General features: G+C 37.8%; 1 protein-coding gene and 1 long non-coding RNA gene across 11 annotated transcripts; both read left to right on the top strand.

Annotated features, from left to right (window-relative positions):
- Positions 1-9,106: 9,106 nt before the first annotated feature.
- LOC126640408 (uncharacterized) lies at positions 9,107-10,890 on the top strand. Of its 2 annotated transcripts, XR_007629030.1 has the most exons (3): positions 9,107-9,255; positions 9,913-10,094; positions 10,624-10,890. It is a non-coding gene; the product is annotated as an uncharacterized LOC126640408 (long non-coding RNA). The 2 variants fall into 2 exon arrangements; XR_007629029.1 differs by lacking the exon at positions 10,624-10,890 and having other exon boundaries at positions 9,913-10,411.
- Positions 10,891-12,385: 1,495 nt separating this feature from the next.
- On the top strand, positions 12,386-166,118 carry QKI (QKI, KH domain containing RNA binding). Of its 9 annotated transcripts, none has more exons than XM_050314246.1 (9): positions 12,386-12,798; positions 49,737-49,879; positions 75,107-75,223; positions 96,702-96,752; positions 114,846-114,989; positions 149,872-149,959; positions 152,294-152,566; positions 155,207-155,281; positions 159,968-166,118. In XM_050314246.1, the coding sequence occupies exons 1-9, from the start codon at positions 12,657-12,659 to the stop codon at positions 159,982-159,984; spliced, it is 1,050 nt and encodes a 349-aa protein (XP_050170203.1). In that variant the 5' UTR covers positions 12,386-12,656; the 3' UTR covers positions 159,985-166,118. The 9 variants fall into 9 exon arrangements, with proteins under 9 accessions (XP_050170203.1, XP_050170202.1, XP_050170201.1 ...); XM_050314245.1 differs by having other exon boundaries at positions 152,273-152,566; XM_050314244.1 differs by having other exon boundaries at positions 152,270-152,566.
- Positions 166,119-219,722: the final 53,604 nt, after the last annotated feature.

Below are 219,722 nucleotides of genomic sequence, written 5' to 3'. Positions count from 1 at the left end.
TTTCACTAAGATACCACATAAGTGCTTCAATTTGCCCAGGATGGACAAGTCCAGGTAAGCTTGAAATCTCTCCAGTTAAGAGACAGAACTGAGATTTTTTTGGTTTTTATGGAGCTTAAGTACTTCAGCAATATCTAATACTGTAGCTGTGGTCACAACTGGCTATGTAGGGAAAAAAAATTGTCAAGAAGGAGAAGATTTAGGCTAAAGGATGAAAGATTAAACAAAAGTGATGCAATTTCAGTTGTTAAATACTAATTTATTATTAGGTTGTATACCTCTTTACTGTTTTGGGATCTGCTAAACAAAATTGTTTCCCTTAACCCTTGAATATCACAGTTACTGAAAACAGCAAAATCAGAATTTTAAGGTCATAAACATTAACTTTAGAAAAAATGAGATATAGATGGCTTTACTGGATTTAATTACATATGAAACTGAATACCTTGAAAACAAAGTACAATGAAAAGATGAACATAATAGGACAAGGTTTTAGTAACTTCAGATAGGCATATTATAAATATGAAAAAAACTGAGCCTAGACAGTTAAATACCATTGCACTTGAAGAGCTAATTTTATGCAATTGCTTCAGCAGGTTTTAAATTATAGCACAAAAGCACATTTTAAAATCTCATGTTCTGGTTTCTGAATATGAAAGAATTTGCTGTCCCACTTGTGTGAGCTGCAGCCCTGTCTGGCATTGCTATGTGTGTTTTGGAGAATAAAAAGGGGTAGAAGGAAGGCAGAAATGATTAAAGGTTGAAGAGTTGACTCTTCTTGACAATGTAGTATTAAAAGAATTAAAGTACCCATATTTCAGTACTAGGATTTTAATGGCACATATCTTCCATCTAAAAAACCCATATTCCTTAAGTTTTGAACTAACCATTTTGAAAATAAATATTCTAGTATATCCAGCTATAATCTCAGTATGTTCTATTTAATTTTGGAAAAAAGGCAGCTTAGTTTTCAGAAAAACCTTTAGTCTCACAAAAACAACTCTCCTGAATAAATGTACTGAAGATGGCAAATTCATGGCAAAAAAAGTGTCACTGAATTATCTGACTTGTCTCATTAAAGCATACTTAACTGTACCTTTTATCATACCAGAAAATACTACCATGTTTATTACTACCGATGTCAAAGGAAAACTGTCCAGGACCAAAGCTTTGCCTTTTCTTCATTACTGAAAACACAAATCCAGTTAAGACTTTTTAGACAAGCTTTCATTTTTCAATTAACATGTTTTATTTCAAATTTATTCAGAAAGAGTTTCATTTACAGCTGAGGAAAGCAAAGATGAAACTTTGTTCTTTCTTTTGTGCTCAGTCATACAATTTATTTTTCTCCTGGCAATGGATTTTAAATCTCTTTGCTTTTTTTTTTTTTTTTATGGGAACTGTTTTAGTAAGCGCCGACATTAGAGCTGACAACGCTTTGTGTGGGTTTTTTTTCCTTTTGCCTGGTTTCTGTGTCTGTGTGTGCAGGCATGCATTCATTAACGTAATTCCTCAATGTTCAACAAGAGTGCATCATAAACCAGAGGAAAAAAGCCTCATAAATATTTAGATCCTCCACCTACCTTCCAAAACTAAAGTGAAAAAGAGTATTTAGTGTGGACTTGGTTTGAGTTAATCTGCATATGAACTGAAAGGGGGTACAAAAGGATGAAAAGGTGGTGGAAACGAGCATACAAACCCCATAGTCTCCAGGGGGCCATTCATCTTGTTCTTGTCAATACAATCTCAGTCTCAGTGCTTGGCTGTACTCTGCGCATGACCCAACAGACTGGCTTTGCAAAGGATGTGCGTGCTTTCTTCCTAGTTTCGTTCTATCGTGTAATTTTTCGAGAGGAGAAGAAAAATACTTCATGTTTGGGAAGCTGGAGAAATTTTTCTGCCTGTTTGTCACCCATACACTGACATCCAGACTTAAAACATTTACATAAAAGGACAACTGAGTTATATGGAAAGCAATTTTAGGTAGTTTGACAATTAATGAGAGATAATGAGATCACAATGTAGATTAAAACATATTATCTACTGTACAGATACAAACCCATGCAATTTGGACAAAGTGCTGTATATATTTACATATAAACCTCCATTTCTAACAAACAACACTGTCAAAAATTACAGATAAAAAACCCAGAACATCAGCAAAATTTAGAATTTAAAGAATTTGCACAATTGAACAGAGTCACAGAATCGTTTAGGATTCTGCAATTTTATTGATTTTTTAAAAAATGAGGGAATGTGTAATACACTTAATAAATACTTATCTTTTATTTTATGATCTGAGATCAAATTAACTTTGAAGGATTACATCACACTACCTACATACGATGGCTCCTGATATACAACTACTGTGTTTAGGTGTTCTTTTTATGCCAAAAGGACATAAAGGCCACTAAAGTCTGTAATCAGCCACAAGTAGTGATTTCACACATAACAAAACTCTGGATCATAAGCAGACAAAAGAGCAACTTTTTGGTTTTCATAAAAACAAAGTCAGAGTGAAATAATGTAACTCACTGAATTCATCAAAATCCAAGCAATCAGATTAATTACAGCAAAATTATATAAATAGTACATGCAAATTGGTCATTTTAGTCACATAATATTAACTTATCTTACTACATTGCTAATCTTCTATTATGTACTTGTGATAACAGAAAAGTCCAAGCATATTATTTTGAGATTAATCTCTATTTCAATCTCCTCCTTAAATGAACTCAGCGGAAGTGGGTTTTTGGTTTTTGTTACCAGACCTCCTCAAAACCCTGATAGTGACTACATCAATGTAACAACAGGTACAAGCATGAGCATGCAAGCTGCTCTGACTCCCCCACTAATCACCCAGTGTCGCTCTAACACAAAGGACACCACCTACACTGACAAACTTCTAATGAAGTACCAAGATATATCTGTAGCCAGAGGGATAATTAATTTTTCTACTAACCTGTAAGACAGTTGCATACAAACTTCAGAATGGGACAAAAGATCAATTACGACTCTAGTAATGAAAATCGGATGGATAGCTATAAATAGACTAACCTGGAAGGAAAACCAAGGAAGGGGTGTATATTTTAATTGACCTGCTAAGGCAAAGACCACCCTCTGGCATGAAAACTGGCCATCTAATTGGCCATGTCACGACTCCTCAAAAGCAAGGAGAAACATTCTAGAGACGGGGAAATGCTTTAAGTCAAGCAGTGCCTCTCCTCCACCTGTAACAGAGAAATGTTTTGCCGGCTTCCCAAGTAACAGGGACTGTTTCTAGAGTGGGAAGAAGGAAGGTTGTGCAATGACTTAACAACTGTTTTCATGTGACTTTCTTTTATCAAAACATTACAACAAAAATTCACAGTATCTTTTTTACTGCATTGCCTCAAGTAGTGTTTTCTGTATAGTTCCCGCCACAGCCTATTTTTTTTGAGCACACTGTCAGACCAGACTAAATATTCAGTTGTTAATACATATCCAAACAGTACTGTTATGCAAATTGGATAGTGAATTGGATAGTATATTCTCTGGGAAACTGATTTTTGCATTTCTCTGTTCTGCTGACAGGATAACAATTGTTTAGTTGCATCGGGATTTAGGGTGTGTAGGGGGTGTGTGTGCTAAAACCAGAGACAAAAACCTGTTCTGTCCAAACAAAAACCTTTAATCGATGTAAGTGTAGTAACTTTTCTTTAAGAATTTGACAAATTATGTAAATACCTAAAAGGTGAAGAAAACTTTCATATACATATTTTTAAACAAATACAATACCCTAAAAGATAACACTACCATTTCAGTAATCACTTTAATTTAAGAATTATACAGTAACTTCCATAATATAAAGCTGCCTATTAGAGAAGCAGCCTTAAAAACTTTTACAAGTTATGAGAAAAGCTGTAATACATACATCGAAACTTCTCATGTTCTACATGAGCAGGAATATCTGGACTCTTGTGAACTGGATCTGTAGAGAAGTCATTTGAATATACAGGAAATGCATTTTTCTCTTCCATGTATTTCAGTCACAATCTGAGACCAAACACAAAACATTTCAAACTAAGAATAGTAACGAAAATTGTGAGAATCTGAGAGACGGCCAGCAGTGTAAAGCATAATTTCCAGACACTTCAAATTTAGCTGCGATGATTTTTGCATGTATTTTGCCTCTACACCATAGTGAATTTTTCAGCTTATTCCCTTGCCCGCCCGCTCTGTGGTCTGGCCAACACAATGACTTGATGAATGTAAAATATTAACACAGCAAGCCAAAAGCTTGGGAATGACATTACCTTCAACAAGTAATTCAGTTCTTGTCAAAATCCTGAACCCAAGCTGCTGCTCAGACTGTTCCGAGAGCAAAAGTGGTGAATAGAAAACGATTCTACATGCAGCTGATGGCTCAATAGTTTGCAGTGGCCACTCCAGACATTCAAAGGGTGTAAGAAACATCTGCAAACTATGATATTCAAGTGACCTTCTGGAGATTCAAGTGGAGTACCATAAAGCAAGTGAATCTTATCCTTTATTGTGCTTATAAACTTGTAACTCTGATCAAGCAATGAACTCATTTAAAATAATAATCAGATCCAGCATCAGCTATATAAAATTATATGATCTTGTATAAATGACTGTAGCGCAAAATGAGTCACATCTCCTAGATAAGCAAATAACCCAGAAACATTCACCTTCTGGCTTTGAGCCCAAGAGTTGTGTTTTACTGATTGTTATGACTTGTGCTTTGAACTCTGGTGACAAATAGGGACTTAAGATGCACCAGCCTACAAATTCTAACAAAGATGGCATGAGATTTGGGATCCTTCCTGTTTCCACAAGGAAATTCTGAATTTATCCAAGTGCTTAAGCAATAAGACTCTGCACTCTTGCCTTTCATTCAAGCAACTTGAAGTACTTGACTACAAAGTATTTCATAGCTTCTGATGAGTAGAAAACTGTGAAGTAGGTTCTGGGGCATATCATAACTCAAATATGTGTGGCTACTATATTCCAGGAAAAGTCTCCCACACTCAACAGAAAGACTGTGGGTAGGAGGAAAAAAATGGGAGACATTAAGTAATCCACAATCAAAACAAAGTTTAGGCTTCCTAAAGTGAAAAAGTACCATAAAAAACCATTAAGGAAATGAACACTGCTGCTTCCTTTTAAGAAAGAAGGCACAAATAGCAACAGACAGATAAAGAAAAGAACAAGCTTCTGAGCATACTACAGCATGGAAACACAATGCTCTTTGTGTGGGTAAACAACAACCACTGTAGCACTGCTCTGTCCTTTGCTTTGGATGAACACTATTGAGCAACTCTGTCTCAATCTCCAGAAGCTATCAGCATTCGTATTGCTTAGTCTCTTTTCTTTTCTCACAGCTTTGCAGCTCCAGATACTTCTCTTTACCATTAAATACATTAGAAAAAGGCTTATGTTTAATAATGACTTGGAAAACAGAAAGTATTTTGAGTAGGGAAAAAAAGACTTCTAGTAAAAAATAAGATTCTGGACTTTTCAGACTGAATACTTAATTGCACTTTCTTAGAAGGCCCACCAATACAAATATTTCTTGCTCATTACTGCAAAGTTTAAGGAAATGCTAAAGTTTTCTTAAAATTTGTCTAGATGTTTTCTGTCCAGTTAAACATAAGCTCCTTGTGTAAGAACTGCTGCTCTTTGAGTACTGAATATTAAGAAGCATGTGTAACACATCACTAGCAATCCCACAGTGTAAGTCAATATACATATACATTCAAATATGTTAAAAAGGAAAAGCTGAATTAATACTTGACTTGCATTATAAGTTCTATTTGGTTTTAGTGGTAATTGAGAAGAATGTTGATTTTAAATCTATTTACAAAGTTAAAACTGAAAATACTCATATTTCACAGTAACCAATATCCTATGGTATTTTAGCAAAAGAGAGTGCACCCAAGAAACAGAACTTAGCTGTTTCTATACATGTCAACTCTTTGCCACTGTGGTTGCCAAAATAAACCTACAAATTTCCCTGATACGAACTTTTTAATTTTTTTTAAATCCTGTAGTAAAAGTGAAAACATTTCTCACCATGGTTACAAGTAAAAATACTTCTGATTATATACCTTACGTAGAAGTATGTCTTTCAACATTATATTTTTAGTTACACATATCAAATTTTAAAAAGCTGCTAAGGGCACTACTGTAGGTGAGATAACTGCATCAATTAAAATGCAGAATGTTATCCTGAATAATTTTAAATTTAGGCATCTAGTTCAAAACAGATAGAAGGTAAAAAAACAAGTATGTCTGAAATACTGGCCAAGATCTCTCAATATTCCTTATTTCCAAATAATAATAGTAATAATATTGTAGTCTTTTAACTTGAATGGGTGTTAGCTGGTCTCCCAGTGACAGATATCATATTTAGCAGTGGTCAATTCAGTGTTTCCACAGATTTAGGCAGCACTGACAGTAATACACACTCACCACTACTCCCACTTTGCAATGCCTGGCGCAGATTGGCTCATATTTTGCTTCCAAAAGTGACAGGCCAGAAGCCATCTGAAATTCCCCATTATGTGAGCACAGCTATACAGCTAAGGTAGTAATTTTGTGACTGCTGAGATGGAAAGAGTCATATCTAGCATACTAACTGAAGTTATAGGACTGTGCATGGAATTAGAACCACTGGAAATGTCCATGGTGTATTTCAAGAGATTACCTTGCTTCTTTTATTGACCTAGGCAAAGCATCGATTACTCATAATCCAACAGTAAAATGCACTAAAACAATGCAAGTGTTCATAAATTATAAGATGTAGGAATGTTTATGAGCTTAGAGGTAAAACACACCTTCAAAACACAGGATTCAAATATGTTCTGTAAATAGTTTTTCCCCGGCTTTTAAAATTTAAGTGCTGTTATGAAAGAGATGATAAAGTGGGTAAATTTTATGTTTACAATGCAGTACTTCAATTTAGTTTTCTCTCTGTAACTGCTGGTATCTTTTTCTTTTCTATGCCTTGTCAGATTGCTTTTCTTTCCCTCCTTCTCACTGTTTTCTGCCTTTCTCAGCAACATTGTAATAGAACTAGCATACATGAGACTTCATTTTCATCTCCTACTGAAGAATGTGAAATGTAGCCAATCTAAACTTTGTTTTCAAAGCACAGAGAATTCTCAAGAACATGGCAGAACTACCACCTTCTCTAGACAGACGCACCTCTTCTTGTTGCTCGAATGCTGTCTTTTCTGAAGAAAACCCTACAGAGTAGTTAAAGAAACTGCAGGTACAACCATTGCATACCCATGGAAATAATCTACTTAAAAGTACAATCTACTAGGCAATCATTCTATGGTAATCTGGAAAGTTGATGTAATCTATTATATACTGATTTACATCTTTTCTGTTCATAACCATGACTGTTTGGTAGGTAGGTAATGTGAAGCCCAATACAGAGATACCCATGCCTTCCCTAACTACTCAGAGTTACTTAAAATGCTTAATGTTATAGGAAGCAGAATTTAGGCCTCTCCATCCGATCTATGTAACAGTATCCTACAACAGTACATAAGTTATATGAGATAATACCTTACCAAGAAAACTGCCAGGTACAAGACTTAGATCAAAGGTGGAAAAATACTTCTTTTATTTTACCTAGCATTGTCTTTTCTTCCCAGTTTAATGACTGCATAATTAATACACAACCACAGGAACAGTGAGAATGCAGCAATTCCTACTCTTGCATAAGTGGGTGAATCACAAAGCACTCTCTTCTTCTGCCTCCTTTATTCCAACCTGAGGAATAGCTAGTTCTACCAGGAGTGATACTGTGGGTTACTACACCCTTCTTCACAGTTGTTCTACAGCTTGATGTAATATAAGTATAAAAGATACAAATCTGAATCCTTCCAGACTAAGGTGTGCTTAAAACCTTTATCTTTCACTTCTTCAGCAATCACTTAACATCACCAGTGGACAAATTTAGGCATTATCTCTTCCAGGATTACACAGAACACCTAGAAATGTCCCTTTTTAGACTATGAACACATCATCTGCTCATTAGTTCGAATGACATGCTACTATAGCTTCTATTTGAAAAGTTACCTGTTGGTTTGGCTTAATGTCAAGAGAAATATGGTTTTTGTTGTCAGACACTGCACACAATTTCAATCTAATTGGTTCTCGAGATTTTTAGTCTGGCTCTAGACCGTATTCTGTTACTGAATTAAGCACCTTGCTTAAAAGATAAATGAATTTCAAATGTTCATCTGGTATTGAGCACGTCTGACTACTGCATTACAGTTACAGTAGATGCAACCTTGTACACCGTGAACAAAGTCAATACTGAATCACACACGCTGTGTGATTGTTTGTTTGTTTTCAAGTGACTGTAATGGGCGCGTGAAGAATTGTTTCTTTCCCTAAAGAAGGGCAGTATAGCACAGTGGTATCTTCCTGGTACAGATAGCACGGCAGCAGGCCGACGACATCCAACAGTACATGCCTATGGTTTGGTCAATGGAGATGCTGGAAGTAATAGCCAACACTTTTGAAAGAGTATGCTTCCCAGTAGTCGTTAGCCTTCGGATCTCCCATTTCCCAAGGTGTTATCGGCTATGAAGATTATAGCAGTAATTGAATTTGCTTTTTATGATCATTGCAGGCCTTTACTGTAATATATAGAGGCTGCTGCTCACATTATCATAATTTTTCTACCTTCGAGATTAGATTAATGCAATAAAACTTCACCTTAAAAGAGAAGCTGTTGGAGACTACTACAGGTTACATGATACAAGAAAGGCTACCTAGATGAAAACACAAGAGTTAAAGATAGGGACTTTTGCTTGTGTCTAGACTGAAGTTAAGACCTTGAGTAGTTACTTGAAGAATTCTACAAGACCACAGGACCTGACTATCTTGAAACAGACTAATCAACCTCTCTCTTCCTGCCCCCTCCCCTTCCCCTTGACATCAAGACCACACAACCTCTTACCCATACTCACAGAACCCGTTTATCCAGTCCTGCGTCATGTCCTCCCCCCACCCTTCTTTCCCCATGGGCACATGAGAAAGTGAAGACAGTGAAAGAATATTTGTAGTGCCTCTGTAGATCGGGCTGTAATCATGCCAGTCTCGATGGGAGCTACACCTTCTCACAGCTCTTTAACCAGAACTAATTCTACTTTCATCTCCCAGGAACTCTTAAAACACCCTTTCCTAGGATGTGGAAGTGTGGGAAGGTAAAGGCAGAAAGAAGAACACAAGGTATGCTGAGAGGGGCTTTTAGGTAGCTTTTTAGATTTTACTGTGTATTTGATAAAGATACCATGCTGATTTGCTTATTTAAAACTAATGCTGAATGATCTGCATTTTATTAAAACACTCAGCTTTTCTACAGGCTTTTTTCTAAAGATTTAAATTCACAGTCTTTAAATATTTATAGAAAAAATAAAGGATATGAATTTTTCCTGTCATTTATGCCTAATTAAATGGACAGCTTCATCACATAGCTTTGTCTCAATTTCTGTACTGTTCTAAGAAAATAATTCAAATTAACATAGAGCAAACTAGGGCTTGAATTTTGCATTGTGCTGCATGAGTGATTCCTCAACTCCTGGTGTGCACCACTTCATTCTCCAGTAAATACAAATAAAATACCATATGATAAACTGTATTGTTCCTATTAGTAGGTAAGACAACTGATAGTTCCAGCACAACAACTTGTGCTGGTATTTCTTACCTTGTATTGTCTGCTCCTTTTCAAGCACTGGAAACACTTTATGTTCAGGAAGTAATAATGAAGTGGTACGGGAACAGCTGCACCAAATCTGCTGAAAAAAAGTCTCCATATGCTCTTTTTACTGTGAGAATCATCAGTCCAGAACAATTATTCTAACATCATCTACGTTTATCTAATTTTAGGATGAAAGCTTGCTGTTCGACGGATGCCCTTAATCAAATAGAAGGATTTGACACCGTGTTTTCTCAGGGTTAAAAAGATTCTTCACTCACTGCTTAAAAATCAGCAAGTAAAGGGCTAAAAAAATGCATCATTGTCCAGACTGGTCTACAAGAAGCAAAAGGATGGCAATTTTCTTAAGCATGTAAGGTTGTATTTTAGCTTGTCACAATCCTGAAACAAGGTTGGAAAAGAGCAAACACAATCACGTTTCTAAATAGAAACCGCAATGTTTTGTCATCCATGGCCATACTGCGGTGTGCTGTAGGCATGCTACTGATGAACTAAGAATCTATATTTTAAAAAATGGTTTGTACCATTGCTACTTTTTGATAACAAAGATGTTTTCTGAATGATTATATAATTTTTTAATGACCGAAGCAATAAAACTGACTTACCTTACATAAGCCATTAATTTTTACTTAATGTAAACAAACCCCTGAAATTAAATAAATATTCTCATGTCCGAATAATGAGCTCTGCATGTTTAAAGGGGAAATATACTATAAACACTAGACCGAATACAATAATCCAAGTCATTTTTACTAATATGAGATCTATGTTTTCTCTGCATTTTTGTCAATGCACATCTTTCAGGAAAAGCAGTTAACCCTGCTTGACATTACCCAATGACACTGTACACCTGTCAACATGACGTGTCTGTTTCTTTTTAGTTTTGGAAGCACTGGTTCATTGCGATTAATCTATCTTCAAATCCCGTGCAGTATGTATTGAAATACATTTGAATTTTTCACAGAACTTCAAGCAACAGCTAGACTTTACACCCAGCCCTATTAAAAAAGACTGTCTTCAGCGAGCTACATGAAGAATGCAGCGATTTTTATCTAGTTTTGCAACAAAAGCTCTACCAAGCTATCGAAAACTACATCAAAGCTTCCCGATGACCTCTTAAGTAATAAAAACCAAGTTACGAACACCTAGTAGCTGCGTGGGTAAGGAGGAATACGTACAAGCAACCGCGGCGCGCTGCTTTGCCCCTGCAGCTGCAGTGGATGGAGCGCATTAGTTTTGGTCCTGGCTGCCGGACACCGCTGCTCCCAGCGCGTCTCCCACACACACCCGACAAACAGGCCACGGCCGATGCCCAAACGGGGCGCTGCCCTACGAGCAGAAAGGGCTCCGAGCAGCCCCGCCGGCGCGGCCCGAGCGGGCAGGAGCGCGGCGGGACCCGCGGGCCGGCCCGGGCGGTGCGCGGTGCCCGCAAGGCGGCCGTGCGGGGCAAGGGCCAGGCGTGCGGTCGCGCCGCCACCGCCTGCGCGGACGGACCCCGACCCGCTCCGCGCCCCCGCATCCAGGGAGAACGGCTTCCCGCCAGCTCCGCTTCTTCCTCCCCGCCGGTGGCGGCCGCAGCGCTCCCGCGGCTCCCCCGCTCCCCGCCCGCCCCCGCGGCCCCGGCACCGACCGGGAGCCGCTCCTCGCGCCGTCCGCACCGCCCACCGCCCGCGCGCGCAGGCGCGGGCGCAGTCCCCGCGCACACCTGCCCCTCCCCAGCCCCGCCGCGCGACACCGGGGCAGCGCCGAGCGGCGCGAGCGCGCGCGCCCCGGCGGGGCTGGCCCCGCCCCCGGGGGCCGCACGTGACTCGGCCCCGCCCCCGCCCCGCAGGCGAAAGCGCCGCGACTTTGTTTGGGAGAGTTCCGGCGCGCGCCCCTGCTCCCCGCGCGGCGGGGCGGGGCCGGGCGGAGCGGCGGTGCACGGAAGCGGGGTGTCCCCCGCCGCCACCGCTCCGGGCTCCCGGGCGGAAGGGAGGGAGGAGGGAGGGAGCGAGGAGGCACAGCTGTGGCTCCGCCAAGTGGCGCTGCCACCGCCACCGCCGCCGGGCAGCGGCCGCCCCGCCCCTGGTCCCACCCCCGGCATGTCCCACCCCTGCGGGCCCTGCCCCTCCCCTCCTGCCGCCGCCGCCGCCGCCGCTGCCAGCGCAGCCTGAACTGAAGCGAACTCCGGAGCGAACTGAGGAGAAGTGAGGAGGCGGCGGCGGGGCTGAGACTCACCAAGCCACAGGCGGCGGCAGCAGCAGCAGCAGCACAGCGGCGGCGGGAGGGCGGGCGGGCGGGAGGTGGAGAGGAGGAGAAGGAGGAGGACACACGCCAAGCGCAGCGCGGCGGCAACAACAGCAGCAGCGGCGGCGGCAGCAACAGCGGGGAGACACCGGCGGCGGCTCCTCGGAAGCGGCAGCCGCGCCAGCAGCGCCTGCCCGCCCCGCGCGTCCCCTCCCTCCCTCCCCCGCCGCGGAGACAGGGGGCAGCGCCGAGAGGAGAACCGGGCTCAGCGTGTGTGTGCGCGGGAGGAGGAGGAGGAGGAGGAGGGGGGACACACCGAGGACTGCGCCGGCCGAGGGCGCACGGAGCAGGGAAGCAGCGGCGGCGGCACCGAGAGGCGGCGGCGGGTCCTTGTACCCGGAGAGGAGGGCGCAGCCCGCACGGGGTTTCTACCGAGTTTCCTCTTTTTTTTTTTTTTTTTTTTTTCCTCCCCTCCCTCGGTCCCTGGGACTCAGCGGCGGGTCTGCGTTTGTCTCCGGATTTGAATCCTCCTCCTTCTCCTCCTTCCTCGGGGAAGCTCCCCTCCCCGCCCCCTCCCTCTCCCCACCGCCTCCCTGCCCGCCCGGATCCAGCCGGGCGCCCCGTGCCGCGGTCGCGTTGCTCGGCGGAGCTGCTGCGGGCGCTCGCCGTCTCTGCGCGGGCTTGGAATATGGTTGGGGAAATGGAAACCAAGGAGAAGCCGAAGCCGAGCCCCGATTACCTGATGCAGCTGATGAACGACAAGAAGCTGATGAGCAGCCTCCCCAACTTCTGCGGGATCTTCAACCACCTCGAGAGGCTGCTGGACGAAGGTAAAAGCGCTCGCCCGGCCGCCCCCTCCCCCGCCCCGCCGCCCTGCCCTGCCTCCCCCGCTCCGGGGATCCCGCTCGGCCTCCCGCCCCAGCCCGTCCGGGCGGCGGGGGCGGCCCGGGGCCTGTTCCGCTCTCCCCGCTGCTCCCCGCACGCTCCCGGCCCCGCTGGGGAGCCTAAAACAAAGGGGAAGTGCGGGCTCTCCCCGCCCTGGCCGCCGCCGTGCGGTGCTGGGGGACTCGGGGAGCGAGTGGGAGGGGAAGAAGCAGCCCCGGTCGCGCGGGTCCCCGCTCCCCCCGGTAGGGTTTTCCCCCCTTATTTTTTCCCTTTTTTTTTTTTTTTTGTTTGTTTGTTTGTTTTTTCCTCCCTTCTCCGCACCATCTCCTAAAACCGGGGGAAGGGTAACTACGGCGTGGAGGGGAGGGAGCGAGGAGAGGAGCTCAGGAATGCGCTCTGGGGGAAGGCAGGGAGGAGGGGAAAGGCTGGCTGGCGGCTGGCGCTCCCCTCCCTCCATCCCTCCCTCCCTCCCTCCCGCGGCGGCGGGGGACAGAGGGGTCCTGCCGGCGCCCTCGGAGCGCTCCGCCGCCCGGCCCCAGGGCCCCCGCCGGGGGGGGGCGGCGGGTGTTTGGTTTCGAGATTTGGCTCTTCTGGAAGCTGCTTGGACTTGAATGACTAAGGCGGAGGGGGACTGAGCTCTTTCTTCAGCTCCAGATCTACCCCACCCCGAACTGGCCACAAACTAATTACGGTTTTCCTATATTGCGAGGGAAGCGAGCAAATTTTTCTTTCAACTACCCTTACCTTTTAAAGAAACTTAACTTGAAAGACTCCTACGTGTGACTTTAGTGAAGGGAAAAAAAAAAAAAAAGGGTTACGAAATTGCCTGGTCTACTCCTGCCAAACGTCCACCCCAGCCCCGCACCCGCTCCTGCCGCGGGGCGAAGGCTCCCCCCACAGCCCCCTCCCCCCATTTCTTCCCTAAATAAATTTCTTTGAGGTTAAGCTTTTACATATAAATAATCATATTTTAGAAATAGAAAAGTACTTGTCGGGAACTTACTGTGTCCCATACGTTTTCCCACTACAGTAGCAGACCCACTGTGTTAAAATACGGTGATAGCCTTGTTCTTAGTATTTTAAATTTGCCTTATACATGGGTTCACAGGTTTGTTTTTCTTGTCAAAGGCATTTCCGTTCTTACCACTTTCTGGAGAGTTAGACCTGTTTGTTTAATCATACGTGATAGCTTTGTAGAATACGATAAGGCCATAAATTATTTATACAGTTTCAACTTGTTGGGCTTCTTACTGTGAAATACTGATTTTCAAGATTTGGAGTTAGGATTCTTGTTTGCGGACGTATTCTTCCTTGCTAAAAGAAGTTTGGGAAGTTGTTGACCTCTGAAGATGAAAGAACTGGTTATATTTGGTAGAACAACTCCCCGCCCTCTCCCAAGACTGTAAAAATGAGATAGTGACCGTAGTACAACACAAAAATAGCGTATCGAGAAAATGCTACCTTCTGAAAGAAATGATACAGGAATTAAAAAAAAACAAACCACAAACCTGGTGGAGAATACCAAAATATGGACTGTGGGAAGCAATGTAATGGGAGATTCTATTTTTATTTTCAAGACTCTTGGAGGAGTTTGAATTTATATTGGAGCAGATGCGGACATGAAAAGTAAAACTGTTTGAGACTTATGTTATTGGTCACCACAGCAAACAACCTCTGCAGAATAGTTAGACTTACAATAAACATCAAGAAGAAACTTGACTGAGAAGATTCCTTTATAGAACAAATGAGCCTTCCAGAGGCTTGATACTGGATTTTTAAATTCCTGAATCTTTTCAACTTAATGTGTTAGGCCAGAGGAGGCCCGAAGCCTTTTTTTTTTTTTTTTTCCTTTTTTCCCAAAGAACAAAAGGAAGGAAAAACATCTCCCAATGCAAAAAGGACACTGAAAAAAGAATGTCTGAAATACTTACATCTTGTCATATATTTTGAAATACTGAAAAATCTGGAAGCCTGTTTGTGAAGTATTGGAGCTCCAAAATAAGGGCTCTCAAGACTCTTGCTGAAAAAGTTTAAGGACCGTGTTGGAACTGTTCGTCACACTCTTCTTCAACCGAAAAGTAAATAAAATACGATCTGTGTTTCTGAATAGTCTCTGGAAGAAGCCTGCTATCCCTTTAAGCTTTTCTACTTTTCCTGTTTACGTTGGCAATTGTGTGGAAGTATTGTGGAGGCAGAAAACTTTTTGGAATGTTGAAAAAAATGTTTCATGCAAATCTAGTAAATTGCTTCAAGACTTCAAAATGTGAACACTAAGGGGCGCCAGTTATTTTTTTTTCTGATGCGTGAGGCCAGCCTCTGAGCACCAGTGCTGACTCTGGCAGGGAAATTAACAAATCTGTTAGAAGATACCAAAGAATGACAAAATGCTTGTGGATTTGTGCAGGTATCGGTATTTGCATGGGCTTACATATATGGTGTGCTTACAGGCAGTATTACAGAGGTGGAATAGGCCACAGCAATGAACAGTTGAGAAGTTGAGTGTTTTCCTGTAAAACACTTATCCTGGTTCTCAGAGGGGGACTGTGGTAAATATCTTGAACGGTATGCTGCACTGACATCCTCCAGCAGAAGGGTTTAGCAATAGCAAATTACATGTTTGCTAGAAAAGTCTGCAAGATTTAGAGCACTTACTTAAAAGTGTATTATTTAATAGTTTCATCAGTTGTTTCCTGGCACCTTTGAGAATACCAAGTATTTGGGGCAAGTGCATGTGTATGCAGATATATATCTATAATCTAAAACCAAGGTTACAGGGTTCACATTCCCTTTTTGCGCCCTCCGCCCTGTAATTTGATATGCTTCTTCTATTTATTCTGTGCTTTAGGTAGGTGTTTTGTTTTGGTTTTTTTTAGTTACTATACAATCATTTTCCTGAAGCTTTTGTTTATGTTTCAGAAGAATAATATTATGATCAGCCATTGTCTTTTATGTTGTGTGCTGATCAAATTGAAGAAATAAAGTCACAACCCTAAGAATTCAAACAAATAACACATGAGATTGCTTTCCCTACTAGATTTCTAGTTATTTTTTTCATTATTATTATTTATTTATTGTTGCATGTCAGTATTTAAAAAAAAACTCAAATGGGCTTGTCATTACTTCTTGGAATTGTATGCAGGAAGAGATAAAAAAGGACCTGTCAGTTTTGGTGAGCAGCACACATAATCTGTTTAGGTTATAGAATGTACATCCCTTTTTTTGGGCCATTTATGTGCTGTGTTTGTTATCCAAAACACATTTCCCTTTCTGAACTCTATCCTAGTTTTTGATCTTCGGAAATTTTAGTACTTAACTTAGTAGATGGTCTCTGCTTTATGGCATTTAGTTTTGAAAATCAGCCTAAATGTAAGAGGTATACTTAGGAAACTTTTTTCTAAAAAAAAAAAAAAAGAACTACTTTATAATAAAATGTGAATGCCACAGTTTTGTTTAGATTACAGTTATTTTTCCATATGTGTGCTTTCAGCTTTTTATGTGTAAATAAGGCTTTTGTGGATTAACAAGGATGTTTAAAGTGCACATCATAATAACTAGGAAGCTGAATTGTTTTTATCAGAGTAGTACAAACCTGTGGGAAGAGAGGGCTCTTCCTGAATGTGGAATAGGCTGTATTTCCTGTAATTGTTTGCACCATCAAATGTGACCTGATTTTTTTTTTTTTTTTGGGGTGCTTAGGCTTCTCAGACACTAACTTTTATGATTTTAACCTGCATCCTTTTTTCTGACAACTTGTATATTTTAATGCTCCCCTTTGTGGACAGTGAATAGAGTTGTTCCTGTTTTCTTGCACTAGTTTTTAAAAATTAAATTGGACATTTCAAACTTCTCAGTGGCACTCTGACCTATTGAAATTAGTGAGGTACTTTGGTTGAATTCTTTCAGCAGACTATTAAGAAATATACCTCAACTGTTAACCGAGATCTGAGTAGTACAGTTCTTAAACTTGTAGTTTTTCTTCAAGTTATAAGTGGTTAGACTGCTGTACCTGATCAGGATGTACACAGATCAGACCTGTGGTCTGAACTGCTTTTAAAAAGGTATTGAAGTGGACTTCATTAAGAATTCATTTTTCTTCAGTAAATTCTACCTCAGAAACTTATGGCTTCCCATTAAAACTGTGTTGAAGGTAACTTAAAAGTGTGACTACCTTTAAATGTAAATTAAACCATGCATCTCTCTATTGTAGATAAATCTAATTTAGGCTGCTTCTTTCGGACTATTAGTTATAACAAAACTATCTGTAAAAACATCTGGGTAGGCAATATGAGGATAAATTTTTCTTGGATGCTGCTCTCTCTGTTTAGTTTACTCACTGAGAAAAGTGCATGTGAACCTGCAGAGCCCAGCGCCGAAAACTGCAGTTTTTGTGTCAGTCTCATTGTATTAACCAAAACATCTGTGTGATGGGCTGAAGCTAGAGCTGAAGAACTGTGTTCTGGTGCTGTAAATGAGTTCTCACTGAGAAGTTATCTAGTTACTTTTGTACATGACCTTATTGTTTGTGATTATGTAAATGTAGCTGGTGCTTAGCTCGGGTTTTGCTGACCTGTCAGGTTTGATGGAGGGGCATTGGCCACATTAGCATGTCAGTTTTTCGGCATTTCAGTTTTTCAGATTTTGCAGTAAAACCCTATTATTTAATTTAAAAGCCATGCCTCTTAATACAGAGTTAGAAAGTGAATATTCTTTAGGATGAAGGTCTTGTGACAGGTGTTTGCCCAGAGATTCTCAGAGTAATTTTTAAATTTTGTGTTTTAATGTTAAAATTGTCAAAACAACATGCCACAAGAGCATTGAGTATTGTTTGTGTGCTGTTTGTCGTTAGTGCTCTTTCTATTGGTTATTTAATCACCTCTAAAACTTAGTGGTCTGAGGTGTTTTTCTGATTTATGATTGTCTTGTAATAACAAGGTTGTAAAACTTACAGAACTTACATTCAAAAACTTTATAAGAGCTGTTCTGACGTGTGATATTTGTTTTGTTCTTTGTTTGTTTTGGTTTTTTTTTAATACCTTGGCTCAACGTCTTATAACATCAGACCAAAAGCTCCATTGCACTTAAGAAAAAGTGTGGGGTGTTTTTTTTTTGGTTCTTTTTTTTTGGTGTTTTTTGTTGTTGTTGTTGTGGTTGGTTGGTTGGGTTTTTACTTATGGAAAAATATTTAAAACTTCCCTTCTCCACCAACAGTTCAGTTCTTTTGTAAAAATGTTTTTTTTGGAGCTGTATCTGCAGCATTTATAGTCACCTGGTGTGTAACTTCAAAGGGGTATTTTTTTGACTGATACGAGTTTTAAGTTAGTAAAGCAGTTATTTTAAGCTCAAGTTTTGAAACCGGTTTGTTCACAGTTGCTTACTAATAATTGATTATTAAAATGTCTGTCATCAGGTGTATTTTTAAGTAAGGGTGGCTGTTGTAGACTTGGTTCTGTACAAGAGCTGCTGACTTAGACTTAAATTGGGAAAGACCTTTATGAATTGATAATTTTTGTTTAGTGCTACTTGCTCCTTAAGGTTGAAATAGAGTTGCATTTTCTTGATCTGAAATTGAGTACAGTATTTTCTAAAAAACTAGTGTCATATAAAAATCTCTTCTTATGGCTAGAAACAGCTAACCAAGTTCTGGTTAGGGAGTGGCAAGCGATGCTTTCATAATGCATAGAAGAAAAAAAATTAAGGTGTGTTGGTTAATATTAGAGTGTGAAAAATATCCCCAAACCAACCACCACCAACTGAGAAAAACTTGATTTTAGGAGAGCACTTAGAATGTCCTAATTATGAAAATGAAGTTTGCAAGTCACTGGTGTTTGATGAGCATTCTGGGTGTGAAAAGAAGGCTAGACATGAAATGGATGTTTACTTTTCTAGGTTAGTAACTTCTTTTTAAGTCATTCTTAAACTTTTTTACTCTGAGTATAGTGAACAATGCCGAGTCAGAAATGGTATGTTTACAATGATTTGAATTTGTGTAGACTTCGTTAGAAAAGCAAGTACATTTGAATTGTTACATTTAATTGCTGTTTGTAACCATAAAGTGTTATCCTTTTTAGAGAATGCATGCTGATGCAGGTATCTTGTTAATTAGATGTATTATTAGATGCTGATCTGGTATATATTCCATGGCTGACAGGGTAGACCTGTGGTAACGTTAATTATCAGGCCGTCCTGACAGCTCAGGCTGATTGAAGTACAGCAGGAATCTGCCATGGAAACCGATGGTTTATATTTGACTCCTTGTATGGAATGTTGGGGGGTGGGAGCAGGGGAAGAGATGGGGGAAATACCTTGCCAGGAAAGCTGTGAAATAATGAAATGCCCTTACTCACTGACCCTTGTCTTTATTGAAACATAACTCACAACTTTTCATTCGGGCTGTGTGAATTTTTCTGTATTGATTTTAAGCATAGTGCATAGTATAAAACTCTTCTGTTGATTCTGACAGTTGATTGAATTTTAATAGCCCAGTGCTAAGAAAACAAGTAGGAACAGTAAAACTACTGGTGTTTTTAATCTCATTATGCTTAATACAGTTGGTTAGTTCAGTAGTACCACACAAGTTACATCTGTGAGTTGGTAGCAGGAGGATCTGTGAGGGACATTGGAACTACTGTTTGAATCCTGAAACAGATGAGAGGTGTAATTTTTATAATATGAATTATATGCTTTTGCTAAGACGAAGAGTGGAGTTGCTGAAAGTTGGGCGATGTTACGTTTCTACTTTTGACTTCAGAAAATATCCTGTATAACCCTGTACAATGCAGTTAAAGTAATGTCCGGATTTGTGTTTCTTTTGGTTGTTTTTCTTGGAAATGTTTAACAGAAGTGGAGTTAGCTTTTTAATAGAAGAGCTTAGATTTTTGAGGCAACTTATGCTTGAACGAGCAAAACAGCCGTGACAACTTTAAAGAGAAATAATGTCTGACTTCATTAGTAGAGCTGCCCTGCCAGTGTGTGATTCTTGCTTCCATTAAGAAGGTGTATTTTGCAGGCTAGCTGTGTGTCTGAGAACAAGAAGACAGTTCGAGTAAAGTGTAGTTGTGTTACTTAAACATGTTGTCTGAGTCCAACACTAGAAGATGCAGCTTTTTTGATTACTGTAGTTATTTTAGTGGATGTTAGTGGTTAGAAAAAGTGTGGTAATGCTAAAAGGTTTTTTTATTTGTTTCGTTCTCATGACTTAAAATATTGAGTAGAAGTTGAAAATACATTTTCAGTTACTTTTCATTTGAGAATTGATTTTTATACTTGGTGTCAAATAGTAAATCTTGCTTTTCAGTTCAGTGCAAAAAAATTACTCTGTTGAAGGGAAATACCGATAGATAGCTATTAATGCTTTTGATGTTGTGTAGTTGAGTAGCACATTGGAAGTCAATTTTTTTAATCACTTAAAAAAATATTTTTGACTGTTTTGCAACTGCACTTGAATCATTGTACTTTACACCATAGTGTAGTAGGGAAAATTTTCTGTGTTTCCAACACAGGGTGTACCAGAGCAAGTTTTCAATACTTCATACTATAATTGCAGTACTCCAGGAAGTGTCCAGGGGAAAAGGTCCTCAGAATACCTCTTATTAGAGGGGATAAACCATGAAGCAGTTTGCATGATAACTAACTGAAGTCTGAGGGTATTAATAGTTGGAGCAATTAACACTTCAGTGGTATATAACCATATAAATGTTTATGTTTCTTTAAGACTTGGAAAAGGAAAAACATCCCAGCATGACAAACAAAATAAAATCTTGTTACTTTGCTGGGAAGTTACTTTGACATAATTTTGAGGAGTAATGCATCAGAACAGCTGCTGATGTCAGAGCAGAGGCAGGGGAAGATAATACAGCATTTTATACCCTTATCTGGTGGATCAGTTTCTGGCTTAAAAGGTCAGCTGATATTCTGTACTCGTCAGGGGTTTTTTGAGTTTGTTTTTGTGTGGGGTTGACTTTCTTTTCAGGCAGATCAGAGCTGTGATCTAACTCCCCATTTATGATCTCAGAGTAGTTGCGTTTGGCACAGTGGCTGAGGTTGCTCGATACTGAAGATGTGGAGCAGAGCCTTGGGGAGTGAAGTACATTTGCTTAAACATTTACTTATAAGTCTGAAACTCCTAATTGATGTCAACTGATCGTGCATCTGGTCCATTCAGAATTTTAAGGATGTGACTATTTTCAGACTAGCTGACACTAGATGGAAGTCAGACTTCACTGAATTCTTTAAATCCTTTAGTTGAAATAATAAATCTTCGTGGTATTTTTTTAAATTCAGATTAAAAAATTGTTTTAGAAATCTCCATAACCACTGGTTGGTCAAAATGTCCTGTCCTAGCTCCAGTATATTTTCTTCATTAATGTCAAAGGGATGGAATGCACTTGAAATTTTAAAAACTAAGCAACAGATCTCCTAATGCAAGTATTAATACAAACTTAATGTTCCAGTTCGTGTATTTAAGCTGCAGCTAAACTAAAACGTTCAGCTCGTGTTGCATAATGTTTCGATTTATTTATCAGACTTCAAAGCAGTAGCAAATCAGTTAACATTTTTCCTAATGCAGCTTAGTCTAATAACTTGCAAATATATCAAAAGTTAATGCATAATTTTCAATTTTTAGGTGCAGAGCAAGCCAAATCCACTTCTATTTGCTGTGGAGTATCTTAGGTATCTTTGCAGGAACGGGGAAAAAGGAGAAAATGAAAAAAATTCTCTGACTCGGTACTGTTTGCTTTTGAACAGTGTGGCTCACGTGTGCCATACTCCGTTTAGTTAGTTTCAGTTTGTTTCATTTTGAAGGAGTGTGAGATGTACTCCTGCAGCAGAAAGCAGCGTGGATGTTTTTTTCAGGAAGTTGTCAAACTGTCATTAACCCCCTGCCCCAAACTTACAAATAACCTTGCCTAAATACTATATGTACAATGTATTTACAAGAGTGTTCTTGTAGCAGTTGGTTTGTGTGTTAAAGTTGAAGGTTAAAATGCTGTAATAGGCCCAGCTGTCTCGTTTAAAGTGAGATGTTTTTGCTGTGAAGATTCTGTGCAGTGAGAAAGTAATGTGTGTTAGATGTTGGTAGAGACAAGTTGTTGATAGTTCTTTAATTGCTTAAGTATCTTATCATCTATAAAGATAAGTATAGTCAGAGACACTCATATACAGTCCTTTTATGAGGGAATTACTGCTGCTTTAAATCACTTGAGGCTTTTATGAAAATCTGATACTGCCTCTGAATCAACCTGAAGCAGGATTCCTTATACAGATTTTGTTCCCACTTTTCATGTAGTTACGTCAACTTTGTGCTCAAATAGATTTGAACAAAATCTGGGCACAGATGACATGTTAGAGATCAGAAATGAATTCAAACCAAGGTTCTATCAGGAAGACTGATCATATGTGTATTAAAACATCTTCAGAGGAAGAATAATACTTCAGTACCTCTCAGGTATAAAATTAGTGACTGCAATTGCTTTCAGAAGAGAATTGTATTTGGATGTTTTAATAACATGTTTACAGAAATTTGAGTCATATTTTGAAATTTCTTGCTTTGGTTTTTGCTGATTCTCTGTGGATAATATTTTTTTGTGGTGACAAGACTAGTATAATCCTACAGGGAAACAAAGCCTTGAGAAAACATGACTGAAAGATCAAATCCACCTTAAGAAAACAAACAAACAAACAAACAAAGGTACAACTGGCTTTCTTGAGAAAATCTTACCAAGGTTACAGACTTGAAAAAAAAATTTTTTTAGATACCTGTGGCATTTAAGGTATATATTGCCATTTTGAGGAGGAGAACGGGAAAAACCTCTCTATAGCAACTTAATTATAGGACTAATTGAGATTAAATTCTGCATGGATCAAAGTATTTCTAATTTCTAATAATTTGGGTGTAGCTTCCAGGGAAGGAAGGGATTGTTTGGAGGCTTTGTTTGTAGGAAGTGGGGTACATAAACCTAATGCCTATTGATTTAGTAACTGTATTTTATTCATAACTATTCATGAGGAATCTTGTTGGTTCCAAATGGGAGGTTTAATGCACACTGAGGGCACTTGGTAGTGCTGAGTTTTAATACTGTTAAGTGTCTTCAGAAAGATATTCTTGCGTCAGCCTCGGATTAACATAGGATGAATAACAGAGCAATTCATCAGCAAGGCAACTCTGAAGAGTGTCAGCAAGAAAGCTGACGATGATGAATTGGACAGAAAGGGATGCTGCAGTAGAAAGCTGCTACAGCCAGCGCTGGGGTGTTGAGGGATAGCAGTTGGTATTTAGGTGTATGCTGGGTAATTAAGTGAGGAGGGACTGCACTCTCTTGCTTGGCTGAGTAGAAAAGAAACCTATCCCTTCTGCAATTGAAGGAGGTTACTAAATTCAACAGCTTAAAATGACAGATGGACAATTGGTTTGTAATTCACTGAAAAAGATTTATGTCAGTCTTCAGTACTGATAAATGTGACTTATGTTTTGAAGAGAGACTGGTGAACTTCCCTTGATGTTTGCAGTCTCAGCAACCTTATTTGGCAACTAAAATTTGGGTAAATTAACTCTGAGGCAGGTTTAGTTTATTCTGAACCTAATTTTCCTTCAAGTCCTGCACTAGATTTTTTTTTTTAGATCTCACAGCTTTCAATTAGTTCCAGTTACTTCAATTACTGATTACTTTCAGTTTTAATTTTTAATTTTTTCCTCCCAGGATAAAGAAAATAGTTGGGAATAGAAGAGGAGATTTTTTCTATCAGCCTAATAGCATACTAAGTGGTTTTTCTCACGTGCGCAGGTCTTTTTAATCCCATTTATTTAGTATGGTTTGTATTAGAATTGTTTTTGACTACTCATTGTTATATCAAATTGTTGAACACTTCATACATGAAGAACAGTTTAGAGTAATAATCTTCAGGTTCTTTACTTTGTAGGGGCTCTTTGTATGAATTTTTTTCTGACTTCTGACTGACTGAAGGTAATTAAACCTGTATGTTCAGGCTTTCTGAACCCTGAGCAGAATTCAGTACTGAAATCTGTATCGAAGATAAGCATTTCAGTATGTCATAGAGCAGTCATAACTAGTGTAGTATAAGGGTATATTATAGTACAAATCAAACTGCATCTTTAGTACATTTTTCTGGATTACGCCTCTTGGCTTAAAGTTTTGAGCGGTTGTTGATGACTAAAATTTATTCCTGAATAATCAGAAGGATATTTTGATTTCTCCAAACTTTTATTGTGTGCTCTTAGCGTTAAATTTCAGATAGAAGGCAGGATACTAATAAAGCATTAGCATTTAAGGAGCTTTTTCTTAGTCTAGTCACGGGTTAGTAATTTCTTGTAGTATGCAATATAGCTGAAACATAGCTTATGCTACTGTAAACTATGTTCCCCCCCCCACCATGGAAAGTGAAGGAATGAATATTGCTAGCAATAAAATTGGATAATTTCTAGGCTGTCAGTTAATGAAACTTAATGCCACAAATATAGATGCAATACTTTGCACGTATCAATATTGGTGTAATGAAAAAAATTAACACAAAGGAGGCAGTACATTTGAAGAACATATTACTGTGCAACTACAAAAATTGTATTATACATTGGTTTTGAAATGGCTAAATTGAACGGATCATTATAGGAAAGGAACAGAAAAATCAGATACATTTCCTTGAACTGAAATGCCTTTTTGCTCAGAAAATTTTACTAATTTGCAAAAATAATATAATTTAGTTAACCTTCAAATATTGTGAGATTATACGTTACACTTTATTTAGGAAAGGAGAATAATGCCCAGATATCAAGGTATCTGTAAGTGTTGCATTGTGAGATCTGAAGTAGCTTGTCATCTCGTTGGAAACATCTGTTTGGCAGAACCTTTTCTTAGGATAAGAGAGATGGAGATACTTCATATTGAAGCTAGTGTTTGTACAATCTAATCAAGATTTCCTCTGTGTGTAGTGTCTTTTTCCAACACAATCTATGCTGTTTTTTCTTGTGCTTGTCACACTGAACCACTTCAGCCACTCCTTACCCATACCTTTTCTGACATAGCAAAGAAGTATAAAGCAGGTATATCTCATTTTGCAGCACCATCAGTGAAACTGTGCAGTGACTACCACAAAAAGTAACATAAAGGAGGTTTGGTTTTTTTTTTTCCTAAACCTGAGTCTGAGGGGGTTGTACTTTGATACTGCATGAAAACAAAATAGTGTTTGCTATGAGACCTTTGAGACCACTTTCTCTCTGAAGCAGACAGCATCTTTTTTGTTTGCAAAGTTAGTGGGGCTACGTGAAAAGCAGTAGGAGTTAACAGAATAGTGTTTTCCAATCTACTGTTTGCAGACCCACTGCATATGAAGAGTTACTGCAGATAAGGAAAAGGAAGTGTGGTGTTGGGAGATTTAAACAGGCTACACTGAGCCTTCACCTTTTTTGGGAACTTTTTGTTAGTATGTAAGTGAAAAAGGTTGAAGACTGCTGATTTAAAGGCATTCCATTATAGCAATTGCCATTGTCCATGGGCTGAAATAAAAACTTGAAACAAGAAAATTCAAGGAGATCACAACATAAAATTGCATTCACCATTACGTGTATTGAAACTTGTTTCATCTGTATACACTTGCTCTTTTTTTAGGACTTCTTGCTGTTATGTATTTACTGAACTAGTGAGTATCATGATGTTTTCCCCAGATGAAATGTAGAGAGTCTAGTTATATTTATCTATAGAGTCCAGTTTGTAACACTGGAACTCCAAAATATTAATGTTGATTGCTAAAAGTAGGTATAAGAGACGTAACCTACTAAATTCTTTTTGGTATGCTATTATTATAGAATAATTTCAGTAGTAAACTGTCTGTAAGGGCATCTCTACCTTTCAGTTTTAATTCCATTAAAATACCCACACTGTTGTCATTTGCAAGCAGGGATATTAAAGGAAGTTCCAGGTACTCAAGTACCTTTAGCTGTAAATACTTCAAGAAATATTTGTTGTTTGTTTGTTTGTTTTTTTCCCCCAAGAGATAGCTCTATGAGCTGATGGAGCCTGTTGTTTGATGTTAGGGATAAATGAACTTGGAAACAGAAGAACTTATAAAAGACTTTAAACCCATTTAATATGTAGCAGTCGAGGTGCAGATCTTGCTTATGTAGTACATCCATTCCTTAACTCAATCCTGAATATAATGTCTTAATTTATAAGGTTGTTTCTGGTGGATTTAAGAGAGAGATGGGACTACTGTAATTCAAATCTGTATGTGTTAGAAACCTGTAAAATTCTCTTTAAAAATTACGTGTGATTTTAAGTTAGTATTCAGTTAAAATATTGGATGTTTAATTTCTGTGGTGGGTTGCACTTTTTCGACTTGCTACTTTGTTTTAAAAGAGATTGTTCTTAAACTCGCTGAAGTTTGTCAGCTGGGGAGAAAATTTATGATTTTGTAGCTACTATGTAGAAACTTATCTTCAACACTCTAATTATGTAAGTAGCAGAGATCTTGGCTACTAGACTGGTAAAATAAATATTGGTTTTGTTTTAATATTCTCTGTCTGTTTCTGCCATGTGTGTATATAGACACGAGTACACTCTGTCTCCCGTCCTCTCTCCCTCTTTCCCCTCTTTTGCTTTTGTCATAGTGGTACTTGTTAATACCTCTCTCTTGTAGTAGTGCTTACTCAGTTATAAATGTTGTCTCCACGGACAAGATTTGATATTGTTAGAAATCATGTTTTTTTCTGATATAATTAAAAGTTATACATCATATTGCTGGAGTGTAAAGCCAAAGGGGGAGGAGGGCAGAATCTACTGTTTTACTTTATGTATCTGGAGTTTTTAATGTGCTTTGGTGAACTAAAATTTTCTCTTTATGAATGAAGAACATTTTCATGTTTCTTAGAAATATCAGAATTACAAATCCTTATTTTTAAGTGTTTTTGTTAAAAAAATAAAACTAACTGGTTTTAATAAGTAGTGTAAACAGATCTTTATTTTTGACAGCAAAGAAAATTCATATTTAGTCTCAAAAAATCCATTATTCTTAAAATACAGTATTGAAATTTACTTATGGAACATGAAGGATATAATAAGACAAACTCACATACGGATTTTTTTTCTTGCTGCTTGTTGCCTGTCTTCTGATATTTCTTGGTGTCTTGCAGAGCACCTTCCTTGATAATAAACCCCGTTTTAGTTAATTCTACAGATTCTGACAAAACAGTAACCCTTCTTTCATCATGGTTTCTGTTAGAAAAGCTCTGATCTCAGCTTTTGCTATAATGGCAAGAGGTAAACACTGATGCTGCATTATCTTATCTAGTTGATAATTTCATCTAATAGTCCCGGAACTTGATGTGCCAATTGTTAAACGCACTGGGCTGTGAAATAATCGGAACTTCAGCTTGCAAATACCAAGCTATTGTTTTCAATAAAGTTGAGTTGAAATCTGCTTTCTATGCTGCATTGCAGTGGAAACCAATTAGTTACACTGTGACAAGATGCCATTTTTTATTGCCAAAAGAAAGTTTCTGGTATTATTCTGCACTGTGAACAAATGTTTGGCAGTTTTGGTGCAGTTTAATTTTGTAAACAGATGGGTCTAAAGAGCCTTTGATTGCTTAACTTTCGAAGTTCATGTTTATTGAGTGGCTTCTCAGATGTTTTCTGTAATTTACAGTGCTGCTAATGCCATGCAATATGTACTTTTTATTAGTCAGTGAAGTCTAGATGGCAGTTCCATTTAACCTCATGTGGCCCACCTAATATGGAGGAAAACATCTCAGTTGTGCAAGGTTTAAGAATTTAATTGTGCAAAATTCAATAATTTAAAAATGTGCCCATAATTTACTTAGTTCTTTAATTTTGGCAGATATTGGAGATGGTTTAACATGTTTTTCTTATATCTTCAAAAGACGTGTAAGAGTGGACCAGAAGAACATTGCTACTGCTTTGAATATTGTCTTCTCTTTACTTGGCCACATAAAGTGAAATGAGTTAAGAAGATATCACAGGGTGGTTGGACTGTTGAGACACATCAGCTTTGTATGAGATACTGTTTGCTTATCTGATAACAAAATATTTTTGAAAAATGGTGCACATGGTGAAAAATGCACCTTTGGAAAAACACTACTGGTTCAGATAGCAGAGTAATAATTCAGATAAGTAACATGTGAAATTGTCATGCTGTGCATATAGGTTGGTTACCTCTAATACAATTTGATTACCTTTCAGTGTGACTAATACAGTTGTTTCACATGCTAAAATTACACTCTTGTTCCTTTTTTGGTCAAATACTAAGGGCTTAATATTTTTAATTGTTTATTACATATTATCTTTTATTTTTTACTGTAACTTAGACTCTTTTATTCCATGAAGCCTAAATCAGTATGAATTTAACTCCCATGCTTCATAAAGATTTGGCATGTGGGTTTCAGTTAGCTCTTATTTCTGTTTGTAGCTGTCACTTTGCTCTGTCTTTACAGCAGTATATTTCTGTCTCTAAGGTACAAAATTTATATTCCATCCTGCTTAGCTCAGGTAGCGTTTATAAAAAAGAAGCAAAATAAAGTTAGGGCCTTTGATAGTTATTGGAGGACAACATTAAAACATGTAGCATATTTTACTTGAATTGTGGTTGCTCTTATGACTTCCATATCAAGAAATAGGGAATATTCAGTACTTTTTTCTGGGTATTTTTCAACCTTGCCCAAAGACTTTTAGCGAGGAGGTGGGAAAAAAATCAGTGTAATTCTGAAAACAAAGTTGGTGGGAAACAAAGGGACACTTTTTATGTGGGGAAAATGTATATTAAAAAAAATCACGTAGTGTTCTTACTCAAAAATATTTGTATTTCAAGGTAACTTAATGTATTTTAGTAAGGAGTGGAAGGTGTATGTGAAGGTGTAGTCAATACAAGGACTGATTTTATTCTTAGAAGTGTTTTGATTAATGCAGGTAGGCAAGTGTAATGTCAACATGCTTATTTTTAAACTGTTGACTTTTAAAAACACTTAATGCAGGAGGTGTAATGGTGGCTTTTACTGAAAAAGTTGGAACTAAAGGTGCCACCAGTGAAGAACTTCCTCTGAGGTATACCTGCTGTTAGGGCTTTTTCAGGTGAGTGATAGGTCCTTGCATTACATTGGAGACGCTAATGTCTGAATGGATGTGATGGCTGCCTAGGAATGATGCTGCTGTTAGCAGTGAAAAATGTCTTCCTTACAATTCTTGTGCAGCAGGCCGTGGAGTGCAGCACATTTTTATAATAAAGGTGATGAATTTAATCGCAAACTGGCAGCCAAATGGAAATTGCAGACCTTGATACTGGGAGAAAATTGCCTATAAAGCAACTCCTGAGAGAGCAGGCTTTAAATTTATCCACCCATTTCGACATTGAGGAGAACACAGGAATCGCAGGGTATTTGCTTGGCCTGTTTAGTTCAGATGGATGATACTTCATTCTTCCTTTATTTAAGAACTGGTTACAGTGTTGCATTGTTGGTGTTTTTTTAAATAATAAAAAGAAGACCTTGCTGCTTAAACTTTACGCAGTAAGGATTTTGGAAAAATCTATTTCTTTATTAGCTTGATGTTTGCTCCTATTATAAAGTAGGATCTAATATGCATAATTAATTGGAACACAGATTTCCCCTTGTGTCAGATTTAACCCTAGTGTGATTTGAGATTTAAAACCTGCATATCCACTTACTTGAAGACCGTTTGCGTTGAAGCAGTACCATAAATAATTTAACTGGAAGTCTCTAATAGTATGTTAATGTGGTGCAGCGTTTTTCAGAATTGTTGGTACTGATACATTTCAGTGAATTTTAATCCCTTGTATTTACTAGTGCTAAATGCTGATGTTCTTCCTATATGATAACTAGGGACTGAATGTACTAATATTCCCATATATGATGGGCACTCTATAAAAAAAAGGACAACAAAATATTTTTTAAAGAGCTTACTAAAAAAAGGTATGCTTATCATCTGTTCATAGAAAGAATTGCAGATAATTCTCTTAGAAATAGGTACTTTTATTGGACTCTTAACCAAATGTCCTCAACGTAACACTTCCATTTTGGGTGCCTTGAGATGTGATCATCATTCAGGTGGAAGAATCAATAGCATTGGATTTGATCACTGACTTTAAAATGAAGAGAATAGGAATACTTAATGCTAAGACATCAGGAGTGGCATCTGATAAGTATATTATTTCAAATATTTCATTGGTCCAATTTCTCGTCTTTTAAAAGACATGAGAAGTATGGTCTGTATTAGAATGATTCTCTTGGTTGTATAATCTCGAAGTTAAAAAATGACCAGATTTCTTGGCCAACATGAAGAATTTTTTCAGTAAATATATGAAAGAAGAGCTGCTCTTTTCTTGTTCTTGATTTGATTTTGTTATGCCCTTTAGAAAATCAAATCTGTTACCAAATTCTTACAGGTTTTATTATTTCTTAATTTTTTAATTAGTATTATTATTTTTTTGTAAAGTAAAGCTTCCTGATAGGTAGTACTCTTAATACAAGAAGACGTGAGGATTATTAAGTCACTGTGTGATGAAAACAGCTGAGCCTCATTTTGGCAGTTGTTGGAAGTCTGTCACATACCATATCTGTAGTTAATGAGTAACTCATCCATATTGCTTTGCCTGAAGTACAGACTTGTAGCAAAATAAAATGCATAGTTGGCGAGTTCTTGACTGTCTTTTACCATATTGGATTATTTTTATTTCTCTGTAGAAAATATAGATTGAAGTTTCTATAGAAAATATTTTCTATATACATTTCTATATTTTCTGGTCATGGGAAAACCATGGCCTAACTTGCTTGAGAAATGTGCAGTACTGTTTATAGTCTTGTTTTATGACTACAATAGATTCAAATGAACCCAGTAACTGGAGTTCCACTCTTTGTTGTATGAGGGACTAACTTTTCCTTGAGAACTCTTATTTTTCCACAAGTGGACAAATTCAGATATGAACAGGCATCCAGAGTTAGCAATGACATTGACTCCTGTTTCTGTATTTTTAATTGCCTTCTGACTGTAAGCATTCAGTCTTTCAATTTGGAAAGACCAAGTACAGATCTTGAATAGAGCTGAAACTGGAATGTGTTTGCTGAGTTAACAGGAAAAGAGATTATATCCAACCTGTTTACTTCAAAATAACTTTAGGACCTGGATTTGTTTTATTACTGGTACACCTTGGAAAGAAGTTACTAAAGATAATTTTGAACTAGTGGCTTGATGATGCAAAAGGTAGATTCTTGTTTGGGAAGGTATCCCTGTTACTTCCTGTCTGCTAATTGTGGCATTCAGTGAATTCTTCAGTGATCTGTTTCAGCTCAGTAACCTGGAAGAAAGCTAATCAAGCAAACCAGAAAACATAGAAATAGTCTTTTGCTCGATTAATGAATTCAGTTGGCCTAGTAAGGCTTAGATGGTGTGAGATATGTTAAGGAACTTCATTTTCTAACAGCATTGTGCTGTTAAGATTACTAACTCTTCTTCAAAGGAAGAAGTGGTAGAGCAAACCTGACTTTTTGGAGTAATATAGCTTTCTCCCAGGCAACCAACAACAGGACAAGGGGACATGGGCTCAAGCTCTGCCAGGGGAAGTTTAGGTTAGATGTTAGGAAGAAATTCTTTACAGAGAGGGTGATCAGGCATTGGAACGGCCTGCCCAGAGAGGTGGTGGATTCACCATCCCTGGAAGTTTTTAAAAAGAGATTGGACATGGCCCTTAGTGCCATGATATAGTAATTAGAGTTGGATCAGGGGTTGGACTTGATGATCTTGGAGGTCTTTTCCAACCCAATCTATTCTATGATTCTATGATTCTATGATTCTATGAATAGTCCAGATTTCTGATTTCTTCTGGACTTCAATGTATAATTTGGGATATGTAGTCTTCCTTCCTCCAGGGTAGTGAACTTCCTTGTATTGCAATTTTTTTAATCCATGTTTTACAACTTTCTCAAGATATGCAATTATTTTCTGGGGTCAATGGTGTTGCCTTTTTAACTATGCTTCCCCCATAAAGAGAGCAGCTCACTGTGATTCTTCTTTGCCTCTTCTATTTGGTTATCATTAATGTTATTTTCATTGTTCTTTCTTCCTGTCGGTTAGATGTCTGTGTAGACTTAACTTTCTGTGTTGCCATTCAGCTTGGCTAAGTTTCAGATTAAAAACAAACATAAAACTTAAAATCCAAAATAATTTAAAATCCTCTTAAAAATGAGTTCTAACTCATGTTACAACTGATGATAAGATGTAACAAAAATACCAGAAGTAACATTTTACTTTCAGTTCAACCTATAGGTTAATACTCTGTTATCTTCAAACCCTGATGTAGACCGATATTTTTCAAGTTAATTTTTTCCTACTGGTTTTTGTTTTTATACATAGATCAACACAGAGGAAACGCCTGTCAAGGAAACAAGGAAGGTGTTCTAACTTTTAGTTACTATTTCTGTGTGTGTGGTGCACTTATGAGCTCTTATGGTCTTTTTCCAATAACAGTGATTATGTTGCTGTTGACTGTCTTCAGCTGCATGAAGTCATGTTTGAAGTTTGGCAGTATTGTCTGTATTATATCAAAATGGGTTTCCTTTTGCAGCCTTCGTTTGATCTAGTGTGGTTTTCACCTCGAGTTTAAACAAGGGAAATTGTCTTGGTTTACTTTCTTTATGCTATTCATTCTATCTTGTCTTCTTTATCTTTTCATTAAGCTGGTTTTTCTAGGTCTCTTCTTGTAACCATGCATATTATACTGTCTACTTCCACTTAATTTTTCTACTTCCCTGTATTGATACCTACATTATAAGCTTTCAGAAAGAGCTTTTTCTTGTGATTAGGGTGAGAGATTCTCTACAGAGCGCAGTACAGAAAGTCTTGCTGTTGTAAACTGCAGTGAAGACTGTCTATGCCTTTTGATTTTCTTACTTATTTAAACTTGTATGTTCTGTGCTGCATGCTTACTCTGTAATAGTAACCCTTGTTTTATTTTAAGCATATTCTGTTTTGTTTTGTTTTTCTTCTATTCTGTTTCTTTAGAGGTCCTAAAATTCATTATTTTTTAAAATGTCTTTGTTATGCTATTCAAAATGGTGTGGACTTCTTTTTCTGAATTGTTGCCCTTGAACCTTAACATTATGTATAAGAGAGCACTTTTTTTTCCCTGCTCAATTTATTTTGTGTGTAACCTTGGGTTTAATCTGCTACATTTTGTATTGCAGTCCTCTTGAAGAGTCTCAATCTGTTCTAACATTTCATAGCTTTCATAAGTGTCATTTACTGAAGCCTTACCATTCATAGTTTAGATTCTGTTTGCTTTGTTGACTGAATTTGTAAAGCTCTGTTTTCAGTTTGTCTCTAGTAAATGCATATCTAGGCATTTGTTGTTAAGGAAGACTTGTAGACAGGGAATCTAGTAATTCCCAGGTTAAAGAATTGATCTGTGCATCTGATAGTGGGCTGAAATGAGTTAAATTGAGAAGTAGTGTCTTTTGAGAAATCTTTATGAAAATCTGGGATGTCCAGTTTTGTTCTTGTTGTTCTTGGTGTTTCATTGAGATGTTTTTAAGAAGAAAACAGGTTGCTTAAATATACTAGTCTCTTAATTTCATTGCAGAATGGGCTTCTGTGTTGATACTAACTGAAAACTTTAATTTAGGATCTCCTCCCAGTATTGGAAGTTTTGAGGAGGTGTCCAGATGCTTCATCATGCAGTCAACAGTATCTCCATGTTTCAATTAAATTTCATTACTGACTTAAAGGAGAGATGTGGCAGGTAACAGAGATTATTCTCAGAGATGTTGTGGTGGTTTCTTTTATTGATTTTTAATTTGCTCCTTAAGGAGGAGTTGGGGGATTATGCCAGCCACTTACCTAAATGGAGTGCAAAGCTCCCGGTAGTCATGTCTCCTATTGAAGTGCACAACTGCAATTTGCAGTTGTGTTAAATTTTAAAAAAAATTTTTTTTGGTAATTTTTAGAGGGAGCATTATAGTTGATACGGAGGCTGCTGGTTTTCAAAGTGGAAAAAATAAAACAACTAAGATATTTTCATTCAACACTCATCACAGTAGTGAGGGAAACTAATAGAATATACTCATGTAAACTTTTCATGTCAAGCTGAATAGTAATTATAACTAGCGTTACTGCTTGTATTTCTAGTTCTTTGCTACACTGTAAAGCTATGGAGCTTTATAGACTTTACCTGGAGTGCTTTTTGATACTTGAAAGAAAACTTAGTGTTGCATGTTCTATAGGAAAATCATGCTGAAATGAGTTTTTAGTGTCAGTGGTGGATAGGAGACCCCAAAAAGCTCTTCTGTGCTCCTCTATGCATTTTTTTTTCTGTTTGTTCAGGTTTCATTTTGGTTTGTTGGGGTTTTTTTGTTTGGTTTTTTTTTTTCCTCAGCACAATGTAATTGAAAGCAGTCAAGCTCTTACCAGATGCTCTGCAGGTCTAGTGGCAGGAGGGGATTGCCTATTTGCCTTTGCTTTTTTCTTTATCCTTCTAAGATGATTTTAAAAAAAGATTTTTTCCCCCTGCAGCCAGTATGTGAGAGCAGGTGAAGGAGAAGAGTTAGAGAGAAAGAAAGTAGCAGAAAATAAAGCCTGAAAGGCTGTTTCAGGTTTTGACTGCTTTTGTACTCAAAGTTTATAAAAACAAGTCTTGAATGTGAAGTGGAGAAAGAAAATGAGACTTTTCCACTCCCGCTCCACAGAGTATGTGTTAAAATTTTATTTCCCTTCTGGTAATGTAGCTGTAGCTCTATACTATTAGTAGTCATGCATGGCTATGATTTAATAAGTGGTAGTTCATCTGCTCAGGCAGAATATAGTTCTGGAAATTAAAGTTGGAAGGAGGTAGTGCAAGGTGATGTGTAGTTGAGGCCTCGTCTTGGTTCCATTTTGATACTCTGTATTTAAAGTTGAAATACATCTTGGCATAGTGGAGAGCATGGTGATGGTTTGAGGCGGTGGGGGGAAAAGGGGAAGGGCAGGGAGGGATCTTTCTGTGGGTTGTTTGGTGTTTCGGTTTGTTTTTTTTTAGTAGGAGGTGGTTTTCCTTTAGATGCGCAAGATAAACCATGAAAGAAAATTCAAATAGTGACTATATGAGCAGGCTAGCAAACACTGTCACACGGAAAAGAAATATACTGCTAATATGATACCGGTAATCCTAGTATTTCTGGTGCATAAATTGAAATCCTGTTTCAGTCATTCAGAGCATGGGTGTGTTTCTGAAGAAGTGTATGAATTATGTAATGTAAAACTGCAGATATGATCTCAGGAATGTGCGGTGCTATCATATATATTTTAAACAGCTCTGATACAGCTTTTGGTTAGGTTGCATTACGTATTCCACTAAATGACATCTTGTGTTGTATTAAATTTGCAGAACTACTTCAAGCTTCTCATGCCAAGTGTGTATTTTAGGCTTCAGTTAAAGCAGTGACAAAGTTTTCAAGAATGAACATCCTTGAAAGGGGAAAAAAGTCCTAGTATTTTAAAACAAAATACTCTTGAAAAGTTTTCTGTGAGAGGTTGCTAAAGTGAGTGCTTTTGTAATTTTGTCTAGAAATCTGCCTACATTTAAATGAGATCGATTGCATGTTTGCATTTGAGCACTTAAATGTCCAGAAAGATTATCCTACTGAGGATGTGCTGCACTTCCATGAAGTTTCTCTTACTGAGCTATCTTACAGGATAGGTGAGCTTTACTCCAGCCTGAGAAAGCCATGTAACTGCTGCTGTTAGCTTCTGTGGGTCTGGGGAATGGACTTGAGAGAATGGACTGAGTTTCCCATGTTGTAAGCAAAAGCTTTGTTTTTTGTCAAGTCTGAGCTTTCAAGAAGGAATTGTTTGTTTTAAACAGGAAGATAGTGCTAGGGCAAAACAGTCTGGTGGTGTAGCCATCCTTCATAGTTTGTGGAGGTAGGGGATGTTGGGCAGAAACTAGAACTGAAGGAATGAAGAATTATACCTTCCATAGGCAAAAAATGTGACGAGTATGGAGAAAAGACAGTTAGGGAGGCAGGAGAAGTTTTGGGATGATGAAAACAGGCAAAAAGTATGTGCCTACTACAGGAAACGCCTTTCCAGAGCCTGGAGTAAACCCAAAGTTTTGGAGTCTTGCCATGTCTTTGCTGTCAGGAAAGATCTGTGAAACCCAGAGGCAAATTGTCTCATTCCTCCTTGCTGCTGGACAGTATCTTCTTCTGCTGTCAGTTAATACCTTATTTCATGCAGCAGAGGTCTTTGAATGGAAAAATGCCAGCCTAGCTGACTGGTTGAATTTAGCAAGTTGCCAGATACGAGTACAGTTGTTTTGTGGCAGTATAACTGATCCGTAAGATGCACGCAGATGAGAACTTTCACGCGTGCTTGTTTTAGAAGAGTGATGTTTCTGATATTGGGGAATTTCAGGCAGCAGTTATCTGAAGTGTTAGGTTTTTTTGTTTGGTTCAGGATTTTTTTACTTCCCCCCTCCCCCCTCCTTAAAGAGCTGCCTCTGTGAGACTTGCAGTGGCCTGTCATCTTGCTACTGGATTTGAGTGCCTATCACAGGTGACTTGTAGAATAACAAGCTTATTAAGTAAGGAAGAGAAAAAAATGATCATACTTTCATTTAATGAAAACCAGTCACAATTACCTGAAAACTTGTCTGTTACCTTAAATATATTGCTTAACACATTAGTGGTTTTGTTATGCTGTGTATGCATATTGTGCTGGATGTTGGTTGTCTCAAAGTAAAGTATCTTGTAAAAAACCCAACAAAGTCATCTACATAGAGAAGATTTTTTTCATGAAGGGTCTGGATGCTTATTAAATAGGCTCTTGTGCCCTGTGCTGGTTTAAAAGTAAATCAGCGGTAGAAATGAACTCAGCTCCTGAGAGATTACAAGTCAGAGTACAGATTACAATTTACTGAAAAGATTATAATAAATACAATGACAGTGAGAAAAACTGTTTTCAACCCCCAAAGACAGATGTATAACCCAGCACCCTGGGGCAAGAACAGAAAGTGTTCCTTAGCCGCTGTGCTGAGCACCACAGTGGTCCCCCTGGGTGCAAAGTAAAAGGAAAGGAAACTTGTTGGTCTGGGTAATGGCTGCAATTCTGTCCAAGTAATGATTGCAGTTTTGTCGAGAGTGGCAGTCGCAGTCCTGTTGAAGTTCTGGTCCTCCTCTGGATCCAGCGAGTGATATCACAAGTCCCAAAACCCGAAGTTTGTATATGCTCAGGTTCAGGTGGCAGTGCCCAGGCAAAACTCCAGGGCGGGGAGTTTCACAATGGGTGATTTAACTCTGTGAGTCGTGGGATATTTTTGGAATCTGTGATGGTCTAGGTTGTTGCAGCTGCCTATTATGCCAGTCCAAGGTGGCCCATTAGTAGAGATGACCCCTCAGGCTGCATGTGAAGGTGTTAATGCCTTTCCGGAGGGGAATTATCACAACTGAGTCACTAGTGTGAAGAAAAAGAAACACTCCCCTGCCTCGAAGTTACATGTCCTGTAACGAGGACATGCCCTTAAAGCATTGTAAAGTCATGTTTTCTTTTTAAGTAAAGTACACCAAAATGTGCTCGAAGTGTATTCAGTTTTTATCTTAAGTGTGTTAAACATGTGCACTGAGTGTTTTAACAAATATTTAAGTTTGGGATATGTTTTCTAGAATCCATTGTCTTGAATATCATAGGGGAAAAAAAAATCACATCTTTGATTTCTTTATAGTGTTTAATGGAATTGATTATAAAGGTCTCTTTCACTTAAAAATGGGATTCCTCAGGCTTTTTAGAAAGTACCTCTTAGTGTTGAACAAGAAAATATTAACTTAAAGACAATATATATATTGTTTATAAGTTATAGACCAGGACAGTGTATATTAATTTGTTTGGAAAGAAGGATTGCACTTACTGTTGGGAGTGATATCTTATTGGTGTGGTGTCTCAAGGCAGGGCCTAAATGTCCAGAGGTAGTAATAATTATTGTTACTGAATTGTAATAGTAATTGAGGATTAGAAATGTGAAGAATTATTTCAATTAATAATAGCATTTTTGCTATGTGTTTTGGAACTAAGGGTATATGATAATATTGTCATCTCTTGTCCCAGGATAGTTACACTGTGCAACTCTAAAAAAATTAGTAGTTTATCAAGAAATTGTAACCTCTTTATGTTCCTGAAGAGAGTGCAATTGATGTTTTCTGAGGAAAGGCTGTAGTTTTGTTTTATTAGGTTTTAGTTGATTGCTGTTATCAGTGTACATAACCGTGCCACTTGCAATCTCATGGCAGAGGGCCCAAGTTACCTGTGTACCCTTAGAAAGATATCTTTCAAGGTAGTTTTGACTCGTACTGACCAAAATACTCAGAGGACAGGTTTGACTGCGGTTGGCTCACTGTCAAGGCAGATATGCGTAATGGGGAACTGGTGTTATATGCAAGTCAAATATTTTTTGTAAAATGAAAAAGTTTGTTGGTTAGAAGGCCTGGCCTAGTCTGTTTTATTCTGATTACTTCTAGAAATAGTACTTCTAGAGTAGTATCACTAATCAAATGCTTACTACTGTTTACATAGTAGGCAAGCTACCTACAGTCTCATTATTCTGAGTGAAAGCTCTGTTATGGTTGAGGGGAGGGAGTGTGTTTCTGTGGATGTTGAAATGAGAATCCACCTGATAGATCAGGTACTCTAGCTTTTGAAAAGTAGGGTGTCTTTATTATGTAAAGGAACAAAAAGAATGTGAATCTGCCTATACCTCTGACAGTCGATGGGATTTTGTCATAGAACAAAAATAATCTTTTTTTTAAAGAGTTTTACTTTTTTCTTGACAGAAACAAAACTTGAAAGGTGGACATATAACTGTTAGGACACTTAATTGTAGTAAAAGAAACCTAAGTAGCAATTATTTATAGTTATTTCTCATTTTGTCACAGGGTGATGGTAGTAGCAGTAGCTGCTTCTCTAAAGTTTTGCTGGCTGTGCATGTTTAGAAAGAGTTAGTTGCCTTGATGATTTCCTGCTGGTTGGTAATGTGTTGAGTCAGGTGGCTGAACCTAACGCACAGTACAAAAGAGTGGATAACCATAAGATTAGTATACTAACATCTCTTCATTTTAACTTACGTTCAAGTCTGAAAAAATACTCAGCTTTACTAAAAATTACAATATTCACCAGCCTGCTTTTTTAACTTTGAAGTTAGGTCTCAGTCATGTAAGATTTAGTTTGGTTGTTGCCAGGTTTCACCATCCTGGAGAACCATGTTTACATAGGTACATTTATCTTTTAGAAGATTACTCAGGTGTATGTATTTGCAGTGAATTCAAACACACTTCTTTTTTTCTCTAGGTTGATGAAAAATGGCCAGCTTTTCAAAGCTGACTGGTTATCTTGATCACGTCAATGTGATATTGAAGTTGTTTAACAGTTTAATAGAGGACAGTGACAGTTTTTAAGTAATGCTGTTTTATGTAGATGCCACCTAGCATAAATACAAGCATTTTTAAAATTCTTTCAACACCTTGGTTAAAGTCCTTAATGATGTTACAAAATTTTTTGCTAATTATATTTAAGGTTTTGTCACTGGTTGTGTTCGTATAATAGATTACAATTTTCTGTAAGGTAAAATTGTTAGAATCTATTAAGAATGCTGCATATGCTTTCTCAGACTGGTGCTTGAAATAAAAACCTTAATCTTGGTATATGAACGATAGGCGTGGGTCATATAGCTGTTTTTACTTCTTTGTGTGTGACCTAATTTGTTTTAATTTGCAGCCTCTCTTGGTAAGGAAATCATAACCCAAGTTATGTATCATTTATGTTATCTAAAAACAGATCATGTTTGATTTAATTTTTTTTTCCCAGATAAGAGAATTCCCTATGGTGGTTTCTTCCAAAATCATGTGTCTCAAATTCAGAATTTTTATTACTGCTGTAGTTGTGGGCAGCTGAAATATATTTAACTTTACAACACATGTTGCCCGTGTAACTCTTACTCTGGTGACGCTCCTCAGTGTATTCTTAATGAGCAAACTGCTTTTTTTCCCCCCTTTTTTTCCTGTGAGTGGCTGTCCATTTTTACGTGATGTGAATATACTTCAGTGTTTTCTGTATTTTTTTCTAAATGAGGATGACTGAAATTATATGCAGCATTTTAAGAGTTGCTCATGCAATTTTTTCAGTTCTTTATTGAAAATACCATACAGCTGCATCAAGATATTTTTTCCTTTACTGGTATCACTGCTTGGTGTCCCTCCTGGTCAGTGTGTGATTGATAATGGATTTTGCATTCCATCAGTGTCATACAGAACACTTTTTATTGGTGGGGGAACCTCCTTGTTTTGTAGCATTAACAGTTTAGAATGAGATACCTCTTCACTAATTAATTTTTAGAGGTTATCCAGTCCACCCTTTATGAGTTTTTTTTCATCACCTTTGGTCATCCTCCTTTTAATTAGTTCTACTTTTAGTACAGGCTATTGTCACTTTGTTTTAGTTTATACCTTGAAGGGCTTTTCTTGGAGTCTCCATTTCACAGAATCACAGAATGGTTTTGGTTGGAAGGGACCTTAAAGATCGTCTAGTTCGAACCTCCCTACCATGTTTTAAACAAATTTCTTTAGTTAAATTCCATACAGAGGATTGCATGGGAAACACAATTTAGCATTGTTCTGTTTCCTTGAGCACTCTTACAATTACTGTGTTAGTCTAGCACTGTTTATCTGTGGTAAACTTGTCATATGCTTTGCAGACTCACACCGTTTTGTAAATTCTTCAATGTGTGTGAAATTTGGCATAATAATAAAAGTGGACTAATGTGCCTGGCTGGAATATTTATTCTGGAATTAAATTTTGGAGAGTTTTCCTACATGAGTACATCTTTGATTATTGTACTTCCAACTTGGGGTTTTCAATTTTTCTTTTTCTAATGTTTGTATTTCACCTCTTAATGTTCAGATGATTTTGCTAACAAGTATTACTCTTTTGAGATCTGATTTTATGGCCATGTTCTTTGAAGTTTTCTTTGCTTACTGAAGCCAAATACTAGTTCACCAGCAGTGTAATGGATAAGTCTATCAGTTCATAGGCAGTAGTATTTAACTACTGCTATAGTAAGAATTGATGTCTGCTAATTAAGGTTTGTAACTCAATAAATATAAACTAAAAGTTACATTGAATGTGTATAATTGTTTAACACAGGTGGATAGTGCTTAATTTAAGGCTGTAGCTTGGTCTGCTTCTTTGTGTAGTGCCTAACATTGGGGAGTCTTCTAATACTTAAAAGTTAATTTAAAGTTGTGCAGGGCATCTTCACAATATAATTAATGTCAGAGCAGTGCAATAGTTAATGTATTTAATGTTGTAGATGACTAACTTGTCAGTGCTGATACTTGTCATCCAAAACTGGTTGCTTTCTTAGTCTTGTGAATAAAATGCTGACAGAGCCTGGGTAGGGCAGCAGTTAGAACAATACTGTGTGATGGTGAACAGTGTGTATAAAAGCGGGATTGTATTACTGTTGTATGTGATCAGCTAAGAAAAAGTAAATTAGGAATGAGAGGAACTAGCCAGTGCTATTCAAATGGATTAGGTTCCAGTTGAAGTGATGGAAGTCGTCAGGTTGGCCTCTCATGAAATTGTGCTTCATATATATATATATATAGAGATTGCTTACAAGTACTGGAATAGCCTTGTTTTGATATACTAGCAGGTTAGAACTAGAAATGTTCATTTTATAACTAAGTCACTTGATTATCACTAGGTATGCTTGCTTTCTCACGTTTTGGTGTATCTTATAGTGTTAGGTAAATTCCTCAGCTGATAACCAATAATCAGCTTTTTTAGATATCACAGATATAAAAACTATAGTGCCCACATCCAGGTTTTTATGATTATGAAGTGTTTTCGTCAGCATCTCAATACCAGTACAGTATATATTTTTTAATTAAGAGTGCATAACGTTAATATTTCACAACTAATCAGCTAATACTGACTAATTATTTTTTTCTACCCTTTAAGTCATGAAGTATGGTCCAGATGTATAGCTTTTTTTAATATATAGGTAATGCACTGTTTGCATTAACTGTTGAAGACTGGATGTGGCGCTTAGTGCCATGGTGTAGTTGACATGGCAGTGTTGGGTCATAGGTTAGCCTTGATGATCTCAGAGGGCTTTTCAAACTTAATTGATTCTGTGATTCTGTCAGTCTTTAGGAGCAACTTGCTGCTAAAAGGGAGCTAGAGTAGATTTTTGTGAGGGTAGTAATTAAGCCTGATACAGATGTGAACCACCAAATATGCTTCAGCAGTTGTGCTGTGCTGATGGACTTTACTAATGGGCAAATGTTTTGAAAAGTTTGATGCTCTTAATCTAACCTGTGTTGTAAGGAGATTTTGTAACAAGCAGAACAGTATATGTTTATTTACTTGAATGGAGTTGTTGTGTAAGTTTGATCTAGTGCTGAGACTTAATAAATATGAATATTCTCTATTAATTTTCTGGATTTTTAATGTTAGCTTTCTAATCACTTTTCTTGATTCTTAAATGTTTAGTTCACTTTTACTGTTTTTTGTCTGTCAGCTAACTACTCACCTTGAGAAACCTTCTATTTTACGAAGATACTAATTTGGATGTGGATGGATAGCGTATGTCATTTGCAGTATTATGTTACTTGAATATGCTAAGTAGACTGCTAAAAAGTTCTTTCAGGTGTCCTCTTGGGAACTTCTATACTGATTTTTATGTTAAAGATATTTAGGTTTTTGGAGCATAGGGCTGGGATCTCATGAGACACATACAAGAACTTCAACGTACAGTTTTTTGAGCTTACCAAGAAAATGAGAAGAGTGTATTTAATCTTCTTTATATTATTTTTCTTAGCAAATGCGGATTGCCACTGTCAGCTGTAACGAAGAGTTGATGGACTTTATATCAGACCTGTTCTGGCTGTTCAAATGTGTCATAATGTTAAATAACTTAAATGCAAGTCTTAGTGAGTGGAAACAGGTGCATGACTTTTAAATTTACCTGTTAATGATGTCAGAGTTCAATGTCACACTCTGAACCAAAATTGCTGATATATGAAAAATTGTCAGAAGTCTGTTTTATCAGCTTCGATGCTTGATCCTAAGTCTAAAATATAATTTTTTTTCCCCACTCTGTACTGATTTCTGAAGGAAAGATACTATGAATCTTGTTTGTCTGATGCTCAGGCATTTCACCGATTAATATCAGGGTGGGAGGTGTAAATGCTTGCCAGCATTTTAGACTGTGTACTGATGATGCACGCGGGTGCAGGTCCATGTGGCACAATATTAAAAATGACTTGGTTTTTTGCTAGCGTTGCTATTTCTACTGTATCAGCAATAGTAGCAAACAGCACTGGTATTAACTGTGAAGACTGTTAAAATTGTGATGAATAAAACCAGCTATTTCTTTGCCAAGTAAGCATACTAAAGCTGCTAGATTAGAAAACACATGAGTTGCAATGTTCCACCAATAATAAAGCACTTAAAAGCTTTCTGTTGACATTTATACAAAGAGAATGGATGAGTGTGCTTTATTTGGATTTGAAGTCAGTTTGATGCAAACCTTACAATTGCCCACAAAAAGGAGTTTTGCAGGCTCTTCTTGCAAAAAGAAATGACTGAATTTTGACACCGAGAGTGCTGACAAATTGCTGAAAGTGCTGCCCACTTATCACTGGACTGACAGTTTAATCATTGAAAGTATACTGCTACACTGGGCTCAGAGAAGCAAAGGAGAAGAACCTATAGTTTTCCCAACACATTAAAGAAATGAATTGAAATTCGAAATGCAAACCCTTTTTTTTGTTGGGTGATGTTGCTGCATGACTTGTACGCCATATTCTCAGTGGTGATGTACAGAACTTTGACATTCTTTTTAATTTCTTTTAAGAGACAGTGCTTGCCAATCTAGTGCATTAATGGTGTGATGTTACTTTTTCTCTTAATTTTTTGTAATAAAGGTTATATTTGAATTTGGTATGTGCTGTGTCAACAAGATTCTTTTTGTGCAGGGGGCGAACATCAGTACACCACTCATCTTATAGTTAGAGTACATGCTCTGTACTAGCCTTCAGAACGCTTTCAGGAGAAGTTATAATTCACTTGTCTTCAGAGATTTTTCAGTAAGAGCAGAATATAATAGTTATATACTTTTTCTGCTTTTTTCCTCCCTTCTTAGTTATATTTTCTGTATTGTTTACAATAATGTTGGGTGCTGTTTGAAGCACTGTGTATTATATAAAATGAACTGGGATCTAGTTGCAGTTGTCTAATTGACAAGTAATGCATTAATGGAAAATGGAATAGTTTGCCCGTATAAATTTTGTATCCAGAGTTTGGGTCCTCCAGAGTGATAATTATATGGTTGCATGTTAGAATGTTTGTAACCTTTGTTTACTAGTTTGGGGACCTCTCTGATTGCAAAAGAATTGGAAAAAAATGTATTTTTTTCATTAAAAGTAACTCTTAAATGCCTAAATTGATGATCTAGCAGCAGTTGCGTGCAATAAAAATATTAAGTGACTGAACACATTTTGTTGCATTTAAACTGCGTAATAGTAAAGAATGTGAAGGACTCAAATCAGTTATTTCCCCACCTGCCCCCTCAGCGCAGTGCATGGTAATCTCATGAATTGAATGGACTCATAAAGGTGTCTCTGACTGTTGTCAGAATTTTTCATGTTTTTCAAAAAACTGTTGTGGAAATACTGAAAGCATTGTTTACACCTCCTTTTAATGCCATGATCTGTAAGAAAAAAATTGTTTTTTCCTGTCAAAATGTGTAAAATTATGCTTTGTGTAAAAATTTTGGTGTCATTGGTATTTTGGGCGTAACTTGATTTCCGTGAGAACATAGAAAACTGAAACTGAACATTCTATGCATCACTGAGATCCAAGTACTGTGTAGATCTTTAGCTATACGAACGTAACTGTTTTTCTTACCATAACTCTTAAACTTTTGGCTTTAAAAATTTGCTCCTAACTTGATTTTTTTTTAATATGGAAACTGGCTTGTACTTGAGTCTTTGAAAGCATCGTGCTTCCCTTCATTAAGGAAGCATGGCTATTGGTGTTAAAAAGATGGTTAGTGTTTTGATTCGCTCTGAATCTCTTGCTGATTTTGGCCGTTGGTTTGTCCCACCCTCGTGTGCTGTGTATTTTAAAAATCGTGAGTGATAGTTAAGGGTCTCTTCTGTGACAGAGAAACCTGTCTTAGTTCCTTTGGTTTCAAGAATTAAGTTTTGTGCGCATCGATGGCTCAGCATTGTCTTAGACTTAAAAAAGAAACATCGCTTGACAGTGGTGTCAATTTAACTCTGTTTAAACGGATGTAGCTAATTTAGAACAAATCGTTAACATCATAAGATTTGTTTCAATTCTTTAAATTCTTAGTTCTAGCTTAAATTACAGTGAGAACTACGTCTGCTGCTCTTCCAAAAGATAAAGCTGCATAATTTAGAAGAAACCTTCATGGTGAGAAATAGTAAAACTGTGGTCACTGGGGCTGAAGGTGGTTTGCAAAGTAGTGGGAGAGGAAGAATTTGAACCTTTTCAGTGATTTCCTATTTTGAATATTCTTCCTGGATGGTTTATGTAAACCCACTTTACGTTTCAATCCAGCGGTCTTAAACACGTGTGTGGAGTCTTACTTCCTCTAAGGGAATAATTGGCAACTGAAAAGGAATAACTTCTTAATGGTTTTTAATGGGATGACAAACAGTCTTAGGAGCACTGTCTTCTGCGTGCTCAACAGGGAGGAACACTTTATCATTAAGTTCCATGAAGAAATCAGAAAACTACGTATCTACAGACAGATGTAGGCAGTAGAAACAGTATGTCTTGCTTCAGGTCATATCTTAGGTAGAGAGATGGAAAAATATGATCTGTAGATGAAGGAAACAAAAGATTACATTACTTTGTATAGTTTTCAGGGATAGAGGAAGAAAAATGTCCTCTGGACCGGAATGCATGTCTTTGCTACCATGGCTGACTATATCATGACATATTAAGGTGAAACAAGAAACCTTTTGTTTGTCCTTTTTTGAATCTGTTCTTCCACTACAATGCTATGAGCAAGACAAATTTGTCATTTACTGTTAAACTTACTACTTACAATGTGCAGAGGAGGGTATTGTTAAAGGTGAATGAATAATGGGGGCTTTGAAATTCTTTATGTGAGTTTCTACTTCTACCTACAGTAGAGATGGGTAGTTAGATCTTCTGAAAGGAGACCTGTTATTGCATTTGCAGAACTCACAGGTTTTAGAGGTATGGTGAAGCTGCTGTATGCTTTTTTTTTAGCCATGTCTACTATTATAATTATCTCTTCTTGCTAACTCTGTTTTAAATCCCTAGAGTGTTATACAACATAATTACCACTGCAGTGTAAAGATAAAGTAGCTGGAATTTTACTTAGATGTTCACTTTGAAAGCAAAGCTTTCTTTATTTTTAAATCAGTTAGCTTCCTGTCAGATGGAAGAATCTGTAAAGAATTGTAAATGTGAAGGAGCTAAAGTCTTGTCAATGAACCTGAGAAGTGTGATTTCATGAGAGACATGCCAAAGAAGCTTTTGGGCAAGGGAAGACCTACTTGTAGTGTGTAAGAAATGTTAAATAAATCTAAATAAAAGGCTGTTTACTTCAGTTTGTCTGGTGTTTTTTTTTTTAAAAAAAAGTGAATTCAGTGCTAAAAAATAAGAAAGGTGCTTTGAGGATGTGGCCTTCCTTTCCTTTTGCACTACTTAAAAATCTAAGTAGTTGAAAATTTTTCAGAACAGAATAAAACAGGTGCTTGCTAGAGCTTAAGGGAGAGCAGAGCTTTTCTCTTTTCTAACATGGTGCAGGTGAGGCTTTTTGGAACCTTATTCCCTCCTGATGAACTTCAGGGAGATGCTGAATAATTCTTTAGATACTTGTGTCTGCCTAAAGCAAGTGGCAAAGTTGCAAGGTACTCAGGAGACTAGAATTTGAATTGGATGTAATAGGGACTGTAAAAGAAAAGATTGTCATCAAAATTCAATACATTGTATGGAGTCTTGTGGAGACACCAGAGATGTGATTAAATAAGGGGCAGGTGAGGAAATGGCTGTTAGTCATAAAAGGAAAAAAAACAAAGCGTTCTTGAAGATGTATAAAAGGATTCAGCAGAATCAGAAAAATCCCAGGAGGCATATCAAACAGGTAACTAATTTCAGGGGTTGTGTATTTGGGACAGTACTTGTAGTGAGCTGCTCTAATATATTAGGAAGGAAAATAGGTTGTGTTCTATCCATAGTTTGAAGTGAGAGAGAATGGGTGAGCTGGAGATTTGATCTAATTATTTTGTTGTTTAAGCAGTAGTCCTTCAGTTTTGCCAAATACCAGATAAATAAAAGGAGTGGCTCCTAGATAATGTGTTACAGAGAAAGGGAGTTTGTAGACCTGATCAGAAGTTAAAGAAAACTGGGAATACATGCTTGTTATTTCACCTTTTCCTTCTGAATGTTTCTTCTGAGGTCTTAGAAAAAGTATCTAAGGCAATAGAGAAGATAAAATACCAAGAAGCAGAAGAAATGGTAGCACTTAAAGAGCCACTGATACTGCTGAGTTGATGTGGCTGTCCCTGTCCTGATGTTTGTCACCTTTACCACTGACTTGAATGTATAGAAAATAAAAACCTCTGTATGCAAAGAAAACTAGATTTCAGGTGTCTGGTCCTGTAATGGAGTTGAGGACCTTGAGTTGGTAGGTGTCTTCATTCTCTGTAAAGTTTTAATCATGATAGATAGCTTAGGTTTCATACAAGCCAGAATGGAGTGGTAGTCCTCAAATCAGCTTCTCGTGTTATCTGTGTATGTTCTCAGTGTTTGACTTTAAAGTGTCACGAATCTGACATAGGATTATTTGCAAGAGAAAGATTAAAATACATGTTTGTTTTCTCCTGTGAAAACTAGGATATCTAATGTTAGTGATTCTGTTCTGCATGAAAGATATATTTTAAAAGGAAATTTTCAGTACAGCTACTCAGTAGCTGCCAAATATAAATAAAAATGACCGTGCTGCTACTTATGCATCAGTACTTCTGTAGGCTGCCTAGCTTGTTTCAATGTAGTGTAAATTAATGGAAAATCTGAAGAGAATGAAAAGGAAACAGAGTCTGCCAAAAGATAATAATATTTGTTCAAAGAGATGTGCTGAAGAATTTCTTTATATACTGAAGCCAGTATAAATACTGCTTGTAGTTCTGAGGAATTTGTGCTTGTTGCCAAAATTGTCAGTGTAGAAGGAGATGAGGATTTTTTTCCTTGAGCTATGATTATATGATGATGAAATTTGTGTTTTTTGATTCCAAACAGGTGTTAACCACCAAATCGTGATATAGTATACATGATTATGTCAGTTTCCAGTGAAGAAGCAACTTGTTCTTGAATATGCGTTTCAGAGAGATTTTGTTTCTGACATTCTCCCCCTGCCCCACAGCTTTTCAAGTGGTGAAATCTCACCTATTAATCATTTGCCAGAGAAGAAACTGATTATGAAACATAGGTTATATTAATCTCCTGTCTGCTGCTAGAGTTTCAAGTTACTACTTCTCTCTGTGGCTTCCTGTGTTTAGATGAAAACATAAGATTTCTGGTTTTGATATCATGTTAATTCTGAAGGGTTTGAAAGCAGTTGTAACAGTTGTAATGAAAAGACCGGAATTACTGATACCTGGTTTTACTTTACTGCCTGTGCTATTACAAGTCCTGTTTAAATGTTAGTTTTTAGGTTTGAAACTTGGTTAATACATTAATTTAAAGTTATTCTGCAGTGATATCAAACTCACTGAGAACCTTTTATACTAGTTGGGATTCCATACATTATGAAATACGGGATTTTTTTTCCTTACAGCAGCAATTTAGATACCAGCTTAACAGTTTTAGTAATAAAATGTACCTTCTTGTTAAATGTGTTTTTTGGTTAAACAAGAGAAAGCTTTGTGGCCATTCGCAGATTATTATAGTTTAGTGATACTAACCTAGATTTGAATCAAATTACTCTTTTTTGTCTACCTTGTTTATAACTTCTGAACTATGTCTTTCAAGTAAATACTTCAAGGTGTGAGTAATACAGGTGTAAATGGTATAAACAGTACTTACAAGTTCACCTTTGACATTCCCTGGTGCTGTTGAGAAGTTTTTCATTACTTTGAAATGAAGTAGCAGGACTTGTGGGTGTATGTAGAGGTGCCCAGGACTCTGATACTGCACTTGTCTTTGTTTTTTTCATTATCTCACTGGGGGTAGTCAGTAGAACAGTATGTACTAGTTTATTAGTTTATTATCTCTCACATTGTGTGCTTAGTAGCTCCACCTTTGAGTTATCCTGTTTCTCCTTGCTGAAAGATACAGCATTTAATATCCAAATACTGTAGTTTATCCCATAACTAGCAAAAAGTACTGTATTTTTCTATTATTAATTTTTTAATTTTAGATACAGATTTGTAAATTTTGTTTTGTTTTCTACATGCTTAATTATAAGAAAATAAATAAAAGAAGTGTTCTTATATGTCTTGTAAGTGTTCTAAAGAGCTGCACATAATTTTTACTTCAATAGCTGAATTCCATAAACAGGATGACTAGGTGGCAAATTTACAGATGTGAAAGACATTTAAGCTGGGTGCTGAAATTTTAACAAGAAAAAAAAGACAACCAAAAAAACCTAAAACAAAACAGAAAATATTAAAAAAAAAGACTAGATTTTTCAGCTACTGTGATGTTCATGAGGAGAAGAAGAAAATGGCATTAAGATTTGGGAAATAATAGAAAGAGAAGACTGTCATGCTAGATCACGATCTGTTACTCTATTTGATGCCTAATATACGTTTTTCCCCCCACAGAAATTAGCAGAGTACGGAAAGACATGTATAACGACACATTAAATGGTAGTACGGAGAAGAGAAGTGCAGAATTACCAGATGCTGTGGGACCTATTGTACAGTTACAAGAGAAACTATATGTGCCTGTAAAAGAATATCCAGATGTAAGTATATCTTTTTAGTCCCTAAATTATTTTTTGATCCTTGTGGTTGTCTTTAAATGCAAATTTCATGTGATGCTACCCTTGGATCACACAGAGTTGCTTTGGACACTTCTTAGGGAATCAGTGTATGTTCCACTTGTCTTGATTTGCAGTGAGGGGAAGAAGGTTGTGTTAAACAGCAAACTAGTATGGATTACTAAGCCATAGATCTAAGATCTGAATTTTTGTTGTTCATTCAGTACTGTCCATCCTGAGACACTGCATAGTGAATTTTATGAGGAAAGTAGTTCTTGGGAAGCCATTTTTTCCTCTTGCTGTGTCTCTAAAAGTCAGTTGGGGAATGCTTAGAGGCCCATTTAGAGTCTCTTTTGGAGACTGTACTTAGTCTCAATTACTGTTTGTCCCATACCTGTGTAACCAGTTTTGTTGCATATAGTGTTTTTATAAAATGTCTTTATCTTAGGCTTGGTTGTCTTGTCTTCCCTCTTTCACCCGCCCTGCTTAAGCAAAGCTCGTTGCTTGCCTGCCTTGTTGTGTTCTCCACTGAGTGTTCAGTTCTATTGTACGCTTACCTTCTGAGGAAGAATAGTTTCATTTTAACTAGAAGAATTGTTTTAAGCTTCTTTGGTCTGAGTGGTTTCAAACTATTTGGGAAAAATAATCCTGTTCAGATCTACCTCAACTACCCCAACAATTTTTATTGATCATTGACAAAATAAGAAATTGTGTTATTCTTCTCTAATAGAACTTAAAGGTTCTGTTGCAGTGGGGGAGTGCAGTATCCAAGTAAGGCATTTGCACACTGATGTGGTATAAAAGGGGAAGAAACTACAGAGCAAAAAAAAAAAAAAGGAAGTAACAGTTGTGTATTTCTGTGACTTTTCTTTGTGGGGTTAATTAAGTTAAGCTCTCCAAATTGTTTTTATTATTTCAATGCTGCTTACAACATACAGGCCTCTAAATAAAACCTGACTGTGCTCCATTAAGAAAGTTAAATGCAAGTCATTATTCAGGACAGAATATTTAGGCAAATGTCTCTTCTGCCTTTCCAGTTTTCACACAGTTGTTTTACTTTGGAGTTAAAGTGCCTCTACTGGGAAAAGCATTCAGAGAATTTGCAGTGGCAGTAAGGACGTCTCTCTCCTGTTCCATTGCATTTTTCTTCCAAATTAAACATATGTATATATATATACATGTATGTATATATATATGCATACATACCCCCATACTAGAAACACTGATTCTTTTGAAACTCCTTGGAATTACAGATTTTTGAGAGGAACTATGCTATGCAATTCCATAAAGACATGTAAATAGCTCTGGACCTCTATACCTGCATATACCTTAGAATTATATTGCTTAGTGGCTTTTTAAAACATTGCTTACTAATTGAAGTCTTGGTTTCATAAGTTGACAATGCATTCTTTGTGAAGAGTTGCCTTAGTTATTTGTTGTAATTGATGCTTGCTTTACAAGGATCATGAGTAGGAAAAAAGGAGTTGGATTTCCCATAGCTATTATTGTTAAACTGCTGTTCTAGAAGTCAGAGGTTTAATACCGTAGCTCTTCACTGTCAGTTAATTATCAAATGTAATGTAAATAAGCAAGAAAGAGTTTGTCTAGTTACTGTGACAGCACTTGTGTAACTTCAGGTGTATGATTTCACTAGCTGCTGCTAGCTCTTTGTGTACCTTCAGAAGAAAGTCCTTGAGGAGTTCACTAATTTATTTTAATAAACTCTCATATATTCAAAAGTTGGAGAAACTTGTGATTTGTATACATGTGACCTGGAATAAAAAGGTAGTTGCTTCTTGTGAGATGATGTGAATTGTGTGCGATTTCTACCATTGGCAGTTGGAGCTTCACTGGGGAGCCAAGCTCAGTGTTCTGTTCCCTCTGTGCTCTTGTGTACATGTTGTCTCTGTTTGTTTATAACTACTTGTAATGGGATCTGCACAGCCTCAGTAAGTGGTTAATGAACTGGAATATACCACTACATACCAAAAAAAAAAAGCTGTGATTTTTGTACGTGGGCCCTTTCTAAGCTCTTTCTGCAAGTTAGAAGTCAAGTGACCTGCTTTGAATACAGGCTAGCATGGCATTCAGAAGGTCTGGAGTACAGTGATTCTAACTCATTTAAAAGAAAACCCAACAAACATAAAACTGACTTGTAAGTACTCATTTCACTTGTGAAGTTAAATTTGCATGTAAAGATAAAAATTATCACCTATGATAATTTTCACAGTATTATGTGAAACTTCTTACGTTTAGCAACTAATTTAATTGTTACCAGATATAGGAAAGGCATACTGTGCAAACTATCAGAGTTATTTTGTCAGATGAATCTAGTTAATTGTTTCTATTGCCATAATTTTCTTTCAACTTATCTACCTTACAAAGGCATAAAGTTGGATAAATATAAAGTTGCTCAGAGTGACCAGAAACTTTTTTTTTGGTACATTTAGCAATATATTTAGTAACAGAAATTTAAAATTAAATAATCAGTGAAGTTTTATGTTGTTCTAATAGACTTTTGCTCTGGTAAATATTTGTGGCACAGAATTTTGAGTATATTGATTAGTTGACTTTAGTGAATAATGGTACTATAGTGCCATTTTGTGCCCAGAATCCTCAGTTATTTATGAGGCATAAAAAGAATGGTCTGCTCGAATATGTATAAACATACATGTATACATATATGTATAAAAGGTGAAACAGTAAATTTTCATATACTACATCATGTTGATATTACTGTTTGACTATCCTCTGCTTACTTACACAGAGTAAAGAATATATAAAATTGAATTTAAAAGCTGAAATAAATATATAAAATCCCTTATAGTCTCTTAATAAATTATTTTTTTATATGAGTGCATATTGAGTATTTTTACCTTATTAATTCAAAGACCATAGTTGATGCAAGGTTCAACTTTGAAAAAAAAATTGTCTGAAACAGCCTGTAATTTTTAAATTCTGACCATTTAGAGGCTGAATTTCTACTTCTAGTTATTGGAAGGTATGCAAAAGTCTTGCTAAACAAGGGCTAACTTTCTTTGGTGTATTGTGTTAATAAGGAGCATTTTTCCGTGATGTAATCGGAGTCACAATTGTGTAACTGTTAGGATGGTTTGCTTTCTGACATTTTTTTTTTCATTGCAAGCTACAGTTAGGCAGTTGGGTATATTTGTATAATTTTCTTCTAGCACCCTTGAAAGGTGTTTAATCTCTATAGAAATTTTAGTATTAGAATTGAGGTTTAAGCTACTTAGATTTTTTGAACCATGTATATGCTCCTGAAACTTGAGAAACTGTGCAAAAGGCACACAGAAAATGAAATTCCATTACTTGTCCATATTTTGCCCTTCAGTTAAAAGTATGCTCTCTACAGCTAATGTTTGTATTCTTGTGTAAGTCTTTGGTGTTACAGTTTGAAGGCATTTCCAATTCACGGAGAAATAACCTCCATCAGAGTTTAAAAAAGTAAAAAGAAAAGATGTCAGAAAAATTATTGAGCTCTTAAGAGGCAGAAGAGTGGAGGTTAAACTATTGTTTGTGGATGAATAGTTAATAGTCTTTAGCGATTCTTATGCTTCAGATAAACGATTAATATTCTTGAATTTCCCTAAAGAGCTGAGACTTAACTTTCTGCCTGATATCAATTTAAACAGTTTTTGGAATTAGTACCTACAAATGTTCAACTGAATAAATGTTTTTTCTATTATAATCACGGCTTTATTATTAATAAGTACCCTGTTAGCTCTGATTAATGTGAAATTCTCTGTTGGAACTCTTCTGTGCCTCTTCAGTAAAAATGTAAGAACTCAGTAATTATCGCATCTAAAGTAGCATGTCCTTTGAGTATACTGAAGCTCAAAGGCCAGCAGTGATAAACAGCTTGTGCGTACTTTCTGACCATTTTAGTTGAAACTGTTTAATTAGTGCAACAGAACGATGAACACGGGGATTCATTTTACTATGGGGAACTTACTGACAAAACATTTAAATCCTTTTTCAATTTGGTAATATCAGAGTTTAATAGCATCCCTAATATGGATTAGGAAGACGATAACATCATCTTTACTTATTGTTCTGGTTCTTTTACTTAAGCTTTTCATTCCCTAGTGGTAAACAGGGAAGGAGGCTAAAAGACCTGGCCTTGTTTACCCTTGTAATGGAAAGGAAAGAGGGAATATAACTGTTCTCTGTAAATAAACTTGGGCTACAGAATAGTGGCAGTGCTGAAGGAAGATTTGTGATGAAAGTACAAATGTATATGAAATAACTAAAGTAGTTTGATCATGAATTTTCTGTATGAGTAAGATCATTGGAAAAAATTCTAGTAGAAGTAGAGGGAGCAAAACATTTAGTTTTGAATTTGAACTTTATATACTCAGGAGAGGCTTTGCGTGCTGTGGTTGCACATGGTAAGGGCAACAAAGGGCCCCTTTGTTTAGATGCTGTTAAAATGGAGACATGCCTTAGTATTTGTATGAAGATTTTTTACTCTTTCTGTATAACATTTTGTTAGATACCCTTCCATTACTGACCATCTGATTCACCTATTGACAGTAAGTTTTTCTTAAACCCTGCTTCACACTCAATAGCTGTTTGGTTTGTTTGGTTTCTTTTTGGTTTTGTGTTTTTGGGATTTTTGTTTGTTTGTTTGTTTTGTGGGTTTTTCCTTTTTTTTTTTCCCTTTGGTTTTTGTTTTTTCCATAGCTGAAAGATGACAGACATTGTCATAATTCTATTCAGAAATATACTGGTCAAATCTCCAGAACTTTAGACTCTCCAGTCTAAAATACATTGGAATTAAAAACGCTGTCCTTTAGTCCCTGATAGCAATCTTGCAGGCTCAGCATTGGCAGAGCAGTACCAATTAACTTGGTTCCCATATCTCCATTATTTCTTCCCTGTTAAACTCTTCAAGAGTTTAATGCAATTAAGTTAGGTGATTACCTTGTCATTTATCTGTTAATGTTCTTCTTCCCATTTGATTCTTACTTTCAAGTTTTGCTCTTTGCAGATATTGTGGTTTTGTGTATATAGGTAAAAAAAAAAAAAAAAAAAAAGGTGGAGGTAAGACAAGTAAAGATTTTGCCAAAGCAAATGCTATTTACTCTGCTTCCCTTAATATTTTTCAAAGTAAATTCCGAAATCTGGGAGAAGAAATGAGTTACTTCTGGTACTGACACACAAGTTGAACATATTTGTCAGGACACTGCTCTTATGGTGATGTTTATATTACTAGCTTCTTCAAATTAACATAATAAGATTAAACTTACAGTGTTATATGCATATGCATATTTATATACAAGCTATGTCCAGCACGTATATGACAGTTCTAGCAGAAAGTAGTGGATTATTTTTCTTGTTTAACAAGTATACAGGTCCAACTCATAAGAGTAGGAATCTTCTAATATGACATAAACAGCTAGCGCTATACATTTGGGATCCTCTGTTCCCCAAGGATGAAGAGAAGTGTGTGTTTATGGGGAAGCCAAGGGCTAAAGGAGAATGGTAGTCTAGAAAATTAGTCCTAACAGTTTGAGGATGCCTGTTACTTTTCTCTGAATGAAATATCTAAAATTATCCTAATTAATTAATCTTATTAAAAATGTATAATTTTGGGAATTAGGAAATTTAAGATTGCAAAGAATGTGTCCAGCTGAACTTCTGAAGAGCAAATCTAGCTGTCAACATCCATCATGCTTGTTTTTGCTCACATGGTGCCTTTCATTATGGCTCATGTAATTTTCTGTGCAGAGTCAGGCTTTCAATGTGTTTGATCAGAGCTGTCTTAATACACTCTTTTGTTTTGAATTCTGCATACATTTCTTTCTTTCATGGACTACAAAAATTTTTGGGTGCATGGTTTCAGTTGACTGTGTACTACAACTCCTTTGTCAGCTTGTGCTTGCTTTTGCTTTTCCTTCAGAACTTTTGTGTAGTAGCTCCTGCAAGACTTAAGGACGCAAGAGTTATTTGCAAGTACAAATAGTAGAAGGTCAACTGTGAGGCAGAGATATTTGTGGGATATTGATTTTGTTTTACATTGAGTTTTTGTCCAATCTGTTCTTTCAAAGGTTTATTGTAAGAAAGAAGGGTCTTATACAGAGAGGAGGAAGTGTTTCAGCATGATGTCAGGTATGCCTGGGTACACCTGCTGAGCTTGTTTTAACATCTGGTGTACTTCAGCTAGGACTGGGGACTGCAGTGGACATGGAAATACATCAAGTACTAAAACCATGCTTAAGAGAGCAAGGCAGAGTTTGTGTTTAAAACACATATGGGAATTTTCAAGTTACTGTTTTAGGCATCAGTATCCTTAGCAGTTGTATTCCCTTGCTCAAAGTCAAGAACAGATCTTACCTTTGCTTCAGAGAGCTGAAATGGACTCCTGAAGGATAGGGGGCTGGTATTTGGGAAGTACAGTGTTTTAAGGAAAGAGGAAATAGAGAGAAGAACCCTTTCTTGAGAATTAAGACGTTTTTAAACTTCTTTCCCCCATCTGGCTAGTTGACAGAGGAGACCTATAGCACCAAGCTGCAGTGCTTTCCCCAGAAACTTAACCTAGGAATTACGGTGCCATGCTATCTGTGTGTGTGTGTCCTCCTCCCCCCCCCCGCAACAGTCAGTCAGCTTTTGGCAGATGTATTAGTTTCTTTTTCTGTTTTAGTAACTCTGTGGTTTAGGTATTACTGTTTGTACACTCAGATTTATATGGAGTTGCCCTTGCAAAAGTAATTCAATGCTTTCCTGTCAGGTCAGCATGAGTTCAGTAACTTCATACAGGTGATCAGTGAAATGCAAGTCTTCGCTAATTGTGTTTGCTCTCTATTTTACCAGGGTAAGAAGGCAGCAAACCCCATCCTGAATTGCTGTTAAAAGTAATTTTGAGTTCCAGTCAAAACATCAGCTTGATATTTTCCTTGTATCTCTCCTAATCCATATACTTAGGTAAAAATCAGTTTGTGTGCCCTCAATACTAAAAGGGCTGTTGTTTATTACTGGAGTAAGTCTGCTCACAAGCCTTGGGGATGCATATTAATTTTTAAAAAAAGTTGCCCTTTAAGCAATATGGTCAGGTTTTTTTAAAAAGGTGTTTTTAGGTTATGCTGTTTCTGAAGTTCTTAACTCATTAATGCATTAAAACGTGTATATCAGTTGTTAAAGAAAAGTTTTTCATGTCATGTTGCATTTTTATAGCATTAATTTCTGATCTGAATTTGTTCCATAATTCAGAAGAACCAGGGTGGTTGTTCTCTGCATTTTTTTCATTTCAGTTACTTTGGTGTAATATTAATTCACAGTTCTAAGCTTTTATGTTTTGTTTCTCTATCTTAAGAGAAATGTAAAGTAATCAATTCTGTGAAGACGCTGATTCTTCTTGAGATTTGCTACACTACTTTGAAACTGAGTCAATTCTTTTTTGTTCAAATACACTCAGTATTTTAGAAAAATAATGCTGCCTGATGAGCAGCCAGTTTCTTTTTATACCTTACTTGCACTCAGTTGTCTCTTATTGCACAGAATAGTGCTCCCTCTCAACAGGAAAGCTCATGCACCTGTCCTAATCATGTGCATTCATCCACCCAACACTTTGTTTGCTTAGTTTGAGTAATGCTTTTCAGAAGGTTTCTGTTTCTTTAGAGTACTGACATAAGTGTGATCGATATTTCTCAGCTATGTGGTTTGTAAACAATCAGAACATACTGACCTAAAAATTCAAGTTCATTCTAGTTGCAAACATTATGATCTGTGCTGTCAGAGGACACGAAGGGCTTTGCCCTGTTGTCAGTGATACAGGGACTGCTTTCTCTGGAAAGGCTCTAAGCTGAATTCTGATTTAAAGTTGTCCTAAGTATACAACAGGTTTTTTTTTCCTGTGAAAAGTACAGGTGGTCTAAAAATGTGAATGCTGCATTAAGTAGATATCTCTGTATTGTTGTTCCAAATTTATTATCATGATTAGTGGAAATGACCAGTTATCTTGCTAATGTATCTTAAGTACAGATGATAATGAATATATTATTCAAATTAACATATTAAACATCTAGGTCATACTGTTTAACCTAATTGCTTGCATTTTATAGATTGAACTCATTTGACCGCTTGATTGCTGTTGTTTTTAAAGTGAATGTCCCTTGCATTAGGAGTAAAGCAAAGTTGCTGTCACTCAACACAAGTACAAAAATAGTATTTCTTGGGCTTTGATCTCTTTAGATTTTTTTCCAAGTTATTCTGGCCAAAATAATATTTTGCATAATATTTTTTTCTTCCGATCAAACTTCGAATGGAAATGTTGCCCTTGAGACCTGGAAAATCTGTAAACAAGGGCTTGTGAGTCTTTCTGAAGGATTTCAGTTTCTTCTGTGTGTCAGTTGATGGGCAAGCTGAAATGAGAGAGACCTGAAACTCCAGCTTTGTAATATAAGTAGGCCTTCCAGATAACATATTTCTATATCCTAAGTCACTACAGACAGGTAGATTGGCAGGTAAACTTGAAGTACATCTCAAAGCTTTATGATAACTCTTTCTTGTGCTGTTTCTTCTGTGGGAAATACGAGGTAGTTCCTCTTCTGCTGCAGTGTCTGTGGTGGCATTGGTCATCACAGAACTGCATAAAGTGGTAATACCAGTCTCCTTACTTTAGAAGCCCCAGAATAAAAGGCAAAAGCTAGAAATGAAAACGCAGTGTAGTAATTGTTGATATCCTGCTTTTTGAGTAGTGTTGTAATTGTAGATGTTTAGGATAATAGATTCAATGTGATTTGATATCTAAAGGTGCTACTATTACTGTATTTATTAGACTATAATGCTGCTCATCTACTGCTTGTTGCTGGCTGAAGGGCATAATTTTATAGTGCTTATGTTGTGAGACTTGTACCCTTAAATGCTGCCAATTAGGTGGGTTTTTTAAGATGTTTCAGTGGGTTTTTAGTTTTGACTCATTTCTCTTTTTATGCATTACTTTCTTACAGTTAGAGCAGAGAGTTAAGCTTTTAACAGAAGTCATTTAGAGCAAACAAGGTAGATTAGACCTTTAGCCCTCAGTATTTCCTTTAGTGTCTTTACTTTGAGCTATCTTCTGTATTTCTGACCTGTTCTCCTGCTGTTCTAGGCTTGAATTTTGCAAAGCTTACTGATTCTGGCAGCTGTACATACATAGTGAACACCTTTTGTAACAAACTTTTCATAAGGTGAATGAAATTATTTATTTAAATTTTCACTTTAAATATGGTCAACACTGAGAAATCTATTTATTATTTCTTTTATATAATCCTATTGGTTCTAAACTTTGGGAGGGGATTGTTTTTGTTTTGATGAAAAAATCTAAAATTGCTTTCTGTGACATATTTCAGTATTTTCAGGGCATAAAATTCTAGACTTAGTTTGGTAAACGAACTCGTAATGAACTTAATGCAGTGTAAACTGTGCATGGAAATTGATGGTGATGTACAAAGCTCCTATGATTAAGCAGGATGTTTCTGTTTAAAATGTGAAGTTTTGTAGTTCTGATTGTTGAAATACTTGGAGTATTTTCAGTATATCTAAATATAGAAATAGGTATTTCAGAAGTTGATTTGTCTTAAATGAGGTGAGAATTCTGATTCACCTTCACTCGTGAATTCATAACATTCAGGTTGTTTCATTGAAGAGCTTTTTGTCTGTGGATGAGATCGTAGCTGTGTTACCAATACTCAAATGCGTGTAAAAGTTAAAGGAGCAAAGCAAAAATGATCTGATATCAGTTGTGATTATAAACATCAATTTGGGCAGCTAAATTAAACAGTTAAATCAGTCACATAAATGAAAAGCATGTTTATATTTGGTAATGTTTAATACCTCAGCTTGTCACTCACTCCAGAAATTTGATAAAATGCATTTTTTCCCTAGATATCTTGCTTGAATATGGTAACTTTCATTATAATTGTAATTGGTAATGTCTAACCTTTTTCCACAAAACAATACTATGTATCTTTATCGTGGGTTTAGTTGCTCTGTTGTTTGGTGTGGTGCTTTACCACTTTAACTTTGCTTGTCAGTGTGGTATTGTGGAGGAAAAAAATAGTAATTACTATTTATATTGCACAGCTTTAAGGCCTTCTGATTTGGGAGCATGCAATTTCTGTTTCCTCTGTTCCCATCTTTCAGGGTGGCTAATAAATACATTTTTGCAAATTAGAATTATAAAAGACTGAATAACTCAGCTTAAAATCTGTTGCCTGTAAGGGATGCAGAACTTTTCTGAAGTTCCAGTAACTAGTAAGATAAAATGATTATTGAGCACCTCTCCTTTATGTAAACTTGAATATAACCTCAAAGCCTGTTTTTGCACTATCAGTTCTTCCTTTTGAGAGGAGGAAAAGTGGCTGCATTTCTCTGGTAAATTAAAAAAAAAGGGAATAGTGGCCCTTAAGTCTTAAGAATTTCCATTTCTGCTACGTATTTTTAACTATAGTATCACTATGTGCAATGGTGCTCCAATTTAAATGTATCTTTCTCACTTCTAATTACTGAGAAATGGAAGTAGTCTACAGCTGAATTGCCAACTTTAAGTGCCTTGGGTAATGCCACATGTAGTCACATCTAATTAAAAGGTATTATTATGGAAATTAGTTGTTGGACTGTATATCCTGAGGATCCTTTGTTATTGGAATATGAGTTTAATGATATAAACTGAGAGGCTTAGAGAGCACTGCTGGATCCTACAATTAGGTTTTGAGACCGATTTACACACAGCACAACTTGTTAATTCTCTGGATAAATGTGTCACGATTCCCAAGTAGAGCATGGAATTGAACAATTTTTACTCATCTCCTGGTGTTATTGAAACTGATGTCTTGTCACTGTTCTGAGAACCTCATCTTAGTGAATAGGATGAAAGAGATTATTCACTATCTTGCTTAAGCATGCCTGCTATTAGATTGTTCACAGGATCTGATTTCCTGAGAGAGTTTCTGTTAACAATCTTTCAATTACTGTTTAAAGGTTTTTATGACCACTTAAAGGAGGGAACTACCAAATGGTTCTGTGGGCCTTTAAATAATTGCAAATGGGACTCTTAATGATAACAGAGATTCCCATTTTAAAACCATGAAATTGTTAATTTGTCTATCTTTACAGCTTTCTCACTTATGTTGATAATTCTAAGCAATTTAAAATCCAATTATTTCCAAAATATGACAGTAATTAGATTAGTGTTTTTTACATGAACAGAACATGTAGCATAAAATTCATTTTGAGGGATATTATTTTATAGTTATTTGAAGTGGAATTGAAACTACACTATTAAGGTCTTCTTTAAACTTGTGGCATGAGGAAAAGGGTTAATGTCAAATACAATCTTAAATGTAAAGCAGACGTGACTTTGACATAGTTTATATTATGTAGGAAGAGTACTGAGAAAGCAAAAGTGAAGCAAATAGTGTGAAGTAGGATAGTACAAACAGGAGGGTTTCTAACCTATTTAGGTGAAAATATACTGTTGCTAATTAAACATGCTAAACCCCCAAATTTCTGTGTCACTGAAGATCTGAAGTTAATATTTGTATAAACAACTACACAATTTATAAACAGTAAAAATTAGTTCAGAAATGGGGGGAGGAAGGCAAAATCCAGAATGCTTTTTGCCTTGAGTGTGTTTGACAAGGCATGGCTTTTGTCTTTGGTAACTGATAAGGTCTCTTTGTTGTTTGTTGTGTGTTCTTGTATCTTCTGTCTGCTGATCCAGCCTGCAGTGTTGTCAGCTCAGTGAGGAATGTCAGGAGACTGGAGCAAAAGGGACATTAAATGGTTGACACATCAGGGATGGCAATAAATGAGATGGGAGCTAAATATATAGGATTGTGACATTCTAGCTGCTAGCTTAAGTCCTGCTGTTTGTTGCTTGGGTATACCAGCCTTAAAAAGGAAGAGAATGCATTGTAGCACAGGGAAGAAAAAAAACAGCTGGTGGCTTATCAGTCAACCCTAGTGACAGAAAAGGTTAAAGAGTTTGGAAGGACAAACCTTGAAAGAGTGCTTTTATTAATAACACAAAATTTGATATAAATAGTTTTATAAAACTGTTGTAAAACTTTGCACTTTTCAGTGGCTTGTTCTGCACAAAAAGACATGAATGCGTTGTTTGTTGACCAAATAAAATTATTTTAAAAACTTACTTATTTTTTTTCAATTCAGGCAGTTTGTTAGGTGATTTTTACGATAGCTTTCCATTGATGTTTTCTTGCTCCATAATAGGACTCTTGGAAACAGTTTGGTACTTGATTAAGTAACTTGGAGTTTAATGATTAATTTAGAAACAACACTGTTTATTTCTGTAATAGACGAAAGCATGAATGCTCTCAAATGCTATAAACTTAATATATCTTAATCCCCATCTTTATTAAATACATAGAAAAGTACTGTAATTTTAATTTGATGTTTGATACATTTTCAAAATGAAAGTTAGTATTTGGAAAAATTGGTGTTTAATTGCATAAAAGCCTCATATTTGACGTGTAACTTATAAGTATGGCTAATTTTTCTACATGCAGTGAAGACTGTTAGAATGTAGGCTTGAAATAAGTACAGTGACTTAGTTAAAAGATTAGTCCTGTTTGATATTGTTTGCTGCTTCTTGTCTGAGATTTTCCCAGTTTCTTCTCAAGAACCTGTTTAGTTCTTCAACCCAAACTTGATTGTTCCTCCTGGCTTACAGCTGTCAACTGACCCAAAAAAAAGAAGAACAAATCCTCATTTATGACTCTTTAGCAGGTGAACTGGTAATGAACAAGCCTTTCTGTTCTCTCTTCTGTACTTGTAGTAAGTACCTGTGTTGTTGGCAGCCTGACTATGGGCTGAACAGGTCCCTGGAAGAGTCTGTGGGCTAAAGATAGTGGAACTGTACTTCAAGTTAAAGCCTTTAATGGAGAGGACTGTGCCAGTTTTTTTTGTTTTTAAATGATCCTTGTGCAACAGCCTAAACTGACGTCGTGGAAGGAGATCAGGAAATTCCAAACCTCCTCTTAGCGGGAATTGGTATGTTCCCTTCCCTAAAGTTTGTTGGAGTGTTTGTAGGCACGAGGTGTAGCCCAGCAGCTAAGTGACAGCTTTTAGAATACTGCAGCAATGATATGTGGGCCTCATTTGTCTTAATATTAAGGGCTGGGGGTTTTTTTCCATAGTAGGAGTGGATTCTCCATGTTACAGTAGTACTACCAGAGTGGTTTTCTATCATTTTGAGACAGCCTTGCATTAATTTATGTTTCTCTATATGTTTATCTTCTCTATGGCCAGTACTAAAATAGCTATGCGGAAGTTCAGGTGGACTGGATGTAGTAGGATGATAGTAGATATGATTTTCAGGCCTTGAATAAAAGAGATTAGAGAGATTTGAACTGCTTTCCTCAGGGATTTTGTTGTATTGTGTTTAGTCAGATTTACTTTTTTTATATACCTCTATTTAGAGAGATAGATGGCTGTGGAATTATATACTAATTTGAAAATCTTCTCTTGCATTTAGTACATGATACCATTTCTGAAGTGCTGGTTGCCATTTTTAATTGTCACAGCAGCTCTGTGGATCTTGATTTTGAATTCTGGAAGTTGTTTAGGTTAATGCAAATATTACTTACGTGGTACATTATACAAAAATATGGAAATAAATGTCAGCAAAACTTAGCTTATTTAATAAAGTTGCCTTTATTCCTTTTATCCATCTAATGCAAGTGCCTGTTGTTTACAGTATTAGATTTTTCCAAGTGATGATTTCATTCTGCACAGTAAAAACCAGAACACAGCTTGTATAGCTTTGTGTTAGAGGTCAGTAATTTGAGAGTTATTGTTAAATTTTCTCTAATTTTGTAGTCTGTTTATCTGACTTACACTGCTCCTCTTTAAAGGAACTTAAGGAGTGCAACTTCTGCAATGTTTTGAAGTTTCTTGACAGTACAGTGTAAGGTCTTCATGGTGGCATTCATTTTCACAAAAAAATATAGATCTCCCTTTGGGTTTGGATTGCTTTCTAGCAATTTCCATTTGAAAGTTCCATTATCTAATGCCAAAACTATAAGGTGGAGGTGTAATTTTATTACAGAAAAGGGAAAATTAAAAAGAGCTTCTTATTCAATCCTAGGACAGTAAAGCTCCTTAATAATCACCTAATTTTGAACTAAATGGTAAATCTCTCGGCATAAATGTTTACATCTTGGGTTAGTTTTTAGAAAATGGAATTGAAGAAAATGTTGGTGTTACATTGTGGTAATTTGCCAAATCCAGTAGGCTAAGATACTTATTTTTTGGTATGCTGTTAGACAGACTGATCTTCAAATCGGCCAAAGAATTTGTGAATAAATGTTGTTAGCTCTTTAGCAGCTAAGTTGTCAAAACAATGCCCTGGAGATTAAAGATATTATCTTTGTGTTAACATAAAAAAAAAGCCTTTTCCCCTCCACACCTTTGATAACACATGTGTACATTATGTTTAAAAAATAAAGGGGAATCTTCTCCCCAGAGGAGCTGAAAACAGATTTTCTGGGAATGACTGTTACATTTTGTGGCTGAATGTGTGGATGAAAATTACGTTAGTACCCTAGATAACATTTTGAAGATACTGATTTTTGAATGTACAAGATTAAAATGTAGTCATAAGAATTCAGGATATAGTAAATGACAAGTTCTGACAGATGCCTACTTAAAGCAGGTAACAAAGAAAACTCCATGTTGGCTTCTCTGACTAGTTGTAGTGCATTCAGTCAGTTAGGTGTAGCTACTGCTGAGGCTCTGTCACGTTCATTAGAACTCCAGTGCTAAACATTAAGTGTTATTTAGATAAATATCTAACATTATAATCTTTCATAAAAAATTTTCAGTACCTGAATACCTAAACACCAAGTATCTAACGTGAATACTTGCTTGATCGTTTACTCAGGTCCTCATATAAAATGCAAGTTAGGAATTTGGAGAAAAAAGTTGCACACTTCAGTGTAATACTTTTGGTTTGTTTGGCTTTTTTCTTTTAATCTATGCTCTGAAATTTCCTTGTTCTTTAATCAAGAAAGCTGTATTACCATTATTAAAAGGACCTGGGAAGCTAGCCTGATTTTATTTTTCTTCCTTTTTGATAGATCTGATCTAATGTATTTACATGACATTTGTAAAGCTGTTTGTCAGTTAAACACGGTCTCAAAGCTTTCAGCACAGAGGTTATTAGAGGAGAATATTGTGGATTTAAAGGATTTAGTACTTCATTCTAAATCCCAGCTATATTTTTAAATGCATTTATTTTTTGCCTTTTTTTTTTTTTTCTTTTTAAAGGAGCATTTTAAGCATTAGGATGTGGCCTGCTGGGTTAAAATGATATTTTGACATCACATAGATAGTCTGGCTTGTCTAGTTTACAGCTATGATCAGAAAGATTCTGAGCTTTTTGGATGATCACCGTATCAGTGGCCGATACTCTTCTCAGCCAGGAACAAATGCAAATAATCTGGTAATTGGCAAGCCAACTCTACCAACACAGCTAACATTGCAGGATTGTGGTATGTAAGTTGTGGTGGCCTTCCAGTACCTGAAGCGGGCCTACAAGAGGGCTGGAGAGGGACTTTTCAGAAGGGCCTTTAGGGGTAGGGCAACGGGTAGTGGATGTAAACTGAAAGAGGGTAGAATTAAATGAGATATTAGGAAGAAATTCTTTACTGAGGGTGGTGAGACACTGGAACAAGTTGCCCAGAGAACCTGTGGATGGCCCATCCCTGGAAATGGTCAAGGTTGGGTTGGACGGGACCTTGAGCAACCTGGTCTAGTGGAAGGTAGTCTTGCCCATGTCAGGGGTTTGGAATTAGATGATCTTCAAGTTGCCTTCCAACCCAAACCGTCCTATGATTTTATGAAATGGAATAAGTTGATATTTTTATTTTAAGGTGGTTATGTTGTTGTGGTGTCTTGGGGCTTTAAATGTATGGTAGTGTTTTACAAAAACCAATTTTGTTTTTATTGTAGCAAGCAATATATCTGTTAAAATTTATCATCCAGTTAATGTAACCTCACTTTTCTATCTGAAATTACATGGTGTGCTGGGTGGGTTTTTTTGACACATTGCAGAACACAATTGGAAGTAGTATTTAATTTGTTAAATAATGTGATGATGCCAGGATACAGGTATTAGCAAAGAGAACTTTATAGTTGAGTAGGACTCAGGATTACCCTATAAAAATTTAATACTTTTGATTCTTGTAACTAATAAAATCAATTTAAGTGAAAAAAACATTTTAAAAATCCTAATTTGTTATATTTAAAAAATCCTAGAAGTTCTCATTTATTGTACCACCTGTTTTAATCTTACTTAGAGAACATCACTAGTAAGAAACAGTAATAGACAAGTAGTTCTAAGGTAGACCAAAGTGTGTATTATGGTAATCCATCCTTTAAATCATGATACGTATATTGCTGATGTCCAAGAAGGGAAGGCAGCAGTTCTTAATCCAACAGGGAGAACAAGGTGCTGCTGTTCATCACTGATTCTTTATTGTCTTATTATTAAAACTTTACTGGAAAACATAGATAAATTTGTATCAACATTTCTTATTAAAGACCTGTACAGTCAAGGACAAGGTCTTTTTACTAACTGTCCAAGGAATGCTAAATATTATGCTCAGTTTTGTCAGCGAACTGACTTGCATCATATGCGTGTTCATTCAAAAAATTCTATTCAATTCTGAGCATAATGTAAACAACTCAGTGTCTGAATTGTACTGATGCCATTCTACCAGCAGTCTAGATAAGGTGAGTTAGAGGTTAAACAACATTGAGGAGGACTGACTCATGCATGCCATTCAACATAAATACCTCGGTACTTAGAACAGAGCTTTAATGTGTTCTTTCCTGCTCCAAATAGTGCTTACTAGTGAGCTTGATAAACTTTCTGGAGAACTTTCTCCTTTCTGGACATCCCATGGAATCTATGCTGTTCTAATTAACTTCAGAAGTTGTGCTTTAAAAATCCAATTAAAATCATGTAATTTAAAGGAATTTAACATGTTACAAAAATTACTGCTACACTAACTGCATTATGTAATACCTAGGTTATATCTGGGACAGAGTAATGGATATAGGTATTTGTATGGAGAGAACTCCTTTACTCTTTGTACTAGCTAAATTTTTCATTGTAACCTCTGAGATATATAATAGGGGAAACCTTTGCATTAATCATATTCCTCCGAATGCTGGTATTTTTGTATAATATATCACAGACTTCAAAACACTGAATGTTAACTTTGTTCTCCTGCTGCACAAATACTGTGTTTTGGTGATATATTACAATTATGTTCATATCCTTTGTTTTTGCATTAATGCATATTTTACATACAGAAGTTTTTGAACTAGACTAAGCTGGTTTTACTCCCACAATAATTATCAGTTCTTGCCCATAACAAGACAAGTTATTATCTGGCTTTGATGTTGAAAAGTGATTATGGTAACTGAATTAGGAACAAAAAAAACCACCCCAAACCCTATAATCTGTGTTAAAAAGTATCCAGTGTACTAAATTAATATGGAACCAGTCTTAGTGAATTACATATGTACTGAAAATTGTGCTTAGCCACTTACTAAACCAGGGAAAAGAAAAATCTTTTCATTATCTCCCATCATCACCAGTGATAAAGGTTTTGCTTTTTTCTTTATGACAACTCAAATTTTAGAGAATTGGAAGTGTTTTAAATATTTTAGCTGCGATAACCCTTTTGTTAAATGTTGGGGATTAAATTGCTCATGCTTGAAGTCATCTTGGAGATATTTAAAATTATATTCTAGAGGGTTTGATTTTGTTAATCTAGCACAAAAGTACCTAACTGAAAATATGAAAGATCCAAATTTTTTGACGGTTGATATTCTGTATTTTGTTCTCCAATACTTTAAAGGTTTTATATTTGTGTTTAAGTGATGAAGAGATTATTTCATGATAATTTACCTGTGTAAATTGCTTACAGCACAGCATTTCTAATTTCAACTTAATTTCATCACTTAAATGCTTCAATAGTTCTCATTTGGCTTTGATTATAGTATCAGAATGGTGTATGTCAGATACACACAGCAAATGTAAGTGGATATTTTGACATAAGCAGATTATACGTGTCCTGCTGGTGTTTACTACATACGTACTTTGGCCTTTACTTGGTTTTTTGCTTAGAAAACATCCTGTATTTAGTTAGGGATGGAGGGAATGTTTCTCATTCATTGTTGTCTGCAGCATCTCTTCTGTTACCAGTAGTAGGTGGTTTTGGAAGAGATTTCGGGAAACAACTTCACATGTTGTCACTAGCAGTCTTAACAACTACTAAAGTTGGTTTGTATGTAAAAATTAACTTCTAAATGTGGTTACTATTGTCTGTGTTCACAGTATTGACAGATGATAATACCATCTGCTTTGTCAACTTTCTCTCCCTTTAAAACCTCATCAGATAATTATTTTTCTTAACTGTACTAAACACTTGCCGAATTCCACAGGAGCATATTTAGTCCTCAAAATATGTGCTAATACAGTTAATGAAAGATTTCACAATTTCAAAATTATTTTATTTTTGAAACATTATACTATTCCCACTTGTTTTCTTAAATGTATACAAGTGGCTGTTTATGTAAACTTGGCCTTTGTTTCTAGCTAATCTACATTGTGGTCACTGAGTGAGCTGTGTTTGTAATGCACTTGGTTTGATAGTAATTCTTACTATTGCTTCAACAAAAGCTGTGTAGCTGTTTCTGCTGTGTTAAGTGTGGTGTTGGATCACTGCAAACACTTAAAAAGGCATGGAATATATTTGAGGTTTTCTATTAATGGAATCTATTTCCTTAATTACAAGCTATCAAAAATGTATTGGTCATCTTCTGTATGGGGTGAGCCAGTGATATTTAAAGAAAATACTTTTACTGAAAGAAGGGGTTGGGAGCTGTAAATGTTAACTGAAAGACTGTGCCTTTAATCCATCCCTGCTGTTACTTTACTGTCAGTTTTATTCATGGTCATCTTTAGTAAAGGAAAAAAATAAAATGTGTACGGGTCTACATGTTAGTTCTCTTAAACCTATGTCTATGTAGGGTATTTTTGTCTTTTTGCATACATACTTCTGCACAAGTACACATAACTGCAGATGTGCTTGTAAAAAACCTAACTAACCAAAAACCCTCAAAACCCAAAAATCCCAAAAGTAACAACCAAAAGCCAATTTTCTTACAGAGTTGTCATTGTGGAAATGGTTATATGGTCACGATACATTAATTGAATAAATATTGGAAAATATTACTGCTAGAAAGCATATTCTGTGTAAGGTTGAATAAATTGCCCATTTGTTTTTTCTTTTCCCCTTCAAAGTGTTTCAGATTACTTTCTCAGAAATTCAATCTCAAGGGTACCTATTTATATTATTATGCTACAGGCTTCGTTTTCTTTATTAAACACTAAACTACCTAACTGAAATTATACAATCTTACCTCCTTAAGGTTAAATACGCTGTATTTTGTTTTCTAGTACCTCAAGTCTATATGTGGTTCAAGTTACAGGCTTTCAAAAAATCAAACCAGCCATGTGTGTCTGATTTCTTTTTTAAATAGTTATCTAAAACTCAGCTGAAAGCAATTCTAGCTTTTGCTAATAAATGCAGAAGTATTTTATGAAAAAATTACTATATTACCAGTATCATAAACCAATATTCCTGTAAAAAGAAAGCAATAAAAAAATCAAGCCTAAATTTGCTAATTTTGGTGGGTCAGTGAAAGCTTTTACTGAGTTCTGAGTCTCGTTTTCTGAGTATTTTTTTGTCAGCATAGTGCTATTTTTTATCTTTTGTGTTAATATTTCCAGTTTAAATTTGCATATAAATGTTCCAGTTAAAAGCACTAGCTGATTTTGTTCCTAAAATCCGTGCATGAAAATACGCATTTGAATTTAATTGTATCTTTAAAAAAATTATTAATATTTAGGAGCAGTGCTAATCTTGCTCACAAAGAGTACTCACATTAAACAAACAACATTGTGAGTGTCATACACATTCATCACGCTTTCTTTTGAATGCCTTCCTTGTCTTGAAGTTCCTTTGTGTCTCTTCATTACTTCACTTCCGTAGTTGGCACTTGAGCCTGTGACTCTGTCAGATTAAGTTATCTCCTAAATGGTTTTAGAGTAAGACTATTAGGATCTGAGGACATGGAAGGTTTCCTCCAGAGTGGCTAAACTGGCTGTCAGCAATTGCTGCTTAAGATAAAATTGCCAGATATTCTCCATTATAACATCCAGTTTTCAGTTGCATTTTAACCTTGGCATATTTTAACCCTTGAACCATGCACAGTCCTGGTCTTTAGATGCTTTTTATTTGGTGGAGAAAATCATATGAAAATGGAATGATCAAGAAAGGCTGCTCTCCGTGTCTTTAAAAAGCAAACTAACCACCAGGACATTTTGAACCACATTTTTGGGACACTTTAGTTTGTTAAATGTATCAGTATGCAGTCTTAAAGCTGACTTGGTTATATAGGAGGCTGAGTATAAAGTACAGTTTTCTCTTTTGATGAAAATCCACTTTCAGCTGGCAGAGTTATATCAAATATGTAACTGGTTGGGGATAAAATATGGATAAGGGAAGAGTTAGGCTGCTCTCTTAACTGATTGAGAAGCCTGAAGTTTTTATGTCCTGTTATGGTTAAAAAAAAAAAAAAAAAAAGGAGTTAATGAAATGTAAAGGTTATCTCAAAATGTAGAACTTGTTTTCATATATGACGTAACTATACTGAAGCTGATTTCTGCAGGCAGTTGAGAATTAAATAACATCATCAAGAGTGGACATTTATGGTTAGAAGTATCCAGTTGTTGTAATTACAGTGGGTTTTTTAAGGAAATCTTAGGATTTATGTGATTTTTCTTAAGTTGGAGATCAGAAGGTGAGACCAAATGCCAGATTACTAGAAACACAGACACATTGTAAAGCATTTGTTAGGAATCATTTGTAAAGAAAGGACTCATTTTTGCCCGTTTAGAATTTTTTCTGAATTTAGTTGCTCAATATTATGTCTTAAAGTATCCTTAATTAAAGTCAACATAAAGTGTAGAGCATCTTTTGATATAATGAGGAACTATTGAGGTTTTCTTGAGACTTTCTGTAAAATAATGTTTAGGCTCTGTATAAAAAGTACTCAAATGTGCATTGTACCTAAGGAACATAAAAGCTTTAAGAGTTTTCTTGATTTCCTTAAGTTAAAATAGACTTCAAGAATAGCTTGTTTTGACTTTTGTCCAGTGATAAATAAATAACTTTGCAAAGTCAGTGTTTAATAAATCACTGGAACATTTGCTAATAAGATGGTAGAATAAATCAGTTTTTAATTGAGTTAAATACATGTTTAATCAAATGCATGTGGTTATGTTCTTTCTTGCTAGATTTGGATATTTCAATCAAATTAGATTTTTTAAAAATTCATCTGCAGTAATGAAGTAAAGATTATTTTTTTTCCACCGGTTAAATTAGATATTGTCAAATCTTATTTTCATATTTCCAAGGAAAAACAAATACAAAAGTCACAATATTAGTATGAAATTTAGTAGTACTGGACTACCTCAAGTTCTTCACATTTTAACTTTAATAAAAGTTCCTTAAACACTTCATTTTTCCGTACTGTAAAAACCGGACAGACTTCTTTGCAGTCTTTTATTAACCAGCAGATCTGAGTTTTTAGCATAGTTCATTCTTATTTTCCTTTATGACTTTTATTCTGTGTGTAGGGGCTAGTGAGGCATAGGACTATAAAAGCATCCGATCTACTTAGGAAATAGTTTTTCTATATATAGGGAATACAAGAAGTCTTTATCAGGGGATTTCTGATGCAGCTGGAGTTGTTATGTAGTGTGAGTTCAGATACATTCAAAGCAGTGCAGTCTTAAATTGGTCAAATTGATTTCTGAACCAGTGCTGTTTCTTTACTAGCAATTCTCTGGGTGTAAGGTGAATCCCACAGTGCTAGCCAAACGGAGAGTGGAGAAAGTTGTCAGAAATTAAAGGGAAATATTCTTAGCTTTGACTCTGTACAAATGTTAGAACAAGCAGTATTCCTTAACACGGGTTGTTTGTTGGGAAACACAAAGTGATAGAGAGTATGATTGGATGAGAGATAAAAGAGCATGAGAAATATTGAGTTAGATGTTAAGAATGGTCTTTTGAATTTGTCAGATGTCTCATTCTGATAATTCTGTGTGATAGTCTAGCTGGCCTGATAGGTAAGAGAAGCAGTAGCTGTGGATACAGTTAGATTCTGACAAAACTTTTGAGACTGGCCAAGGAGAAGACTTACTCTGTTTTGTGTTCCTGAGCTGTGGTTTTACTCGTCACTGCTCTGTGCCTCTGACAAAGAGTCGGAATTATTTTTTCCAATGAGTTCTGAACTAGGACTTTAAGATGGTTGTCTGAGGAACTGAATACTGACAGTGATCCATGTACAAAAGCTAGGGGATCATTTGTTAAAGCAGTAATTGGCTTAATCTAAGATAATTGATTACTGATGAGTCAATTAAGACTGCACTTCAGATGAGGTCCTGCAGAATTCACATTCAAGAAAAACTTGGTTGGAAGGTTAAAAAATACGCTTAAAAAAAGAAGTAAGTCATATCATATGCTTTTAAAGTAGAAGTAAAATTCAAAACTCTTTTGAAACTACTGTGCCTGAAGTAAACAATGTGGAATTCATTACATAAATATAGATCCCCCTTGTTACCGGGAGGACGTAAGAGTTGCATATAAATACAAAAGTGGGGAAAACTATCAAGGCTGAGGTAAAGGACAATATTTGGGGTCAATGCATGTTGAAACAAACATAAGAACTGAATTTTTAGGGAGGGGAAAAAAGCAAGAATGTGGTTTATAAGATAATTGTTCTGAGTAACTTAACCTTGTTGAGGTCTCAGTTGAAGAACTGCCTTGCCTAGGCATCCTGTTTTCAGAAATGAAAAAATTGCAGGGCCCCAGAGAGGTAATGAGAATGATCAGAGGTTTGGAAGGAATAGCTATCCAGAAATATTCAGAAGGTTTCTACATACAGTTTGGGTTGTGCTGCCTTGGAACAATTTATGAAGGTTCTGGAAAAGGAACTGGCGTAACATTTAACAGAATGTGTTGCAGTTTAAGGCGGTGGTTTCTCAAGTAGAAATTCTAAATAGTGTTCAGACAACATGAATAAAGTTGCAACCTTGAGAGTAATACAGATTCCTCCTTTTTTTCTTCGTATACTATACTGTTCTATTTAAATTTTTAAATCCAAATTATATTACTGACTGATTATTCTTTTAGTCATAATCAAAAATCATAAAACATTAGAGGCTGCTGTTTTTCTTGGGAGACAGAGAATATGTGTGTTGGTTAAAAGACTGATTTAAAGTCAAGTTTGCAATATTATTTTAGCATTACTGGTGAAATGGCATAGATATCTAAAGTTTTAGTGTGCAGGAAGCACAGTTGTGGAGAAAAGCAAGTAAGATGCTGTTTCTGTAAGACAGTATAATTTTGATATAAAATGTGAAATGTATAACATGTAAGATTTTAATATTTCGCAGCTGAGCTTTATTGCTTGTAGCTAGTACATTCCTTTATCCAGTCTTAGCATTCCTTAATTTCTTCTGATTCACAGGTTTTTTGTATGTTCACAAGTTCCTTTAGTCATTATTCCACACCCCACCACCCCCTGGCAGTTGATTCAGACTTCATAATATGTGTTTGTTTTCTGAGCTTGCAATACTAAATAACTTTGGGAGTGTGTATTCCCTATGAATAGTTTAGCCACTGTGAAACATGGTTATTTTTGTTGAAAAACTTTAATTTGCTTCTGTTCGTAATTTCTACTCACTCCTAAATCATTTCTGGTCTTTGCAGTTTCATAAGGATTTCAAATATGTTGAATTGTAGTACTCCAAACCAATTTTAATTAGCTGAGGAAATGAAAACCAACAACTTCTTCACAATTCAATTGAATAGCTTTGTTTACCAGGATCTAAAATATTCAGACTTCTGTTCTTACTGCAGAGTTCCTGGTCTCTTAAAATCTTCTTTGAATTTAATGTTCAGTCTGAAATGTCTTAGTTTATCTATCCTTTGAGCGTGGTGCTTCATCTTTGCGCTGCAGTTGTCACAGGGTACTGCTGTATGTTCTCAATGCTGCCATCACTTAGTGCCTTTTTTTTATTTGGGTCATAACTTCCAGAACGTGTGATTGAAAATAATGAAAGGGAAAAAAACTTTGAAAATAACTAGGAAATAGTGTTATGTATGGGTGGTATTACTGTGTTAAGCGTAGGTGGGGGGCTGTCTGATGAAGTTAGTCAATTAAACATGAAATATACTTGCTTTATTTGAATGTACAACTGAGCAAGTTATACAGCTTACAAAAAGTGATGCGTTTTTGTTGTTTTTATGTACCCATGTATTTTTATATATGTACATATTTTATATATATGTGTGTGTGTGTGTATACAAGTAGATATATATATGACAATCCAGTGTTTTTAAAAAATGTTGCCCATGAAACCTAAAGTGAGAATGTAAGGTAAGAAGCCCCATTTTAATTTTATGAAGGAAATGCTATGGCATGGGTAGGTAAAGAAGGGTTTCTCTAGATGTGCTTCCCAGATTGAGCCCACCAGAACAGAATGGAATGGTGAAAAGGAATGATTTTTTTCAGGTTCATTAGCTGTGGGCAGGGAGCAATGAAATAGTGGGTGCAGAGGCCTTTCCTGAAGGTCCTGTGTCATTGTGGAACTGGACCTGCACCTGGCACCTGAGCAGTTCCATCACATGGAAATTGTGTGTGGTCCTGCAACCAGGCCCTGTGTGTTTCCATGACGTAATGCACATTGCTGGCCTACGGATGAGCATATCTGGTCACGTTAGTGGTGAGGGAGAATGCTTTGTAGTTGCTCTAAGAGCTCACAGAATATAATGAGGAGGAAATTAGGAATACCACTGCTGTACACTGTGCAATGTTAAATTTAAAAGACCTAGTTTCACTTGAAACCTGTATCCCCCAAAGTTGGGGTCAGATAGGTATTTGATATATGAAGGCAGTACTTGCCTCATTCTTCAGCCTCAGGTATGAACACTGTGGTGTTCTAAAGCATTAAACACTGATATTTTTTGAGACAGAAATACATCTTGTTAATTTCTTTATTAATTGTTTACTTGCTTTTATAGAAATATTTATTTTTTTTTTCAGTTTAACTTTGTTGGAAGAATCCTTGGGCCCAGAGGACTAACAGCTAAACAGCTTGAGGCAGAAACAGGATGCAAGATAATGGTCCGAGGGAAGGGCTCAATGAGGGACAAGAAGAAGGTAAGCTCTTGAAAGGTAGCATAGTTTCAGATGCACAGTTTGTTTTCTTATGGAGGGTAAGCTCGTGTCTCTCATTCTTACTTTTTGTGTTCTTACTATATGCTTTTTCATTATCTAGTGTCTTTAACAGACTTAGTAAATAACACAAGCTGTCCTGAAGATGTTAAATGTGTGTGCTCCATAATGCTGCAATTGGAAGTCTAACTAGCAATTATAAAGTATTCTTCAGTAATAAGTGACTTATAATTGTGTCATGTAAAGGTAAAATTGAATTTAAATGTATTTTTCTAAGAAAGAGCTGTTAACCTCAAAGGTGATGTTAATAATTTTCTTGTATTGAATTACCAAAGTAGTGATTTGTGCAACTAGTGCGGATTGGAGGAGAAAAAATAAAAAAAGTTTACTGTATTTCTGGCAGTCAGTTCTGTCAAAGTGAATCAAAAAGCATCGTGTTCTTGGTTTTGTTTTGTATTCAGGTGGAGCTGCAGTGTAATTAGGGCTGTTCCTTGCCCCAGTTATGTAATATGCTTTGCCCACATAAATAGGGGAACTGCATGACAGAGCCATCCTGAATGTCAGGTTGCTCTTGTGGTAACTATTTTTCTAGGTTTATTTTCTAGCTGCTTCGCTCCACCTTTGGCTACTGCTGCTTGAATTGTACCAACTTCTCCCCTGCATTTTTCAGGTGTTCACTTAATACGACTCTTTTCCTTTTTGTTCCCGCTATTGTTTCTTTTGATTCTTTGGTAGAAAACCTTCTCTCTTTTCCTTACCTGACCAGCCATATAATGCATTCTATTGATACATATGTGGCACATACCAATTACAATAGAAAGCTAATGTCTACCCAATTAAACGTTTCTTTCTTCCAGAGCTTGTCACTGTAACTTTCAAATTTCATTGGATGCCTCTTGTTTTCATAATATGCTTGTCACCACCCTTTCTCTTATTTTACCTATGGCTATTTTGGATTTTGAGATTTCCAGCTTATGAGCAAAGATGTAGTCTAACCTAGAGAGATTTTGGTTGTCTAGGTTCTGTAGAAATAAGAGGGTGTGACTGTCTGTGTTTTTGTTAGATATGTAACAACCTTCATTCTTTGAATGCCTTTTATATTTAGTCCCACTGTAGATATGACCAGCTAGCAATCATGTTCTGTTTCTACAACATCAGCAGGGCAGGCACTTATGCGGCACCAGCCTGTGTAGCACATGTTTCTGTACCACGTCTTTGGTTATTTTCAGCTGCCAGCTGGGATAACAGCACCTTCCCTGAAATGTTACTGTTCTGACCTATCCGTTCAACATTCATATAGGTCTTGGAGTTTGTGAAATGTCTGTTACAGAAGCACAGAATGGTGGATGTTGGAAGGGATCTCTGGAGGTTCTCTTCCTCGGGCAGGGTCACTTAGAACAGGTTGCCTGTAATCATGTCCAGATGGCTGTTACATTTAGAGTCCTCCCACCACTGTGCTTCAGAACCTGTCCTGTCCTGTGCGGAGTCATCTCTCTAGATAGCTTGGGCAGGTTTACTGTCTGGGGAAGTGATGTTAGTGGACTGATTTCCTCCACTCTCCATGCTTTTTAAAATTATTATTAGTTTTTGACTGTTCAGAGGAGAATAGGCAGTGGGAGTTACTGGATTTTTGTATTTAAGAAAAAGCTTAGAGGAACAGAGCCCTCCTGGGTGAGTCATGTGTTTTGTTTTGTTTTTTGGTTTTTTTTAAGTTTAGTAAGAAAAACCATCTTCAACAAGGATAAGCATGGGAGATCAGCTGGAACCTTGTGTACATTACATCATCTAAGTTGGTTGTCTCATATTTTTGGAGCACAGAGTACTTGAACATTGTGGATTTAATAAGATAATACTGTGGTTAATATTGAATGTATTTGAGTGGTATCATTGTACATTTTAATACCAAATAGTATGATATTGGTTGTAAACCAGTGCTGAGCACCAAATAGAAAACGATTTTCATGCCATTCATTCATCTTTCTAAAGTTCTCCTAAGGTGATTTGTATTGGTTATTAGTTATATTTTTCAGAATGGCCTTTTTGGTGCATAGACCATTGTTGAGGTAATACACACATGTTGATGTTCATAATCCTTGATTAGGATGCAGTTTGTGATGCACACCAGTAAGATGTTTCTTGTAACAGTAAAGATTTGGAAGCTGTATTTAAGACATGGTAGTCACAAACAGGCTGAAGTAAGAATGAGTGATATCTGTCAGTTTGGGGTGTAAGTATTCTTTTTACTATTGGCTCTTGCCTCTTTTTCTGGTGAATAATACTTACAGATGAACTTTCTAGTCTTGCAGTGCAAGATGATCAACTTCCTTGACAGTCTGTGCCATTTAATGATAACTACCTTTATTTTTTGTCATTTTCTCAAAGGGCCTCTCTCTCTGTAGGCTGTACTTCAAAATGCTAATGCACTTCCAAGTTTAAAATGCAGAAGCATTTTTTTCATGGAAGGTTACCCTAATTCTATTTAAAAACTTTTCCCTTCATTTAGAGTCAATGTTGTTGAGAAAAGTCAGTATTTAATAAATTTTTCCAGTTTTTCACTGAATTGTTTGAAATTTGAGGGAGATAAGAAATGGAGTTTAATTTTTATGTGTATTTTGTAAGTATATTTCATATCTGCAAACCTGATTTCCCAGTGCTAACTCTAGAAGAAACTGTGTTGGTTGTGGGAAGGAATTAATTACTAAACCAGTGTCGATCTGATGTGACAGCTACATGGTACTAAATACCATCTCCTTGAGTAAACTATCCATGTACTTTTCCTACCTTGGTCATGGTTCCAGAACCCAAGAGAAAATACAAAAGATGTGCTGGAAAATAAAACATCCAGATATTCTCTGTAGAGGATTTTACTCTGCTGTTTAGGCCTATGAACAGAAGGAATGAATTAGAAATCTTTGTCACATGGCCAAAACACTTGAACTGGCATCACATCTTGAAACTTGCTGACAAATTTCCCCCAGAAAGCAAGGGAAATCCTCAAATTGTTAGTATCTAAAGTTCAACTGGTAATCAGAACATCTCTCTAGGCAGCTTCAACAAATTTAAAATCAAGACCTTAATTACTGAGAATATTGTGATTAGAGCCTGGGGGTACTTGAAAGAGATTATTGGGGAGAGGAGAGGAGTTGCAGGCATTCATCAAAAGCTAATGAATGTGTGACTTTATTAAGACCAAGGCATTTTTTGCTTAGTGTGAAAGTACCTTTCATTAGGAACTGAGGAAAACTAGTAACTTGCACACCAGTTAAAAAGTACTCATTAGTAGAAGTGGAGACTGTCCAATGATGGCAAAGCAAAATATTTTTTTACATTTCCCTTGTAGTACATGAATTCCATGAAACAGGTATTGAGACACTCAAGGGGAGTCAGCCCAGTGCTCTTTAACACACTTAACTGCCATTATTTCACTTAGAGGTGTGTGAAGCCTTACAGCATCAGGCTACTGGCTTGTGGCAGTCTTAGTCAACCCCATTGTGTTTTCCCATTTCTTCCTGTGTTTAGACAAGAATCTCCTCTAGAACAGTGTGTGACGAGAGAGAATTACTCATTTCTACTTCATGAGTAAGCATCTCGTTATGAGACACAGAATTTTTTCCTTAGAATTGGCTATTTCAATTAGAAAGGCAGGCAGCTATGCAATTCTGAATTTGAAGAACTCTGTGCCTTCATCCACTGTAACAGCTTCAAATCTGTTGCAGTTCATATTAGATCATTTGAACTGATGTTTGGTTTCTGACCTACAGTTTACTTGTTCCTACATCACTGTTCACCTTGAAAGCAGAAGTTACGTAAGGTTTCATTGACAGACAAGCTCTCAGTTAGTACTAGTCTTGACCTTTGACTTGTGTAGAGTTGTTAGAGTAAATAGATAATACCATATCTTTGAACTGTCTGATTTTCTGTTTTTATAGTAAGGGTAAAGAGGAATTAGAAACCACCTGTCCTTGGTACCTGCATGAAATCTGAGGAAAATTATCAGAGTGGAAAAATTTAGCTGTCTTCTGGTCAGGATATTTTATCAAATTTATGTTCTGTATAATATTATATATTTTATTATTTGAATGCCTTTTAGTCTCTGAAATATCATCTGATACACTCTGATTTCCAATGGAAGGCCTTAAACATTCAGCTAATAAAGTGATGTTACTGACATCAGATAATATATACTTTGCAGTGCATCTTGTTAAACAAGCCCTGTTATTGCTACCGTATGTGTAAGATGCTTAACTTTCAAATTATCTGAAAAGTACTATGTGTGAACAAATCATAAAGATCTGGTGAAGCTGTTCTGTGTTTCAAAATGGAAGTTTGACCAGCCATCATTGTTCTTATGTTCTGGGAATAAATTGCTTGGCTCAGGCCTGTGGCCTCTAAAATGTATCTTTACATACAAGCATGCTAATAGTGTTTGACAGTTTCATATATCTGTGTTGACAAATCATGGACACAGTTTGGAACAGCAATTTAAAAAAGTTCTGTCACTGGTTGCAAAGATGGGATTTTGACTATTTGTCAATTCCCTTAGGAATTGCAGGGAAAAAATTTCTTTAGGTGACTGGGGCCATTGACATGTGAAAGTGACAAGCAATTCCATGTACATAATACACAACTAGAATGACAGTACTTTCATTAAAAAAAAAAAATCCCTTTCTGACAATGCTGGTGTCATTTCTGGGGGTCAGATGCTTACTTTTCCATTTAGAACTATAACTGGCAGAATCCCTTGTCAATATCCATCCTTAAGGATGGTGTTGATTAAAACTGACTTCTAGTCACTGGAATCTACTGAAACAGTGTGGAGTAGCAGTTGAGCATGTTTGATATGCTGGATTCTGCTTCATTAATTTCTCTTGCAAATCAAAACTGCAACTTGTCTATGTGAGGGAGTTACGTTCACTTTTATTTGCTATCAACTTCTGTGACTGTACATTAAAAGTTACTGTGTGAGCAGGCTCCTTAGCTAAGATTGATACGGCTTATACAGCATGTGTTCTGAATCTACTGCATGCAGGTTATGAACTTGGAATAGAAAATTAAGGCATTCAGAAAGAAGTGTTTTAAGATACTATCCTGGGAACAATTAACTTCAGCATCCAGCATGTCCTACAGTGACATTTCCTCTAAACACACTTTCTCTTCAGTGTGCATGTCTTTGTTAAGTTTGATTTCCGAAACTGATTGATCAGGCTTGGGAGACTTTCTTCGTACTTAATTTTTGACCACTGTAGTATTTTGCCTTTTTTAAAACTCTAAACAATAAAGCCATATTCACGTAAACTTATGTATTCACCATATCACAACTGCTATTTTAATACGCAGTAAAGAATATATCATATTAAACTGTATGAGAATTTGTAGGTAGCTGTGTGAAGAAAAATGCTCTAGCTTAGAATCCAAACCTGTTTTAAGAATATACTTGGTGGTTGATACCACTTTGCCTTCCTAGAGTTTCATTTCAAAACATAGGATGGAATTAAAAATATTTATAGCAGCTTGTAAGCTAGTATTTTTTTTTTCAGTAGTGAGTACTTCAGAAAATAGGCTCTTCTATTTCTATTTCAAAACCTTCATTGCATTTGTAACCACTTATTTTGAATGCAGGAGGAATTGTAAAGCTGGATTTTATTATTATTATTTTTATTAAAGAATTTTGAAGCATGGCCTTTTTCCCTCTTCACTGACAAAACAACATATGCCTCTTGAGTTATATCTGTGGTAATATTTGAGCAGTGACCCTCTGAAGAGATAAGAGTTTGTACTATTAGCGAATAGCATAAACAAAGAAAAGAAAATCATCACTGAAAAAAAAAATCCTCTTACCAAGTTACTGATTTAATTACATAATTAAATGCTAAAGACTGTCTACTAGAAACTGTACTTCAAAGATGTAAAAATGCAGCAATGTGGAAGGTAATAGATGTTATTTCTTGAATTACCCCTGACTGAGGGCTAACTCCTTTTAAGCCTGTTCGTGGGGGTTTTGTAGTTCAGAGCTTCTAGAGTGTTATCTTTGAAATCTTACCTGCATACATTAAGTAAAAAATGTTCAGTTCATATTGACAGTAATGAAGAATGTAGGCACAATTAGCATAGTTATGTATGGGAATGTAAATCTTATAAGGAGAACATTTTCCTGAAGTTTTATGTGAGATTTGACAAACGCTTCTTATTTAAAGTAATTTATTGCAAAAAATGTTTTCATAGCTGCCAGGGGAATGCTCTTACTTTCAAGAGCAGAATGATTTTATTTTGAAGGGAAAAAAAATTTAGGTGCCTGAAGACCTTAAAAATTATTGCAAGGCAGTATTAGTCTTTCAGAAAATATTACTGATATGTATCTGATGCAATGCATCTTTTAGATGGTTTATTTTATACATACCTTTGCCCTTTATTGACTACATACCATATATATCTAGTATATATTGCATATATTTCTGCATGAGCTCAATACAAAGTTGCAACTTCAAGCAGATTTAACACTAGTAAGACACGGGTTTTCATACGTAATGTGAAAAGAAGCTGAAACCTTTGGCTATGATTAACTTTGCTATCAGAACTTGATTATATGTCATTTTGCTCTGAGAGCACTTAAATTGGTTATTGAGCTAATTAAATATGGAAATAACTGACTTAACAAAATACATCTTTAATACTATTAAATACACTTGAAATGTAGACTGGTGAAGTGTAATCAAAGTCCTGCTAGTTTAAATCAACTTCTGTTATACTTTCCTTGTTTATTTGTTTTTCTGTCAGTTCCCTTTGAGGAAAGAACCTTATGATCAAGGATGTAGATTATCCTGAAACTGGAGAAAAGTAGCATGGAGTGTAGTGGAAAAAGTACATCAAGGTAGTCTTGAATCATTGCCTGAATATCTGTGTATAAACAAGTCTGGTTTATAAATTAAAATGCTATGTTTGTTGAACAGAAATTGACGCCTTATTCTGTACCATAGTAGAAATTGTCTTTCTGCAGAATTATTCCTAAGCTTTGGTAGGTGGGAAGCACTGAGAGTGTTAATTGCGTTAGTCTGGGTTGACTAGACTACAGCTCATAGTTCTTTGTGTCTGGCATTTGAACAGAAGTTTTGAAAGCCCTGGGAGACTATGCATACTGAATTGTTCTGAGGTACTGACAAAATTGTCTTCAAACATCTATCTCCATTTTACTTTGTCCAGCAAAATAGTGAAACAAGGTTGAAATAATGAAAATCTACTGTAACCTGAAACTTTTCCCATACTTATTTCTCAGAAAAGGATCAGAAACAAGTTACTGAACTAGGTGAGACTTTAGCAGAGTATCGGTGTTCTTATGTATGGTTGTACAATTTCTTAAAGGTTTAATTTTCTCTCAAAGGGGTAATAGTGTTGAAAATTATCTAATAATATTAAAACAAGGGAGTTAATTTTTCTGAGATTCCACAAATGGCAGATTCAGTGCTATTTTCCCATATTCGTGGTGTGCTGAGATGGATAACTAGCAGTTTTGCAGACTTAACCATCATTCTCATTTAACAACACTACAAAACTCTTTCTAGATTTGTCTACGTTACAACCTTAAACTGTTGGCCTACCCTTCGGTGAATGATTTAGTGTTTGTTATATGGCTGCTTTTTTTTCTTTCTAACGTAAGAATTAATATTGCGATAATCTTGCTTAACAGAAATAATTTCTGTTCGGGGTTGCATTTTGAGTGTGTTCGTTGAGTACTGTGGAACTCTGCTTGCTATTCTGTGTGGGAAAGGCCAGACTTAGTTTGAGCCTTATGGGAATTTTCTTGTCCTGTGTGAAGATTCAGTCTACTTAAATGTGGGAATGGAGTTATAACTATTTTATTCAGGGAGAAAAGCAGCATGCCTGTATGATTCTTGAGTAGCTATCAATTCTTGACAGTTTTTGGTTCTCCATATTTTTTGGGTGGCTGCTGGCAGGCAGAATACAGGTGGTTGTTTACCATACTGGATATGACTCAGGGTCATATTTAGCAATTTTATTGAGTCTGACTGGAAGGCTCTTCTGAATGGAGTAAAAAAGTAAACACAAGGTAATATACCACTGTTCAATTTAAACTTGTTTATAAATGATGACGGTTTTTCATTTTCTTTAGGTCTTCTGGCTTAGTATTAGCCTTTGTTATGCCTGGACTTGGATTGAAATGGATATTACTGATCACAGGTTGCACTTTTGCTGTGTATGACCTACAGTACAGTGTATTAAGCATATGAATGAAATTCAAGTAGCTGTGTAGGTGTTAATAGGTGTGTGGTGGGACAACACAGTTTATCCAGCTGTAGTTGCAAGATTTTATTGTTGGTCTTTACACTTTTCAGATAAAGGGAGGATTTACTGGCAGTCAGTTGCACATATTTGTTAGTTTTTTCTGAGAGTAATTAGCAGTTTCTGTCTGCTATTCATATTTTTTTCATATCTTTTTAGGCAGTAAATAAGGAATGTTTTGAAGTGCGTGCACACCGAATATTTTCTAAAAAATGTCTTTAAAACTTGCAACAACTCTGTTTAAAGTGTGTTGAGTATCTCCATGGAAGGATGACAACAAACAAATGTTTGTTAAGGCCAGGTACACAAACCTCCTTTTCTTTAGAGAAAACTTGTTACTCTTAGAGTAGTACAAAGAACAGTCTCTTAATTGAGTGCCTTTATTTGGCATGTGGGCAGTGAGTGCATATAACCTGAATGTTTGGATATAATACTTATTTAAATTATGATAATTTTTTTTTCTGTGTCTAGTAAGTCTGATGAAGGTGTTACTTTCTTCCTAATCTTTCCATACTGTTCTGTGATCATGTATTGTGGCACAAGGTTGTTATGACTGTTTCCAGTGAGGTTAACATTTCATGGAGGCAGAAAGGAATTGGATGTTCTGGTGTGGAGTTATTTAATTATTTTGAGGGGTTTTTTGACACTGCTTTCTTTGATACTGATTTTGATACTGGTATTGTGGTGTTTTTCTTTGTTGGAATTTTTTAACATTGTTGATAGCAGTTTATTTTAAAAAAATTTCTTCAAACTTGATAGCCAGCAAAATCAGACCCTCGAGTTATAAATGAAAAGCTGAAAACTGGTCTTTCTGTTCTCCTGTCTTCCCTTGCTATAGTCTTGAGTGTTGTACATGTATTGGCTCTGCAGTCTGGAGTCCTGGGAACAGTTTCCTGAATCATGTCTTAAGTATGGACATGGCTGCCTAGTTCTGGGTATTTTTTCTCTACAGTCTCCCATATTTCTCCACGTCAGAATGGTGTTTTATTTTCTTCCTGTTGGACCTTTAAATTCTAGACATCAGATCCCAGTGTTTCACCCTAGACAAACTTTTTTCCTCAGGAAGTGTGATTGTATACCTTAATTTATTGGCCTTTGGTGTTTCTGCTGTGGTGATGCTTAGAAGTGCAATGAAAGAAGTGTTGACAGTGGTGGGTCCTTTCTGTGGGATAAAGTTGCTCTTCACTTTAGTAATTGCATGTTTGTCTGAAATAAAAAAGCAGTTTTTTGAAAGATGGGATCCATAGCACACTTAATAACAGCTCTATCACTGCATGGGTACTCTTGGAGTGGTTATCTGGAATGTTCAGTCCTGCACCCGTACAGAACGATTAATGCATCTCTGGCAATCAGATGGTGCTAAAGGATTGGAGTGACAAACAATGTTTAGCTGACTGACTGACTGAATCCACCTGAAGTACCTGACTGTTTCGATTGATCCACTTGACAGAATTATTTGGTAGCCATTTAAGATGCAGAACTACTGATTTCAAATGTCCCACATATTTACAACCATATGTATTCGAGGGAATTTAATTTTTAGGCTGCTGGGATCTTGGGTATTTAGTTTTAACTAGCTTGCTGAACTCATGAAATATACTGTGATACATAATTTCAGGAACTAAGAGCTAGTAGTTGACTGAAAAATTCTAGATATAAAATTAATTTTTATAGAGAATAATTGAGGGTTTTCTGCGTTGATAATACATGTTTCCATCTAGTAAGTGATCCTCAAATGACCAAGCTGTCTTTGAAGTGGTTGTGAAATACTCATTTATGTTTCAAGTTGACAACACTAGAATTGAGTGTTCATTTAAATTCTGACTGACAAAAAGACCTACAACTTAAATATGTTAGTTCACACTGACTCAAAACAGCATTAATCAGAAAAGATCCTGAGGTAAGCTTTATTACAAACCAAAATAAGTGATAAATTTTAAAGTTACTGATGAGGTTTGAAATATTGAAACTAATCTGGAAACTAGTATGCAGTGAGGACAAGGGTGTTGCAAATACCAAAATTGCTTTTTGCAGCCTGACTAGTGAAATTTTTCAGTATCCAACCTTTTAAACTATATGTTCAGTTTAGCTTGAAATGCACATTTTTGGAATAGATTACTTGGTAGTAAAAAGCAAAAGAAAATAAAAGAAAACCCCCCAATTTTCCATTTCTGAGAAAAATCAGGTACTTTGTCATGTCTTCTGTATACACCTGCAGAAACAAATGTTTTGAAGAGGAAAACACATGCTATTGATTATGTGTTTCATAACACATAAGTAAATCTGATTTTATTTGGTTATTGCAGCCTTCAGACCTATTTTTTGCAGATTAATTCAGTCCATGTTTCATGACTTATAGTGGGGGAGTCTAACAGGTAGAATAACGTGTAACAATTTGAAATGAGTCATATTTGGCATATTATTTGTGTTCCTGTTAAACCCGGTTTCAATTGGCTGTTTTTGCAAGTCAGAATGTTAAGTATAGTGAATTTGATTAGACAATGCTATATCACCAGTCTTGCCAGATGCAGAAATTGGCAGGAATTTGGCATTTTGAGTATGCTTTTTGGATCCTGGTGTTTCACAGTAGTAGGTACAGGATTTTCCCAATATGTTCCTTGGGGAGCCATGTAATAGATGAGCAAGTGTTTGCAGGGGCACCACTGGGAAGGAATATTCAGGTCCGCTTCAGCCATATCATTCTTTACATTAGGCTGTAGTGGGTAGGAGTTCAAATATGCAGCTTATGTTTGCTGCTCAAACAGTTGTTTATAGTGACCCTTAGGGAAGAAGCAACAGAAGGAACAAAAACATTGTATGGGCAGCAACAGCAGGCTGACAGGCCTAGTTTTGCCCTACTGGCTGGTTAAATAAGACTCCTACATGGCGAGAGGAAGGAAAGAGAAAATCATGTTGAACATTTAAAAGAGAGAAAAAAAAAAAAAAAGGCATGTTTGAAGACCCTCAAAATGTCAAAGAATTTGTCACACATTCACGTGTTAGCTTAAAAATGTCAGTTTTTGTAAAAAGCTTATGGCAGAATGTTTCAGGGTCTGCAGCTGGGCTACAGAACTAAACTGATTTTTTTCAGGTTTTTGAACAGAACTGTGAATCAGGCATCTCTTGTAATTTTTACTGCTCTCCTGACCTTGAAAAAGGATCCATGCTCCTGTGAGAGACATCTTGAAGAGTGGTTGTCGATCATGGAATCAACTAAGAAAGCATTTTATTTACTTCACTTACCTGGCTTAAAAGCTCAGCCTGAAGAAAGAACTCTTTCAGCTTCCGTTGTTAATGTACATTGCTGCACAGCTGAGTCACCGAACACACAGGCTTGCTTTTAGGGATCTTTTTTCCACTCCTGTTAGTTTGGAAGTGTTTTTCTGATCTTTTAGAGAAACAACCAACCAACCCCTACCCCCATCCCATTTTATTCTTGCATTTTAGAGTTTTGCAAGAGCAAGCTTTCAAACTGTCAGACCATAGTTATGGGTAACAATATTTTCTAGACTAGTCCATATAATTTTTCAGTAGTTCTTTTTTGATCTCTTAGAGCTGCTGGCAAACATCCTTTCCCACCATTTTAGCCAGTACTCGGTGGATCTCAGACTGTGGGCTGCTTCTAGAGGACCAGGGAACTGTGTCACAAAGAACCATGCTCATACATGTGGTCTAGATACATAAGAAGCTCTAAGTCTGCACTTGTAATAGAACATATGTGTGGGCCTTCCAAAAACAGAACAAAGGACAGGGTGTCAAAATGGTTATTCCTGCCAAAATTATACTAACCACACCATTTCATAATGACTTTGTTTGTATGAATATATTTTTAATATACAATGAAAAAAATTACTGATAATCAATTATTCTGAATGGTTTTTCTATTGACAGTGAAAAATTGATATTCAACAATTCAACAACTTTACCTGTGATGCTTATTACCAACACATTTGTCATTAAATATACAAACAAGTGAGTTTTGGTTAATTTGAAGATGCAGTGAGCTTCGATATTGATAACAACATGAAAAATGACCAAAGATAATACTTAGTTATCCACTATCATGTATATATTAAATTAATTGTAAGATCAATTTCATTCCCTGATGAGCTATGTTCTGAGTAATGTGCACTTAGATATTTGCTTCTTAAACACTGATAAAGGCAATCTGTCGGAATGTTTTTAAGACAATAGCTATTTAATGAATAGCTTGTGCGTACAGGAGAAAAGAATAAGCTTGATTGCTTACAATCTGACATTTGAAAAAGCATTTTTTAGATCTCTCTATTTGCATATCTAATTGCTATGTAATCAAAACTAAGTGAACTGTAGCTACTTGAAACTAAAAAATGAAAGGCAATCATCTTTAGAGGGGGAGATATCCCACTCATATGCAAGCCTGTTTGAATATTAGAATTATATTCTTCTTGTGTTTAATTATAGGTGTTTGACTGAGCAGTAAATTTATGCCTGTGTATTAAAGAAGTGAATGTGACCCTGAAACATCAGCTTTCCTTTGTTGGAGCAAAGCATTGGCATTGAGAGAACTTAACAGTGTTGTGTATTTTGGTGATAAGGGATTGTGCCAGAATAGCTGTTAATTACCTGCTTTGTTTGATATGGAAAGTAGTGGTTCCACAGTTTTCTTCCCACCAGTGACAGTACTCAATTAAAACTTGTATTAAACAGTGATAATGCCCTCGTTTATCTGGTGGAGAAGACGTGAGGTGAAGAAAATTAACAGGATATTTTCAGCTGTTTGAAGATGGCTTTGTTTTGTTTGGTTTTTGGTTGGGTTTTTTTTTTTTTTTTTCCTGAACCTGGGGACAGTGTAAAGTTTTGTCTTTTTTGGTGTGAGTGTGTGGTGGGCTTTGGTTATTTTATTTATTTTTTTAAATCTTTGTGACTCTTAAGTCTTGCCATTTAATGATAGTGGCTATAGTAGAATTGAAAAAAAACCCACAAAACCCTAACTGCAATGCTGAAGTTATAAATTTGGGAGACACTTGCCCTGTGCTTATCCTGTTCCATGTCATTCCTCTATGGGAAGCATCTGTTGGTGTAGGTTCTTATTTCGCTATTTTTTTAAAATTTACTGTATCATGACATGGTATCTTACATGTCAGAAAAAGTGTATTTTAAAATTAAATTGAGTTTCTCTGTGTCTTTGTAGCATGTTTCCTAATGCAGTCTGAGATAGTCTTCTCAAAGTAGCATCTATTTTTTGCATATCTAAATAGAAATAACAAGGAGGAGTAAAGCAAGGAAGTTAACACAGAAGACTTGGTAGTATTTTGTTTTCTTCAGATACCAATGCTAAAGAATATTCTAACAGTAAGAATGTACAAACTAAATCAGTAGGCAGTAACAAAGGGTATAAAATTGTTAGAGTAGCGCTTAAATGTTTTTTATTTCATTCATCCACAGAAATTAAGGAATGGCTTGGTTGCTTTCCTTATGAAGTTTGAAAGGTCTGTTCAGCAAGCTTGAACAGCTTTATTCTGGAGTGAAAACTGAATGGTTGATGCTAGACTAATTTGGCCAAAAATATGAAACAGTAAGTGAAAAGGAGTAATTACTGTAGCAGCTTTAAAGCGTGTACACGAAGTTCTTTTGAAGAGCTCAGTGGATATGGCAATGCATGGTAATTCAACTAGAACTTCAGAGCTTCAGCTGTTGGGTGAATAGAGGTCACATGCAGAGAGTAAGATTGGTTGCCTGCAGTAATTAGGCACAATTAATAAAGTCTGTTCAGAAGGCATACTGCGCATACTGAATGGTTAGCAGTAATGACTAGTCTTATATATAACCTTACACAAACAAAAATCATTACAGATAAATCAGTGTCTTAAAAGACTTCATACAGGGTGGAAACTCAGAGGGTTTTCTTGTTTTGTTTAAAACTTAAACATAGTGTCATTGTTAAAGAGCAGAATGCTAGATTTTATTTTGTAGTGGAACTTGGTAATCTCACAGCGTGCAGGCAAACTGTGGTGAAAAGTCAGGTTAAGGAAAAAAAGTTTTTAATGGTATGAATTGATCATGATTCACAGAAAGAAAACTGTAGAAAGCCCATCTTAGATGAGATCTCACAAATGGCATGTTTCTTAAGTAGTCTGCTTTTCTTTTGAAGTAAATTTTTTCAGGGCGTAGGAAGTGATACATTTCATTAAATTATTTATTTGTATCTCATTAAGAACATGATTATTAATTATATTTTCTTTAGGTAATTCATAAAGTCAGTAAATGGAGATTTGTTCCTACTCACCACACAATTCCCCTTTCATGCAAATAAATGGTGATAAGCATTAAATAAGAATTTGATAAGATGTTTTATGATCTGGCATTTTGAAGGGGAGTGAACTCTGTTTCTTTAGCTGTGTGGTTTTTTTTTTCTTCCAGTTTTCTTTCTTCTGCACTGTAAAAAAGAAAAAAGGCATGTGAATTTGACATGCATTCAGATTAGCAAAATAATTTCATAGCATAGCAGTGCTGCAGTACAGTATTAGTATAACTGTGTTAGCTCATGCATTTAGGATTAGGTTCTGCAGTGATTAAGTGGCTTCCTGTGATCAGAAGTGCCCACTGAATAGTCATTTCACTTTACAGGTGAGTGTTGCAACCCACACTGTCCAACCACAGATAGTTTTTCTAACACTGAAGCTAGTTTGGTAAGGCTTCCTCTGACTATCATGCATGTAGTATAAAATCCCAACCTTAAAAAAAGTTGAGGACTGTGATCTTCAAGGATGGATAGTCTTAAATGGACATATTCTACTTTTTGTTCTCTGTAAAGCAAATATAACAAGGTGGTGAGATTTTTCTGTTTAAATTCAATTGTTCTGATTATGTTTCATTGACTTTGGTCACTTGAAAAAAATTTCCTTAAATTTTTTTTGAGCATTTCCTTTATTTTTCATTTCAGTTACATTTTTGAGGAACTCTTTCATATATTTTCTTTTAGAGAAATTTTCTATTTCCATATACAGATTTTTAAAATCATGTTATGATATTCAGATTTTCTCATAGAGAGGAAAAAACTTCTGTATTAAAATTATTTACAGTGTTAAAATGTGAAAAAAGAAACGAACTTTTCCTCCTTTAGCAATTGCTCGCTCCTAGACCCTTTTTGCATGAGCATTCTTTCCTTTTATGTTCTTCACTATTCTTCTAGGACTTGCAGTCATTTTGGGAGGTATTGCCATGTTATGATTGTGCAGTAGAGTGAGGTTCCAAAGTCAAAGACTGAATGGTAATTCTCTTTTCCAGTCTACGATTTGGGTTTTGTTGGTTTTTTGGTGTGTGGTTTTTTATTTGTGTTTTGGTTTGGTGTTTTTGGTGTTGTGGTTTTCTTGTTTGTTTGTTTTTGTGTGTGTGTGTGTGTGTGTGGTTTTTTTGTTTGTTTGGTTTTTTATAATGCCAGCTGGAGTTCACAAATCAGGTAATTTTCTGCACTCACCTCATGGACAATTTTTCATTAATTTCATTAAAGTTGGACAAAAATGGTTGCGTAAAGTCACACTTGATCAAATAGGAAAAACTTAACTATCTCAGTACTTTTGAATAAAAGATTAAATTGCTTCTACCAAGAAGTTTTAGGATATGAAAAATCTAGAAGCTGAGAGCTTTTATTTCTGCAAGTAGTCCTCCCAAAGAACATTATTTGTTAAGCGTCCTTTTGACAGGGTTTATGTAGCACGTGAGGAAAATTCAGACCTCTTATCTCCCCCTATAATCTGAGTTGATGGTACTTGTCATTTGCAATATATATACACCTGCTAAACATGCTTTTTTTCTCTCTGATGAAAACAGTCCTGCTGAAAGCATGTCATAAAACTTGGTTTTATTGCGGATGTGCGCAGTGAATCATAATTTCTAGCAGGCTCAGATCATGCCTATGTAGGATCAGTATTTCCACTTTTTGGCTACATAACGATGTATTTGCATGCATCTGGTATTTGAAGTATTGTCTCTAACAAGGTCACTCTGAGCACAACTACGTAAGATTTTTTTGAAGTAGATAACAATGATGATATTGATGTTCTTTATCCTTTCTCTCCCTTTTCTTAGCCATGTGGACAGTTGAGAATGTGATTAAGGAGTAAAGATTCAAAATTTATTGTGAAAGAAAGGAAGGAGAATTTACTAGTTAGCCCTTGGTATGTATGTACCTCAAAGCTAAGAATTTTTTTTTAAATCAGATTTTGAGTGTTTGAGAATTCTCATCAAGAAAATGTGATGAATCCATTTAGAAACAAACTAATTCAACGTATAGTGTGGTCAAGTTATGACAACCTTGGATGCACTCTCAACCAATTTTTAATGATTACTGTCAGAGCAGTTCTTTTCTGTTGAAAAGTAATTGCCTATGATATGTAGGAGGCCAGATTAAATAATCCTGACTATTCCTTCTGGTCAAAGTCTCTGAAATTGGGGAAAAAATTACTTGGAGTTAAGCTTAAGTATAAAAGGAGGGATAATGGTCAAGATATACAGAATATCTATATATCTAAATATATCTATAGGTAGATGTAGATATAATATAGATACATAGCGTGTGTGTATACTACTGAACTGTAACAATTCTACAATCAAGTTGCATTTTACGTGTTTGGGGCTTTTTTATCAGTGTCTTTTTGTATGCATCATGGACTTCGTACATTCCTATATATTAAAGTGAAAATAGCTTGTTGGTAAGGATCAAGCTAAAAGTTTGGGATTCCAGTATGGTTTACATTAATCTCAGAGAACTAAAATTTCAATCGTGTAGAATATTTTCTCTTTTCGTGTGTGTGTACATTAAGTACTGTTGCTTTGGTCATACTGTATGCTCATCTGTACGACAAATTTGAGATTCTTCAAGGACTGTGAAAAAGAAAAGGAGGCAAGGCAGAATCGTACTAGACAGACAGCAGGAAATGCGGTTCTGCAGCAGGTTTAATGAGATGAACAAGACCAGACCTAAGGGATCAGGGGGGAACTGAGAACAAGGTGTTAAGTCTCCGCAAAATTGTGATAACAGTATCAAAAGGATTTTTTTCCCTTCCTAAACATATTGATATATGCCCATTTATCTGTGATTTTTACATTTTCTGTGATGATAAACAGTTTCTTGCTTTCTGCAGCTGAAATTTTTCATATGTATCAGACTATATATTTGAATCCTAGTCTGTTCACTCTGTCTTCATTCCAGCAGTTGCAGTGGTTATAGTGTTAAGAGATATGTAATTACTTGGAGGAGGGGAGTGAATACTGGGACATACAGAACTTGCAGAGTGAGTGGATTTCAGTATCCTTGAACTGTGTGCTTGTCAGCATACCACAAAAAAAAAACCCCAGGCTTATTCCCTTAAGGAAGGGAAATATTTGAAATGCACAAAATGAAAAGCTCACTGTGGAGCTTTGTTCTAGTAATTTCTGTATCTGGAGTTTCGGGTGTTACGTGCTTCTTCAGAGGTAATTGAGCTACCCTTTGGACTCTTGGTAAATATATACAGTGCAAACTTTCTTTCTTAGTTTAATTCTTCATTTTCTTAGTACCTGTACTTATGTAGGTATATTGGAAAAACTGTTTGCATGCCTGGGGTTTTGAATCTTTGTAGTATTTTTATGTAATATTTGATGATCAGATTTTTATTTGCTGGTATCTTCAGAGTAACAAATTGGAGTAACATCTGCCTAAACTAGGGAAGCATTTTAGAACTTTTAGTAATCCTACCTGTTGTATTATGTTAGAGCAAGTTGTTAAAACAGTTTATATACATTTAAGTGCCCAAATAAAACCATCAATTTTTGCTTTCAGACCCCTCATTTTTTTGTTGGGTTTTTTTTTTTTGTTCACCCACTGATTTGTCTGTGTATTTTATCCTGTTAGTTTGCTTTAACTTTTTCATAGCTGATGCTGTGCCTACTTTTTAGTTGGCATATACTGCAACTGCAGTGTATGCCTTGCTTGCCTTGTGAAGCTTGAATGCTAGTGTGTTAAGTAATTGCATGTTGTGTACTAAGACAGTCACTAAAACTTCATTGCAGTCACTTTCAGACTTTTTTGTCTCATTAGAAGAATGTGACATTCTACTTAAAAAAGTGAAATAAATCTTATTGACCAGGCTGTGGGGTGGGGAGGATATGAAGGTTATACTGTGTATGCTTGGCTGAGCATGACTAGCACTGAAAACTTGGTTTTTACTTTAGTTGAGTATTACTGTAGTTTGTTAAATAGTTAAAACATGCTTTACTAAGAGAGGAGAAAAAACCCCTATAAACAATTTTTGCTGATGATTTTCTGACTTACACGAGCACTTTTTTGTGAAAAGTGCCTTTCCCTGTGAGACTGTATGATTTTGCAGCAGGAATTTTGAGTATATGGTCTACGCATAGTTTATAAATTACAGCAGCAGATTGATTTCTTTCAGATTCCTGTGGAGAACAGCACTGAAACTGGTAGTTGGGATACTTTGATTTAATTTTTTTTTTTCCAAAAGTCAGTCAGTCACTTCTGTTCCATAACATTTAAATGGGATTTAATACTTTGTATGAAGTAGTTGCATAGGCAGAAATGTTGCATGTGTAGGATGTGTTGCATAGTAAAAAGAGTATTAAAAATATTCTTTTAAAAACAAGTAAGATGTTTTTGTGTCATTCATATGTTTGGTAAACTTAAAGTGAATTCTACACAATATAAATACACTTTTCTTTATAAAGGTGACATAATGAATATTGAAAAAAACACATATATCCTTAAATTAGAATTTAATTCATAGTGTCTTTACTTAAGTTTTCATCAAATTATGCAGGATTGAAGAGGCTCACACACTTTTAAGTGGAGTAATGCCTGAGCTCTGTAAGCTAATCATATTACTAGTCCTCAAAGGACGAAATCTTCTTGCCATTGCAAATTATTGAAGGTTTTCTGTGAGTGGTATGGCACTGTATTTGGATTGATCTAGTGGTCAGTTCCCATTAAAAGCTTTAGGACATCTGTTCCCACTGTTTCGTGTTCATCCTCAGGAGTCAGTTGAGTTTGTGAGTTTCTTCATTGGCTACTGCACAATTGTCTAAGGAGCAGGGGCAGCTCAGTGGAAGTAACAGAGTCAGGACTGCTATTTTCAGTGACAACTGGTTGTTAAATACACTCAACTTGCAGAGTTAAACTTCACCTTCATATTCGATATATGAGATACATGAATGTCTGCATTAAAATGTTTTCACTTCAACTTCATTTGCTATATCACCATAAATTTCACCCAGAAGAGTAGGAAGGTTTTGATGAAAACAATTCTTGTTCAACAGAAGGAGAAATTAGTATAATTTGTGTTTTGTTTTTTTTTTTCTTCTTTTCTGTAGGTTTAGTTCAGTCTTGTGTATGATTCTGGAATCTGATGCTTTCTAGATCTCTAAGTCTCTCTTCTGAACTAAACTTGATTTTCTTAATTTTGATTTTTTGTAATTCCTTTTTTGAAATGTTCCTTTTTTTCTTTCCTTTTTTTTTTTTTTTCTATTTAATTCCATTCCCTCTTTATAGTTTCATATATGGAGGGGAAAAAAATCAAAACGCCAAGCATGCCTCCTTCCAACCAACCAAAAACCTTCCATCCCAACCAACCAAAAAAAACCCACCAAAGAATACTAAAAACCCACCCCAAACACAAACCAACCGTCCCAAAATACTACAAACCAAAGTAACCCCCCTTTGAATTATGCCACTGGAGCATTTAATTAAGTGCCAGTGTTGTTTGAATTGGTGCCTTTTGGCTGTTGCAGCTGGAGAAGTAACATTATAATTGTTGGAAATAGAGATTTGAGTTGAGTAATAGACCTAAGGTAAAGATGTTCAGGTGTTTGACTTGTCTAATATTGGTTTAGCATTTCAACAAGATCACATTCCGTGTACGAACATGAGTGATGAGGAACTTCAGCCAGTTCACAGACTTGACTTAAAACATTGGCTATATAATCCTGTACTGGTTGAGTGTAGTTTTTCTGTGATAGAAAGTTTATGAGAATTTATGTTATGTTTAAATAGTGTTCTAAGGATGTACTTTGGTTATATTTTTCTCATTTTTAGGCATCATGCTTTTGCTTCTCTTGATGATTGCACATTTTTCATAAGCAACATCTTTAATTTCCCTTTTTACAAAAAGTAAATAAATTTGACTTTCCTTTTTCTTATATAGTAAATACATAGTTGAAGTGTGGGTGGAAGGAAGAGAGAAAGGGCTTTGAACAATTTTTTGAATGGATTATATGGTACCATCCCATCTCGCTTAAAATTAATGAGCTAGTTTAGTTGCCCCAACAGTAATGGGCATTAGTTAAAATAAACTATCTTCCTTGCTAATTTGCATCTGGTATAAATTTGACTTTTAATTTTATGTTACTTTTAAATTAGCCTTGAGCTATAAGATGTAATATTCTATTTTTTTAGGAAAAAACATTACAGCTGCTTTTATAACTGCATCACTATAGCATACGTGCAAACCGCCTTACAGGCCATGTAAGTAGTGGAAAGGGAAGTCACGTTTTTCCTCCCTTGTATAGCTAGCCAGCTTGTGGGTTTTTCTCTCTTTTCCATTAGCAGACAACTTCTAACAGTTATTTTCCTACTTATTTTTCTGTTTTGAAACATAAAGAGTCCCTGAAAGGGACTTGAGTTTTTCTCCTAGTCTATTGCATTTTATCTTAGAATTTTAAAATGCAAACTCAATCAAATTTCTAGTTGAATTTTTCCCCTCTTTTTTTTTTCCTTAGCAAGCATAATGTTAAATCATAAATATGTGTGCAAATCACCACTACCACTAGTAGTGGTAGTGCAAGAATACTTCACTCTGGAAAGGGATTTTTGTGTTATTCATCATTTAAACGAAGGAGAACTTAAAGGAAGTAGGGGTGAGGAGAAAAAAAAATGAGGTTTGTTCTTTCTTCTGTGACTTACACTCTATCGACTTTTACAGTGTTTTTCCTTAACTAGATTGTCTTGTATTACGGCTTTTTGAAATTTCAGTCTCAAGTAAAAAGAAGAGATAATTTATATTCATCACAGGGGGGGGAAAAACTTAACACCTCCCCCCCACACACACAAACAAACCCTTATTCCAACTTTTCATGCCTCTCAAACATCTTAAGGAAGCAAAATAGGGCACAAGCCCAATGTTTTTTTGCTTTTCAGGTCTCCTTTAACAGCAGAGACAGCCATGATCCAGCAGTTTTGGAGGTAGAGGCAAGTAAATGTTTTACTTCTTGTAAACATTCCAGTAAGTTTTTGCAAATCACCTATTATTTGAGGAGACTCTGGTTGAAAAAGAATCTCAGCCCCTTCCCTAAATGGCTTTGTATAATTCTATGTGAGGAAAATGATAGTTAAGTTCCTATTGATTATTGACAGGCTTCCCATGAGTTATACACTGTTGCAATATCTAACTGCAAAAATATGCAAGTTTAATATTGGTAAGATTTTTGTGACAATAGTTGCTGAAGTTTTTTCTTTTGAACCTGTCTTCAAAATGTAAATTGTTTTCAGTGGCCCATCATAGTGATTTTCTTTCTAAAAAAAAAATCTGTGTCTACTGTTTTCTACCTCCAAATGCTGGTATTCAAATCATCTCTCTGGCATTCTTTCTAAGGACATTTTAACAAGCTTTTAAGTACTAGTAATAAACCTGATTATTTCTCTGCTAGGGACATTTCTGAGAGCTCATGTTGATTTTCTTCTGAAGATACCACATCCTCTAAGGGCTGTATTGGAAGTACAGGAAGAATTGTCCATCTCTTTTGCTGAAATTTTTTGGACCTTTCTATTCCTTATCGTGAATAAAACCAGACAATTTGCATTGTTTCATAACAATAGAGGATTGCACGTATTGGAGTCTTTCAGTCAACTTCTCTTTTGGGAGGTGGAAAAAAATGTTCTAGTCCATGTTAGAGGGTTACAGTGGAAACAGGAAAGAAGCTAGACTTTGATCAGTTAATGTGAGAGAATAGTTCGGTGGGATAAAAAAACTTCCTAGTTAATAAGCTGTATTGACCCAAATAAATAGAGGTGCCATTTTGAGAAGGGACAGGATGGGGAAAAAAGCAGCCAGATCTGGAAGTGGGAGGTCAGCACCTGTTAGTTGGCAGTACATCTTTGTAATTTGTTGGAAATGCATTTTGAAGAAAATTATTATGCTTTGTGCTTTCCTGAAGCACAGGGAACATTTAGAATGAAGGAATTTACCTTTCTGTCTAGGATGTTAGCAAAGTGTGGAATTACTCTTGTCCTCAATTCGCGTGCAGTGCTGTCTTACTTTCGAAGGTGGATGAAACCACTGTAGAACATAAGAAAGGCATGCACATAATGACCTTTTTTACCCAGTCTTACCGTCTTCAGCATTTGTAATTCAGAAGTACATTAATTAATTGACTTTGTGTGGGCAGATAAGCATGCAATCTGAAAATGTATATAATAGACATTTTAACAAAAGAACCTTGGAACTTGTCTTCTGAAGAGTAGAAGCAGTTAATTATTTTAATAACTTTTGCATGTCTCTAATAATGTACTGGAATGTATTAGAACCTGCTTGCTGTTAGATACCTTCAGACTTCATTAACCCATCAAGGATTTGCTTTGCTTCTGCACCTTTATACTATAATGACGTTCTGTTTGGTTCTTTTAATCTGTATTTATTCATAACACTTCTCTACTCAGTAATATCTTGGGTAGCTGAGGCAAATGGCTAGATCTACCCATGTGGCACTGTGTTGAAAAAGTGGAACTTGTAAGTTTTTGTAAGCCTTAATTTTTCATATTATGGTGACTTGCGATAGAGATGTGATAATTTGGTTAATAATAGATCTTGGTTTGCACGCTCAGTTTAACTCAAAATGATGCAAATGAAGATGTCAGCAAATTCACTATATTTAATGAGCTTTTTAAAAACTACATTTTTGTACATTTTACCAGAATCTGTGAGATTTAAAAAGTATGTGAAACCGGATGTCTTTTTTAAAGGATGATATCATGTCCTAAACAGCAGTTGTAGGACTGCTAATTGAATGGGATCTTGAAGGATGCATATTTAGACGTTTTCTCCTAAAACCAGTATATATGTAAATATTATGATATTTGACTTTGAATAAAAATTATGAATAGCTTTCACTTTCTTTTGTGTTGATGTAATGAACAGGGATTTTATTACACTTTTTTTTTACAATTTAGAAAGCAGACAGAATTTCCATAATTACTCCTTTACAGAAATTATTTATTTCAATAATTTCACAAGGGTTTTATTTTAAATGTATTATGCAGATACTATATAAAGAGCTGATGGAAGTGTATGGTATTTTAAATTAACTAAAAAAATTGTAGATTTCAGCTCATTACGTATGAAAGGTGTAAAGGCTGGGTTTTTTGTTGGTTATATTGGTCTTTTTTGTTTGGTTGATTTTTTTAAATCACTAGATTGATGTCACCAGAGAGATAAAGAGGGATACTGATTCTGAATATCCATCATTACTGTAGGAAAGGCTTCCCTAATATATTATCAGCTGTATTCTCAAGAGCTGTTGAATATCAGTGCTAGGCTGGCACCCAGCTATACAGTCTAAGTGGCGAGACTATTACTACATTTTAATCTACCCTTGAGAACATGCTGGATACTCCTCATTCTGCAGTCATTATAATCACTAGAATTGTTGCATGAAATTGGTTGTAAAGAAGGTTTGGAACAGTGGTCACACTTTGAGTTATCTAGGTGGTAGCTTGGATGTGTCAAATCCCTTATAATTGTAGCAAGGATTTGGTGCAACTGCTGCAATAAAAGTGTAATTAGAGACTGCATGCAAGGTTTCAGTCATAAATATAAGGGAAGCATGTATGCTGAGGCTATTTGAGGCATCAGTTCTGAGTGCTTTCAAGGCCTCAGCTTTAGTTTGTTAGCCAATATTAATTATCAGTTCTCTACTCAGTGGCAAATTTTGAGTTTTCTGTATTGTTTATAACAACATTTCATTTATTTTTAAAGTAGAAGTTAGTTAATTTAATTTGCATTAGTATCTTGCCCTGATACTTTCCATCTGTCTTGAGCTGTTGTTCAGGTTGTTTGTTTACAAATAGGTTTGTTACGACTGAGTAAGTTTGGAGAGAATGGAATTATTTTAGGAGGGAGTGAAATGATTAAAACCCAAAGATGTATTAAACATATGCTTGTGTAATCACCATAAGAGTAAATTGTTATAGTTTAAGAGTGAACTCGCTGTTTTAATAGTTTAGCAAAGAAAAGAGAATGGAGATAAAAATTAAGCCTAGACTGTTACTATTAAATATGTTAAAATCTAACAGTATTAGCAGTGATAAATAGCTATGTCAAAGGCTATATTCCTCGTTCCACTCAGTATTATACTACTGATTGTGGGTCACTGTTGAAGAAAAAATTTAATAAATCATGGACAACAACTAACTACACCACAATTTTTGCACTGCTTGGAAGTATGTTTCATATTCATACTATGTTAATAAAGCTCACACAGCCCATTCCTCAAACCAGAAAAAAACCCAAAACAAACCAAAACAAACCCAAAACAAAACAAAACAAAAAAACCCAATAAAAAAACCAAAAAAAACCACAAAAAAAACACAAAAAAACAAACCAAAAACAAAACACCAAAACCCACAACCCCCCTCAAACAACAACAAAAAAAGAAAACGGGGAGAAACCAAACAGAAAAACTGTATGAATGGAGACTCAACCTGAATAAAAACATTGCAATTGACTGGTGAGCTTTCTAGCTATAGAGCCAATCAGTTAGTACATGGACTAGAATGACCATGAAATTTACCTTTTCAGTCATTTCAGACTGTAAAGAATGTCTTGCTCTGTCTGGGCGACACAGTATGTTTGGTAACATGCTGTGAACTTACGCCACCTTGTAGCATAATGTCTGTTTAATAGCAGTATTCTGTGGAAAATGTTAGTTACATTAATGAAAGAATTCGACTGTCTTCTCCAAAAGACTCATGGACTGTAGAGGGGTCCACTATTTAGAGCAGAGCAAACCATCATATAAGCACTGGAGTAAGAACCACGGGCCCTGCTTAAGAGTACCTGGTCACTAAGATAAAGCCCTTCTGTAATAGAGTTTCAGGGGACCTGCTGACTGCATAATTAAGTTGGAACATTATTTTTGGTTTCATTCCTCTCTAGCCTAAAAGACAAGGTGTTCTTCTGATGCTTCTAAAAATCTGAAAATTCGCAACGTGGTACTGTGGGATAAATCACTGTGTAAAGAAATGAGAGTGAATAACTGACTGACATATAAATTATATAATTCGTTACTGGAAAGCACTCCTAAGCCATTACAAAAGCCTTAAAAAAAAAAACAGCCTTATGTAATAGGGCAGCATTAGTCCTGCTGTATGATGAAGAGGGGAAGCAGGGCTGCTGAAACCCAGCTGAAATCCTGTGAAATTTCTCAACACTTTTTTAAGAAGAGTGTTGAGATTGCATATTCAGATAGGAAGATGCTAGAATTGGAGTTGCTGGTTATGACCTTTTTGTCTACATGAATTTATTTTTTTGGGGAGTTAATCACTATGTTGTCAGTGACTAGGTTTTTTTCTTCGACACACCCTTCCTTAAAAATATGGGACATAGAATGCTTATTTCTCAGGGAGGCAACTGAGATGAAACATTGGAAGTGAAAGGTGCTGATTGCTTTCACGCCTAATTTGGAATGAAAACTGAGTTTTCAGCATACTTAACTTTAAAATAGCAATTTATGTATTACAGTAAGACTACCTTTGCTGTAAGTGCCACTAATAAGTGCCAACCTGTCCACTGAGTAAAGTAAAGAACATGGGGCTCCCCATCCTAACCCCCTGTTGGGAGTGGCTGGGCTGCTGTGAAGCCTGGCAGAGGAGTAGGTGACGGCTGGCAGCTTCCTACAGAGGGAGATATGCCTGTGCCCTCCTTTGTGCTTGGCCTGCTACTTGAGGAATGTGTCACTGAGCCAGTTCAGCCTGCTAAACAGGCAAAACCTAATCTGACAGCAGTAGTTTGCTGCTATGTTAACTGGCTGTGTAAGGCCCCAGTGGCAAAGAAGAGGGAAGGACAAAGGAATGGACCCACTTCTCTTGGTGGGAGTGTGCAGTTAGCCTTGGCAGCTGAGTTGTACTAAAATCTACAGAAGAAACATTTCTATGCAAGAAAACAGAATAGTTCTGTTTGGGGATTTGGGGCAGTTTCTTTCTCTGAAGTGACTATGCAAGATCAGTGTTCTAATTATAAGCACAGACCTTGTGTCTAAAGTTGTCAGTATTCATTTAAGCAACCGCTTATGAAAAAGTTTGGTTTATGTTTAGTGCTGTGTTTTTCTTGCTGGCATAAGAGGTGCTGTGAATCTAAATATTCAGGGTAGCATTTAATTGCCTAGGCACTTGAGTCTTCGTGCCATCCTGGCAGACCTGCAGGAAGCAGGAGAAATTCAGACAGCTGGTCTTCGTTATGCATCTTTGAGGAAATCTTCAAGGAAGATTCATCCCAAGGACTGAAACAAGAAAGGGGAAATAAGAGAAATACTAGGTATTATCATATAAATGCTTGATACACTATTGTTCATTGAGGTCAGGATTCCACAAAGCACTTCAGCTTATACATGAGAGCTGTTGTAACATTGATTACTTCCCTCCCCCTTGCCCTGTTTTTTTTCCAGTTTGACTCTGCCCGTTCTTGTCAAAACTCAGTTATCATTTGCTTACACATCCAAAACAGAAAAAACCATTCTCAGACATTTCAAGATACAGGTTTTGATCTAAAGCTCTGGCTTGCAACCATGCAACTCATTGCAACCATGTCAGCCTGGCCCTGGCAGTAAAAACAGCTTTGCTTTTCTGTGCATGGTCTCTTTCTTGTATTTGGCTGCATTCTTGTAGCCCAGATGTGAAGTATTATTGGCAAAGTGTCATTGGTTCAAGTATTGAAGTTATATACCCTTTCCCCTCCCCAGTCTGCCCCTGAACCAATCTAAAAAAAAAATCAGTGATGTTGAATGTTTGTTTTACCTCGTTTTTTTGTGTTGTTGTTGTTGTTTTGTGTTTTTTGTTTGTTTTTTTTTTTTGTTGTTGTTGTTGTTTGTTTGTGGGTTTTTTTTGGTTTTTTTTTTATTTCTCTTTATGGCTTGGGAAGTTATTTGAGTTATTTGAAACTTAGATACTACCTAGATATGTTTAGTTTGAGTCATGAGTATCTTATTTTTGTTGCTTTGACAAACAGTAAAAACCTAAAGAGCTCAATGCCCTAAAGTAAAGCTAACAGCATACTACTATGAAAGTAATTATTTTTTTACATCTAATTTCAAAGAAAGAGTAGTAACTGTTCATATTCTTAAACCGAGGTCATATGAAAAGTAAAACCTGTAAACTTGCTATTTTTTTAATTCAGGGGTTTTTTTGGGGGGGAGGGGCTTTAATAGGGAAGAAATTTCTTTTTTATTTTCCTAAATTTAACTTCTGTGCAGTTTAACTGTCTGAAGCTTGTCTATTACATTGCAGGCTATGGGGTGGCAGTTCTCAATCGTCTTGGCACACTGAGGTTATGTTAGGTTAAATCTAAGTTTCTATTACAAATATTCTGTAGCAACATCTTTTTATACTTTTGTACAAAGATTTGGAATTTTTCTTACTGAGTCTTAAGCAGTTTCTGAAAAGACGTTAAGAAGGTTAGTAATTGTGTATTATTGTAAATTTTAAAAGCATGGGAAAATGGGAAAAAATAATTTTCTCTCAGAAGCTTACAGTTGTTTTGTAACAAAAAAACCCAAAGGGTTGGCATGAGTATATTGCAGTTTTACAGAGTTGACTTTTCAATATACTCTCTTAAGGCCTTCACGAAGATTTATGCAGAGGAATCCATATTGATATATTTATATATATATATGCACACACATATATATACATATATAAGAGCATATATGTGCAGCTCCTCCTTGAGGAAATGCTAAAAGCAAAATGGTTGGCTTTTCAAGCAAAGGCTGAGTTGCTGGACTGTGGAAGTGACAGGCAAAATAAGGTGAAGAAAATAGAAGTGTTGATATGTTGGCATTAAAATGTAGGTTGTCAGCAGCTGTTTATTCTGATGCTTCCAAAAGGTCGCTTACATTTTTTTCTTTCTCTTTCTATTTCTTTCCCCTCCTTTAACAGGTAGGTAAATTTAGCTTAGAAAAACCCCAGTTATTTATTCCTAATTACAAAAAAAACCAAAAAATGCAACACCCCAAAAAAAAACACACCAACAAATTTCACAAATTGTGTATGAATTTTTGTAGCTTTGTCTGCTTCTTAGACTTTTAACACAAATGAGTCAAAATTGCTTAAAATCATGTTTACATTAAGCAGGAATAGCACTTGAAGAAAATTGTGGTTTTATTTTGATACTTTTTAACCCTTATGGTTTGTTCAACTTTGTTTATATGTAGAGCTGTCATAAAAGAGCAGGATCCACAGGTGCTGGAGAATGAGTTTAATAGAGAAATGGAGGAATTTAACACTGAGCTCAAATTATTGATATGGGAAATGTTTATGCACTGACCAGGTTTGCTATGCAGAGCAGCAATCAAGTCTAAGCAAGGCAGTGAAGAAATAAAACAGGGAATAGAGAAATAAAAATGGTTGAAATTCAGTAAAGACAGATGCCACAATTATGTGCAGCAGTTGCTGTTGATGAAAGTTACATGACAGAACTTCAAAAGAGGAAAGAAAATGTTTTAAAACTTATAAAATTGTACTATTAGCCTAAGAGCTGATCACATTATCCATTGAATACAAAAATATAATTTATTTTATGGTTTTCACTTGGCCAAGTGCTCGTGGCTAGTACTACACAGAGTGCAGTTTTCCAAATTCGACATGCTGTAGATGGTAGACCAAACTGAAGTCAAGAACAGTGTTTTGGGTTTGGGGTGTTAGGTTTCTTGTTTGTTTGCTTGCTTGCTTTTTATTAAAACACCTAAAGAAATATTTGGGAGCACTATGCTGTGTATACTAGAAGGCTGAGTAGTAACCAGTGAGTAAACAGGGAGGTTTTTTGTCCCCTTAAATACAGTTGATGAATAATGGTAGCACTTTACTGTAAACAATAGAGTAAGTATTCAGAAATGTCAAACCACTGCTCAGGTGTTTCCCCTAAGTTACCAAATCATTAAGCCACAGGTGCTTTTGATGCTTTCCAGTGTTTGTTTTCATTGTACAGATGAAAGTAAAAGTTTTGTATTAATGGAAAAAGGAAAAACTAGGAGGCTTACCTTGAAGTTATAAATAAAAGTTCACCTCAGCATGCTGTTTATATGTTTTACTTAATTATTCACAGCTGCAAAAAGGCTCCAGTCCTAAGGCTTCAGTTCCAAAGGAACCCCACTCCTGATGAAGTCCTGTGTCACTGGGCTAGGGATGCCTCATTTTTTTTTTTCTCACTTCCTGGGCAGTGATTTGCTTTCATGAAGGCCACAGTAGAAAGCCCTTCCTTGTGTGTTTCTTTGGCTTGATGTTAGGGCACTCCTGGAATGTCAGCCTGGTGATGTTCATGCCTTTTTTGCCTGAGGCAGTACTAGGATCTTGATGCTCATTTCCTGGACCAGTGTATCAGCCACTGGATTATTACACTGCATTTTCTTGCAGTTGCAACTTCTTTCTTCGAGCAAATTTCTTGAAGTTGATATGCCTTGAGTTAGTTCTGGAAAGTATATTAGATTAGGTCCTTTTGGGTGTCAACACTTTCCAATCTCCTAGTCTCAGAATCCCAGGTGAAAAAGAGGCATCATATTTCATTTTAATTAAGACTATTTTTCCTGTCAGCATGTACTTTAGTAGAGTTTTGGGCACCTTGGTAAGTTTTCAGGTGGAACAGAGGTATGCATTAGCAAGGCTAGTACCTTGGTGTATTAGTCTTCTTCCTGGGGAGAAGGAAATACACTAGTAAATTAAAATAAAATACAGCTGGAATACTGCTTAAATAAAAACTGACATAAACAAAAGAATCTTAATGTACTTAAAAGACTAAATTTAATAGTATTATATAGTAAAATATTATTTTAGTAGCATGTTGGTCCTACTTTAGGATAAATACCTTTTTATGTTCATAAAACCTGATTTATTGTAGATATACTTTCTATTTTGAACATCCTGTTCATTATTGGTAAAATAAAAATCCTAAAGTATGTTAAGACTACGTAAATTGAGTAATTTACTATCTGTGCATGATACATAGGTGCTGCTAGATAGTAAGGCATATAAAAGAATACTTTTTTCAGCCTTTCTCAATCTAAAGCTGAATAGTGGAATGAGCTTTATAGTGATTAATAATGCTCATAAACTCTGAAGCAAATAGGTTTACGCAGAAGTGATTTTAGAACAGTTGCAGGTTATTTTGAAGTTAATTTCATTAGTGACTGATAAAGAATGGACTTGAGTCATGAGTTGAAGTACACGTACTGTCTGTATTTCCTGATCAGAGAATGCTCTGAGGACTGTGTCCACTGTCACAGATTGGGTTTTGTTGGTCTAAGCATTCATTTAAAAATGCTTTATGTACCTTGAGATTCAGAATGTGGAGGTGTTCCCTTCAAAAAGCCATCTGAAGCTAACTGATTTAAGAAGACTTTCATTCAGGATTTATTTGTATTTCATTATCTTTTGAGGGAATTTGATACTTATTTAGCAAGTGGTCAGTGTGTAAAAAGAATCACAGCGTTGTGAAATGCTTCATACTGCTTATTCCCTGTTCTGTAGGGGAATAAAGTCATACTTGGATCTCAGTGTTACTCTGTCTCCATATGAAATTTACTACACTGGTGAAGTTAAAATGTTAAAACTCATAAGTAGTCCTAAGTCAGAGAAATTAACAGTCTCACTCCTCTGACTGGGTAGCATTTGATACTTTGTGGTAATTTTAAGTATCAATATTAAAAATTGCATTCCTCTCTAACAAATATATCCAAGTATTGAGTTTATGCCATGCATTTCATGTGCTAAATTCTCATTTATTTCCCTGAGGATTCCAATGCATACAAAACTCTTTAACTTTCATCCCGCAATGGTGAAATATTCAGTGTTAACAGGCTCCTGGGTTTTGATAGCACTTGACAATGCAACTTGTTCCACAAATCTTATTTTACACACTGGCACAACTTGAGACAAATATGCAAGAAGAAAATCCTGAGGAGAGATGGAGTCCTGTTGCCTGTTTCACGGAAACTTACCCTTTGTGTCAGAGAGTTTCTGCTGGCTCTGCTCTCTGGAGCAGCTGCAGCCCCGCAGAGCAGGGGGCGTGAGTGTGCCAGCTGGGGTGGTGACAGGGGCTTCCTCTTCTGTCAGCAGATCCGGAAGGTTGGATCAGCTCGGTTCAGTCGTGCTGCGAAGCCACAGCTTTAGAAAGATCCAGTGTGGTGTTGCGAGCATGCAGGAACCATTTTGACTGCAGGGCAGATCTGAACTTGGGGCGGTGCCTGGTTTGAAGTTTACTGAGCACAAAGTCTGTGCTGGGGCTTTGAGACAGAGAACAGAATCCCTCTTGTGTCACTTAAAAATTACGTTTTTTCATGCCATTAGATTTTTTTTTTCAGAATAGTTGTCAAAAGATTCTTTTATAATGCCCTTTGACAATGTTTGATAGTTACCAGCTAGTTTAATGTGTGTTGGAAGATACCCACTTTTTAAATCCAAAATTGTCTTGGTGGGGGCTTAGTATACAATAATAATTTATAATTAAAGACATTCTAAATAACACTGACTTGCTTGACATTCGAAACAGCAAGTATGTGATTGTTATTTTGAGCAATTCATCTGTTGTTTCTGTAGGTGAAAACTTTGATCAGAAATTCTAAATGTGAAGCTGCAGTGTTCTCCCTAACCAGGTGCTACTCCTTCAGCATTTCTTTGTAACATTGGCGTTTTTCACCAGCTTTCTGCTTGTGAACTGCTGCCATTAGAAACTCAGTGGGAGCAAAAGTCTGTGTTAATTTGCCTGACTGTAACTGCACAATTAAAGCAGTTTATCAGCAGGGGTTAGGACAATCAGTGTCTTCTGATGCTTCATGTTATAAAATTACTTCTGTTGTTCAAACAGATACTGTAATTAGTGCATCATTTTAAACTGGTTTTCTGCAGGGCTGGTTTGGAATTTGGTAAAATCATCTGTTTTTGCTACTTACCTAAGCACTTATTTTGTTTGCAAGCCTCATCTAAATGAACAGCTTCTATTGAAATATTATTGTCAGGACTCTATCTTGTGAATACAGGTTTGGGGGTGGGGGAGTTGTTTTTCAGGATTTTTTGGGGTTTTTTTCACCAGTCGATCCTGTCAACACTTTAAGATTCAGTGGCAAAAATGGAAGGAGGAAACTCCACTTTACAGTTGCTAGTGTATACTAGCATTCAGTACCTGGTTCTTACACAGATGAGCAGGTTGCTTCATATGAGATAATAAAGGTAACTGTATTCTGTCCTTGGCACATGCATAATTGGATTTCACTTAGGATAGTTTCATGAGGCATGGTGAGCCAGCATTTAAGGGACAGTTATGTGTTAAAACATGGTCCCTCGTTTTCCCAGTTACAGCACTGACTGTGTGTTGGCACTCAGTAGCTCCTTATCTTAAACTCCCTTGTCCAGGAGAACAGAGAGGGAGGGGGGAGGTGTTTTCTGCCATCATCATGTTGGCTTGGTTTTGGGAAGGGGTGGTGTGATGCTGGAGCCCGTCCCAGTGGGAGGAGTAAGGACTGCCTGGTAAGGGAGTGAACCGTAACAAGTTGTTACATTGGTCACAGAATGATACACTAAGAGATGATTCAAGTGATTTTTGCTTCTTTAGAACTGGAACTCTTATGAATATGTATCAGCTGATATGGATTTATTTGTAGACTGAGACTTCTGAGTGGTTTATTCCTTCCACAATATGTTACAGAAATCTTCTGTCTTCTGGATGTTTGTTTTAAACTGTCTCTGCAGCAGAGATGCCAAAAACTTAAAGTTCTGTAGCTCAGGTTGGCAGAAGGAACAGTTACGAGAACAAAAGTTGTGTTGAACAACACAAGATGGACAGTTCTTGTGGCCTGGGAAAGGTTGGGAGTAACAACTTGAGGGAAAAGTACGTTGTTCGTAGATTACTCTGACTTGGAATTGGACTGGGTTACCAGTTCAACTGTGTCAACAACAGGTTGTAAAGTAAGATGTAGACTGTACTGAATGATTGATTTATGTTTGTCTTGAACTTACTGATTCAGACATCGTTGCATGGGTACAATACCTATCAACTCTTATTTAAAAATACTAAAATTGGATCAGGACTAGAATTTGTTTATAATGATCTAATTTGTGACTTCTTAGTTAAACTTAACTTCTGTTTTGACATTGCTTTAAATCAACATGTTAACTTTTTTTAAAAATTCATGCAACTTTTAAACTGCTTTTTAAATTATTTTAAAGATTTTTATATATATATCTCAAATGTTTTCATTATTGAAAAGAAATATTCACCTAGAACTACTATCAATTGTAATGTACCTACAGCACAATTTATTAGGCAAAATATAGTGTGGTAATTTTACTAAACAGCTGAATTTCTTCTCTCTGCATCTTGCCTCCTCCGTTTGACTGTGAGAAATGGTTATGATGGATGATAGTGCTTTTTGTATCATAGGATAATTTTAATTTAAGTTCTTATAGTGCACTTGAATTAAACCTTTGTGTGGTTTAAAGGACTAAATCTGTTCTGGTGCCTTTTAATTTTAGTGTTCAATTTGACATTATATGAAAACATTCTTCCCTTCTACTCTAGCTTTTCTGTGGTTTTTGTCATTCAGTAGGGAGAGCTGCTTGTTTAATAGGTTGGTGGAAACAGAATTTAATAGCCTATCACTTCAAGATGAGAGAGAGTGCTAAGGTTCATTCTCAACACTTGCTTGAGCCAGCAGCTTAATTTCTTTAAAAGGTCCCTGCTGTTGGTGCTGAGCTGTGTTTGTACCTTTTTAGTGTCCTACATTACTGGGAACTGTATCAGATGGAGTGGAAAAAAGTGCATAGGATAGAAGTTGCACCTTTTTTAATACCATAGACCATAGCCTTCTGAAAAAAAAAAAATACCATGTGGAAGACTTTCACTCTTACCTCATTGTGTTCATTCTTTCATTCTTTCTTTATTGTCTAACTAATAGTTCCCTGCCTGCATATAAACAGATACTAGGGAAGTAGTTTTCTTTCAGTGTTTATTCCATTTTTCTTTAATAACATTCTGACAGCTGGAGAAGACTGGATTCTACTTCACCAGTTTTTAATTCATTAACTTTTTTTTTAGGCAGTTGGCCATACTGTGAAGGTCTTTGTGGTGAGAAATAAAGTTTGAGGTTTTTTAAAGAGTTTGATGAACAAATATTTTGTGATGGCTTTCTTTCTGAAGGTATTTCCCCCTTTTAACATTTGAATAATTTTAACAATTTCAATTAACCTTGACACTTCTTTGCTTTGGGTTTAGAGTTTTTTGAAATGTATTGGCTAGATAGAGACCTAACTTAGTACTCCAGTCTAGGTAAGTTTTAATCATTTGCTTTGTGTAGCTTACAGGAGGGTAGTAAGTTCTTGTTAAGTCAGAGGTTGAGAAATTAAGAAAAAGGCTTTGGGATGGGGTATGAAGATGTAAATAGCAATGGCCATTAAGGCCCGAGATGCAGGAGGTGTAAGATCATGACTTCAAATTACTATGGTATGGTGAGGGTTATGGAAAACACAAGACACAAATTACAAGGGAGAAGGACTGCAGTATTTCCCCTCATGGAACAACCTTTCTAATATTTAAGTTTCACTGTATAGATTCAAGTCAGTGGCATCCTTTGCCTGCTTTTCAGCTCCCCCCTAAATCCTTCCCCAAGAAAATTTCTGCAGTTATGTTACTTTTTCATTTTTTGCAGCTAAATTTTGAGGAGTTTTAGCAAGGTTTTTTTCTTTTAAACTACCTGATACATTGACCTTAATAGCAAGATAAATATTAAGTAGTCCCCATTATTGTGTATAGGTACTCTGAGGATAATGAGTATATAAGCACAGGCAAGAGAATGAAAGCAAATCTGTTTACAGAGTTAGGCTGTATTTAAGATACTGAAATTTCTGCCAAACAAGGAGCACAGTAAAATTTCATCTGCCATTTATGTTGTTCTTAATGTTCTTTAATTTAGCAGACAAGATAGTTTAGTTGTAATTAAACTCTTCTAATAATTTTGTTCCCAAGGTTGTGGCATAAATCACTTTATTGTGTACTTTCCTACATCTTCACTGTCTCCGTATTTCCTGTATAATTCTTCCATAAACAATCTTTGGGATGCAGGAAAACTTCATGCTGTAAATTATGTCTTGTCTATGTAATTTTGAATATATGCTATTGAATTTCTCTTTTCCCAAGTCTTAGTCAGGTTTTCTGGTTTTCCTGGTGCTGTTTCTTTCTTCAGTGTGCATACTCTTCCTGCTGTGGTAAGAAGTGGTTTTTTCCCCAAAAATAATTCTCATGGCAATTTCTCTTACCTCTTGCTGCTTTTTCAATAGGTAGATGTGGCAACTAGGCTGAATTGCCCAACAGGTATTACCGAAGGACAAGGGGCAACAGGCACACTGAAAAAAAAAGAAATTACATTTAAACCTAAGAAAAAGCTTTTTTTATCATCACTCAACACTGCTTGAACACTGAACAGGTTGCCCAGAGAGGTGATGGAGTCTCCATCCTTGGAGATGTTTAAAACCTGGCCCTTCCCAACATGCATGAGTTTAGCAAGAACAGGGGGTTTGGACTGGGTTCATGTTCAGGGCCCCTTCCCACTGCAGCTGTTCCCTGAGTCTGTGATGTGAATCTGGTTTGTCTTTATCTGCAATTCACTTTAAGACCACCACAAATTTTAGTTTCTTTGTACTAAGTTAAGCAGCCGGTCAAGTTGTAGTCATTCTGCCCTGCCCATCTTTTCACCATTTCCTCCCAGAAAATTTTCAAAAGGAAACCCCAATCAACCTTTAAAATCTTGGAATATATTTCATGAGTCTTAAGAAGGATACCTTTCTACGTGTTTACCAGGTATATTCGGTTTACCAATTCAGACTTCCTCAACAATGTTTTGTTATAGTAAAAGATGTTTCCAAGACTTGTTACACAGAGGATTAGTTTAATATAAGTAAAGATATTACCTGGGGGAAAGTACGTTTTTCCAAACCATCCTTTTAGGATTTAGAAGGAGAATGAGGTAGCATAAAAATTGCAGCTCTTAACTACAAGAGGTTGCAGGTTCTCTCTCTCCCATCAGCATAACCCCGTTGTGTATTTTGTATGTGACTTTCTGTTTGAATGAATGAACTAGTATAGATGTGAATTTCCTAATTTTGGTAAAAGCAAACAAACAATCAATTATAAATATTGGTATAACATTCAATTAGAATTTTCAACAGAACAAGAAACATTTCCTAGAAAACTGTTAACCCGCTAAGAAAAAATCCTTGTGGGACAGAAGGGAAGCACTGGAGGAGCTCAAGACCCCAGTGCATTGAGACAGAACCGAAGAAACTGGAAGCCCATTCCAAACTGTCTTTTTTCCTTTTGTTACTAACTGTTTTTTCAAAACACAGTATGGACTTTTATTCTTCTTAACCTTTTTTTTAGTCTTGCTGTTTGACTTAATAAATAGTACTCTAAACAATAGGATTTTTATTAATGTACTTCATGACCATAGAAGAGCATGTCATAGTCATACCCTAGTTCAGTTATCTTACTGACAAGTAGTTTGTGTGATTGCTTGTACTGTAAGGTCTGACCTTAATAATACCTGTGATTATTGACCTTACACACGATGTGTTCTACCTAAAAGTAAATTAGGAGGAAAAAAAAAATCTTCTATATCATTTGTTTGTCCTATGTACATATTTTAGTTCTCTTTAACTGAATGAAAAAGTCTCACGCTGCAACAGATAATTTGGAGTACAGCATCAATACTTGGTGTAACATTAATCTGAAACTTATAAATAATAAAAAACCGAGAGGCAGGTACCTTGTTTTTGATAACAAAGAAAGGTTTTTTTGTGTTCTAAAAGTTACAAATCATGAATACACTACAAATGTGTGGATTTTAATTTTTACTGCTGACAGATGGTAAGTCCTCCAAGTTTTCCAAGTTTTTTGAAGCTTTGCACCATATTGTTTTCATTATGAAAAAAAATCGATACGGCACTGTAAGGCCCTTTTGTTTGCCCACACTATTTATATGGTGTTAAATTGCGTAGTAGCGGAAACTGCATTTAGGTGTTCCGTCTCTTTTGGGAACAGAACTTACTGTTTTTCTTCGGGACAACTTTCCTTGCCATTTGTCCATTTGTCTCCCTTGGCTTTCTCCCCGCCCCCACCGCAATGATACAGTAGTGTAGGTTGTCTTGCATCTTGAGTTAGTAAGTGGTACCTTTCCTATTCCAGCACTGTGTCAGAACAAGAAGAGGTAATTGCACGTTTCTTGCTCTGCCCTCTGCTGGTTTAGGAACCTTCTCTCATTCATCTTAGCTGTAATGTAATATTTTGTACTACCTCATATTAATATAGCTTGTCACCATCTTAAAAGAAAACACCTCACTCCTGCTTAAATTTAAAAAATAATAATAAGCAGAATTATTTAAATAGTAATACTAGAGTTTTGATCATGATTGAATAAATAGGATGCAAATACCTTGTCATAGATGGTTCTTTCAAAGATTAAATTGCAGAAGAGAACATGTTATAACTCAGCTGCTCTTTGCGTCAGGTTCCGTTTCATAAATAAGGGTTATTTTTCTGTCTTTAGCTTCTGAAATTCACAGAGCTATTTTCACAGCCACCTTTGTTTACAAAGTTGGCTAAGATAGCCCCACACCGCTGTAGCTGATGGTATGGGTTAATTTATATGTGCATGTTACATAAATCGTGAAGTTTCCTTCCAAGTACCAATTCTTTTACATAAATTTTCCTTTTATCTATCATGATTCTGTTCTTCCCTCCCCTCCCCCATTTTTATCCATATCCATTCCACAGAACATTTCATACTTAGCTGAACTAAAAATAAAACATTCAAAGGAACAGTGATCCCTCAGGTATATATGAATATAAAGCACTGTGAGCATTTGTTGGTATTAAATCTTAAAATATTTCCTCAGCATGTCTGATTTCCTGGAAGAACTTTTCATGAAATTTGGGAGAAAAAACACATTTGTGATTAAAGAAAATAAGGCAAGCAAAATTAAAGCATGAATTGTAGTCAAACCACAAATGTGTATCTTACAAATAGGAGACTTTTATTATGTCCAGTATTTTAAATTTTAAATAAGTGAGGTTTATTTTTTGAGATTCAAAAGTTGTAATAAACATTTCTGTTTTTTTACTTGTTTTAGTACATTTTAAGTATTGTCAAATTTAAGGGAGGTTTTGGGGAAATTTAGCTAGCTGTATTTACTGCTTAATAAAAAAGGAAATGGGAAGTTTCTTCTGTGTTGTTTCATTATATTTTTTTAAAGACTTGAATATGTTACTTAAATGTATTGATATCTGTTGTTTAAAATTGTCTACATTAAAAATGTTTTATTTAGCTTGCTCTCCCTTTCTGAAAACATTTATAAGATTTATCTTTGGGATTATGAATGTCATGGGTGTGACAGAGTACCTGTGTAACAGTGACTATCTTGTCACGTGCTCTTCTGTGACTTCAGTATTAAAGCCTTGCCATCTCCTCTCTTGCCTTCGTCCAGTACACATAGCTCTGCTTTGAAAATTACAACTTCTAGTCCTTTTATAGTGTTTGAGTCTTAAATCTTTTCTCCATGAGTATTTAAAAGTGACTTTTAACACTGAAGAATTGCTCTGTTGTCCTTTGGAGTGATTCACATCGAGTTTCTATGTATGATGTCTGTTTCGCTTTTCTTCAAAAGATTACGTTACTTAACCACTAGTATATCTTATGTTTTTAACTCTTGAAAGGCTCCAGGGAATATTTAAAGTAAGACTGTGTTTGTAGTTCTTTTTGTTCCTTTGTTCAGCCAGGAAAGGTACTCTAAGAAACAGCATTTGTATTATAGTCTTAAAAACAAATTAATAGGGTATGAGATTCCATAACACATACAAATCTCCAAAAAGATATTTTGAAGCCTAAGTTCCTATAAAACTAAACATTCTCCCAAGTATGAAGAAATATGGCTGAAAATACAGTTCATACTATTAACAGAATTTATCTACTGCTTATGTGATTACTTCATACAGAATATAAGTGCTTCATAGCTTCCATGTTTTTGTTTTTTTTTTTTTAGGAAGAACAGAACCGAGGCAAGCCCAACTGGGAACACCTGAATGAAGATTTACATGTACTTATCACTGTGGAGGATGCTCAGAACAGAGCAGAAATAAAACTGAAGAGGGCTGTTGAAGAAGTAAAAAAGTTACTGATACCTGCAGTAAGTATTTGTATGCAAGCCTTTGATTTCAATTTTCAAAGTTGCTTTTGAAATACAACTAATACTGCAGAAGTAAGAGTAAGCCTGCAGAGAGGCATCCTAAAACGAAGTTTAGATATTATCTTACAATACTCTAGTGATCTTTAACGTGTCTCATCCGAGATTGAATTATTCCTTACAACAGAATAGTATTTCAAAGAGATGTCTCTTTTTTTTGCCTGTTTTTTAGATACAGATGCAGGAAATTATCACCGTTAAAAAGCAAAAACTATTTGTAAACACTAGTTTTCTCACTTTCAATATTAGTATGCATCACTTTAAGGCTGGGAGAATATGACATGCTTTTATGTTTCACTTTGAGATGATTCTGATACTTTAGGAAAAGAAGGCATGGGGTTTTTTTGATCATCACATTAAACACTTTCCAAAAAGAACAAAATCCTTTAGTATCAAAAAGCTTTCCTGTCACTATACTGGGGAAAAATAAACGTAGGGAAACTGGAAAATGGGTTGTCTTTTTTATTTCCTGATAATATAAACTGCCTTCTGGTCAACTAGATAACTTAAAGCCTTTTGCAGACACTGGAATTGCCCTGTGAGAGCCCTTCTCTTAGATATTCTCTGTATTCTCAGACAAAGCAAGTGGGGCTGTATGGTGTCTCCCATGTCATTAACTTGCATCTTGTGCTTATTTTTACCACCACTTTTGTACCACTGTAAAATGATGAGAATAAGCTGTATCTTTTTCAGTGGTGGAAAAATTTTCCATATTATGAGGAAAATTTGAGATTATCTTGAGAAAGAAAGTATTAGGTGGTTTTAAAACGACTACTGATTTGGGGTGCTTAGTGAATGCTAATAGATGCAGGCTGTGAGGAAATTTGTGGTGACACGTGCTGTCTCTATAAGCAAATTTATTCGGAACACATTCTTAAAAGTTACTAAAGATAGGAAGAGAGACTTAATTCTTGAATTATCAAAAAATGGTAGAATACCAAGCAGGAGGTATGAAAAAAATGTAATTTGCACCCCTGACATTGCACAATGTCAGTTTCTGAAAGCAGGAGATCACTAAAGAAAGTAGAACTTTGGAATTTATTAACTCATTAAAGGGACTTTGAGCACATTAGAATTGAGTTTATAGTCAGGATTAGAAATGGTAGAAAGAAAAAGACTTTTTATATGGGCAAGACTTTGAAACCCTTGCGTTTGTTCTCTAAGTACTACAGAGCAAATAATTTTAAAAACATGCAGCTCAAATTTCCGTGTGATGCAGAATTCATTTTGTCGTACATAGGATTCTTTTACCTCCCTCTTATTGCTGAATAATGTGACTGAAGGGTCAACAAGATCACCTGATAGGTCACAAATCCCCAGTATGGATTGAAGTACTAATGTGTGTACTCAGTGTACATTTGTGTTATACTTGTTTTGTGGAGCTGTTGGATGGGTGTGTTTTGAGTCTCAAAAAAAATTTTAGGCATTAGTAGTTTTTTTCATTGTGGTAGTGTCAGCAGATCTTTGTCTTGAAAACACTCTGGCTCATTTAGTAACTTAATCAGTTGGGGAAGCACTGTAATCCTCATTACAGAAAAAATTGTTTTCCCCTTCAATAGAAAACAACAACACAGGTCTTAACTGTTGTTCAAATTAGAGCATCAGTTGAAATACACTTTGTCAGTTCACTTCATTATCATCTTTATATATTAGATATATAAGATGTAGATGGTGCGCATTACTTGTGCAGGAGTTAAGGGTCTGCTGGCTCTAATTTCTCAAAATTATGCCTTGCTGAAACAGGCATGTGTAGTACATGCTAATGAATTATTATATAGGTAAACTTGTTTTTTGCACCACCTATTGCATCTGCCCAATTATTATAAAAAATGGCTGTTTAATCAGATTATGGGTTCAGGCAGTTTGAGAGCTGAAAAATTCAGTTTAGTATTAAAAGATACAAATTGAAAACTTCCGAGGGAAGCCATAAACCTTCAAATAATCAGGATAACCATGAGGAGAAAAGGAAGTACTAGCGAATTATAACAATATGGGTGAAATTGTGGATGTTGGAAGATTGCAAAGATACTCTAAAATGTATGAATAGAAAACTGAAAATTCCCTTTCTTGTAGAAGAATACCTGCAACTATTACTGCTTTTCAGATAAATATAAAAGGATTAAAATTGAAAAAATATGTAAATGTATTTGTTTTATTGCAGTCCAACTTGATTCAAATTTGAGACTGTGGGAGAGAAGACTCATTCTTGTTCTTGCCATACAGTGACAATGCTTTGAGTTTCTGAGATAAATTTCAGAAATGTGTTAGTGTTCTAATGCTAAGAGATGGGAATTAGTTGCTAATTTCTTGGAATGATCAGTTATTTTTGTACTCAAGATGTTAAAAAGCCTAATTTCTTAAAATGGATTTCTCTTTGAATGTACTTGGTGAACAGACTGTTTCAGTACTAAAGTATGCTTCTTTATGAACCTGTATCACTAGTGGTTTTTTTTTTTCCTTGTGGATGTGAATTAATAGATTTTTACTAAAATGGTGGTATAGTTAAGCAGTTTATCTTTAGAAATATAAAGGACGACTTGAGCAGACTGACTGAACATGCCATTTTTCTCTCCCCAGGGAGAAGAGCCAACTTTTTTTTTAAGTGATTATTAATTTATATTGAGTTTACATTTCTTTGGTATGAAACTTTTTTTTTATTTTGACTGTACATCATGTTCCATAGGACTAATTCTTTTCCTCTTCCCGTTGTTCAGTGAGATACTGGTCATTATCTAGACCTATAAGATCATATGGTATTGCTTCTTCCATGTTTTTCTTTGAAGAAAAACAGAAACAACAAAGTAGTCTGTAGACTTCTGGGATCCCATTGAGCTGTATTGTCCTTATGCTTCCTTCTGAAGTGAATCCTGCAGATTATTGATCTCTCTTAATTGTAAGAGCTTTGAGAGTTGCGTGCTATTTGCAAGAGTTCAGTAGGGATGGGTGGTTCTCTTGCAAAGCAAAGACAAAAAGTGCTCTGGATTGTGCACTGCAGAATGTAAGAAAAAACACAGACCTTGTGTAAGTGGAGGTGCAGAAGTATACCATACGGAATTAGAGCATCATTAAGGGTTTGAAGTTGTTCTTTGAGGTCCTGGACTTTAGGGCTTAATTCCTCTGCCATAAATATGTTAGGCTTCTGCATTTCTAAGAACTCTTCTAGCTGAAAGTGTTTATATAGATACTCCTTTCAATTTGCAGGTGTCCAGGTCTCTTTAATTGCTAATTCACCTTTATCATATCCTCTGTATAGGATGAGGCACATACAAAAGAATTAAAATTACGGACAAATACTTTTTACCCCTTTTTCCCTTGATTCCACGTGTTTCCTTTCTGAGGAAAAGATTTTATTTCTGGGTTGCTACTTAGCCATTCTAATGTGGTCTGGAATCATTGTTATTTGAGTTTTCTATAGTGCTCTTCCTGTACTGGGGCAGCTGTAGTTTTACTTGGTTGCTGCCTCCATCTTCTCTGAAGACAACTACAACACAGTATTAATCAGTGATGCTCACTATCAAACTGTGTATATCATTTACCACTACGACAATGGAATTCTAAAGTTGTGATGGGTAGGAAACAGTGTTTCAGTAGATGATTTTTATTTTGTTCATACATTTGGATCTTGCCTGTAGTAGTGATTTTAGGCTTTTCAGTCTTGAATATCTTTAAATTTATGTGTATGGGAAAGTAAATGTGCTGTACATTGTGTGAATTTTATAAATAGGAATGGTTTTGATAGTGATGTTTATTATGTATTCATTCACTAACTGTTCTCCTTCTGTTTACTCCCTGTTACTAGAGATGTTATTTTGATGATATTTCTATATTTAGTCACTCCTATTTGCTTTTTCTTTGTATAACACTTGAGAATGTAATGAATGAGCAATAGTATTGGTAGAATGGTTTATTTTTCAGTTGGGTAAGCTAAAAGCATGGTAGGGCTTGCTTATTAATTAAAGTAAATTTCTAATACTTTCCTTATAGGTAGGGTTGTAAATTTTCATTATGGTTTAGTTTCATCTACTTACAGTAAACTGAAGGATGTCTTAATTTTTACCCTAAGAATTTTGTGTGCTGTGAATTTCATGGAAAAAAAAAAGATAGAAAAAAAATAAACATTTTTAACCATGCTTTAGCCTTATTTTAAAACGTTGATGATATAGTAATGCTGTACATAATTTGTTGCTCTGTAATTAAGAGTAGCAAAAGCTTGGAATTTGAAAGGTATTAGAAGATTTCATTTGTGCTAGCCATCTAAAAGGCCACAATAAATTGTGCATGCAACTTTGGCTTCCCTGAATAGCTCTTTCTAATTCATTATTGCATGGTGTGTTGGTTTTACATTTTTGCTTTCACAAGTGAGAATATAATGCTGCCTTCTATAGTTTCCCTGTTGAAATGTTGGTCATGCTGTGCAATCCATTGTTTGCTGCTTATTTAATTCAAGTCGTGAAATTAGTAAGTACTAAGTGATACAATAGCAGAAAAAGGATAATGCTGTCCTTAAAATCTTTTTAGGAAATTGCTGTATTACACCTGTTTTGTCTGTTCAGATATAAGTCTCTCACAGTGAAAGTCATGTAAATGATCAGATGGGAAACTTCACTACCCTATGGTAGTGAAGCAGCCAAACATCTTGGCAGTGACTACTGGATAACATGGTAAACTTTTTGATGTGGAGGAGAGGTGATAGCGTGTTATTTTTAGTAGTGTGAAGTGGACTTAATGTTTCCATGACAGTATGAACCAAGGGCTGCTGCAGTCCTGCCATTCCTTCATGATTTGCTGTTCCTGCCTCCTGTTTTGCATCAGAAAGTATCGGCCTTCATCTGACCGTGTAGTGAGTCCATTTGGCAGAGAGCTTAACCTTGTACTAGCTGACTTGCTACAGAGTTAGGATTGTTCTAGCACTGACAGAAGTGAGAGAATGATGATAGGCAGACAGGGAAAAATGGAATTGCAGCAGACCACCCTTAAATAAACTTCTATACAATGGCAAGCGAGTATGCTGACCTGCAGGTAGGATGAGAACAAAATATCCTGCTGCAGTGATTTTCTGATTAAGACAGTGGAAAACAAGAGGATTGTAGGTGTTCCTCTTATTTTCTGCTGTCCAGGATGTCTAGTCCTGGTAATTTCAGTAGCTTATTCACAAATTAAATAGAGTATTAGTTATGTTGAGCAGTCCTTAAGTAATTTTGCTATTCATTTGAATGGTCTGATTTTGCTGAAAGTTTTTCCTATAATGCAAGTCTGAGTTTTAAAAAATGAGAATAAGAATGTCCTACACCAGTTCACTTAGGAAGTGTTTACATATTGTACTTGATATGCTACTGCAGTGTTGGATTTTTGAGTTTACATTAGTATTGACTATTAACAAAATTATTTCGGGCCATCTGCAAGTGAGAAGTGGCTCTATCCATTGTTGTGTACTGTGGTGGAAACTGTAGACCAGTGGTTCCCTACCACCAAAAATAACATCTCTTGATGGAAATTATTTTTTTGAGACCATATTCACTACAACATATCTAAATGATTTTCAACTTAATCAAAGTAAATCTAGTTTAAATTCCTCAACTCTCCTGAAATGATTGTTGTAGTACGAAGGAGAAAGCTAGTATTGTTCATTAGAATATTGTTCAGGGTGACAGAGCACTGGAACAGGCTGCCCAGAGAGGTTGTGGACTCTCCTCTGGACGTATTCAAACCCCCCTTGGATGCTATGCTGTGCACCCTGCTCTGGGTGAACCAGCTTTAGCAGAGGGGTTGGAATAGATGGTCTCATGAGGCCCCTTCCAACCCCACTCATTCTGTGATTCTGTGATGACAGTAATTTTGGAAAATGATATAAAATGTCCTTTTTATGATGATAAATATGCTTTCAACTTTCCATTTTCAGCAAGTTAGCAAATAGTTAAAGGGTAAATACAAATTTATTATGATCTGTGCTCATATGTATTTCAACTGATTGTTTTACAAATTTGGACATGTAGTCATAATCAGACATAATCATGTAAATATGTCTAGTTTTATTAGCTTACAACTTAGGTAGCAGTCTGTACGGATTCTTGTTCTCCCTCAGCTTTCCTTATACTAGTGGGAGAAAGAAGCTTCAACAGTTATTTCTAAGCACCTTAATCTAGCTGTTACTCTGGAGTCTTCTGGACATCTTTGATGGCTTCTGGAAGCCAAGGAAATCAGTTAATTGTGCCTACCTGAAGTTGCTGTTGAATACCCTATCTCTTTTCCCCTTTTCCTTCTTCTCCACCATCCTCTGTATTAATTTATTTAAGGTGTTAAAAATGTATAACTTGAGAAATGGTAGATCTAATTCCTGAAAAAGACCTTGGGAAACTTACAAAATAGTCTCTTCTCAAAGAGAAACAAAGAAGCTCTGTTGCCTGAAACTTCAGTAGGCACATGCCCTTCCAAAGCAGGATTATGCATTGATTAGGAGCTCTAATTAGGTTCTGCATGGGTTTTGTCTGTCTTCCAGAAATGTACTTAATCTGTTTGGGTTTTTGGTAGCATAGTTGTGGAAGAAAAAATGGTAAAAAATGTATTGACCTGTTCCGGTAATTCATTTTGTGGTATCTGTAACTTCTTTTTAGTTTTTCATCCCATTTTTTAAATTTGCTTCCTCGAGTCCTGACTGTTTTTCCATGCTTCTTTTTATTTCTTCTTCCATACCTTTTTTCTTCTTCTGTTGATGGTCATGGAGCAGAAAGTGTAGGTTGGGATCTTTGTATAAAATCTTGTTAAAGTATTTCTCTCCTTATTCAAAAAGTGGATGATTAAGGTTCTCCTTGTCTATCCATCTAAAGATGATGATAAAACTGCCATGAATTACTCATGCATTATTTTTCTTATCCTTCATTTCAAGTTAAGAGTTGTGTTTCGGTTGGTTGATTTTGTTTGAAATCACAGCTTTATACCAAAGTGAAAGAAATGGTAGAATGGTAATTCCTGAGGAGATGTAGTATAAAGAGTAGGAATTTTTTGTCCTACACTTCTAACAAATTTTAATACTAAACACCAGATTATATTAAGGGTGGTCAGAACACTTTATGTGCAAACCATCTTGACATTGTTTTCTGGGAGAGTCTTTACTATTGTTTCACACAAAAATCTTTGCAATTGCGAAGAAAACAGTCAACATATCCCCTTTCCAGGTATTTAAAGCATTCTTTATTGCTAGTGTTAGTTTTGAAATCTAGATTTCTAATTATGCAAAAATAAGGCTTGTCATACAAACATCTGTGGTTTAATGCTGACTGATGATATACAGTCATCTAGTTGCTCTACATTATGCTATTTTGACATCAGAACACAGAAAATTCTAAGCTGTGGAAAAGTGCCCAGGGTTTTTCACCTGCTATTCAATAGAAAACTTAAGTGCTTCTTTTTTAAAACAATTTCTGTAGAAATGCTTGAGCTTCTAGAGGAGAAATAGCAAGGGTTTCTCTTTCTTTCGTAAGTTGCTTATAGACTAAGTCTTTAATACAGGAATATTATGGACCCTGTTAGCAGCAGAAACGTAGATGGGCATGATATAAGAGATTGGAGCTGTGTTAAATAGCTTATATAATTTTGGACTGGGTTGTTTGCAGCATACTTTGCATTGAACTGGAGAGTGATAAACCGTCCTGGAAAGGGATTAGATGAGATCTTACTGAAAAGTGGCATTGCTTGGAACACAGTTAATGAGAAGCATTTAAGACTCCATCAAGTAGTATATTTTTTTGTGTGTTGTTGGAGATGGTATGGGCTTTAATAATTTTGTATCTTGTGTATTTTAATAATTTTTATTTTAAAAGTATTTTAAAAGCTCGCCCTTATTTTCAAACATACTTTATTAATAGCCATAGCTTAATGAAAACAGCATTGCCTTCTACATTTTCAGTATTACCATTATTAGCTAATTTTTAATGTTCCCACAACATCTGTTGTGAAGTGAAGTGTATTTTAAGTTCCAAATTGCTTGGAAATACTGGATAGAGGGAAATCTGAGGACCAGCAAATCTGACAAAGAAGTCAGGGGTCTCTAACACTGTATCCAGTTGTTTAATGTTTTAGCCCTTTATAAATGGACTGGAAGATGTGAGGTTTTCTTTTTGACCAAACACAGCTGTAGATGCTAAGAATTTAAGTTGCTTTATTTATAAATGAATAATTCCAGCCTTTGATAGACACTTTGCCACAGCCTCCAGAATTGTATATTACAGAACCTTTTTCATGAGACTGAAAAAATCAAAGCCCCAAAGCCACCATTTGGAGCTGGCTGCCTTAAGATCATTTGAAGCAGTTTTGATGAAAACTAATTTTCAGTCTTGTAATTGTATGCATGACTATGCTCCCATCTTAGAAGTAGCTTCTTTGTGACTCCTTCACTCTCTAGCTTGTGTCCTAGTTTGAAAACAAAATTTAAACTTTGACTACCCTGATTTTCTTGGCAACCATAGTAACTATACTGATATAGTTATACTAATGCAAGCAAATGATACATCAGGTGAAATGAAACTAGAAGCTGGAGTAGAGATTTTGTCGTATGTACTCACAGGCACCTGAGTGCTGTGGTGATGGAAGTAGGCAATTCTAGCTCATTGCTCAGACCTTTTGGCTATGTTAGGCAGCAGGTGGCCTTATTTTTCTGTGTCTGCAGGTCTGAGGTTTTAGTTTTCAATGAGCAGACCTGTAGCTTCTAGGGTCTTAATGAAAAGTTTCAAAGTACTGTTAACAGACAGGTCATAATAAAATCTTTAAAGTATTGTGCAGAAAAGCTGTTTGCAGGAGTATAATCTCTTGTTTTTTTCTTGGAAAATAAATTCTGAAAGGCCAAGGGATCTAAGAGGAGTGTCTGAATTTCCCCCACAGTTTTAACCTACTGTAGTATACATGGTGATGTTGTGTTAATCTGACTTTTCAGTTAAAGGTATCTCGTTATTTAGAACATAGTTGGTATAGTTTTGGGAAGAATACTGTTTTTTCTTCATTCATGCAAAGCAACCAAAGCCTTCATTTGCCTTTCAGTAGTGATTCCTGAAATTACTGATCAGTTTCCAAAGAAGGTGGTTGGGCTATGGAGAAGGGACTGCTTGAGTGAGTCTTGCAGTATCAGCTCTGCTCTTAGTGGATGGTGGAAAACTCTCCAAAGAGATACTTTCTTGCTTGGCAGTGAGAAAAGCTTCACGGAAATCTGTTACTTCTGAAGACCCAAAGGTCAATCAGATTCAAGAAAGATAAACATGAAAAAAATCAGGCTTTTAAAATTTCTTGGGTCATAGAAACACTTGTTCTCACCTATGGTAGCAAAGATGCTCTTTAAATAAATGTTAACTTCCTTGTCTGTGAACTGTGGGGATGGCACTGTCCTGTTTTGTGAAATACTCTGAGAGACAAATGTTTACATAAAAATAATTATATGAGAGGTCTGTACTGGGACACTATTTCTTTTTGTAGCATTCTGTAGTTTTGCATGTCATTCTTGAAAACAGAGGAATGAGTGTTATCGTATAGGATTGGAGATTTAGGGGAAACTCTGAAGATGCTCAGTGTCCATACATAGAGTTGTGCTAATAGTGATTTAATTGATTTCAGCTTGGAATTAATTCAAAATTGTCTTGAAAAAATTTTTGTTGCATAAGCCTTCTTGTAAATTCTACATGTTGCTGAAATATTTTTGTGGAGAAGCTTTTAACCTTATCTGTAAATATCTCCAGCTGTGTTGCCTTTGTGCTACAGGTAAACTAGGCATTAAATTATGTCTTCCTTAAAAGTAAATGGGAAGATTAGCAGTTGTGCAGGGTCACTTAGGAGTCCTGCTCAACTGGGCAGCCTTAGAGGAACTCTAACAGTATAATTTGAGAAAATGTCATCCCTTTTTTCCATGCAAATAATTTTGCAGTGCTTGAAAAATAAAGTGAAGCATATAAGACACTAAAGCTGATAAATAGTGCAATTTATTCTTACTATGCCATGCTTTACACTTGATATATTTTACAGCATTTTGTAGCAATCCTAAAATACAAATGCTAATAGTTATTAAATAATACTTTCTTTCCCTACTGTCTATAGCTGGCATTTTTTTAAAAGATCCTAAGGGGTTCCAGTAGCTAGAGCCCATTAAAATTAATAGTACTTTATACATCTGAAGTGTACAGATTCTTCTGAAAATCCTAGTCTAGGTTACTTCTAAGAACTTGAAAGGTGTACAGTTGTGGGTCTGTGACACTAATGATCAATAGTTTAGGTTTGAAAGCTAGGAAGCGATTTTTACTAAAAGTCTCACATTGTTTTGGAAACTTTAGAAATCTTTGCTAAGACAACTTGTGTAATGATGTCGTTGAGACATATTCTAGGTGGTGGGTTTTTATTTTTGTTGCATTTTAATCTGTTTAATCAATTTCCTTCAAATGTGAATCATACCTACCCTCAGACTAGTATTAAAGTTGAGGGTAACCAAGGAAACTAGGTTCATGATTCAGTGTCATTTAATGAAAAGCACATGTAGTTTAAGGCCTGGTTTCTCTTACTAGATTAAATTCTTTCTGATGGAGGTGTGTCTGGTAGAATCATAAAGGGAAAAAAGAAACTAATTACTCCTTTTAGTGTTTTGATATAAGGTTTATTTTTTTTTTAATAAGCTTTGCTTTTTACATTAATAATTTCTTTCACAGAAATGTCGAAATAGAATCCTGTTTAATTAAAGCAGTTTGTTAGCAGGGAACTTAAACTGGAATAAGAGCAGAAAATATAGCTCCTTTGCGACTTCTGTGAACAGCTTGTATTTCAAGGGGAGCTTATGTAAAAAGTGGAAAAACTAAGTTTTTTCTTTAGAACATCAGCCTGTAACTTATGATAAAAAAGCAATTTCAGAAACAACTCCTAGTTTGAGAGTTGTCTATAGTCCTCTAAAGCATTAATATTATTAGCATATATTGCCAATCCAAACAAGTTAAATAATACACTTAAAAGAATAGAAATAAGGGCTTACTGTGGATTCTGGGGTAAGGGAATCTTTTTTTCAAATTATCCTTTCAGTGCTCCTCTGTACATACCTTCACACTTTACTATTAGGGCATCCTTTAGATGTCTGACTAATTAACCAGTTCTTTTCCTGCCTTGGACTTCTGGCTTAACTTCATCAGGATCATTTTTGTGTTTCTAGTGATAAAAGTTTCTTTTCCTCAAAAGAACATGGATATGTTGCATTTATGGCAGCAATCAATATCTGTCCTGCCTGGCACATAATCCAGAGTTAAGAGAGACAAAAAATGGCACCATCTAGAAAGCGTGGTTGAACTTGAGAGTTTTTCCATATAGTTTCTTGGAAAAGAGATGTTGATACATGTGACTGTTCCTTCACTTGTCAGTGTTTGTTGATTCAGAAGTATAAATAGATCTGACCATGATTTATTTCTCTGTTCTGCTTCCTATGACAAGTACCTAGCGTTACAGTGCAGAGCTCTTCTTGTGCTGCCTGAAGTGCAGCGTTTTAGGGATGCTACCCAGACCATGGTTCTCCTGTCTTTTTTTTTTTTTTTTGTAGATGTTAGTTCTGCACAGTAGCAAAAGGGAGAAAAATGTATTAAAACCAGAACATTGCTGTGCTTGGAGAGAGCACCATAATCCTGAAGGATCTGTTGAGTGAAATTAGTTCTCATCTCAGTAATGAGGACCTTTCTCAAGAACAATGCTTTGGTACAATAATCTATCCACACTTGCTTTTGAAGTAGTTTCCTAGGTCTTCTGTAAACTCTTCACCACCTTCCAGAATATTTGTTATGCGTTGTCTTCCGTTGCCTTGTCTAGAATATGTTGCTTCCAGGAAGGTGTAGCAACTGGTATTTCTGAATCCCTTCTGATTCCTGCAGCCTCCTCCAAAAGATACTTTGGGAAAAGAATTCATAAAATGGTATATGAACCAGTCTGTCATTTAGGCAGCTGTAGTTAACATCCAGACCTTGCACACATAACTATGCACACTCAACAGTTTTATGCACCGACTTGCACAAAAACCTCTGCTCTGTTATTTGCTGGTTATCTTTAGGTAAACCATTTGGGTTTTCTGACTCTTTGAGTTGTCCTTTACTCTCCCTAGTAAGACTGACAGTATGTTGTATCTTAAACTGTTGAAGAGCTTTCAGAAGAGTTAAAACTGGGGGCACAGGTCCTTATAAGGGTGCCATGAACCTTTAAGTGAATGGGTTATCTACTTTCATAATGAAAACCAAAGTAAAACCAAATTTTTTGTTGTTGTTTGGTGGCTCTTGGGGTAGCCAAATAAAAAAAATGAAACCATATAGTGATTTCAGATGATATTCAGATTAACTGTTTACAAATGGCAAAGCCACATGAGGAAGTGCAGGTGGTAATCTGGGTTTTTAACATCACAGTAAAGCTAATGGAGCTTTCTAATTGTAAACTGCCAAATACAAGTATATAGAATAGTCTTTGACTTAAAAAATTATCAGAAATCCCAAAATGAAAATGATATTGTGTCTTTAATAAAGTGTTAAATAATAACCCCAGGCATTAATTCTTGTTTGTTTAAATGAAAAGATATTTCTGTTCTTGAAATTTGATACTGAACTTTTCTTGTGGGAAGATGGACGTGGCACTCCTTCATTTGTAGAAGAATTTGTAGACAGTATTTGGGACCATACTGCATTCAATACGCATAGGTGGCGTCTCGTGTAGTGTACTTGTAACCTTCAGTAGCTGTCTAATGATAAAACAGAGCTGCTTTCCTGTATGGGCTTCTGCACTGTTGCTCCTGCTCAGAAGAGCTGGTCTGCTATTCTGGTTGTAGCACTTCCAGTGTGTGTAGAGGAATACGTGCAGTGTGACATGCTGCAGCGTAGGTATGCCTTGAATGTTTTACAGGCCTATGAAGATACACACCAGATATAGAACACCAACAGGCACTAAATTAAAAAATGAACGTAGTTGGCAAGCGTAATGTACGGGCAAGCATAATTAATGCATCAGTATGGTTTTATCTCAAATGATCCTTATATCTCAGATTAAAGTACATTATGTTAGGGTGTTTGTACTTGTGCTTTGGTACTAGTCCTGACTTCACTAGCGTCCTTATAAACCATTGAAAGAATTACCTATAGAGGCCAAACGGAGCAATATATGAGGGGTTTCTGTTAGTTATTTTTTTGGGAGGTTGTTTTGTGGTGTATTTTATTTTTTTTTTCCTTTTCTGTTGATAGAAGTTGTAGACTGCTTCACTAATTGGGCCAGATGGATCTGACTGCTTTCTTAGATGAGTCAGCCTACACTTAAAAGATGTTTTTAACAGTACGGCTGCATTTCATTAGAAATGTTTCATGATAAGATTGTCTTGGGTTTCTTGTTTGCCATTGCATATAGGATTTTAGGACTAAATCTGTTCTTAAAACAAAAATGCAGTAGATTTAGAATATCTCTGTAATTTTTTTTACTGAAAATTTAACTTTCTCAAATGTTTTGAATCAAGCTAATACAGAATTTGAAGTCGTACTTTGAGAAACAAATATGGGATGTTAACTATTCACTTTAGATTTAAAGGGAAATTAGTATGTTTTGAAATTAAATGCATGGCTTGATCTCTGTTTAACATTTTAAAAGTTGGTTTCCTTCCATTTTAAGTAACTTTATAAGACTGTGTCTAGGTTTTGCTCGCCAAGTTCTTTACTAGTTCTGGTAAGTTTTCAACTAGAGAAAGGAAGAAAAGTTGTAGTAATGTTTAGTATGGGTTTTCTTGCTCTAAAAGAAATGGCGATGAGACTGAAGCTAAGAAAAGTTCATCCTTGTACTTGTGTTTTATGAGTAAAAGGATATTTGTTCTTAGTTCTATATTTTACATAAGAAGTCTGCCTTTTTCCAGCTATATTTCAGCTTTTTCCTTTCAAAACACTGTCTTCACCAATCATCATAACTTTTTATGCAACAGTTCATTGCATTTTCCCTACAACTTATAAAATAAGTGTAACTCTGTTACACTCACACCAGTTTTGTCCTTTTGTGCTGTCATCTTGTCCTAGGCACATATCTGACACAGCTCTTCGACTTGTATTCTGTGTTGCTTGGAATGACTCTAAGTATTGAATCTAATTGATTTCATCTCATTAGCGAAATATTTAATGACGCCACACCATTCTTTTCACACAGCTTTGGTTTGGTGCTTCCATGTTTCCTTAAGCTTTTCAGAGGCATATTCCTGTTCTTTATCTCAATTGCCACACAGCCCTAGATATGCTAGGCATATTACAGTTATCTTTCTTGTGATGAATACCTACTGAACTTAAACATTTACACCTAAATTGAATATTTCTTCTATGACACTTCAGCTCATTGTTCCAAAATTGCAGTACCTTTTTTTAAAAACACAATTAATGTATACATGCATTCAGAGCATAAGAAAGCTAATTCAGTAACTGGTATGAAAATATTTTAACTGCAAGAATGTTTTCTGATGTGAAAGTGTCAAAATACTTTGAATTGTGAAAGTATATTCTTTGCTTATGCCAGTAAAAGGAGGCCTCTGAGTGAAAGCTCACAAGACATTTTTTGAGGTGAAATGTCTGAAATGAATGTTATGATATATACAAGAATAGCCAGTAGAATAGCCAATATTGGGTACGCATTAGAAATCATGTTTAAGAATTATTAGATAGAGATATAAACCCTTAGTTAAGCTAAAGGGTTTATATCTCTATCTATCTAATAATTCTGAAACACAGTTTCTAATGAAGAGTGTTGCAAGAGATTGTCAGACTAAGAGAAAATGCTGGTAGTTCATGTGACAGATTGGCCACCTCAGTGAGAAGAGAGTGGCAGCTGTACGAAGTCAAAATAGTATTTAAATTGTGACTGTATAAAATATTCATGTAAACAGATAAATTTACAATTATCTAAGTGTTAACTATTACTAGAAATAAAAGCTATTCAGGTCATGGTCAACAATGAAGAACATAAATTGACTAAAGGTGGTATTCAGCAGTTTCTTCTTTCTTTTCTCTGACTGACTTGCTTTTTAGAAATGTCAGTTAAATGCTTAGCTTTAATAAACATGTAAGTGAAACAAATGAGAAAGTCAAGTGTTAAATAGAGGAAAAAATGGCAAGAATACACAGCATTGAAATAAATTACTTGCATCTATTTGATCTTTAGCATTCAGGAAAAGGGATGAAAAAGCTCAAACTGAGAGGTCATCTAACTGCACCAGTTTGGTTTCTCAGTTGGCCAATATATGTAATATCCTGCTAACAGATTGTTCTGGGCATGCTATGTCACATAAAAGACACTGTAGTATGCCTTATTATGAATACTACTTCACAGAAGTTTTAAATAAAGTGATGGAGTGATTAATAAGCATCCTTGATACGTGGCATCCTTGTTTTATTTCTCCAAGCTGATAAAGAGATGGAGTTTAAAATAAAAACAAACAAAAATACTTAATCTCTTGACATGAGCATTGGGGATAATGTGGAGGGGGCATTGGTATTCATTTATTTCTGAACCTTGTAGAGAAGTTTTTTCAGTGCATTTATGACAATAGCCCCAGCCTTTTTTGTTAAAGAAGTCAATTTCATACATGGGTTTACAGATGTATACAGGCATATCAATAAATAGGTTTCTTCTGTGGTATATAAAGATTTTACTTTGTCCCTTGTTATAGGGATAGTAGAATTTATCTAATCTTAAGGTTATACAGATGAAAGGAAATGAAGAAAAGTAATTCAAGATAGGTCAGTTATTGAATCTAGAATTGAGAAAGTGTGAGGTCAGGTTTGTATGCAAAGCATTCCCAGCTACAGGAGCTACTTGAAAGTAAGGACCTGTTGAAGCTGGTACTGTCAACATACAGTACCTTTACCTTGTAATGTGTCTCAGCCTAATTCTTATGCAAAAGGAGAGAGGCTTTTGAAAAAATAAATGAGTTGCTCAGGAAAACCAATTTTGAGTGTGGTATTTAGCTTCCGAAAAGGGTTATGTGATAATTTTACAGCCACGTCCATACCACTTAGTTTGTGATTCTTTAAAATGCGCATTTGGTTAACCACACATTTGTGACTTTTAACACTGATGAACAACCTTGTGCAAACTAGCCAAATGCATTCTGAAATGCAGATCATTGACATGGATGTTGTTCTTCAAGTTAAATGCCATAAAAGTCCTCAAATTCAGTTCCAGAATAATCTAGCTGTTCTTGGACAAGTATCATTCCTTACACTGACTGACTTTCACAGAAAGAATCTATAGTATTTAGTGGAACCTGAAATGCAGGCTCATCAAAGCTAATCCAGATTCACTGATACAATCCATTACTAGCTAACTAGGGTAGATTGTTAAAACAAGTCTTCAAGATATAATACCATAACACTGAGGAGTTGTTGCTTACTCATAAAGGAACTATGGAAGATATAAAAAATCTTAAAATATTAAAACTTAGAAGCCTATCTTCCTATGCCCAGAACTCTTGGTAAAGAGGTAATTGCCTCCACCCGGAGAAATTTGTAAGAGTTCATAAGTTTGTAATCATTCTGATCTAGTGCATTTATTCTCTCCTCCTAATTTTCTTTTTTTCTTTTTTCTTTTTTTTTTTTCAGTTACTCCTTTTTTTCATGTCCATACTGAACCACCGGAAGGGATAGGGTAGTTAGATCTGCTGCTCTAAGGAGGGAAGAAGGTAGTATGTATAGGAGGGCATACTTAAATTTTATCTGAAGATTTAGTGCTTGTGTTTATGATCACTTGTAAAAGATGGTAATGTCTTTTAGGATTTTTCTGACAGCATTTCGTAAATGAGTTAGAAGTTGCTAGTCTGGGGAGGATAGGATGTTGGTCTTGTTTAATTCATCTCAGGGCGGATGTTCTCTTGTCTGATTTTCCAGCTGCGTTAGACATTTATAATACCCATGCCTTCCTGTTTTCTGCTTTTGCAAAAATAAGAGTTACCTTCTACTTCTTCAGAGTACTAGGAAAATAAATTCTATTGGAGGACAGAGAGGCCATCGTCTTCATTCACTGCAGAAGAATGAGTTAAGCCAGGACTTAGGCTTTTCCAATACATTAAGTGTTGGTCCAGAGACAGCAAATGTTCATTCTGTTCAACATTGAGCTGCTGTTTACATTTCAGTGGAAGAGGGAACAGCTAGGGCAAAAGAGCTAGAGAGCAGTCATTAGTTTCCTTCACATTTTCTCCATTAAAAATGGCAGGGGGAAAAAAGCATTCAAAACCCTCATACTCCCTTCTCAAAATAAATAATAGTATAAAAGGACGTAGGTGGCTTTTTAAAAATTGAGACATTCTGATGACAGAGAGACAGTGGATGCTTACACATTCTGTGTAATGACACAATGTTCAGTAGCGTAGCATGTAATTCCTTGATCTGTATTAGAGACTATTACATGTAATATATAATAGCAATAACAAAAGTAATTAATTTCATTTGAGTGGTGACTAAGTATCTTCAGTAGTCAAAACACTGAAGTTAGTGGTTCGGTTGTCTCCTTCGCTGTCATGCACCCGGCTTTTTGCCTTCCTCAGTATTTGTTCTGCACAGTTCAGCGGATAGGAGATGCTTTGTCTTTGCAGTCTTGGAGTCTCTCTCGTGAAGAGCGGTAATGTGAGAGTACATCCCTTCCTGTACACAAAGGTGTTGCTGCTGTTCTCTGCCGTCCACAGCCATTTTAATCTGAATGGGGAATCTGTCTGGGGACCCGAGTACAGTAATTAGCAGTCTCTTCAGAGTGTCAGAGCAGAATTACCATTGTAATGGTTTAGCAGGAGGATAAAAGGATTGAATTTGGGTCTGCCTTCCTGCCAAACTAAATGAGTTGCCATGGGAATTTTCAAATATAAGAGGCGTTTACTTAAAGCAATTTGGCGAGTTTGAATAAACTCATAAATTACGGGGTTTAGAGGAGAGATCCCTGCTTTCTCTGGCATGGGCTGAACAGCAAAGAAGGCTGTTAGAAAGCTGCTTACATTCTTAATGAGAATAAGTTGATCCATGCTCCCTTGCAGACTATCAGCTTATTAAGGCTAAACTGCTTCTGCTAAATACAGTACAGTAAGCACATTTTGAGAGACAGAGTTTGCAACAAATCCCTGGAGTAAAAAACAAAATCTGATTGCTCTAAACATAAATTGAATTTCCTTTGCTAGATTTGATCTATTTTCAAGTAATGCTATTAAAAATGGTTCTCTGTATTGTTTCAATAAACATTAACCTACTATTGATTTCAACTTTCCTCTGTGCATGTAATATTTATTACAACACTTGTCAAATCTCCTTCTGAAAGGGGAGGAAGGGCATTGAAGGTTTCTTCAGAAAACAAATTAGGTGCAAACTGGTTATTTTTTTCGGGTCACATGTAAATGTTTTCCCCTCTCAGGCCTGCCTTCTCTCTGAAGGGAGTTGGGCTTTGACCTGCTGACTTCTTTGTCAGCACCGATGCTATTGAAATGTGAGAAGATGGACTTGGTGCTTTCACAAGTGCCTCAAGTGATGAACATCACTTATGCTTGTTTAACCTTCAGTTGTGCTCAAGAAGTCAGCTGTTAGTAGTGAGAACCGATGACCAGTGTTTTGCACTGCTTGTTTGGAATCATGTATTGATGTTCTCCTAGCCACTTAGATTTGATAACTTAAAGAAACAGGAGAGATTGTACATGTTTGAATACTTTGATACCAGCTTTCAAAATGTATATTCAAGGACATGTCACACTTGATAGATTATGCAGTATTTTCCCCAAAATAATTTATATCTGTTATATAGCTTAAGGCTTAAATGTTTCCTTGTGATCCTTTTGAGTATATATCTCAAATCTTTACTCATCATAACTATTAGGATATGGTGGGGAACTAATTAAAAAGAGAGCAGTAGTGCCATAATGGCAGTAATTTTAACTTCAGTTTAAAGCCATAAAAATATATGGTTAGAACTCCTTGATACAATCTTACATCACTAGCAGGAATCCTGTAAATTAGCAAAGTAAATTTGTGCTGGTGATTCAGTGGTTGAACAGCTGCTAATTCTAACAAATTCCTGAACTGTTACTAATGATGCAGCTGAAGCTGTTTGGTGGCCTCAGGGTACTCTGCTTCTGTGAAACTTCAGAAATATGTCCAAAGAAATTAGATGAAGACAAGAGCAGCATATATACTAATACTCAGAATTTTAACTGTTCATTTAAAGATACTTTGAGAAGTATTGGTTCATTATATTAATTATATTTTCTCCAGAGTGTGCATCCTTAAGGTTGTCAGGAAATTGATTTCATCAGACTTGATCTCCATCCCCATACTTTCTTATTTCTTGGGTGAGTTACTGGAAGGAAAAATTTATCTAAATGTGAAGTGGCTTGAGAAACTGAAAGTTTGAGTACTTTACACTCTGTATTATAAGAGGGATGCTAAATGATCTTAGAGGACCTTACTGGTATTAAAAAAAAAAAAAGATATATAGAAAAGGAATGCTACAGAGAACTGTTTGGGATACTGGATTGAGTGCGACACTCAGTCCTTAGTTTCAATAGCTTACAGCAGTTCTGCAAATTGATGCTATTTATAGAAACCAGGTAGTTTAAAAAAAAAAAAAAAGCATATCGGTATTATAGTTTTCAAATTTCATACCCTAGAATTTTTTTTTTCTCTTTTAGAATTTTGGTTTCATAGGTTGTGGAACTTTGTTGGGACCTATCTTATTTCACATCTTGTGCCCTCTTCCTCTCCTCTCTGCTTAATTTGCACAGCTGAAGTGGAAATAAGTGGCAGTGGGTGCACAGGAACAGCCTAAACTGTGGGGTTTTTTTTCTGCCAGGTCAGATGTTGGGATAGGGATCTGTTGATAATTACTGATAACTGAATCTGGGCTACATAATATGGTTTTAATTTTGCAATACCTTTGAAAGGGGGGGTGGGAATTGCTACCTAGTGTTTTGCTTAGGTTTTTTTAATGAAGAGTTTTGATAACCTAAAAATTATTGATCAGGCACATCAGAAACATCTTTCTCCGGTGTGAATGAAGGCATGCATTGGATAAGTTACCTGATAGAAAATGGATATTTCCTTTGAAGGATATTCTGTCCTTTACCTCATGAGCACTGCAGAGAGAAACCTTATGGTCTTATCATCTAAAAGTATGGCACGCAGGAAAAAAATCTTGTCTTAGGTAAAACTGAGGTGGACCTGCTTAGATGTGAATCTGATTCCAGCGACAATATGTTTTCATGAGTTGTGATGAGCCTGTTTAATAGTTTGAACAAAAGTACACTTTCTGCTTCACTGCTGAATCCAACTGCAGGCTACTTGATTTGTGGATGGATATCATAAAAGAGCACTTTTCAGACATTTCCTTGAGCTGATTTTACTTGCTAAGTGCTAGAAAAGTAACCCACCAATTTGCTAGTGATTTTTGAGAGGCAGATCCACTTGCTGAGTGTCTCACCAAGTGCTGGAAGACACAGAGGAAGTTTCAGGAATATGCACACAGACAAGGTGGGAATACCATAATGGAGGAAGAAGTGGGAAGCTATGCTTGTTCTCTGTGTTTAATTTGCCATATTTTGAGGGTTCTTGTCTCCTGCTGGTCTAGGAATCCAGAGAATCAAAGAAATGTGCATTCTGCTAGAGCAGTAGAGGTAGCAGCTGTTTCTTTTCCAGGCACTCCCTCTTTTCTAATAAACTCCAAAGTATTTTTATCCATTCTCCCTTCAAGTTTTCTTTAACTGGGTCATTATTCCTTTTGACTCTGATCTTTAGATTCCAGCAATTGTTTCTTGCTACAATTCCTTCATTTGCTAACTTCTAAGTGAATAGGCTGGGAATAGTTTCTATGCATGTGTATTTTTGGTATCTGAACTCCAGATCAGATTAGTGTTTATATACTGTTACACTAAAATGATCATTGTATGCAGAGATGGGAAAATAAAATGCATCATCTAAGTCATACAGATCTCGGCTAAAGAATATCAAGAGTTCTCAGTTAGGGTAGATCTATAGAAGAATATAACACAGAAAAAGGAAAAATATTAATACGGAAATAGATTTTTGTAGGATTCTCACACTACCAAACTAAGCATTATTTTCAGTTTCTTAACATGGAGCTTTGTAAGTATTGGATATACTATTTAACTGGTATGGATTTGAAGTTGGTTCTATGAGGTATAAAAGTTGCCTGTTTAGGATGATGATGGTTTAGAAGAGGTTTAAAATTAGGGGTTTTTTCAGTGTTATTTTAGGACATGGAGTGCAAATACCAAAGAAGTTCAAAGATCTCTGCAAAATATGAATGTGTATAGATATTAACAGTATAAAGTAAATGGTTGAGATTGTAGCTTTTTGCATCTGATGAGCAAGTCTACAACATAGAGAAAGTGTACTTCCCATAGTTTAAGGTAACCACTAGAGGAGCGTTACTAGGTACAATTGGTCAAGAGAAGCTACAGCAGTATTTCTCCACTGAAGGTCGGCATCAAGAGAAAAGAAGGTCAGAAAGGAGAATGATTGTAAATAAAGAGAAATGGGCAGAAACTATACATAGCAATACTGTAGGATAATGGAGAATAAAAATAAAATTATATATTTTAATATGAAAAAAATAATTTAGTTGTCAGGTGGTCGTTTCCTGTTAGAAAATCAGACCACTGGGCTTCAGAAGTTAGCGAGACTAAGCTCCACATGGAGCTGAGTCAATTGACACGCTGCACAGGCAAGGTCTCAGCTTCCCTCAGTCTCTTCCCTTGTGCTGGTGAGCCTGCAGTGAGCTCTTTCAGTTTTGCAATCTGGTAGAAAACTATTCAGGTTTGAAAAAAAAAAAAATTGTTACCAAATTAGCAGGTTGACAGAGTTCAGTCATGGATACAGTGATAGATACGAGAGAGCAAAAGTGAGGAAAAAGTAGGACTGTGACCACCACTGGCTGAATTGACTTAAAGTACCATAGGAGTGCCAGTTGAGAGGCTTTTTACATCTTGAAAAAGAATTTTTGACTCCTTTGACAGCAATGTAAAACCTCAGCCTAATCATCCAGAACTAATTTGTAGTCTGGGTAAAAGTCTTAAGAATAACATTTTAATTTTTTACATTCCAGAACTGACTGTTGTATTTTCTAGGTAAACTTACCTAAACTTCTTTCCTCTGAAATTATCCTCCCTAAGTTTTCCATCTGATCGATTCCCGTTTCACTGTTTGTTTTTCAAAGTCTGAAAAAGTTTTTCAAAGCTTTCTGAACTCAGTCGTGCACTGATGCACAGCAGCTTATTTTTACACATTCTGGAAACAAAATTCCATTAATTTATCCATTTATTTGAATCACTTCAGAATTATATGCCTTGCTTTTCACACCTTTTGTACCTTTGTTGTCCATATTTCCCTTGACTTAAGGAAAAGGACTTCATTTGTCTCTACCCATTAATGGTGTGTAAATGAATATTCTTCAGTTACTCTCATAGTATCTCAAAATTTGCATCAGTTTTTAGGGTTTGCTTCAACCGTATCTGTATTTTAAGACGAAAGCTTAAAATATATTTATTCTGGTTTGGGCTTTGAATATTTTTCCCCTATGTATAATTTTTACACACATTAAAGGATGTTTTACTGCCAAGTGCTATGTATAAGAATATAGTCCATAAAATTAGAAACTATGCAAATTTAGGTATTATTTTGAAATATTCATGAGATTTTGAAGCTCAGGAGATTAAAAGGCACTAAGGTGATTTATCCTGTTGTAGAAAATGTATTTTAAGCTGCTTTTGCTTATGGGTGTGCACCTTATCTACTGAAATACGAAAGTATAATTCTGCTCTATAATTCTCTGAAAGACTATTTAATTGTCCATATTTCTAACATCTAACTTTATAAAGAGTTTGTTTCTCTTAATGATTGGATTAGAACAATAAATGTTTAGAGAACCAGAGTGTCTGAACAATATTTAAGCAGATTTAGATAGATGTAAAGAATCGAGGAGGAAATCTAGAAGTGGGACATTTTTACTTGTATAACAAGGACTCAAGGATCATTCTGAAAGCAGGTGGAAATCACATATCAATATGCAGTTGGCAATACAGTGTGGAGTGAGAGTGATGGGCAAGGCACCAGTAGTGAATGTGTAGAAAGGAATTGTTACCACTGAAATGGTGGGGTGTTACTAGGGTGGATTAATATTTTTAATATCAACATTGCTTGTTCTCTGCAAAGGTCATACAATATGTATCTGGCATTTAAGGTCAGTTAGAAGGCTACAAGGAAGATGCTACATAGAAATATTGCAGGAGTATCCTGTCAAGAGCGATTTCCTGAGCATGACATGACAGCATAGATCCAGGATGGCTCAGTGACTGTGGTTTGTTTCAGCCGCAGTTCAGGTATTCATCTGCTTAGAAAATGCAAAAGGAAAACCATTAAATACAGTCTTGGTGTAATATCTGATCCAGAGTCTGTAGCAAGCTGTCCAGATAAAACACTATAAAAAAAGCCAAGATCAGCAACAAATAGGAGCATAGAAGTCTTGATATTTTTTTTTCTCGGTGCAGCCTTTAATTTGCAGTGAAATTTGATCAAATTTATACTGTGAGTCCTGCTAAATGGTTACTTGAGTGTCTGTGTCTGCTGAGGAGACAGATTTTTAAATTAGTGTGTAGAACAGTAGGAAAGAATGGTGAAATTAATTATTTAAGATAGGCCTGATATATACTTCTCTCATTCTAGGACAGAAAATTACACTTAAAGAACTTAATTGTCTTATCGTGTATAGAAAACAAATTCTAATTAGTAGGTTCTGGTAATGTAGCATTTTAGGAAAAAAGAAATGAAGAAATTCTGGTCAGGTTAAACAGTTCTTTATTTTGGCAAGTCTCTAGTCTGATCTCATGATCCCATACCTTCTGGATACAAGACTACATCGTGTTTGTTATACTATAGTCTCATTTCTATATGTGAACTGTCATTACCTGTACTTGCTTGTGAGAGATAAGAGTTCTGAAACATGGCCAACATACAAAACTGGTAGACTGTTATATATGCAGGGCATCTGAATAGTCTTGAGCAGGAAGAAAAAAATGTAGGTTTTACTGCAGACTCCAGAAAACACTTTCGATGGTATCTTGTTTTTCAGAATGGTCAGGGGTTTTTTAAAGCACTAGTAATACCTCCACAACTAAATTATTTTTGCTGTTGATGTCCCCTACTTTCAATAATAAATATTTATAATCTGATCTTAAAATATGTAGCAGAATAAAATTTCATATACAAAGTGGAATATCATAAGAAACTACTTTTGTGTTACTACACTGTGAAAAACAGGTAGTTCTTTTTTGTCAAAATATGGGTGTCAAAAACTGACCTTTAGGTATGTGATAAATTCCCAAAGCCCAAGAGGTGAATATCTTGAAACATTTTGAAACTGGTTTAATTTTCTTTGACACAACCAATGGGTCTTACTCCAGCTTTGAGTTCCACTTTTTTTTTTCTGAGAACTGTGATGAATAATTAAAATCAGACTTGCATATGTTCGAATTATTTTGGATGATTACACTAGAAAATTATGTGACTGCATTAAAAAAAAAAGTCAAATTATCATCAGTTCTGTTATTCTGGAGTAGTTACAAAAAACTGAAGTATGTTGCGTGATTTTTAATGATTGACTAAGAATCCACTAATCTTTTGTAACTAAAATTGCTAAGATAAATAGAATTGATTACAAAAGTAAAATCTGTTGCGTGTATATTTTTATGTAATGCTTGTAGATTTCAAAAGTATTTTGGCTAATTGAGACTTTATAAGGCTTGTAAAAATATTTTTAATGCTAAATTTGTTATGTAGAAATAAAATAATGATGGAAACTGATAGGAGAAACTTCCATGCCTTCTCTCAGCTCCTGTGTGACAGCAGGGCTAGCTGGAGTCAGTTTATTGTCAGAGGTGTGCTTCACTAGCTGATGTTCTTGACTGATGGACAACTCCCAGCACACATGTGGCTGCTCCATGCATCTCACGCTCCTAATGGCAGTCTTAAGCAGCAGGAATGGCTTGCCTTTGCCTTTCCTTCTTGGGGCATGAAAGGTCACTTCCCATTGCAACAGCCACAGGTTAGGGCTGTGTCTGTGAACGAGGTAAGGTGGTGAGTTGGTCAGGTGTGCCCAGCCATGGTTTGGCTCTGTGGGGAAGAGGCGCTCCTCAAAGGCCCTTTGTGCTGGCTGCTGCCAGGCAGCACTGGGTTCTTGTTCCTGTCTGTGGAAAATAAGGGTTGGCTGGTCTCTAAAAGCTGAAAAGAAAGCTCAGTAAATAGCAAAGAAAGCCTTCTCCCTAGCAACATGCTGCCTTGAGCAGCCTGAGCCTTCAAACGGAAGGTCATATGATTGACATATTTGTCCCCTGAAGAGAATGCACACAATTAGTTTTTTCACTCTTCTGTATTTTTAAGCTGTGTGAAAGTGGATTTTAGCAGCCGTATAAGGGAGACTGGCCAGTCAGAATATTACTACCCCCTCCTTCTGGACTTCATCAGCTCTGGGAGTTCAAGGACAGGAAAGGCATCAGTGGTGTTTCTGGAAGAGCTGACTTTGATTTTTTGAACAGTAATTAAACATTGGTATTAGAGTACCAGTAAAGTGCATGTAAGACACATATATGATGTTAGATTCAACAGAGCTATGGGCTGATCATATACTTATAAGCAGTTGGAAGTAATTGTGAGCTTTTAGTACTCGTTTACTTTCTAGTGGCTGTTGAGAATTACTGCAAGTATATACTGAGTGTGTAGCTCCTTTTATACTTTCAATGTTCTGTTTCCTTAACTGGATTAGAAATTAAGAAAAAAAATTGGTTGAATTTTGGGGGCATCTTGTGTTTTAGAAACATATTATTTCTCTAGATGGTAGCTTTATACGGAGTTCTGAGTCAGTCATTACATGACTGCACCTTCGAGGTTGCGTGTGTGCAGAAGACAGTTATTTTGAAAATAAAACAATTCATGCAGACATTTTACAGAAGTGAATGTAGGTGAAATGCAGAAACAATTCTTTTAATTGCATTTAGCTGTTATGATTTATGTTGAAAAATGTGACTGGAGAAATAAGTGTGACAATTGAAGAAGCTATTGGAAGACCACTGCTCCCTGAATACTAATATTTAATAATTGGAGAAACCTAAACATTCATGGGTTTACCCTTTATTGTAATACATTAATTTGTTTTAATTAGTATTACATTTTGAGGATATATCAAACTGAAGATAAAAATGTCTTAAAAATTACCACTGCAGCTTGAATTCCCATGTGGCAGTCTACAGCCCTGAATCTTGTGTTTAATGAAACACAAAAGAGAAGGTACACTTGAAAGATGTGTACTAATTCACAGCAACAGTCTTTGTGCTCCTTGTCGCCAGCAGTTAGTTTTCTTCTGTTGGTTTAAAAAGAGAGACTTCTCATGTTCTTTCTTTGTTACTAAATTTGATATGAAATGTCATTTTTCTTACTTTTATTATATCTGGGTGGGAACAAATTTAAAACATAATGGACATGTTTTCCAAAGGCTGCAGCTGGAATAAAGACTTGCATAATATGTGTTTGTGTTCTCTGTTCAGATTCCTGGATGCTCGTGGTACTCAGGATGTTGCTGATAGAGCCATATATGGGAAATTTGTGCCACAGGCTTGCTATCTAGTTCATTGTGCTTATAGTTTAACTCCCATTTTCAGTGAGGAGGAATTTTGAATGTCTAGCGTTCCAGAATTACCAAAAATAAAGTGTTCAGCTCTGAAAGTTTTTTTAGCTGGGCATGCACGTCGCTAAAAATAGGTCTAATGCTTTAGATCACATTATTGATAGATATTTCATTTGAATCTTAATAGAAATATCAGCAGATGTCTATGCTAACAAATCTGAATGTATTAGCTCAGTTGGTTAGAGCATGGGTGCTAATAATGACAAGGTTGTGGATTCAATCCCTCTATGGGCCAGTCACTTAAGAATTGGACTTCATGATCCTTGTGGCTCCCTTTGAACTCAGAATAATCTGTGATATTATAATTCTGTCTTTTTAAGAACATTTTGGATGGTACTGTATAAATGTAGGGTTTTTTTCCTTTAGGGTATTTTGGGGTTTAGTGTGTTGAGAAAGATACATTCCTCTTCTGGAACCTTATGAATTGCTAAAGCTGTTGTGTGTGGTGTATAGAGATTCTTGTTACTGATTTGCTTAACGACATTAAAACAGACTTGCAAAGAAAAAAGGAATTATAATTAAAAAAAAAAAAAACTTGGCAAAAAACAAGTTCTGAAATTGAGTATTGTTGAGTGTCTAATTTAACTTATCCAAGGGACCTTTTTTCCTTGACAGCTCAAAACCCTGTTGATTTAAATATGAACCCATCACATCTGTCTTGAAGAAATGGTAGGACAGACATAAAAATGTGTTAAGGTCAAGCAGAATGCTGCTGGTGATTCCCCTCACCCAGTATGTTAACAGCTAGTATATGAGGTATATGATGAAGCAAACATGCAAGTTCCACTGATGCTGTATTTCACCCTGGCTTATAAAATGCACTTCATGCAGATTTTCTGTACCTTATCTCTATTTTCTTCTTGCAGAAATGGAAAGTGGGGGAGGGAGGGCATAAGGACTCCAAAAAATACTACTGGTGAACCAAGTATCATGATTAAACAGGGATATGTCAGATAAGGTGATGTGAAGTGTAAAAAGATACACTGCCTTTTCCCCCAGTGTATCTTTAACATTATGACCGATGAATTTTTCAAGTGAAACAGCGCAGTCTTCTTTGCATGTCATTTGAACTGAGAGCTTGCCTTGAAAAAGATAAGCAGACTGTGTTGCCCAGAAGAAATAATGATGCTAATTTATCTTTGCCTGTCCTCGTAGACATAGCAGTATTCGACAGTGTTGAAAAGGAAATAGAGAAATAACTGAGCTATAGTTTACCACCTATTCAGTGCCATAGTATTGTTGATGACATAGAGGACTCTGAGAAATATGGCTGGTCTGGAAGTCTGTCTCAAAAGTGTATGGGAAAGTTTCCTACAATATAAGAATAGCTGCCAAAACTCTGCCAGAAGAGACCTCTTTGGCAAATACTCCTCAGCTCAAACAAAGAAAGCGTATGGTGAACGCTTTCTGCTTCATCGCCCTTGGAAGTGTATAACCAAGGATGAGAAAGTCGAAGTTACATATGTTTACCAACAACTTCTAACTATCAATATTTACATTCTAGGCATGGGAATCTTGAAGGTCTTTGCCAGATTTTTTGAGGGAAAGGAATGACAAGATGTTTTCTTTTAATACTGAGTAAAAGAATGGCAGAACTAAAAGCATTTACAAAAGTAAAATCTAATCTCTTGCAGTAAATAATTGATTAATAATTGAGGTAGTCCCGTTCAGAGTCTTTAAAAAAAGCTCATTTTTTTATTTTACATCTGTTTACCTGTCATCTTGCCTGGGATTTCGTTGCTATAGATACATCAGTCTTCCAACACCTTAGGAATTAAAAAAGACCTTCCAACTACAGATTGTAACTGTATATCCTTTAGCTTCAAAAATTCCCATGTGTTAGTCTTTATAGTACATTTTACAATATACTGATGCCTGAAATTGCTTTTTGGTTTAATATGGGTATGTCCAGGAATTTGTAGTATATTGTTTCTAAGGTTTTTTGTTTATAAATTATGAATGGAAGGTTTTTGACCCTGAATAGAGACATTCATGTGTAAAGACTGACTGGCACATGGTATGTTAGGAATACTTACCGATCTACAAGTGAATTGCAGTGGAACATTTTTCTCTGTCAGGGAGATAAAAGCATTCTAGAGCCCAGAGAATCCAGCTAGTGTCACAGTGCAAACATCCAAGCTGCAGCTGTTCCGGCTGTGTGGCAGCTGGGGACTGAAGGAAGGCAGGGTGACAGACCCCTGAGGAGCAGCACTGCCACCTGGATAAGCATGATAAGATCAATGACAGTAAAATATTTCAGTGGTGCCATTATGTTTTACCAAAAGTCATATTAAATTAATAAATTGCAGGTGGCTTATACGATACAAATGGGCAGTCAAAAGAATAATTAAAGTCTTCGTATTTAATGTGTATATTTCCAGGTGGTGGAAAAGTTGTTTATTTTTTGTGGCAATTATAAATTACTTTTCTGTTTGAGGAAGAGTTTTAAGTATATCATCTTGTTCATTAATACAGTGTTTTTCCATAACTGCCAAGTTCTCTGCCCTTCTGTTTCGAGTGTGTGTAAAATTGTTTAATGTCTTACCTGCATACTGAAAAGTATAATGTGTTACTGGAAGAATTATCTACTTGAAGTAAATGTGTAGGAAAGCATATGGACTTGGACAAAATGTGGTAGCTGGAAGAGTTCCCTCCGCGGGTGGCAGGACAAGTGCAAAGCTGCTGTTGAGTGTTGGTGTTTAACCAGCAGTAGTGTGGGGCCAGCAGGAAGGCAAGTCATCGTGAGAGAGGTTGCTGGGGTGCTTGGAAGGTAAGTGCTCTTTGGTGCTCTTGTGTTGCTGAGGCCGCCTGATCATTCTTCCCATGAGCCTGCTGGGACAGGCCTGCTGCAGTTGGCAGGGGAAGGTGGATTGGTTTTTGGCCTTTGTGTTTGCAGTTGATGTAACCATTGTTTTACTTCGCCACAGTTTCCTCTTCCCACTTGCTGCTCCTGCTCTGAGCCTTAAAGGACAGCCCTGGAACAGCTTATAAAGGACTGATTCCTTAACCTAAGCCAGACTTGGCTGCATTTGGTGCCAGATAGTAAAACTGTCTGCTGCCTTTCCTAGGGCTGGGCTCACTTCAGTTCATGAGAATTCAACTGAAGTGCAGCGATGTGACAGGCTTGCAAAAATGTCAGCCAAAATGTGTGACATTTGGAAGCTAGCCATCAGTGAAAGTCACTAATATCACCTAAATAAGTAATATCTATTTGTTTAAGCATTTAGGAAAAAAATGTATCTGTTATGTTTTCCAAAGCAGTTACTTTAAAAGGAAACTGAGCATTATAAGGGGGAAAGTATCCACGTTTGTGTAGATATGTTGAAAGCCTTCCCTTCCAGTGTTGATACTAATGAGAATTGGAGTACATTCTGAGACTTAGCTGGGTAAGACTGTGAGGCTCAAGGAGCTCTGTCAGGATACAGCATCCCTACTATCACACAAATGAGAGGATTGTTTGGTTTCTGAATTAAGTGAGCTGCAATCATGTTCCTTTTGGATCCAGCAGCAGTATGGCAGGGCAGTCTGGGCACTGACTGTCTCTGCTGGATGCTGGCTTGTGGATCTCAGCTCTGTCATAAATGTTGCTGCTTGATCCTTCTTTTATTTTAAGATAGTACTTTTCTTCTCTACTGTAATTTGTTACAGGCTTCTCAGAGTTGACTGTACACAGAATCTAACAGTCTACCTGTCACCTCTGTAAACTGATGTCATGTTCTGAAGTCCTTCATCAACATAGCACAGTGAAGGCATTTACATTTGGAGTCTGCATGCCTGTCTGTCTTCCACTTTGATAACACATGTATCTAGTTGTCTGTATGTTTTGTACATAAAAAAGAAGTTAAAACCGTATGATACTCTTCAGGGTGTACTGTGTGTGTATGAGAATCTGAGGCATTTCAGTGCCTAAAAATAATTTCAGAAACATTAGTTAAACAAAAGGATTTTCTGGGGATCTTGGAATATCTGAGGTTGAAGTACAGCTTGGACACTGATAATGAAAAGAATTCATTAGTGTTTTATCTGAACCCCCCATTTCATGACATGAAACAAGCTCTTACTAATACCAGTTTATTATATTCTTCTTTGTCTTTTTAATTTTTTTTCTTTTTGTGTGAAACTGTCAGTTTTGTCCAATGTAGGGGAGACAGCTGGGGTTTTAACTGGGCATTCGTATGGTCAGTGCTGTGTATTTAGTTTGAAATTTAGGAAGTGTTTCCCCAGAGACTTCACATAGGTGGCATTTGTTACTAGTGTTCTGAGCCTTGGACTATTAATCCTACTCTTATAAAGACTGGAAAGCAACTTACTTAAAATTATCGTTCTCACTGGCCTTTGGTCTCCTTTAGGTCTATTTATTGCTAGCCCAAGTAGAGTTGAGCTGCTGTGAGGACTATGGGGCCATGTGTTTAAAAAGCAGTAACCGCTGGTGTCTGTGCACAGTTGGCTTTGTTAGGATTTACTACTTGCATCACTTTGGCATTTGTATTCAGTGAGCAGTTGCAAGTGCTTACATTTAAAGAATTATGTTTCAAGATAGCATTTAAGGGGTTTTTTTTCTTAATCTGCATGTTATATTGTACATGATAAATAGAAGGAAAGCACTGGAGATTTAAAAGGATGAGAGGTTTGAGGCAATCACTGGAGCTTCAACTTCGTAATGCAAATCTGGCTTTAAGTGACCTTATTGATGTTTGCTCAAAGTAGCTTCCTTTCGGTACAAATGACTGAGCTTTGTTGCCGCTGTTGTACAGGTAATGTACTGTCCCTTTAGAGATTGCCTTTGTATCCCTGATGCAACCTCTCTTTGCTTTAACAGAGTGCCTGCAGAAATGCCTGGGGCTAAGATAGATCCAGTCCTGTGCCTCACTCGATCTTTTGTCAGCAGTGAAGAGAGGATAGGGCAGGAAAAAACATGTGCCTCTTGCTCTGTCCCAGCTCTTGGAAATTTGAGGTCTTGGCTATTGGTGAATGATGTTCAAGTGGAAATCTTGATGCCAGAGAATGTAGGACATGACAGCGTGTCTGAAAGGGTTCTTACCACTTCTCTGACTTCACCTTGAGGAGATGTGGCAAGGGACTATTGCAAGTTTAGGGTGTAAGGGGGTGGCAGGATTTTAAGCACCACCAGCAGGGTGGTGCAAATAGCGCTAAGCACCCGGGATTATGGAGATAGTATTGTATAATAAACAGTGCCATCTTCTGGGAGGAGTCGGAACGATGACCTTGTGGTCAGCGTTAAAGGTGTTTTTAAAGTGGTGTGGTTGGGTTTTTGTTTGGGTTGGATTTTTTTCTATCTTATAAGTGCTTTAAAAATCAAAGTACCAAAAGTCAAAAGTTAGTGTTAATGTCTGGTAATGCAAGTCCACATCTTACATCTCTGATTTTTTACTGACACAGTCTTTGAGGAAAAGTTTTAAGCAATGTTTTGGGGTCAGTTTAGAAGAAGAGAAGTTTATCAACAGCTGAGCAGTAGTCCAGAGAAGTAAATCTCAAAAATAAATGTCAAGGACTTGGTTTGCTTTGTTTGATAAAGTCTATTATTGTTTTCATAAACATACTTTGTAAAACCTATGAAATTACAGCATCTTTTTTTATAGAAAGGAATAGTGACCTACAGGAAAACGTTAAAGATCCAAAGTAAGAATAATTACTTGGACTTAGAGCTCCTTCTTTTGGGCATGTCAGAAGGGTAAAAATAATTTCTGTCTAAATAGTTATATTGGGAAATAGTTATATTGGGAAACATTCACTGTGGTGCAAAATCTGGGATTAGAGTTACTAAAATTATCCCATCAAGTGGAATGTAAGATTCAGCATTTACTGAGACTTATTAAGGGTGTAGATCAATCACCTCAAGTCTTATTTGGAGGAAGTGAGCAATTTTAGTAACATTAACGGAACTGTATGGGAGAGGCAGCTGACATTGTGAGGAAGTTTTCTTGTTGCACACTTTCAAAAAAATAAATACATGAACACAAACAAAAAGCCAATAACAGTGTAACTGTTTTTGGGGGAAGGGAAAAGATGAATCAATGGTAAAAAGAAAATCTTTATTGCTAAAATAATTAGATAAGGTATATCCAGAATTACAAGAATTTGTCAGGTCTGGATAGGGAGATAGATTTGGAATTGTTTTTATTGTGTCATGATTGCCTAAGTAATTTATCAGCAAAGATGCAATGAAATAAGAGTTTCTTTTAAAAATAGAAGATAAAATTTTGCATTTAAAATGTAACTGTTCTGAGTATGTCATGTTAAGCTTTCTAGAATTGGTATATTTTGTATTCCGGAGGGTCTCATTTCAATGACTGTGGAGTCTGAGGTTTCTGCATAGTACTGTACTTAACCTTACAATTAATTTGTAGCTAAAATGGTAATTGAATGTGCCTTTACTTTTTCAGTATTAGTGCCAACTTGGTCTGTCATACAGTAATATATAAAAAAAAGGTCTAATTCTTGGTACATTCTGAATGTTTAACAGCATAAATTATTACTGCTTGGTAATCTAGGTGTTTATGCAAGTCCTCAGTATTACAGTTACAGCTTTCCATTTTTGACATTTGAAAGAAATTTGGTGTTGACCCGTCTTACCATTTTATATTGTTGATAAAAATCAGCTGTTAAAATTTCCATTGCAAGGTGTGGTGGCCCTTGAACACACCTCACAACAAGTACTGTATTTGCTTAGATAAAATTTTAAAACTATTTTTGTCTTGTAATTTAGTAAATTCCTTATCCTTAGTTTGGGAGTAAAGTATGCATGATAGTACTTTGCTGCAAACTAGCCTGAAAATATATTTCCCTGTACATTTGGAACACTGCTATGAGTTAGTTATGCTAACTCATAACTACTTTGAGATGACATTTCACTGGTGCTGTGCTTTAGTAGACACAGTTATTGGTGGTGATTGCTATTCTTTGTGGCTCTTAATTCTGTTCTTTTCTAATCACTCATGCCCTTGGAAATCTGAGTTCAAACCTCTGCAAGAGCTGTAGCTTAAGAGAGGTGAACAACTCTCTCTGAAACTAGACTTCAGATTTTCAGAGTGGATGGCACAGTATATTATACAGTTTCCCATTAACTTGGGAAGTGCTGTTCCAAATACCTGCAAAATATTTTGTGAATAGATAAGTAAAAATGTAAGAAATGCAGTTTAGCAAAGAAAGAATGCAATGCAGCTGACAGTGAAGCTGCCGGTTTTTGCATCTGAGAATTTCAGCAGTGGCATTCTATACAAGAAGCAAGGGGTAACCTAACATTGAAGTAGACATTGACCATGTCTCTTGGGTTTCTGATATCATCATTGTGTTTTCTGCATGTAGAGTGTAGACTAAACAAATGGTAGTATTTCTGGAAAGACAGGTCAGAAAATACCTGGTCTTAAAACTGAAGTTATACTACTTGAAATGTTTTGTTATTAACTGAAAAAGTGAGCCCTTTTTTACGGACCACTACTTAATATTAATGCAACCTGCATGATACCCATGGAGTGGGTAACATCAGGGAAGTAATTTATATTGAAGAAAAAACAGGAATAATGTATGCTGTGTAAATGGTGGTTGTATCCTCATCAGAATACATCTACATGTGCTAGAATTAGGAATTCAGCCTTTTGACATTTGTCAATATCCTGTCTGGAATGCTACTCAAAGTTTGTTGTTTATTTTTGTTTGCTCCACCTCCCTAGTAGTCAACTGTAGTGGAGCAGGTTACTATAAATTGCAGTGCTTAAAATCTGTGATGCCTATTCTTCCTCTGGCCCAATAATACAGTTTTTTAAAAGATACCTTTAGGAGTACACAAACACATATTTGAGGAGAAATTTCCTTAAACAATTTCTGTCAAACGCAACTTACATTTAACCCTATTTTTATCATTTATGTTATGAAGCTTTCTTTTCCGAAACTCTTTAAACATGTTTGTCAACATGACTTAATGTTGACAACAGGCAACTTGCCCTTAATTTCAAGAAAAAGTTAGCAAAACTTGCTGGTTTTTGTAAGCAGGTATTTTACTTGAAGGCGTTTTATTCTAGGTCCCTTAGATCTTATGCACTAGTGAATTCATAATCCTGAATTCTTCGTATCTTTTCATTTGCAGGCAGAAGGAGAAGACAGCCTTAAAAAGATGCAGCTGATGGAGCTTGCAATTCTGAATGGCACCTACAGAGATGCCAACATCAAATCACGTAAGCATGTCATAAGCTCAAGGGTCAATGCCATAGTAATGTTTGCAGGTTTTGATTCTTAGAGATACTTTTTGGAAAATGTACAGTGGCAACTATGTTGGAGAATTGAAAGGCAGTAAAAACCCAACAAAACAGTAGGTAGCTGTTGGAAAAGATCTTCTGGTGATAAGTTAGGTCAGTTTGGAGGTTTTCTGTTTGTCGCCCTCCTCCCCCCCCCCTTTTTTTAGGCAGTATGTCTAGGTTGAAATATTTACTAATATATAGTGTAACAAATCTCAGCCCTTAAGCCAGATTTTCCTGTTGTACAATTTTTTTTTCCCTAGTGCATCCTTAAGGACAATAGACTCCTTTTCAGTTTTAGAGATTTAATTCTAAAATGTTACAGATGTTGAGGATACTGTGAATACATTTTTCTGTATTATATTCCTTCCTTTCATCTTGCTTGCATGCGTACCCCCAATGTTATGTTTTACCAACAATTCATCAACTGATTTCACAGCTGAGTTCACAGGGATCAGTGATGTAACAAGCCATTTTACGATTACTTCCATTACATTTGTGTGAAAATGCTTTTGCAAACGCATGTATGCACAAGTTTACACTTGAAAATTAATTACACGCACCTACTAATGAAAGCATATACCTATAATTGTGATACAAATTATTTTCTCTAGTTGAAAATCTGTTTTCTCCTTCTGAAAATGTAGCTCCTTTTCCAAATTAAATTTTTGCTGTAGCTGTGATACAGATGTCAAATGTAAGCACAGTTAAACCAGTCTTTTCGCTAAGGGCCTACTGATATTTGCAAATTTGTTTTCTCCACACAGTCACCATTTCAGTGTTGACTATGTTCAAAGATTGGAATGCAGTTAGGTCAATTTGAGAGTGCTTACACCAGTGTAATTATTCTGATTTGAAAAGAGACATAAGGAAGGGCTTTTACCATATTTACCACTACAATGGTAATGGTAAATCTTTCAGCCATAATGAACACTGTAATATTTAAAGCTGGATGAGTTTTAAATATATGTTAGTCTCTAAATTGTTGAAAATTTATGAGTAAAATAGCTTTCAGAATAGCTTAAATTGATGTAAACTGTTGCATAGAAACCTGTATATTAATTTGAACAACTTCTTTGTCTGATCTAATTGGTTTATTGTATCAGTGTAAGCAGGAAGATAGAATTGTTATTTTTTGACTAGAGGTTTCCACACTAATACTCGTTTTTTCATAGTAAGACAATTTCACTCTTTGTAATTTGATTTTACTGAAAAGTTGAAGATGTAGAAGCCATACTAGTTTATTTTTGTTCAAGAAAGGAAAAGTTTGAGGGTTTTTTGAATTATCTAAGGACTTTTGTTTAAAAATATAATAATAAAAAATCTGAAAAATTTTTTGCCACATTTCTCTTTTCAGGCCACCCATAAGTTAATTAAACCAATGTAGATCAACAGTAGTGCAAAGAAATCCATAAATTATAACCCTTTAAGCTTGACTGTTACCAGCAGATGTGTTAGTGTTTAAGTTGTTGTTCATCTGGTGTGCCAACAGGCTTCAAATAACACTTAATAAACATGTTAGCACCACTTAAAAAAACCAAACAAAGCCACCACAAACAAAACCTACCAAAACAAACAAACAAAACAAACAAAAAAACCCCCTATTTTCTTTAAATTAAGCAAGGCTGTAGTAAACTTCTAGTACAAAGGAAGTATCTTTTTTTGTGACATATGATATGGAAATCACATTTGAGTCTATTTTATTCATACTAGAGTAGGAGAGGATTGATTCATGTTTCTGGGTCATCTTTTGCTTCACTGATCCTGGAAATGGGAATTGTATATAGGTTTAAATACAATTTTAAGTCATATAAAAACTGTAGACTCATAGAGCAGCTCTGCATAACTGAGTGTCTGTGGACTCTGTAGGTGCACTAAATTTTGTACTCTTTGTATTTGTGACAGTATTTCCCTTGTATTTCCTGCATGCATCTCAGTCTCATGCAGTCTTGATAGCATAAATGAAGAAATGTGGTCTAAATGGAGCTTTCGTGCTGTGTAACCTGTTCGAGAAATCTACCTCACTGTTTTACAATGGCTTTTTTATTTTGCATGTTCATACTTAATCACACTGGAAAATGGAAAGCTGTTTGCATTTGAATGGTGTGCTTTGGCACTGTGTGATCAGCGCATGTACTAATGATTTCCTTTTATTTTTCTTCTTTCCTACTTTTTCCCCTTTTTCCCATTCTTTCCACGTTTTGTACTGCTATCTCCATACTTTCCTCTGAATTTCTTTGCTTACTGTAGCAGCCCTTGCCTTTTCTCTTGCAGCAACAGCCCAGGCTCCAAGGATTATTACTGGGCCTGCGCCTGTTCTCCCACCAGCTGCCCTGCGTACCCCTACGCCAGCTGGCCCTACCATAATGCCTTTGATCAGACAAATACAAACCGCTGTCATGCCAAACGGAACTCCTCATCCCACTGCTGCAATAGTTCCACCTGGACCCGAAGCCGGTTTAATTTACACACCATATGAATACCCCTACACGCTGGCACCAGCTACATCAATCCTTGAGTATCCTATTGAACCTAGTGGTGTATTAGGTAAGATCTTTGTACGTGGATGACTGGAGAATGTATTGCTGATGCTTTTATTTGCAAAGTAGAGGTCATGGAGCTCAAAGAAACAGATTCGAAGCAACAAACTTAACTCGGGTATATCAAAACTGCCTAGGAGAGCTGCTCAAATGGTGCAGCTCTTGAACATTTCAAACATATCTTGCATTCTTGAATGTGTGTATTATTTATATTAATAAGATTACTGAAAAAAAAATCTTGATGTTTGTATAACATTAGATGGTGGATACATAGGCAAAAAAAGATAAATTAGACGTCTGTTGCCTGTCATTTGGGCTGCCATAAATACAAGATCTATTTGTATTCTCTTTAACATAAATTAATGTCCAACAATCTTTGGAAGATTCTTATTTTGCTATATTGTTTAGTAGCAAAACTGGATGGAGAGGAAAGGTCTTTTCTCAGTTGGAGTTTTTGCTGCTTTATTTAGTACGCAACTGATAAATCTCTCCTCAGTGTCAGAAAGCTGTAAATCATTTTGTGAGCAGAAAATAATTTCACTGAATTAATATGAAGCAAACCAAGTTCTGACCAAAGTATGATAAAATTAGCAACTCTACTGATGGCTTCTTTGATATACATTGCATTGAATCGTTCCTAATATTTCAGACCACTGACTTGGTGTGTGAAGGCAAGAATGATAAAGCAGCCATGACAATTCAGTTAACTGGTCAATATGGAGCAAGCAGTTCGCATAGTTTCTTCCTTCCCTACCCTCTACAGAATCTACATAATTTTTTCTCTTCAGTTTGTTCTGAATTGCATATGACCTTGGTGCTGCATAATGTTGATTTTATAGGACTTTGATCTTAGTTTGTTCAGTCGCAGTTATTGATTTACACAAATTCTAAACATCTCTAATGAAGACTGGACAATAAGGTTCAAAGTCAATATTTTGTTGAAAGTATTGCAAAAAATCAGTGTTTCACGTGACAGATACTTGGTGAGTTATCTGTATGTGTGCATGTTTCCATATTCTATTTTGTATATACATTGCATATAATATGTATCTTGTCTTGCAGGATTAGTGAATCAATAATTAAAATTCTAGTAGGACAGAAGTATGCAGTAGGTCTGCCTTTGAGGAGTTTATGGTTGTTGTCAGTTACCCCATAGCCAAAATTCAGTGAGCATATGATAATTTTATAGTTTATTAATTTCCCACAAACATGTAAATATTCTCCCTAGCTTCTCTACCCCAGTCTGTGAGTCTGTCTGTGAAACATCCTGGGGAAAAGTCACAGTTACAGAGTTCAACAGAGTAGCTCTCAGCTATTGAGTAGGAGCAAACCCCTCTCCCGAGTTCAGTTAATAGCAAGTAAAGAAATACATCATTCCAGAGTAGTAGTTGAATACAGTGCAGGGAACTTGGATTTCTCACAGGATTTTCTATGAAGAGAGAGGAGGGGAAAATTACTCCTAAAATGGTATCTGAAACCATTGCATACTCTTGGGCTTAGCTGTGTGAGGTGGATTGCCCAAAATAGATCTCATTAAAAAATGTTACTTAAAAAAGGAAAAGGGGGGAGGGAGGATACCCCCACACTCCCTCTGAAGCTGCATATGATCAATAACTCTTAATACATCTGCTCTATTGTCTGAGCAATTGTATAGAGTTAATTGAATTAAATTAGTTTTTAATTGAGTTTTGTTACATGCTCATTCTCATTTATAGTATTTTGTCCATTTTTGTGGTGGACCTTTAAGATGTCTTAAAATAATTCTGTTAAAAATGGCAGAGAAATGCATCCCTATCAGTATTTTGGGGGATTTTGGTGTTGGGATCAAATTTTAGTTGGTGACTAACTTTTAATTCCCTTCCTTTTATCTTCAGGTATGGCTTTCCCAACGAAAGGCTAAGAATTCAAGAACGGTCTTAACTGATCCTTCATCAGATCTGAATTTTAACAAATGCTTAGTTTCAGCAGCCTTGAAAAAAGCTTGGCCTAGCAGTCAGTGACTTACTTGCACTTTTTTGCACATAGATTTAAAATAAAATAGTGCTATTAATTTGGATTAGGTCCTATTATTACAGAGTAGCTGTAATTTATGAGTGTATAGTAGTATACTGACTGCTAAGTGTTCTATATAGTGTTTGCTTTACTAATCACCTAATTCATTGCAGTTCATACTTATTGACTTAAAGGTTAAAAATCACAATTGTAGGCTTGAAGAATTGCTTTAAAACTTTTTTTTTTTGTGGTAGAACTGGAAGTGATCTTAAGGTTAGCAAATAATTGTCAGTATTAAAAGATGGCATTATTTAAAATAGTCCTGCTGCAAGAAAGGCACTTCAGTGAATATGTGACTAGTAAAGCTTAAATGTGCTTGGGTCTAATAGATTTCATGAAATACTGTAATTTTGGGATTGTAAATGAATGGATTAAACAGGTTAAGGCCAGGATGTTTAAAAGAAATGCAATATTAATCTGCACAGATAAACTTCTTTTTAAGATTAAGATTTGAAACTACTGTGCCTTAACTTGTTGCTTTTCTTAAAATGAACTTTTGTAGTTAATGATCATTTAAATCCATTTTGATAAACCTGCTGTTAATGTTTTCTGTGAATGTTTTCTAACTTTGTCTTGGTAATTGCAATTTAACTAGGTGCGGTGGCTACTAAAGTTCGAAGGCACGATATGCGTGTCCATCCTTACCAAAGGATTGTGACCGCAGACCGAGGTTAGTTTAGTTCTGCAGTTCTTGTTTGTAAGAAGTGCTTTGAGTGTACATGAGATTTGCAACACCACAGCTGGTTAACCAAATACCTTATTTTGACCCATTCATTATTTTTCTCCAAAATCTGAACAGTTAATATTTTAAAGCTTTGGGAATACTGGCAGTTTTAAAAAAAGAAAAATTATTGTAAACTTGGCTTTCCCAGCTCAATTAAATAGATATACTTTGATACATTTAATAGAAATGCTATAACTGATACAGTTTTAAAAATGAAAGATCCAACTGCATCAGAAAATGCTACGAAATCAGTGCTGCAATAATTAATTTGGTCATGTTCCCTTCCTCCCCCCTTCGCGACCCCCCCCAATTCGTTCTTTTTATTGGTGTGGAAATATCAGATTGGTGTTGCAAAATAAAATGAATGGATGGTTGCTTAATGAGAAAGAAGTAAAGGAATAAATGCCTCCTGTCTGTGTCTGGAGAAATCTGAAGATTTAGATTCCTTTTTTTCCAATAAACTTTTGAGCCACTGTACTGTATATTATGAGGAGGATGCATGTTCTCAGATACCTAACTGAATTCAGAAAGGTAAGGGCTGTGAAGATAACTTCAAAAGTTGTTCGAATTAGTAAGGGTAGGAGAAGGGAGGGTGTTTTGGTGTTTTTGGGTTTTTTTGTTGTGTTTTTTTTTTTTTTCCAAAATCTATTTCTTGGTATTTTCCTTTTGCTGCTAAAATGTGTAACCTGAAGGAGAAGCAACTTTTGAAGTCCTGTTGGTGAGATGACATCCAGTATTTGGGCATCTCTCTTTAACCCTTGAATGGAAAGTAAATCTTCATTTTTCTCCTGTTCCTCAAGTGTCATGCCTTTGGACCCCTGAATGAAGTATTTAAGCTTATTGAGAAAACTGATATTTTCGGTTTATTGACATTGACTAGGAAGTAGTGTGAGGGATGAATTTTTACCCCATCCCTACTGTGGGTTTTGGCAAGTAATTTAATCTCTCTGTGTATGTTTTCCCATGAGTAAAATAAGGATAATAATACTTCCCTACCTCACAGGGGTGTTGTGGGGGTTCTTGTTTTGTACAGGGCTTTGAGGATGCAAAGCATTACGTGCCAAGTATTATTATTCTGCTCTCATCCAAATCAATGTTGTGCAGGTTTCCATGATACTGTAATATTCAAAAGTCAAATTCCAATAACAAATCTGACATCTCCTAACATTGACTACACTTCACTTCTCACAACCTTCCATAAATTTGCTACAGGAAAGAATACAGATTTTGGTCAATTCAGTAAAAGGGGCCCTCCTGGATATTTGCTGTATTTATGTAACACTTTCACATGATCTTAGTCTTTACAGAAAGTGTAAAGCTGATAAAAGACACTACTTCAGATTTCGATAAGATTGTTTTATATCACTGCACACTATTTGCAGCCCATTGGCTTGTTCTCATTTCTTGAGAACTCTTCAGTCAGGCAACAGGGTATAATCAGTAGAAAATCATAGCCCATGTTTACAAAAAAAAAAAAAAAAGAGGATAAAAAAAGAAACAGGTTTTAATATTTTCTAATTTTTTTTCTACCACATTCAAGAGAAACAGGTGGTAAGGTTGTCTTTCAAAGTTTGACCTAATGTTGCAAAAATCAGTTTTTCCTCATGGTCTTTCATGATCTGCAGTGGTAGTTTCAGGTGACAGGTGAGGATACCTTTTTGTTTAATTAGATATTTGCCTGAGACAGCTAGTAAGTATAGATAAACAGGCTTTGGGGGAAGTTAGGGATTGCTGTCAGGGAGAAAATACCAATTTGTAGTTTTAAGTTCATCATTTTATTGTTTACTGAACATAAATATTAAATAGTTTTTGAATGGCCTAGGTGTTTTATCTGGGTCATATAAAAGTAATTGAAATTAATTATTGGTATCATTTCACCTTCTTTTAAAATACAGCCTTTTTCTGACAGAACAGCATTTATCTCTAGCAAAGTGGAAACCCACTGTGTTAAGTAGATAAATAAATATCTTAGCTCCTGTGGAATGAGTCATGCATACATCTCTCTTATGGAAACCATATCGATATTTCAGGAGAGCCATATTTGAAAGTCTTACCTAAGTAATGTCAGTGTGAATTGAGAAACACAAAGTTAATTTTACAACCGAACTTCATTGTATTTTGAATTTGAAATCCAAGGTTACCACTTCACAGATTTAAAAGTTTCACTAAATGTTTTGGAGAGAACTTTGTTCAGCAATAAAAATTTCTATATTGTAGAATTAAAATGCTATCAGTATTTACCATATTCACCTATTTGATTGTTCTGTCACCAAGATAATTCTATAGCTATGGCCATGAAAAACAATGTCAGCAAACCGAAATACCTTTTTTTTTTCAATGAGGAAAATTTTTTTATATAGTTAAATATCACTAAATCTATCTTTGCATTCATTGGGTCTAAAGTTGGGGTTTTTTTAATTCTAAATTGACTTTCAGATGACTTTGTTGTACTACTGCATTCACTTTTTAAGTAGTTTTTTATTCTTTGCATAGTTTTGGTTTTTTTGTTGGTTTTGTTTTGGTTTTTGGTTTTTTGTTTGTGGTTTTTTTTCCAGAGATAAGCACTGCAGTTAAAGCAAGACTCCCCAAATGTGTAAATGTTTTACAACTAAGCATTTAGAATTGGTGAAGGGTTGGAAAATATAGCTCATTTTAACTCAGAATAAACTCCCAGTTTATAAATAATACAAAATTGAATTTGATGCATATAACAGAGAGACTGACTGATTTAATTGTAATAAACTGTAAATGGTGTTGCACAGTTGACAAACCTGTGTGTACTGTAGAAGGCCAGAGACTTGGCAGAGGATGTATCACAGGTGTACTGGTATTTTTTAAAAGTAGCTTGCTTTGATTTTAAACTCCACAAGAAATATTAATGCTGAGAATTTTCTTGAATTTATCCAAACCAATTGTCACATAATTTATGTATAAATTCTAATATCATTTAATCAAAATTGTAATCAGTATCAATATGCTTTAAGAGTCTGTTTCTAGTATACCTGTGAAGTGGTAAGATTGTGCCACATGAAATATATTTTTTTTCTTTTTGAAACAGCTGTTTTAATTTAAATCCCACTAAGCATGATTCTTAAAAAAAAATTCAGGGAGTTGTGTTTTGGTCTCATTTATGTTACAGTAGTAGTTTTTGGTAGTGTTATGAACTGTATCCTAAATGATAGGCCATTTTTATTATGTGAAAGTAAATGAACCCACAAGAAAGATTGCTAAATCAATGGTATCTGTGAATATTACACCTACTGGACTTCATTTTATATAATGGCACAAATCTGACTTTGCACTGAATACCTTTCTCACTTTCATCTCCTCTGCCTTAGTCAAAATGGCAACAGTACAAAAACTTTTATCAACCTCAGAATTTATTAGCTATAATTAAGCTGTTGAATGAGTCTTAAAAAAAAAATCATACTACTGTTAAGTGGACCAAGTTTGGTGAAGGAGAATGCGAGAGAATGATTAAAGAAGGAATAGCTCAAGAACATTGGGAATGATAACTTTCCACTTGAGAACTTTTTTATGTTTTACTGTAATTTGTTTGTGTTTTGGGGTTTTATTTTTTGTTTTGTTGGGGTTTTGTTTTTTTGGGGGGTTTTTTTGCAAAAGAAAATAGTATTTACAGGTGGCTTCTTTTAAAATATAAAAATATAAAGCAGGAATGTATATGAAATGTCAGATTTTATTGTATTTGCAGAGTATTAGCTTTGAAAATGAATAAAGAGAGCTGTTTGTAGTTTTAAAATGCCTTATTAGTATCAATTAGATATTTTCTCTATTTTTTCATGTACTTAGAGCTTTTTAAGTATAGACTTTAAAATGGCAGGACTTTTACAGTGTTTACATGCAAGTGCATTTTATAAGTGTCCTATATGTGTAAAATAGTATTTCGAACAGGAAAATGCTGGCTATAGTAGCAGGCTGAGCGTTTTCCTGGTTCCCACGATGATGCCTACGTTGCTAGACTACAGTTTAGTACTGCTTTGTATCATGAGGCCAAGAAATTCCATGTTGTTTGTAAATAGAATAAATGAAAGGCAATAAAAAATTTATTGAACGAAAACCCTTTGTTTGGCCCGTAGTTTGTTGAACCAAATTGTTTCTCTTAAGTCCAGAATTCCTTAGATGACTCCATTCTTTTAACAACCAGTTATTAATAATCACATCCATCATTAATAGTTGCTTTAATGCTTGCACCTGGGGAAGTACTAATGCTTAATAGCAGTCAGATACTGATGCTGTGCACTGACTGTTGTTCCAGAAATCTTCTACCCAGTTCAAAAACTGTTCATCGTTTTTTGTTTTCCAATTTCCTTCATCGACTGCTACTAACCATTAGTCGTTAGTCATATTTTATCTCTATTTCTCCTGTTAACCGGTTTTGTGGGAGTGGGCTTCTCCTTCACGTGTCCAAATCATGATGGAGGGCTGTCATGATTTTATTGCATTCTGTAGATGGTGTCGATCAGTATGTCAGAATTAAACATGCTTGTTTTTTTTATTAGTTGTGATTAGTTTTCATGTTGTCATTAAGCCGTCACTAGCTGGAACTAATCTCTTCTCTATCTTTTCTTTCTTTTTTTTGTTTTGTTTTTTTTTTTGTTTCTAACCACCCAGCCGCCACCGGCAACTAACCTATGACCTTCTGACCTCTGAACTCTTCACCCAATGATGACCTGACCATGCCTGCCTGCTGATCAGTTAACTGGTAAACGCCTTTGCTTGCCTGTCTTCAGTGCAGCGAGCTGGGGCACTTGTCCGTTCGTCTTACCATCTAACAAAACAGACAAAGAAATTGTTGTCCTCCAACTCCGCTTTTTGTTGTTCTCCTGTTTGGGTGAAAGTGGTTCTAGAACCTGCACTGAATAGTAGTAAAGCAATAAGGTCCAACTCATCCCTCCGCACTGATCATCCTCTAGTGTCCCGCCCCAAGCGAACGGTAAGGAGGCCTCGCACGAGATGGAGACAGATGTCCCTTAACTACCCGATGACAGAGGCAGTTACTGTGAGAGACTTTTAGGAATATTTTTCTTCTCAGAAAAAAAAAAAAAAAAAAAAAAAGTCAAAGCTCTCTCTGAATGTACTGTGTGATGATGCATCATGCATGAACCTTTGGTCAGGGATGTCATTGGGGAAGGGATTCTAAAAAGTATTCAAAATTTGATGCGCCGTTTAGTCACTACCAGTGCCCTCAAAGGGCAGATGTTGCAGCCTTTTTTCTATTGCCTGCCAAATTGGACGTTTTAAAGGAAAGTGTGCCATGAAATGCAGATTATGATGACTTTTCAGAACTACATTAATGCAGAGGACAAAACAGCAACACTATTAAAGTGAAATACGAGTTTAAATTGTTTTAACCATATTTTAATCTCCTTGGAAGATTACATGAGAACAAGGTACATGCATTATGTGTCACATTACTGGGCAAACTGTTCAAATATTTTTTTTAAACCTCCCTGTATAGAAAAAATTTCATTAAGGATGTAAAAGCCATGCTTGCCTATTTGCTGTATACATGTAATGAAATTGTAGATAAAGTGTAGTGCATTGAAACAAAATGAACAAAAAAGTAGATACTTTTACTATACAAGGGTGCTGGTGCAGAAAAAAAAAATATATTTTTGGAAATGTAGCATTTTATACTTTCAAGTGTTATAAAAAAAGAAAAAAAGAACAAAGAAACCCTTTATTTCATTAAATGATTTTTTCTGGTGGTTGTCAAGAAACAAAAGACCAAAAGAGCCTTTTAGTCTTTCTTTTTTATTTTTTAAGTATTGGAATAAGTCTAAAGAAAAGGAAGTGCCTTATTTTCTTCATGGTCATTTAGTCAAATGTCTTGTATAATCAGCTTCTCCCTCAGACAAGTTACTGCATGCCACTCAGACGCCCAGTATGTGAAAGAAGCTGTGAGGGAAGACAAATGATGAGTTGACCATATTAATTACCTGATTTTTGCCATACTAGTGTGATGTGACTTTGCCAAAATCTCATTATGTGAAATATTTGCTAAGTTTTTTGTCAAACCGGCCCATTATTATTTCAGCCACTCTACTTTTTAAATCATAGCAAATGCCATACTTGTGCAACGTAAACCAAAGGGTTCTGTGATACAGACTGTCTCATGCTAAAGGAGATTATTAGCTGACAAATGTTTGTAGAGCTGGAAGTATGTCATTTTTGTTCAGGGATGGAGAGGAGTTTTCTTGATTTTGGTTGAAATAAATATACATCGACTATAGTAGGCTTCGGCATCACCCAGAAAACGGATGTTCTGTGAATAATGAAACTGAAAGTGCTTGGCTAGTTTTCAGTTAGCTACTGAACGTGTCCCCAGTTTTCACAAACAGCTCCTGCAGTGGCAAACAGCATGGAAGTTATTTATTTTTCAGCTTGTCTTTGACTATTGTTAGATCTTCCCTGTTGGCTTTTCTTCAAAAGATAAGCAGGAGAGGGACATCAGCTAGTTGTTTGAAGTCCAGCTAAACTTTATTTTTAACCTTTGTTTCCACATGAATTTCAAATAGCTGGGCAATTGCAAGAGCTGAAGCTGTTGAACGCACAGTATTTAATTCTGAAAACATTAAGTATTACTTTGTGGGGCTCAGTACTAAACTTGGCAAATATCAGGTGATAATTTTAGTCCCCTCCTGTCAACTTATTCTCCTCCTGCAAATCTTCACAGCTTCCAAATGAAAGGTCAATAGTAAGCTAAGAGGGCTTACATTTTTAAGCACCTGCATGGTGACCTCATCTAACATCTTGTCTCACCTGGAAATAATTATCAGTTTATTTACTATGCAATAGACATTCATCCTTTCGTATTCAGCTAGATTTTTGTTTATTGTGCCACCGGCTTTGTCTTCCTGTTACACATACAGTTGTGTTGATTTTATTTACAGTATATGCTGTGCCATTTTGATTTTATTTTGGTTGGTTGGTTGAATAAACTTGCGACACTCGAACATTTGAAGAGAGATTTGCTAAAACTATACCAGTATTTGATCCAGTTTCATCTCAACTGTGATAAAACCTGGACATTTTAGACATTTATCAAAGGTCTTTTACTGGGGGGGAGGGGAAGTGTATGAAATAGATGTGTGACATGTGAAAGTAATGTTTGCTCTGAACAAACTTCTGAAAACTTAGTTGACAAAATTTTGGATCAACTTAAAAAAAAAGCATGACTTTTGAAATCTCTGAATGCCTTGGTTCTCAGTATTATCATTCTTTAATGACTTTTTCTTTATTAAAATAAGTAGTTTTAAGACTTCTTTCTGACAGTATTATGTAATTTTTTTAGAGTGGGTAGATGGGAGTGTCGCTTGTATGTAACCGTACAGATGACATGTATTTGTCTATTCTTTATTATCTTAGTAGTTTCATGCTATGTATGTACCATAACCAACCTATTGCCTATGAGAAACATGTAAGATAATGTATTTACAGCCATTGTTACAAGTTTATAATGTATTTTTCTATCTTGTTTTATATGTATGTTATATAACATTCAAAAGAATTTTTTTCCTGATTGAGAAAAAAGGATACAAAATGCAAAACCCACAATTTTGATAACTGAAAAATTGCCAATTGTTTTGCAGTACTTTATTATATTGGGAGTGTTGTCTTTCTTGGGCTTTTAGTTAGCTACTGGATGAATACATTAGACATATTTGGGTTTTAGTTGGGTTTTTACATAGCTTGCATTTTAATTCTTTGGTTCTTTGCTGTTTCTATTAACCCATAGCATTATTTTAATAAATGTTATAATACCAACCTACTAACTCTGGACTATGTCTGTTTATTAACCATTACATGTGTAATTAAGATAAACAAGTAAAGACGGAAGAATGTAAAGTCTTGAGTTACTGAACTAACCCTGAAGAACGTGACCACAGATAACACAACGTGACTTGTTTTTATGTTGTTTGTCAGCTGACATTCTGCACACTACTGTTAAGTTGGCTTTGGTCATTCTGGCCTCTTACCTTGGGGAATAGGTGCCAGTAGAAATGGGAACAAAGTAGCATTTTTTGAGACATTCTTGTAGAGTCTTGCCACTTTGCCTTTCAGCATCTGCATTACTAATTCCACACTTTCTTTTTCTTTCTCTAAAATAATTACTGTCGGCTCACAGCAAAAGAGCAAAGATGCCAGTACATTGGTAAATCATGACTGTGTACAGAAACCAGTTTGATTCTTTGTTGAACCATTCAGAGGTTGCAGTTAATCTCACAGTAATTCGTGATTTGTTTGTTTTGGCACCTGATTCACTGTTGCACCATGTGATGTTTCTAAGCACAAAATACTTCTGGATAGAACTGTTCTACATTGAAATACAAAATCTGGGGGTTTTCCTTGCCAAAAGTGCCTTATTTTCTTCATGCCACACTATTTTCACGTAACTTTTTTTTTTTTTTATTTGCATTTCTGCTATAGTCTGTCAGTATTGCCTAGCTCAGGGGAGAACAATATGTAAGCCAAAGGTCAAACTGGATCTTTTCCTAGTGACTGCAGAAAGTACAAAAATACACCTTTCATCAAATTACCAAGCAACAGCCATTTCAAATTCCAGGGCTGCCTTTATGTGATCTTCATCCCTGTGGATGACTTTAGCAAAATGAATGCAGGGAATTTAAATGGTGGAAATGCTGTTTTGAATGTACATCTATGCAAATATTTTTACGGAAACATTTCCCTTTCTTAGAACTTAAGCTGTCTGAAGCTCCTTTACATTTCCCAGGTAGTTCTCCTAGATTTGTAATCTTAAATTGAGATTAATTACACCTAATGTCAAGGGAGATCCTCACTGTAGATAACTTTTCCGATGTCAACAGTGTTTGTGAAATCCGAGTTTTTTTCCTGTAGATGGTAAAAATTCAGATGAGGAGGCTGAATCCGTTCAAATGCCTCCTTTAATTTATGATGTTTCAAACTATTTATCTTGAAATCCATACAGTATAAAACTTGAGTGTTAAAGAGTTCTCACAGTATTGTTAGTAATTAAAATAGAATGCATCTTTATTTTATAGTGAAGAATAGTCTAGCTTTGATAGTGTTTGTTTTCTAATGGCATGTAGTTCTTTGTTTTACAAAAATGTTAGGTACAGCTGAAATATCAATGCATTTTGAATAGTTTCACTTGTACAGATTATTAATTTAACAGTTGATATCCTAAAAATCAGCCACAGGCAAGTGATAAAAAAATTAAGACATTTACAACAGATTATACCAAACCTTTTGACTGGATAATGGCACAAGTGTCATTACAGAGCCAATAATTTATATTCCTAAAGTATTTTATCAGAGGCACACATTTAAGCTTGGTGAAGTTCTCTCTCCATTTTAGGTGAAACTATTCAGATGGAACAAAAGTTTAGTATTTTATATTGAAGAATACTTCTATTCCCAGGACTACTGCTGTCCTGTAGTATTTTTATTATTTTGTATTTTTATCAGTAGATATTAACTACTGTCATACTTTGTTCACAGTGCATTTTCATCTCATTTTTCAGTATATGCAATAGTGAAAGTTGTTGTAAGCTTTATAATACTTTAAAGCTGAAGGACAGCAAAAAAAGGGAAAAACTCTAAAATCAAAATATACATTGTTGTCCACCAAAGGCATTTCTTAATTTACCGAAGTGCCTGTCTGAAAATTTAACTGGTTTATACTTTGCCTGCTTATAGGAAAGAAGCAAAGTGGGTTTAGAACTGAATTTAAGGATGACTTCAATATTGCTAAATAACTGAAGTTAGGTTCGTATTATTCTGAGGTTAAATTGTCTTCTCAAGACAACAAATTTGGTTTCTCCGAGAGTATTTTTGTGCATGTCATCAATTCAAGATATATTTCATAAAGAGTCTTCAAGGATTTTTATTAAAGGTATTTTTAATGAGCATATGTTCAGTGTATACTGACAATACTGATCTTTTATTTGAACATATCTTTTAAAAGTATGTCAAAGATCTACCATAAAGAATGGTTTATTGCCAGATTGTACTCTAGGAGTGGGACCACTAAAAGGTTTTCTGCCCTGAAAATACAGGGAAAAATTGAAGTGTGTTGCCATCCATTAAGAAATTACTTTAACTTGAGGGAAACATGCCTATGAGTATATAAAACTGAATTCTTTGTGTCTGGGTAAAAAAAGTTATCATAAATAGCACATTGTACAGAATGGAATCTGAGTAACACATTCCTAGGGCTGGAAGTATATAATTGTTACTGGAATTTCTATTTTCTTTTAATGTATTTGATATATTTTTCTAAAACACTTTTAACGGAATACTTGTCCAAATAACACGTGAACCGTAACATTAACACGTGATAATCAATGCTGAATCAAACTGGTTAACGAAAGTACAGTGCTCTTCCTTCTCTGTGCCTGTGCACTAATTGCAGGTGGTATGGTTCTGCATAGGGGCTAGGGGTCAGGCACAGCAGGCTGTACTGCTAATTTCTTAGTGCCTGCAGTTCGGGTGTCTGTCTTCGACAACAGAATAACCAGGGGGGAATCTGCCTCCCGAGGCAAAGATTAACTGAGATTTGAAACTCTTAGAAGAATTAGCGGCAACAATAAAATGACATATACGCATATATGCTTTGACTTGTATTATGGCAGTTTGTGTGAAACATTTAAGGTTTTGTTTGTGCAAAATAATGTATTCTGAGGGGGAAAAGCAAACGTGGACATTGCCAAAAGATGTGTAAATAAAACACCATTTATGACTGTACATTATGTGCAATAAAGTAACTGGAAAAAGTGCATGTACTTTATCCTCATAAGTAAACTGACAGCTCTCAAAGCTGTAGCTATAGTTTTATTTTCTGAGAAGTTAAATTTTATTCTGTATCTAAACAACAGAATAAAGAATGTACATTTTCCCACTTAAATTTTCATTAATGCTTTCAGCAGTGTTATGAAAGATGTTAATTGTTCAAGAGGCTGAAGTTTTCATGGTCGTCTGATTATCGGTGTATTTTGCTAAACAGTTTCTTATCGCATAGGCTGTTGTTTGTACCTGGAAATGGAGCGAGTATGCATTATATACCATAAACATGCAATATACTTTTTGCATATAGATTTGTGGATGCACCAATTCTGTAAATTTCTTAAAAGATGACCAAGTGATTTTGATGTTACTGTACTTTCGTAAGCATAGCTGTTACAATTCTTCAGAGTAAATAAGGAAACGGGGTACTACTGTAATGTTACCATACTGGTTTGCAGGGGAGTTTCTGATTGCTATAGAAAATTAAGATAAGACTGCCACCCTACCTTAGTATGAACCTAGTGAGAAACACATTGGAGAAGAGCTAAATTACAGGTTTTACACTTTCATTAATATTTATGTGATTTGAGTTAAGGACAATTCCTTTATCAAGGTATTTGCTAAAAATTCCTTTTGCTTTACACTGCTTAAATAAAAAATGGTTTGCTTCAGGAGTAAGCTTGCAATAGATAAGGTTAAGTGTGGCATCTTTAGAAGTCTGGTAGAGCAGGGGAGAGGAGGCTAAATGTCAGTGTTAAAGGTACACTTCCTCTTCTTTAGTCTCCCAGCAAGGAAGAAAAATTTGGCATAATTAGCCTCCGAAGATATCTTCCGTGATGACTCTCAGCAAAGTGGTGGCATATAGTCATACCTCAGCTAGCTTTAATCTCGGTAGTTCATAGACTGTAGAGATACTACTTGGCATTTGCCACTCGAGCAAGTAAAGCAGCCCCATGTCATCTTTGCTGTTACTCTGAATGCCAGTGCAAGCATGCCCGTACCCTGCGGTCCTGGCCTGACTTGTTGGGCACAGCCTCGCTTTCTGTGCTGTCTTTGGCTGCACTGTGCAAACCCCCTCCTCTGTCCATCTGGATCCCTAGAAAACAGAATTGTGTTGACCTTCCTCATCTCTTGCACCAAGTCAGTAATACCCAGTTTTGGTCATGCTCATGCTAGGAATTGGATTTATTGGTCTACAAATTAAAGTTAAATGCAGAAGTTAATGACTGGAAAATTTCTATCAACAGACTTTACTACTGTTCTACCAACACTGTCTGTGTGTGTGTGTTTTGGTATGTTTATGGAGGATGGCCTGACATTTCTAGATGGCTCCTTGTTGTTTTTGCTGCAGTTACGGTAGTTCCCTTGAGGCAATACAAACTTAACCCTTATTGGTGTCAAAATAATGAGAGGCATTCATACCAAAGAGTACAAAATACAGGGTTTGAAATGACTGTCTTTCATGTTGGTATTCAGGTCTACCAAAAAAAATAGTAAGAGTCTATCCAATTGTTTTCTCAGTGCCCCTGTGAAGTTCTTGAATAGCTAAAAATGGACAACTGACAGCCAGTTCCTGTTGAGTTGACCTCTTCTAAAAATTAACAACAAAAAAACCCCAGTAACTACCCTGAAAAAAATTTTTTTACGAAAAATAGCAAAGCATTTATTTGTCTTTTTAAAAAAAGGTTATTACTTTGAATGGTAAACTGGATAAAATCAGAGGTGAGATTCAAGGAAAAATCATCAAATAATGGCACACCTCTACATATTTCAGCAGTTCATCGGTAAATGAAAGTGTTTTCTCTAAAGTTCATGTATTTGTAACTCCCTTATACAGACAAGAGGCTAAGCAGAGAAATAACTTTTGTTTGTGGGACCCTTTTCAGAATTAATTCTATAGATTTTCAGTTCACTGAGGGATGGCCTTTATTAAGCAGGTGATAGTTCCACTGCCTGAAGATAGGAACATTCCAGGTCTTCACAGGTTTGCTTCGTTGAGCAAACAAGTGTTCAGTGTTAATCCTACTTTACTTTGAAATGTAAAATGAAACCCCATCTTTTTAATATCATGACAGATGTATCAGTCTGTACCTTCTACAGCAGTGCTTTAATGATATTTTTTTTAATTGAAGTTATGTCAGTAAAAAAGCAGGTTGAGCAAGAGCATTATGGGAAACGTTAATATGATAAAGATACTGGGATCACTATTTTAGAATCTTACTGTGTTAATGTGCATTAGATATGCACAATGAAATAATAGTGTCATATTTATCTTGTTAGTTGTCTGCACCTTTCCAATTGTGATTTCCAGACAAGGTGGTTTTCATGGGACTAAGAATGTACTTCATACAGTTCAGAGGTGGTGATAAGATACTGCAAATCACTCCTAGGTATGTGCCTTTTCACAGAGCACAAACTTTTTAAAAAAGTTTTAAGGTCTTGGCCTCAGATATTGGGTAAAACATGGTAGATTTGTGATGGAGAGAGCACAGTTTGTTATCCTATGGCTAATCAACAGTTCAAACATTGATATCAATTCTGAGATGTTACTGCATGTTAATTTCCATGGCAAATTCCTTGTCTTATTTTTAACATGGGGGCAGACTGCAGAGGCAGCCACAAGGCCATTACGTGCATGCCCTTGTGGGACTTCTCCCACATAACCTTAGTGATGAGACAATTTTGATTCTTTCCCTGAAAGGCAACAAATGAAGCAGATCTTCAGCTTTGTTTCTGAGACAGAGTAGGAAATGTATACTGATCTGGACTAAAAGAAAATAAACAATAATGGCAGAGTTTGAACCCTGTACTGAGAAGATTACCAAAATTACTTTGGAGTTTACATGAACCAGGAAGAGGAGACAACCCTAAACTAGAGCAATATTGTCAAGCCCATGCTGTATTGACAATAAGTTCATCGGAGACTTAGCTGGGATTTTAAGTGAAGAAAATTGAAATTATCTTGGTCCTTGAAGATTTGGTTTACCATATCTCCCTGTTATCTTAAGCAGACTTGTTAATTTCTCTGTTGGAAATTTTTCCCTTCAGCCTAATTTGAATTTCTTATTCTTTTCCTCTAAGGTTCTGTCCTGCCCCCTTCTGCACTGTTCTACTTTCATAGACAAATTCTCTCTTCTAGGATGGCCACGTGGCACAGGTCTGTCTTGGTACAGAAAGGCAACAAGCAAGACTTCAGGTCTAAACAAGGGTGTGCAAGTGTGACATTATTTAAGTCTGGTTTAAATATATCTGACTCCATCCAAGCAAATGGAAGAGAAATGTTTTGATAGTGAGGGCACTCATTTGGAACACCTGGCTTTGAGATGTTTCTTTCACTGATGATGATTTGTGCAAATTTGGGCAAGATCCTTGCAGCCAAATCCACAAAATATCACCATCACCTGAAGTGTTGTATCAATATATAGACTGTGATTAACTAGGTTTTCATCGTAATATTTTTTTTATGTTATTCCATAAAAGAAAACACCATTGCCTTATTTTCTTTGTTCTGTTTCAAGCAACACCACCAGCAAAAAAGAAAATCCCTGGTAGCCAGAGACAATATACCTGCCTGATGCAGAGGGGAAAGTACTGGTCAATAAATCCCCATCTTTTCATCACACCCACAGTAACTAGCTTGGCTGCTTGGGTCTGTCTCTGTCGAGTATGTTTCTCCCCATTTTCACATGCATAGCATGTATGGTTGTAGCTTAGCCTTTTGCATTCCCCAGCTACCCATAAAGAAAGCTACTCTTTCGCTCAAGTGATGCTCTTGTTCAGAATCTTTGTCCCTCAGCTTCCTGTCAGTGAAATGTGGTTAACAGGAGTACCCCGATAGAATGTAACTTGTGGATGGCCGCATTCAAGACTGTAGAGCGCTCGAGCAGAACAATGCTGAGTGTACTCAAATATGATCACAAAGTCCAAGTGTCTTACGATCTTGAATGTACTTAAAGCTTGTAAGCAAAACAAAATACCTTTGACTTCTTAGTTAAATCCATTATATAAAAAGTTTGCACAGTCTTGTAGGCCAGCTGAGTACAAGTCTCAGACCAGATTACCTCAGTGGGTGCCTACCGGTGGGTGCCGTCTCAAGGGATGGCTATCTCAAGAGAAGATGGATACAAGGTATTCCTGGGAAGATTCTGATTAGACAGAAGAGGAAATTATTTTACAAGGACAGCAGCCATTGGTGGATTCTCCAGTGTTTGACACCTTTAAGGTTCAGCTGGGCAGAGTGCTAGAATCATGTGAAGACCATGCTCTTACCAAGACAGGTTGGACTAGATCATCCTTGCAATCCCTTCTAACCTGGTATTTTATGATTTGTGTTCCTAACTTTGTCAGTCCTGCAGGCTTGCTGTGGATGGACTGAGATGCATTCCAGTTTTTTGTAGTTTGCAAGTCCAAGGAGAGGTAAAGGGACAGGAGATGCAGCTACAAGGAACAGCGCTGCTTTGTCTCTTCACCAGTGAAATGCAGCAGTGGGGACCACTGACAGCACTTGAGACCCAGGAGGATGGGCAAAATGGGATTGTACCTGCTTGGTGGAAGTGAGAATTTCTGAATACAACACAGGAGACGGGCACGATGATAGCATTAGAGTATGAAACACACTGCTTTTTACTTGTTGGATTGCTAGTATTATCAGATAGCAAAATACCAAGATTGTTTAAATTTTCTGCTGCCTTTTGGGAAAATGCCTATCTGCTCCGAGAACTTTTTGGTGTTCGCAAAGCCCACTGAAGAGTCCACAGCATATACTCTCACTGATGTTTGTGTGCTGTGGTTAAACAGCTCTGAGCTTTTTACTATAGCAATCCTGATACCATTACAATACACTGATGGTTTAACATATGATGCTCTTCACAGACTTAGATATAATACTCAATAAACTCAAGATGCTGGGAAAAGATGGAGCAAGGCAGCATTCTCCATTACAGTCAAACAAAGGTGCACAAGCAATGTTGAATACAGGATATGATACCTGTGACATACACCATCTCCATCTGAGAGTTGACCTTAAAATTGAGTGACTTTTTCAAAATCCTCATCGGGATGCTGGATGCTGGCTTTGGTTTTTTTAATATGGCTCTTCAAGTAATATGCACATAACATACAAACAGCAGATCTCTCCTCTACAGTCACACAAGATTCTCATTGTTCAATTCTCAGGCTAACCTATGATTTTTGAAACTGAAATGCCTTAAAATAATTAACTTTGAAGCAAGAACAACAGTGTTTGCAGCCTCAGGCTTTTAGTTGTGAAGAGTTACACTTGGGATGCCAATTTTGCAGTGTCAATTTGCTTTGAAGGGAAAGAGAGAAATGCCATTTGTGAGAGACAGAGCTTTGGGTTTCTCAAGCAAGGACCAGTGTCAGCAGGTATGTATAAAACAAAATCACCTCATCAGCCATACTATTAGTCTCAGCAAAGTCTAACATTAAGCAGTTTATGCCTGGTCATACTCAACCACAAGATAGCTGGAAACCAAACATTTCTGGCCAACATGAGTGTAGAAGAAGGTGGAGAAGTGGGGATTTAGCTCCTCAGTCAAGACTCTTCCAAAATTTTATCTTGGTGAAGTAAACAATTACACTTTATTAGTTGTTACGTACCTCACAGTGATAATAATGAATTACAGTATTGAAGTAGGAATTTTCACCTGCTCTGGATTTGTCCTCAGACTTCCCTGTGTCAAAGGAACCTTAAAATACATGATTTCCACTCAGGGAAGTGCCTGGTTTAAAACAAAAGTGAAGCCAGTGAATGAAATAGTCAAACACCAGACTCTTTTTAGGAGAGAGAGAGGCAGTAAATAATGTTGCCTTAGAGCAATTTCTCCCTTGTCATCCTTTTCCTCTTGCAATTTGCTGTCACTAATCACTGTGAGCCAGACTGTGCTCACTGAAGAATCCTTCAGACAGAGTCAGTGGGGCTGCTCATGTGAGTAATTTGCAGAGGACACAAAGAGGGCCATCAGGCCCCGTGGTATTAGACTCATTCTGGCTATAAATTCCCTGGGCAAGGACTTGTATTCTTGTCAGTAAAACACTGAATACAGATTCTGGTGCTGTGCTTTTTTCTTGTTGGTTTGGGGTTTTTTCCCCACAACTTCTCATTCTTTCTCACCTTTTTCTTCACACACGCACACATACAGCACTAAGAGACTCAGAGAAGCAGCAGCTTTGACAAGCAACACTAACATGCCTCCCTCCTCTGAGCGATTCTTTTGGGCAATTTAGCAATGTCACTCTGGCTCTCAACGTTTCTTTCAAGTCAAAAGCCTCATCACTTACAGCAGGTTGGGAAAGGGAGAGCCCAGTTGCAAAGGCAGGAAAAAAGTTCCATCAGTGGCTGACAGCAACAGGAGAGTCAGGTTGTGCCAGTGAGTCAGCTGAACCACTCGCTCCACTTGCTTATTCCAGCTGCATAAAGGCATGTGCAGGCACGAAAAATTCCTTGCTTTGAATGTGAGGAAAGGACCTGCTTATGTCATCACAATAAACTCTGTTTGCCCAGAATAAAATCTCACGAAGCATAATTGCCAAACTCCTGGGACAAAATACTTCTGCTTAACCCCTGACACATCTTGTTCTTTTCACTGTGAGAAAAATAGTCTTTTTTTTTTTTTCCAAATTTAATTACCAGCTTTGATGTGTCTATAATGGGAATAATGGCAGAGAATACAAGATCTTCTGTCTGCACCGCTACCTATATACTTGCATATAAATAGCACTCTTGTTTCATGGGTTGGAATAGTGGCTGAAGAGACATACTGACAGTACAGCAGCTCTTTTCCTTTGTACCAGATCTAATAGGCCTGCAGTATGAAAAATGCTATTTATACTTTCCTTTTAGGCTGAAACTCACTCTGTACAGAGGTCCAGCCCAGGGCAGAGGCCCCACTTAAATCCTGCTGAGCCCCCAGACAGGCTTTCCATTTTTCCCTACAATAGGTACAAGGATTCAGAGGATTTTGTATTCTGTTCATGGTTAAAGGCATGTAAATAATATCTTTATGACTCAGGTATGTCTTGAAATATGCAACCTGATGGCAGACAGCTCTATTGTGCTGATATTTGTTCTGAACCACATGGCTGGTGGTCATGAAATATTAATGGCCATGCAAATCTTCTCTTCTGTATCACCAGCTTTTCTGTGTTCCTGACCCCTGACTTCCTTTAATCATCTCCTGGGTGTGTGGTCTGTTACTATTCTGAGATATCTTGTGAACAGGGGCAAAGTAATTACTTGATCCCTGCCTGATGCAAAAATCTATTTGAAAAGAAAAAGGATAACTTCAGAGGCGCTTCCTCCTTGCATTAAAATCAGCCTCATCTGCTTGCTTCACCAGATTTCTCTTTTGGTGGCCTGAATGCAGACCTACAGTGTTCAGTGCTATTTTCAAGACTGTAAAAACATTCTTGGATATCCCAAGTCATGACCTGCTCTTCCATAGATTAATTACAATTTCTGGTCAGTTGTTTTCTCCCCTTTTCTCTTTCTCCTACTGATTTTTCTGAAGGCATCCTTATAAATATGCTGCAACTCCAACTGCCAGACGTTTTATTGTTACAGAAAGGCCCAAAGATCTTTCAACAAGCAGCTGTAGTGCTTGTTAGTTACAGGGTTATCTTAACTGTCTCCCTAATAATTGGAGGCTGAATTAATGCCTGACACGTGATTTCTTTTAAGAAGCAGGGCATGTATTTTTGGCAGAAATCTTTCCTTTCTCTACCTATTTTCTAACATCCCAAACACGAAAAATAAGGATGTTATCAAAGTGGGGAAATATGGAAAAGCTTCTTAGCACCCTGCCAAATATAGGAGAGGTCAGTGGTTTGGTGCCGTGCAGGTCTGACAACAACCAAAGGAGAAGCAGATGTGCAAGCAATATGGCTGTAAAGAGAGAAAACTAACGATGGAAGAGCATTTTCCATAAGGGAGCTATTTTAGTAAACCAGCATGACGAAAGTATAGACGTGAGTAGGTATTTTTACAAGTGAGCTTGTAGTGACTGCCAAGGGCATAGTGTAACACAAGGGCAATAATGACCACCCAGTTTAATACAAGGTTAATAAGTGTTGACCTACAAGTGGTTTCTGATTTCTGGAGCAATTTTGCCCAAGTTTCAGGAGTTGACAATGCAGCACCAAAAGTACTGCTTCTGAAATGGTGGGTTTATATAGATAAGGAGGTGGGGAAGACTAGCTAAGGCCAAAACATTTATTATCAGAGAAGAGGAAAAGGAGCTGGGATACCTCAGGTGTTTGTAATATTCCACTATGCAAAACCTGGGATGATACATAAGCAGCTTTCTGAGTCTCTGCTCTTCAGTCCCCAGTCCCATTTCTGAAGATTAGGTGCCAGCCTGGGATAAATCCACACCCTGTGTTTTAAAGGTGCAAAGATAATCTGCCTCACCCCTTGACTTCATTCAGCAGTCAGATGCCTGTGCGTCTTTGAGGACATAGGTGCCTGCCATCTTTCTTTCACACTTTTCTTGGAGTTTTTTTCTCCTGAAATTACCTCAGTGACTTATGGGCCCCATGAGAAAGGCAGATCCACAGCTTTGGTTCACACAAACAACATGTTTTGAAGCAACATTATTCAGTGCCTTAAAGCCTGACAGCCTGCAACCTGGGCACCACCCTCAAATCGACTGTGCCCCGTGCATGGAGCAGGAGTCCTTGGCCCTGTGTGGTGGAAAGATGATATGCCACCAGCTGGTTGTGTTGGAGCCACAGAGAAAGAAGAGCAGAGAAACCAGAGCATCCCTCCTGGCCCTTTGGCAGCACTGTGGTGTCTCACCACAAGATGACTTGTATGTGCCTAAATGATGGTAATGAGCCCTGCTGCAGGTCTGGCTATCCCTTAGATTGCAAAGGTGACAACTGCTAACTCAGATTTTGGAGGAAGGTAAGCTCTGATCAGTTGAAAGGAGCAGTGAGTAATCCTCATCTACCTGGCTTTGAAACTAAGCTGTGAGTCACTCTAATGAGCAATACCAAAAGTGCTGACCTGCCCATATCCTGCTTCTTTGTTTAAGAGTCTAGGCTAACCTGCGGCCTAGCTATGCCTCAGGGCCACCTTTTGGGCAGAGAAGAACTTGGGACAGTGGTTTTAATACAAACCTTACCAGTGGAAGAATGCTTTTGTAGGGTGTATGTGTACCCAAACACTAGATGCAAGTAATTAGGAAGCTTTCAGTGCTTTTTCTGTATTTGGCACTCCCCGCTAAAGCTACAGAGTTCTTTTCATTTGAAGAACCCTTTCTTACCCCTCACCATCAAGATTTCAGTTTCAGATTGTTTTCCCTTGCTCACACAAACCTGGCCAGCTAGAGCTGATGGGACTGGTGTTCAGTGACCGGGCAGAGGAATGTGTGGCATTATTTATCACTGGGTATGCCAGCCTCTCCTGCCCTCCCTGCTCTACACTGTGCCCACACTGCAGGGTGGGATAGTGCCCATCCTACCACTTTAAAAGGCTGCTTCTTTGACTGCAAAGTCCTCAATGTCCTCGCTTGGCTTTAAACTCCTCCTGTGGTACCGGAATGTCTGGGATGGTAAAAGCTGTTTGCCTCTGGTTTGAATGCAAGGCATGGGCTGGCTTGGCTGCATGCAGAAAACTGCTCCACTAGTTGTTTTCAGCAGCTTCCCCAGGGTGCATGGCACTATTTAAAGTGGAAGCACTTTGATATGGAAGAGGCGAGGATGAAGGTGAAGGCTAATAATGGAAGTTTATAAATGCAGCTGACATCCTAGCACTCTGTGTCTTTCATGCCATCCTTCATTTACTCTCCTGGTGCTCTCTCCTGTTTTAATGCTCTGTTGTTTTTTCCCCCTGTGAGCAAAGTGCTGTTGAGAGTAACTGGGGTAGCTGAGTTTGATCCGTTTACGTGCCTGTAGGTATAGTGTGGGCTGTTATTTAACTCTGCAAGTGAAAAGATCCGTGAAACCTCCAGGGTGAACTATGCCAAGGGACAGACTTTCATATTCTGTGGATTATATTCTATAATATATATATATACACATATATATATATATAAAGAGCATACATATATATAGCTCATGACTAATAAGGAAACCCCATTTATAGTTAAGACCTTCTGATAGAGACCCATGCACACAACACAACATTCCTATGTGGGTGGATGGTGTTGGCACCAGCAGTGGAATGCCTGACTCTAGTCCTGATCTGGGCTTCAGAGCTAGGCTCCCTCCTTTGTCAGCTGCAGGACATGGGCAGTTCTAAGGGCAGTTCAGCCTAGATTGGGAGAAAAGTCTAATACAAACAAGAAACTGTTCTCCTCTGTTACCTGCCTGGGCTCTCCGTCTGGACCGCTTGGTTGGATGTGAGGCCTTGAGAGAGCAAAACCTATGTAAGATGAATGCGACTCATGCTGAACCTCCCTCGAAGCCCACAGCAGCTGAGGTGGATGGTGAGATCCTAAGGCCTTTCCCACAGCCTTGAAATGGGACCATCCCTCCTCTTCTGTTTCTCTTCCGTTCTTCCCTCCTGCCTCTGCTTTGCTGAGTGGAAGTCCACCTGGGAGGTGTACAACAATGTACACACACAGCTAGCTGGTTTATGCTGAAGCCTCATGTACTTTACAAATAGGCTGGCCTCCCCCAGTGTCTCTCACCCATTGCCCTTCAGCTCCCCAGGGGCTTCCTACCTCGCAAGAACAGGGAGAACTCCTCTGCCCCAAAATCCTCACCAAAAAGCACTTGCTCAGAGGTAGTGGAAGGAAAAACACAGCAATTCTCGCAGCTGAACTCATATTAGATGAATTATTTCAAGCAGTCTGTACATTCCTTCTACTTATAATTTATTATTAAGAGTCTGAGAGGGAGAAAAATAATTCATTAAACAATCAGTAAGGCATTCCTAAGACATTATTGAGATCAAGTCGCAGGGAAACATATGAGCCTTCACAAATATATTAGGTTTTATCTACCCAGTTAAGTCATTTTACATAGGAAAGTGAAACTTAATCTAGCTGCTTTGTCTCTGTAGCTGCTGCTCAAGGGGAAACAAATTCAGATCCACCATAATCTGAGTAATAAGTTCAAGACCAGCTCCCTCTTATCATAGGGAAAGTAGCAGTTTCAACTCAGTTTCTGCAGTCTGCCCCATGCTTATCCCCTGGTGGTCAGATGTCAGAGCAGACCAGTGAGAGGAGTACCCTTCCAGGGGCTGGAAAACAAAATGCCTTGCTGTAGACCCTTCTCCCTTGCTGCAGGCAGTTTGAGGGTGCTTTCTTTTCCAGATGGGAGTTGCCCGTACCCAGACTTGAGAAAAAAGTTTGAAAAAGTGGGTTTTCTCCCACAGCTCAAATCTGCTCCCTTGTTTCAGCTAGCAATGAGGCAGCAAGGGACTGCTCAGTCAAACAGCCCCTCAGAAAGCCGCCTCCAGTTAGGGACATCTGGTATACTTGCCTCCTAACCATGCTACTACATGGTGGGATGATTTGGTTTTGCTGAGAAGCCACAGCTCACCAACAGCCTCACTTCTCACCCCCATACTTTACTTTCTGAGCCTCTACCATTTGCTTGTGCTGTGCAGTGATGATCCTGCATGGGAAATGACTTAAAAAACATCATAAAGACCTTTCTGGGAGCAGTGGAGTCTTCAAAGGAAAATTCTTGGGAAGCTGGAAATATGGTGGGAGGGAAAATGTAATCTTTCTCTCATTTCAGATGAACTTCTGCCTTCCTTGAAATCCCTGTGAATTTCAAAGCCTTTGATAGTCATGAAACATCAGAGGAGCCTTTATGCTAAGCAAAACCTGTGTGAAAGCAGTGCTGCTTCTGATCCCACCAGGAGCTGCTGCAGACGCCGTTCCTCCTCCTCCTGTTTGTCATCCCCTCAGTTGATGCGGTCGATCTGCATTTGTCTGGGTGATCATGGCTGTGCCCTTACTCTGCCCTGTAGGACAGTGCTGAAGCAAAACCCATTACAAGACTTGCCTGTGTGGTCAGTGGCCACCCCAGATGCTCATCTGTGAGGCAGCCTCGCTGATCCCCTATGATGACTTTACTCTGTGCCCTGAGATGCCTTGCCTGCAGTAGAGAGCATGGCACAGTTTGGTTTTGTTCCAGCCTCCCTTTACAGGGTCAGCATCAGGCAGAGAGGCCATGGCAAGGGGCTTTCCTGGGAGAGCTCTGATGGCACCAGGCATGGGTGGCAGATTTCTAGGCAGCCACAAATCACTGTGAATGCAGGCTACTGAAAAGGACAGCACAACCACCCAAGCTGGGGCAGCCATTCCTTGGAATAGGCACATCCCGAGTACAGCCAGTGGGGTGGGGTGAGGAATTTCTTCTGTGTAGCACAGTCAGCAATAGGAATCTATGCAGGGAATGCCATAGAAACTGCAAGGGTGCCTAAGTTGAAATATGATCCCCACAGGTCCCTCCTGAAGAGGGGCACAGATCTATATGGGTAGATGCAGTCTTTCTACTTCCTGAGCCTCACTTTCCAACCGCTTCCAGCAGCACTTGTGGGTGTTACACCATGTACTCCTTCCAGCAACGTTGCTGGCAGAGAACAGCATCTGGTAAAGCAAAGGGGAGAGAGAAGAACAGAGAGCATCTGTGTGTTTTCTACCTGGGCAATAGTTATCCTGTGAAGACTGATGCATTCATGTCTTCATTCAGTGGGAGGGAAGAGGCTGTCAGGGTGGCCTGACCAAGCTGGTCTCTTGAGGGTAGCTCCTGCTCAAGCCAGCTATGATGTGTGTCTGCATCATGCTTCCCTTCCCAAGGTGCCAGTTAAGTGGAGAAGATGCAGCCCAAAGGGGCAGGCCATGGCAACCCTGCAGGAAGAAAAGTCTAGGGAAGCCAAGCTGGGAAAAGTCAGTGAGAGCAATGAAGAACCTTCCTGCCACCACAAGCAGGCTGCAGATGAACCACAGTCTGCAACAAGAAGAGCTACAGGTCTGAAGCAGTCATTGTTTAATAATTTTTTGAGCCATTGCCAGGTGGGACTTACCTCGTCTCTCACAGCTGAGGGCTTATTGGTATTTGACCTGCCCATCTAATTCATCCACCTGAAGATATATCATCCATATGGATTTGAGAGCCTACACAAGGGCTGTCCATGCTTCTCTCTTATCTGTCACTGTATCTGTTTCCTTGCACTCCTCAGGCTTCTCATCCCAATTTACATCCTCTTCCCCCTCTTGCTGCTTCTCTGCACCATGCTGCTTCTTAGGAGCTAGTTTGTTCTCTGCCTTGCTCCAGCATGCTTCTTGCCTATAGCTGTAGGTTTTCTCTCCAACAGGTAATTTCACTGCTCTTAAACAAGCTGAAGAAGTATCAGACTATTTTTGGAGTGATGTCATGTTCCTCATCAAGTGGAAGCTGGTGCTTTCTGCAGGAGCAGTGTTGAGAAGTAGATTCCTCTTGATGTGAACCAAATGTAGTTTTTAAATGTGATTGGCACAAAGTACCCAGTCAGTGACTTTCTGCAAGGATAAGCTGAACTAAGGAGTAGAAAAAGTTGAACCTTTTTTTTATTTTCCTTTTTTTTTTAAGCTACCTTGATTGAGATGCTGCCTTTGAACAAGGGTGATGAGGTCTCAGGCAGGTCTGGGACACAGCTATACAGGTATATAGGCAGAGCTGTGAAGCATGTCATGAATAATCGAAGGCCTTGATGACTTTTTGTTCAGATATACCACAGAAGGACAATGTTATGACTGGAGTTATATGGACAAAGGTCAGCATATGAACTTATAACTGAGACAGAAAGCTGCAAAATAAACCAACAGCATTGTCCAGTTCTTCACGTGACTAATGAACCATCACTTGATAATGCTGATCATCACTCCCGAACACAAATTTAAGCACAGTTCCTGTTCCCACCCTGCAGCGTTTATCAAGCTGGTACCCTCCAAAATGGACTCACTTGTGCAGAACCTACAGACATGATTTAGTGATTAGCCAAAGGCCATGCAGAGGAGAAAAGAAGCACCCACCCCTTCTGTGGGCAACATGCAGTGGTTTTTGGACTGAACTGTGTTTGAAACCCGGTGCACTGGTTTCAACCTGGAGAACAGAAACAGTACAGCTACCTAAAACAGGTGCAGCTACTGCAGTAGATCTGCCTTCACATCATGCTACTTGTTACTGCAAGTTTTAGTAAATGTGATTTTTTTAGTGTATGATATAAAAGTGTCCAGTATATGAGGCAAGCGTGCAAGTGTGGCAAGGGGAGAGGAAGGAAAATCATGGTGAAATCTGGCAGTATGGCAGGGTGATTTGGAAAACAAATCCTTTAGAGGAGGAGTAATTCAGGAAAGCTTTACTTTGTGGGCTAACCAGAAAGGCTTCTAAACAAATTAGAGGGCTGGGCCACCACCAACTGCATGAAGTTTAACAAAGACAAGTGCTGGATTCTGCATCTGGCATAGGGCAAACATGGATACACAGACAGACTGGGCAAGGAGAGACTGCAGCACTGCAGAAAGGGACCTGGGGGTCATGCTCGATGGCAAGTTGAATATGAGTCAGCAGTGCCCTGGCAGCCAGGAGGGCCAACTGTGTCCTGGAGGGCATCAGGCAAAGCATCAACAGCCTGTTGAGGAAGGGGATTGTCCCGCTCTGCTCTGCACTGAGGCAGCCTCACCTTGAATACTGTGTGCAGTTTTGGGCACCACAATGTAAGAAAGATATTAAGCTATCAGAGAGTGTCCAAAGGAGGGCAATGAAGATGGTGAAGGCCCTTGAGGGGAAGCAAGAAGCAACTGAGGTCACTTGGTCTATTCAGCCTGGAGAAAAGGAGATTGAGGGGATGGTGGACATCGGCACCATGGTGAGACCTCATCCCACTCTACAGCTTCCACACAAGAGAAAGACGAGGTGCAGGCACTGATCTCTTCACACTTGTGACTAGTGATAGGACCTGAGGGGATGGCCTGAAGTTCTGCCAGGGGACGTTTAGGTTGGATATTAGGAGAAGGTTCTTCATGCAGAGGGTGGTTGGGCACTGGAATGGGCTCCCCAGGGAAGTGGTCACAGCTGAAAGAGTTCAAGAAACATTTGGACAATGCTCTCAGGCACATGGTGTGATTCTTGGCATGGTACTGTGCAGGGCCAGGAATTGGACTTTGATAATCATTGTGAATCCCTTCCAACTCAAGATATTCTATGAATCTGTGAGTCAAGCAAAGATCTAAAGAAGCCAGATGATTTTGGGACATTGGCCTTTGCTGCACACTAAGACACAGAGAGAGAACTGCAACTCTAAGCTACTATTCTTAGGCAGTAAAAATCAAGAAGCTACGGGCTTTGCAGTATCCAGAGAACTGCCCAAGATCTGACTGCCATCAGCTTCCCTACAGGCAAGTTCATCGCCTTTTCACAAAAACCTCCTCTCAGGCTTCTCATTTTTTCCTAAATCTCAGGCAGAGCTTCATTGTCTGATCTGTGTGATAGCTTTCAGATGTTTTGGAACAGAGGTGTAAGTAAAACGTCACACACGTAGCAGAACTTTCTGTGGAGACTGCTGGAACTTGGCACCTGCTGCAGAGCTCTGGGAGGGTGCAGAACAGGCTGTGTCCCAGTACATAGTGGCAGACAGCTCCTCCAGGACTGGAGATACGGAAAATCACAGAATGACATTTCAGTTGCAAGAAAAAATGAAAACATTTTTTTTTTTTAATGTGTTCATTTTCCTCCTGTCGCACAAGAAGGAGATTTCAAAAGCACATGGAGTGTGCCTGGGCACCCATTAAAGCTGGTGAAAAGAATTTCTGGACTTCTGTAGGGCAGAGTAAAGCACAGTTGCTGCTTGAATGAAGGCTTGGTTGAAGATCGCACCCATCTTGCTTTAAGTTTTAGGGGGATTTGTTCCTTGCTGGACCAAACATACATGTTTTCAGGTAGTTCTACAGGAGAGAGATGTGCATTGCCAAAGTCAAGGGATTTTTTTATTTGCACCTTTTTCTCTACAGCTGCAACAGTCCATTGGAAACGTTGTCACATCATAAGGCCACACGCATATGTTTCAGTTCTGACAAGGGAATGGAAGCAGGTGATCTACCCCCTCCCACCATGCCATCCCCAAACAAAACTTGATCAGAAATAATCTGTCTGATTTCTAGTGCAGCTAGAAAGTAGCAGATGGGGGGAAAAGCCTTCCCTTCACTGAAAACTTCAGTGACTTCATGTCACCCAGTAAAAGAAAAACCTGACTCCAGCTCTAGATTTCAAGAAAATGACCAAATCTGGTAGGTGGTACTTGGATGAAATGTTGGGGTTTGATTGTTTTTAAAATCCTTGTATAATATTCATTACATATACATTTCATAATCCCATAGTAAATAACCATAAATTCCCCATTTCACAAAGTTAACTGCCTATGTTCTCACTTACTCTACCTGCACACCGAAAAATTGATCCAGGTGCAGCCTGAGGAATTTAGAAAGGTCATTTTCAAGTCTAGGGAGAGATTGAAAATGTTGCTCTTAATCAAAGAGGGGATATTTAACATCTTTTTGACAATAAATGCAAATAACACTAGGTCATCCCTCTAGCCTAGAAGTGCTGTTAAGACAGTTCTTGTACGTAATTTAAATATGATCCAATGCAGTGTCCTCTGTTGTCTTGGCTGGATTGTGCAATGTTCAGTGGCTCAAAATTCCCACCAGTGCTAGGGACCACACCAATGCTGCAGGTCTTGCCTTTTCTGTACTCATGGATCTTGCCTGCGAAGGCAGCTGCAGTGACTGCAGGCACTCAGTCCCATCTTCTCCTTCCTCCTCCCTGGCTCTGCCTGTGTTTTTGAGCAAGCTCAGATTACCTGTGGTCTCTGGATATATCTCCCTCCCCCCATCCTGTAAAATCAACAGACATCCACACCTTTCCCGTCCCAGTTCCCTTTCTCTGAATGATAAAAGACCTGGGAAATCAGCACTGCTGGTGGGATTTCAAAATCCAGCCCAGGCTCAAGTGCCAGATTTGGGCTAAACAGCTGCTGTGTACTGTCAGATCTGCACATGACAATGATTTGTACAGCCCATTGCTAAACCAGCTAGAGCCATTTGTTTAAAAAATAAAGAGACAGATAAATTCAACTCTTCCCCTTCTCCTAGCAAGCTGATATCATGTGCCTCTCTTAAAAATGGCTTGTTCCAGAATGCATTAGAGCTAAATTATCATTTATGTTTGTCACAGGGATTGCTAATGTGTAATGAGATTTTAGAGTTAATGTTTTGTACAAAGCACTTAGCGGAGCTGGGATGAAATTGGTTTAGGATTCTGATGTGGTGTTTTAATTAAAGATATTTTCCAATCAGGGCCGAGCAAACGACTTGTCAGAAGATTTTGTACCCATCAGCCAATATACCAAGGCAATGCTGGTCTCGCTTTCTGCTTTTGGATTTTCTTCAGGGAATTAGAGGAGAGAGCCTCTCCAAATCTCATGCAGAAGGGCCTTTCTTAGCTACAGCCCTTATAGGAGAAGAAACACGTATTTGAATCTCAAACTTTCACCTGGATGTCAGTGGTCTGGTTCACTGCAGCGTGACGCCAGCCTTACGCTGCTTTGATTATGTTGAACTTGCAGCTGCAGGCTGGTGCAATACACACACAGACAGGCAGAAAGCAGTGGGAAGTCTGGTGCTGTGGGGTGAGTTCTGAGGTTTTTCTTGTCTGCTGTAGTGGGGTCCTGAGCTCTGACTGCAGTTCCTTGTCTCTCCCCTTCTCTGCTGTTGGGCATAACAGCCAGGGAGGAGGCAGGAAAATGTGTGATGCAGATGCAAAAAAAGGAGAGGAAGGATTTCCAAAAACTGTGCCTGATAAAACCAGCACAAGGATGACCGAGATGTCTCTGGTTGAAATAAACAGGCTTTGGATGTATGAGTCATTGTAAACATCAAATGCATGTTAATAGGCACGGCTTTTATTAATTGCTAGATAATAAGGGTCAATATTACCAAACAAACACATTCTTTTCTTAGCTATCTCTGGTCCATGCAGGGAACTTCAACCACCATCAGGTCTTGGGCTGGGATATCTCTTTAAAACAAAATCACAAAGCTATAATCAGACACGAAATGCAGGGGCTGAAACCACCACAGGGCTGGTGTCCAACAGGAGAAATGCAAACCTGAGGCAGAAAAACAGCTTTTATCCTCAGAGTCCCCATCCTACAGCCATGAGAAACTCATCTAGGTAGGGCTGTGGAGGGAGGTCAACAGGAATGCAGGGAAGTGGCTCCTGCTGGAAAGGAAGAAGAGGGAAGAGTTGCCCTACCCAGTGCTTCTCACACTTCACCTTCTTGCTTCCTCTTCCACCTCTTCAGCTGTGATCAAGGCTCCTCTTTTTCCCCCACTCCTTTTTTGCTCCACTTCCGCCTCCCCAGGCAAGGAATGGCCCTGGCCCCGCAGCCTGAGGCAGCTCCTCTGGTGGCTGAGTCAGCTCCACAGACACAGAACAGCACTGCTGGAGACCCACCCTGCCTTGGTGTGCAGCTGTGACACCACAGCATCATTAACTTGGATAATAGAACTGAGCCATAGCAAACCACCCTGGATTTGTATAGCTCCACACCACAGTTTGTTTTTGCAGTGTTTCTGACATAAACCCCTTTAAAGCTGCATAGCTTGGAACCTTTTGGTAGTATATATTGCATCCTGCTTGCTACGATAATTGAAACAAATCCTTCTTTATATGCTCATGATTTCAAATACATCTGTTTGTTTGTTTTTCTAAGAAAAGCAAGGAGAAAGCTTTCATTTTGTAGAGTTGTGATGTGTTAATATATATAGATGATTTTTTTCTTGTACTTTTCTTTTACAGGTTTGCCCATTTACAGGTTCCATGACTGTTTGGAAACAGATGAGGAGTAAGTACAGATTTTAATCCCAAAAGTAAATTGTAACATAATCTGTTCATTAGATGAATTCTTTAGCTCAGTATGGAAATTCACCTGAGCTATGTAAAAGAATGCTACTGATTACAATAGAGAGGTGAAGGTGAATTTTGCAGAATTAAATCTCACATTTCTACCTCTACTGTGTGGTGAATACAATAATATGCTGGATATTGTAACATTTTATTGTAACATTTTTTATTATAACATTTTCTTTGCATAAGCCTTGCATCACAGGATCTCAGGAAATTACAAAGACAGAAGGAGACCAAGCTGCCTAATAAGGTCAGTCCCTCCGTGAAATAGCATCCTACTCCATAAAACATAATACACTCTGCAACTTCACTGTACATCTCTTGGCCAGCTGTGTGGGTGCTTTATCTTCGAGAGCAGTGACACACCACTTAATGAGTGGTGTCAACCTTTTCAGAGACCATGAGGTACAAACATGCATAGGGCATCTTTTCTTGCCAACCCCAAGTATTCTAAAATCATGAGTCAGATCTCCCTGCCTTGTAAATAATAAGACTAGCTGAAAAAAAATGTTAATGAAAACACCGAACAAATGTATTGGTGTTCTTCTCTCCCATGAATTTTATTGAGTCTATGGATTTGAGCCCTCAGAGGTCACTCAGGTTAAATTTTAAGTCTTTTGTTCTCTATAAGCAATAGAAAATTCTGCTGATTCATTCAATTACAGGACTAAGTTACAGAAACTAGGGAATTAAGGTGAACTCTCTAAGAGAGGCACCTCTGTGGTGCATCTTCTGATGCACATCTCTGCCAACATGTGCTGAACTGTATGAATTAAATTCTGCACGAAGTGTTAGGAGATACAGAGAGCTGGACTCACGCCCACAGGTATGGTGCTAAAGCTTCTGAGTTCCTCGCTCACTGCTCCCAGGACACTGAACCACTTCACAGGTGTAAGTCCTTGGCAGAGATCTCCTGTCCATGGGGATTGTGGGGTAGAGAGGAAGCGGATGTCAGGGTTAGTGGAGAGCCAGGATAACGAGCCGTAGAGGGACTCCCCATCTTCAGTGTTTGAGTAGCATCTGGGAAGAAACAATATACTCTGCAGGAACAGAACGCTCCAGAGGAAAGGCTGAGGTAGTATTTACAAGCTGGTTTTGGTAATGTAGGTAATGCATGCCAAGCACTCACACCTCCCTCTGGAAAAAGTGTAAGTAGGTTTCCTGGTGAAAAGGCCAGATTTTAGCACCAGGCAAGGGCACTGTGAGGTACCCTGTGGTGATGAGCAATGGAGTAGGGGCTTAGGCATATCTCTATGTGTTTCAAGCATCGTCTTCACCACGGCTTTAGGAACTAGCATTACCATAACAGATTAAAGTCTTCTGCAGCAGTCCCAGCATTCGGGTGATCATGATTTCATGACATCATGGGGTTTTTACAGTCACGCCTTCATCCAGCCTCTGTTACTGAAAGGTCAATTCTCTCCCTTCTCTTCTCCTGCCATCTGCTCCTGAGAGACCTGTTCTTGCCAACATGCCCTTGACACTGCTGGTAGCCTTAGTGTGAGTGAGGCAGCAGCAGGAGCAAGAAAGTGAGTTAAAGCAGTGGGTGTACAGGTGCTAAGGAGCTGGTCTCTGATATGGTCCCCCACTGTCTGCAGCACTGTTCCAGTGCTTCCCATGGTGTTGAAGGAGGAAAGGCTGAGAGGAAAGTAGTAGGTAGAGCTCTGTGCAGGGACTGTGCTTCCCCAGCAGAGGAGAAGCTGAACATGAGGATGCACTCTAGGCACATGTGTGCACATGGACCTTGAGCTGTGACTCCTGAGGAGGTGATTTTAGAGAGATGTTTAAGGTGAGGTTTGGGGCACTTATATGGACTGAAACATGGACTAAATTTTCAGTGAGAGCCTCCTAGGTACTCAGGACTCCTTGAAATCAGGACATTTCTTTAAGCTGTGTGGTTGTCAGTACCATCCACACTGCTGGCTTGTGTCATGCTGGACCCACTTAGGCAAGGAGATTCAACAATGTGCCTGTTTCTGAGCTCACTTATTTCATGATGCCTTGCTTTTCAAGGGCTCATGTCTACATTTTGATTTTTGATTCAAAGTCTTCATAAGGTGATTTTTTTCCCCCCTTCCTCTGCACTGGCTCTTCTGTTCCAGAAAGCTTTGGTAGCCTCAGTGTGAGATGTGTCTCTTTTGTCTGCAGAGAGGCTTTTGGACCCTCCAGGTGTCTGGCTTTGCATCCTGCTATGTTGGGGTGCCAGAGCTGTTCTGGAGGCTGGAGCCAGCAATGCCTCACTGCTGCAGTGCTTTATCACATTTGGCTGTGCCCTTCGGCAGCCTTCACTTGGTGCCTTAACACCAGAGTTTTGATATTGAAACTGGTGTTTTCTGGGAGCACCACTTTGGTGATTTGATTCTTTGATTCTTCTCTCACTACTACAGAACTTCTTATTTTATAAAGCAGTGCATTTTCCAGGCCTCTGTAGCAGGAGTCATCTTGCTCCAGCCATGGACTCGTGGGCAGAAGATGCCAGTGGGATGCCCTGGTTGCAGCAGCTGCTCATGACAGTGTGCCTGTTTAGTAAGTCCAGGAAAAAGCTGTTTTCCTCTCATTGATCACTGTCCAAAGCATCCGAGACTCCAAGAGAAGAGCCAGAAGGGAGCAAAGTTTCTGTTCCCACAGCTTTGGTACTTGCTACCACATATCGATTTCTTTAAGAGTTACCTGTACTTAGGCTCAGCTTTGTAGCTGTGTTGGCCCCTAATGACAGGTCTGTTCTGGCACAGAGGTGGCTGCAGGGACATGCAGCAAGCAGTTTAGCTCAGGTGTAGGGACACACAGATTTCTTTAAGCCTAGGGGCCTGTTCATCCTTTAACTACGGGTTTTTTTCCCCTTTTCTTTCTTTCCTTGTCGCTGGTGCAGGTGGATGGATTACTCCATGCAGTTCTGTTTCAAGCACATAAAGACATCTGTAATTGCCAATATCTGCCAGTCCTGTCCCTCTGCCATTTTTCTTTTGCTGTTTTACACAGACTTTTACAAGTGACTCTCTCTCAAATTTCCAGTGAAGTGAATTATATCATCTGAGTCCGTAAATCTGTTTCTCTCTGAAGATGGAGGAAAACACCATAGGTATGGGAACACTGCTGGAGGGGCTGAGGAGGACACAAGAGCAATTAGGCTGAACAATTACAGCAACTTCTTCCTACTCCTCCTCTCCTCCCCCAGCAAGCTGCTCCTCTGCTGTCCATGCAGCCTTCCCAGAGAGGATTTCCTGCTGCTCTTTCCAAAACCAGTGAGTCTATAACAGGATATGTCTCACAGCATGAGGGTCCACATCGGTCCATTGCCATTGTGTTGTCTTGCCAGGTAAGGTTCAACAACCCCCCACAACCCCTCATCATTGCCAAAACTGATGCCAAGGTGTCATTTCCTCCACCATCAGCTTCAGCTGCGGTGGTTGGAGGGGACATTGGCTGCCAGCCAGCCCCCCACACCTCGCCATCACAGCCTTGCATGCTGGAGCAAGCTGATGCTCCCTCTGGAGATTTGGGTATGCTGGACCCCAAACCCACGCTGGGAGTACTACCACATCTGTGGGGTAGCAGAGGAAGCTGGGGGGGCAGGGTCAGGTCTCCTGCTGCTGCCAGCTTCCTTTATGGACACCTGCCCTTGGAAACTGCCTCTGAAACCTGTCCCAGCACCTGCTGCTGCCCTGACAGGCCATTGTGATAGGAGCATCACAGCTGTCTGTGCAAGAAGGTCCCACGGCACAGCAGAAGGTCTCTTCCTTCCAAGGCCTCTGCTTGCCCATGCACCTCATGACATCTGTGGGCAGAAGCACTGAAGAGAGGGATGTGTCAGAACAGCTAGTCCACACTCTCAGAAAGCTCCCTAAATTGCTGTTTTGATCACTATCATTCCTCAGAGACTTTGTTTAAAGGCATCTAAACTTTTGCTAAGTAATTGCAGCAGATGCCTTGCCATTCCTTGCTGCTGATAAGTAACTGGCTTTCCTTCTCCCTGCCATGGTGGGCTCACTGCTGAGCACTTCCCACATGGGACATCATGGAGGGCTGCACCAGAATGCCCTGGTCCCTGCTCTCATCCTCCTCCACCCATCTGTGCTTGCACTGGCACAGGCTCTTCTTACAGGAGATTTAGTGGTTTTTTCTGGAGTGTAAAGCTTCTTTTCAAAACCCATGAACTCACGACTGCTCACGTGGCAGGGCCCAGCCTGGCTGCACAGTCAGGAGTCGTTTATTATGAGAAATGGTCTGTCGACTGCTGCAGACTCTCAGCAACATAAACGTGTTGTCTGCAGAAACAACAGAAGAGTGGGGAGGTAGGGAGAGATTAGCTGTGAGTGGGAGGGTGAAGATATGGGGAGTAGAGGTCAGAGGAAATGTGGGTTTGAAAACAAGACCAGAATGTAACGCCATTGCCCTGTGATTTTTTTTTCCCCCCAAGTAAAAAGACAGAGAATACTGGCAGATTTTAACGTTGGCAAGTGTCCAGAAACTCCTTCCAACACTGTTAACTTATCTGTATCAGTTCTGTCACCCACCTCCTGTCACCACTGTTCATTGGGGCATCGGAGAGTGCTGTGGTGGTGCTGGGTCACTTGTTTCTCAGCCATTAGATCACAAAGAAGGGCTGCTATTTTTTGAGACTTGGAGTAAACTGGAGAAAAATCAGTGGGTCCAGATCTGGCCACTGACCAAATCAAAGCCTCTCTTTAGTGTAGGAAGCATCAAAGAGGGTTTTAAGTACTGAATATTTGTCACTGACTTTGCAGGCTCCATTGCTCTAACCCCTAATCTGCCTCACTTGCTCATGCTGTGCATGCAGAGGCAGGGACAGATGATAATGGACTTGCAGTTGTACTTGCTGTTCCCATAACAAATGGCGGGATCCTCACATAAATTGTTTGAACATGTAACACTGCTCTTATTTCTTAACGATAAGGGCTTAGGAGCTGCCCTTTTCCAAAATGAAAGAAATGAACCAAATGTTATCTCTTTGTTTTAAAAAATGATCCCTGCAACTACAACAACAAAAAGCCATTATGATGATCCGTAAAGGTCTTGCAAGCTTTTATAGGAGAGATTTTCCACTCACCGTCTGGCTTTGCTCCCGTTCCCTCTCCCTATTCCCAACCCACGTGGTTCAAGCTTTCTAGGGCAGTTCAAGCTCCTAGATACAGCTGAGCTGAACAAGCCTGCCCTGGAGGACATGTCACAGGTCAGAACCGGGGGGGAAAGTAACTCCTTTGAATACTGTGCCTAAAGCCAAGTGCTCTAGATCTTGTTCCAGTCCCATGTGTGTCCATCATCAATTATGTATCTATACTCACTGTTTACACAGGTTTCTTGTTTATCATGAAATATTTACTTCAAGGCTCTGCATCTTCTGTTCAGCCTAATAGCAGTGTCTATTCCTTATGCTGAGGGAAAAAAATTCACCATAACCTTTCAGTACTATGACACAGATCTGTTAGGTGGCTGGCACTGGACTCGTGCCAAGCTGACAAGTCAGCTGCTTGCTGACTCCAGCCTGCACCAGTGGACATGGTAGGGCTACTTTTAAACTTGAAAGTTTCTGAGTCTAGAGAAATAAACATCTCCTTTATCATATATGTAATAGTTCTGCTTCTGGGAGTAGCGGGGAGAAATTGAAAAAAAAATCAGTTTGAGCAGCACATACATATTGGTATGAACACACACATAGAGTTTTGCACTGGTGAGTGAGGTAAAAGACGTGATGATCTGAACTTGCTTTGTGGCCATCCCAACACAGAGTTTGAGCCCTTGGAGCTGGTTTCATGATCCCCAGAACAGAAGGCCTGAAAACTTAACCCCTTTGATTTCTGCATAGCCCTCCTAATTTAAACAAGCTTATGTAGGCTAATGCACGTACCCATTAACTTTCCCACTGTCAACTGCTGTTAGTGTAGCTGCTTAGCACCTTGCTGGGAGGGAGATGGATGGGCTGCTCCAGATGCCATCTTGACGATGCTTCTTTCAGTTCAGTCCCAGGGGATGCAGATCCTCAGTGGCTCTCCTTGAGCTGCGTGTGGCCAAGCAAAGCAGTCTGTACACATGCTCTCTCACATTAGATTTCCAATTTAACAACACCTCATGCTATTCTTAGGCATAGTAAGTGGAAATAATGTTTTTCCCAAAGTGGATAAGCATAACTTCTTCCTAGGTGGAGAAGAAAGAACCACTGGGGGCTTCAGTGATATGGGCTGAGCCAGCTGCAGAGGTGTGAATTGGCTCCCCAACTGTAAGAGCTGCCAGTCAGCCTTGTACCTGATCCACTAGATCATGGCTGAAACCTGCAGTGGACACGGGAGTGGGCACTGAGAGTGGAGACAAGAAAAAAAAGAAAGAAATGAGAAGAATGAGGCACGTAAAGGCAAAGTCCTCATCTGTCTGCAGAGGCCTTATGAACTAACCGAATACCTGCTGATAAGAGCAACTTCCTTCCATGCATTCTGTATCAGGTATTTAGCATGGCTGTGTCTCAGCAGTGTGTTTTCCTGCACAAGACTGTAAGGAGATGGTCATCATCCATATGCTGCATGTAGTAGAAAGTAGGTGGATTTACTTAGCTTTAGGGCTGGCAAAAAGTGGGAATGTTTTGTATTGTCCAGGCAGGAGTTAATGTGGTTTTCACTGCCTTCCTTTGGATGTGTCACAAAATCCTCCTATGCAAGGAGGAGCCGGGGGAGGAGAGGGGCGAGAGAGACATCCAGAGCCAGTGCAGATGAGAGGCATAGTTGGGTGATGAAGAGTGAAAGATGCTAACCAGACTCAGGCCACACACGAAGGGCTGGCTGCCCTTCCTGACCCTTCCTAACCGTGGAGAAAAGGCAGATCCTGCAGGGCTGTGGCTGGAAGGGAGCACGCTCTTTCCTGCTCACATCCCTGTGTGAGTACTGTGAAACTGTAGGGTCAGTGCCATCTTCCAGAAGAAATCCCCTGCTGGCAAGGAGGAGAAGTGGATTTTCTTCGGCTCCATACAGAGTCACTGGGAGTGTTGTTCTCGCCACTGAGTGAGATAGTTGAGTGGAAAGCCTTCCAGCTGCTGGACACCTGCTGCTGGAGCAGCTCCACCTCTACTGCTTAAGAAACCAGCTTGTCTTGGAGGTACAGCCCATGGGTGGAAAGAGGAGAAGGCACTTTCAAAACCTAAGCAACTTCTGCTTTCCTGAAATGTTTCCTGAGTTGCTTCATACAATTAATTTCTGAATTCTTATTGACAATTACCCTAAATTAAAATGAATAGGCAGCTCACTGCAGTGCAGGGATGTTTGGTACAGCCAAGGGTGTTTTGGTTTGGGGGATGGGGGGGGAAGAGGAGAGCTGCTGCATCCTGACCCAGACTTCATCACCACTGCTTACCCAGATCTGTAGTGGGGAGAGTGGAGAGCGGCGCTGCCCACTAGTGCTGCTCTGGATGGCTTTAGGGTCTCAATGCAGTGCTGTCCTGTACCCAGCTCCTACATAGCTCAGAAGAGGATTTGCTAGGTGTGGAGACGTCCACCTGTTCTGGCCAGAGCAGACACAGTGGCTTCTCAACGTGCTCAGTGTGGATCTAAACTCTTCCAAGCAGCTGTGGCAGGGTGGAGCAGGGCTGCTGTGCCTGATTTTCATGCACACAGCCTTGGCTGTGCCTTGGGGCTGGCTGGCTTTGGCAGGTGGGTACCACAGGCATGAGGAAGGACCAAGGGGTCTGCCCAAGTGGGCCTCTCTGCACCCACAGCTCCCTGGTATTTGCACAGCTGCCTCATAACCAGGCTGGGGTAAGCAAAGGCTGGACAAAATGTGCCTGGAAGGAGCTGTTGCATCCCAAATTCGGGGCTGTGCTCCCAGGGGAGCAGCTCCATGCTGTCCTATTTAGGCACCTCACATTGCCTAACTGAAGTTGCTGAGGCTCGCACTCGTGGCCCAGTGGAGCACAAAGTGGCATGGCAACAGCTGTCGCGTGTCTCTGGTCTTCCCTCTCTCCCTGAAAGAAGTCTGGACAGAAGACTACATGGGTTTGTTGGCCCACAGAATTGCACGTGCAGACGTGTATTTGTGCACCCTCAATGGCACATCCTTAGAGGAGACATAGTCAGAGCCAATTTATTTGTTCCAATTCCCTTTGTGGGAAGCAGGAAAGGGGCAAACCTGCAGCATTCCCTCTCTGCAGGCTGAGCTTGGGCGTGGGGGCAGCTCCGACCCCATTCCTTTCCGCTGCGCTCTGAAGCCGGCGAGCACAAACACGGCGGTGGGAGGACACCCAGCACAGGCCAGATTTTATTTGGTTTGCACGGTGGATTTTGCTGTTTTCTGAGCTCAGGAATGCTGCCTGCTCGTCCGCCTCCTGTAGCGCAGCTGCACCTCTCTGTCCCAGCCCCAGCTGCCGCAGCTTAGCTTTGCCTCCAAACACATTCTTGTGCTGGGTGCAGTGCCTCTGTGCTCTCGGATGGAGACTGGCCTGGAGCTGCCTCTGCCTGCATGACATCTGCTTCCCTCTGCCTTTTTAATCCTCTGCATTTTCCATAACCTAACATAAACCAGTAACAAATCTGGGATGCAGTTCTTGAGCCAAGGGGGACAGATCTGGGGCTTTGGCATTTTACACCTACTGTGATTTCTGCAGCAGTCCCTCTTTCTTTTCTCTTTTTTTCATTACACATCAGACTGATGTGAGAAATGTCTTCTTATGTCAGGAGCATTCAAAGGTGAAAAGAAAAGCTGCCAGAAGAGAGCTTTAAAAGTCTGACATATTATCATTCAGAGCAGAATTTTCAGTACAATTATTCTGGAATTTTTCCAATAAATAAATTGTACAGACTTTTAAGGGAGAGCTTTTAGATTAATGGAAATATTACTTAAATTAAAACACATCCCATTCATCCATCAATTCCATTGTCATTACAGCATGTGTTTAATGTTAATGACATGCACAAATAAAAAAGAAAAAACCTATTTGCATTATTGTGTCCAAAGCTGAGTATGACGTGTTGTGTAAGGTTAAATACAAGCCAGAGTGGGCACAAGGCAGCATCAACAGAAACATGGTTAAAATGCACTTGAAAAATGTATATTGCACAGTACTGTGCATGGGAATGCTAAGAAAGATGTTTGGTCTTCTATTTTTGATGAATTGATTTTTTTTTTTAATCTTTTATTGACTTTAGGAGGAGGCCTTCTCCAGTTTACAGGCTCTGTCCCTTTGTTTTTTGGAGTCTCACATAGGGGAGAGTGGATCCCAGATTCCAGCTGAACAGGTTCCAAGTTCACTCTTGCTCCAAGGAAAGAGTGGGCACCTTGGAGGGGAGCTGCCAAATTCAAATAATGTCTTGAGCTTTCTACACTTCACAGATGAGCTCTCACCAGACTAGGTTTCATGGCACCTGCATCAGGCCCTTCTGCTTCCAACTGAGCTGGACAACCTGAGAGACAGTTCTCTGGATCTTTGGAACCTGTGCTTCCCCTCCAGGCAGGGTACAAGTGAGTGAGCAGAGGAGAAAAGCTAAATGTCTTCTACCTCTTCTGCCTATTGATGTATGATTTATGCCGGATTGGGATGCGGGGAAGGCATCAGAAAAGGTTTCTGCATTTTCTGGTGTGTTTCTTGTCAGCAGTGACACCATCCCTCCTGTTTGGGATGGAAATGAGCTTGGCTGATTGCCCACTGTAGGGGTTGTTGTCTTGAACCACCCACCGTGGTGCAGATGTGTGTCATCAGCAGTTGGTCACCCCAGGTGCAGGGTCTGCTGCTGGTGCCCTGGGGAGTGCAGATGGCACAAGCAGCCTGGGAAGGAGGTCAGACTCCAGCAGACAGGAAGAACTCCATCAGAATTGGAAAGGGTGGCTCCTGGTTGCAGCACCACAGGGAGCAAAGACAGATTAGGCCAGCCCAGGTGAGAGCTGCTACATCATAGCCACCAGTGCTGTGTTGCATCCCCACCCTGAGAGTCTGCTCTGCCCTTCTGGAATCCAGGTGCAGAGACCACCAGGGATCTTCCCTGAATCTTTGCTGGAAAGCAGGTGGGCTGCCAACCCAAGAGACAGGGTGCAGCATTTAAAACATCAGTTATAAACAAAGACCCCATAAAGTTCAAGTCTGAAGTATTTAAATAGGCTTGAGATGGATTTCAAGGCAGCATCTGCATGTGCCCAACTGTAGTGAAGAGACATAGTGACTCAGTTCAGATTCAATCCATAGACTGAAGCAAGTTGTTCAACAGAATAAGCCAGCACAGAGACTGGAAGATGAGAGGAACCACTGCCCATTGGTGTCTTCTATGCTCATATCAACAACATCCAATACCTATGTCAGGATAACTCCAGTAACAGCAGTCTAGGCAACAGCTACTTCCCCCCTTTCAGATGACAAACTGGCCACTCTTATTGAGGACACAGGAGCTGCATCTTCAGAAACACTCCATCCAGCCTGTGGAAAGGAGTGATCAGGTTTATCTGCCTCCCAGGGCAGATTCTCCTTGCTGCATTTGTCCTTTACTGAGGGTCTTGGGGCAGGAGGGCCAGTTCCAAATGGAAGGCAACAGGCACTGCAAGGGCAGGCCTTAGACTGCCTTGAATCTACGAAAGTTTTACCCGGAGCTTGTTTTATCATTCCCCACTTCTCGGTCTGTACAGCAAAATTTTGGGAAAAGTACTGGATCAGATTTCACGTCTCTGTGAGGTTTGGGGAATATTTGTAGCAAATGGTGAAATGACTCAATTTGAAATTTGAGGTGGCTTTAAGAAAACAGAAACTCTAAGTAGGTCATGAGCACATCCCTGAGTTTCTCATGGTCACTTCTCGGGCTTTGCTATGCAAAGTGAAGGGTACTTTTCTTGCTGACACTAAGAATACCTTCCAGGCCAAGTTCTAAGGTCAAGCCATCCATTTGACTTATTCCATATATATGAATTAACTGTCTTCATCACAAATTTGAAAAATGCAAATGCATCACCGTTAGAGAATGTTTAGAGAACAGCTTCAGGATCACTGAACACATCGTTACTTGTACAGAGGCAGAATTCCCAGACATTTCACTACAATTGCTATTTGGAATCAGTTCCCACAGTAGCTTCCCAGTCTCTCTTTTCTTTCCAGGTTACTCCTTTGCCACAGACCAGATATTTATTTTTCACCAGTAGCACAAGGTGTATTTTCCTTGGATTCCATTGAGTGTTCCTTGCTTAAGGTCAATAGAAGAGAAGTTCAAGAGTCTGACTGTTGCATGTTGTCAAGGCTACTTTTCTGTCCTCCTGAGGCAGGAGCACCGTAGTTCATGTCCAGTAGGTTTTGTTCTTTTTTTTGTCCTTCTCCACATTATCATGAAATTGTTCTTGCTTTCATCTTTCCATCCTGCTCCTCTCAGATCTGTGCTTGAGAGTAGGCAAATATCTAGTCAGGGGGGATCACGCAGCGGTGTGAGGCATATATCCCATGGGGGAAGAGTTCAAACTCCATCCACTACAGCAGTCACTTGTAGTCATTGCTAACCTAATGAGAGCAGTAAGTAGTTATGGACTCCTGAATAAAGTTATTGGTCTGATACTAACTGGCAGAGATAAAGCAAGGGACAATATTTACCAGAAATAAATGTTGACATTTATGGAAACCTAGAGTGTGTGTTCACATCTATTTTAAATATTTTCATGAGAGATACCTGGGAAGCCTCTGTTAGGGGTATATTTCCTAAGGGGTAATATTTTTTTCTCCTAAGCTAATATTCTAAAGGGATAGATTAAACTAAAGGTTCAGTTAAAAACTATTTCTTTTCCTCTGGAAGGTGAATAGTATTTTTCACGTACACTGATGCAGTCCATCATAATGTGTTTATTTGCATGTGTAATTTGGTTATCTGGTGCTACTTCAAGTTCAGTATTACTCATTTCTGATGAGTAAAGAACAATTTGGGCCCTGATCTTTTACATTAATCTTATAAATTAATCCCACCAAATAAAATCTTGCTCCCATTGATAATGACATTAAAAATGCCATGGATGTCATTGGGGCCAGGGTTTTACCCACTACTTTTATGCTTAAGCACACACTTCAGGGTCTGCAGAGTCTACATTCAGAGGTTATATGCCAGAGATTCTCCTTGTGTTCAGCCAGCAACTCTTGTCCTCCAGTGAAGACCTTAGGAGAACAAGTTGGTTGAAAAAATTCAAAGTCCTGTTGCAAAAATTCTGACATACTTTTCTTATTCCAAGAGCAGAACACATTAAAGAGAAATCTAGGCTGTCCACACCATTTGCATGTGGTGGTTACTCAGGGTCAGTGTTTCTCTGCTCAGTCAGGTGGGCACTGATTTTTATTTGTACAGGTCTATCTCGCAGCGACAGAGAAAGACATTATAAAAATGGGAAAATCTGATATGATAAAGCTGGCAAGCAAAACTGTTCAGTCTTTTAGAACTAATATATATGCATGCATTTAATGAATGGCATATTACGTAGCTGAGAAAAAAAATGCATTGAAACATCAGAATTGTGAAATGAAACATTGGGCTATGGATGGATGCTGTTTCCTGACTAAATAAATATACTTTGTGGTTGGCTTGGATTTTTTTTTCTTTTTTTGGCACTATCACTATTCAGTAGGGGTTTTCCGGACCCTGCAGAGGATCAGTCATTTTCTCCCTGTGGCATTCTCAGGAGAGCATCTTCATCCTCTGCTTATTCACAGCTGACTGGATGCACTGAACTGTTCTTATTCTTCTTGTTTCCTAAAAAACTTAGTTGTAGAGAGAAAAATCAAAAAAGAGGGTCAGCTAACTGGGCAGGTCCCTGTAGGGAACTCAAGGACCTTGCTTTTGTTGAAATGCTTGGAGCATCATGATGTTAATATTTTCCACCTGATAAGTTAGTCAGACACAAGAGGTCATGGTTATTTTTTACAGAAATGTGAAAATCGTCGTTTTGTTGGGGCTTGTTTGCTTTTGTGTTTTGTTTGTTTGTTTTAATTCAAATCATGACCAGAGCCAGAACCAAATGACAGTGTCTTTGCACCCAGCTTTCTGCCAGCACTAACACAAAAAGATAAAACGGCACTTTTTTGTTTGTTTGTTTCTTTTTTTCCCCAGGCAAAATTCCCATCTATTCTGTCCTTTTTTTTTATATTCTCTGCTTCCCTGGAGTATTGCCACTCTGTCTCAGACACAAGGCAATAACCAGATAAGCTCTCCCCTTTGCACCTGCATTTACTTGCCTGCATTTAGGATGGAAGCAGTGAAGAGCCCTTCACGAGGGCCGCACGTGAAGGATAGCAACTGCATCCAAATGGTGAGAGTCTCTGTGTGCAAAACAGAGATCATCTTCCCTCTGCTTCCTGTAGCACCTGCCTGCTCTGCAAATTAATCTTTGGGAACCTGAAGATGGGCACCCAGAAAATGAGATACAGACAGTGGCAGTGTGTGACAAATTCAGATTAGGAGTGACCTGTCACAGCCAGAGTTGCTTCTCATTTCTGAACTCATGAGCAACAAATACTCAGTGACATCAGTGGGAGCACACTGGGGGCCCTCCTTGCCCACAGTTACTGTATTAAATGACCTGTAACTCAAAAGGTCTTGGGCGAAATTTATTATTCTACACCCAGCAAATCAGTTTGCAGTGATGTTCAGCTCAAGATGAACTCGGAAGAACTGACAACCCAGTGGAAATCAGGAGAGAAAAAAGAAAATAATAAATTCAATCTAGGTAATTTTATTAATGATTTTTTAGTCTACATGCCTGTGGATTATTTGTTCCAATTCCACAGAAACAGTTCCTCTTTGCAGAAGAAATTTCAGATCCCACAGTTTCCAAAACAAACCAGGCACTTGAAGCGTTCTATCATGGAAACTTTGTTCATTGTTAAGTAAATTCCCTCTTAACTGTCATCATTGGTATAGGTCCTTAGCTGACCCTCTGGAGTTTCCTAGTAGTCTGTTAATGATGCTAGTCAAGAATATTATCCCTGCTGCTGTCTCCAGGTACGTAACTGCATTGATATGTGTCTAAAATGGCTTCTTCAAACATGTTCTATTGTTTTTTTCAGTTTGGGAATTAACATGGAAAGCACAATCACTCCTTCATATAGAAAGAAAAATGGAAATGATATTCTAGAATTTTTAAAGTGGTTAAAATAGCAATCTGCACAAAATGAGTTTGGTTCATTTTTTAAAAGCAGCCCCCCAATAGCAGGTGAATTACAGGCCGTCATACACAGATCCAGTCTCCTTTCACATTTTGATGAGATTTTGTGGCTCTTTCATTCATTTATGGTAATGCATCAAATTATTCTTTAAGAAAGTTAGAAATGAAGACAAGAGATGCTGCTTATTTAAAAGTATTTTGCATAATGCAGTGACTTTTAATTTTGGATAATGACAGAGATTGATAATGCAGTCTAGAAGCAAATAAAATGCTGACATATCCTCTGCAAGCTTTCCTTCTGTAGATAAATATCTTTGCTGCCACAGATGTGTGCATCTTTGTCCAGCTTTCTGTGGCTGTGTGCTGTAGTACAGAGCCATCATTTTATTCTCTGGACCAAAAAAAGTCCTGAAATGTATAGGTCAGTAATTTGTTATACTTAGTGGCCTGATAGAGATTTCTGAATGTTACGTGAACATATCAGAGCAAAGACATAGTATGATTGTTAAAATCAACATGTATAGGAGTACTTATTGTGCAGCACCTTGGTGGTTTTTTCTAGACTGAAAGTAGCTAACGCTTCAGATGTATATCAGTAATAACTAAGATATGGTTTCATAACTGCAAGTAGCAACCCTGCAAGGATTGCTCTTTGGCAAATGACATTTTCTCCAAAAACAGTTGTTTAGAAAAATCATAAATTTTGCTTCCACGAAAAAATGACACGTAAATTATTATTTTCTCTTTTTGGTGTTTTGTTTAGAAGTCTGGTTTTTGTGATACTCTTCCTTCTAACTGTATTTGGTTAGTGTGTTACAATACTCTCTGTCTGACAAGTCCTCTACAATACCCCACAGAGAAATGGTGGCTAAAGGAGTCTTGGAAAGTACTCAGTGCTATGAAAAGCATCTCTTATTTGCTGGGCCTGCTGGCCATGAGAAGTCAGAGCAAAACGGAGATTTCCCTTCCCTGGTCCTTCTCTGCTTGCAGGTATTTTGAGAGTAGCAGCAGAAGTGTCACTGAGCCAGTGCAAAATCCCATTGCGCTGTGGGGCAACAAGGATTGAAACCATTCATCACCATGTAAAGACATGGGTCCAAAAGCCTTGCGACAGCTTTTCAGGAGAACGGGGAGATAATAGCTGAGCAGGAGCAACAGCAGTGCCCAGGTCCACAGCAGTCTCACACTCTTCAGGTGGTCTGGAGGCACACAGCCCCTGACCCCCACAAAACAACAGACCTAGCTGTGTGGGTTGGGAGGCTGGGTGATCAGCTTTCATGGAAGTTGGGTGACTGACATTCAGGCACTACTTGTGAAAAAATGCTGCAGTATCAAGCAATGACCTAGAATAAGCTGAAGGTCTTGATGTGCCATAGTAAGAGGCCAAAGCGCATGTCAGTCATTAAAAGCAAGCGTTGCTTGTGGTAGCTCATAAATATTACACTCTTCATCTTTTCCCCTCCCAGTAGACCTAGATACTAGGCAGCTTTAACTCCATTTTAAATCTGCTGTATCTATGACTGAAATCATAATATTTATGCATGGTAGTTTTTCAAGGAGCTTAGTGGATGTGAAAACAAGTTGCTGGGTTTTCCCCTTTCATGGAAGCAAGCTGAAGGTCAGATTTACAACATTTCAAGCTACATTCTGTGCTCATTTACACAGCTGTAATCTTGAGTTATGCCACCAAGGACAAGCAATTGCTCCAGACTTACAGGATATAACTGACAGCAGAATTTAGTTTAGTGTTGCCAAAGCTCGACAGAAAAGGAGCTGTGAGGGTGAAATTTGGTGTTCATGAAGTAGCTTGTATATATTCAAGGAATGCATGAGCCCAAAGATTTATTAGTAATGTTTCAGAGCATTATTGAAATTAGGCTTAATTATCTGTGTAATTTGCTGGAACCAGCATTTTAGCATTTTTGATCAAGTATATGCCATTAATTTTAAAGAGATGTACCAGGCTGCTCTCAAAAAGTGAAATAAAAAAAAAATTAAAAGGAAAGCCCATAATTTCTAAATAGTGTGTTTAAAAAGTTTCAAAGGTTGTTGATGGTTGTGTCCTTTTCCTCCCTTTGCAAACAGTTTGTTTGCAGTCTATTCACATGGAAGAAAGTTCACATTACCCCACAGTGTTATTCCAGCAAGCAGGGAAAAGAAATGTCTTCTTGTTCCCAGGCTTGCCTAGCTCTGTCATCCCTCTCCCTCCTGCCCTTGCTCCAGCCCCATGAAATGGCCCCATGCCAGGAAATGGTACTGGCTGTCCTCGTAGGAAGGAGCAAAAGACAAAGCTGTGAGCAAAAACCTACTTGGTCCTTTGCAAGGAAGAAGGTGCAAGGCTCCTGTTCAGACCTGTATCACGTTCAGACACATTCCTGCACTGCTTTCTTTGGAGGTATCATCTCCATGCCTACACCACTGTTTCTGCAGTGTCTTCTTGCCATCCTTCTGATGAGATGTAGCCTGTGGTCACCTGAGCTCCTGGCAAAGCAGAATGTTCTTGTGCTGAAAACAACAGATACGCCAAGGTGCCATAAACCTTGCTTTTCTGCTGGTTTCTGTGGAAACTTTGGAGAAGATCCTTTGCTACTCTTTGTCATGTATTTAATAGCAGTAACGATGCTTTCCTCTTTCTGAAAATGTGCTTTGAGGATACAACCACTATTATGTATGAATGGCTTGAAGCTTACATGAACACTGTAACACTGAGGGCAAGAGGAATTCCAACATGGCCAGGTTATTAGCTGTCATTTTGCCAAACCTGTGCCCAAAGAAGCTTTTGGTTTGGGACAACTGCTGAGTGGCGTTTTTTTGTAGTCAGCACTTCTCTTGTTCACATTTTCGCTTTGTTTTTTCTCTTTATACCTTCTCACCCCCTGCCTCCATGTATGTCTCCAGCAGCACTGACATGGTCAGCACATCATTTTGGGAGGCAAGCAGTAAACATGAAGGGGGGGATGCTGTTATTGAAATCTTCTACACACTGGCTCAAATGGTGGAGAAGCATCAGCTCAGACTTCCCTAGTAAATGATTAACTTTTGTTTGCACAGAGGAGAAAGCCACAGTAAGAATGCAATTAATTACGCCGGCAGCCCAGCCAGGCCAGCAGTCAGTGATGCGCTCCCACTTGCAGCTCCTGGCTTTGCAGGTCTGATTTGAGAGTAACTAATTAAACACAGGTGCAGGCTGGAAGACTTGTTGAATTAATGCACAGTGTCTTCTTTTCTGTGTTCCCAGGCATTTGTAGCTCATAAAAATAGAGCAGAAGCTTGGTGCTACAAATAATAGAGTGCTGACGATGGAGGTAATTAATCCTTTATTATTCTGGTGTGGTAGGCTGCTGCTAGAGCTGTCATTCAAGCACTTCTCATGCAAAAACATGTCTCAAAGGTGAAAGAACATGGAGTAGGAGAAAGACAGAATAGACTTTTTAGAACAGACAGAATAGATTTTTTAGACAATAGAATGGACTTTTTGGACATTTTCAGTTTTTTGGCAAGATTGTCAAGATCTGGTAGTCAAAACAAAGACTGGACATTCACTGCACTATATTCTCGGCTCTGTCTTTGACTCTCGAGGACACTTTTAGGAAGGCAGAAGCTTAAAATGAAAATTCAGGCTGGTTCAAATGATACATGCCATTAAAGACAAAGGCAAGGCCATAACTGTAGCTCACTGTGGCCTTTCTTTGTTCTTTTACTGCTTCCTGAACATCCTCAGTCAGCCACTGTCATTAACACGTTACTGATTCCAGTGGGCCTTAGGTTAATTCCAGAGCTGTTCTTCTTGATGGTGCAGAAGGTGACGATCTTTCCATAAGGGAGACTGGCTTCAAGTGGAGGTAATGCAGATGTCTAAGGAGCCAGAAAAATAACAAATAATGTTTTGGGTTGTTTATTACCAATAACACATGCTGTTCCCCTTAGTGGTTCAAATCAAACTCCAGGACTCAAAAATCTTTTCCAGTAAAAATTAAGGGTAAACTATGAAAATAGTGTCAGCCTTCTCTCTCTGTTGTCATTTACTTGCTTGTAATATCCCTTCCTCTCACACAGGAATTTTGCGATGTTGTGAGATGTCAAGGAGGAAACCACTTCCTGTGGTAGTAGCCCCCAGGAGTGCCAAACATTAAGAACTTCAGCCTCAACACAAGGGAAAAATCTCAAAACGTAACATATGTGTTTGTGTTAAAGACAAGTAGTGATTTCATGCTCTTCTTGTTACTTCATGACGAAAATGGTCCAAAGCTATTAGGAATGTTTATAGTGGGAAAATAATGCCAAGTCTAATAAATGGATTGGATAGGACAGACCATGTTTTATTCAGTGTGGGAACCAAACACTGCCATATTGTACAGATTTGCTGATCTGGAAGAATTGTTCTTGCCTTACGGAATGCAACTCAAAAGCTCAGAGCATGAATATGACAGTTTTCTCTTTTTTAATGCAGAGAATTTTCAAGACAGAAACATTGCTTGGAGAGTTTTCTAAAGGATTCTGATCAACTTACGTAAGTCCAGGAAATTAGCAATAATTCATTATCCTGTCATATTTTCCAGTAGCTTTTGTTTTCCTTGCATCACAATTCTTATCCCATTAGAGACAAATAGTATTCAAGTATCTGGATGAGGGCTAGTACTCTGCTACAAATTTTAATGCTAACTCCATGTTAGGAAAATAGCTGAGAGCAGTTCTTAGAGCAGTGACAGTTTCTGATTCTTTTTTTCTTCTTTGCTAGTTACCTGTGGTCCCATGGGAAATTTTACATGGTGGAGTGTTTGCCCTCATTGGGCATATAAAAAGTTTGAAAAAAATGCTTTTCTACCAGCACTTGTATTTTACAACAGCAAGAAACCTTGCTGACCTTCTGGCAGCGGGTCCTGATGGGAGAGAGTTTGGGAAGGGTAAGGCCCTAAATTATTGCTCAGCTCATAGGAAATATATTTGTAGAATGTGTGCGTGTGTGCATAACTACATGTTGTGCCTGCAAGAAGCATGAATTTTTGTTTTCTGAACACCATGCCTCTGAAATTTCCAGGAACCTGCTCTTTGCTGCTGACAGCCGCTATAGAGGTGATGGCAGCAGTGAGGTGGTTTTTGTTCATGTCTTCTTGTCTTCATTAATTTCTAGTGTGTCATTTCAGCTGAAAATATGCAGTTGCTGTTAATGTGTTCAAAAGAATGATTTTGTCTAGGCAGCTATTTATGTCACAGTAAATATTTGATGAGGAGGGGCGTTATTTTTAGCCACAATCACAACATATTATTGGAATTTATAGACCTGAAATGGGTCATCTAACCATGATCTTTTGTTTCCTTTACAGTTTCTTGAGGGTTTTTTTTTTCCTTTTTTTTTTTTTTTTTCTCCATTTTCATTCACAGTTTAAACTGAGGAGGTGGTGATTCAGAAAGTGTTGGTAAAAATTGTTGCACATAAGCTGCATAGTAGGGGCAAAAATCGAGCCTCAGATCGCAGGTCCCATGCAGATGGGGGATGCTGCGGCTGCTGAAGCAATAAATCCAGAAAGGCTGTGCAAATACTTGAATGTACAAATGGATCTCAAAGCCGTGATTTTCATATTCCAGCAATCACTGCTGTAGGAGTGCATGACTGACAGCACAAAGGACTTAGATTTATTGTAGAGAGATGTAAATTGATAAGCCAGTAGACAGCCATCATTCTTCCTTTATTCTCTCTCTGTATCCCATGTCTTTCTCTTCTGGCATAATCAAACCTGACATAGTACATTCTATACCAAGTTTTATTTTTCGTAATTATAAGACAGTACATGAGATCTGAAGGTGTTATTCAGGAAATGGCACAAAGCTCACTGAAATACAGGCTTTCAGATTGATCCTCTGATAATATTGTTTTTCACATAGATTCTGGATACTCAGGCTCTACATCTATGTCTTTAAGCTGTCTGGGAGCTTTAAGAAGGGATAAGTGCAGTGGGAAAAAAATAAGGGAGCTTTTCCTTTCGAGCAGAAGAAAATATACAAAGTGGGAGATACTGGCTTTCTTTCCCCTCACCCTCAGCTGAATTTGAAGCATTTTGCCACACCATACATATTTTTAAAAAAGGTTTGTGGGAGGCTGACTTAGGGGGAAGAGGTAAAAGAATTCAGGAAACCAAAACAGAGAGATCACCTGTAAAGACCTAGACGAGCATTCAGCCTTCTCCTTAGCCGACTGATTGGTGTGGCACACCTCTCATGTTGTGAGGCCAAAGGGTCCTTTTCCACTGATTCATCTCAGTAGGCTCGGCTGCCTCTGACTTAAACTGCAATGTTTTTAGATCTAAAGAGAACAGACTATGAGATATAATGTAGTTGTTATAATACAGATGTCTTTGAAAATCTCATTTGTCCCCAGGTCTGAAAAAGTATGGTAAAATCTGAACACCAATGTTGCAGCTCTTTGACCTCAAATACATACACTGAAAATTCAGATCCCATCTGGATTCAGTGAATGTGCAACTTAGAAGAAGGCAAATGAATGAAGCCTCCCTTGCTCAGGAGCTCCAGCAGGGAAGTGTTGCAGACCACCTGGAAAAATCCCAGGGCTGTGAGTAATTTTTCCATATACTTTCACTTTAAAATTCTCTAGCATTTTTATGGAATTAATCAAAATAGCAAAGAGAAAGAAAAATTACATTGGATTTTTTACTTAAGTCATATTAGATTGAAAGTAGTAGGAAAAATGGGATTATCTCACTTGATAAGGAAGAGATTATTACTTTCCATCTGAAGACTAAAGTCTCTTTCAATGTCAACCTCGCTCAGACTTATTTGCACTTCCGGAATCAAACTGAGAAAGTTATACTTCATGGTATGAAGTATATATACTTGTCTGCTCACTGCTGCATGGGATCACCACATGGGAAGGAAAGCACATTTTTGTGCACTACAGGTACATAGGCTACAGGCTCATAAAGGGAGAGTGGGATGAGTGGTATACGTTGCACGTAAAATTTGATAGTGTAGTCTCATATATAGCTAGAATGAAGTTTAAGCTCTTCCTCCCACCTTTGTTAAACCTGGGCTGCCTTCTGTGCTTGTTTTGGTCCCCTCCAGAAAGATGGGCAAAATCTCCCTGCATGACAGTGAGGATTAATCTATGTATTGCTGTGAAGGATTCCATAGAGTCATTGGTAGATACCAAAGCAGAACAAGTCACAGAATCACAGAATCATCATCTAGGCTGGAAAAGACCTCTGAGATCATTGAGTCCGACCTTTGACCCAACACACCTCATGTACAAGACCATGGCACCAAGTGCCACATCCAGTCATTAAGTCCTATTAAAGACTCCGATATTTGCCTTCATCTACAGCCCCCTGCCCCTTTGTCTAAATGGACTCTCACACACTATGCCATTACCTTTGCTCACTGGGTTCGAGACTCATGATATCTCAAGTTTGCTTTGCCTCATTAACTTAGATGTACAATGACCCTAAGGTAGAAAGCAAGGTCTTTCTCTCCCTTTCATCTTTAGAACAGGGAACTTCTTACTTCCAGTAGCTCTTCTGCTTAACTATAGCTAACAGGTATTTTCAAAGAGGCAGAATTATTTTTTTTTTCTTTAAGCAGTTACATCAAATGCCAGAATTGGGAGTCTTTTTATGCTAAATTGCCTCTGTAATTGATGGAGAAAGAGAGATGCCTGTGATGGGAGATGTAGATCTTAGGTGCCCTTTGGCAGTACCTGTTTCCTAATGTGGGTGGTACCTGATTTTAGCACCTGTTTTAAATGCTTCCAATTAAGCAGGATGGACCTCATGCTATTTATGCTGCTGGGAGCTTGCTGAGGATATGTATGGAAAAGCACTGCTGGTGATGTACTCCTGTCAAAAGGCAGTTCCTTCTCTTACAGCAACTCATGGAATTACAAAAGCAGAAGAAGAGTCCAAATATTTTTGGCTGTAACTAGTGAGTAAAGCAGCATGTTGAACTAGTAATAACTTAAGTGAGAGTGGTTGTCTGAAATACTCTTAAAGATTACCCCTGGGTGACTCCCATCAATCCCACTGCTGTTTAAACCTTCTGCTTGCATGCGCTGATGCGTTATTGTTCCTGTCAGTGTAGGACTTTTTACCGGAAACCATCTTTTTGGGGGACTACAGAGAGTACACTGGAAAAGGACTGAAATGTCTCTGTAATTCTTGTAGTATAGCTCTGTACGAGCTGCCCAATTGGACACTGCCAAATGATAAGTGACAGAAAAACTCTATGGAATACCTATGCCAAATTGCTGTGATCACAGACTAGTTTCAAACACAGCAAGAAAAATGCAAAATTTTATTGCTAATTTCCTAGGCCATCCAATTCACAGGACATTCATGCAAAAAGTGTTTTTACTGGACTATTTTCTCAACAGGGTTATTATGTTTCTTTCAAAGTAATTCTTAAAGAAGGGGTTTATTTCTTCTCACTTTTTCATGTCTGTGTCTCTGGCAGGAATACGCCTTTGAGAGCTTCTTAGGAGTGAAAGTGTAAAAAACTGGAATGTGCACTGCATGTTTGTTGCCACATATTCCTTCAGAATTTGCTTTTAAAATGCATATTGGTTACAAAATAAACCCGAATGAGCCATTATACTCTGGTGTGTAATTATGTATTTAGGACACATACTACACACAGCTTTAAAAGAAATCTGTATGGAAACAAATTGCATTACATTTGCAAATAGCTGAAGGTAGTTGAACAGCAACAGCAACACCTTAAGCCTTTCAAAATACTGAAGTCATTTACACCATTTTCTGAAGTAATTATCTCCCAAGTGTTGGATTCCAGTTTCAATGCCTTTGCTGCATAGAAGCTGTGTAAGTCTCTCATATAGCATAAAAGATCTGGGCTTGGCTGTCCAACAGGCTTGATGTAGATTCAGTGATTCTGCGTGATGTACCATCTTGGAGGAGGATTGCTGTCCTCCTGGAGGGAGTGCTACATGGGTCTAACACACTGTGCTGAGAGTGAAGATGTCCCCAGCGACAAGAGTGAAACCCAACTTTCTGTCTCTCCAAAAATTAGTGAGCAGCAGAGGTTTAAGTCTTGGATGAATGGTTCTGGGATTTACTGGAGTGATGGATGGACTTATATGGCTGGCCCAGAGAGTGGAAAATTCTCTGGCTTCTTGTTTCAGGGATTCAAACTGCCGCTAGAGCAGGACAGTGCATCTCCCCAGCTTTTACACTGCTGTACCACTTATTTTTCTTCTTTAACTGGTTCTTGGCAAAGTACCTGCCTCTCAGGGGGCTAATCCTTGGAAATAGCCGTGTGTAACAGAAATGGCAGCAGGCACCCGTAAGGAAGCTGTGTGCCTGCCTGGGTCGATGATATGGAGCAACATCAAGCGTGCCTCCCCGCCTTGAGACAGCAGTTCCTGCATTAAATCTACAAAATGCCTTTCTGTGCACAGTACAGTTGGAAATGTTAAGAGTCACGCTTATTAGCACTGGCACATATAAAGCAGAGCTGCAGTAAATGAGTTAAGTATCCTGAAGACTTGAGGACTGGGATGTTGTTTTTCCTTTTCTGGAGCGGAGCACTCAGGAGACTTTCATTAAACCTGGGACTTGGCAGATCCTCATGCTGATTCTGCCACTTATTTGTTGTTCGGCCTCAGGCTAGTCACTTAACCTCTTGCCGCCCTAATTTCCCCATCTGGAAAATTATATTTACTTACCTCTCCTGGGGATTGCACGGGGCTTAATGAATGCCTGTAAGGGATTTGCAGATCCTCAGATCTGAGATGATACAGGACTGCAAAAGATTCACTGTGTGTGCAAGGAGGAGGGGGTGGGTGCCCAGGCAGGAGAGCCTGCCTGCGTTCCTGGCCTGGAACCCAGTCCGAAAATCTAATCAGCAGGGGAGATTTGTACTCTGTTTTAGATGAACTCCACTTCCTTGTGGTCTTTTCAGATTTGCTGGAAGAAAAAGGAAGCAAGTGACTGAATGGGGAGGAGGGCAGCTGAGGTTAACTGCTTTCTCCTGTTGGTCCCCTGGATCTTTCTGTCAGTGCAATAACAGCTGGATCTCCCAGGAAGGTAATGATCTTCCCGGATACTCCATCTTGCTGTAGGCTATTAACGAAGCCAGGCAGCCCCTTTGCTGCCCATTTCTTTAGCAGGGAAAAATGAACCTCTGAACAAAAAAAAAAAGTTCCTCCGTATAATTAAGCAGCATTAGAATGAGGCCTGTGCCTTTGCTGATGAACTTCAGTGAAAGCAGATGGTCACAATGGTATTAAAAACTAAAGACTTCAGTCAAGCTTTTAATTGAAAACAATTGGACCCTGCTGGATGGTAATTACCTTGGCTGCTTGCAAATAATATCACAGCACTGCTACCTGTGAAGGAAGAATGGAAACTGAGTTAATAAGAACTGCTTGATCTGCATATAATAAACAAGGAGCATCCAAAACTATTTTCTCTGGTAGCTTCTCCCCTGCAAGATGCTTTCAAGTGGTTAGCAGTGTGAAAAAGAACACAGAGTGGCAGAAATTGAAATGTGTGAAGTGTTTGCTGGGTTCATAAAGTAACTTGAAGAGCCCATCTTCCCCCATCCCCCTCCTTTTTTTTAACAACTGAAATTCTAGACGCATCTAAGAAAAACAGCAAAATATAATAAAGTGGAAAAGCTCTAGATTATCCAGCATTCTTCTTCTGAATGGCAATGATAACGACAGGCTGCCTTTATCTTGTTTGATCTGCTTTCTTCTTCCCTTGCCTGATTGACTGGAAGGTTGATGCCTTCTAAACACCCAGAGTGTTTTTCACCAGGTTCTTAATTGGATTTTAATGATCATTAACTTAATATGCCTCAATCTCAAACAAAACAAATGCACTATGTGGCATATTTTGCCTGACAGTTTTCTCAATCCTCTCCCTTGTTCTGGGATCAGATGAGGTTTCCAGGGCTAGACCACCTAAAAGGGTCCTAAGTCCTGGTGTGCTACGTATTTGTTGACAAAACATGACATTATTACCACCTTACAGTGTCTTTCCTGCTGTGAAAAATGACATGTATTGCTGTGGATCTGTGGGTGGAAAAACCAGTCCTAATGTCTCTTTCAAACACAGGTCCTGGATGTGTATAGAATCAACCAAATCTTGTCACCGTCGATGTAAACACTATTTTTCATGTGCCAGTATTCTTGGGCATTGCTTTTTGGCCCCGTATGAGCAAGTAAGACACTTTGCTGCCCTAGTAAACCTCAGAGAGCAGCAGCTGCTGCAATTTTTTCAAAATTAATGAGTGGCTGTGAACTGCTAGTAAAAGCAGTGCAATGATTTTCCATAACATATCATTTTAGAAGCAGTGACTTTACCTGCTCTTTCTTTTCCTATCCAAATATTTGTCTTCTCAAGGCACCAGTCCAGAGTTTGTCTTGTCTTGTCTGGCAGTATGATGAAATGAACTTTTCCAGTGTGTTTCATCTGGATCTGATGATTTTATGCCTGGAGTTCAATTTTCATTCACTTAACGTGCCGTGATTAACGCAGAGAGTGATGTCCTGAACTTGTGAGAGTCAGTAGAAGTTTTCCCACTGTTTTTGGTAGGATTTTCCTTATTTTTATGTAGTCAAAATATGCTTAAAGCTTTATTGCTGTAATGTCTCTGAAACTGTTGAGCACAGTCACACAAGTGTACGTCATAGAACTATTAAAACTGATCTTTTTAGTTCCTGTAGTACCACCTAAGTTGAGACATTTTCATTTGTACTGAGGACTTGCCCTTGGCTTTTCCTCTGCTGCTGGGCTCCTGGAGGACAGGTTGATGGGGCAGTTGTCCTGCTCTGTCATCTGGCCCTTATGTTCAAGCTGATGGCAGGAGCTGAGCAGAATTTTTCTCACAGCCTTTCCAGCCCCTCCTTTATCACAGAGCTTGGGACAAATTTGAAACTAGGAAAGGCCATCTTTCAGAAGTGTCTTATGCTAGGGGCTGTGGTGATTCTATCAGTTTTATAACAGCTACTTACTTTTAACTCTACAGAGTATGATCACTTATTGTAATTACTGCTTGCAGCTTCAAGGGAGCCAGAATGGAGAATACTATTTTAAAGGTATAAGCCCTATTGATCTAAACTATTCTGAGCGATAAACAGCTGCTGGGGTTGATTAAAGCTGAAGGGAAGCTGAAGCATTTAATCAATCTCCAAAGCTGTTCCAAGTATATTACAAAGCAATTGTGATTATTGCTATTATATGACAAGCTATAGCATAATAAAGAAAGAGGGATCATTTTTCTTGGAAGCATTTAGAGGTGTTGTGGTGCTTCTTCTCAGCCTGCCTGATGCTGTCACCTCTGAAGCTCAGCTAAGTGACAGAGCATGCCAGCTCAAGCAGACTAATCTTGAAGGGAAAATACAAGAGCAGGGGCCTTTCAGCTCCCCAGAGTCTTCTCTTCCCTGTGTCTAACTGTGGCAGACAGCAAGCGCTTGGGGAAGAAGCATAAGGCATGTGTATGGTAACTCTGACCACAATGTAACCCACTCTGATCCTTGCATCCTGCACAGCTTGGGATGTTCTGTGCTGTGGGATATTTTCATGCCTATCCAACAGCTCTGAAGGGATCTTTTTTCCATTGATTTTTTTAAATACTTCTTGAACCTTTGGACAGTCTTGGGCTTCACAACAGCCCATGGTGGTGCATCGCACAGTGCTGTCTCATGGCTTTGTAAAATAGTACTTTTTTGTTCTTGTTTTTCAGCTTTCAGCCTGATGTTTTCTTTTAGTATCTTCTTACTCTTGTGTTAAGAAAAGCAATGGATAATACACAGAGATGTCTGCCTTTCACTGCTCTGTTGTCCCCTTCTTTTCCACAGCTTATTTAATATCCCTTTTTCTGAAGCTGACCCATTCCTCTGATCATCCTTGTCATCTCAGCATCTGTCTCCTTCCTCATTTTGCTGCATGCTCTTTGAGAAGGTGTAACCAGAATTTAATATATTACTTTAAGATGTGGGCTTTTCTAAGTTTATTATTTCTTCCTTTTACAGGTGTTCCATGATCTGTACTTATTACTTATAAAACGTACATACATCAGGCAATATCAAAGACATGGATATAGGAAAGATTTCTGAAAACTAAGATGCTTCAGGAAATAATCTTAGGTTTAAAATTTATCTTGTGTTGCACTTAATACATAAAAATGGAAAGTCTATGAACAGAGCAGGATTTTCCCCTGGAAAATATAATATGGAAATAAATTGACAGACAAATTTATTAAATAAAGAGTAATAAATTAATAGACACATTAATAGGTAAGATTATTAAACCTTGTCCTTGCTGTAATTGCAACAAAAAATTACAGGACTTTAGCCTGGCTTAAGCAAAGGCTAACTTTTGTGAAGAGTGTCTTGTGTCAGTCCTCTCAGTGGTTTCTTTAGTCGTTCTCCACTGATTATAGCTGAATTTCTCTCAAAATCAGAAAGTAAAAATTAAAAATTAAATGACTCATCTGATCTTTATTATTCACCTGAGGAGAAACAACAAAAGTAAATGGAGCTTACATAGTGATAAATTACTTAGGGCATTAGGCACATATAAAGTACGTGGCATTAGGAAGCCATAGGTTGTACTTTTTTATTACCTATATTAATTTAAAATTGACATTGCTCTTCTGTATTGTATTTCCTTGTGGGAGAGGTGACTTGCACTGAATCCTTTTGGTCAGCTACAGTTTGTTAGTCGGCCCACACTGCCAGCTGTTGGTGTAGATGAACTCCTTTGAGTTAACTCTTTGAATTAAGTTTTGAAAACTAAGGGTGGAAGGGCAGGCCATCCTGTTTCTCAGTCTGTCTTGCTTTTGCGCCTGCCTTCAGCATGGACCATGCTGAAAGGACCTCCAAAGATACACTGTTAGCAGGCAAACAGGAGATGCCCCTGCTTTTGTTTCTCTATTATGATATCTCTTCTGAAACTTTACAACATGAGAGGCTTTCTCATGACCTTCATGTGAAACCCTATGCATTGCCCTAGTGTGCTGAGCCTAGTGCAGTTATCTTTGTTGCATAAGATTCCTATTGCAACTACTTAAATCTTCTTTATAGTGGTTTCACATGAGAGTCACAAGTCTTCTGGGAAGCTTCTCCTGAGTTTCACTTTATAATGGTATGAGTGTCTTGTGAGTCTTGTGAATGCAGGTTTTTAAATGAGAGTTTAGTAAATAAAATTTCCAGTAAATAAAATTTCAATTGGGAAGTCTTCAGGTGCTCCACAGATGGTGAGAGATGCTCTGAGAGAAGGTGGTGGGTCCTGGGCCTGTTTAGCTGGGTGAAGAGATAGCTACTATGAAGCCAAACAGCAGCTCAAGTCCTTGACTTAGCTTGGATCTGGCTAGTTTCACTGTGCTGAATGGGTTGGACAGATGAAACTACAGACCTAGCTGTCAGAGGTTTCACATTGGACAGTGGTCCATAGCAGTCTACTGACAACAGCCTTCTCTTCCTTAGGATGCAATTTGACGAGCATTTCCTTTGCATTCCTCTGTTAACTTAGTGGTGCCAGCAAAGGTCTGGTACGGCCACATGGCAAATCATCAGGGGAACCAGTTCAGGTTAAAGATAATCCCTTTTTTGTTTGTTTGTTTTAACCTGTTTTTAAATTGATTCCTCCCACAGCCCCATTAAAATTCATCTTGGTGCCACTGAGGCATAGTGCAACACTAGGAACAGACAGCAGGGAGTGCTTCAGTTGGTGCTGGGTTTCAAAGAGGTATTTTTCATACAGTCAGTTTTTAAGAGCCCCTGGAAATATCCCCCAATTCCATGGCTCCACAGATTGCCAGCTGAAGATGACTATTTGCAAAACTGGACCTCAAGACAAGTCTGTGGCAAAAAACAGACTGCAGAAACGATGAAACCCAACTAAACACTGTTGGACAATACTGCACTTAGGCTGTTTTGCCATTTTTTGGGTTGAAATCTAACCATCTGTTAACTGGCCCCATCACACATTTCTGTGGGGCTCTGAGATGAGCATTGTGGACCTACAAGATGAGTGGTGTCTCCTGAGCAATTCAGGACAGGGCCTTGCAGATTTTCAGGTCCTGCTCCTGTTTTACATCAACTGCACTAAGACTGGCTATCCTGGCTGCCATCCTCTATCTGGCTGGTCTCAATCTCATTGCTATTTTATAACCAGAGATTGTATCTGAGCAGAAGGATGTGAATGCACCACCCGCTTTCAAGAAATTCTGTTTGTGCCAAGGAAGACAGGATTTTTACGCATTGTGACTGTCAGCCTAACTTCACCTGGAAACAAAGTGTGATGCTTTGCGTGAGATGGGACTGATCCTGCACCCCAGTGCTCAACCTTGGCATTGCTTCTGCTGGGATCAGAGTGAATCCTGGCCAAACTGAGACCCGCTTCTGTTTATGTTCCTTTCTAAAACTAATCTCTCTTTTCTCCACTATGCATATTTTCACATTTGTGCTAATGAAAGCTCTGGATTGTTCCAGGGGATCGCATGGAAAATATCTGTGAGCTTTGGCCATCTCTCTGAAATACTACAGTCGATTTGGTGTTTGCTTTGGCACGTTGCTGTGAAAGATTGTAGAGTGCGTGTGTTTATACGCATACAGTGAGAGAGGGCTCCTACTCATTGTGCCTTTGTGAGGCTGCCAGGCTGTCTGGCCCCATCTATTCTACTGTAAGTGAAAAGAGCCTCGCGAGTGCTCGCTGCGTGCTTGGACCGGGCTCTGCTAGGTACTGTGCTTGGAAGCAGTTCTGTCAGCTTGAAAAATATCTTTCTGTCTGAATAGTGTTTTTTCCCTGTTGTCACAAGTAAAATGTAAGATTGCTTGTCAGCAAAGAAATTTTTCCTTCTTCCCTTTGTTTCTTCTGTGTACTGGGCAACCTTGCATTCAGTGCATTTTGGTGGCCCTCCTGAACCAGGCAGCCAGTTGCCCTTTGAGAACAGAGAGAGGATCTTCCATGCAGAAGAATGAGAAGTAATATGTGAAAGTCAGTGCTAAGACGCATCCCTGGTTGAAAGACCTGGAAGCTACCCTTGGAAAGAGGACTTATTTTCCTCCTGTAGCCCACTGCCTTCTGAAGTAACATGAGACAGAAATTTTCAGGTGGAAGGCATTTTTGTACAAAGGGGGATTTCTCTGCTCTGTATAGAGAGATATTGTTCAGCTGAAAGCTCCCACAACACCCTTTGAGAAGATGAAGAATGACTCCAGCAACCTATCTGTGAATTTTCCTGTCTACAAGAAGGCTTGTTCTAAAATTTAATGATATATGTGCGCTCCTGCTGAAAAGTCATGGGCTGAAGGACCTGCACTTGACTAGTAATTATAAAGTACTTTGATATTGAACTTGGAGTCTGAACAGAAGTTTGTACAGTTCCGGCCTCCTTTCCTTTTGCTACTGACAGGAAGCATTTATCTCAGATTCCCTCTTCTGGAAGGAATAGCTGGGAAACAAATGTGCATTGATGGGAATTGCCTGGACCCTACCTGTAGCCCATCTAGCCTCGAGTCCTGTCAAATACTCCACTGAGTATCTGGAGGAAGATGCAAGTATTGCTGGAGTGGATGATTGCAACTAACCTGCAAACAAACTTGTCCAGTGCTTCCTGGAGAGCTCTGTCTCAGCTTTTGTTTCAAGCAGCAGCTCTATTAATTTCAGCAGATGACATACAGTAAGTGATGTTTAACCTTTTTTTTGTGTGTTTGTTTCAACTGTCAAGCTTTGCTGTCCAATTTTGCTTTACAAAATCTATAAGTAGGGAACACTGGTGTTTTCTTTTGTACTAGAGACATGAAGGAATTAAAGGATTCAAGACTGTAAAGCCTTCATGAATAATTTAGATTCTGTTTCCAACGGATATTCACTCTGCTACATATACACTGATACTGGGCTCAGGCATTTTAGTATCAGCAACAGCACCAAACCCCCATGAACCAAAAGGAAATACACTTTTATTCAGTATAAGCCATCAATCTATTTCCAATCTTCAGGACGTACTCTCATCAATTAGGGGCTTCTGCTTGAGAAACCCAAGCCTGTTAGCTTGTAATGAAAATAGCTAAGACCAGGCTCATTACATGTACAACCTCCTCTGCCATACTTCGTGCAGGCCAGCCAGATTTGTTCCTCCTGATGCTCTGCTTCTGATGTTGCTCTTGTGAATAAATATTGCTGCGCACACTCAGGCCAACATACACACAGTCACTTGGCTTGTCCTGCTAAAGTGTCTGAACTACCTGAGACAGAAATGGCAAGAATCTTCTCAAGAAAACCAGTCAGTGAGCTTCTCTGGGTCTTGGCCTGATGGTTTTGAGGGATATTCTTGGTGTTAAAAAGACTGAAGAAAGCCTGGAAATTTGTAGTTGAGAGGTAGCCTATGCCAGATTTTCTTACTCTTGCCACTAAGGCAGTGTGAGACCTTTAGGCAAGGATTTTCCCTGTCGTAGCCTTTTAGGTTTTTGGTTGGTTAGTTTTGCTTGGGTATTTTGCTTGGGTTTTTTCTGTCTAATGTTTGGAAATAATGAAAGCAAACTGTAAGCAGGCTTGCTTCATTAATAAAGCACCTTACAAAAGCTCTGCCTAGTACAAATGGATCAATCCGCCAACTCAAGTGCTGTTTCATACTCTGTGCCTCAAAGCTTTGACCACCCTACTAGCATCAGCAACCAGCAGGGTGAGGAATGACCAGCAGGCCCCTGTATTTCACTGGTGCCAGGATTAAACATTTGTTTCCATTTCTCAAACCACGGTGTCTGAGGGCTCAAAACACTGCTGTGCTTGCTTGCATCCCCCCTGCCAGGGCATGGGCACATGCCTCTGTAAAACCTGTCAGAGGTAAGCTGCTGCTGAGAGCTACACAGCATCAAGTTCAGCCCTGTGCATTTGTGAAGATAAATGAATCAGGAGGAAGAACGCTTTTGCTGTGCTGCTGCTATTTCAATGCGAAAGTGAGACCCTGAAATGCTCTGTTCTACTTCAGTAGCTCTAAGAGGAGCCTTTCTCCAGAGGTCTCCAGTACCCAGACTAATTGAAATAACTCCAAAGGGCTCTTTTAAATCTAATTCCATCCCCATGTTTTCAGTCTCTTATTTTTTTTTTCCCCTCCCGTCTACACACTCCCTTGAACAAAAAGCTTTAAAATTCTCTTTTGGAAAGGACTCAAATGTAATTCAGATGAAGTTAATGTGAAGTCAAGGTTGATTGCTCATCTCCCTGAAACCACCAGCAGTGGCTGAGTGGTGGCAAGTGTGAGACTGGAGTTCAAACATAGCTGGGAAACTTGCGAGAGATCTGAACAAAGGGTGAGCTAGAGGCTGAGGATCACCACTCCCCTCTCCCCCCCGTGTGACTTTCTCAGTTCAAGCTGAACCCTTTGATCACTGTCCAGCACAGGGTTATGTGGCAGCCTGGGCCAGAGCCAGGGATGTATACATGGGTGGAGGCTGCGTATGCTCTTGATCCACCCTGTACCTTTATTTCCACAAACACTGTCGCATATCACAGTGGGGTGCATCACTGCCGGTGCTCCTTCAGCTGAAAGGTGGGACTGTCCCTGCCAAGCATAGCTCCCTTTTCCAGAAGGGACACTTAGAACAACTGTGCCTGTATTTAGTAACCATTACTCTATTTTTGCCGGGCATGTTTCTATATGACACTGCAACCTAAGACTGTGACTGCAGTAGTGTTATTCAGTGCACAGAGTCTGTGTCTTCCTAAAGTGGCTGTTCTGAGAGAGCTGCATGGCCAAGCATGGATAGCTTGGGAAGGCGCTGCTCATGACAAGATCACTGCCAGAATCTTACCTCAGGAAGCACATTCTCCACACCACCTGCTTTAGGGCAGTGTTTTAGCTCCATATCCCTCTAACAGGGATTTTAGTGCTGGGCTTAGTGGCTATTAAGAACTCTTGATTCCAAGGTAAGTTCTTACAGATGTGCTACAATTATCATTCATACTTAAATGTTGACATAGTAATCTGCAAAATGAGCTGAAACTCTTAAAGAAAAGGCTGTCTCTAAGGTAAAGTGAATGAGAAGCAGTGGTGGAGAAGCAAGCTGTGGTCCCTTGTGCTTTTCAGTTGTATTTATTTATGGCCATTCTTCCAGCATCAGATGGGAAGAGGGATCTGGTTCCTCCTGTCTGCCTCTACTGGTGTCTTCTGATAAGTTGCTTCCAGCACAATCTCTGTGACTGAAGAGTGTCAGCAACATGGGGCATATCAGGTCTTATGCAAACCTCAGTTTTCTATTAAATCCTACAGCAAAACTGATATCGGTTCCACTCTTCTGTATTATTTCTTCTCTATTTATTTTGGGACGGTCAGAAGATCCTAGAGGAATTATACCATTCCCTATGAAAATCTCTCTATCTAACTCCCAACAGTACAGTCATGCATTGTCCTCTTGTTAAATGACTCCAGGTTTTCCCCAGTGGTAGATCCCCTGCTCCTAGGAGATTGCACAAAGGACGTTGCAACCCTGAAATGGAAATGCTGAAACTGGTTGAAGAAGATTTAGAAATCTACCCCTTCTGTCTTCAACCTGCCCTCCCCAAATTACTTCAAAGGTCAATGTTTTGCCTAGACAGATGAAACAGTGTCACAGTGTCTCCTCATTCCTCTGGGTTTCTGCACAACAGGGCCAAAACAATACTCTGGCTAGCACCTGGAGCATGAGACTGTGAAACTGCCACGAGCCTGCCAGTGATGCAGCTCAGAGTCCAGCTGAAGCCACCAAGAGGGGCCAAGATGTGTCAGGGCAATTGCCCGGGACTTGGACATGGGTAGCAATATATGCTGTGTGATGCTGGTGAAGCAGAAGAGCAGGTCTGACCTAGTGGTGCGACTGGTGCCTGGCACCCCGTGGGACTCCTGCCCTCCTTTGTCCATTGCTTGTGGCAGTGCCACAGCCAGGTGGGCTCAGCCCCTGCTCCAGGACAGTAGTGCTGGTTGCTCTGCTGGAGCATTGCCTATCGTGTTACTCTGATGTATCTCCATAGTTACAAAAATCCTTGGTTGTAGATGAAGATAGACTATTTGATGCTCAGCCAGGGAATAATCCATCTCTTTGTATTGGATAGAAGATGAAGCTGAAGGAGCCTGGGGCACCTTTATGCTTTTTTATTTATGACTGTGTCCACACTGGGAACTGTAGTTTTGCATTACGAGACAGGACAAATGCCCAGAGATGCTACCTGTAGAGTGACCTAGAGCTTGATGTCACCCCTGGTGCAGCACCCAGACTGCTCTGCAGCATCCATCAGCCCCAAAGACATAGATGAGGATATGGCCCTTATCATGGGCCTCAAGTGCATGTCTGCCCTGAGGTGAGATGCTGTGGTGAGTAAAGATTGAGGGAAAAATGAATCTGCTTTAGGAGAGCTACCTGTCTTTAAGATGATTTTAGATGTTCACATTTTTATGCAGCATTTTGGAACATTTCAGCTGCTCCCATTTGGAATTCAATTCCTCTCCCTGTTAATCAATAGCAGGCCTTAACAAAACAATATCTCACAGGAGACACAAGCACACAGTGCTGAACAAAGCAAAACAGCCACTGGCTTACAGCAACAATTGCTGCTACACA

This window comes from Myiozetetes cayanensis, unplaced genomic scaffold (genome assembly GCF_022539395.1).
Source record: "Myiozetetes cayanensis isolate MyiCay16 unplaced genomic scaffold, myiCay2020 scf2-11, whole genome shotgun sequence".
Lineage (NCBI taxonomy): Eukaryota > Metazoa > Chordata > Aves > Passeriformes > Tyrannidae > Myiozetetes > Myiozetetes cayanensis.
This window is presented reverse-complemented; position numbering and strand designations above follow the sequence as displayed.

Excerpts from the sequence above, each read along its gene's own strand:
- QKI (XM_050314244.1), top strand. The coding sequence starts at position 12,657 with ATGGTTGGGGAAATGGAAACCAAGGAGAAGCCGAAGCCGAGCCCCGAT. Across the intron at positions 96,753-114,845 it reads CAGCAGTTTTGGAGGTAGAG|GAAGAACAGAACCGAGGCAA; the intron begins GCAAGTAAATGT and ends TTTTTTTTTTAG. Across the intron at positions 152,567-155,206 it reads TGAACCTAGTGGTGTATTAG|GTGCGGTGGCTACTAAAGTT; the intron begins GTAAGATCTTTG and ends CAATTTAACTAG.